Source organism: Phocoena phocoena, chromosome X (genome assembly GCF_963924675.1).
Source record: "Phocoena phocoena chromosome X, mPhoPho1.1, whole genome shotgun sequence".
Lineage (NCBI taxonomy): Eukaryota > Metazoa > Chordata > Mammalia > Artiodactyla > Phocoenidae > Phocoena > Phocoena phocoena.
In genome coordinates, this window is record NC_089240.1 from 100,601,548 (window position 1) to 100,851,970 (window position 250,423).

General features: G+C 45.2%; 6 protein-coding genes and 3 non-coding genes across 16 annotated transcripts; 4 read left to right on the forward strand and 5 right to left on the reverse strand.

Annotated features, from left to right (window-relative positions):
• Positions 1–12,154: 12,154 nt before the first annotated feature.
• Positions 12,155–29,095, reverse strand: STEEP1 (STING1 ER exit protein 1). 2 transcript variants are annotated; one of them, XM_065901266.1, is made up of 7 exons: positions 28,972–29,095; positions 25,949–26,066; positions 17,302–17,343; positions 14,954–15,092; positions 14,333–14,422; positions 13,427–13,519; positions 12,155–12,217 (listed from the first exon to the last, which is right to left on the reverse strand). In XM_065901266.1, the coding sequence occupies exons 1-7, from the start codon at positions 29,093–29,095 to the stop codon at positions 12,155–12,157; spliced, it is 669 nt and encodes a 222-aa protein (XP_065757338.1). The 2 variants fall into 2 exon arrangements, with proteins under 2 accessions (XP_065757338.1, XP_065757339.1); XM_065901267.1 differs by lacking the exon at positions 17,302–17,343.
• A 10,186-nt stretch (positions 29,096–39,281) lies between these two features.
• On the forward strand, positions 39,282–54,457 carry UBE2A (ubiquitin conjugating enzyme E2 A). 3 transcript variants are annotated; one of them, XM_065900336.1, is made up of 6 exons: positions 39,282–39,494; positions 39,634–39,714; positions 40,108–40,133; positions 46,030–46,119; positions 47,124–47,212; positions 47,556–48,855. In XM_065900336.1, the coding sequence occupies exons 1-6, from the start codon at positions 39,451–39,453 to the stop codon at positions 47,682–47,684; spliced, it is 459 nt and encodes a 152-aa protein (XP_065756408.1). In that variant the 5' UTR covers positions 39,282–39,450; the 3' UTR covers positions 47,685–48,855. The 3 variants fall into 3 exon arrangements, with proteins under 3 accessions (XP_065756408.1, XP_065756409.1, XP_065756410.1); XM_065900337.1 differs by lacking the exon at positions 47,556–48,855 and adding an exon at positions 53,506–54,457 and having other exon boundaries at positions 39,308–39,494; XM_065900338.1 differs by lacking the exon at positions 46,030–46,119 and having other exon boundaries at positions 39,451–39,494; positions 47,556–47,684.
• On the reverse strand, positions 52,730–65,139 carry NKRF (NFKB repressing factor). The gene is made up of 3 exons (XM_065900335.1): positions 64,874–65,139; positions 55,742–55,872; positions 52,730–54,687 (listed from the first exon to the last, which is right to left on the reverse strand). The coding sequence occupies exons 1-3, from the start codon at positions 65,137–65,139 to the stop codon at positions 52,730–52,732; spliced, it is 2,355 nt and encodes a 784-aa protein (XP_065756407.1).
• Positions 65,140–75,565: 10,426 nt separating this feature from the next.
• SEPTIN6 (septin 6) lies at positions 75,566–140,084 on the reverse strand. 4 transcript variants are annotated; one of them, XM_065900724.1, is made up of 12 exons: positions 140,024–140,084; positions 139,058–139,167; positions 124,920–125,034; positions 117,413–117,608; positions 99,426–99,612; positions 97,046–97,207; positions 91,042–91,138; positions 88,003–88,171; positions 85,198–85,330; positions 82,503–82,693; positions 80,253–80,297; positions 76,120–76,827 (listed from the first exon to the last, which is right to left on the reverse strand). In XM_065900724.1, the coding sequence occupies exons 2-11, from the start codon at positions 139,085–139,087 to the stop codon at positions 80,294–80,296; spliced, it is 1,284 nt and encodes a 427-aa protein (XP_065756796.1). In that variant the 5' UTR covers positions 139,088–139,167; positions 140,024–140,084; the 3' UTR covers positions 76,120–76,827; positions 80,253–80,293. The 4 variants fall into 4 exon arrangements, with proteins under 4 accessions (XP_065756798.1, XP_065756796.1, XP_065756795.1 ...); XM_065900723.1 differs by lacking the exon at positions 140,024–140,084 and having other exon boundaries at positions 139,058–139,237; XM_065900725.1 differs by lacking the exon at positions 76,120–76,827 and having other exon boundaries at positions 79,215–80,297; positions 139,058–139,164.
• Positions 140,085–163,608: 23,524 nt separating this feature from the next.
• TRNAK-UUU (transfer RNA lysine (anticodon UUU)) lies at positions 163,609–163,680 on the forward strand. The gene has a single exon. It is a non-coding gene; the product is annotated as a tRNA-Lys (tRNA).
• Positions 163,681–184,830: 21,150 nt separating this feature from the next.
• On the forward strand, positions 184,831–186,517 carry SOWAHD (sosondowah ankyrin repeat domain family member D). The gene is made up of 2 exons (XM_065901299.1): positions 184,831–185,944; positions 185,985–186,517. Exon 1 carries the CDS (start codon positions 184,931–184,933, stop codon positions 185,888–185,890), a length of 960 nt encoding a protein of 319 aa, XP_065757371.1. The 5' UTR covers positions 184,831–184,930; the 3' UTR covers positions 185,891–185,944; positions 185,985–186,517.
• Positions 186,518–212,321: 25,804 nt separating this feature from the next.
• On the reverse strand, positions 212,322–212,454 carry LOC136143148 (small nucleolar RNA SNORA69). Its single transcript, XR_010657848.1, has one exon. It is a non-coding gene; the product is annotated as a small nucleolar RNA SNORA69 (small nucleolar RNA).
• A 4,278-nt stretch (positions 212,455–216,732) lies between these two features.
• Positions 216,733–216,839, forward strand: LOC136143192 (U6 spliceosomal RNA). Its single transcript, XR_010657887.1, has one exon. It is a non-coding gene; the product is annotated as a U6 spliceosomal RNA (small nuclear RNA).
• A 12,167-nt stretch (positions 216,840–229,006) lies between these two features.
• UPF3B (UPF3B regulator of nonsense mediated mRNA decay) lies at positions 229,007–245,065 on the reverse strand. Of its 2 annotated transcripts, XM_065901007.1 has the most exons (11): positions 244,910–245,065; positions 243,913–244,019; positions 243,633–243,739; positions 239,288–239,386; positions 237,884–237,994; positions 236,807–236,850; positions 236,157–236,339; positions 235,713–235,751; positions 233,698–233,858; positions 233,067–233,361; positions 229,859–230,008 (listed from the first exon to the last, which is right to left on the reverse strand). In XM_065901007.1, the coding sequence occupies exons 1-11, from the start codon at positions 245,063–245,065 to the stop codon at positions 229,859–229,861; spliced, it is 1,452 nt and encodes a 483-aa protein (XP_065757079.1). The 2 variants fall into 2 exon arrangements, with proteins under 2 accessions (XP_065757081.1, XP_065757079.1); XM_065901009.1 differs by lacking the exon at positions 235,713–235,751 and having other exon boundaries at positions 229,007–230,008.
• Between the last annotated feature and the right edge of the window lie 5,358 nt (positions 245,066–250,423).

Here is a 250,423-nt window from a genome sequence, read left to right on the forward strand (position 1 = left end):
CCAGAAGAAATGAAGGTATAAATTTGAACAAAATATTTGCAGGATCTGTACATGAAAAACTACAAAACGCTGGTGAGAGAAATCAAAGATCTAAATACATGGAGAGATATGCCATGTTCATGGGTTGGAAGATACAAGATCATTAAGATGTCAATTCTCCCCAACTTGATCTTTAGATTTTATACAATTCCAATCAAAATCCCAGCAAGAATTTTGAACATATCAGCAAGCTGATTCTAAATTTTATATGAAAAGGCAAAGAACTAGAGTAACCAAAACAATTCTCAAAAAGGACAAAGAAGCATAATACTACCCAATTTTAAGTTTACTATAAAGCTATAATAGTCAAATCAAGATAGTGTGGTATTGATGCAAGGATAGGCAATAGACAGAAAAGAAAGTGCAAAAATATAGTCAACTTTTTTTTTGTTTTTTTTTTTGGCTGTGCCCTGTGGCTCGCAGAATCTTAGCTCCTCGACCAGGGATCAACCCGGGCCCGTGGCAGTGAAAGCGCTGAGTCCTAACCACTGGAACGCCAGGGAATTCCCAGATTTTTGACAAACCTACAAAGGCAACTGAATGGTGAAAGGAACATCTTTTCAACAAATGGTGCTGGAACAACTGCTCATCTTTATGCAAAAGAAAAAAAAAAAAGAACCTTAACACATGGATCATACATCTAAATGTAAATATAAAACTTCTAGAAGAAAACATAGGAAAAAAAGCTGCACGATCCTGGGTCATGAAAGGCAATGCACTATTAAGACAATGAAAAGACAAACCAGAGACTGGGAGATGTTGCAAATAACATACCCGATAAAAGATTTATATCCAGACTATATAAAGAGCTCTTAACACTCAACAATATAAAAACAAACACAGTTTAAGAATAGGCAAAAGATCTGAGCATATACTTTACCAAAGAAGATACAGAGATGGAAAATTAGCAAGTAAAAATATGCTCACAACAATGCAAAAATCAAATAATCCAATTTTTTAAATGGGCAAAGGACTTTTTTGGGAATAGACACTTCTCCAAAGATAATATACAAATAGCCAACAAGTATATAAAAACTTGCTCAACATCATTAATCACTGATGAAATGCAAATCAAAACCATGAAATATCATCACTACTAGGATGGCTACTATCAAAAAACAGAAAACAGAGAATTCCCTGGCAGTCCAGTGGTTAGGACTCTGAGCTTTCACTGACAAGGGCCCGGGTTCAATCCCTGGTCTGGGCACTAAGATCCCACAGGCTGCAAGGTGCGGCCAAAAAAAAAAAAAAAAAAATTGGAAAAAAAAGAAAACAGAAAATAAGAAGTGTTGTTGAGGATGAGGAGAAATTGGAGCCCTGTACATTACTGCTGGGAATGTAAAATGGTGCAGCCACTGTGGATAACAGCATGGAGGTTCCTCAAAAAACTAAACAGGATTACCATATGATCCAGCAATCCCACTTCTGGGTATATATCCAAAAGAATTAAAAGCAGGGTCTCAAAGAGATATTTGTACCCAATGTTTATAGCAGCACTATTCACAATAGCCAAGAGGTGGAAGCAACCTGAATGTCCATCAATGGATGAATGTGTAAACAAAATGTGGTCTATGCATACATTGGGATATTATTCAGCCTTAAAAAGGAAGGAAGTTCTATCATATGGTACAACGTGGATGAACCCTGAGGACATTATTCTATGTAAAATGTAAGCCAGTCACAAAAAGACAAATACTGCATGATTCCACTCACATGCAGTCTCTGAACTAGTAAAATCCACAGAAACAGAAAGTAGAATTGTGTTTATGAGGAACTAGCTAGGGAAGGGAGAGTTGTTTTTAATGGGTATATAGTTTCAGACTTATAAGATGAAAAAGTTCCAGAGATGTGTTTCACAACACTGTGAATATACTTAACATCATTGAATTGTGCATTTTAAAATAGTTAAGATGGTAAATTCTTTTTTTACATGTACACGAAATATTTTTATTGCTGTTAGTTTTACAAAAACAGGGTCATATTATGCACACTTTTCTGCAATGTTCTTTTCTTTCTCTTTTTGTTTTTTGAATTTTATTTATTTTTTTATACAGCAGGTTCTTATTAGTCATCAATTTTATACACATCAGTGTATAAATGTCGATCCCAATCACCCAATAAATCACACCACCACCCCAACCCCCGCCGCTTTCCCCCCGTGGTGTCCATATGTTTGTTCTCTACATCTGTGTCTCAATTTCTGCTCCGCAAACCGGTTCCTCTGTACCATTTTCTAGGTTCCACATATATGCGCTAATATACGATATTTGTTTTTCTCTTTCTGACTTACTTCACTCTGTATGACAGTCTCTAGATTCATCCACGTCTCTACAAATGACCCAATTTCGTTCCTTTTTACAGCTGAGTAATATTCCATTGTATATATGTGCCACATCTTCTTTATCCATTCGTCTGTCGATGGGCATTTAGGTTGCTTCCATGACCTGGCTATTGTAAATAGTGCTGCAATGAACATTGGGGTGCATGTGTCTTTTTGAATTATGGTTTTCTCTGGGTATATGCCCAGGAGTGGGATTGATGGGTCGTATGGTAGTTCTATTTGTACTTTTCTAAGGAACCTCCATACTGTTCTCCATAGTGGCTGTATCAATTTACATTCCCACCAAGAGTGCAAGAGGGTTTGCTTTTCTCCACACCCTCTCCAGCATTTGTTGTTTGTAGATTTTCTGATGATGCCCATTCTAACAGGTGTGAGGTGATACCTCATTGTAGTTTTGATCTACATTTCTCTAATAATTAGTGATGTTGACCAGCTTTTCATGTGCTTCTTGGCCATCTGTATGTCCTCTTTGGAGAAATGTCTATTTAGGTCTTCTGCCCATTTTTGGATTGGGTTGTTTGTTTTTTTAATATTGAGCTGCATGAGCTGTTTATATATTTTGGAGATTAATCCTTTATCCGTTGATTCATTTGCAAATATTTTTCCCATTCTGAGGGTTGTCTTTTCGTCTTGTTTATGGTTTCCTTTGCTGTGCAAAAGCTTTGAAGTTTCATTAGGTCCCGTTTGTTTATGTTTGTTTTTATTTCCATTACTCTAGGAGATGGATCAAAAAAGATCTTTCTGTGATTTATGTCAAAGAGTGTTCTTCCTATGTTTTCCTCTAAGAGTTTTATAGTGCCCAATCTTACATTTAGATCTCTAACCCATTTTGAGTTTATTTTTGGGTATGGTGTTAGGGAGTGTTCTAATTTCATTCTTTTACATGTAGCTGTCCAGTTTTCCCAGCACCACTTATTGAAGAGACTGTCTTTTCTCCATTGTATATCCTTGCCTCCTTTGTCATAGATTAGTTGACCATAGGTGCGTGGGTTTATCTCTGGTCTTTCTATCCAGTTCCATTGATCTATATTTCTGTTTTTGTGCCAGTACAATATCGTCTTGATTAATGTAGCTTTGTAGTATAGTCTGAAGTCAGGGAGTCTGATTCCTCCAGCTACGTTTTTTCCCTCAGCACTGCTTTGGCTATTCGGGGTCTTTGGTGTCTCCATACAAATTTTAAGATTTTTTGTTCTAGTTCTGTAAAAAATGCCATTGGTAATTTGATAGGGATTGCATTGAATCTGTAGATTGCTTTGGGTAGTATAGTCATTTTTACAATATTGATTCTTCCAATCCAAGAACATGGTATATCTCTCCATCTGTTGATATCATCTTTAATTTCTTTCAACAGTGTCTTATAGTTTTCTGCATACAGGTCTTTTATCTCCTTAGGTAGGTTTATTCCTAGGTATTTTATTCTTTTTATTGCAATGGTAAATAGGAGTGTTTCCTTAATTTCTCTTTCAGATTTTTCATCATTAGTGTATAGGAATGCCAGAGATTTCTGTGCATTAATTTTGTATCCCATAACTTTACCAAATTCATTGATTAGCTCTAGTAGGTTTCTCGTGGCATCTTTAGGATTCTCTATGTATAGTTATCATGTCATCTGCAAACAGTGACAGTTTTACTTCTTCTTTTCTGATTTGTATTCCTTTTATTTCTTCTTCTTCTCTGACTGCCATGGCTAAAACTTCCAAAACTATGTTGAATAATAGTGGTGAGAGTAGACATCCTTGTCTTGTTCCTGACCTTAGAGGAAATGCTTTCAGTTTTTCACCACTTAGAATGATGTTTGCTGTGGGTTTGTCATATACAGGCTTTATTATGTTGAGGTAGGTTCCCTCTATGCCCACTTTCTGGAGAGTTTTTATCATAAATGGGTGTTGAATTTTGTCAAAAGCTTTTTCCGCATCTGTTGAGATGATCATATGGTTTTTATTCTTCAATTTGTTAATATAGTGTATCACATTGATTGATTTGTGTATATTGAAGAATCCTTCCATCCCTGGGATAAATCCCACTTGATCATGGTGTATGATCCTTTTAATGTGTTGTTGGATTCTGTTTGCTAGTATTTTTGCGTCTATATTCATCAGTGATATTGATCTGTAATTTTTTTTGTAGTATCTTTGTCTGGTTTTGGTAACAGGGTGATGGTGGCTGCACAGAGGAGTTTGGGAGTGTTCCTTCCTCTGCAATTTTTTGGAAGAGTTTGAGAAGGATGGGTGTTAGCTCTTCTCTAAAGGTTTGAGAGAATTCACCTGTGAAGCCATCTGGTCCTGGACTTTTGTTTGTTGGAAGATTTTTAATCACAGTTTCAATTTCATTACTTGTAATTCGTCTGTTCATATTTTCTATTTTTTCCTGGTTCAGTCTTGGAAGGTTATACCTTTCTAAGAATTTGTCCATTTCTTCCAGGTTGTCCATTTTATTGGCATAGAGTTGCTTGTAGTAGTCTCTTAGGATGCCTTGTATTTCTGCGGTGTCTGTTGTACCTTCTCCTTTTTCATTTCTAATTTTATTGATTTGAGTCCTCTCCCTCTTTTTCTTGATGAGTCTGGCTAATGGTTTATCAATTTGTTTATCTTCTCAAAGAACCAGCTTTTCGTTTTATTGATCTTTGCTATTGTTTTCTTTGTTTCTCTTTCATTTATTTCTGCTCTGATCTTGATGATTTCTTTCCTTCTGCTAACCTTGGGTTTTGTTTGTTCTTCTTTCTCTAGTTCCTTTAGGTGTACCATTAGATTGTCTGTTTGAGATTTTTCTTGTTTCTTGAGGTAGGCTTGTATTGCTTTAAACTTCCCTCTTAGAACTGCTTTTGCTGCATCCCATAGGTTTTGGATTGTCGTGTTTTCATTGTCATTTGTCTCTAGGTATTTTTTCTCTTTTTTTTTTTTTTTTGGTGGTATGCGGGCCTCTCACTGTTGTGGCCTCTCCCGTTGCGAGGCACAGTCTCTGGACGCGCAGGCTCAGCGGCCATGGCTCACGGGCCCAGCCGCTCCGCGGCATGTGGGATCTTCCCGGACCGGGGCACGAACCCGTGTCCCCTGCATCGGCAGGCGGACTCTCAACCACTGCGCCACCAGGGAAGCCCTCTAGGTATTTTTTGATTTCCTCTTTGATTTCTTCAGTGATCTCTTGATTATTTAGTAACATATTGTGTAGCCTCCCTGTGTTTATGTTTTTTAGTTTTTTTCCCTGTAATTCGTTTCTAATCACATAGCGTTGTGGTCAGAAAAGATGTTTGATATGATTTCAATTTTCTTAAATTTACTGAGGCTTGATTTGTGACCCGAGATGTGATCTATCCTGGAGAATGTTCCATGCACACTTGAGAAGAAAGTGTAATCTGCTGTTTTTGGTTGGAATGTCCTATAAATATCAATTAAATCTATCTGGTCTATTGTGTCATTTAAAGCTTGTGTTTCCTTATTAAGTTTCTGTTTGGATGATCTGTCCATTGGTGTGAGGTGTTAAGTTCCCCTACTATTATTGTGTTACTATCAATTTCCTCTTTTAGAGCTGTTAGCAGTTGCCTTATGTATTGAGGTGCTCCTATGTTGGGTGCATAAATATTTATAATTGTTATATCTTCTTGGATTGATCCCTTGATCATTATGTAGTGTCCTTCCTTGTCTTTTGTAACATTCTTTATTTTAAAGTCTATTTTATCTGATATGAGTATTGCTACTCCAGCTTTCTTTTGATTTCCATTTGCATGGAATATCTTTTTCCATCCCCTCACTTTCAGTCTGTATGTGTCCCTAGGTTTGAAGTGGGTCTCTTGGAGACAGCATATATACGGGTCTTGTTTTTGTATCCTTTCTGCAAGCCTGGGTCTTTTTTTTTTCTCCTGTATGCAGGCCTCTCACTGTTGTGGCCTCTCCCATTGCGGAGCACAGGCTCCGGACACACAGGCTCAGAGGCCATGGCTCACGGGCCCTGCTGCTCTGTGGCATGTGGGATCTTCCCGGACCAGGGCATGAACCCGTGTCCCCTGCATCGGCAGGCGGACTCTCAACCACTGTGTCACCAGGGAAGCCCAAGCCTGTGTCTTTTGGTTGGAGCATTTAATCCACTCATGTTTAAGGTAATTATCAATATGTATGTTCCTATGACCATTTTCTTAATTGTTTTGGGTTTGCTTTTGTAGGTCCTTTTCTTCTCTTGTGTTTCCCACTTTGAGAAGTTCCTTTAGCGTTTGTTGTAGAGCTGGTTTGGTGGTGCTGAATTCTCTTAGATTTTGCTTGTCTGTGAAGCTTTTGATTTCTCCGTCAAATCTGAATGAGATCCTTGCCGGGTAGAGTAATCTTGGTTGTACATTCTTCCCTTTCATCGCTTTAAGTATATCGTGCCACTCCCTTCTGGCTTGTAGAGTTTCTGCTGAGAAATCAGCTGTTAACCTTATGGGAGTTCCCTTGTATGTTATTTGTCGTTTTTCCCTTGCTGCTTTCAATAATTTTTCTTTGTCTTTAATTTTTGCCAAGTTGATTACTATGTGTCTTGGCGTGTTTCTCCTTGGGTTTATCCTGTATGGGACTCTCTGTGCTTCCCGGACTGGATGGCTATTTCCTTTCCCATGTTAGGGAAGTTTTGAACTATAATCTCTTCAAATATTTTCTCAGGTCCTTTCTCTCTCTCTTCTCCTTCTGGGACCCCTATAATGTGAATGTTGTTGCGTTTAATGTTGTCCCAGAGGTCTCTTAGACTGTCTTCATTTCTTTTCATTCTTTTTTCTATATTCTGTTCCGCAGCAGTGAATTCCACCATTCTGTCTTCCAGGTCACTTATCCGTTCTTCTGCCTCACTTATTCTGCTATTGATTCCTTCTAGGAATTTGTATTTTTCATTTCAGTTTGTTTGTTCTTTAATTCTTCTAGGTCTTTGTTAAACATGTTTAACATGTTTAACATTTGTTAAACATTTCTTGCATCTTCTTGATCTTTGCCTCCATTCTTTCTCCGAGGTCCTGGATCATCTTCACTCTCATTATTCTGAATTCTTTTTCTGGAAGGTTGCGTATCTCCACTTTATTTACTCGTTTTTCTGGGGTTTTATTTTGTTCCTTCATCTGGTACATAGCCCTCTGCCTTTTCATCTTGTCTATCTTTCTGTGAATGTGGTTTTTGTTCCCAGCCTGCAGGACTGTAGTTCTTCTTGCTTCTGCTGTCTGCCCTCCACTGGATGAGGCTATCTAAGAGGCTTGTGCAAGTTTCCTGATGGGAGGGACTGGTGATGGGTAGAGCTGACTGTTGCTCTGGTGTGCAGAGCTCAGTAAAATTTAATCCACTTGTCTGCTGATGGGTGGGGCTGGGTTCCCCCCATGTTGGTTGTTTCGCTTGAGGTGTCCCAACACTGGAGCCTGCCCAGGCTTTTTGGTGGGGCTTATGGCAGACTCTGGGAAGGCTCACGCCAAGGAGTACTTCCCAGAACTTCTTCTGCCAGCATCCTTGTCCTCACGATGACACACAGCCACCCCCTGCCTCTGCAGGAGACCCTCCAACACTAGCAGGTCAGTCTGGTTCAGTCTCTCCCGGGGTCACTGCTCCTTCCCCTGGGTCCTGATGAGCACACTGCTTTGTGTGTGCCCTCCAAGAGTCGAGTCTCTGTTTCCCCCAGCCATGTTGAAGTCCTGCAATCAAATCCCGCTAGCCTTCAAAGTCTGATTCTCTAGGAATTCCTCCTCCCGTTGCCAGACCCCCAGGTTGGGAAGCCTGACGTGGGGCTCAGAACCTTCACTCCAGTGGGTGGACTTCTGTGGTATAAGCATTCTCCAGTTTGTGAGTCACCCACCCAGCAGTTATGGGATTTGATTTTACTGTGATTGTGCCCCTCCTACCATCTCATTGTGGCTTCTCCTTTGTCTTTGGATGTGGGGTATCTTTTCTGGTGAGTTCCAGTGTCTTTCTGTCGATGATTGTTCAGCAGTTAGCTGTGATTCTGGTGTTCTTGCAAGAGGGAGTGACAGGACGTCCTTCTACTCCGCCATCTTGAACCAATCTCCCCCCAAGATGGTAAATGTTATGTGTTTTTTTACCATAATAAAGAAGAAAAATATGTTCAACATCATCTGACATGAGGGAAATGCAAATTAAAAGCATGCGATACCACTGAAAAACTGTCATAGATCAGAGGAGACTAAAGAGACATGAAAGTTTAAATGCAATGTGAGATCCTGAATTGGATCCTGGAACATAAAGAGGACACAGTGGAAAAACTGATGAAATCCAAATGAAGTCCGTAGTTTAACGTTATTGTACCAATGTTAATTTCTTAGTTTTGACCAATGTACTATGGTTTTATATATATTAGTCTTCTAGGGCTGCTATAACAAAATACCATGGACTGGGTAACTTAAACTAGACATTTATTTGTCACAGTTCCAGAGACTAATAAGTCCAAGATCAAGGTGCTGGCTGATTCAGTTCCTGGTGAGAGCTCTCTTCCTGGCTTGCAGATTGCTACCTTCTTGCTGTGTCCGCACATGGGAGAGAGAGAGGTGGAAAGAAAGAGAAAGACTGGGAGAGACAGAGAAAGGGAAGGAGAACTCTCTGGTCTCTTATTGTAAGTGCACTAATCCTGTCACAAGGGTCCCACCCTCATGACCTCATCTAAATCTAATTACCTCTCAAAGGCCCATGTCCACATACCATTATATTGGGGATTAGGGCTTCAACATGTGAATTTGGAGGGGGACAAAATTCAGCTCATAGCATTATATAATACTGTGGTTCCCAACCTTTTTGGCACCAGGGACCAATTTTGTGGAAGACAATTTTTCCACAGATGGGGAGGAGGGATGGTTCAGGCGGTAATGTGAGCGATGGGGAGTGGCAGATGAAGCTTCAATTGATTGTCCACTGCTCACCTCCTGCTGTTCCACCTGGGGGTTGGGGACCCCTGATATAAGATGTTAATATTAGAGGAACTGTAGTAAAGAGTATAAAGGAACTCTACTATTTTTGGAACTTTCTGTAAATCCAAAATTATCCAAAGATTTTTTTAAAATCTAAAAGAAAAATCAAGGTGGGAATTCCCTGGTGGTCCAGTGGTTAGGACTCCATGCTTCCAATGCAGGGAGCATGGGTTCCCTCATCGGGAACTAAGATCCCACATGCTGCACAGCGTGGCCAAAAAAATAAATAAATAATAGAGTTAAAGGGGCTCATGAGAGGAATTGTGATCATCAATCACAGGATCAGGCTGGGTCAAAAGGAAGAAAGAGGGGGACAGAACTGCAATACTGGGAGAAAACGGGAGGATCAAGGTTCTATAAAGCTTAAAAAGAGGTTGAGGGAATTCCCTGGTGGTCCAATGGTTAGGACTCCACGCTTTAACTGCTGAGGGCCTGGGTTCAATCCCCAGTAGGGGAACTAAGATCCCACAAGCCATGCGGTGTAGCCAAAAAATATAAACAAACAAATAAATAAATAATACAAAATAAAAACAGGTAGAGTTCACCATAAGTGATGCTTTTTGTTTTCCTGGAGGAATATAAAAGATTAAAAGGTCAAGTGTAATGGACTGTGCTTTGTTAAAACTGAGTGAAAAAGAGGAGTAGTCAGGTGAAGAAGCAGAATAAAACATCAAAGGAATAAAAAAGGGCATATTTTCCCTTAAGAAAAGGAGGTGGTCTGCAGCAGTAAGGCTCCTAAAATGGTTGACACAAGCTAGTTTTTAAAAAGCTTTTCAAGGAATTCCCTGGTGGTCCAGTGGTTAGGACTAGGCTTTCACTGCCAGGGCCCAGGTTCAGTCCCTGGTCAGGGAACTAAGATTTCACAAGCTGCCTAGCGTGGCCAATAAATAAATAAATAGCTTTTCAATTTCTCTTAAACAATAAAATTACACTTCCAAATGTAAACAGTTATTGCGGTGGCAACATTTTACTATATTATCACAGTCAAGAATTTGCAAAACCAAACAAAAAATAGAATAAGACTCTCCAAAATTTCAATATGGCTCTTCATACTAACTCTAAAACACTGTGTTTGTGGCTAAAACACTACAACTAAATAGAATAGAGAGACTATGTCATGTTATTTTAATAACTATTTCAACATGAAAGAATAAAACACAATGAAGAGCACATGCTTGTTTGGTGCTAGTGACATAACAATTTGCAGTCTTAAAGATGAAATAAAATGCATAAGTTGAACCAGATGTTGAAATGGTTCCGGATTATCATCTAAAGGCAAGTACTTCAGAAAATATGTAGAAAGGTAACCACGCATTTGCTACAGGGAGTCCTCTATGCAAGGGTCTTTACATTGCACTTTACTTGATGGCTCAGAATAAAAGTGTGATCTGTTCCCAATCATGTTTTGTTTTTTTTTTTGTATGCGGGCCTCTCACTGTCGTGGCCTCTCCCGTTGCAGAGCACAGGCTCCGGATGCGCAGGCTCAGCGGCCATGGCTCACAGGCCTAGCTGCTCCGCAGCATGTGGGGTCTTCCTGGACCGGGGCACGAACCCGTGTCCCCTGCATCGGCAGGCGGACTCTCAACCACTGCACCACCAGGGAAGCCATGGTCACCTTGTTTTTGATAAAGGAGGCAAGAATATACAATGGAGAAAAGACAGTCTCTTTAGCAAGTGGTGTTGGGAATGCTGGACAGCCACATGTAAATCAATGAAGTCAGGACACACCCTGATGCCATACACAAAGATAAACTCAGAATGGTTTAAAGACCTAAATACAAAACATGACACCATAAAACTCCTAGAAGAGAACATAGGCAAAACATTCCGACATAAATCATAGCAATGTTTTCTTAGGTCAGTCCCAAGGCAATAGAAATAAAAGCGAAAATTAACAAATGGGGCCTAATCATACTTATAAGCTTTTGCACAGCAAAGTAAACCATCAACAAAACAAAAAGACTACCTATGGACTGGCAGAAAATATGTGCAAATGATGTGACCAACAAGGGCTTTATTTCCAAAATATATAAACAGCTCATACAACTCAATAATAAAAATCCAAACCCAATCAAAAAATGGGCAGAAGATCTACACAGACATTTCATTTAAAAAGACATACAGATGGCTAAAAAGCACATGAAAATATGCTCAAAAATTATTAGAGGAATGCAAATCAAAATTACAATGATGTATCACCCCACACCAGTCAGAATGGCTATCATCAGAAAGTCTACAAATAATAAATGCTGGAGAGGGTGTAGGAATGTAAGTTAGTTACAGCCACTGTGGAAAACAGTATGGAGGTTTTCCACTGTGGAAAACAGTATGGAGGTTCCTTTAAAAACTAAAAGTAGAGTATGGAGGTTCCTTTAAAAACTAAAAGTAGAGTTACCATATCCAGCAATCCCACTCCTGGGCATATATCTAGAGAAAACCATGATTCATCTCTAGAAAGCAGGTCAGATGAACTCAAAGACCTCACTGAGGGCTTGGCTTCCCTGGTGGCGCAGTGGTTGGAAGTCTGCCTGCCGATGCAGGGGACACGGGTTCGTGCCCCGGTCCGGGAGGATCCCACATGCCATGGAGCGGCTGGGCCCGTGAGCCATGGCCGCTGAGCCTGCGCATCCGGAGCCTGTGCTCCACAATGGGAGAGGCCACAACAGTGAGAGGCCCGCGTACCGGGGGAAAAAAAAAAAAAAGACCTTACTGAATGTAGGAGAATCACTGGAAAGACATGTAAAGCCTTCTGCTGGGGCATAAAGGTAGGAACCACTCCATGTAGTCAAGAAAACACTCTTTTTCTTCCTCATCTAAATGCTTGCCTCCAGTCTGGGTTCATAGAAAGGTCCTGATTATTTGAACTGGTTGTCAATCAAGGTTCCCTTCATTTTCGCTTTCTTGGCTTCCAGTTCAGCCTGGAAAGGAAGAAGAGTATATGTCCTGATACATGACATGAAATTCTGATTTTCCTGCCTTATTCTAACTGCCCCAACACTATCCCCTCATGCTCATTTAGTATACAAACTAGAACCGTGTTTCTAAAATTGTGATGAAACTCTAGAAACCGCTTTCCAACCTTTCTGATGTTATGACACACATTGAAGATAATAATATCTGTATGGTAAAATGGGGTAAACACACAGGGCTGTGGTCTCTCAGTGTAGGGATCCCACAGCTCCAGAACCCCTGAAGGACTGGAGGACTCAATATCATGACATATCAGTATCCTGTTTGTGGCAGAACAGGAGGAAGAACACTGTTCTAGAACAGTGCTACCTAAAGTTGTGCAGTCCATGAAGATACACACAAAAATTGAGAGTAAGCATTTAGAAGCTTTTATAGCAATTTGACAGAGCAATAAGAAAGTAAAATCATCTCATAAGAAGAATTCAGGCAAATTCATTTTTATTGCATTTTATAAATTACAAATCTACTCTTGACAAATTTTAAAACAAGAAGCAAGCACTGGTCCTTCACCTCAGAAAATTTGATAAGCAGTGCTCTAGATCACTATGGCAAGGTAAAGCAGCTCTCAAGACCCACTACCTCTGTCACCAAAAACTCCTCTACAGTCAGTAGAATAGACTGGTATACTTTTTGATGAGGCACCAATGCTGGGATGTCTGATTTCAAAGAAATATCATAAGTAACTTATTATCAGGAAAACAGAAACATAGGCACCATCACGTATAGACGTGTGTGCTCAACAAAGAGCCTAGGAATAGTGCAGACAGTGGTGGTGGAAGCAGTGCTTTAAGAAGTAGCGACCAGCCCCATCCTGGCGCCCCAATGTAGCCCCACTGTATACCTCGTACCCTGGGAGAGCACCCATGAGCCCCGATCTTGAACTCCTGACCTTGGACCACAAGTAGCAGATTAACTTATCATTCTCGTTAGGGTTGGCTAACAAGAACTATCATTTGGGGCCTGGATCCTGTGGTCACTATCCCAGAGTAGGGTATGTACTGACAGCCACGGCCCACGGTTAGACACCTGGCAGCCAGCCACACCATAACCCCCGACAGACTTCTGAAAGGATTCCCCTGCCTGCCGGAGGGTCTTTCAGACCGAGGAACCCAAACAGTCCAGCCCAGCGCCTGCCAGCCCCCGCCCCCGCCACTCACCAGCTCCTGCAGCCGCCTCTTACTCATGCCTTTGCGCTCCAGCTGCTTCTCAATCACCTTGGCATTCTGCGCATACGAGTCAGCAACTTCTCTCTGAGGGAAGAAAGAAGCACCCTTAGACCAGCAGTCTCACCAAAGAGGAGCAACAGAGACCTCGGGAGAAGTTTATACTCCTCAAATTATGAAATTATTACTGAAATGGCAAGACTCTGCTCCCTTTCAACTCTTCAGCTTTTCCACAATCCGGGACAGTGAGATTCAACTGAAACCACATTTAAGTAACAGATAACATCTCTCTGTAAACATCATTATACTGAAACACCATAAAGGTAATTGCTGCTCTTGCTAAGGACAGACTCCCGCACCATCAGAGCTGGACTGGAAGGGACTTGAAAGTGCTGAGTCCAGTAGTTTTTCAACTGAAGAGGGATGAGGAGGGATTTGCCCCCTAAGGCATCTCAAAAAACAGTATGAAAAAAATGACTGGGCCTCCCTGGTGGCGCAGTGGTTGAGAGTCCGCCTGCCGATGCAGGGGACACGGGTTCGTGCCCCGGTCTGGGAAGATCCCACATGCCGCGGAGCGGCTGGGCCCGTGAGCCATGGCCGCTGAGCCTGCGCGTCCGGAGCCTGTGCTCCGCAGCGGGAGAGGCCACAGCGGTGAGAGGCCCGCGTACCGCAAAAAACAAACAAAAAAAGACTGATCTAGTCCAACGCCCTGCTCCTTATCTTACAGAGATGTCCCTGAGATCCAGGGAAACAGGAACCAGCCCGGTATCGCAGCGTTTCTTAGTAGCAGAGCAAGATCTATGAGCGAAGTTCCTAGTTATTCTGTTACTTAATGCTCTGGTTGGAGAGCCCCCTCCCCCCGCCCCGCATTCCAATTCCCCTGAGAGCAGAAGCACTTACAGCCTCAATCTCCTCTTCCTCTTCATCAATAGTAGACACAGTGACAGAGCTGAACTTGCCCATGTCTTTAGTCCGTTTCGTCATCATCACCTGGAATTGCAGGAAGAGGAATCAGTCTAGTTTACCTCAAGAGGCTCTGTGAGTCGTGTGTGTGTGAGTGTGTATGTGTGAGTGCGTGTGTGCAAGTGTACAGGCCTGGTTCCTGGGGGCAGGGGACCTCCTTGGGACAGGCTGGCCTATTTAAAAGTGCCCATATTTTAATTTGCATTATATTTTTCTAGTATTTGCCATCAAGGGTTTTTAAAAGTATATTTAAAGACTAGCCTTATTCATTCAACGTTTAATTGCTCACACTGGAAAAAGAAGAAATTTCAAAGGAAGTAAATGTGAATAAAAATCATACAATTTCTAACTTTACTCGTAGAGCAGATGTAGGAAAGAAAAGAGAACACATAATAGGTGTTATAATTTTGTAGCATCTGCTTATACACAAAAATGGCATTCTCTTAATAAAGAGAGTGCTCGTGAAGGGCAGTTTCTCATGCACCATAACCTTCTTTAAAACTGTAGGGCTAAATCTGTAGCTGTATTAACCCATCTGTCTCCTTCAGTGATAATTACTTTCTTAGGAGGCTCTTGTTTCTGAGTATATATGTTCGTCTTCCCAAAACCCTGGCCAAACTTGACTACTGCTCCATCCACAATGAAGGTCACAGGAGCATTCTTCGGTTGGGACTGGTAGAAGAGTGGCAGCCCGCACCTGCAAACAGAACAGTGAATCTCAGGGAGGCCTCAGAATGCAAATCCCCAAAACGGTGCTTCACAAAGTGTGCTTAGACTCTGGGAATATTTGTGTTTGTGGCATAAACTGATGATTAGCTCTTCCCAGTGTTTCCCAAAACTACTTGATAAGAATCACTGACAGTTGGGCTTCTCTGGTGGCACAGTGGTTAAGAATCCGCCTGCCAATGCAGGGGACACGGGTTTGAACGCTGGTCCAGGAAGATCCCACATGCCGCAGAGCAACTAAGCCCGTGCACCACAACTACTGAGCCTGTGCTCTAGGGCCTGCGAGCCTCAACTACTGAAGCCCACACACCTAGAGCCTGCGCACTGCAATGAAGAGTAGCCCCCGCTCGCCGCAACTAGAGAAAGCCCGCGCGCAGCAACAAAGACCCCTCTCAGCCAAAAATAAAAATTAATTAATTAATTATCTTAAAAAAAGAAGGAGCATAAAGGCTCCACTGCAGTGGTCTGCCAACTAAGCTCTGTAGCAATCGTCATGCTTTCTTTGGTTGGTCATTTCTTTTTTTTTAAATTTTATTTATTTATTTATTTTTGGCAGCTTTGAGTCTTCGTTGCTGCACACAGTCTTTCTCTAGTTGCAGCAAGCGGGGATTACTCTTCGTCGCAGTGTGCGGGCTTCTTATTGCGGTGGCTTCTCTTGTTGCAGAGCACGGGCTCTAGGTGCACAGGCTTCAGTAGTTGTGGCACACAGACTCAGTAGTTGTGGCTCGCGGGCTCTAGAGTGCAGGCTCAGTAGTTGTGGCACACGGGCTTAGTTGCTCCATGGCATGTGGGATCTTCCCAGACAGGGCTCGAACCCGTGTCCCCTGCATTGGCAGGCGGATTCTTAACCACTGTGCCACCAGGGAAGTCCTGGTTGCTCACTTCTATTATACTTCTTCAGCTAAGTGAAGTAGACCCATACCCATAAGATATGATTAAAGTAGTCTAACAAATCTAATGTGGCTGTAAACTAAAATGCCTTCTTAGCCACTTCCCTGCTTTAATTCTAGTCTGAGTCTTCTGAGAGCCAAGATTGAACTGTAATTCATCAACAAGATTAAACTTATTATAGTTTAATATTCTCACTGTTAACAACCTAAAGCTGGAAATCATATATATCTTTAAATAATAGTCTCTAAAGTTCTTGGGTCTGTAGTCCTATAACAGACTTTATAAATAAGTTTGGATTAAATTACACTATGTGGGGATTTCCCTGGTGGCGCAGTGGTTAAGACTCTGCGCTCCTAATGCAGGAAGCCCGGGTTCAATCCCTGATCAGGGAACTAGATCCCACATGCAGGCTGCAACTAAGAGTTTGCATGGCACAACTAAGGAGCCCGCGTGCCACAACTAAGGAGGCTGCCTGCCACAACTAAGACCCGGTGCAACCAAAACAAATAAAAAATATCAAAAAAAATTACACTGTTACATTTACCATATGACCCAACAATTCCACTCCAAGAGAAAACACATGTTCCCACAAGATTTATACTAGAATGTTCATAGCAGCTTTATTTATAATAGCCAAAGCCATTAACAACTCAAATGCCCTTCAACAGGTCAATGGTTAAACAAACTGTGGTGCAATGACTACTACTCAGCGATAAAGAGGAACAAATTACTGATACACATAACAACTCAGATGAATCCCCAAAGCATCATGCAACATGAAAGAAACCAGATGTAAGAGATACATATTGTATGTAGTAGAACACATACTGTAGAATTTACATCACATTTTAGAAAAGGTAAAACCACGGTAACAGAAGGCAGATCAGTGCCGGCAAGGGGAGGGGTGAGGAAGGAGACTGATTGCAAAGGAGCACTGGAAACGTCTATGTCACAGGAGTGGTGACGTTACATGGCTCTGTGCTTCTGTCAACACTCATCAAACTGTACACTTAGGAAGGGCAAATTTTATTATATATAAGTTACACCTCAGTGAAAAAAATAATACTATGCTTAAAAACCCATTTTTGTGGCCAGCTGGTCAGAGATGTAACTTGGTCAGTTGCATCTCTTTAAGAAGCATATTGGTATTTGCATAATTGAAGTTTGAAGGCAGGTAAGATTATAGGGATAAAGATATAACAGAGAATTGTCTCCAAATGATTCTTATCCTAACACATCATTGCCTCTACTTGCTTATTCTCGGAGAAACCCACACTGTTAATACTTACTTTGCACATTTCTTCCTGTACTGTCGTTCAATGCCTTCAGGCCTGCACAGAAAATGGAAGTTAAAAAAAAAAAGATACAAACAAATCTCATAACCTACCAACCTCACTAGCTCACTACTTCAAATGCTAAAAGGGCTTTTCAAAAGTTATCCTTGGGCTTCCCTGGTGGCGCAGTGGTTGAGAATCTGCCTGCTAATGTAGGGGACACGGGTTCGAGCCCTGGTCTGGGAAGATCCCACATGCCATGGAGCAACTAGGCCCGTGAGCCACAACTACTGAGCCTGCGTGTCTGAAGCCTGTGCTCCGCAACAAGAGAGGCCGTGATAGTGAGAGGCCCGCGCGCCGCGATGAAGAGTGGCCCCCGCTTGCCACAACTAGTGAAAGCCCTCGCACAGAAACGAAGACCCAACACAGCCAAAAATAAAATAAATAAATAAAAATTTTAAAAAATACAGGCAAAACTGAATCAAGCAACGTATAAAGAAGGTTTATACCACATCGCCAAGTGGAATTTATCCCAGGAATGCAAGATTGGTGCAACATACAAAAAAAAAAATCAATCAATGCAATACACTATAATAATAGAATAAAAGAGAAAACACACATGATCAGCTTAACAGATGCACAAAAAGCATCTGACAAAATTCAAAGCCCCTTCAATATACTAGAAATAGAAGGGAACCTCCTCTACCTTATAAGGGGCATCTATGAAAAATTCACATCTACTAAGCCACATAAACTAACATCATATTTAATGGTGAAAAACTGAAACCTTTCCCTCTAAGATCAGGAAGAAGACAGGGATATCCACTCTCAACACTTCTATTCAACACTGTACTGGAAGTTCTAGCCAGGGCAATTAGGCAAGAAAAAGAAATAAAAAGCATTCAGATTGGAAGGGAAAAAGTAAAACCATCTCTATTTGCAGATGATATAATCTTGTATGTAGAAACCCTAAAGCATACACACACACACACACACACACACACACACACACATATACACACTATTAGGACTAATAAACAAGTTTAGTAAAGCTGCAGGATATAAGATCAATATTCACAAATTAATGGTCGTCCTATACACTAGAAATGAACAATCCAAAAACGAAGATAAGAAAACAAGTCCAGTTACAATAGCATCAAAAAGAATAAAATACTTAGGAATAAATTTAACAAAGGAAGTGCATAACTTGTGCACTGAAAACTACAGAACATCACTGAAAGAAATTAAAGACCTAAGTAAATGGAATGACACTTCATGTTCATGGATTGAAGCCTTAATATTGTTAAGATGGCAATACTTGCCAAATGAATCTACAACTTCAACACAATCCCTATCAAAATCCCAGCTGGCTTTTTTGCAGAAATTGACAAGCTGATCCTCAAATTCACATGGAATCGTAAGGAATCCAGAGTAGACAAAACAGTCTTGAAGAAGAACAAAGTTGGTGGACTTGTACATAATTTCAAAACTTAATACAAAGCCACAGTAATCAAGACAGGGTGGTACTGGCATAAGGAAAGACATATAGATCAATGGAACAGAACTGAGAGTCCACAATAAACCCATACATATATGGTTAATTTATTTTCAGTGGTGCCAAGACCATTCAATGGGGGAAAGAATAGTCTTTCAATAAACAGTACCGGGATAACTGGATATCCACACACAAAAGGATTAATTTAGATCCCTATCTCACACTATGTACAAAAATTAACTCAAAATGGGGAGTTCCCTGGTGGTCCAGTGGTTACGGCTCTGCACTTTTCCACTGCAGGGGGCCCAGGTTTGGTCCCTGGTCAGGGAACTAAGATCCCACAAGCTGTGTGGCATGGCCAAAAAATAAATAAACAAAAAATTTAAAAATTAACTCAAAATGGATGAATGACTTAAAGGTAAGAACTGGGACTTCCCTGGTGGTCCAATGGTTAAGACCCTGCGCTTCCAGTGCAGGGGGTGTGGGTTCGATCCCTGGTCGGGGAACTAAGATCCCACATAGCAAACAAACAAAAAAAACAAACAAAAAAAAAAGGTAACAATCAAACCTATAAAACTGTTAGAATATATAAGTATAAATCTTCAAGACCTTAGATCAGGCAATGGTTTTAAAAATATGATACCTACAGCACAAGCAATCAAAGAAAAAATAGATAAATGGGACAATTAAAATGAAAAACTTTTGTGCTTCCAGGAATACCATCAAGAAAGTGAAAAGGCAACCCACAGAATGGGAAAAAATATTTGTAAATCATATATCTGATAAGGGACTAGTATCCATAATAAAAAATTCTTACAACAATAAAAAACACAAATACTCCATTTAAAAAATGGACAAAGAATTTTTTTAAATTTATTTATTTTATTTATTTACTTTTGGCTGTGTTGGGTCTTTGTAGCTGTGCACGGGCTTTCTCTAGTCGCAGCAAGCAGGGCCTACCCTTCATTGCGGTGCGCGGGCTTCTCATTGCAATGGCTTCCCTTGTTGCGGAGCATGGGCTCTAGGCGCGGGGTTCAGTAGTTGTGGCACGCGGGCTCAGTAGTTGTGGCTCGCGGGCTCTAGAGCGCAGGCTCAGTAGTTGTGGCGCATGGGCTTAGTTGTTCTGCAGCATGTGGGATCTTCCCGTACCAGGGCTCGAACCCATGTCCCCTGCGTTGGCAGGCAGGTTCTTAACCACTACGCCACCAGGGAAGCCCAAAAATGGACACAGAATTTGACTAGACATTTCTCCAAAGAAGATACATAAATGACCAATAAGGACATGAAAAGCTCAACATCATTAGCCATCAGGGAAATGCAAATCAAAACCACAACGATACCATCTCATACACACTAGGATAGCTATATCAAAAAGGCAGACAATAGGGCTTCCCTGGTGGCGCAGTGGCTGAGAGTCCGCCTGCCGATGCAGCGGACACGGGTTCATGCCCCGCTCCGGGAAGATCTCACATGCCGCGGAGCGGCTGGGCCTGTGAGCCATGGCCACTGAGCCTGCGCGTCTGGAGCCTGTGCTCCGCAACAGGGGAGGCCGCGGCAGTGAGAGACCCGCATAACGCAAAAAAAAAAAAAAAAGGCAGACAATAACAATTATTGGCAAGGATGTGGAGAAACAGGAACCCTCATATACTACTGGCAAGAATGTAAAATGGTGCAACTCCTTTTGAAACCACTCTACAAGGTCCTCAAAAGGTTAAACACAGAGTTACCATATGATCCAGCAACTCATACATATCCACCCATGAGAAGCAAAAGCATGTTCACACAGAAACTTGTACACAAATGTTTACAGCAGCATTAGCCATAATACTTTAAAAAGTTAGTTAAAAAAAAAAACAACACAGGACTTCCCTGGTGGCGCAATGGTTAAGAATTTGCCTGCCAATGCAGGGAACATGGGTTCGAGCCCTGGTCCAGGAAGATCCACATGCCCTGAAGCAACTAAGCCCATGTGCCACAACTACTGAGCCTGCAAGCCTAGAGCCTGTGCTCCGCAACAAGAGAAGCCACCGCAATGAGAAGCACGTACACCGCAATGAAGAGTAGCCCCCACTGGCTGCAACTAGAGACAGCCCATGGGCAGCAACGAAGACCCAACGTAGCAAAAAAAAAAAAAAGAATCCATTCTACACATGGATGAATCTTGAAAATATACTAAATGGAAGATGCCAGACACAAAAAGCTACAGGGACTTCCCTGGCAGTCCAGTGGTTGGGACTCCATGCTTCCACTGCAGAGGGCAGGGGTTCAATCCCTGGTCGGGGAACTAAGATCCCGCAAGCTGCACGGCACAGCCAAAAAAGAAAAAATGTTCATCTTCTTGAGATATGGAGACTCTAATACAAATAAGACAAGGGTTTTAAGTGGTACAATTATAAAGAAGTGATTAATATGAGCTAGATATTTGGACTTAATGGACCTTGATTTTCTTTCTTGTCCTTAATCTCCAGGAATATGTGAGATAGGAAAGGCCAAAGACAAAATAAAACATTCTCCCTGGTTGTGGTAGCAGCATCTAAGATGGCCCCAATGATTCTTGCCCCCCTGGTATTGACATAATAATGTCAATAATCCTTGTATAATGCCCTCCCGCAATGAACACAGCTGACTTGTGACACCAATAAGACACTGAAGAAGCGATGGTGTGTAACTTCTGAGTCTTGGTCATAAAAGACATTATAGCTTCCAACTCCCTCTCTCTTGGATTACTCACACTGTGGGAAGCCAGCTGCCATGTTACGAGGATACTCAAGCAGCCCTATGGAAGATCCTTGTTCTAAAGAACTAATGCTTCTTCCCAACAGTTAGCACTCAGCTGCCAACCATGTGAGTGAACCACCTTGGAAGTGGAACATCCAGCCCTAATTAAAGACTTCAGATAACTGCACCCATGGTTGACCTCTTAAGCACAGCCTCATGAGAGACCATCCAGCTAAGCTGTTCTTAAGTTCCTGACCCACAGAAACTATATGAGATGATCAATGTTTGCTGTTCAAAAAAACAAACAACAACAACAAAAAACCATAGGAATACCAGGAGATGAGGATGAACAGGTAGGCTAGGGCCAGATCATAGAGAGCCTTCAGACTTGGATTTTATCCTGCTAGCCAGGATTTTTTAAATTGTGCTCCACAATGATCCCTAAATGAAATCGGATAGGAGAAAGGGGAGAAGTCCTTAATGGGTTGGGCTCAACTCTTCCCCAATCAGAGAAGCTTCTTGCTTATTTATACTTCTGGTAAAAATTTCATTTGAAGAAAGGATTCATTGCTTAAAAACGTTTGAAAGGCACTGCTGTAGGTGATGAAGAGTCACTGAAAGATCTGAAGCAGGAAACTGACATCACGTGCATGTGAGATCATTCAGGCAGTAGACGATAGTCTGGAGGAGAGTGGGGGGGCGGGGGGAGGTAAGAGGACACTTCGATAGCCCAAGCAAGTGATGTTGGGTACCAGAATGATGGCAGTGTGGCTGGGCTGAACAGGAGGAGGCAGCCACAAGACAGACTAGAAGGTAGAATCGACAGTACATGGTGAGTGACTGGATGTGTGCAGGGGATTGGGGGGGGGGCAGGGATGGATGAGACAAAGACAGGACTGGCTCCCAGATTTCTGCCCCGGGCCACTGCGTGAATGGTGATGTCATCGTAGGAGGAGGAAAAAGAAGGAATTGTGTTTAGCTGACACTTTCAGAGACCTGACTGCAGTGGCTTCAACACAAGAGTTTCTTCTCATGTAAAATAAGTGTAGAGGAAGGCGGTTCCTGGTAATGGTTGAGACCCAAGGATGGCATGGCAAAAAACTCTGCAATCCTTGTGGCCTTCCCTTTCTAGTCCCAGGATGGCTTCTGGTGCTCCAATTACCACACCCATCTTCCAAAAAGCAGGAAGGAATGAGAAGAGTAAAAAGGACTTTCCTTGGAAGCCCCACCCAACAACTTCTACTTCTGTCCATTTTACTTGGCAAAAGCTAAGTCACGTTCAGAATCTTAGGGGGTTTTTGGAGTGGGGAGAAGCTGGAATATGTGCCCTATCTTTACAGACACTGGTATATAGGCAGGTAAAATAGAAGAGTGTTGGAGTGGTGCTGAGTGAACCAATCTGTGGGATTTTCCACGTTAGAGAAATGAGTTTGGCTTTGGTCATGCTGTATCTGAGGTAGAACATCAGGTGAAGAGGTAGAATAGGTAGTTAGATATACAGTTCTGGGCACAGGAGAGAAACGGAGGCAGATCTAGATTTTGTGAGTCATCAGCATATAAGCGTAACTGAGGCCACAAGAGGTGGTGAGAATGGCCAAGGAGAGTATAGAGAGAGAGGGAATAAAATCAAGGTCAGAACCCTGGGGAATGCCAACATTTAAGGGGCAGGAAGAAGAATCCAGAAGACTGAGAAAGCCAAAGAAGTAGAAGGAGAATCACAAGAGTAGCTTCACAGAAGTCAAGGAAGGAGACAGCATCAAGGGAGGCATGGTCAACAAAGATCCGGAGAGAAAAGCACCCACTGGATGGGCAACTGGGGAAGCAATGGATGAGGGAGGGAAGGTACCAGGGAACAACAGAGTCAAAGGAGAGGTACTTTAGAATGGAAGACTTGGAGGTGGAAAGTGACAGGCTCCAGGGCATGCATTAGGCAGACTGCCATATTTTCAGTAACTGGGGCTCCCACACTCATCTGGCTAAAGAATAGGAGGGGTAAGATCAGACTGAAATTTCACCCCTGATAAGAAAGGAGCATGCTAAAGTGGGCCCTTGGAAAGACTGTTCATGATTAGAGCAGGAACCATGTCAACCAAGGGGGAAGTCTACCATGCCTTGTGGGTAAACTCTGAGAACTCTGTGGCCCAACAGAGTCACTTGGCCAGAGGTCACTGGCCTGTGCAACACCCGGCACTAAGGCTGGGCCCAAAGCTGGCTCACTTCCAGGACCAGGCTAACTGGATTCCAGGGTTGCCACTTCAGCCTAGGGCCTCCCAGTTTTCTGGCCTACAGGTGACGGCATCTGCCTTATAGTGCCATAGGAGCCTGTGGCCTAGTTGTGTTGTTAGATTACTTTCTGTATTAACTAATATATATACATTGAATACATATTATCTAGAACTGTTATATATAATTATGACATATGTAATAAATATTTTAGCAATCCTAAAGACAGTCAGTTGAGAATTTTCAAAATCAGAAACCTAAATAAAGGTTAATAGAGGGAGAAAAAGCACAAGAGAATGGATTAGCTTTAGATAGGGCATGTTATTTATAAACCTTCCTATATACCACAATGGAGGACTTCCCCAATGTTACCTGGAGGGCCTTCCTTTGTGAATTTCATGTTTTATAATCTGTGTCCCCACTTGTATCCTGTATATAAGCAATTTTCTCTTCAACTACATAATTCTAGAAGCCCAGTTGTCACAGTGGTGCCTGATTTGGTACTGAATGTCGCCTAGCAATAGTTTCTAACTGTTTTCATTAGTGTGGGCTGATAACAGTTTGGTTTCTTAAATAAACATAGCTAGATGTCAGCCCGTAGCTTTTTCCGGTTCAACACTAGAATATAAGCCCTGTACAGGCAAGGTTCTTTGCTTGTTTACTGGTTGTACTGGTTTGGATAGTGTCCCTTAAAAAGTTATGTCCTTCCAGGAACCTCAGAGTGTGACCTTATTTGAAAAAAGGGTCATTGCAGATATAATTAGTTAAGATGAGGTCACAGAGATGAGCAGAATGTTCCCTTAATTTAATATAACTGGCGTCCTTATAAGAAGAGAAGAAACAGAGACAGAAACACAGGGGAAAAGCCATACAATGATGCAGACAGAGGCCAGAGTGATGCATCTACAAGTCAAGAAATGTCAAGGACTGCCGGCAAACACCAGAAGCTAGGAAGGGGCAAGGAAGGCTCCTCTCCTAGAACCTTCAGAGACAGCATGGCCCTACCGACACAGTAATCTCAGATTCCAGCCTCTAGAACTGTGAGACAATTCATTTCTGTTGTTTTAAGCCACCTAGTTTATGGCACTTTGTTATAGCAGCCCTAACAAACTAATATACTAGTATATCCCCGACTTTTAGGACAGTACCTGGCACACAGTAGGAGCTCAATAAATGAAACATTTGCTGAATGAATGAATGGACTTAGAGCAGGATGACCTCTCTGTGGCATTTGGCACCTGTTGATGACCACCCCCTTCCCTCACTTCTTGAAATTCTCTCCTCTCCTGTTTTCCACATCACCAGGTTCTCCTGGTTATGTTCCAATTATTTTGTCTGCTTTTCAAACATCAATGTTTCCCAGGATTATGTCTTCAATCCTCTCTTCTTGCTCCACACACTTCCCATGTAACTGTATCCCTTCCCAGGTTTCAACTCCCCATATACACCAAGGACTCCCAAATCTAAAACAGATCTAACCATGTCACTCCTCTACCTAAAAAAAGAAGATGGCTATTGCCTAAAGATAAAGTCCAAACTTGTCTACTTTAGCATTCTACTCTGTCCTCACCCCAGGATGCATGAACCCCTTCCTGTAGAGTAACTTAGGCTCTAGCCACAAGGGACTACTTAAATTTCCCAGGCACACGATATTTGATGCTTTTAATGCTTCCAGAGTCCCTCCACCTGGAATGCTCCTCCATCTACTTGGTGAAATCCTAGTTCAAGGCCAAACACAAATGCCACCATCTTCTGGTATCCTTCTTGACCACCATTCAGGCAAGATGATCTGCTGCTGTCTGTTTTCCCATAGGCTTCTGTTCACCACACCAGAATTTTATCATATCACAATAGATAATCTGTTCCCTCACTGAGCCATGAGCTCTTTAATGGTATATAAGGACAGTGCCTTATTTATCTTTGCTGATCCAGTCCCTAGCTCAGTGCCCGGCACCTGGTGTGCTGGAGATTACAGGTTGAATGAACTCATTCTACTTGCAAAACCCCCAAATTACAGCTATCAAATGGCAACAGAATCACATCTCAGCACCACTTCAACAAAGCACAATAAAGATACGGCTGCATTAACAGAAGTTAGAGACCCACCACAAATGTATTGGGCCCCAAATGGATGACCTGGTCCACACTAGATGGGGTATTTATACTCCTCAGAACTAGACCCCAAGACAACCAGGAAATCCTAGACAGAGAACATCAATCTCTTACCTCCGAAGATACATAGTCTCCTCGTCTTCTGTGTTACAAAACTTGTGGGCGTGTTTGGCAGCATCAATCACACGGGACCGATCCCGGGGCCTCATGGGCAATTTCTCCAACTGACAGTCTGACGGAATGGAGAAAGATTTGGTCACGAGCGCCACTGAAAAATACCCTGAGGCAATCAGAGGCTTTCAGTGGGGCCCTTAGCACTTTCATTTTTACTATAATTATCACGCTTATTGAAGCCTATTATTGAATGTTCCAACTAAAAATGACTTGGTGTCAGGAGACCTGGATTTTAGCCCCAGCTCTGGCTAATCACTTCCTCTCTAGGGCTCTTTCTCCTTACTTGATTATATTATCTCAAAAGTCCTTCCCAGCACTGCAATTCAAGTTTTCTATGAGTATTTCTGATCCTGGTACACTTGGCTTGTGCTATAATGCGTTAGAATGAGAAGAGACGATCAAGCGTCCTGGAATGCCTATGAGGAAGGCATTGATTGGAAAAGTTGGATAAGTGCTTCGGAAAGGAGAGAGTGGGTAGGTGGTATGCTATTATATATATGGTATGTGAATGACCCATCCCAGTTAGGGGAGTTCTGATCCAAAAACAATGAAAACATACAGGAAATAAATTAGGTACAGGTATAAAGCAGACGGAAAATTGATACAATGCAAATTAAGTACCTAAAGGATGACAGAGAAGTCAAGTGATCAGAGTGATTGCAGATTCATGGAGGAGGTGGAGAGGGGAGTTAGCATGAGGCAGTTTGCACATCAGCTCGTGACTCTTCTCAACGACCTGCCAGAGTAGACATTTACTATTCCTAGCTTAAAGGTAAGGGAATTGAGGATTAGGAAGGCTAAGAGATCGGCCACGCATTTAATAGGAAGAAGAACAAGAATTCAGACCCATCTCTAAGTGATCAAAAGGGAATTCATTTACTCAGTAAATACGGGAGGGCCTTCTATGTACCAGGCACAGTTGGAACACTGTGCTAAGGATTCAGCAAAGAACGGAGCAGACAAAGACCCTGACCTGATGAAGTTTACGGGCCAGTAGAGGAGGCAGAAATTTTCAAATTAATAATTATATAACATGATCTTGGATAATGATAAGTGCTAATAAAAAAAGTTAGACAAGATATTAAGAGGATGCACAGTGATCCAGATAGTGATAAGTGCTACCCAGAAAAATCAGGCACGGGAAGAGGACAAAGAGTGACGGGGTGCTATTTTAGATAAGGTAGTCACAGAAGGGTTCTCCAAGGAAGTGACATTTCAGCAGAGACCTGAATGAAGTAAGGGGGCATGGAGGGGAAAGGGTTTGAGGCAGAAGAAATACCAATCCCAAAGGCCCTGCGGGCAGGAACATTTTGACAAGACAGAAAAATCAAAAAGGCCGCTGTAGCTGGAGTGCAGTGAGCAAGGGGAAGAGTGTTAGGAGATGAAATCTGAGAGGTAGCTGGAGGTCTGATCACACAGGGTCTCATTATGGACTTTGGTCTTATTCTTGGCATTACAGGAAAACACTGGTTTGGAACAGGACTCTGGGGACAATGAGTGGTGAGCAAGAGACTACTGTGGCAATCCAGGTGAGGGATGGTGGTGGCTTGGAGAAATGGAGGTGGTAAAAAGTAGATTCTAGATAGATTTTCAAGGAAGCACCTGCAGAATTTGTTGATGGACTGGATGGAGAAGTCAAGAATGATTCTGAGATACTCTGTGAAGAGTGGTACCACTGACTGTGATAGGGAAGTCTGAGAGGTACAGTGGAGAGCAGAAAGTAGATCATGAAGTTAATTTTGAACATGGTCTCCCTCTCTCTCTTTTTTTAAATTTTTAAAAAAAATTTATTTAAGTATAGTTGATTTACAATGTTGTGAGAACACGGTCTCTTTAAGTGGTCCATTAGACATCCAAATGGAGACGCTGAGTAGGCAGCTGGAGTTTGAGAAGAGGTTCAGGTTAAAGAGGAACATTTGGGAGTCATCAGCATATAAACGGTATTTAAAGCTTGGGAATGGTTGACATCGCCTAAGGAGTGAGTACAGATTGAGAACAGATGAGAGGACTGAGCCGGAGGGCCGTGCAATGCCTAAAAGTCTAAGACAGAAAAAGGAGCCAGGGGCTTCCCTGGTGGTGCAGTGGTTGAGAGTCCGCCTGCCGATGCAGGGGACATGGGTTCGTGCCCCGGTCCGGGAGGATCCCGCATGCCGCGGACCGGCTGGGCCCGTGAGCCATGGCCGCTGAGCCTGCGCGCCCGGAGTCTGTGCTCCGCAAAGGGAGAGGCCACAACAGTGAGAGGCCCGCGTACCGCAAAAAAAAAAAAAAAAAAAAAAAAAAGGAGCCAGACACTGAGAGGGGGGGGGAAATCAAGGTAGGAGAAAAATCAGTAAAGTGTGGAGTCTTGGATGCAAATGAAGGGTTTCAAGAAGGATGGAGTGATCATCTGTCAAATGCCACTGAGAGGGGATTTAAATGAGCACTGATAATTGACCACTGGAACTGGTAACACGTTCGTTAGTAACTTTGACAAATATGATTTGGATGGTGAGGTGAGAAGGAAAGCCTGCTTGAAGTGAGGGCAAGAAGGAGTGGGAAGTGAGGATGCAGAGACAGCCCATATAGGTAATTCTTTTTAGAAGTTTTGCTATAAAAGAAGCAAAGAAATGAGGTTATAGCTGGAGGAGAATGTAGGATCAATGCGGGTAGGAGGTTATTTTCACGTAACATCAGAGCTGTTACAATATACTCGTATCCGGCAGAAAGGTTACAAAGTTTCTAGACGCAGAGTGGGAGGAGAGTGAGTATATTTTTTATGGAAGAGGAATTTAGTTTTGAGAGAGTTCTGGATACAGAATCACAAGGTTAAACAGAAAACCGAAAAGCTGCCCTGGAGTGGGGCGGGATGGGTACGGAGGATTTTGATGGAGAGGGAAATCCTCGCATAGACTCGGCTGCCAGATCACAGCCAGAGGAAATGCGCCCTCGAGAACCCGAAGTTTAGCTCCTTTCAGACTACTCACCCAGCACCAGGACCATCTGGCCGCATAAACAGTAGTAGACGTGAAGGGGCTTCTCGCCGTCGTCATACTCCTCGCGATCCCGGGTATCGGAGCAGACTACGGACCGGGAAACTACTTTAGGCATAGCTCAGAGAAGCACCGGAAAATGAAGGCAAAAGTAAGAGTCGCGCAGAAATGACGTCATCCACTCGTAGCGAATCTCCCCTACGTAGGCTGGTCACGTGTCCATAGTAGTCGTGTGAGCTTCCCGGCCGTACCATTAGGCTAAGATGCATCGTGAGTCTCCCAGAACCTGACCTAAGTTCTCTGGGACTGCTTTACTTGGGACACTTAATAATTTAAATTATTCATTTATATTTCTATACACATATACGTATGTATATGCATATATACATATATATAACTAGATATAAGAAAGAACTATTTACACTTTATATGCATGATACAGAGTTTAGGTGTGCCTCCAAATATGATTTTGATTGGCTGTATTCAGGATGAGTACCTAATGAAGTAGAGGAATCTTAAAAATTGAGATCTAGGGCTCCCCTGGTGGCGCAGTGGTTGAGAGTCCGCCTGCCGATGCAGGGGACACGGGTTCGTGCCCCGGTCCGAGAAGATCCCACATGCCGCGGAGCAGCTGGACCTGTGAGCCATGGCCGCTGAGCCTGCGCATCCGGACCCTGTGCTCCGCAGCTGGAGAGGCCACAGCAGTGAGAGGCCCGCGTACCGAAAAAAAAAAAAATTGAGATATAATTCACATAACATAATTTACCCTTTTTAAAAAAATTAATTTATTTTTTGGCTGTGTTGGGTTTTCGTTGCTACACACAGGCTTTCTTTAGCAGCTAGAGAGGCTACTCTGTTGCGGTGCGTGGGCTTCTCACTGCAGTGGCTTCTCTTTGTTGCAGAACATGGGCTCTAGGCGCGAGGGCTTCAGTAGTCGTGGCGCGCAAGCTCAGTAGTTGTGGCTCACAGGCTCTAGAGCGCAGGCTCAGTAGTTGTGGCGCGTGGGCTTAGCTGCTCTGCAGCATGTGGGATCTTCCTGGGCCAGGGCTTGAACTCGTGTCCCCTGCATTATCAGGTGGATCCTTAACAACTGAGCTACCAGGGAAGTCCCATAATTCACCCTTTTAAAGTGTATAATTCAGTGGGTTTTAGTACGTTCACAGAGTTTTGCAGCTATCACCACTACCTAATATTTTCATCATCCCCAAAAGAAATCCCATATCCCTTAGCAGTCACTCTCCCCACCTTTTTCCCAGCCACTGGCAACTACTAATCTAACTTTCTCTCTCTGGATTTGCCTCTTCTGGACATTTCATATGAATGAAATCATATAATATGTGGCTGTTGGTATCTGGCTTCTTTCACTTATGTTTTCAAGGTTCAACCCTGTTGTACCATGAATCAGTAAAAAAGTAGTAATGAATCGGTAAAAAGGAACTTCATTCCTTTTTATGACTGAATAATATTCTGTTGTATGGATATACCACATTGTGTTTATTCATTCATCAGTTGGTGGACAATTGGGTTGTTTCCATTTTTGTGATATAAAAAGTAGTGCTACTATGGACATTGGTGTCCAGGTTTTTGTGAGAACATGTGTTTCTATGCTTTTATGTTTTGTGAGGACGTATGTTCTCTTGGGTGTTTACTTAAGAGTGGAATTGCTGGGCCATATGATAACCTTATGTTTAACTTTTTGAGGAACTGCTACGAGTGTTTTCCAAAGCAAGTTTATTATTTTACATTTCACATTTACCACCAGCAATGTATGTGGGGTTCTGATTTCTTCACGTCCTCGCCAATAATTATCTTTGTCTTTTTTATTACAGCCATCCTGGTGAGTGTGAAGTGGTATCTCACCGTGAGTTTGATTTGCCTTTCTCTGATGGCTAATGATACTGAGCACCTTTTCACATGCTTATCTTCTTTGGAGAAATGTCTATTCCAATCCTTTGCCCATTTTTAATTGCGTTATTATTATATTGTTCAATTGTGAGAGTTCGTTATATATTTTTGGATACTAGACCCTAATCATGTAAATGATTTGCAAATAGAGGCATCTTAATGATCCCGTTTGCCACAGGTTTAGGGAACATCTTCCACCCTTCCTTCCTCAACCCAGAAACTCTCCCAGAATGCTCTCTGTGGAGGACCAGAGCCTGGGGCAATCCAGAATAAGGACATTGAGACAGTTTGCATTGGATAGCTTCAAGTGATGACACCAAAATAGTGGATATTTAACAGAGAACTTACTGAAGGAAGCAGGAGCTGGTGACCAGAAAACTGACAGGTTAGCTGGAAGAAGTGTGGTGTTCAAGATACACAAGATGTAAACCAATGAGAATGTAAAGCAATCTGCTAGCCCTCAAATGAACATGAGTTAATAAAGTAGAAAAGAAATGTCAAGTCTTAAAGAATCATAGCGTTTGCTCCTTAGATATTAGTCCAGTGTCATCCCTATGATTCTATGTTCTTTATAATAGTATTTATTGATCTTCTACTGTGTGTTAGGCACTGTGCTACATACTGGTTGCATAGTGATCAATTATAAATAGTCTCCCTCCCTCAAGTGGCTTAGTCAAGCGCAGGGGTGGGTAAAGGGCTAGAGAGTAAATATTTTAGGCTTTGAGAGCCAAGAGGAAAAATCAAGAACATTATGTAGGTACTTATATAACGAGAGAAAACAAATTTCCACAAATGTTTTATCAATGAAATTCAAAATATAATAATAACTGAGTATAATTTTTTGCATAATACAGATCTCCTAATAAGAATGGCATTCTTTTATGGAGAGGATAATATTTCACTTAATTAGGGTTCAAAGTGAGTGTTTCCTATCATCAAATCAGTTACAATCTCAATACACTTATTATTTTTTTTTTTGGCCATGCCACGCAGCATGTGGGATCTTAGTTCCCCGACCAGGGGGTGGAACCTGTGCCCTGGAAGCACAGTGGAAGCGCAGAGTCCTAACCACTGGACTGCCAGGGAATTCCCCTGTTTTGGGGTTTTTTTTCAATATATTTTTAAAGGTTTTTAACTTGTTTCAATTGGTCAAGATTTTTAAGAACCTCACTTTTAATCTGTAATAAAAGTTTACAACTTGATTTTTTTAAGAGTTAACAAACTGCAAGCACCTGTTAATAAAAAATCTGTTACAAATATTTATCCATTAATGCTTGTCTGTAATGAAATTTATGTATTTCATCTTTGAGAAAAATCTTAACACAGATAAGTACTGCCATATACTGATATCAATCCACAGGCACCTCCGGACTTCCCCGGTGGTCCAGTGGATAAGACTCCATGCTCCCAGTGCAGAGGGCCTGGGTTCAATCCCTGGTCGGGGAACTAGATCTCACATGCATGCTGCAACTAAGAGCCCACATGCCAAAACTAAAAGATATCACATGCTGCAGTGAAGATCCCACGTGCCGCAACTAAGACCCGGCGCAGCCAAAAATAAATAGACAGATAAATAAATAAATTTTTTTAAAAAGAATTGCAAAATGGTGACAATTGAGCATTAAGTCAAATGCAAGGTCCTTCTGAAAGCAGAGCTCTATGCAGTTGTACAGGTTACATGATTATGAATCCAATTCTAGTTTAAGAGAACTGGCTTCATAGGCATGTAAAAAAAATCCACAGGCATCTGAGTTTTAATTGAGCATATTCATCTCTTAGATGGCACTTATAGAATTCTATCAGATTCTTCTCTTGACATTTGCCTTTCAGTATGTTGTTACATTGCAGAATAATCAATTCCAACTGAAGTTTAGGTGGAAGCTCCTCAACTGCACAGTTAGATTGCTTTTGAAATACAGAAATTTCCTTTGCACTTGCATCAGGGTCCAAAAAGCACCACTGGAACTGTAATCTGAGCTCAGAAAATATATCCACTGCAAATTTGCGTGGGATTGCAAATCTTGATTGTTTGTTTTAACATTTGACAGCACGGGAAGCAATTAAGTAACTAGACATTACTTGTGGTTCAAAAACCGTCAGTTGTCATCGAAGTGATTTCACTGCAGTATAAATTTCACATGTAAGCAGAGTTTTGCCTTGTAAGTTTAGGTTAAATTTATTAAGTGACATTGTTACCTCTACAGCAGAAGCTAATTCCACTCAGTGTTCAATAATAGTGGTTGAGGGTGATTCTTCTGGCTCAGAAAATTCTCAATCCCAGCCACGAGCTATAAAAATACAAAAACAAACAAACAAAACAACAACAAAAAACCTTACAACTGCTAAGTTGTTGAACTGCCGTTGGTAGGGCAAGTCAGAATATTCAGCCTCTTTTTCTGACAAAAATTCATGAAATTGACAATGGTTTAGTCCATGAGAGTGAATGAAGTTCACTGTTGACACGAATGGTTGAATAACACAAGATAGATTAAAATGTTTTCCTGCGAAGTACCTGCTGTTCAATAATATGTAACAAATAACTATAGGATTTAAACAACTTACATTTTCGCAAACTTTGTACATTTGTCCAGCTAAGCCTTTTTCTTCTTCATACACGTTTGAAGTGCATCTTAGCAGATTCTGCTTCAGGTTGTATTGAATTAGTGGTCTCTTCACTTTTTTGAAAATATTCTCATTTGCCATCATCTACAGATTATCCATACAGGCCAATTCTTCCATCGCTTTAAACTCAGCATTGACTCTTCAAATAAACAACAACAACTGAGGAGTATTATTAAGATCTGTCAACTTATAAAGAGACAAGGAAAACCACTTGAAATAATTTGCCCTGTTTTTTAAATGACTATTGATGTTGCTTCCAATGTCCTCAACTTTTTGAGCTGCTGTTCTTGGTGAAAGGCTAATAGTCTTTTAAAAGTTCATTTTCCCTGGACACATTTCTTTGGCTTCTGCAATCAAACACGATTTAATTAACTCACCATCAGTAGATGGCTTTCCTTGCTTGGCTAACAAATGAGCCACTCAGAAACTTACTTTGGCAGCCACCTCATTTTCATTTTTAATTTTTGTGAAGCATTTTGCTATGGTAAGGTATTCTATTTTAAACTTTCTAATTTTTCTAATCATTGCTTTCCTGTGAACTGGGAACATTGTAATGAGCACTTAGTTTGGTAATGTCGATGTATATCATATTCTTTTAGCCATGCTACAGCGTCATTGTGTAATAAACACAGTGTTTTGACATCTAAATTGATGACCAAGTAATCTACACTCCACTGTGCCTTAAAAGCACAACATTCAAAATCCACTTTTATTTTCTTGTTTTGACATGCTAGGTATGCACTTGTAATAAAAATAACAATAATAATGCCAAAACACAAGTGATACGAGTGGTACCCAAAATGCTGTTGAGATATAACTGTGTCACCATGGTTCGTAGTGTACCGACCAACAGTGGGAAGTGATGAGGGCACCACATACACTTTCTGTCACAGCTACTCCACTCTGCTGTTGCAGCACGAAAGCAGCCATAGTGAAACTTTATTTATGGACATTGAAATTTGAATTTCATGTCATCTTCATGTGTCATGAAATATGATTAAATACTATTCTTCTTTTGATTTTTTTTTCAACCGTTTAAAAATACAGAAAAACATTCTTAGCCTGCAGGCCGTAGGAGGAATGCTGGCAGGCTGGATTCGGTTTGTAGTTTGCTGGTGGATGTGGCTGATTTGTTTGAATTCTCACGTGCAACACTGTAGCCATTTGTATTAGTTTCCTTTTGCTGCTGTAACAAACTACCACAAACTCAGTGGCTTAAGAAAATTCAAATTTGTTATCTTAGGGTTCTGGAGATCAGAAGTCCAAAATCAATCTCACTGGTCTAAAGTCAAGGTGTCATCCAGGCTGATTGCTCCTAGAGGCTCCAGTGGAAAAGTCATTCTCTGCCTCTTCCAGCTTCTAGAGGCTGCCAGCAACCCTTGGCTCCTTGGCTGGTAGCTGCATCACTCCAATCTCTACTGCCATCATCACAGGGCCTTCTCTCTGAATTCAGACTCCTCCTTTCCTTTTATAAGGACCCGTGTGATTATTATCAGGGCCACCTGTTTAATCCTGGATAATCTCCGTATCTCAAGATTCTAAATTTAATCACATCTGCAAAGTCCCTTTTGCCATATAAGGTAACATGTTCACAGGTTTAGGACATGGAGATTAGCACATGGAGGTCTTGAGGAGGGGTGCATTATTCAGCCATGCCTTTGTTTTCCTCTATTCAGCAGTTCAGCAGGTAGTGAAAGCCTATGTTCATGGCCCTAATTTCCCCATTTCTCTAAGCTTCACCATTTCTCTCTCCTCTCTCCCTCCCCCATCTCTTTCTCTCCTTGTGTTCTAGGGGCTATAAATGGACAGCATACTACTACCTTTACTGCCAAGAACACACACTGTGACAACTGGTGTCTCCTGTGTAGGTGATCCTCTTGATTTGTCTTCCAAGATTATTGGAGTCAAGAAAAATCTTTTGATTTTATTTTCTGTTGTTCCTTGGTTGTCATTTGTACTGAATTTTATTGATAGAAGTGGGAACTATAGAAAAATAAAATTCCTTGCCTTCACTGGCTAACAGAAATACAAACTCCCAGCCTCATAAGGCAGGAGATGATATTTTATTTGGTTTCTCTCTCCAACCCCAAATAGTTGAGGAAAATCACAATCTATTCTGCATTTTGAAAACAAGAACAAAATTTCACAATTTCCCTAGTCATATAGTCCCATATTTTTCCTCCCTTTTAGGAAAATGCTCAGATCCTTGCCTCTGAACAATTTGGAATTTTTAATCTTCTCTGCAGCTGCATTGCTAACACACTTTTCTTTAAATTGAAAAGGACCTCTAGTTTCTTGACCCCTGTGCTTGGGGGGAAGGGGGGATGCTTGCCTGTGAAGAGGGTATTTCTTCAAGATATCAAGGTGAGAACGGGATGGAAGGGATGCTCGGCCAGCTCTGCTATAGTTAGTATATTCCAGCCCTATAATCGCCTGTGCTGGAGAACAATCTTCTGTGTGCTGCTTGCTATGACAACCCTGCTTCTGATGGGGAATGTGAGGGCACAGCGTTCCTGCAAAGCAATTCCATTGTGCAGTCAGGGAACACTCTCCCCACATCCCAGTGCCCCAGGGCTTCCAAACTGCTTCGGTTCACGCTCTTGATTTTTCCTCATTAGGTAGTCAAAGAGCTATTCCTTAGCTATACAGCAAAGGAGTTGCAGAAAACAGGCCTGCAACAAACTCAAACACATCTCTAGCCTTCAATGAGTTTTAGACATTTATACCCAGTCCCTTATATCCAGGAGCCTCCCAGACTCTCTCCTCCTCTCCAGTACATTCTATGCTGCTTCTCAGTAGGATGTTTTCAGTACATCTCTCTTGGGCTCAAACACCTACAAAAGCTGCCTATCAAGCCTAAATTCCTCATCCTCGCATTTGAGGGCATTTCATTAACTTCTGTCATCCTCACTTTTCCAAGCCAAGGTCTCGTCGGTCTGCATTAGCCACTCTAATCTGCCCACTACCCCCAGATCCTGGTTAAGCTCCATGTCCATGCTCGTGCTGTTGCCCTCATAGAAACTGAGTTTCTCCCTCCCAAGCCCTGCTTTCATCTCTTCTGAAACAGCTTTGAAATAGACCCATTCCAGGAAGCTTCTTCTAACCCCACCAGACTGATGATTCCCTTGCTGTACAGCCCCTCAGCATCTGTGGATTCACATGTTTCTGCTATGTATCTTGCTGCTGCTCTGGAGGGAGAATTCTAAGATGCCACCCCCTTCCTCAAGATTTCTGGTCACTTCTTTCAGCTATTCAGTCAAACACTAATCTAGGTTCTGCTATGAGGCAAATTTGTAGATGTAATTAAGGTCCCAAATCAGATGATTTTAAGATCAGGAGATTATCTGGGGTGGGCCTGACCTAATCAGATAAGGCCTTAAAGTGAACTGGGCTCTTCCTGGAGAAAGAGATTCAAACTGTGAGATGAAAAAATATATATACGTTAAAAAAAAAGTGTGAGAGGGATTTGATGGGAGAGAAATTCTCTGTTGCTGGCTTTGAAGATGGAGTAGGCCACGTGGCAAGGTATAAAGGTAACCTCTAGGAGCTGAGACTGGTCCCCAGCTGGCAGTCACTGAGGAAATGGGGCCTTCAGTCTTACAGCCACAAGGAATTGAAGTTGGCTAACAGCTTGTGGTAATTTGTTAAACATCAATAGAAAACTAACGCACTTGCTTTCGTAGACCTTGCTTTTGTTGATTTCATATGTGCGTATTAGTAGACTGCAAGCTCCTAGATTAGAGGAAAAGGAGGTTTTAAATTTATTTTTGTAACCCCTTCCCATCACAGCCATAATGTGATGCTATTAGGGAGATTTGCCTTAACTCATACGTTGGAGTTAATGGGAGATATAAATCCTTGGCCATGAGAGTACTTGTTGTAAAGCAGCAGCTAGAATCACTACCACTGTCAAGTGCCTCCTGCCTCCCATGTTAAAAACAATTTCCTGCACATCTGATATCTTCTGGACATCTTCACGCGAATGTCTCACTAGTCCCATGAACTCAGTAAGTCCCCAAATGTCCTCTCCCAAAACTGCCCCTCCCTCTCTATTCTGTAATTCTGGTAATGGCACCTTCAAACCCCCAATTATCTTGGAGGTTAGAACTTGAGCCATTGTTTGTTTGTTTGGCCACGCCACACTGCAGTGCACCGTGGGGCTTGTGGGATCTTAGTTCCTGGACCAGGGATCGAACCTGTGCCCCCTGCAGTGGAAGCGTGGAGCCCTAATCACTGGACCGCCAGGGAAGTCCCCAGAACTTGAGCCATAGTTGACTCCTTCCTCTCTCTTGCCCCCACATTCTATCTGTTGCCAGGTCCTCTCCATTTATCCCCTCCTCTCCATGTTTATTGTCTTTGCCTGGTTCAGTATCTCTCACCTGGAATACTTCAAGAGTCTCCTAGTTGCTGTCCTGGGACCCATCTCTGATGAGCACAGCTCTGATCATGTCGCTTTTCTGCTCAACCACCTTCCAAGGAAGCCATTAGCTTGGCATTCAAAACTCTCCATGACTTAACCCAAACCTACCTTTCTCATATTTTCAAAAATCCTTAAATGAGTATTTTGCCTACATTCTATGTTATTTTGGGTTGACTTTTTTTTTTTTTTTTTCCCGGTACGCGGGCCTCTCACTGTTGTGGGCTCTCCCGTTGCGGAGCATAGGCTCCGGACGCAGCAGGCTCAGTGGCCATGGCTCACGGGCCCAGCCGCTCCGCGGCATGTGGGATCCTCCCGGACCGGGGCACGAACCAGTGTCCCCTGCATTGGCAGGCGGGCTCTCAACCACTGCGCCACCAGGGAAGCCCTTGGGTTGACCTTTTAAAAAATATTCTTTAAAACTGTTATTGCTTTTGCAGGTCCACATACTAACTGTGACTCTTCCCTGCAACCTGCAGCTTTTTCACGTGCATCTTACCGTTACTTTACTTCAGACTCACTGCTCTTCCAATTCTCTGCAGTCGGATATTCTCATACCTTGGACTCTTCTGAACATATATTAGCTGCTTGGCTTGTTGAACTGCCAAGGGGAAATGTGGTTCCAGAGCCAAATTGTGAGTGCCCAAAGCTAAAGCCTCATTCTGCTTGCCTGCAGCTCTCATTCCCTCCCCCAGGACACACAACACCATTTCATTCTGCTTTGGGGGTGATCATTGGCCTAAATGTTGGGACCCAAATCCCGCACATTCACCCCATAGAGGACGGACCCACATTTCATAGAGAAGCGACCCTCGACCTCATAGTCGAGGTCGATTTATTCTTTGGATTTTCAGTCATTTTAAGCAGTCACACATCCTCCTCCCCAGTCTCCCGTGTCCGCAGGGGGTGTGTCCCCTAGACTTCCGGCTTTTGGACAACCGGTTTTGCCTCCACCCACTCCCACCTCGAGATCTCGAGATTGGGACTTTCATCGTTCTTCTCCCCCCTCAGCCACTGTGCTCACTTTAATAAGTGATCTGATCTCAAAAAAAAAAAAAAAAAAGAGAAAGAAAGAAAGGGAAAAGAAAAAGGAAAACAGAAAAGAGCTTCCCAGGGTTCGTCTTAGAATTGGCAAATAGAGGTGCACCCCCTTCCACCACCCGATCCTAGTGAGTTCCAGGCAATTACGTGCGGCCCGCAGCTCGCCTCTCCACCACACCCCCGCCTCCCGCCCGGGTTTAATGACCTAAGCAACTTTCCGTCCCCCCCCCCCCGCCCCGTCTTGGTACGGCCTGTCCGGCGATCGGCGTTCCACCCCCGCCCTTTCCTTCTAGGTTGGTTCAGCCCCCGTCTACTCAGGGGTGGTGCTCAGCCGGCGCCAGACAGACCCTCGACTTCGGAGAGGCAGTGCAGTTCCTCTGGGAGCGTCCCCCTCGGTTCCTTCAGCTTCCCCAGCCTCCTCGGCCGCCTTACCGCCGGCGGGGACGCGAGAGCTCGGTGTATGCCCCACCCCTGACCCCGCTAGAGACATGTCCACCCCGGCTCGGCGGCGCCTCATGAGGGACTTCAAGAGGTAACCCGCCCGGGACGCCGGGGTCCGGGGGCTGCGGCCGGGGCGCAGGGCGGGGCCGGCGGAGGGCCGGGCGGGCCGCGGGGCGGCTGGCGGCACGAGCGGGTGCCGAATTGCGGGCCCCCTGTCTGTTTCCTTGAAGGTTGCAGGAGGATCCTCCAGCCGGAGTCAGCGGGGCTCCATCCGAGAACAACATAATGGTTTGGAACGCGGTCATTTTTGGGTGAGTCTGCGTTCCGGGTGGCGGCGAGGGCTAGGGACGCGTGTGCCCTCCGGGACCGGCCCGGTGCGGAGGCGGGGGCAGAGGGAGAGTGTTTGGGGCTGGCTGGGCCTAGGCGCCTCCCCGGAGCCTGTGCCTCGATTAGCTCGGTTCCCGCTGCCAGGGGAACCATTTGGGGTACTAAGGGGGGCGGGGCGGGGAGTGGTGGCGCTTCGGCGCGGCGGCCTGCCCGGGATTTCTGAGCCCCAGACCTCTGCTGGTAGTGGTTTTGCGACCCGGGAAGCGGTGGTTTACCAGCGGCGGAGCGAGCAGGGCTCGTAATAGCCATCTCCTCAGATGAATCGGGGAGAGGGGAGCCCCGAAGCGGGAACTGACTGGTTTTTCTCTGTGTTGCAGGCCTGAAGGGACCCCGTTTGAGGATGGTAAGAGAGTTTCTTTACCCACCTTTCAGGAGGCTGATCATCTGGGGAAAGGGTTCCCAGTCATCCTGGAAGTGCCTCCTACTTAGGAACCCGCTTCTCCCTAGCCTCTGCCTACTAAAGGCTTGAGTGGAATCCAGTCTGTGGCAGGTTGTTCTGGCTATTGTCCGCTTGACTAGAACTGCATCTTTTTTATTGCTTCTTAAAAAAAAATCCGGGTAAGGCAGTAAAAGGAGCATCATACCACTGATGTTAAGGGTCTGTGAGGTTTGGGCTGTGATCCTGCTAAATTCAGCCCCCCATCAAGATACTGAGTAAGTGTCAACCCAACCACTTGCTGATAGGCTCAGAGAGCCCAGGGACCATTTGATTCAGAATTCTTCACAAGGGCGGGAACTGTGTTCAGCAGGTGCTTAATGTGTGTTTGTTGGATGTTGAATGGATGCAAGCATCCCTTGCACACAATTGTCTGGTTTCTACCGTCTGGCATTGAGTGCCTGTCAGCCTCACTGCTTTAAGATGGTCTTTAATGGCACCTTTAATAGCCAGTTTGAGCATAATGTTTCTAATTTTTAAATGAGTTTTCAGTATGTGCTTTTATCAAGACTTGATGGTCAGTAATCTCAAAGCAATTTCACAGTTGAGGGGAGCCTTAATGTACTGTCTTGACCAGTGTCCAACCTACTTCAAGGTACTACATGTACTTATAGGTACCTGATTTTTAATGGGTTTAGGTTTGACTTTTAAAAACACACGTTAGTTGCTTTTTAAGGATTTTTTAAAGCTTCCTATTTTGAGATAATTATAGGTTCATGTGCAGTTGTAATAAATAATATTACAGAGAGACCTTGTATACCCTTCACCTGCGCCCCTGCCCCTTTGGTAACAAGTCATCTTGAATGACTATGCACAACCAGGAAATTAACATTGATATAGTTTTAGTGCATTCAGTTGTGTGTGTGTGTATGTGTGTGTGTTTGTGTGAATGTAGTTAATTGTTTTTGAAAGCTTAATACATTTAAAAAGATGATTAAAAGTATTTTAACTACTAATCGACATCTTTAATATCTTGAGGTATTTTTAAAAAGAAAAGGATCTTTCTGTAATTTTTTTCTCAATGACTTACCTTCCTTTGGTCACGTAGCATTTGAGAGATATTGTACACATATGCACACACATATGCACATAACTCAGTTTGAAGGCGGGAACAAAAACATTTCTGCAAACTACTAAGTACAAACTTATGTTGCCAAGTCAGTTTGCTTTTTGATGCTACCAACCACAAGATGTTGTGAGGTAGGTCAATATTAACCAATTCTATGATTTGTCTCAAACACTCAACATTTCCCTAGAAGACTGTAGACAGTAGCCTAAATACTTGTAGTTTCCTCTCTACCTTCACCCACTGGGTGGATATCACTGCTCTTCAGTGCTGCAATAAAAAGAAATGACGGCAGGGGAGTGTGATCCTCAAGCCATGCTATTGATACTTTGGTGCAGTAAATCATTTGAACTGATCCTGATCTGTAGCAAGAGCTAGCTAAGCTTAATTTTCCTCTACTAGGTTGGTGCTAGTTCTTCATACTTAAGTTTTATGTGCAGATTAGCTGTGTATTTGCTTTAGCTCCAGCAGGCTTTGTTTTCATTGGCTTCTTTTTTCCTCCTGATTTTACTCAGACTGCTTTACGCTGGGCACAGCTTTATTACTAGTACACCACTTTGCTGGGGTTGGCAACTTAAATATTTCAAGGGTGCTTCTCTCGTTTTAAGTGGTATGAGTTGAAAAGGTACTTGTGGAATCCATTATGTGCCTGGACCTTCCCCCTTGACATTACTGGCTCTTTTTTTGATGATGTGTATCTCCACCCTGACATTGCTGAAAGGAATTACTCCGGCTAAATGACAGTACCCTTTTCTCATTCATTCTTTTGAGCAGTCTGCTATCCATGGATGCTTTCTCAGGTGTCTAGAACACTGACCAAGTTTACAAGAAATTTTTTGACCATTTAAAAATCCCTGTTATTTACAGTTAGGGAATTTACTGGAAAGGCCCAATTAGGGACAAGTGGCATAGTTGATTTTGCTGTTGCCAATGTATTATATAAATCAACAGCTCCAAAACTACTTTTGCTGCTTCCTTGTAAACCATTTGTAGTGGAGGTTTCTGGAACAGCCAGACCCTAGTTAAAGAGATGAAATTTTAAGAGAAGGAACTCTTAAAGGTGTTTGATTTAACTTTACACACTTGAAGGTAAGAGGACTATGTTCCCAAGAGCTTACACTACCAAACAAAACATTGGGGAGAAATACTTCCTCATAAAATATCTTGGTATGTATGCTGAATACGAAGGTTAAGGAACAATGTATCCTCCATCACATCATCTGAAAATTGTTAATAGACACAGTAAGATACCAGTACTTGATTTTCATAATAGATATATTCTTAAGAATTTGGTGTCTTTTAAAAAAAATGAATCAAAGTCCACTAGGGGTGTTCTTAAGGTAAATAAATCCTATGATGAAGAGTATTTAGGTATTATCTTAAAAATCAGACTTTTTTCAGTCATCCAAAAAGAATTTTTTAAGTACATGTACTTTGCTTTCTCCTCAGGGGTCACAAACTGGTGGCTAAATGGCAGAAAACACCTACAGAGGTGCTTTCTTTGGCCAATACAATATTTTCAAAAAATTGAATTTGTGACAGGCAGAACATACACTCTCTGCTTTAACCATATCACTCCCTATTGCCATACACCAGCCATTTAACTCATTTATATAATTTTCCTGGTCCCTATACATAGATGGATTAATTGATACTTTCCTTACAATGTTGTGACCTCCTCAGGAAGATAAAAAAATCAGTACAGATTTATACAACAATGGTGAGGCTTAAGTTTCCAATTATTTTAAAGCCTAGCCTTCTAAATATTCAGAGGACAAGTTCTAGTCTCGATTGCATAGTATTAATTCTCAGATTTTAAATTTCCTTAACATTTGTTTTGGATCTCAGAAATTGGATTGAGAGTTGTACTAAAGAGGTTCTCATTGTTTAAGGTGGCTAAAAGTATGAAATATCCCTTTAAATGTGTGCTTTGAGTAAGATTTAGGTACGTCCTAATTTATATTCACATTGAATATAAATTATCTTGGTTTCACTTCTCAAGATATTGAATGAGCTGTTCTTAAAGACTTGATTAACTTCTTTGGTAGCTAAGTAACCACCTTGTTGAACTTTTAGGCCAGCATTAGGCAGAAAGTTCAAGTCAAGGGTTTTGTGAGCCATCAGCATATGTACTCAACTTGCTTTCACTGTGATTGATGTAGGTCAGAAAGAAAGTACTATTTAATATTTGAATTCATTAATTGTATTTTTCTTACTGATAGTGAAGTTTGGATTTTTGGGTTTTGCCTCCTTCAGCTGGGTCTAGAGATATGAAACTGTAGAATTATTGTAACTAAAATATTTATGAAGCACTTATTTTGTGTCACTGTGCATCTTTCCCTCATTTAAACCTCACAACAATGTTATGTAGCAGGTACTATTATTAACCCTATTTTACAGATGAGGAACTTGAGGTTTACTCAAGTTGAGCAGTTTCCCCAAAGGTTTCATAACTAGCAAGTAGCAAAGCAAGGATTTGAACCCAGATCTGTCTGACTGCAAAGCTTCTGCTCTGCCCCACTGCACTCCACTGTTTCCACCTACGCCTGCCTTCTGTGTGACTTTACCACCTTTAGGTATCATATTTAATGATGGTTTTAATTTAAAGTACCTGGGAGCTCTGCATGCTATTAAATCTGCCCAATTTTAGAGCAGTTTTTTTAGAGCAATTTCTTGATGATAAATCTCTAAGCTATAATTTAAGCGGGTATCAACACTGAGCCAAATGTGTTTATACTTGAGATACATAAGGAAGCTCAGAGTTTTGAACTAACAGTCATTCCCACTTTTTCTTGCGTATTATAATATCAATAGAACTGAAAAGAAAGAACTATGCTTTCTTCCTCAAAAATAGGAAGAGTTATGACCAGGTGGTGATAAAGGTGAAGTGTGTTCTGATGGACTATAGCATGTTTATCCATTCCAAAATATTTTGCTTTTTGTCCTTAGTTATAATACATAGTAACTTCAGATCTGACTTTCAAGTTTAGGGAGTAACTATAGTTGGGGAATATAATATGTCTCCATATGTTGCATTTTTAAATTTTTATATATTTATTTATTTATATTTGGCTGCGTTGGGTTTTTGTGGCTGCACAGGCTTTCTCTAGTTGCGGCGAGCGGGAGTTACTCTTCGTTGCAGTGCGCGGGCTTCTCATTGCGGTGGCTTCTCTTGTTGCAGAGCACGGGCTCTAGGCGCGTGGGCTTCATTAGTTGTGGCACGCGGGCTTGAGTAGTTGTGGCTCGCGGGCTCTAGAGCACAGGCTCAGTAGTTTGTGGCACACGGGCTTAGTTGCTCCGCGGCATGTGGGATCCTCCTGGACCGGGGCACGTACCCGTGCCCCCTGCATCGGCAGGCGGACTCTCAACCACTGTGCCAGCAGGGAAGCCCTATAGTCTTTTTTTCTTAAGTGGAAAGGAGGAATGGAAGCAAGGAGGAAATAAATTTCTAACTCGAAGGAACCAGTAACAAATTATACTCTATCTGAAGTGTGGTCTATTGTATTAGAATAAGTAATTTATTAAATGGACCAGAGTAATATAGTGGAACGTGCATCACCTTAGATAATAACTGATTCCTTAAGATTACTTGAAGAAATTTCAGTCAGGAAAAAAACAATTGCCTAGTTGTTTTCTTGAATTTATTAAACCCAATTAAAAATAACATTTTGAAGAAAATAATCTCCCCAAATCACAACATCCAACAATTCTTTTTTGGTGGGGGGCGGGGGCGCGCTGTGGGGCATGCGGGATCTTAGTTCCCCGGCCAGGGATCGAACCAGTGTCCCCTGCAGTAGAAGCGCAGAGTCCTAAACACTGGACCACCAGGGAAGTCCCCAGCAATTCTTCAATGAGATCCAGTTTGTCCATTTCTTATAAATAAGTCTGTTAACTTAGTATACTTTAGGGCCTCCTGCTACCTTAGTTGACACACATTCAAGAAAAATAATTTGTTTCAATAGTAGCGTAAACAAACATCATTAGAAAGAAATTTACTGGAGACATGAATGCAATCTAATATGATTTTTTAATTATTTCTGCCATTAATTCCTACCATTAGTGTGAATAATTGAGTTGGTTTTATAGTGAAGTAGCTTGTGAGTCATACTTAAGGGTTTTAAAGAGGGACTGTGAAGTTTTTTCTGGCTTACATTCAATTATGTTTTCATTATAGAGTTGCTATTACATGAAGAGGAGCCAGTGAACACTTCTCTTATTTCCTGCTATTTTAAAAATAATTTGATTACTGATTTGTATTTCTAGCATTGGTTTTTGAACTTTGTGCTCTCATTCTTTCTAGTGCATTTAAAAATCACCATTTAAGATAACAGCTGATTAAAATTGGCCTTTATTAAGGTCTTTCAGTCTTCTCAAGGAGGAAGGCCACGTTTTGGCTCTAGTTGCTTGTCATTTTAAGGATGTCTTCAAAATGTACAGTGGCTAAAGTTATCCTGCAGGCAGTAATTTTGAGTTTAAAATGGCTGTATTTAAGTTGGGGGGAGAATAATGGAAAAACAGAAAACAAACCACCTTTGAGTGATGGTTCTTACAGTGTCTGTCCATTTTTAGGGCAATCCCTGGAGCTGTATCTCTTACCTGGTCTCTTTCCTCTCTACTCTATATCTTTGCGTTATTTCATATAATACTTGAAAAAAGAAGTCATGTAGTATTAAAAACAAAGTACTACCGAACGAAGTGATAAGTAGGTTTTCTTAACCCTTTCTTTTCTAATTACAGGAACCTTTAAGCTTACAATAGAATTCACTGAAGAATATCCGAATAAGCCACCTACGGTTAGATTTGTCTCTAAGATGTTTCATCCAAATGGCAAGTATCACTTTTAATACAGTATTTCAAACTACTACACTGTTTATTTGGGAGGTATTCCACATTTCCTATTTGTCTGTAGCACCTGAGTATTTGTCTAGGCATCTTGCTGTTTCCTGAAAGCTGAACTTGTTCACGGTGGTCTGTTGCTGTCTTGGTCTGTGGTCCTAGAACTGAAGCAGTGAAGGGACATTGCCTTTGCTTGGAATCTGAGAGCCTCCTGGTTTGGATGATTTTATCATTTACTTACTAAACAAAAATAAGGATGTTCTTGAGGTTTCCTTTTAATGTAAGGCCAGATTGGGGTAGTTTTGTGTTGTGATTATTTTCACTAGCATTTAGAGCAATAGTTTTCAGCTTTGGATGCAGATCAGAATTAGCGTGGGACATTTAAAAGCCATGGATGTCCCGGCCCCACTCCAGACCCACTGAATATCAGATTCTGTGGTTGAGTCCAGGTATACGGTATATTGGAAAAGTGCCACAGGTGATTCTAACTTACTATTTTGCTCTTTTATTTTTTTTTCTAGTAGTAAGCCTAGAACAAGTTGCCTTTTATTCAGGTTAATCATGTATTTTCCAGGGTATCAGATATTTTTATCTTCATACCAAAATGAAACCTTGTGAACTCTCAGCTATCTTGGTTATTTCAGATAGGAGATAAAGTTTAAAAATTTAGTGGAGTGAATTTCCCATAAGTCTATCAATGATGAGGAACCCTCTTAAAAATTGTGCGTGGTTTCCTGGATAACAGGGCAGTCTTTTCAGAATAACAAGCATTAGGCATCTTCCAGTTTTATACTGATTATGTTTGACATTCTCTGATCATCCTGTTTCACTAGTAGTGATTATGACACTTCTTTTAGGAAGGTAACTAAGAAGCAGCTAAGTAATCTTTTTTAAACCTCAAAAGCAAAGTATTCTTGACTGTATTTGTCTTGACTATGATATTAAAACCTTAATGGTTTTGTTACGTTTAACATAACCTACTTCTATGCTCTTAGTCTATGCAGATGGTAGTATATGTCTGGACATACTTCAGAACCGTTGGAGTCCAACATATGATGTGTCTTCCATTTTAACATCCATACAGGTGAATTTTCCTTAATGTGACTATGGCCTTTGATATGTTTATATTAGCAATTGTTTTTGAAAGTCATAAGTAAAAAGTAGGTAAGACCTAACCCACCAGAAAACATATATGTTTGCCTAGCTACTAGCAGATTAATGTAACTGTACATTATTATGCTAAGAGAGCAAATTTAGCTGCTACCTAGGACAATCCGAGTGTGTTGAATATACATATTGGGTTGGCCAGAAAGTTCGTTCAGGTTTTGCATAAGATGGTACGAAAAACCTGAACAAAGTTTTTGGCCAACCACGTGTATATGTATATTTGCATTGAGGAACTGACTTTTTACAAATTGTCTCTATAGTCTCTTTTGGATGAACCCAATCCCAATAGTCCAGCAAACAGCCAGGCTGCTCAGCTGTACCAGGAGAACAAGCGGGAGTATGAAAAACGTGTTTCTGCGATAGTAGAACAGAGCTGGCGTGACTGTTGACCCGGGTGCAGGAAAAGAAGCAGCTGGTCATAAGAAAAATATATATTGATGTGTTTGTCACCTTCCTGTTCATCAGTGTCATTACATTTACTTTATTAAAAGCAAAATAGCTGTTGTGCTGTTTCCATCTTCCCTTGCCGGGCTTTTCCTACCCCTTCTACCCTCTCCTTAAACATCAGAAAACACCCTCTATGAGATCAAATGTACTGTACCTGGGTTACGTGCAAAAAGTCACTAATGCTTAATTAATTCCTTTTCTGTTGTATCTCATTTCCAGTTTTATGGCAGTATTGTGTTACTGTACTTTACACTAAGCTTTTAAAATGAATGGTTTTACAAGTGGTGCTTATGCATAGCTTGATGACCAGAATGTTATTTTTAACAGAATGATTACTGAAGCGTTTCACCCTGGCTGGTCCTTCACTTTTGTTGGATTTAGAAGTGAATTTTTGGAATATGGCCTATAGGAAACAGGGAAACAAATCCACATAAACATTCATTTTGAGAGAGCAACGGAAGCTAAAGAGGCTGTGATACTAATATCAAACTAACATGAGTTGTGTTTTGTACTGGTAGGAAGGAGAATGTTAAAGGGCTCAGCCAAAGGAGTGTAGCGTAGTAACTGACACCTCCTCTCCTTGCAAGGTGTTCGATGGACACACCCAAGCTAAGATTCAGGATACTGAAGTCTTCTGGATTTTCACTTTTTAAAGAGGTGTGGGAGCAGAGGAATGGAAACAAATCATTAGTTTTTAAGCTAGGGAAGGTTGGAGATCCTTTAATCCTTTTAAAGGAGCAGTGCTACCCTAGATGAACAAATTTATAATCATTGTTTTTTTAGAGTTTTAATTAACCCAAGGAAGGGAACATGTCTGTGGTAAACTATTTTCCACTCAAATCCTCTGTTAATGCTGCATGCTTTAGTTTCTTCCTCCCTTTCAGTATTATAAGAACCTTAAAGTCAATGTCTGTAACCTTTCTTTGGATATTTATACTTTTAGATTGACAGTACCTTTAAGTAGCAGTGTGGGACAAAGCTTGTAAATGTTTTGTCTGATGTTCCATTGTCACCTTTTGTGCATTTATCACTCTTCTGAATTCAACTTTGCACAAGTAACCCATGTAAAAAATGTACATTTTTCAAAACTTGTAAATAAAAATAACCTTAAAATTTTGTAGTCAAGGTATAATTATATTTTAGCTCAGTATGAACTTTTAGTATGAATTTATTGGACTCTCATATCTACTCATTCCCCCCCTTAAAATAAAAATTATGGTAAAAGCAAAAATACAGATTCTGGGAGAGGGAGAAGAGTAGATACTGCTGGAGAGGACGTATTTTCTTTTCAGTCATAAGTGTTTAAAGCTTTTTTAAAACGTGCTAACAGAATGTAAATCTATTAGGTGAAACAAAGTTACTTCAGCACATATTACAGTCAATCGAGGGAACGAAATTGTGGTAAGGGGGGAGAAGTAACCTGGAGATTTACCAGCATCCTCAGAGACCAAGATCTAACTTGTTGATCCTGACAGTCCACCTCTTAAAAAGGCCCTAGCTTAACAAACAAACTAAATAATAAAATGGTATTTTAAGTCTCATGTAAAGCTTGGGAGTACAGGTATCCTCAATGTTACCTTGTTTAAACAAAACTCTGCTTTCTTCTGAGGAGCAATCTATCTCATTTTAGAGACAAGGACAGTGACTGTGGAAACTCACTTCTTGGGGGGGGGGGTGGGCGCTAATTGAAATTAAGTCCTTGTGGTGTGTGTACCCATACATCCTCTAAGACATGGCACTTAAAGGAGCCTCAACATGAGGGAGCTCATCCTACACTGAACACATGGACTGGTTAGTTTCACCTAGAAGCAACATCCTTAAATGTACTTACTTTCTCTTAAGTCCATTTCTACTTCAAAGTAGAATGACATTAAATTGGTCTTTATTTGGCAGATCAGTTTTACATAAATTTCTTCATCCTACTGTGGCTGGATATCTTTTTTTTGTTCTTTTTGTTTGTTTTTGCCACACTGTGCAGCTTGTGGGATCTTAGTTCCCCAACCAGGGACTGAACCCGGGTCCACGGCAGTGAAAGCACTGAGTCTTAACCACTGGACCTCCAGGGAAGTCCTGTGGCTGGGTTATCTTAAATATTGACACTGTTACTTATACTTGAAAAAATTAAGGTGAGATTGGGAATGTGCAAGTTTAATATTTTTTTTTTGTACACCTCCTGAGAAACACTATTCCCAATCGCTTTCGTGGGATAATCCTTTTAAAATCTTACAACGGCGTCAACAAGCTGACCTCCCAAAGCATCATATCCATGGTCAAAGGCACCACAAATCATTCATTTCAAAGTTTAATGCTAATTTGCCTTTTTTCTTTACAGTTTTTTTAAACAAATGCCACAGGCTGCCTGCATACAATAATTTATAACAACAATAAACCAGATTTGTGAGGTCCCCTTTTGAATGGCAGAATTGAACTTGAACCTTCAATTCTGCACCTGCTGGTGTGGCAAAGAGGGTATGATGAAGAACCAAAGCTGTAATTAAAGTCCTTTCTTTAGGACCCATCTCCAGCTTCAGGAGTTACTCATAGCACAGTGAATGCACCGTATACTATTTTTAAAAGAATCCCAACAGAATGCAGGAAATTTCTATTCATTTTCTAATCAAAGGGGAGGGGAAAAAATCCTCTCCTTGAGGGGAAAAATAAACAATAGGTCTGTGAGCCTCAAAGCTATAAATATAACTGAAAGCAGAGTTAGTTCCTCAGTATAATATATTTAAGTGACTCAAATAAAACTTAAAACTGCTCATGTACCTGCGCAGGTTTTATAGCAAGGTTACTGGGTTAAAACGGCTGCCATCTCAAAGAAAGGGAAAATACAAGAACCAACAAAAAGGGGACAAAACACAACAGCAGGGTTGTCAGCAGCTCATTTTTGCCAAACCCATTTCTCAACATTCTTTATTCTCAAGCAAGAGTTAAATGACTTCACCCTAATTCCACATCTATACCAAGGCAGATCTAAGAAGTTAGGAAATCTGGACTCTTCGAGAACCAAATATACACTTGGCCCCATTATTTCAGAGCTTAACTATATTAATATTCTGTTCTATTGAACTTATATAGATAAACCAGATTTGTGTAACACTACCCTAACTCCTCCAGCCCCCAAATCATTTTGGGAAGAGAAAAGAAATGTAGAGACATGAGTTTTCACACTCCTTAATCCCCAAAGCCACTCTTACCCAAGAGAGTTGAAGCCTGGCTTTTCTAACACTAATTGAACCACAGCTTCTCAGAGTTGGCATGAGACTTGTAGGTAAAAAAAAAAAAATCCTATAAAATCTATAAACATTTTAGCTTAGTTCCCTTTGCCACTGTTAAAACGTTAAGTGCCAAAATAAAATGCACACCTCATTTCCCTTCCTACCAACATTAGGAAAGGCCATATACTGCAGGACAAAGGAGTTAGTGGAAAGCAAACATCACTTACTGTGTTAATCGCTGTAGGTGACTAAAAGTCACAGAGGTCCAGGCATAAAAGTTAATCCCTTTATATTTTTAAAATACTGATTTAACTACAATGGACAGCTTCTTAATGTAAAATATAAATAAGAGGGGAAAGGAAATTGTTCATTGTGGGCCAATTACATGTCAACTTTGGTGCTAAATGTTTTAAGACACTGTAAACAACCTAACTGTTCTAAATATGAAGTCTTTGGAAGTGTTTATCAATATCAGTATTTATCTCTGAATATTAACACTTGATTTATCTGAGATACAAAAACAAAATCACGTAAAAGTAAACAGCCTGAGATTTGGTTGCAGCCAGCAGGTTGGTCCCCAGAGAAAACGTGATGGGTGGCTGACTGGCTGTTCGTATCTGCTAAGTCATTATGTTCATCCACATGTGCTCTAAGTGTTGAAATATTTTGTGCAAACGCCACTTCCCTTCTCCAAAGACCCAAAGTGTCGCTACCAGGCTGCTTCCCAGAAACAAGCACACCACCATTTTGATCAACTTTGGCTCCGTTTTATTCAGGAAGCATACACTAATCCTTTTTATACAGTTTTTTTTTACATTCCAGAAATAAGCGAAAATAGCAGTTTTAAATATGTTACAAAGTTGGCTTTGGGGGCTAAATAAGCTTTTTGAGAGAGGGACCAGCCAACTAACCTTTTCATCAAAGCACCAATGTATCTTCAGTCTTTTACCAAGCTCCACCACAGCTGTGGCCACCCTGGATGTGCTATACACCCAAATCATGTGAAAGCTATAACGGAGAGTTGCTGCGAGTCTCTCTGCAAGGCACCAAGAACAGACAGTTCCAGCTTCCTTTCTTCAGACTGAATCAAAGTTTTGGGAACTTTTCAATTGCTCTCTTAAGTAGTGCTCTCTCAGCATGAAGACTAGAATTTGTTAACACTCATATATCACAAGATACAGTGTATCACTTCCAATATTCTGGAAACCACATGGTAGAAGTTATAAATAAATGAACACTAAAATTACTTTAAGAAAGTTTTACATCATTTAGTTGGTAAGGACATTTACACGTACAGCACAATTTACTATTAAACATTCTATAACTGGCTTCACATAAAGATGAAAATAGGTAATACAAAATGACCTGACATTTTCAGTGAAGTCTGGAATTAAGACTGTAGTTTTATTGTAGTCAATATCAACTTTACATATTGTTGCAAATTGCTGTGCTATGCCCTTTAAAATGGGAATTTCTTTCTCGGGGTGAAATTCCATTTGGATATGTGTTCTTGCTTTGTACAAACTACTAAAATCTGAGGGACACAGCAATATCAAAGACACAAACAGTAACTGCACGATATTATCTGCTGGATTAAGCTAACACAAGTGGACAGAATTCTTCAAGTTCCAGTATCTAATAAAGCACTATATGAAATGAACAAGGTGAAACATCTTAATGAATATACTCTGCAACCAGAACATGTAGCATTTCTTTAATTCACAAATCTGCCTCATTAGGCATTTACAAAATAAATTAGTAAGATCTCAATTTGCTTGAGGCATCACAAGCTCGTAATGCCCCACTTGGCCTTCCTGTTTGAGCTGGTCTAATAAATCCTCCTTCCGTCTTTTTCTACCTACCACCAGGTACCTATCGTGGCCCACCCCATGAGACTTACTCTTAAGACCATACTTCTGGGCAATCTGATGTATTTGCTTCCGCTCATCATTAGTCAGCTCTGTAGAGAAGGTTAAATCCGTGTGGCTCTCCGAGCGGGCATAGTTTCTGATGATCTGTTCAATATCTCTCTTGGCAATTTTATTTACCCTCTCTACATCAAGACCAAGCCCTTCCCGCTTATGCTGCTCTTTGACAGAGATTGGCTCCCGAATGCCCTCACCAGATTTACCTAAACCACCACCCGTCCAACCCATCTTTCTCAGCAGCTGATTTCCAATGTTATCTTCTTTGATTTGTTGTTTGTAAGCCTCCTCTGCTGAGCGACCCTGAATTTCATTTCTTGAGATCACATCTTCAATAGCTCCTTTCTTCAAGTTGTTAATGACAGTCGGCTGGGTCTTTTTGAGGGTTTTCACAGCTTCCCCAGCAGCTTCATATTTGACAGTTTTCTTCACTCCAACTGCTTCTGCAATTACTTCACTCTCTAGAATCACCTTGCATTTCCATCGGAGTCCTGTCATTCTTTCATAGACATATTCAACTGTCATTCGATTAAACTGAGCTGTGTCGTTCAGCGTGCACACAGGATTTGAAGAATTCTCATAAACCACGAGATCCTTTATATCTTTCTTTTTCCCAGTTCCCCTGGGTGAAGAGCCTGTTTGGCACTGTGAACTTTTGACAGATGGGTAAGTGGGTTGTGTTTTTTGAAGGATTTTCAAAGCCTCATCAGCAGCTGCATGTTTACTTGTTTTTTTGGTTCCATAACCTTCAGCTAAGCAGTGATCTTGCAAAAACACTCGACAACGCCACGTACGATTTGGCATCATCTCATATTTGTATTCAACAGACATTTTGTTGTATGAGGCAGAATTGTTAAGGATACCAATTGCATCATTTGCATTTTCTGTAAGGATAAAATTGGTCCAGTGTTTGGCAGAAGCATTAAAAATCGGCTGCCCAGAAGCATCTTTAGCCAGCACCACCAGCTCTTCTGGTGGTTTCAGAGCTGGAGGGAATTCATATGAAGGCATGCCAATCTGACACACCACAAGGTCCTCTCCAATCGTGTGCTTGAATTTCCGTCGGACAACCCTAACTTCAATACGTTTCTGCAAGAGTTTTACAGCTAGCTCAGTAGCTCGATCCCTGGAACCATTCTTGCTGCCAGCATAACCTGTAGTTAAGTAGATATTTTGGCATCTAACTTCACAAGCATAACCATCTGTTAGAAGTTTTTTATTTTTGGGGATGTCAGCAGGAGGGATTTCTTTTAAAGGAGCGTATATATATTCAGGATTTGTCTTACATGCCTGAATACAACGAGTTAACATATATGTGTAATTAATTTTATCAGATCCAGAGGTCATCTCTGGATTAGAAAGGTTCTTCCAGATAGTTGCTGTTAATTTTTCAATGAAATACTGCTTCTCGGCTACCACTGACTCAGGAAACGTCTGTGACGGTGAAGGCTCAGGAGCTGACTGGCAGTTTGCCTGCTGTGATGTGCTGCTGGGGGCAGGGTTCCCACTGTCAATATACATGTTGGCTGTTACAGGCTGGTCTTTTGTGAAAATAAATCCTGATGAATCACAATACTGAGAATTTCCATCTTGTATACTGAAAGAGTCTTGAGTATAATCTTGGTAGATGTCTCTTGGCATGCTGGCAAAATGTGTTTGTTCGTTTACCTCTTTTGTTGGAGGGCCATAAGGATCTTCCTGTCTTTCATCTTTTGAACTACTAGCTACAAAATGCACAGGCTCAAAACGAGGTCTCACATGGAATTTGGAACCGGCTTGCTTTTTAGGAGGATTTTGACCTATAGAATGAGTGAAATTTACAATTCATTAAAAAAGGAATATTTCAAAAGAACCAAGCAGGAAAATAGTACCAACCATATTATTTTCGCAAACTATATTGTTGGTACAAGATACTTCCCATCACAAAAACTTCAGGTCATTTAGGTGAAGGTACTCAAATGTCAGTGTAAGATTCCAGCATAAGGAGGGATGCTCCCTGTCTTTCCATGTGTAAGGGAAGAGATCTGATAGAAAATATGCCATCGACTCGGGTATGCAGGTCGCCACCATGCATGACTGCTAGATGCTTCTACATCTAATGCGTTAAAGCACAGGTGAAGTGTACCGAGTAAGAGGTTGTTCCACTACGATCTCATACCACCTGTGCTGAAAAGCTCCCTTCTTAAGGACTGCAAACGGAACAGATGGCTCTAACGCAACAGAGATGATGAGCAGAGGCATTTACGAAGCCTCTCTTTTGTACCAGAAGTGACTGACTCTGTGATGGTGCTTTTACATGGTTGTGACTGAAAAATCAAATTAAAAAAATTGTCAAAAGATCCCAAAGGTTTTCAACTTCAAAATCTTAGTTCTGACCTATTCTGCACAAAAAGGTGTTTGCTATATTTTATTTCTAGAACAACTGGAAACTAATGATTTATGGAGGATATCAAATTTAAAGCTATGGAAGGACTCTGCTGAGGCTATACCAGACACTAGAGCTTTCTCCCTATAACACTGTTTAGTAGAAAATTGGTCCACGCTGGACCCATCCAAGAGGATTTAGTTACTTAGATGCTCAAATGATCTAGAGTATAAGGTTGTTCTATTTAAAGGGAGGTTCCATGGCACGGACTTCAAGGACAGCATTATAGGGTGAGTTCAGTATTCTTAGTTTTCAGTTCTATTTAGCATCCTAAAAAAAATGTATAAACTGAAAGTTAAAATTTTACATTTGTGTAAGATCCAAAGTTACCAATGTTATTTAAAAAATCATATACCACACTCATATCATTAAAAAAAAAAGCCACACTGTTTCTTCAAATCCCACCTTCCAGAAATAAGTATACTCACCATCACATGTTGAGAGGTGACGTTTTTGACCTCTGGAAGGTTTGGACAGCATCAGATCATATGAAGGCATCTCCCCAATATCAATACCTTCAGCCATTTGGAGAATTTTTTCCATCAAGCGTGGGCTGTACCTATTTAAATTAATATAATCTACAGTTAAAACAGATAAGAATGCAGTTTTTGAAAAAGTTTCTAGATGACCCGTCTTATAATTGCTCCCATAGGACTTTACCAACAGAGTGTCTTGGCTATAGAACTGAAGAATCTGCCATAAAATAGTTATGTATCAAATGAGTAATTATGTTACTATCATTAGGAGACATACAAACATAAAAATCAAGAAATTTAGGAGAAGACCTTATCTTTAATTTGAACTACAAGTATCCATATAAACTCATAATTTTCCTCTATTATATATGTATATTATGTGTAAATAATTACATTAATATATTTACAGAAGTACTAAGAGTGTTAATAAGAGATGGGTTGTGGGACTTCCCTGGTGGCGCAGTGGAAAGACTCTGTGCTCCCAATGCAGGGGGCCTGGGTTCCTGCTCAGGGAACTAGATCCCACGTGCATGCCACAACTAAGGAGTCCGAAATTAAGGAGCCCACGTGCTGCAACTAAGGAGTCTGCCTGCTGAAACTAAGACCTGGTGCAACCAAATAAATAAATAAATAATAAGGGATGGGCTGTTAACATCCAGATTGTGGTTTCTATCACTTCCCACCAAAAGGAATCAAGAGTCCCGAGAGAAATGGTTGGATCGGATCCAAGTCTGGGGCAAGAAATGTATAAGGTGAACCTGGGAGATATTTTTGTGCCTGGAAACAAGGAAGCTGTCAAAGACCTCAGGGGTTGTGTCAAATGGACTCAGAAGTGAGCCAACTTGAGTATCAGTGAGAATAATCACAGTGGACTGAAACACATCAAATATTTTAAAAATCCATTAGTTCATAATAATACTTACAAACTCATTATTGGTCACCTTTGTAGGGAATCAAAACATTATTCCAAAAACAGGTAATGAAAGCAAGCATTTATCTGGCATTTTCCTGTACAGACTGTACCTCAGAGAATCTAGAGAGTTGATGAGGAAAATCTCTTTTACAGAAGCATTCCAGCTAATAAATGAAGGAATGATAGATTACTACCATTTTGCGACCCATAATGCAACAATAAGTGATCATCAATGGCTGCTAAGCTTATCAGATGAAAAGTTGATGGAGAAGAACCTAGAAACAGACCCATACGAACGTGCTCAACTGTCGACAAAGCTGCAAAAGCAATCCAATGGTGGAAGGACAGCCTTTTCATCAAATGGTGCTGGACCAAGTGGGTATCCTTAAGCCAAACGAACAACCTCAACCTAAACCTCACACCTTACACAAAAATTAACTCGAAACGCATCACAGACTGAAATGTAAAATGTGAAACTAAAAAGCTTTTACAAAAAACACAGGACAGAATCTTCAAGATCTAGGGCTAGGCAAAGAGTTCTTACATTTGACACCAAAAGCATGATCCATTAAAGAAAAAGTTAATAGGGCTTCCCTGGTGGCGCAGTGGTTGAGAGTCTGCCTGCCGATGCAGGGGACACGGGTTCGTGCCCCGGTCTGGGAAGATCCCACATGCCGCGGAGCGGCTGGGCCCGTGAACCATGGCCGCTGAGCCTGTGTGTCCGGAGCCTGTGCTCCGCAACGGGAGAGGCCACAGCAGTGAGAGGCCCGCGTATCGCAAAAAAGAAAAAGTTAATAAAATGGACCTCACCAAAATTAAAAACTTTTGTTCTCAAAAGACCCCATGAAGAGGATGAAAAGACAAACTACAGACTGCAAGAAAACATTTGCAAACCACACACTTGACAAAAGATTAGTATCTAGTATAAAGACCTCTCAAAATGCAACAGTAAGATATATACATATATAATGTGCATATGTGTATATACACATATATATGTGTACACATACATATAAATGAACAAAAGATATAAACAGAACATTTCACCAAAGAGGATATACAGATTGCAAATAAGCACACAAAAAGATGTTCAACATCATTAGCCACCAAAGAAATGCAATTTAAAACCACAACGAGATATCACTCCATACCTATCCGAGTGGCTAAAGTGAAAAATAGTGACAATACTAAATGCTGACAAGGATGCAGAAAAACTGGATCACCCGTACACTGCTAGTGGGAATGTAAAATGGTATGGACACTCTGGAAAACAACTTGGAAGTTTCTTATAAAATTAAACATGCAATTACCTCACAATCTTGCAACCGTACTTTTGGGCATTTATCTCAGAGAAATAAAAGCTTATGTTTACACAAAAAACTGTACACAAATGTTCAAAACAGCTTTATTTGTAACAACCCAAAACCGCAATCAGCCCAGATGTCTTTCAACAGGTGGTTAAACTCTGGTACCACATACCCCGTGGTACTCGGCAATAAAAAGGAGAAAACTATTGATACACACAATACTGTGTATGAGCGGGAGGGAGATGGATGTGGTTATAAAAGCACAACATGAGGGATCCTTGTGGTACTGGAACAGTTCAATATCTTGACTGTGGTAGTGGATATGCAAACCTACATGTGACAAACTGTACTGAATTAAACACACAACACACACACACACACACACACACACACACACACACACACACCAGTACTAGTAAAACTGGGGGAATCTGTGTAGAATCAGTGGATTGTAACAAGGTCATTATCCTGGTTATGATATGATACAATAACTTAGCAAAATGTTGTCACTGGGGGGAACTGGGTAAAGAGTACAGGGCACTGCTTTGTGTTATTTCCCTACAATTACACGTGAATCTATAATTATTTCAATAAAAATTTCAATTAAAAAAAGCTGGTGGAGAACTTTATAATCTTAATATCACTAAAAATTGGACAACCAGACCTGTGTCCCTGATGTGATATGACAGGACAAAGATCTAAAAAGTGTTCTTGCCCACCAAATAATTGAACTCAAACCTCATCAAGCCCATAACTCCTAGAAACATGTTAAACACCATCACAAGCATACAGCCAGCCAGGGACTTCCCTCGTGGTCCAGTGGGTAAGACTCCATGCTCCCAATGCAGGGGGCCCTAGTCGGGGAACTAGAGCCCGCATGCCACAACTAAAGATCCCACATGCCACAATGAAGATCCCGCATGCCGCAACTAAGAGCTGGTGCAGCCAAAATAAATAAATATTAAAAAAAAATACAGCCAGCCAAATCCATAATGAAGGAAACACTATGCGACAGCCCATTTCTTCATCAAATAAACAGCATGAAATAAAAGGAGAGGGAATGGTTATAGGTTAAAGGAGACAGATCAACCAGATATGCGTGGACCTTGTTTGGACTGTGAATCAAACCAACTGTAAAAAGGTATCCTGAGACAAATGCAGAAAACTAAACATGGACTAGGCATTGGATGATTTTAAGAAATTATTGTTAACTTTGTTGAGTATGAATAATGGTATTATGAAAAATTACCTGGTACAGATATATACTAAAGTATTTGCAGGAGAAATGATGTCAAGATTTTCTTTAATATACTCTAGACTGTCTCCCACAAAAAAACTGGGGGCAAGATGAAATGAGAAGGGTAGCATGACAGACTTGATAATTGCTGAAGTTGAGTAATGGGCACATGGGTGTCCACTAAACTATTTTTGTGTGTTTGATTTTTCCACAATAAAAAGCTTTAAAACATACAATTTTTAAAAGGACTCCTTTATGAAGTAGATTGGAGCTTGACAGAATATCAGTTTCCTGCAGAGAAACAAAACTATGGGCTCATGGGAAGTTTTGGTTATCATGGGGATCTACTCACCCTTCCTACCTTCAGAGCCTTTCCCAGCCTACCAGGGACCACTGGACTGCCAGGGAATTCCCCAAGCAAGTTCTGAAAATGAGTGACTAGCACACCTCTACATGAATAGGTTCTGAACTTGAAGGATGATAACATTTTCCATTTTCAACACAATAGGTTCCACACCCTTCAGATGTCTTTCCCTGCAAAGCAGAGAAGTGACATGGTGGCCTTCACTGACAGATTACCTGGAAGCCAGCCCAGTTGTAACCCGCACTTCCCACTGATAACTGCTGCTGCTAGCACCAGTGTTTAAACGCCAAGAGTAATTTTATTTTTATTTACTCTTATCTAAATATCAAAAGACATCGCCTAAAACGTCATACATTGTATATATCACTTTCATTAAGATTTGGGAGTCCAATTTCCAAGGTGATGAAAACAAAAGATTATGAAAGTGAGACGAAGTCTACAAATCTTAAACTGGTATTGCCACTCTTGCTACCAAAATTGGCACTACAACCAACCCACTCACCTTGAATTCCAGTCAAAATTCGCCAGACCTTAAATTATAGTCTGATTCCAAATACGGTATACAACTGTAAATGGCATGTATGCCATACAGTGTTCACGAATGATGCATTTGGGGCCTACTCCATTCATTCACTTTTTCTCTCAGGTTTCTTCCAGCGTTATTAATGATTATACCTACTTACTGTTCTCTATTCATTACATCTGCCACAAAATTCAATATCACCCATAGGCTATAAAAATAAACCTCTGTGTTAGTTGCCAACACAGTCGTCTTCTCAGCCCTTTATTAGGAAGTCATAATACTGAAGAAGCCCAACCAGCTGAAAAAATAATGGAACAGACCGTATAGTGCCTAACACTTGACTATTCAAAGAACAATGCAAATATTAATCTTTGCATTAATCTTTACTATGAAGACCACTAGGATTTCTGTCTCCAGAGAGTAGCTACCCGGGGATAAAAAAGTGGTTCCACAAATTTGAAATAAGCCAAGGCAGTAAAGCTTTCATTACTCAGTTTTCCGTAGTGTATTTTTTGTTGTTGTTGTAGTGGATTTAAAAGGAACACCTTTACTCCAGAAATTTTAGAGAATCCACCAAGAAAAGCATCTACAAACCCAACCACTGATAACTTCACTAACATTTTGGGGTTTACTTTTTATTCCTTTTTCTATGCTTCCCATACCACGTCCCCCCACCACCCCCAAAAAAACCACTATCAGATCATCTATGTTGATTTGTAATCTGCTGGGGGCGGGTGTTGTTTTTCTTAATTTACTATGTCATAAACTTTCTCTCCATGTCATTACCACATGAGTTTTAATGGCTATGTAGTATTCTATCTTACGGTGGGACCATGATGTAAAGTGTAAGGCAAGTCTAATAGAGTAATTTTAAGATGCATGCATATTATGTAGTTAAGTCTGTTAATTCACCCACTTGGTTGTAAATGCTTAAAAAAGAAAACCAAAAAGCCCCAGCAAGTCTCTAAGGTTTCCAAAGATAGTTTATTATGCTCCAAGCTTTAGGAAATCACAACTGTCCCACCATACCTAGCATACAAAAAGATGATGTCTAATGGACAAAGACATCTGACTTCATGAATCTTACATTCTTGAAAAAAGACACGTGCATATAGGTGTATACTTATGATATACAATGGCACCTGAAATTTAATGAATATTCAGTAATAGATGCTTTCAATTTTTAAAAATTTATTAAACTGCTCTACTAGGTCCAAATAAAAAAGCTGAGGTTTGAAAACTAAGCAAAGATTAGAATTTCCAAGTATAAAATTATTTATGCAAAACTATTCTTAAGACTCCTAACATAGTCAGTGAATAACATAAAACCAAGATTATTGATACATCTTTTGAAAGCTCCCACTCATACTTCATTAACTGGTGACTGATGCACTCTACCTACTACGTGCGAGGTTAGCTTCACAACATGAGCCCAGCTAGCATCTACCTTCCAAACACCAATCTCAATCAACAAGGAAGAGACAAAATAATCAAGGTGGCAAAGCTGATTTTATTTTAGGCTATATTTTCTCTATTAATTAATATCTCATCAAAGGTAATTAGGCCAGGATTCTGTTTCTAATACTACTGATGAAGAATGACTGGAAAACTGAATGCTCCAGTTAACCAAACATTCTGCTTTATTAAATATACATACACTATTGACAATTTTAAGTAAAAACTGCAGAGGTCCCTAGGCATTCATATGAACAATTATGTCAGTGCTGTAGATGTAGTTGATTAGAAGACTGCACTAACTTTTCATTAACCACAAGACAATCTTAGAAATTGCCTACAGAAAACAATCTTGACAGGTTGTTTACTTTTATGAAGCAGACAAGAAAAAGTGAAGAGAAATAATTTCAGCTATTTGGGCTTCCTCATTGCCTAGACTATGAGGGAAAAAATGATCAAAAAGCAGACTGGAAAACATTGCTTTACTTTATCCTATAAGGCAATGGTTCTTATAATGTAGTCCCTGGATGAGCATTTTCTAATCAACAGTATTATCTGGGAGTTAGTTAGAAATGCAAATTCTGGGGTCCCACCTCACACCTACTGAATCAGAAACTCTGGGAGTGGAGCCCAGCAATGTGTTTTAACAAGCCTAACAGGTGATTCTGATGCTTGCTTAAGTCTGAGAAACATGTTACAGATAGTCAAGAAGATATTCAAACTTGTTCTCTGACAATCGCCACTATAACCAAAAAGAATGAAACATGGTTTACTTCCCTGCACATTTGAGCTCCTCCTCCTGGCTTGGTCTTATGATCAAGGAGTTTTCAAAGATGTCCTTAACCTAGGAGTTCTTTCAGCCCCAGCTAAATCAGAACACAGAAAGTCCTGCGAGTGGGAAACAAAAGGCAAAGAGTTCCCTTCTTGCTACTGTTTATAATCTGTTCTGTAAGTCACGGGATGAGCCTTGAACAACAAATTAACAATTTTAGAGGAGAATGGGCTGTGTCACCATGTACTCCACAGTTCCCTTGGGAGAAAAGAAGAGTCTTCCGTCACAGAAGAATAGACCAGAAAACAAGAGCTCTGCCAACATCGACATTAACAAGTACTGGAATACAGATTTTACCCACCTGAAGATGACAGCTAATATAAAGCCTGCCTAAAGTGGGAGACTGCACTTGGTCCCTAGCTTCCAAGATTCTTTATTGCCTCTTCCATTTCTCCTATATCTAAGTTATCAGGTACAATGCAAACATTACTCTTCAGTTAAGCTACTGGATAATGTTATAGCAATTCTTGTATTGATTGAATTGACTTAACTACAATGCAACATGATGACAATACATGTGTTGATATATACTATACACAAATGTGCCTGGGTGAGTGCATACACACAAATGCTCTGGATGCCTGAGCTTTTAACACTATCACTGGCCCGGTTTATGTTTTTAATGCCCTAGTTATGCTCAAGGCTGTTGTTCTCGGGATGAAATCCTGAGAGATAATAATGACTTATGTCCGTTACTTGCTTTCACTCCTGGTCTTTCCTTCCCTATAGCAGCTGTGTCTCAGTGCAAAGAACATCGGAAGACTTGGGTCCCAGCCCCAACTATGGGACCTTGGAAAAGTCACTTAACTTCTTGGCTTCCGTTGATTTAGCTGTAAAAATGAGACACCACTCAATTTCTAAGGTTGTTGTATTAAATGAGATACATAAATGTTTTAAGTATTTTGTACATTACAAAGCTGTATTCATCTGTTCATGCCACACATATTTACTGAGCAGCTATTATGAAGAAGGCACTCTTCTAGGCACTGAGGATAAAGGTGTGAACAAGAAAGCAAAAACCCTTCCCCCAAAGGAGCTCACATTCTTGTGGGAAGGTAAGATTTATCATTAACACAAAGGATGGTTATTCTCCTCACCTATAACTTTTTTTTTAAGGATTCAGATTCCCCATGGCCTTCTGTGATATTAAGGAGATCTATGATTACAGGATAAAGGTACCTTTTCTACTGCCAGAATAATATTGTTAAGTGAAGGTCAATTAGATTTATCTGACTTGATTAATTACTGAGGCTTCCCCAGTTGTAACCAGTTCCTCCAGTGAAATAATCATTATCTCTGGAGGCAGAAATTACACTAACCTAGAGTAGAAAAAAACACATTTGTGTTATGAAAGCAAAACAAAGTATCACGCTGGATGCTATGTTCAACAATTTTAAGCACTAACAGTAGACAATCCTATTTATCTATATCTGTTACAGTCATTCCTGGAACTGAACTGGCTTTAATTGATCTGATCATTTTCCAGAATTTCTTATCCTTCCTAGTAAAAAATTCACCGTGAGGCAAGAGTGTCCAAAAAAGAAGCCTCTTAGTCTATCAAAGGAATGATTAGTCTAGTATCGGGCCTGTTTGAGGGTTCTGTATGACAGTGGTCCAAGTAGTCTGTTGAGAAAAAAAAAATGCGTTGGAACCATACCGCAGTCTCCATTGAATGCAAAGAGCTTTCAAAGAGGCCTGTTCAGAACACAGGCCAGGTTCTAGGAAAGGCGGGTAGGGGACTCATACCTAAAACCTCACCCAGAGGCCAAATGTTAATCCTTCTGATCACAATGAAGGGGAAATGCGGGCAATCCTTTTTTACAGCAGATATATCCATTTCTTTGTTTGCATCCATACACATTATGCGCAAATCTACAAGAAGGCGGGCCCTGCGGCTGAGATACCTCATACAAACCGCCTCCCCAGGAGAAGACAGTACAACCCAGCTGAGGAGCTGGTGTTTAATTTAACGGGGATGGAAAGGGAGACCAGTCAGGAGGAGACTAGAATTAGAACCAAAGAGTCCCCCTCCCCTCCCCCCACAGACCCTCAAAGCCCCGACTGTTGAATATTCTTTGCGGATACCGCATCCCTGGAAGGTCCTACGCAGGTCCGAGGTTCTGCCATTCGTCATTTCCCACGCCCTCCAAAAACACCATCACAATGACCACCTCTCAATAATCCTCTCCCAGGTGCTTCTTTATCTCCATCCCTGGTCCTGGAGGGGCCGCTCCCGCGATCCCCGCACCCTTCTAGCTGTTATGTCATCCCCTGCCACCTAGCTCGGCCAACCCCCCCAGGCCAACAGTGAGCCCTCTGGAGTCCTCCAGCACCTCCAAATCTCCAGTCTCTTAAGCCCTCATCCATACCCGCCCCCCCCGTCCCTATCCCAACCCTCATCGCCGATTCCCCCCCAACCCGGGTCCCTAACTCGACCCTCACACCTTCCTCACCTGCAGCCCAGGAAAACGTGGTTGGTCCAGGCAGCGGAGAGCGCGAGGAGCTGGTCTAGGGCAGCCCCGGGATAGCTGTGCAGGTGCCGACAGATGAAGCTGCGCCGCAGAGCCCACTGCCAGTCACTTTCGTGGCTATAGCGCCACTGCTCCAGCACTGGCTCGGGCGGGGGCGGCGGGAGGGGCGGCAGCGGCGGCGGCGGGAGGGGGGGCAGCGGCGGCGGCGACAGGAAGTCGCCCCCCAACAGCAGACGTCCGCCAGCCATCTTCTCCGCCCCCAAGCAGGGACCCCAGGGATGAAGCCGACTCGCTACCAGAAGAGAGCGGGAACGGGGGTCGGTGGGAGGGGCCGGGTGAGGATGGGCGCGCCGAGGCGCGAAGACCAACTCTCAGGGGACTGGAGTGTGTGCGTGACGGGCGATGGCTGAAAAGGCGAGCACCAGCTCGCGTCCCGGCAACCCGGGAGCACGCCCGTTGCACTCCTCCAACTCGTGGAGGAGCAGGAGGAGGGCACCCGCCGCAATCACACGCGCGCCGGGGAGGCCGAGCCAGGCCCCGCGCTCCGCACCTCCGGCTACCCGCAGGCTCACGCACTGCACTGGGAAGGAAAAAAAAAAAAAAGACACCAGCACGCTTTGCTCCCCTTCCTCTAGTCTACCTACCCGCGTGCAGCCCCGAGGTTGTGAAGCCAGTGCGCTTGCGCCGCGGCTGTTCCCTAACTTCGAAATCCCGTCACTGAGTCTCGCGCGACGTACGTTTTTTTCCCTTTCCTGACGACTACGGGCCTTTGACGCACTGTGATAACGAGCGGGGGGCGGGGCTCCAGGAAGGGGATTTTTGGAAGGTTCTCTGAGGCTTGGGAACCTTTTTCCGTTAAGTCCCTGGAAGGCTCCCACAGGTGATTCTTGGCAGCAGTAGCTCGCCTGATGCTTTTCCCTGGGTTTCTGACAGTGGGACCGTGTACTTTGGGAGGGACTTGGGTTTGAAATGTATTTTACCCTTTTTATTTTTTAAATGTCAGCTCTCCGAGGCGCCTTTTCTTCAGAGGATTAGCTTTGTGTTTTACTGTGAAGTAGTACTAAAAACGAAATACTTAGAAAATCATCCACAGCGCCACTTCTCTAGTCAACCACTTTTATCATCCATACTGCATCCCAATTGTTGACAAGCATCGTGTTTACACAGTAGTGATCACGATTTCAAATAATTCTGTATTAACTGTATCAATTTAAAACGTGCAGAATATTACAAAATGCAAAAGAAGCCCCCAAAATAGGGTTAAAAGCTGCACAGCAGCAAATGGCTCAATCACTCTGTAGGCAAACGTTATTACTAGACGCGCGGTTCTGCTCCAGCCCAATTCCTCAATCCCTGTCTGCCAATCTGTGCTATGGAAGTAGTTAATGAGTGTCTGTCAGCGGGAATTTACACAGCACCTACTGTGTGCTCAGTATAGTCAATACAAAGGAAAAAGAAACTGGGTTTTCTCTGTTGTCCTGGAACTGATTACAGTGTTAGTGGGGAGAAATAGTCCTGCACAGAACTCAATGTCCCACGGCAGCAGGACCGTTGGATGAGGTAGCTTTGACCCACTGTCCCCTTTTGTTTAACGATGTATTTCTCATTATGTGACACATTTATGTGTAGGGGTGTTGGACTGAGAAGAGCAAATTACAGCATTGTTCACACTGTTTCATAATGATCTATTTCCGTGCCTGTCTCTCCCATTACACAGGGAGTGCTGTCTTTGACTCTGATAGGCATTCATGTTTATTGAAATAATGACAGTCTTTGAACCATCAAATCAAAGAACATGATACTAGAAAGGAAGCGTAGAGACCATAAACTCAAATCATCATTGCATGAGTGAGAAAAATAAGGCCAGAGAGGTGTAATGATAGCTGAAGACTGTAGAGACCAATCCCGGCAAAGCTGAGATCAGAATCTAGGTCACCTGACTCATCATCCAGTGCTCCCCCAGTCACTTGCCATTGCATTGCTCTGTGTTTTCTTTCTTTGCAGTGTGTACCACCTTCTGAACTTTAAAAAAATTTGACTCCTCCCCACCCCCCGTGACAGCCCCATGAGAACAAGGAACTCATCTGTCTTGCTTTTAGCACCTATACCTGGCTCCTGTAGGAACTCCACAGGTATTTGTTGAATTAAATGAATGATTGAATGAATGAAGGCTCTTCCTGTTGTCCCAAACTCGTGAAATTCATTTTCTTGGGGCCTACATTTTAAGCTGATTTGTAATTTTACAGTTAGATTAATTTCAGCCTAAGATGCCAACTTTCATCAAAATCAACATTGCAATCAATACACAGCTTTCGGGACTTCCCTGGTGGCGCAGTGGTTAAGAATCTGCCTGCCAATGCAGGGGACACGGGTTCAAGCCCTGGTCCGGGAAGATCCCACATGCCACGGAGCAACTGAGTCACAACTACTGAGCCTGCGCTCTAGAGCCCACAAGCCACAACTACTGAGCCCGAGAGCCACAACTACTGAAGGCTGCGTGCCTAGAGCCCGTGCTCTGCAACAAGAGAAGCCACCGCAATGAGAAGCCCGCGCACCGCAACAGAATAGCCCCCACTCGCCACAACTAGAGAAAGCCCACATGCAGCAACAAAGACCCAACACAGCCAAAAATAAATAAATAATAAATAAATAAATTTTAAAAAGAAGTACAGATAATTATACCAAAAGACCATAGTGTTAAAAAAAATACACAGCTTTCTTAGAAAAAGAGTTGAGAAAATAAAAATGCCTTCCTCTCACCTTGGATGAAAATTCTTCCATCATACAGGAACAAATAATTCCGATCTGACTTGTGAATTTGGATTACAGAGTGAAAGGCAATGAAATTGATGTTAGAGGCCATTTGCTCTGGAACAGCCATAGCTGGAGTCCATTTGTAAATCCTGCTATGGAATAAGCAGTTTCATCTCTAGGAAACAAAACAAAAATTCCCATGATTCTCCATGACCTTTCCCTGGTAATCCTTCTGATCAAAAAAAGCCTTCAGCCAACCTATCTCAGCCTATTCCCTTCTCACAAGCCACAGATGTTTTCTCAGTGAGCAGGAATTGAAACCCCTAAGCAGAAGTAGATTATCGGAATAATGGTTGAAGAGAGGTGTAGGAGGGGGCTCTGATAACAGCAGCCATTGCCATCCTAAAACAATCCAGAAATATCCTGTGATCACCTGTCCTCCTCCCCTCCATCATCCTTCTCTGTTCTAACACAGGCTCCTGCCACTGTTTTTACATGAAACACACACACAGAGTCTGACAGCTCTGAGCTTCCTTCCCTGCCCTTTCCTGTGGGGAAGCCAGTGTGTGATGAGAGGAGGGAAACCTGGAACCTGGCTAAGCACCACCCTCATAAACTATCCCAGAAATTAGATCACCAAAAGTTCTTGACCAGAGTATTTTGCACTACAGTAGCCTCTTGAGGAATGGCTACTAAATGGATTAAAAGCAATAGCTAGGAGCTGGCCAAATCCCAGTAATTTGAGCACCAAAATTATTAAGGAAAAGGGCTTCCCTGGTGGCGCAATGGCTGGGAGTCCGCCTGCCGACGCAGGGGACGCGGGTTCGTGCCCCGGTCCGGGAGGATCGCACATGCTGCGGAGTGGCTGGGCCCGTGAGCCATGGCTGCTGAGCCTGCGCGTCTGGAGCCTGTGCTCTGCAACGGGAGAGGCCACAACAGTGAGAGGCCCGCGTACCACAAAATAATAATAATAAAATAAATAAAAATTATTAAGGACAGTTATGAGCCACTGAAAAAATAGGAAGTCATAAGTCCACAGTGATACCAAGTAGATAAAGAAATAATGAGAGAGAAGGGAGGGCCTTTGCTTACAATAGAATACCATGTGCTGACTGGTAAATATGAAGGGAATGCTGGAGTTGGAAAATCATCATTTTGTAGATTGGTTCAGGCAAGAATTACCAATAGATGCTAAATCTAGGGGGAAATGTTTGGTGAGGAGTAGGATATTTGCATGGACTTATACTTTCTCCTCACAGATTGTTTACTAGTAGCAAAGAAGGGGAAAAAGCAGTGATTATATAGTGCAGAGACTGGGCAACACCTTGACCCAAAATGAGAACAGTCTATTTTTTAAATGGGACTTCAAAAATATCAATGTCATGGAAAGACGAAGAAAGGCTGTTTCAGATTAAAGGAGACTAAAGAAACAGGACACAATGGGTGATCCTAGAACCAATCTTATATGGCAAGAAAAATTGCTGTAAAGTATACCATTCAATAGATTAAAGCGGTGTAACGATATTAAATTTACTGAAGTTGGTGACTGTGGCTATGTAAGAGAATATCCTTATTTTTAGGAAGTACACACTGGAATATTTAGGGGTAAAGGGCCATGATACATGTAAATTACCTTCAAATGGTTCATAAAAAAATATTATGTATCTCTATCTATCTAGATACAGAGAGAGCCTGAGTATAAATGATAAAGCAAATGGGGCAAAATATTATCAGTTGGTGCATCTGGGTCAAGAGGATGTGGGTATACTTGGTATTATTCTTGTAGCTTAATTTCAAATTTAAATGTTTCAGAAGTGCAATAGTTCCCTACATTGGTGAAGAATCTCAATCTAGCTACCTCTTAATCACTTTTTATTGTGTGTCCAGCACTCTCCTGGCCCTCTGGGGGGCCATGAAATGATGTTCCTACCCTTAGGAAGTTTAACCTCTCTTTAGGAATGAAGTCCCTCAAACGAGAAGCAGAGAAGATTAGAAAATTTCAGCCAGGAGGTTAGAAAAGGAAGAAGAGATCAAGATAGGTGAATGGGGTCAAGAAGGGCTTCAAGGAGAAGGTAGGCCTGAGCCTCAAAGGCAGGATTTAAATCAGTAGAGGATATTTCAGATAATGTCAACAAATAGTTTGCATAACTCAGGGAGAGGCCTGTGCAGAGACTGAATGGACTGGAATGGAAACGGCTATTAGGAAGTATTGGAAAGTATGGTTGGGTAAATAAGATAGGGCCAGTCTGTAAGTTCCTCAAGAGCAGTGTCTGACTGATCTCATGCAAAGTATCCCCCATAGCAGAGGGCACTGGACCAAATTCACGGGTGGTGTCCAATACACCCTTATCACTTGATTAAGAAAAAATAATTTCATTGAGCCTAAAACCAAGATAAGAAGTTTGACCCCAATCCTATACATAACAAATATATATATATAATTTTTATAGGTATTGAGCTGAGGGCAGGGACTTTCTAAAGTCCAAGCCAAACAAGCTAAGAGATAGTACAGGACCTGGCTGGACATTGACGGAAGGTAGTAGGTCCAGGTGGCAAAGCCAACGTGAGGTATCAACTGTTCTAATGCAGAAGTCTTTCAAGAGGTGTCCTCATTTTAAAAGAATGGCCTTGCAAGAAAACTGTCCTTTTAGCAAAGGGATGAATCTCCCCGAGCGGGGGCATTTTGAACACAAAAGGACACTGCTTAACCTCAGTGCTTACAATTGGAGCCCAGTTTGCTCAGCCTTTTTGAGGGTATTAGCGGCCTGGTTCTGTCCCTAGAAGTAGTTGGCCTTCTCACTGCTCAGCAGGGCCCCAGCAACTGGCTCTCAGAGCCCCAGCAGACCCTTGCCCCCATCTATGCTCTAGCAAAACTATATGCAAATTTTAGTTAATCAAACCCATTTCCCCACTAACTTGCATTAAAACATCAGCCATTTGTCTTCATTTCTGATTTCTTTTGACCAGCCTGTCACTTTTTTTAAAATAAATTTATTTTTGGCTGCGTTGGGTTTTCGTTGCTGTGCGCGGGCTTTCTCTAGTTGTAGCGAGCGGGGGGGCTACTCTTCATTGCGGTGCGTGGGCTTCTTATTGCGGTGGCTTCTCTTGTCGCAGAGCACGGGCTCTAGGCGCGTGGGCTTCAATAGTTGTGGCATGAGGGCTCAGTAGTTGTGGCACACGGGCTTAGTTGCTCCACGGCATGTGGGATCTTCCCAGACCAGGGCTCCAACCCGTGTCCCCTGCATTGGCAGGTGGAGTCTTAACCACTGCGCCACCAGTGAAGTCCCCAGCCAGTCACTTCTAACACCTTTAGGCTCGAGGAGGCATCAACAAGCACCAAAATGCATTAGAGGTGGGGTCAGCAGACCGTGGCCCACAGGCCAAATCCCGTCCACCTGCCTGCATTTCTATGACCCTCATGCTCAGAGTGGTCTTTACGTTTTAAATGGTTGGAAAAAATCAAAATAATAATAATTCAGAACATGTGAAAATGAAACCCACACGTGAAATTCAAATTTCAGTGTCCGCAAATGAACTTTTATTGGCACACAGTCACGTTCATCCTTTTACATATTATCAACGGCTGGTTTTGTTCTATAGTTAACAGTTGAATAGTTGCAGAGACCACGTGGCCTGCAAAGCCTAAGATAGTTACCAGCTGGCCCTTTACAGAAAAAGTTTGTTGGCCCCTGCCCTAGAGCAATGGTTCTCAGTTTGGGGCGATTTTGCCCTCCAGGGGACATTTAGCATTATCTGGAGACAGTTTCGGTTGTCACAGCTGGGGATGGGCTGGTATAGTGTGCTACTGACATCTAGTGGGTAGGGATGCTACAGTGCACAGGACAGCCTCCACAGCAAAGAATTATCTGGCATCAAAAGACTACAGTGCTGAGGTTGAGAAACCGTGGATTGGAAGAACCTAAGAGACTTCTAGTAAAGGGGAAACTCCATCCTTAACAGGGATTCCGTTTAGTGAACACCCAGATCTTTAATTTACGTTAGCTCATGGAACCTTCGCAATCACCCTGCAAGGGAGTTACTGATATTCTTCTTTTACAGGGAAGTTTTGACCACAACTTGCCCCAGAGCATACACTGCTGGCAAGTCTGTCTGGCTCCAGAGCCGGTATTTTTCCACACCTCAGTGCCTGCCGGGGCTCGGTGACGTCACAGGCAAGTGTTGTTCCCGCTCGGCTGCCCCCTAGTGTGCGAGCTGCGCAGACGCAGGCCAGTGTCGTTTCCCCCGGTAGCCGCTCAGACGCCTCCAGGCCTCGGTTCGAAGAGGGTATCGACCACCCTCCGGTCTCCAGCATCTGGCCATTCGGGAAATGAAGCTGAGGAAGGGAAACCGCACCTCGACGGCGACCAGAATTGTGAAAACTGACCACTCTCCCTCTTGCCCGCTTTAACGCTGGCAGGGACAAAAGGAGGATTCCCTCCCTAGGAGACCCTATCCATAGAAGGCTTTTCAAGTCACATCCATGAATTTTAGGGATGCTCACATCACAGTATTAAATAAGAGAAGACATGCAGGGCAGAGTTCTTTTCCTTCTGGAATTAAAACTCACCCGAATCTTATTCTGTAGGGTTTGGCAACTCCACTTTCTCCATCTATTTATTATCCTGGAAGATAATGAGCTCAACGCATCAGTTAAGTCCATGCTAATGAAGGAAAAGTAAAGGACTTCCTGCTCACCTCCACCTCACCCCATGGAAATTTCAAGCCCAGGTGGGGGGAGTAGGCCCAGCAGCCTACCCAGGAAGGTTGCAAACTGGCTGATGGTGCCTCCCTGAGCTCCTCGGTCACCCCCTTTGAAAGGAAGCCACCCACTCCTCCTAAGGCAAACCGCGGTGGGCCCATCACCTAATGATCACACAGCCGTTGAGCATTTCTTTGAATTTTATTGAAAATTGACATGGACATTAGAAAGGTATCAAGCTAAACAATGCTGGTTTCGGGATGTTTCTCCTGGCGAATGAAAGCCCCAGAGGGCCAATGACTGGTCACATCTCTGAGCAAAAAGAACAAAGGAGAAGAAAGGAAAAACAGACTCTGGAAAACATGCAAAGAGGCTCTCTCGAGACACAGGACAGTGGAATGGCAATGGTTGTAGGGATATATGGGAATGAGCACATTCACATGGTATTTTGATGCAAGTTAAACCAATGAATTCAAGGCAGATTTATCAACATCAAAGCTCTCCCTCCAGATCCCAAGTTGAGCAGAAACTTCTCTCAAAACCCCAACTGGCCTTGGAAGGTTGAGTGGAGTCATTTTGCTCTCACTAAGCTTAAACTCCCCCGACTCTCCCTTCTCCACCTGAGAGTTAGTAGATCCACTTCCCCCACTTGCTGGGGGGTCTGCAGAAGGTCTGTGAATGCTGAAGAAGATATGAATGTTGCTTGACTTTCTCATCCATATTCAGAAATGTTTAATAGTGGCTGTAGACAGTCAACACATTGAACCAGAGAATTGGTGTTTAAAAAGAAAAACAGAAAACTCAAACGAAAACTTGTGAACAGTACTTCCACACCCACAGCTGAGGTCTCCTGCCTCAGTCACTTACACTTGGGTGAGTCGTCCTGCAGTTGTCTCTCTGAGGCTACATTTGGTCCATTCTCCAGCTCGGATGGTTCTTTGCATGCCTTGTTAGGTCGGACAAGACACTTCCATTTAAAATACCACGTAAGTTGGGAGAGAGCGTCTTGCCTGGACACAGGGACACAATGAACACTTGTGTGGTGTGTGTGTGTGTGTGTGTGTGTGTGTGTATGCGCACGCACTTTGGAGGGAGAGGGAATTGGTTGGTTTCTGATTTGAGACAATATGGAACCCTAACTCTTCTACAATGGCAGTCTTCTCCTTTAGACTTAGTGCAGCTGCTGAAGACAAGATTAAAAAAAGCTGGAGAGGGAGAGAGAAAGAAAGAAAACATGAAATTAGCTAAAGAAAAAGGATATTCAGAGTAAGACAGGGTGAGGGAAGTGGGCAGTGTGAGGTAGCACAGAGCATACTTGGAGAAGACAGGTGAGAAATGGGGTCACTGATGGACCATCACCACAGGGAAATGTGCTGAAAAGGTTTTAAGAACACCACACACCAGTTAAAAGCTTCTTGTTTTAATTAAAACAAAAAGAGAGAGAGCACATATTAACAGCCACACGTGAATGCCAAATAATTAAAACAAAAAACATAAACAACAAAAAAGTGATCTGTACTGCAGCTAGGAAAAGCAAACTTCTTGGCTTAAGAGACATGAGGGGTGTGTGTGTGTACACGTGGGGATTTTTCAAGAAAACCATTCTATCCCAGTCTCGGCTGGGGTGGGCGTGGAGCCGGACACAGACCATTTCTAACGACTGGTTTTGTTTCACCAGAAGTAAACAGAGAACTTCGGGTATTTTTTAAAATAGTAATAACTGTACCACTTAAAAAGCCTTTTCACTGAAGAAGGAAGAAAACCTTTCTGTCTACAGTGAGACAAGCTACCCAATAAAATAAGCATTTTAATTCTTTTAATAGCCTTGGTTGACTTCCTAGAGGTCTCGTGTTCACTCACAGGGTAGATTTTTGTTTACCAAACTTCCTTGATGACAAGGATCACCTAGGGCACCTGTTAAACACCCACACCCGCACGCCCCATTCCAGACTCCCAGGAAAGCTGAGCAGCTAACAGGTGCCTGGGACTCTTATCGCCAGCGGAAGTGCTCAGTTCGGGAGCTGGCCTAGAGTCCTCTGCTTTGCCTGTCCCTACCCACCCCATCCTCGAATATTTTCTTACGGGATAAAAACCTCAAAGGCCCTCTAATACTAACTATTCATTTTCTCTGGAACATCAAAAGACTTGTCTCTAGGAACATACATGAACACGTTGAGTCCATCTGTAAAACGGCTCTGGACTCAGGACACACTGAATTTAGCCTGGCTTCTGCCATGAAACAGGACTGGGGCGTCTGGCAAGTCCCTTCATTTCTCGGGGCCTCGATTTCCTCTTACAAGAAAGTGGGTCCTATCTGTCTTCTGGACCAAAATGTCTCCCTTCATACAAAATTCCTGCCTAGTCTCTGAAGGTCTCTCAAAGGCTGGGTGGCTCTAATACCTTTTGAAGTTTTCAGAGCTCCCCAAGCCTCAAGTAGTTAATCTGTAAACAAATGCAAATGAGGGAGCCTCCGATTTGTAATGCAAATAATTACAGCGGATGGAGACCGATTAGTTGTTTAAGTTTGGGATTCTTGGGAAGCAGCCGTGAAACTGGTCACAGAAACATCAAAGCTACAAATAAGCAGCCTTTCCCAAGGAGACCTGACAGCCCTAGCTTAGCATCTCCCTGAGCTACTGGCTGAGTACCCAAGCTTTTTTGGTTTTTAAATCTCCGAGCACAGGGTCTCCGAAAATGCTCCACGGTGTGACTTGGATTTTCTCAAGAAACTAGCTTATGCTTTCGCAGCACCACCTTCATACTTGCTTCTGGCCACTCACCAATCAGTGACTCACCAAACAATACATGTCAAAACTGCACTCTTGCTTTGCCAACAAGAAAAGATACAGTGTGTGCATTTGTTTGCTTTGCGTTTTTTTCTGCTTTTTGCTTCCTGTCATTATCTATTATTGAAGAGAGAACTCCCCTTCCCATTCTCAATACTTCAAAAAGGCCTGAAAATTTCACATAGCCTTGTTTGTGTGCTCTGAAAGAAAGTGACCCAAAAAAAAAAAAACCCTCAAAAATAAAAAAGAAGGTCATGGTCAGTGCCAGTGGGACTGTGAGGCAGAAATCAAAAGAAGAGGTGGGGCTTGAAGTGGAAGTACATGGCAGGGGCAGGGGACCCAGCTGCCTGGCGCTCCAAAGGAAAGCTGTCAGTTACAATAGGAACCTTGGCTTAAAAGGCTAAATGGAGTCCAGTCCAGCTGTAGCAGGGAATACTATTCAGTACACAGCCATGGATTACTGCAAAGGAAGGGCAGAGAAACGGCGTGTTAGCCACAGATCGTTGCCAGGTCACTCCAGCTCTCACTCTCTCACTGGCCAAACACCAAAGGCCACTGTGCCTCATGGCCCTGACAGTGGAGGGCTCTCAACTTCAAAGGGGCTCCCAAAGCCACTATCTGATGGGCCCCATCATACAAATCAGGGCTGGAAGATTTTTAAAATACCAAATCCTTAGACTGGAGACAAAGTTAGGGACCTTCCAAGGCACACCTCTTTTCTCCTGTCCAACTGATAGTCTCACCTCTTCTTATTGTGGGGCACACGCAAAATACAGATTGAAACTCATCATCACATTCACCAAATAGACTGGAAGATTCAGAGCAAAACTGAAAACACTGATTCTTTGACCACTCAGTTTAGCAGTTTGTGACAGGGGATGATTATACCTGCTACTGGCCCTGCCTTATTGGGATGGTGTGGCGTCCTAAGGGAAATTACAGAGGAGATGCTGAGACACCTCGTAACAATTCCCTAAGACACTAGGTTGGTACTAATATTCAGGTTTATTCTGCCTTCTGCATCTGTGGGGTACTCAGAATAACAGAGAGGGGAAATTTATACTTTCTTCAGCAGTCGTGTTGTCTGGGAAGGGCTGGCTGTAAGTAAACTCGTTCCAGGTTTTTAACACAGCTTGAGTGCAATGATTTTGAGTGAATCAAAACTGGAAAGGGCTGGGCTGACAGGCCAGGAGGAGAAGGCACCAAAGGATTCTCCTTCTGGAACCCTCTGAGAAGAGGCTGTGGCTCTCCTGTTGCGGGCTGAGGGACGGTTGGGGAAGCCAAGTGACTGCGGACTAATGGGGAAAGCCATGCTGACTGGTGCTCACCCAGCCATGGTGGATGCAGATACCTCAGGGGAACAAGCAGCAGCCAGAGCTGGAACAGGGAAGCTGGTGGTATAGAAGAGCAGGTGGGACCCCTGAACATGCTACAGCCCAGCAAAGATGCAGTGGGGAGTGGCCGGCTGGGCGCGCTGGGAGGGGCACTGGGATGCAGGATGCATCTTTAAACCACGTGACTGATGGCTTCTTGACCAGAGGCCAGACGCCGTCCTCAGACTCTCGGGCTTCTATAAACCTTGGCAGGAAGAAAGGAGAGGGCACGGGTTCTGTGCCCACAGACGTGTTAAGGGGGAATTAGAGACAGGGAAGCCCAGCTCTGTTGCACAGGAAAAGGGCGTCTACAGGAAGCCCAAACTGAAAATGAAAACAGAAGTTGGGTTAATGAATGGATGGATTAATATCAAAAAAAAAAAAAGGTTAGAAGAAAATGTCTTGATGACTAATGGATAAATTAGAATATAGCTGTGTTAGATGGTCTTAAGTCCTTATCGCACTGGCTTCTGGGAACATGCTTTCTCTCTCATTCACCCACACACCTCTGAGTGGCGACCACAGTGGCATTAGCTAGCAAAACAATTATCAACAGCCACAAGAATACTCCTCTCTTCTTAATTACTAGGTCCTGACTAGTGCCCCCCACCCAGACACCTTGTAGAGGAGTACCTTTAGCAAATCTCCAGGTGGCCTCGGGCCACGGCACAGCACGCCAGGCTCTCAGCCACTGAGTGCCTCGCCCCATAGGGAAAGCAGAGGAGGTAGAGGTTTCACCTTCGGAGAGTCCCAGTCCACTACCTGGTACCCCTGGGGCAAGATCTGTTCGAGACGTGTCTGGGGGCAGTAACTGGGCTCTGCACTAGGGTCCGACCACAGTCACCTGAAAACCTGAACTATGGAGATCCATTATTGGTTTGTGTTCACACTGCACTTTGAACTTTCTCCCATTTAAACTTCATCCTTGGGACGCAAGTGTGACATATGAGGAGGCTGAGAAACACGGTGAGGCCAACGGACTTGCCTGAGGTCACAGAGAAAGAGTCACAACCAAGAGGCGCAGCGCCCGAATCCCTTGGCTGTTTGATCAAGACTCTTTCCTTCACGCCACAGTGCCCCTGAGAACTCCTTGCCTGTGGATCTAAGCCCCTGGTTATTTTTTACCTGAACACATTTATCTCATTAAATAAAGATACTGGGGAGGGACAGTTAAAAGCACATGCTGAGTATGTTTGTACAGTCAGAGTGAATACATCCACACCTACACACCTACACACACACTCACGTGAATGGCAGTGTATACCAGGAACTAGGAGTTTTGCGTTCTTGTTCCTCGCCATGTGAGCCTTGGCAAGTCTCTTAAATTCCCCACTCCTCCATTTGTTCATCTTGTCAACTGAAGATTAGCCCTTCCTCCTCTACCTCACGGGACTGTTGTAATGTGAAAATGAGGTACCATACGGAAAAACACTTTGAATAGCATGAAAATGTAATACAAATGCTCAGCTCTATTTTTCTTCTTTGTCTACTTCCTAGGGGAAGAGAAACCTATAGAACACTGCAGCAGCCTATGTCCTGGGCTGCATGGGAAGGCTGAAGTATTTTGATATGTGTGTACCGTCCGTGCACTGGGCACCCCCAACCAAGGGTCAAGGGGCCAGCAACCACTGAGACATAGCACCTGCAACTGTGTGCCGGTCACAGAGGAAGGATTTCTCTTGCAATTGCAGACAGCTGCCAGCAGTGCCTCAAGCCATTTCCAAACCAGCAAGGAACAGTAAGCCTCACTCTGCCTGCACTCTAGTTAATGAGGGGTGGCCTTTGTGATCCACCCCTGAAATGAGGGCTTTGGGGGATGGACGGGTTGCCTTTGCCGCTTTCAGACCCCAGGGAGCCAAGGCCTCCTTCCCCTGTTCGGTTTGGAACTGCTTTTGTGGTGTGTTGGCGAGGAGCATGCCAGAAAAAGCCAACCTACTCAGGGTCGGGGTTGGCTGTTCCCACTGTTTGCCAATTGCCTCTCACTTGTAAAGTATGGCTTTAATTATAGTTTTGCCAGGACTCATTTTAGCAATGGCCATCACCAATGATTTACTCTGGGAAAGCTGAACCAAATTGTGTCAAAGAGCATTAATTCGGGTTTCATTAACTGAAATCTAACTGAACAGGATGCAACTTTCCTGTTGTCCTCATTGAAAATGGGGTGGGGGGGGCCAAAGAAAATACACATGAACTGAGTGTCGGCCTCTGTGCTGGGCACTGGGACTGCAGCCACGGACAGACACTCTCGGAGTTGTGAGTCTTCCTAGGTGGAAACCTGCTGTTTCATTCAAGTCAGCTAACAGGGCTCCAAGACTTGCTTTTAAGCCAGACAATAAATCATTTCATTGTTCTTTTCGGGTTGTTTCCTTTGGCCCGATTTCACGGGCCTTATGTTTCAGAAGCCTCTATGGACTTCCTCTTCGGGATTTGCCTGAAAGTAGGATGTTTTGCCAGCTGCCCGAAGTCCCCAGGGCAGTAGCTACAGCAATTAGTTCGGTGACTAACAGCAGGCTCTCCGTTTAAATCATAGATTCCACGGGTGAGTGGGGAGAAGTCTCAATATTTTATAGTCCCTGACCCAAACAAACCAAATGTAAAAGGCATTTATGAGACAGCTGGGGTATTCTGAACACTGACTAGAAATTTTGTGTGAACGAACTGTTCATTTTGGGGGTGTGATAATGGTGGCGTTGTCGTTATTTATTTTTTTTAAGAGTCATGAGCTCTTAGAGATGCATGCTGAAGTATTTGCAAATGAAATGATATGGGTTTCGCTTTGCAGTAATCCAGTCGGTTTGGAGCAACAGATAAGACAGGATTGGCGTATGTTGACAGTTGTTTGGGGGCTGTGTTGTGGGTACGTGGGGCTGCATTGTACTGTCCTCTCTCTTCTTTCGTTCCTGCTTGAAAGTTTCTATGGTAAAGTTTAACAATGGTAATAAGCCTAATTATGTTAGATTTAAAATATTTATGTTCCTCCCCACTCACTACCTGAGTCCAGTTAAAAAGACAGAAGCAGCTTAATCATCGCTATAACCAACGTATAAACTATGTGACGCCAGGGGCTGCTGTATTCACTCCTGCAGACGCAACACCTAGCCCTGAGGAATCCATCTTACCAACGGTTACCTGCTTACCTACTTATCAAAGGTGTTCATGAAGCTGGTACTTGGAGAATTAAATATTCTATAATATCTGAGAACCTTCATTTTCTTCCACTTTTATTATAGTTTTGGGGGCCAAACGAAATTAGAGAACTTGAACCCCTCAGGTAAGAAACAGCCACCAGAGGGAAACAGAGAAGCAAGTTTCCGTTGGCTCAAAACATTCCCAAACCTGGGCGCCAAGGCTGACCGTGACGTTGCGGAACAGGGCTTGTGAACTCAACAGTTCCCCTCGTCACAGCAGTTCAGTTAATTTTGAAAGTAATCATGAAGGCGCCTTTAGAAAAAAAATGGCCAAAATTGAAACTTCAAATATTGATCACAGGATCTACCTATGCTACCTGGCTGTTCTAGCAGCAAAAGTCTGAAAACACCCCACTTGTAATCAGGAAGGCAAACATTCCCACATGTATACTTGAAATCACACCAGCCTATTTTTTCATAATATAAGTCACAAGAGAATACCAGCTAGGACAATGAAGCAGCTTCTTTGATATTAGATACGTGTGTTGGGCAGGGGGTGGGATTTGGGGAGATGTGCTCTAGAAGCCACTGCCAGTTCTATTTAGAGTTAATAAAGCTTACCGGGACCCTGGGTCTCATGCAGCATGCAGCAAACAGCAGAGTTAACTGTAAAACAGTAAAAGCTGATGAAGATGGAGTGAGCTTGGGGAGAAATCAAATATTATGAATCAAACATAATATTATGCTGACACAAACAATGAAGAGTTAGAGGTCAAAGGAGATTAGGAGGAGTGGGGAGGGGAAGAAGGGAGGGTGTGCTGGTAGGGACCCCCGAAACACCGGTACTCTTTCTTAACCTCTTTAAGGGCAGCCAAAGGAAGTTCTCAGTATGTGACTCTATTAGATCCGATCACCATCTCTCAAGAAGAAATGCTTCTACCCCTACTTCCGCCCTCAACCCCCGCCGCCCCATCATCACCACGGGACAAGAGTGACACAGGTCTAATGATGGGTCTTCCAGAGGTTAGCCAACTGTTCAGGGAATTACATAAAAAGCCGACACCTGGGGCCACTTATATATCTGGAAATATGGAAGAGGACAGGCTGTTTTGTCAGGCTCTCTTGTTAATTGGAGATGCCTCGTGCCGGTGAGGTTTTCACTCATCTCAAAATTGGAAAAGGATGCCATCACCAACTCCAGGTATTCCTGGAGACTGGAGAGACCCCAATCCCTTATTGGGGTCCTCTGCCTGGGGGTGGGGTGGCAGTCAGTTAATTGAGGGCAACGAGGAGAAAGCCTGGTCTGGGAGGAACTTCCACTGAACAGCTCAATAGGGACTATTTATAGTTGAGTGTCAGTGGGGTCCCAACAAATGAATCTCCTAATTCCTGCCAGCAGGCTGTGAAACTGCCCCAGGGACTGAGTTAACAAACACCACAGGACTATGAAGGCCGGAAGACGAATTTAGACTTTTCTGATCTTAAAAATAGGAATCCATTCCTGCCGGTGCAACTAACACAAGTCAGTTAATATACAGTGTGCCCAAAGAGGCTTTTCTCGGGCTACCTGAACTTCATCTATCAGGTAAAAAGTTACCACAAAAAGTTAGTCTGTGACTTTGACACAGAGTGTGAGATTCAGTAACAAAAAATCTCTGGACTAATTGGTGAAAATACCCAAATTACACTTTTGAAAAAAGAATATTCATATGGCAAAACTGAGTGCCTTTAAATATAAGCTATTTTACTGTTGTATTTTATTGTTGGTGAAATGTTATACTGTTTTACCCTTAAGTGATAAGTCAGGCACAGAAGAAAGGATGTTTCCGCCTTCCGGCAAATATCCAATAGTTGAGTCCAGCAACAAGTGGCTAAGAACAGAAGGCAATGACCAGGGACATGTTTCAGATCCTCGGGCCGCTTTAGTAAGGACACTGCTTGACACTGCAAATGAGGGCTCCTCCGGTCACACTGCACAAACAACTAGAGCGCAAGGGACCACCGGATGTTTTCCTGGTGTTGTACAGGTCCCGTCGGAAATGCTTTTCTCTTCGCTGGTTCTGGGATAAGGGATGGATAACTTCAGCAAGCAAGGCCTGGGCTTGGGTCAGGGATACTGACCCACATGGTAACCAAGAGCTCATGCTATCCTGCCTCACCAAACGCCAGGGGAGACAGATGGATTGTACAGTCATCCCCGGCGTGGAGGATGGTGCCCGCGGAGGGTACTAGCACCTGAGGGTTCCCCACCAAGTCCCCGGTACCCCAGGCTGGGAACAACAAAGCAGCCGAGAGGGAGGGACTGGAAGGGGTGAGAAATCAGGACCAGGTTGCAGCCTTCAGCGGCAGCACTTGAACCCTGTTGGCCGCAGCCGTGAGAACTGAGCGGGGGGGGGGGGGCGAGGGGGGGTCTCCAGGCACGGAGAGGTGAACCACCTTAGACCTAGGACAAGCGAGCAGAGGCCTGTGAGCTGGATCGGCTCCAGCCTCCCGGGGGAAAGAGGGTGCCCAGAGGCTCCTGCTACCCTCTCTCTGCACTTCTTTCTGTTCATCTCTTTCCTGTAACTTTGCAGCTTCTCATTGTTTCCTCCTTTCTTTTTTCTCCTGTCTCACATTCCTTTTGCTTTTCCTCCCCCTTTCCCCCCTCTCCTCTTACCTTGAGTTTGCAGCGTTTTCCCAAGCGGGCCGAGCAGAGGGGCTGGGCCTCCGGGGCCACACACCGCCCTCCCCTACTCTCAGCTCCCCAAACTCAGGGAATCCGAAGGTCCAGTGGGGACACCGAGATCAGCCCACAGCTGGCCTCGGTCACCGCCCTGAGGGGATGAGCAGGAGGGGAGAGAGGCCCTCGCCCCAGAGCAGCCCACTACTTACTTCTTCTTCTCTTTGTCTCTTTTCAGAGTCTGTGAGCCTCCAGCCTGGGAGCCCTGGGACTGGAGCAGCTCGGCTGCCGTCTTTCTCTGTTTGAAAGCGTTCACTTCATCATCCAGGGATTTCTTCTTATCCTCCAGCTTCTTCTTCTCGTCCTGGTGTAGTTTCTTCAGACGGTCAAACTTCTCATGCAGCTGGCAGGGAAGCACAGGGAGTTTGGGGAGACCCCCTGTGAGCAGATCCCAGCTGAGCCCGGGGGTGGGGTGGGGTGGGGATGGGCAGGCTTGCGACCCTCAGGACCCTGGGACCTGACGAGCCATTTCTGCCAGGGACGGCTATGATGGCACCAAAGGGCACCATGTTCTGGATAGTTCCCTTCTGCCATCTTACCTCTGTGTTTCTGCTGCGGAATATGGTCAGGGAACCGTGCATTCTGCTTAATCAAGCATTTTATTTAAAAGAGTCCCCAGAGTTACTACATATGGATAAAAATAACATCAATGATAATATAGAACATTTACTGAGTGCTTATTATAGGCCAGGCACTGACTTTTATAAGCACTTTATATGTATTAGCTCATTTAACCATCACAACCGCCCTATGAGGTAGATTCTGTTATTGTCTGCATTTTATAAGGAAATAGAAGGTATGAGAAGTTAAGGAGTTTGCCCAAGGTCAACTCATTCTTTTTATTTATTTATTTTCGGCTGCATTGGGTCTTCCTTGCTGCGCGCAGGCTTTCTCTAGTTGCGGCGAGCGGGGGCTATTCTTCGCTGCAGTACGCGGGCTTCTCATTGCGGTGGCTTCTCTTGTTGCGGAGCACGGGCTCTAGGCACGCGGGCTTCAGTAGTTGTGGCTCGCAGGCTCTAGAGCGCAGGCTCAGTAGTTGTGGCACACGGGCTTAGTTACTCTGTGGCATGTGGGATCTTCCCGGACCAAGGATGGAACCCTGTCCCCTGCCCTGCATCGGCAGGCGGATTCTTAACCACTGCGCCACCAGGGAAGTCCTTCAACTCATTCTTTAGATGATTAAATAATGACATCTCTCTCAATATGAAAGGGGTCCCTGCCTTTTCTTATTCCCTCCAATCAGGGAGATCATGGGGAGTTGCAGAGAAAATTTCAGCAGTGCCGAAGCTGGTCAAAGACAAGACTTGTTCTTGGACATGGAAGGAGATAAAAGAATTTTAGAAAATGGGATGATTGCGGAAACCTCAGCTTTGATCAAGGGGAGGCTTAACTAGCCCTGAATAGAGCCAGAGACCCAAAGGAGAAGAGCAAGAATATTCTGGCATGCCACTGTGATAAGTGGATCAGAGAGCTAGGGGTGTAGGTGGTAACAAACTAGAATGTGATAAACTACCCTGAATAGTAAGAGCGGCCCAAGCATCATTTCACTTTCTTTTGAGGATTCAGGAGGGAATGGAGGGTTCTGCAGCACTCACAGTACACTGTGAAGGAGGTCACGTGTCCTCCAGGTATCTGGGACTGTCACTGAGTAAGGGGTGGTGGATGACAGACCTGCTGTGTAAACCAGCTTTTGCTAGTCACTTGGGGCAGGCTGGTGGTGGAAGCTCTGCTGATCAGTTGCTTTCGCCTGGCTTTTGTTCACTGGCCTTTCATTCATTTTCTTTATCGTTGAGATCCCCTCACCTGTCTTCCTAAAAGTACTGGGTGATATTATTCTTTTGAAAAGTGAAACTGAAATGAAGTCAGTTCTCTTGCCATGGGCTTTGGCAATAACACCGGACAGCAGATTAAAAGAGGAAGAGGCTTGGGAAGTAATTAAGTGCTTCCTTTCTTTATGGGTTTCGAGGCCCAGAGAGCTGAAGCAGTTGCTGACGTGACCAAAACTGTGGCCGAGGCCAATTAATCTGGCAGCAGTAGGGGAATCGGTAGTGGGACCTTGGAGGCAAGGCAATGGTTAGAGGGCTAAATGCACTCTACTCTATTAGTCACGGCTTAAGTAATGAAAACTCCAGATAGACCATCAAGCCTTAGTTTAAAGACTTGCTAGAGCCGCACAAATGTTTCTTTAATGCTAGCATGAAATGGAATAGAATATTCAAGTGGATGGGGAAATGCAGCAGCTGTCACTGGTTTAGGATTCAGCAAGGTACCTAGGACTCCCCGGGACCATCTTTCCTCATGGCCCTCAGGGCAAGCAGGATGGAGCAGGACTGCGAAGAAAGTGATCAACTGTCCCTACTGGGCTCCGAACTCCCAGAAAGGGTGGGGGTGGGGGGGAAATATCAGCCCGCCCCCGACCTCGAGGGGCTAGGTCAGGTCTTGACTCTTGAGTGGCGCTGCCCGATAGAACTTTCTGTGGCATGAGGGTTGAGCATTTGAAATGTGGCTAATGCAACTTATAAACTGAGTTTTAAACTGTACTTAATTTCAATTCATTTAAATTTAAATAGCTACATGGGCTAGCAGCTACCATATGGGACAGTGCGGCTCTAGTGAACTAAGTAACAGAGAATGAGAAAACATCCCGACCTTGGGGAATGAGGGATGGAGAAGACACAGATCTCACAGCCTCCTCTGTGCCAGCCAAGGCACGGTGACAGATGCTGCGCCCCGTTCCTGCCCGGAGGCCGCAAGACTCCCCCAGCTGCTCTCTTGGGGCAGGAACCCCTGTCTTGCCCAAGTTCAGCCTCCTTTTCCTTCCCACCTGGCACGCAGGCTCACATTTACCTCTTTTTCTGCCTCTTTAAGTTCAGCTTCTTTCTCTTTGACTCTCTGGACGAACATCTGTCTCATCTCCTCTTCTTTTTTCTGGAGCTCCCCTAGGAACTCATTCCTTTTGGCCTCATACGTCTCCTGTAAGCTGCGAACATGGTCAGGTTAATTCCCCTGCCTTTGGAATGGCTCCTGTTCACTGAAAACTGGGCCCAGTGATCCTCCCTGGGTTCTCCCACCCTCTCTTCCTCAATTCTGTGGGACGTGCAAAAGCAGAAGCATAGAGCTATGGGCACCTGGACTGGCACGTGACAGCAGGGTCACGGGGTGCTGCGGGGTTATGGGGCCACCCCAGTGAACCCGAGAGATATCTGAAACTGATCACATTGATGGACGATTTCAACAAACACTTGATGAGACTCCACCACGTGCTGGACACAGAAATAAGTGATACTATGCTAGTTACTCAGTATCTAGAGCCAAGAGCCACTGTGCCTGCCAAGGAGCTCACAGTCTAGTGGGAGATGCCTGGGTTAAGTCTCCCTGCCCCCGGCCTGGACTTAGTTTTAAAGAAATAGGAGTTAGCCTGGTGAACAGGAAGAGGATGTGTGCTCCGAAGAGGGGAGCCTGTGGAAGGGCACATGTGGAGAAGGAATGGCACACCTGGCTGGAGTAGTGGGAGATGAGGTTCCTGAATGTGGCAGGAGAGAGCAGGCATTGGATGCCATGTTAAGACTTAGATGTTTTAAGCAGGGCTGACTTGATACAGTTTGAAAATGGGAAAGACCGCTCTGGGCATTGTGTGAAGGACGGACTTTCCAACAATCCAAGTAAGAAATGACAGGATCTTAATTAACGTCAAGGGCTGGGAAGGAATGTGGGAATGGGAGACAAGCGAGGGAAGCAGAACTCCCAGGACTTGGGAGGAGTCAAAGATGATTCTGGTTTTTCGACCTGGGCAACCAGATGGATGGTGGTGCCATGTACTACGACAGGGAACACTGGAGAAGGAGTACGTTTAAGGAGATGAATTAAATTTGAGACAGCTTGAGTTTCAGGTACATCCTCTATGGGACAGCCAAGTGAAAATATCCAGTAAGCAGTGGGATCACTGGGTTTGGAGCTCAAAAGTAAGATGTTAGCTTAGGAGTAATCTATTTCTAGGTGGTAATTAGGGCTGTGAGAGTAGAACGAACCAGCTGCAAAGAACATAGAGAGTGAAAAGAGCAGAGGCCATCAGAAAGAACGGGGAAAGGAAGAAGCTGAACAAAATGAACCTGTCGATGAGGCTTTGAAGGAGTAGCAGCGCACGCGACAGGACTGAAACCAGCCAGACCAGTGCTAGAAAAGCCAACGGCAGAGAGAATTTCGGGAAGGAGGCAGAGGGGACGAGTATCAAATGCTATGTTGAGACTACAAAAAGATGGGACTCAGAGGCCACAGTGGAATTGGCCGTGAGTATGTGACTGCTGACCTTGGAGAGAGGCGTCTGCATTCAGTGGTGCAGTGGAGGCGGAAGCCAGTAAATACGGAACAATTCTTTCCCCTTCCCATCACAGCCAAACTCCTTGACAGGGCGGAGGCTGGTGACGAGGAGCAGGGTGAGGGAGAGTTTCTTTAGGATGAGAATGTCTGCCTGCAACATGGAAAGGAGCCAGCAGAGAAAACGTGCAGAGGGCAAAAACGTGGGAAACGGTGGTAGTCAGGATGGAGCCGACCTAGGAGGGGAGGAGACTAGACGACACCTCTTCCCCCGCAGGTGCAGATTAAAGCTGTCGGAAGGGAAGGAGGGAGAAAGCAAAGGCAACGCCCACTAGAGAGACCAGCATGTTTTCCTCCAACTCCAGGGGCTCCGGCAGCCCCTGTCCATGAAAGGGGCGTTCACTCGCCCCTCCAGAACCAGGCATCCCCAAAGGAATGGCTATGCTTTGCCCCCACGTTGGCTTTCTGCTGTGAACAAGTACTGTGGGATCTCAGAGGCCATTTGAAGGCCATCTTATCCCACGAGCATCCCCCTAACTTGCTTATCGAGGCCTGACAGCTCCTGAAAGGGGACCTGAGCTCCAATAAAGGACACCACGTGGTAATTTACAATGTGGGGCTTACGTCACACATCATGCATCTAGATCAAACACTTAAACATATAGCTCCCATCAGCATAGTTATTTGAAAGCATTTGAAGCAATGTTTTCAAAAACATTCCTCTTCTCTGAAAGCATCTTCGATTCTGACTTGAAATGTCAATGATTATTAACATCCTGTGGTCAAAACAAAACTTGTCCTTGAACACAAACACTAAGGACAGCGACTGAAGAGCCAGAAGTTCATCAACACTTGTGCAATGACTGCTGCCTGGTCCCATCTGGTTTTGATAACAGGGAGGGGGCTAGAGAACAGACTGGAAACCCGACGGAGCAGAAGGAGCCTGATGTAGAAAGTAGGGCAGTGGCCAGACACAAACTGCCACGTGGCGGAACAAGGCCCGGGCTCAGGGCTCGCAGCTGCCGTGTGAATGCTTGTGGCGGCGATACAACCGGCCTCGCCCATCCCCTGGCCTCCTCCCTGCCCCCACCCTTATAAGCAGGACAGCAATGCTTACCAAGCCCGTCCTGCCACAGCTCCCCCTGGCAGGTGTACCAAGGCAGAGAAGGGACGGCCAAGTGGAAGTGGCGAGCGACTTAGCCCTGTGGCTCCAGGTCTGGGCACCCGTGTCTCACCTCCCCTGTGAATTCTCCAGGGCGAGGCTTCCCCACCGCCCCCCGGCCCCGCCCTGCATCGTGTGCGCTGAGCTGAGCTGGGCCGGGCTGGTGGGAGAGGTACCTGAAGGGTTTGCTGTCGGGGTCGGTGTCCTTAAAGCCCATCTCCTCCAGCTTACAGCGGCGGTACAGCTCATAGTGCCGGCTGTGGGTCTGCTCCCGGAGGTCCTCCATGTTGACCCGGATCAGCATCTCCCGCAGCTTCACAAAGTCGCAGTGGGCTTCATTTTCAACTGCACAGCAGTGGTTGGGGTATTGGAAAGGAAGGTCACAAGAAGCAGAAACGGACAAAATGAGACGGGAAATGTCTAACAGTGATCGCCTTTCAATCTGTGTATATAGAGCTCGCAATTTTGCCTCCTAATTGGCTTTTCTACTAAAAAGGCAAATGAAAAGTTACAAGAATGACAGTAATGGAAAACTGCAATACCGTAAAAATATCTAAGAAGACATTCATTAGCACCTCAACCCAAATTCACCCATCAGACATTCACAGGAATGTTTGCTCCGCACCACTTTTAGGACGATGGCAAATGCACATTCAACCATCCATCTGATAAATACTTGCAGAATTTCTGTTCCCAGGATTGTGTGAGGCACTGGAAATTCAAAAACATGGAGTCTTGCCTGTAGGAGCTTCCAGTTTAGTGGAAGAACATGATACAATGCAAAAATTACCAACATGGAGGTATATAGCCAAGATGCAACAAAAACCCAGAAAAGCCCGGGGGCCTGAGAACTCCAGGGAGAGTGAAGGCTTCAACAAAGAGATGACAGACCCCTAAGATGACTCTTGAAGGAAGGCTAGGAATTAATCAGGCAGATAAGGGACTCATCCTTGCAAGATCTCAATGAGGTCAGGCAAGGTTACACAACTAGAAGTCGCAGGGTTAGGATTGCAATCCAGGTCCTCTAAAGGAGAGACAAAGGCTATGACCAGGCGCCAAAGTCCAAAGAATAAGGGAGAAGAACTAGGACATCAATAGATGACAGTGACAAGGAGGGATGTGGACCACAGGTGTGGCCCATCTGTATGGTAGAAGCTTCAAAGGAGGTGTTTTTAGAGGGTGGATAATGGCCTGATGGCAGCAATGATGACCAGGACAGAGTGGGCCCCACTTTCCAGCCTGAGTGAACAAGCTCCCTCCTCAAAAGAGTGTGGCAAAGGTCTGCGTTTGGGGCAGTGGCCAAGAAGGACAGAGGTGTGGACCCGATCCCAGCAAGGGGACTTCGGGTCACGAGCAGTGCTCTGGCACGTGTCTCCGGGCATGGCTCCACCTTGCTGGAATGGAGAGATGTGGCCCGACCACATGGGGACAGTAGCATCTGAGATGATGAACAGGCACAGTCACCCCAGATTCTGTCTCACGGGTCTGGGAGAAGGTTGTGGGGACAGGGAGGGACACGGGGATGACAGGGTGGGGCAGGGTTGCAGCATATTGCATTGCGGTCATCAGAGCAATCTTTCCAAAGCCCAAATCAGCTCACATAACCCCTTTGCCTAAGACACACTGCCTCTGGGAGAAAGCCCCTCGCTGTCATAGAACATATCAGCGTTAAGTCAGGCAACTCCTCAGGACAATCTCCTCCTCCATCCCTGGAGAGTGGTCCCTGATGGCCAGTCACAAGGAGTGACTCCAAGGCCCTGCAAGGCCCAGACAATGCATGGCTTGTCTCACTCAAACAGAACCACGAACTCCGACTTACAAGAAACACTTGGAAAACCCCCTTTGTTGGTTGGGTGTGGGGTGGTCTGAATCCGAGTATGTCATTGGGACCACGTCTGCTAGCTTCTCCTCATTTCACCTCAGGTTCCTGTCTCTCAGACTCCAAAATTCACTCCCAGGGTGGGACTGTTGGTCCAGAAAGCATTTGCAAATGTTCTGGGAGGAGCATCCCCAGACCCAAATGGTAGAGAAGACCAAAACCTAGCATGGTTCTGATGACCAGCGTTGTCCTTACCCGCGGCAAAGCCAGCTATCGCCGGAGGATGTCTGGCGTGCCCCAGAGCCTGCCAGCCCTTGATGTGATGTGGACAACTTCCCACCAGCTTCTGGTTGTTTGCTCAGTGGCCGGAATCAGTTTACAGTAAACCAGCCACCCTCTCACACACGGTGCCCCTGCCGTCTGCCACCCAGCGTATGGCTGGAGACTCGGAGGACCAGACACCTCGTACACCCATGGCAATGTCCTGGGCCTTATCCACTGAACTGACTAGTACCACATAATATGTGTCAGGCAGACCACAAAAGGAAATTTCCTAAGCCCGTAGGCAATACGTCTGTTTTTAATTTGCAAAATAATCATACATACAAAAGAGTGCTTGAAATGTACAATTTAAAGGTTTAAAAAAAAAAAAAGAAGAACACCGATGTATCCATGGCCCAGGTGAAACGTTACCAGGGCCCTAGAAGTCCCTTTGAGTCCCTGATCTCATGCCTCTCCTTCCCTGCAACAAGACTTAACCACTAGCCTGAGTTGGGGATTTATCCTTCCTTTGGTTTTCTTTATAGTTTTACCACTTATGCATGAATTCCTAAAGTTTAGTTTTATCTACTTTTGGAATCCATATAAATGGAATCATACGGCCTGTCTTCTATGATTTACTCAGCTCAGTGTTATGTTTCTGAGATGCATTGCTGTAGATGTAACTAAAGTCCATCCATTTTCGTTGCTGAATAATATTGCATTATTTGAACATTCCACAATTCTCCCAATCTATTTTTAATGGCCGTCTGGCTTGTTTCTAATTATTTGCTATTATGAACAGTGCTGCTGTGGACACTGCTGTCGGTCTCCTGGTACACTCAGGCGAGTACACGTGCTTTCTCACACACTCTTTCCTACCCTACTCCAAGTACATTCATTTTTGTTTTAAGAATGCTTTCTCCATTACAGACGAAGAGAGCCTGCTCACCGCAGAGAATCCAGGTGTGGAGCCAGAGTTTGCCTGCTGGCAACACCTACGGATGTTTGAGGCCCAAGCTGAATGAGTAGAGACTGGGGACAAGTTAGGGACTGGTCACACAGGGGCTGAGGACAAGCAAAGAGACAGACAGAAGGGGATCCCTGAGCGCAGCCCCCCTCCTGGAGATTCACTCACCCTGCACCGTGCCCCAGGGATACTGCCGCACCTTCACCATCTTGTTCCCTATCTTCAGTTCTTCTGTGCTGCCAATGACAGCAAACGGCAGGTGGGCCTAGAACGGGAGGCAGACAAAAGCTCTGAACTCCGAGGAAAGGCACTGAGCAACCCCCAGTTCAGCTGCTGGTCAGCGCCAGCGCTCCAGCTGCAGTGTCCCTCACTGTCGCCATTATCAAGAGACCTTTCTTAAGCTCCCGAGCTGTGTAGGGAGAATAGGCCTAGTCCAAGCTCCTGCTGTTCAGAAATTCACAATCGAAGGTAACAAGGACACGGCCGAGTGCGTAGGGAACAGAGACAGTAAGTAAGCAGAATAATAAGCAGATACACAGATCAGCCAGCTGGTCAGTCTTCACAGTTGCCGAGGGGAAGAGCCTTTGGAGCACAGGTGAGTGGGATGAGGGGGGCTATGTGTGGAGAGAGACTAAAGGAGAACCAAGGGGCTGGGATCACTGCCCCCCCTTCCCGGCGTGTGACAGCGCCGAGAATAGGCACATACAGAGACCACACTGCTGACTGAGATGGACGCTCCTTCCCCAGAGCAAGAGCTCGCATTGAGCTCTTGAGCCTAGAAGTCAAGTCCCCAAGCATTTACCCACGTGCCCATCCCTGTGCGGGGTTCTGTGTCAGGGGCTGTACGGGAAGCAAAAGGAGTAGAAGACACACTATCTCGCCCTCGGAGAGCTTACACTCTGGTTGGGGAAGACTGAATTACGTACCCCAAATCACATAAGACAGAATATGCCCAAGGGCTCAAGTGTATGGTCTGGTGCCCTGTACACAGTAGGTGCTTAATAAATACTCCCTGAATGGCAGTGGCACGACCACAGAATAGCAGAGGAAAGAAAAGTACAAATGCTTGCAGGGGAGGGGGGGGTAACAAGGAGCGAGGCCTGGAGAAGAGGCAGCCACCCCCATCTGGTAGCGTGGGACCTGGGACACCGGCACTGCACCCCATTCCACAGGGAGCCAGCCAGGTTAGAAGTCTGAGTCACCACCGGCCAAATGGAAGCACTGAATAAATACTGTTTACAAACCAGGTGATCCTGGGTGGAGTTTTAGCCAAAAGGGCTTTACAGAGAAGGCACAAGTCCACTGGAACAAGCTTTCTTAGCCTGCTTGGAGAAACAGGCTTCAATCTCAGATATTCTGACCCACTTGCTCACTCATCCAGTCTACAAATATTTACTGAGCTCCTACTATGTGCCAGGCATTAAGAAGAATACAACTCCGAAAAAGCTCAGAGCCTGCCCCTGGCAAGTGCACAGTGTGGTAAGGGAAAGACGCACCAACAGTGATAATACAGTCAAGGTCCAGACTATGAACAGAGGCTTGAGGGCTGGAGGAACTCAGAGGAAGGAGAAGCTAATTCCGTGGGAAGTCAAAGCAGGCTTCACAGAGTAGGTAGTAGCAATCGTACTAACGGGATTGGGAGCTATGGACCTGACATTAGCAGCAGCTCTGTTTCCCACGTACCAGGTGCTCTACGTTGCATTATCTCACTGAATCTTTACAACACTAGGAGGTAGGTATTCTTATTATCCCCATTTTATAGAAGAGGAAACTGAAGTCCGGAAGGGCTAAATGACTTGCCAGCAGCCACACCGCAGTAAGAGGCAGAGCTAAGGGCGGAATCCAGGTCTCTCTGACTTCAAAACCCACCCCTGCTGGTCTACCACTCCCTTTTGGGGGGTTCGAGCAGCAGATGAGGGGAACACTCTAAACCCTGGGGGTGAACTGGCCATGCAAGGCCAGATTGTAAGAGGCAGTTGAAATCTGATCTCACAGCCAATCCTTCCTTTCCATTCTCCTCTAACTCTGCACCCCAAGAATGTTCTTCAGAGTGGAGGAACACAGGCGTTAGTCAGGAGCTCAGCCCCAGGACACCTGCTAACCCCCCGAGGTGCCTGGCCATCCAGCTGAAGGAGCTCCCCCTTCACCCCCTCTCAGCTGCTCTCCAATGATCATCTCAGGTGTTCCCACTTCAATGGCTGTCCCCGAAGTGCGGACAGAGGACAGAGGGAAAGATGAGGTTATGGATATGGAAGGTGGGTGATGGGTGGAGGTGGGAAATGTTTCATCAGTCCCAGTAGGGGACCGATCACGAGGGTCATTGGGCGTGCGACATATAGAGCATGGGATGGGGGGCAATGAAATCCTGAAAACTCTGCCTAAGTGCCAGAGCGTCTGTGACCTCTGCCAGCTGGCTTTGCAGGGGGGGTCATCTGGACACAACTCATTCCCCCTCAGAGACCCAAGACACATCGGGAGCCTCAAATCCACCCCCAAACACTCTCAAGGAAAAGGCTGCCCCTCCCGCAGACAGCCCAAAGCTTCAGTCACACGAAGGGGCAGCCATGGCAGAGGGCGAGACCGAGGGAGGAGATGTTGCATCATTCTCACGCATCCTGGGCTCTCGGCTGAAAGTGATGGAGGAGGAGGGCATGTGAAGTGGGAAGTACTTCTCTGGGCTTAAGAGCAAAAAAAGAAAACAAAATCCAAGACGAGAATAAAGGCATTAAAAAAAAAAAATGTCAGTATTCCCTTGGGACTGTTATTTTTATCTCCAAAAGACATTGTTAGTTAGAATGCCAGGGTCACTTACTTTCCCTCCTCCTTAAACTGCTGTCATTTTATCCCTCCCCACTCTAAAACACACAGCCCCTGCCACGGCAGCTCCAGAGGGCTCCCGAGGCCTCCCACACACACTCCTTTGCAACTGGCATCAAAGTCTGTCCTGATAAGTATATGCAAGGATATCATTTCCAAGTGCTCCCAGGCAGATTTCATTTGATTCTACTACACGCTTACAGGGCGGTTAGTATAAACCCCATTCGTGATTTGGAAAACTGGTGCAGAGAAAAGTTAACCGAGTTGCCCAGGTCCCTAAGTCCCGTGCCCAGATCTTCCCAGGGAGCAGTGAGGACACCGCGCTGTAGCTGCCAGCCTCTCCCAACCACCCAGGGCTGGAAGTCAGCTCAGCTTTAATCATGCTGCTCTTGAGACACTGATGGCTCTGAAAACCAGAGTAGAGTCGAGCAGAACAGGGAAAAGGTAAACCCTCCAACCAACCCCACCTCCAGGGCTGATACTCTGTATGTGTGGGCCCAGGGAGGAGAGGGAAGATGCAAGATGGCGCAGCTGCTGAAACCTGGACAGGTTCCTAAGGGGACTCCGTTTTACCCTCTCTCGCCCAAGAGACCTCGGATGCCCCAGTCTCAGAAAACTCCACCAGGAGATAGTCCCAAGCCTCCTCCCGGGAGTCTGTTCCCAGACTCACTACCTTTGCAGCCTCATATGTACCTTAAATTCCTCTCGGTACATTTTAAAGTGTTTGATGATCCAACTGGCATGATTATTGTATTCTGGTTCCACGACACCCATTCTACTAGGGAGGTTAGATGACCATCCCCCTAAGCCTCGTGAAATAGAGTGTCAGGACCACTGTTTATCTCTCATCTGGTAATACCCCGAGTGGGTGTGGTTTCCTCCCAGGGGGACAGTATTTCCCAGTCGTTCGGCCGGTTATGCTGGCCTCCATTCTAGGCTCCTACCGGTGACCGAGAATTGTCTGATTCTCTCAAGTCAACCCTCGGTGGTGATGCCCACAGAAGTATGTGCCAACAATGGAAACGGCACTGCTGCCTCAGGAGACAGGCTTGTGCCTATGGGTCTCCCTGTGACCCTCCCGGTCACCCACGCGCTCTCACTGGGCCCAAATGCCTTTGCGGGGGCCAAACCCAAGACCTCATAGGCAGTCAACTGACTGAGCCGAGTCGAGTAACTGGGCCTAGTCCCTGGTCCCTGGCCATGATCTGAAGCATTCAAAGAACAACATTTGATCTGAACCACATAGCAATTTTAAGCATTAAAATCTACAACCTTGAGAGCTCTCAGAGCATAGGTGGAAAGGAGCACGCAACAAGACCTCTCCCTCCCTTCTCTTTCGCCTCAAGCTGAAATAAGGGTTTTCAGAGCCACCCAGAAGCCCAGGGGAAGGCTAGACCTCACGACTCTCATTTCCTGCCATGAAAATCCCTAGTGTGGAGCTGCAGGATGACTGGGGGCTCTTCTGCACTTGGGCAAGAGGCTTCTTCCCCTCTTCCAATCCAGTTCCCATGACAACTGGTTGGGGTGGCCGAGGCTGTGAGGCTGGAGTCAAATTCAGAATTGAGAGGCCAGCACCCATTCCTCCTACCAGCCAAGCCCGGCTCTCCGATGGTGCAGCTTCATATGCACGGCTTGTCCGAAGACCCAGTTTGACACAGTTGCTCCAGTGGCAGGCAGGCTCAGCAACCCTGTGTATGTATTTTATAGCAGCAACTCCCCACCCTTCCCCCATCACGACACACGTAACACACAGCGTTCACATGCACGCCCCCTCCCGTGCACATGCCCAGTCCAGGCACGCTAGCTGTGAGCCACCCGTCTTTCCCACTCAAAAAAGCCTGGGGGAACGCAAGGGAATGAGTGCTGAGTGACGCTGTTATAGGGCTAACCCGGAATCCACTCAAATTTAGTTTTTCAAAGTGAAACACTGGACTAATGTAAGAAAGGACCCAGAACCCCTTCACAGCCAAAACAGCATGGTTGAGGACTGCTGCTTCGTAGCACGCGAAGTTTCTGACCTTGAGGCCAAGGCTGCCCGAGCTCCAAGCAAGGGCCCAGAGCTAAGTCGAGAGCAGAGCCCAACGTGATTGCCACTCCTGACCCACAATGCAGCCAGAGGTCGTTTTGTGTGATGCCCTGAGATTGCTGAGGACTCTTCGCCCCTATCTGTCCTTAGCAAAGCAAACCACAAGCCTGAAAGCTGCCTAGTGACTTATGGAATCCACGTTCAGAAGGTATCTATGGGGCCTGCTGTTCTGAGGTGACCAGGCGCTTCCAGACATCAGTGCCTGGTGACGCTTCTCTCTAGGCTCCAATTTTCTTGCAGACTAGGCACCCTTTCAGGTTTTCTCATCATGACAGAAGCTAGTTTCCATCAAAACGCCCTGACTGCGGGAGAGGATAAACACTAATCTTTTTTTTTTAGTTTTTTAATGCTCATGACCGGTCAGAGAGGCTACAACTCCACCTCCCACAATCCACACAGCTCTACCCTTGGGCCAGATTTCTGTCAAAGATGATGAGGGACCTCTCATCACAAACATATCTCGGGTGTATTGATGGGCAGGAAGTCAGGCGAGACAGTGACTTGCTGCCCCGCTATGCTAATTTGTTGGCCGATTCATAGGAGGTGGCAGCTGACGCTCTAATGATAACTTAGGGGGTGGCGGCAGCAGGAACGTTTTCTAAAAATGGCTTTTATTACAAGGCATTCCTGAGTTTGGCTATACCCAGGCATTATGTCATTAGGAAAAACCGATGCCTCTCAACAGAGAAAAAGAAATCTGTTCCCAAAGCAGAGGCTTTCTGCAAGCTATTATCTGTCTCCTTGAAATCACAACATTGACGATTTCGCAGCAACAGCATCAACACATTGTAAAGAAGGGGGAGTGCGGGAGTGAGAGGGAAGATGGCAAGCGGTTGGTTGTGCTTTTTTTCTTCAATTCATTCACACTTAATAAAGCAAAGCGTAACCCTGAAATTTAAAAATAACATTTCTCTAGTCACCAGAAAAATTGGAGGCTACGTGTCCCAGGGGCAAAGGGCTTGATTATCTGAGTACAGATTAGCCTCGAGTCTCCAAAGCCAGCCAGCTTTTTCAGCCTTGCCTTCTTTCGCCGCATCAATTGGTCAGAGACAAGGACCGTTTGCCTTGCCGGCAGTCCCACGGGGGCTGCCTGGCCTAGACCAGTGTGGCATCAGAGAGGAGGGTGGAAGGAGAGGTCTGAATCCCTGAGACTCGGATAATGAAAGCTGACTACACTAAGATGGATGGTGACGTCTGACTGCTATTTGGTAAAATAATAATAATTAAGGGCAAATGGCCAGAAAGTTGAAGCCCTGTACTCCCACTCACGTTCATGGTTCCGTTGACCTCTGCCACCGCCTCATCATCCGTAGGAAACTGGTAGATCTGGACTCCATTGCTGACAAGCTCGCTGGTGATTTTGATTTTGAACTTTGTTAGCTCGCTCTTAGAAATGGCATCTGATTTGGCAATGATGGGGATGACGTTGACCTAGAGAAGGGAGGAGCAAAGCGGCGTCATTGTTGGTAATCTGCAGCTGATAGCGGCATGACCTAGGACTTCTACCAGCTGCCAGAGGGAGCAGCTCAACGCAGTAGTCCAGGACTGGCCACCTCCATGGCCAAACAGCAATATAATATACCACAATGAGTGCTTACAGTTTGCTGGGCACTGAACTAAGTGCTTTACAAGGATTAACACAATTAACCCTGACAAAAAACCCTCCCAGGAGGTATTAGTACCACAATGAGAAACTGAGGAAGCAGGTACAAATGCCCAATTTTGGACAGCAGGAGAAAGGACTAATGCTACCCAAAGTTCAATCCACCTGAACCTCAATCCTTGAAATACCTCCAAGAAGTGACAAGGCTTTTACTGCTTGAGGGTATAGAAACCTGCATGCCTGAGTGAGACACAGCACAGCTAAGCTCAAGTTCACACAGAAAGCACAGTTGGTCCTGTCAGCAGACTCCAATGGGCTGGCATGGATGGTACTTGGGCCCTGAAAAGAGCTCTAGACTTAAGACAAATCCCACCTCCTTTGCTCTTTGCCTCAGGAGCGCCTCTCAAGGCTGACACTGCAGCTTCAGGTGCTGGTCAAAGAGAGACTGCACCTTGGAGGCACCTCCTTTAAAGCCTTGGGGCGTGGGGACCGAAGCCCTTGGCAAGGTGGCAACACTTTTCGCCACGTCGCCCATTGGCACGTTGTAAACACAGGCCTACCTAACTCAGCTCCTCTGCAAGGCCGCCAGCCGCATCACTCTGCTACCCTCTTCAAGACATGCGGGATGTGGCGACATTTCCCAAGCGGCCCGTTACTCGTGGGCAGTGAACTCACTGCTGTGAAAAACGAAAAACTGCTCCTATTTCGATGCTAGCTGAAACTCCGTTTTTATGGTGAATGTGCTACTAAACAACTGCATATAAAGTAGATTTTTTTTGTAAAATAAATTCCCTGGAGTCAGAGAGAGCTCGGTCTGAATCCCAGACCCATTACAAGTTGTCTGACCTGGAGCAAGCTACTTGACTGTGCCTCAGTTTCCTCCTGTGTAAAATGAGGATAATAATAGTACCCACCACACTGGATTATTGGAACGATGAAATAAAAACAATGCCTATAAAGTACTCATCACAGTGCCAGACACATATGAAATGTTAGGGGAGGAAACGTACTAGTAATTAGGCTTTTTAAAGAATCCTGTGGTCGGGCTTCCCTGGTGGCGCAGCGGTTGAGAGTCCGCCTGCCGATGCAGGGGACATGGGTTCGTGCCCCGGTCCGGGAAGATCCCACATGCCGCAGAGCGGCTGGGCCCGTGAGCCATGGCCGCTGAGCCTGTGCGTCCGGAGCCTGTGCTCCGCAACGGGAGAGGCCACAACAGTGAGAGGCCCGCGTACAGCAAAAAAAAAAAAAAGAATCCTGTGGTCGACTCTTTTGCACAGCCAATAATTCTTTAACATGAAGAATCACTGTCTAATTTATATCGGATGTGGGACTTGCATTTTTCAGTTTATCTTAAAGCAGGATGTGCCTGATTCCCACAGCCATCTTCCTTGGGTATGGAGGCAATATAACCTGAGTTCAAATCTAGGCTCTGCCAGGAGCTGGCTATATGACAATGGGCATGTCACTTAACCTCTTAGAGCCTCAGTTTTCTCTTCTATAAAATGGGAGGTAATGATAGTGTTTGCCTTACCGAGTTGTTGTGAGGATTCAATGAGATACTCCATGAGGTACTTTTACAGTGGTGACATATAATAAGGGTTTAAAAGATGTTAGCTGCTATGATAAAATTATTATTGATAATAAGAATAGTAACTTTTGAAGTCAAGTTTGCATGTTTGATTCTAGTAAAGGTCAGTTAACATCAGGACAAAGGAAAAACACCTTTGCATCGCCAAAGCCTAAGGCCCTAGACCCAGACAGCCGTCTTGCTTGCATCCACCTTTATTCCCAAGAGGGATCAGGGCAGAAAGACAGCTCAGGGAAGACTCATGCCCAGTGCTGGGAAAACATCACAAAGCATACAACTCAGGTGCTGGGTCAATTAACATCATCTTTATGGAGGGACAGGGAATGAAGGGGAGGATGAAGATGCCACAAAACCTCTCCTGAGCTCTGGCATCTGCATCGCACAAGAGACCAGCAGGAGGGAGCCCAGCTTGCCCTGCCTCCCGCCTGCCCTCGTCCCTGCCTCCCAGGCCTCGGTACCTTACTGTCCAGCTTCTTCATCGTCACTAGGTCCAGAGACTTCAAGGAATGACCCGTGGGGGCAATGAAGTACAAGCAGGCGTGGATGCGGGAATCATGGTAGTTGTGCAGTAACCTGCGAATCTTCAGCTCCTCCTGCAGGTAGGCCTCAAATTGGGCGTCGATGAATTCCACAATGGGCCTGTAGCTAAAGGAGAGAGCAGGGAAATGGCCAGACCACTTCAAACACCTGGATTTTGATAGGCTTCGAAACTCTTTTAGAAGTTGAAAATGTCCTTGGTAATCCGACTCTCCCCATCCAGCTGGATTTCTCCATCTCCTCTCAGTGGGGCCTCCAACTCCGTCAGACTGGCCACCTCTTTGGTCCCCACGTGAGCCAACCATATGCCCATCAGTGCACTTTCTCTCTAGAATGTGCATTTCTCTCTTCTCATCCCAATCCTGCCCTCCCAGGCCTCAGGGCTCGGATGAATGCCCATCTCCTCCACAACTCCCCAGTTTTGCCAGAAATCCCTTCTGTGACCCAGGAGTGTAAAAAAGAATTATGCTATTGGATCGCTTACTGTTGCTTCACAAGGATTAGTGTTCCCTCAAATAGACTGTGTCCATGTGAAGGGCAGGGACAGTTAAGGGCCCTTCTCTGCCCCCATGGGGCCCCGATGCAGTGTGGAGCCCACTGGCAGTATCTGTGGATGGGCTGATTGCACACCAGGCTGGGCTCATGTCTCCACTTCCTGCATCTCCCCCGCAGTGCCTAATACTCAAGCTGGTACCCAGTGGTGGTCAGGACCTCTCCTTGACCCACTGCTGGGGAATCTTCCAGAACACAGTGGGTTCTGCTCAATCTTCCTGGGTTCGAGGCGCTCCCCACTTGGCTCCCCTAAGGTCCAGATATTTTTCCAGTTCTCATTTCCTGTAAGGTCGTGACTTTAAAATCTACGTGTTCGGACAAAATTTGGTAAAGATAGTCCCGCCTGCACAAAATTAACACATGTGCGCGCACACACACACACACACACACACACACACACACACACACACTGCACGCCCCACCCCCCAGCTCACTGAGTCTCCAGGCACGGCGCTCCCGTGTGGCTCCAAGTCTTGCTGGGAGCCTCCTCTCTGTCCTGGGAAGCTTCTCTGTTCTCTCCCAGGCCATTCCTGCCACCCCTGCAGCCTCTTCCTGCTCTAGCTAGGTCATCTTAGCCTCCGCCCTGCCTCTGTTCTCATCTCCCTGTCTGTCCGCTGCCCCTCCCTCCAGGGCTTCTCCCTTCAAGCTGGAAGAGGTTTAGCATCCGGCCCGGGACAGGGAGTCTGCAGAGACCACTGCGGGAAGGGAACACGATTGAAGGAGGAGCAGCAGCTCCCACCCTGAGCCTTTTTGAAAGATCCCACTAGTAGAGAAGGCAAAAGAGCTTTTTTTAAAAAAGAATCACAGAATTCTAGATCCTGAGAGCTACATACAGAGAGAGCCAGATGATGGGTACCTCTGGAGCCTCAGAGAAAAATCTAAAAATATAGTCCTTTCTTTTTCCTTTGACCCCTATGAGTCAAACATTGTTCTGAAGGGTAAGAGCATCAAAGAATCTGTTGGTTGCAGAGATCCTTAGAAGGTTCCTGAAGAATTAGGAGTGGGGGCGGGGGGATACATCCCTTAGGTTTATCCAATTAATTTTCAGGTGACAGGCTCACTTGAGTGATCTAATTATGGTACTGCTACATTTTTTCCCTCCATTACATAACTTTTTTACTTCTTTTTTTTTTGCAGTATGCGGGCCTCTCACTGTTGTGGCCTCTCCCGTTGCGGAGCACAGGCTCCGGACACGTAGGCTCAGCGGCCATGGCTCACGGGCCCAGCCGCTCCGCGGCATGTGGGATCTTCCCGGACCGGGGCACGAACCCGCGTCCCCTGCATCGGCAGGCGGACTCTCAACCACTGCGCCACCAGGGAAGCCCCTGGACCATCTTTTGTTGTCATTCTACACATCACATGCCCCTTAGCCCTGCATGGTCCTGGTCACTCCCATGGCCTCAGTTATCACTGCCTCCTATCCGCTTCCTAGACACCCGGAAGTCATCCCAGTCTCCTTCTCCCACGTGCCAGTCCTCACTGCAAACGCAGCTGTCAGAAGCTCCCCTGCTGGAAACCCAGAAGGCCTGGTCACAGACATTATACTTGAACAGCACCATCTCAGCCATCAAAGCCAAGATACCATAAGGTCAGGTCTACTGGAACAGTGCCCAGAGTGACAACACCTAATCTACTCCATCCTTCCAGCCACCTCTTCCCTCTATGCTCACTGCTATTCCACTCTCTCCTCATGGACTCATCACCCCTCAAAAATGTGTCCACTGTGCCCTCTGAAACCCCTGAACCATGGTAAACAAAATTGCCTACCTCTTTACCACTCAGAGTGTGGTCCTTGAATAGGGAGCACTATGGTCACCTGAAAGCTTGTTAGAAATCAAGACTCTCCAGTCCCCAACCCAGACCTACAGGATCAGAATCTACATCTTATAAAGAGCCTCAGTGGCTTGTATGCAACTTTAAAGTTTGAGAAGTGCTGGCCTATATCATCTTCCTCTTCACAGAACTTGCCTTACCTCTTCACACTACTGGTAACCCAATTCTCCCCTGAGGACCCTGCAACCCTGAGGACCCCGCAACCCTGAGGACCCCATTGCCTGGCAGCCCCCTCCTATGTAGGCTTCTTTTTTTTTTTTGGCTGTGTTGGGTCTTCATTGCTGCGTGCGGGCTTTCTCTAGTTGTGGCGAGCGGGGGCTACTCTTCGCTGCAGTGCGCGGGCTTCTCATTGCAGTGGTTTCTCTTGTTGTGGAGCACGGGGTCTAGGTGCGCGGGCTTCAGTAGTTGTGGCGTGCAGGCTCAGTAGTTGTGGCACACAGGCTCAGTAGTTGTGGCACACAGGCTCAGTAGTTGTGGCTCGCAGGCTCTAGAGCACAGGCTCAGTAGTTGTGGTGCACGGGCTTAGTTGCTCCGCAGCATGTGGGACCTTCCCGGACCAGGGATCGAACCCATGTCCCCTGCATTGGCAGGCGGATTCTTAACCACTGCGCCACCAGGGAAGTCCCCCGTGTAGGCTTCTGATTCTCCCACAACCTGTGTATGTTGGGCTCAGTGTGTGGGCATTCAGGTAGCCCCTCAGCGCCACTTCTAGGGCGTTACTCCTCTACCTCAGTGTAAAAAACTGTCTCCGTTTGAGGCCTGTTCCATCCTCTTCTGGTGGTGCCTGACCTCGTCTTTCTCCCTGTTCTGGTGACTGCAGTGTGCTTGAGGACAGGCCATCAACCTTCAGCCTCTTTATTCCTTGATCGCCTCAACTTCACCAACCTCCAGCTCCCTCTACTTCAGCCACCTACACATCATACCATTCGCCAGGCCAGCTTCACCCAAGACAGCTTCTAACGCCCCACTATCTGACCACCACTGCACAACTTCCCAGCTCTCCTATGCTTTCAGTCTGCCTAAACCTGATCTTTCACCTCATAGAATCCTCTGGTACCTTGACCTCTCCGTTATCTCACAGGATATCAACCCCCTCCTGGCCTCATCTCCTTCTCGGCCCAGGCTGACCCCCATAACTGATTGTCCAAAACGCTTTTATCAACTCATCTCCCACCACACCCCTGCTTTCTACCCTCCTTGCCTAGCAAAACTGCTGGGCTGAATAAATTTCAGGATCTGCTTTCTGCTCCTACACCACTGCTGCTGAAGTTGACTCGAAGCAATCACAAAACTTTGGGTCTTGGGGACTTCCCTGGTGGTCCAGTGGGTAAGGCTCTGTGCTCCCAATGCAGGGGGCCCGGGTTCGATCCCTGGTCAAGGAACTAGATCCCACGTGCATGCCACAACTGAAACCCAATGCTGCCAAAATAAATAAATAAATAAATATTAAACAAACAAACAAAAACCTTTGGGTCTTGGTACCCAAATTCCTGGCCTCCAACCTCATTATAGGCCTTTAAAACAGCACGACAATCCTTTTGCCCGGCCTTGATTGGCTCCATTCCTACTGCTTTCATTGACCATGCCAAACTTTCAACATTTTCCTCAAGCTTCAGAACTTATTCATGACCCCTTCCCTCTCACAAGACGGTATTATCTTCTACTTTATCAACAAAATCAAGGTCACCCGGCTCACACTACCCCAACCCACCTCACTCCCTCCCCTTCCCTGTTCCCCTCTGGTCTCTGAGGATGAAGGGTCCCTCATCCTGTTCAAGGTCCACCATCCCTTGTGTACCTGATCTTATTTCTTCCAGGCTCTTTGAGAACCTGGCTTCATCTATCAGCTCCTCACCTACTACTGACTACTCCCTCCCCGCAACCTATAAACAGGCTTAATTAAGTCTTCCCTCATCTCAAAAAAAAAAAAAAAAAAGGTCTGGGCTTCCCTGGTGGCGCAGTGGTTGAGAGTCCGCCTACCGATGCAGGGGACACGGGTTCGTGCCCCGGTCCGGGAAGATCCCACGTGCCGCGGAGCGGCTGGGCCTGTGAGCCATGGTCGCTGAGCCTGCGCACCACAACGGGAGAGGCCACAACGGTGAGAGGCCCGCGTACCGCAAAACAACAACAACAACGACAAAAAAAAAGATCTTTCCACAGCCCAGTCCTTCTCAACCACACATTTCTCCCCAACTACTGCCCTGTGTCTTTTCTTCCCTTAGCAGTCAGGTTTCTTTTCTGCACCTACCACAGGGTCTGGCATGTAATAGGTGCCCAATAAATATTTAATGCATGGATGGAGTAGATGAAAGAATAATCTACTCATTTATTTATTTTTACTTCTCGTTCATTCCTCAACGCACTGTAGACTGTTTTCTACCCTCACCAGCATCCTAGTTGAAACCTTCAATGGATACTTTGGGGCTTTTTTTGTTGTTGTTGTTTGAAGTATAGTTTGATCTACAATGTTGTGTTAGTTTCAGGTGTACAGCAAAGTGATTCAGTTATACTGTATATCTTCTTTTTCAGATTCTTTTCCATAATAGGTTATTACAAGATATTGAACATAGTTCCCTGTGCTATACAGTAGGTCCTTGTTGTTTATTTTGTCTATAGTAGTGTGTATCTGTTAATCCCAACCTCCTAATTTAGCCCTCCCCCGCTTCCCCCTTTGGTAACCATAAGTTTGTTTTCTATGTCTGTGGGTTGGATACTTTTGGTTTTAAATGATGAAAAGTTAGAGGTGTTTATTTTCTTTTTCCCATCAATGTATATATCATTCATTCATTCAACAAATGTGTACTGAATACCCACTCTAAGCCAGTTCACTAGCTTGTACTCATCCTGCAAGATTTCAAGACTTAGCCCAGTCATTCCTGATCACCTCCTCTCCCCTTTCAGCAACCTGCACCCTATACTCCCGCCACCAGGCTTGACTGCTGCTCTTCCTGTGCGCACAGGCCCCCTCCACATACCTCTGTTACTGTACTTACCACATTATGTAGAGTTTGCATACATATTTGCCCCCTCTACTCAACTACAAGCTCCTTAACTAGAGACTGTGTCTTATTTCTCAGTAGCCCTGGCACCTCACACTGTACCTGGCACACAGTAGGCATTTAGTATTTTATAAACTGAACTAGATCTCCCGCATCAATTGGTTACTATTTTCTATTTCTCTCACATCTGCCCCCTCCTCTCCATCCTGGAAGCTTCTGCTCCTGTTCAAGCCCATGTCATCTCTCCCATCCTCATAAAACTCACCTGTGACCTTCTTGCTTCCCTCCACACACTGCTTTATCTTTTTCCCAGCTCAGAAAAGCTTTTTAAAGGAACAATGTATATCCACTTTATCTGCTTCTTTTTAAATTTTTTCAACTCTTTTTATTTTTTAAATTAATTAATTGGGTCTGCACTGGGTCTTCATTGCTGTGCACGGGCTTTCTCTAGTTGCAGCGAGCGGGGTCTACTCTTCGTTGCGGTGAGCGGGCTTCTCATTGTGGTGGCTTCTCTTATTGCGGAGCACGGGCTCTAGGCACGCGGACTTCAGTAATTGTGGCATGTGGGCTCTAGAGCGCAGGCTCAGTAGCTGTGGCACACGGGCTCAGTCGCTCCACGGCATGTGTGATCTTCCCAGACCAGGGCTCGAACCCGTGTCCCTTACATTGGCAGGCAGATTCTTAACCATTGTGCCACCAGGGAAGTCCCCAAAATTTATTTTTAATTATGCAAAGAATACATGTACTTAATCTACCCTCCTCAGAGGTAACTACTAATAGCAGTTACCATTTTTACTTTGTTGATTATTCTTGCAGACTTTTTTCTCTGCTTCTATAAACAGAGAGAGAGAGAAATGTTTGTTTTACTGGGAAGGGGCAGATTTATACAAATGGCATCATGACCTGTGTATCATTCTTCAACTTCTTTTTTTCACTTAACAACATGTTTATGTAAGTATATATAGATCTAACTCATTCTTTTACACTGCCAAATACAGTTCCATGGTATGGTTGTACTATAGATCATTTAGTTGCCCTATTGGTGGAAATTTAGACTGTTTAAAAAATTTTTTTCGTTCCATAACCAATGCTGCAGTGAACATCGTTTTTCTATGCTTTTTATGAACATGTACAGTTGTTTCTCTAGGCTATATTCCTAAAGGTGGACCTGCTGGATCATAAGATATTCACATTTAAAATTTTAACAGATACCATCAAATTTGACCTTTACAAAATCTGTATCAATTTATACTCCCAGCAACATGAATAAAATTACCTGGTATTAATGGATATTATATTTTTATGTTTTATTTTTGCAAATCTGATAGATGAAAAAAAGACTTCATTGTTTCATTTTGCATTTCCCTACTCACTGATGAAGTTGAATGACCATCATTTCATATGTTGATGGGCCATTTACATTTCCCCTTCTGTCAATTACTTGTTTATTTCTCATTGAATTGTAGAAGCTCTTTTTACATTTTAGAAAAATCCTTTGCTATACAGGTTGCAAATATTTTCTCCTCATCTGTAGTTTGTTTTTACTTTTGTTTATAGTATGTTTCAATAGACTATTGACTGAAAAAATGCACAACCTAAAAGTTGAGAATTATGTTTTATTTGGTGGACAAAACTGAGGCCTTAAGCCCAGAAGACAGCTTCTCAGAGAGTTCTGAGGGACTGCTCCAAAGAGGTAAAGGAGGAGCCAGGATATACAGGGGTTTTTGCAACAAAAACCAGGTAGTCAGAACATCAAAAGATTACTGTTAATTAAAGAAAACCAGACATCTCAAGTTAATGAATGTAGCACTTTTCTAAGTATGGGAAGAGACAAGAGTCTGGCTGGGCTCATTGAAATCATGCCTTTGACAGGCATCTTAACTATCCAGGGCCAGTATCCTGCTTTTCTCCACCCATTCTGAGTCCCCTCAGGGTGCACTGTTGCAGGTGGCCTCAGTGGCTGCTGGCTTGATGGCCTCAATATCCTTTGTTTACTGAAAAAGCAGGAGACATTTTTCATCCACAAGAAAAAGGTTTTTGTTTTTGTTTTGCTTTTAATTTTAACAAATTTAAATCTGTCAGTCTTCTATGACTTTTGGATCTTGTGTCATGATTAGAAAAGCCTTCTCTAAGGGGTCAATAGCACAATAACTGAGGCAGAAGAATGGATAAGTGACCTGGAAGATAAAATAGTGGAAATAACCACTGAAGAGCAGAATAAAGAAAAAACAATGAAAAGAACTGGGGACAGTCTCAGAGACCTCTGGCACAACACTAAACTCACCAACATTTGAATTATAGGGGTCCCAGAAGAAGAAGAGAAAAAGAAAGGGACTGAGAAAATATTTGAAGAGATTATACTTGAAAACATCACAAATATGGGAAAGGAAATAGTTAATCAAGTCCAGGAAGCACAGAGGGTCCCATACAGGATAAATCCAAGGAGAAACACACCAAGACACATATTAATCAAACTATAAAAAATGAAAGAAAAAGAAAAATTATTGAAAGCAGCAAAGGAAAAATAACACACAAGGGAATCCCCATAAGGTTAACAGCTGATCTTTCAGCAGAAACTCTGCAAGCCAGAAGGGACTGGCAGGACATATTTAAAGTGATGAAGGAGAAAAACCTGCAACCAAGATTACTCTACCCAGCAAGGATCTCATTCAGATTTGATGGAGAAATTAAAACCTTTACAGACAAGCAAAAGGGAAGAGAATTCAGCACCACCAAACCAGCTTTACAACAAATGCTAAAGGAACTTCTCTAGGCAGGAAACACAAGAGAAGGAGAAGACCTACAATAACAAACCCAAAACAATTAAGAAAATGGGAATAGGAACATACATATCGATAATTACCTTAAATGTAAATGGATTAAATGCTCCAACCAAAAGACACAGACAGGCTGAATGGATACAAAAACAAGACCCACATATATGATGTCCACAAGAGACCCACTTCAGACCTAGGGACACATACAGACTGAAAGTGAGGGGATAGAAAAAAGATATTCCATGCAAATGGAAATCAAAAGAAAGCTGGAGTAGCAATTCTCGTATCAGATAATATAGACTTTAAAATAAAGACTATTACAAGAGACAAAGAAGGACACTACATAATGATCAAGGGATCGATCCAAGAAGAAGATATAACAATTGTAAATATTTATGCACCAAACATAGGAGCACCTCAACACATAAGGCAAATACTAACAGCCATAAAAGGGGAAATCGACAGTAACACAATCATAGTAGGGGACGTTAACACCCCACTTTCACCAGTTGACAGATCATCCAAAATGAAAATAAATAAGGAAACACAAGCTTTAAATGATACATTAAACAAGATGGACTTTATTGATATTTACAGGATATTCCATCCAAAAAGAACAGAATACACATTTTTCTCAAGTGCTCATGGAACATTCTCCAGGATAGATCATATCTTGGGTCACAAATCAAGCCTTGGTATATTTAAGAAAATTGAAATTGTATCAAGTATCTTTTACGACCACAACGCTATAAGACTAGATATCAATTACAGGAAACGGTCTGTAAAAAATACAAACACATGGGGGCTAAACAATACACTACTTAATAACCAAGAGATCACTGAAGCAATAAAAGAGGAAAACAAAAAATACCTAGAAACAAATGACAATGAAAACACAACGACCCAAAACCTATGTGATGGAGCAAAAGCAGTTCTAAGAGGGAAGTTTATAGCAATACAATCCTACCTTAAGAAACAAGAAACATCTCAAATAAACAACCTAACCTCACACCTAAAGCAATTAGAGAAAGAAGAACAAAATAACCCCAAAGTTAGCAGAAGGAAGGAAATCATAAAGATCAGATCAGAAATAAATCAAAAAGAGATGAAGGAAATGATAGCAAAGATCAATAACACTAAATTCTGGTTCTCTGAGAAGATTTAAAAAATTGATAAACCATTAGCCAGACTCATCAAGAAAAAAAGGGAGAAGACTCAAATCAATAGAATTAGAAATAAAAAAGAAGTAACAACTGACACTGCAGAAATACAAAGGATCATGAGAGATTACTACAAGCAACTCTATGCCAATAAAATGGACAACCTGGAGGAAATGGACAAATTCTTAGAAATGCACAACCTTCTGAGACTAAATCAGGAAGAAATAGAAAATATGAACAGACCAATCACAAGCACTGAAATTGAAACTGTGATTAAAAATCTTCCAACAGGACTTCCCTGGTGGCACAGTGGTTAAGAATTCGCCTGCCAATGCAGGGGACACAGGTTCGAGCCCTGGTCTGGGAAGATCCCATGTGCCGCTGAGCAACTAAGCCCGTGCGCCACAACTACTGAGCCTGTGCTTTGAAGCCTGCGAGCCACAGCTACTGAGGCCCACGTACTGCAACAAAGAGTAGCCCCCACGCACCACAACAAAGAGTAGTCCCCGCTCACCACAACTAGAGAAAGCCTGTGTGCAGCAATGAAGACCCAACGCAGCCAAAAATAAATAATAAAAAAAAATCGTCCAACAAACAGAAGTCCAGGACCAGATGGCTTCACAGGCAAATTCTATCAAACATTTACAGAAGAGCTAACACCTATCCTTCTCAAATTCTTCCAAAATATAGCAGAGGGAGGAACACTCCCAAACTCATTCTACGAGGCCACCATCACCCTGATACCAAAACCAGACAAAGATGTCACAAAGAAAGAAAACTACAGGCCAATATCACTGATGAACATAGATGCAGAAATCCTCAACAGAATACTAGCAAACAGAGTCCAACAGCATATTAAAGGATCATAAACCATAATCAAACGGGGTTTATCCCAGAAATGCAAGGATTCTTCAACATACGCAAATCAATCAATGTGACACACCATATTCACAAAATGAAGGAGAAAAACCATATGATCATCTCAATCGATGCAGAGAAAGCTTTGGACAAAATTCAACACCCATTTATGATAAAAACCCTCCAGAAAGTAGGCATAGAGGGAACTTTCCTCAACATAATAAAGGCCATATATGACAAACCCACAGCCAACATCATCCTCAATGGTGAAAAGCTGAAAGCATTTCCACTAAGATCAGGAACAAGACAAGGTTGCCCACTCTCACCACTCTTATTCAACACAGTTTTGGAAGTTTTAGCCACAGCAATCAGAGAAGGAAAAGAAATAAAAGGAATCCAAATCGGAAAAGAAGAAGTAAAGCTGTCACTGTTTGCAGATAATGTGATACTATACATAGAGAATCTTAAAGATGCTACCAGAAAACTACTAGAGCTAATCAATGAATTTGGTAAAGTAGCAGGATACAAAATTAATGCACAGAAATCTCTAGCATTCCTATACACTAATGATGAAAAATCGGAAAGTGAAATTAAGAAAACACTCCCATTTACCATGGCGACAAAACGAATAAAATATCTAGGAATAAACCTACTTAAGGAGACAAAAGACTTGTGTAAAGAAAATTATAAGACACTGATGAAAGAAATTGAAGATGATACAAACAGATGGAAAGATATACCATTTTCTTGGATTGGAAGAATCAACATTGTGAGAATGACTCTACTACCCAAAGCAATCTACAGATTCAATGCAATCCCTATCTAACTACCGCTGGTATTTTTCACAGAACTAGAACAAAAAATTTCACAATTTGTATGGAAACGCAAAAGATCCCGAATAGCCAAAGCAATCTCGAGAAAGAAAAGCGGAGCTGGAGGAATCAGGCTCCCTGACGTCAGACTATACTACAAAGCTACAGTAATCGAGACAGTATGGTACTGGCACAAAAACAGAAATATAGATCAATGGAACAGGATAGAAAGCCCAGAGATAAACCCACGCACATACCATCACCTTATCTTTGATAAAGGAGGCAAGAATATACAGTGGAGAAAAGACAGCCTCTTCAATAAATGGTGCTGGGAAAACTGGACAGCTGCATGTAAAAGTAGGAAATCAGAACACTCCCTAACACCATACACAAAAATAAACTAAAAATGGATTAAAGACCTAAATGTAAGGCCAGACACTATCAAACTCTTAGAAGAAAACACAGGCAGAACACTCTATGACATCAATCACAGCAAGATCCTTTTTGACCCACCTCCTAGAGAAATGGAAATAAAAACAAAAAGAAACAAATGGGACCTAATGAAACTTCAAAGCTTTTGCACAGCAAAGGAAACCATAAACAAGACGAAAAGACAAACCTCAGAATGGGAGAAAATATTTGCAAATGAAGCAACTGTCAAAGGATTAATCTCCAAAATTTACAAGCAGCTCATGCAGCTCAATATCAAAAAAACAAACAACCCAATCCAAAATTGGGCAGAAGACCTAAACTGACATTTCTCCAAAGGAGATAAGCAGACTGCCAACAAACACATGAAAGAGTGCTCAACATCACTAATCATTAGAGAAATGCAAATCAAAACTACAGTGAGGTATCACCTCACACCAGTCAGAATGGCCATCATCAAGAAATCTACAAACAATATATGCTGGAGAGGGTGTGGAGAAAAGGGAACACTCTTGCACTGTTGGTGGGAATGTAAATTGGCAAAGCCACTATGGATAACAGTATGGAGGTTCCTTAAAAAACTAAATGGAACTACCATATGACCCAGCAATCCCACTACTGGGCATATACCCTGAGAAAATCATAATTCAAAAAGAGTCATGGACCACAATGTTCACTGCAGCTCTACTTACAATAGGCTGGAGATGGAAGCAACCTAAGTGTCCATCAACAGGTGAATGGATAAAGAAGATGTGGCACATATATACAATGGAATATTACTCAGCCATAAAAAGAAACGAAATTGAGCTATTTGTAATGAGGTGGATAGACCTAGAGTCTGTCATACAGAGTGAAGTAAGTCAGAAAGAGAAAGACAAATACCGTATGCTAACACGTATATATGGAATTTAAGAAAAAAAACAAATGTCATGAAGAACCTAGGCGTAAGATGGGAATAAAGACACAGACCTACTAGAGAAGGGACTTGAGGATATGGGGAGGGGGAAGGGTGAGTTGTGACAAAGCAAGAGAGAGGCATGGACATATATACACTACCAAACGTAAAACAGATAGCTAGTCGGAAGCAGCCGCATAGCACAGGGAGATCAGCTCGGTGCTTTGTGACCGCCTGGAGGGGTGGGACAGGGAGGATGGGAGGGAGGGAGACACAAGAGGGAAGAGATATGGGAACATATGTATAACTGATTCACTTTGTTATAAAGCAGAAATTAACACACCATTGTAAAGCAATTATACCCCAATAAATATGTTTAAAAAAAAAGATGTGGCACATATATACAATGGAATATTACTCAGCCATAAAAAGAAACAAAATTGAGTTATTTGTAGTGAGGTGGATGGACCTAGAGTCTGTCATACAGAGTGAAGTAAGTCAGAAAGAGAAAAACAAATACTGTATGCTAACACGTATATATGGAATCTAAGAAAAGAAAAAAGGTCATGAAGAACCTAGGGGCAAGATGGGAATAAAGACACAGACCTACTAGAGAGTGGACTTGAGGATAGGGGGAGGGGGAAGGGTAAGCTGTGACAAAGTGAGAGAGTAGCATGGACATATATACACTACCAAACGTAAAATAGATAGCTAGTGGGCTTCCCTGGTGGCGCAGTGGTTGAGAGTCTGCCCACCAATGCAGGGGACACGGGTTCGTGCCCTGGTCTGGGAAGATCCCACATGCCACAGAGTGGCTAGGCTCATGAGCCATGGCCGCTGAGCCTGCGCGCCTGGAGCCTGTGCTCCGCAACGTGAGAGGCCACAACAGTGAGAGGCCCGTGTACAGCAAAACAAACAAACAAACAAAAAAACAATAGATAGGTAGTGGGAAGCAGCCGCATAGCACAGGGAGATCAGCTCGGTGCTTTGTGACCACCTAGAGGGGTGAGATAGGGAGGGTGGGACGGAGGGAGATGCAAGAGGTAAGAGATATGGGAACATATGTATATGTATAACTGATTCACTTGGTTATAAAGCAGAAACTAACACACCGTTGTAAAGCAATTACACTCCAATAAAGATGTTTTTAAAAAAAGCCTTCTCTACCCCCAAAGTTATAAAAATATTCTCTTATATTTTTTCCTCATATTTTTAGAAGTTGTTTTCAATCCAACTGGAATCTATTTTTGTGAATGGTGTTTGTGTGGGATGGTCTCATCTTATGTTTTCCTAACGGATGGCCTATTTTCCCAGCACATTTTCTTTTTGTTTTGTTTTGGTTTTTTTGTGTTACACGGGCATCTCACTGTTGTAGCCTCTCCCGTTGCGGAGCACAGGCTCCGGACGCGCAGGCTCAGCGGCCATGGCTCACGGGCCCAGCCGCTCCGCGGCATGTGGGATCTTCCCGGACCGGGACACAAACCCGTGACCCCTGCATCGGAAGGTGGACTCTCAACCACTGTGCCACCAGGGAAGCCCACATTTTCTTGAATAGTCTATTCTTTCCTTGCTAACTTACAAATGCTAAATTCCCATAGAAACATGGATTTGATCTTGGACTCATTTTTCTGTTCAATTGCCCCGTTTGCTATTCTTTTCTTTTAATAAATAAATAAATTTATTCATTTATTTATTTATTTTTGGCTGCGTTGGGTCTTCGTTGCTGTGCACAGGCTTTCTCTAGTTGTGGCGAGCGGGGGCTACTATTCGTTGCGGTGCACGGGCTTCTTATTGTGGTGGCTTCTCTTGTTGCGGAGCACGGGCTCTAGGTGCACAGGCTTCAATCATTGTGGCACGAGGGCTCAGTAGTTGTGGCTCTCGGGCTCTAGAGCGCAGGCCCAGTAGTTGTGGCACACAGGCTTAGTTGCTCCATGCCATGTGGTATCTTCCCGGACCAGAGCTCGAATCCCTGTCCCCCACACTGGCAGGTGGATTCTTAACCACTGCGCCACCAGGGCAGTCCCTCCTTTTGCTATTCTGATGCCTTTACTTCCTTACCTCCCATTCACTCATGGCAATCTAGTTTCTACCCACAATTTCCCTGGAATTATTATTCCTAAGTGTATTAATGACCTTCATGTTGCCAAACCCAATGGATATTTTTCAGTTTTTATCTCTCTGGACACTATTTATCATTCCCTCACATATGCTACATAATACAACTCTCCCTTGATTCTTCTACCAATAAAAGTCACGATCATAACAATATCTTCTGTTCGTTAGTTACCCCGTGCCAGGCACTGTTTAAGCGTTTCCTATGCCATACACGTGGAGTATGCCTCACCCATAACCCTCTGGGTAGATATCAGTATTATCACCATCCCCACTTTACAGGAAACTGAGGCATAAAGAATTTAAGTGCCTAGTTGTAGTGTAAGCCCTGACAGTTGTAACTTGCATTTTTGTAACACAAGTGTCTGATTTAAGCTTTGATTTTGGAGGCATCCACTTCAAAAAGGCACCTACTTCAAGGACAGCTATCACGAATAAACACACTGCCAGCCACAGAAAGATAAGGAACCAGCCCCGTCCACCCCCCCACCCCAGGCGTCCTTGTTTTAAAGATATTGGTGCATTTCTATAACTGACCATTTAGGCCACTTGTTTTTTTCTCTCCCCACGTGTTAAATTCCTGCTCTTATGTTTTACATTCACCAATAAAGAGTAAGCCCGCAAAACCACAGGCCGCCTACCCTCGATCCCTATGAAAGCAGAACCCCAGGCCCAGGTGCTCTCGCTCTCTTTCTCTACCCTCGACCTCGCTGTGTAGCCCCGGGTGTGCCTTGTCCTTTCCAGAAACTGTGAGTAATAAACACTTTGTTCCCCTCCAAGTTTCCTGACGGTTATTACTGAGGGCGTCTTGCAATCATAATAAGAACCACAAGGGCCGGTCCAGCCGCAACATTGGTTATGGATAGGCTGAGACCAGCACAAAATGCTTGTCCAAGATCCCTGAGCTAATAAGTAGCAAGATGGGATTTGAACCTAGGTCTGTCTGAGACCAAAGCCTGAGTTCCTAAGCAACACCCCTTTCCAGCCTGTCCTCTGTCTCCCTCTTGAGTTCCTTTTGCTTCAGCAGCTTTCAGATGGTGCCCTTCATGATATGGCCTTCGTCACTGCTCTTCTCAGTTTGCCCCTGCACCCTGGGTAAAGCAGGGCCTTCTGATGCTCTCTTTCCGTGCAGCTGCACTGACCTATCTATGTCCTCACGGCCCTGTCAGAATGGAGAAAACACGGCTTTTTATTACAAATCCCTGGAGCTTACTCCACTTCTGTTCCCCAGCCCATTTCCCGGAGGCTTCTCATTTTTACTTATGCGAGTTTGTATTATTTGATATAAGCTCGTATCACATTTATAATCAGGAAAAACAGTAAGGATATTAAAAATAGAAGAGAAGTAGGTTAGCCTCTAAGGGGCAAGAGAAGTAGATTAGCCTCTAAGGGGCTCTATCAGTTTGGCCCTCCCAAACCATCATTATGCAGGCGTTTTCCAATGTTAGATATGTCGACTATATGTTACTGAGAACTGTGAAAAATTTAATGGACGAGATGCTGAGCGGTCTGCAGCTGAGATTAATCACTCATATTGTGACCCAAATAGCCCCTTTTCCCCAGGGTTTAATTTATTCTCCACCAAACAAGATTAGCACAATAAGCAGGCCTATACAGAGCAGAGGTGTCCTTCGTCTAGAATTTCAAATGGAAAACAGAATTCAGTTCAATTATTAAGGAGCTAAATATATTTATTCACTATAAGGCAATGAGTATGGCTGTTGTTATTTTAAGGGAGAAATAGAAGAATTTGGGATACAGTTCATCTGAGAAGCAAGGGAATCCTCAAAGGATGAGCACTGCTCGAAATGATGAGTGACCTTTTCTGGGAAGAGCACCTGTGATAACCATGTGACTTTTAGTTAAATGCAGACGGTGCCTGACGCCCTCCCCCTCCCTCAACCCAGCCCTCATCTCGTCCTCATCTGAGCCTCACTCCAGCCCTCACTGGCACACCATTCTCAACCACCCACAGTCTCTCCTCCTACCTCTCTGCTTATTCCAGCTCGGTCTCTTTCCAGGATGTCTTTTCCTCCATCTGCTGACTTAACATCCTCAGGTTTTTATCTTTAGCCCAGCGTTCATCTCACTCGGCTCCAATCCCTGGATGATCTTACGTGTGTCTGTGGCTGGAACATATCACCTATACCTTGATAACCCAAGTCTGTTTACAGCGCAGACCCTCTCCTGACCTCTAACCCTGCATATTCAGCTGCCTATCCTCTCTCGATGGTCCGCAGGCAGCTCAAACTCAACACTTCCTAAACAGAGCTGATTCTTCTTAAACCTGGTTCTTATGGTAACTCTTACTGAATGCTGCCAACCATCTGTCCACCCTCCAAAGCCAGAAATCCAAGCCTCATTCTAGGTTCTTCTTTTGCCCTCCTAACCCCCAAGTCCTGTTGAGTCTACCTACTCAGTAGTTATCAAATCTGTCTCCTCTTCCCTGTCTCAGCACCTGTGTCATCGCTGGCCTCGATCAAATTGGTCCAACAGTCTCCTAATTGGTCTTCCTGCTCTCCAGCCCATCTCCATACTATCCCAAAGCCCCCTCTTCAAAGGCCAATTCGACTACATCATTCTACTTCATAAAGCTTTTCAGTGGCTCCTTATCTACACATTCTACAAACCCCTCCATGATCTGGTCCCTGCTTACCTCTTCAGGCTCATCTCCCCTCACTTTTCCCCCAGCTCACACCAAGCACCGGCCCAGGGGCACAGCAGGTATTGCGGGGCCCCAGGTTTACACGATTTGAAGGGCCCTCCAAGAGAGATCAAACAACACAATGACTAGAAATTAGTTCCAGGGCTTTGGAGGTGCGTGAGCAACTGAGGGCCCTGAAACAAGCTTCACTAGCTCCACAGTAACTCTACCCCTGGTCTAGCCAAACAGAGCAAGCTCAGTCCCCTAGAACATGCCACAGTCTTCCACATCCCTTTGCCTCTGTACAAGCAGCTGTCCCTGCCCGGGATGGGGTTCCCAACCTTCCCTTGTCTGTCCAGCAAAATCGTTCACCCTTCAAAGGCCAGCTCAGGGGCACCTCCTCTGTGCAGGCCTCCCTGACCTCCCTGCATGGAGCTGACTGTTCTCTCCTTCATGTTCTCATTGTAGCTTGTCCTTTACCTCTGTGTACCCTGTCCTTTACAGAGCAGGTCACACTCAAAGGAACTTGTTTGTTTAAGACCAGGTTTCCCGTGAGTCTTTGCCTCAAGGGCAGAGACAAGGTCATTCCTTTTTAGACTGTCGGAGCACGACAGTACCTGGCTCAATAAATAATGTCTGTCGAATGGAATAGAAAAACATCCTCCTTTTGGCAAAGCGTGTGGAGTAGAACACTGCAATAGACAGGGACCCTGGGCGGAGGCGGCGCTAGTGAGCTCTGCTGCCTGCCTGCATCACCTGAGAGGTCCAGCGGGACCCCAGTGGTGAGCTCCTCCCCGTGGCCTCCCAGTAGCCTCCCCGCCCCACCGCCTCCCTTACCTGTCCTCCTTGTTGATCTGGTCCCCGAAGCCCACTGTGCTAACAATTGTGAGCTTTAGCCCCACGTTGCTTTCTTGAAGGTCATATGTATTGGACTGGAGCTGGACACCCGGCTGTGTGTGGGTGGCTGGCTCCCCCTCGAACTTGGTGTTGAACAGGGTGTCCATGAGGGTGGACTTGCCCAAACCTGTCTCTCCTGAAAAACAAAAGAATGAATTATGATGCATTCACACAATGACCACGCAGCCATTACACATGTTTCGGATACATATTCACTGACATGGGAAAATGTACACGGTAAGACACTAAGTGAAGAGCACGTAGAACTACATGGACTATTTGATCTCAGTTAAGTGAAAAAGAGTATAAGGAACTGCACCAACATATTAGCAGTAGTCATCTCAGGATAGTGGAACTGGGGTAATTTTTCTTTTAGTCTTCATATTTTTGTGTTATTTGAAAATTGAGTATGCATTGTTTTTATAGTCAGAAAAAGAAACCATGTTAAAGGCAGTGATGGCGAGGTAGAGTTATGCCTAGAAAAACACTGGAAGGGCGTACAATGTACTCTTACCAACGGTCATGTCTGGGTGGTGGGGTTATGTGCACTTTTCACTTCTTTCTTTATGCTTTTCTCTATTTTCCAAGTTTTCTACAAGGAACGTGTATAGCTTTCATAATAAAAATTTAAGGGCTATCTTCAAGTTTACAAGAAAGGGACAGCAGTCCCTCATCAAATAAGTATCCTCTCCTCTCAGTCCCCACCTCTCCCAGCCAGGCCCAGACAGCACCCAGATATGCATCCCAGTGGGGAGACCATTTTTAGCTAATGGAGAGGGAATTTAGCAGGCCACAAATTATTCTTCCCTTTAAATTTCAAACAAGCCAGTCAGTTGTTTGTTTAACTAACAGGCTGCGGGATACTAATAAGTTAAACCCCTGGAATTTCAAAACCACTGGCTTTCGCACCAGGGCAACGAGTCGGGGAAGGGCTGCGGGGACTGGTGAAGGTTTGTGGAGGTTATTCCTGAGAGACGCAAAGGATGTCAAGTCACTGCCAGGAACCAAGGACTGCGCTTTGAAGACCCGGACTACCCTGCTGTTCCGCTATCATCACCCCTCTTCTCCCTCTGCCTGCTCACAACCCTTGAGATGTGGGAATTGACACACCTTCCCAGTTGGGAATGGGGGGAGTGGGTTTGCCCTGGGCAAATCCTGGCCTGGAAGGTCCCCTCTTGTGACCGACAGCACATATCTGCAGGGCAGTCCAGGGCTAGGGTTCGAGCTGCACAACCCATAACCGTAAATGGTCCATCTCCCCTCCCACCTCTGGGTGTGTCTAGCTTTGCATCTTGCAAACCTCTTTTATCCGGAGTAATGAGCTATGAATGCAGGAGGTGCTTTTAAAAATATCTGTCTATGCTGAGAGCTTTCTGTATGTGGAGGGATCAGTGTGAGAGAGAGAGAAAACAAGGAGAACATTCAACTCAGCCTGGCTACCCGGCTCCCCAGCCCAATTTCAGAGCCAGGTCTGACTAATGTGGTTGATTGCCAGGGTGCAGGGAAATGGTTCCTCACGCAGATCGTGCTTCCAGCCAGGATCTGTTATACCTACTAGCAGCAAAGACTCTCCCAGAAGAGGCCCTTTTCTCCCTCCCTAAAGGAACAGGAAGTATTTGGGTCCCCAGAAAAACTTGGGGAACACAGGGTGGCTGCCTCTCCCTAACTCGCCTTCCCTCTGGGCGTTGAAGCTTAAGCTACATTTTCGCCGGCCTTTGTCCGTGCCTAATACATTGTCCATGTACATCCCCACTTTCAGACCCTCTCTCCCGTTCTGTGAGCTCTTTGCTGAACGCCCCGCAGCTCCTAGATCGGGGCGGCCCCTGACTCCCCAGCACCCAGAGCTGGCTCCCTGACTCCCTGATCCTAAGACTTCCCAGAGAGCAGGGGATGGGCAACTTCTGGTACTCCCCGGAGCGCCTAGCAAGAGGCTCACACAGAGGCCTCAGGAGCAGTACCACAGAGGGAAGGGCCCGCCCTGTTTGCGCAGCTGTAGAAAGGCAGGCCGGGTGGGCAGGGCAGGGCAGGGCAACGGAGAAAATGACCACCCGGACGCCTGCCAGTGCAAAAGGGCTGTGGAAATTAGATGCTCAATGATGAGTGTCTGGAAGAAAAGACCCGGCGGGTGTCTAGGGAATTGTGATAAATGCAGCATCAGAAGAGGGCAGAAAATCAAGTGTGCTTGTCCCGTTCCAGTTTTCCATCAATGTGGAGCCTGGGGGCGGGGAGGGGTGGGATCTCTCTCTCTCGATCTCTCTCTCTCTCTGTCTCTCTCTCTCTCTCTCTCTCTCTCTCTCTCTCTCTCTCTCTCTCTCTCTCTCTCTCGATGGCTGCCACAGACCCAGCCTGAGCCTGGGATGTTGTCCTGGGCCCGGTACTGAGCAGGGGAGGGGAGCCACTCTCGGCTCAACTCAGATCAGGTCAGCAGATTCCACACCCCTGCAGGAAGGTAGGGACTTGGCAATTAGATTCCAGCAGGAAACCTGAGGAGTCCCGAGGGGTCAATTTCTCTCTCCTCCTCCCTCCTCAGAGTGTACAGCGGGGTTTCTTAACCCTTTTTAAGTCATCTCCACCAGCCCAGAGGATTTCCTCTCACTTGACTTAATGTAGATAGGATCCTGGAAACACCAGCTTTTTAAAAAAGAATTCAATTTAAAACATGGAATATGAAATCTGCTTTTTCAAACTATACTCCCTGGGCTAGTCTGATGTTGACCTCTCTACCGGGAGTTCAAAACCACTGTGACAAAGAAAAGCTTAGCCCTTTTCCTCATCTGCTGTTAACATTTGCATCCTCTGGTACCTTGTGCAATTAAGTCCTTGCAAGTGATGAAATGCAGAGTCCCAGGCAGGTTATCACTAAATGACTGTGACCTAAGCCTAGCCCTTCCCCTTCTCTGGACTCCAGTCTCTTTTTCCATAAAATGAGCAGGTTTGAGTAGTAATAATAACAGCTATTGCTCCTGGAGCACTTACTATGTGGGCGCCACTGTAAATACCTTACATATATTTCCTTATTTATTCCCTAAAATAAGACTGTGTATTAGATAATACTACTATTTGTCCTTAATTTACAGATGGATTAACCGAGCCACTTCCTAGCTGTGTGAATGTGCCCCTGCTCTTCAGCCTCTCTGCACGTCACGTTCCTCATCTATAAAATGTGGAGGAAGAAACTGGCCCAGGGTCACAAAAGTGGTATGTGGCAATGCCAGCATTTGACCGCAGGCAGTCTGACACTGGAGCCCATGCATGTTCTAGTGCGTCCCATAGGTGTGATATGTTATTTCATTCAGTCATTCGACAAATATTTAGAACCTTTAATAGGACCCAGGCACAGGTTTAGGAGCCGGGGATACAGCAATGATCAGGAGAGCTAGTCTCTTCCGGCTCCGAATGTTGGAATAAACCAAGAGAAACATCTTTGAGTTCAACCGGAAGGTGTCCAAAAGGGAACTCTCCAGGAACTCCTGTTGGCCAAGGGAGCCTATGGATGGGGACGAGGTCCTGCCTGGCTCTGTGACCTTGCCCTCTACTTCTTCCTGATCTTGCAGAGACCTGGCAAACAGGGGTGTGCTGGAGCCGGCTCGCCCGGCTTCCTGCAGTTCTTCCCAAGCCCATGTGCAGTGATGTCATGTTGGCAGCTTAAAACCAGCTATGGTGGGAATAATGACAGCACAAAAATTGGTAAATGCTACAAACCACGGCAACTTTTCTCCTGAGAGTGGGTGGTTTGACGCTGACCAGCACACCACCGCTGGCAGCCTGTCTCAGACAGGTGGACGGCTGCCTCTCCCAGAGATGGAGAGATGAAACCATCGCTCCCTAACCCTGAGAGAATGCTAGCTGCCCTTCCCCTCCTCCTGCACTGAGCCTCAGTCCTGCTTCTCTTGTATGTTTTTTTTTTCCAAGTTCAACAGAGCCTAGTTCAGCCTGGAATCCTGAGCAGTTTCAAAGTAAATATTAGCATTATGACCCTTTGTGCTCGTCACAGGCATTCTCTGTTGCTGGCACATTCAGAGGGCTGAGTCTCTTTGGGGCTCTTTCCCAGCAGAACGTTTGCACTGCCGACTCTAGTCGTTCCTCCAACGCCTCCTGTACTATATCTAGAATCCTGGGATCCGAGTGATTTCCAAAGCTAAGCTAGTAGACTGGGAGTGGGCTAGTAGATTTTTTAGAACAGGAGGGGGACCTCAGCCCACTCGGTAATTACTGTCAACCATAGCGTCTGTTGGAGAGGAGCCATAATATGCTCACACCCATGTGCCTGGCCCTCTAAAAATAATGATCGTAGGTGTCATCATCAGTGCCCTTATGTATAAATTACGCTCTTGATTCATAAAAATTCTCCCTCTCCATGCCAGCATGCACATGCGCACTTATGCACGGAGGGTACTCACTCCGCTAGGCTGGGGCCTCTGATCAGCAGCCCAGCACCACAATAAACAATACTGTGATAAAAATATTCTAGATCTCTGTTAATAACCAAAGCCAGTGTTACCATAATTTTACACTTAAAATGCCCTATCGGAAAAGAAAAGAAAATCCTTTGGGGAAACATATTCTATGCCCAAACAGAACCATTTTATAATCGTCATTAAGGGAGTAAAGTTGACCGTTATGCACAGGCAGTAGGCATGAAAGCATGGTCGCTGAAGGTCCTGCGAGAGAAACGATCACCTTCAGCAGCCAAGCTACGGATCCTTCGCCACGTCGGTGACGCTACCCAGTCCCACGGCTGGGCTGAGATTGCAGCCTTAGAGCCACCGTAAGCCGCCTGTGACTTTGGCCCAAATTGTGGGTTCTCAGAGCAATGACAGGCTTCTGAGCCCAGCCAGAGAGGCGGATGCATGAGTTGCAGGCTTTTTTTGGATCAGGGATGGGGAATGCAGTTAACCAGCCTGGGCGGGTGCATCCAAGGGGTGCACCTGCACGGCTAAGAGGGGAGCTATTAGGGCAGCCGTTTCCTGAAACTTCATAAGTAGAGAGAGAAAGAGGAGGTGACTCCTTGGGTGTGAGGGTCTCCTTTCTACCCTTCCCCTCTTGGAGGGTCTGTCCTGGGCAGTTGAGCGATTCCATGCCCGCAGGTGCACAATGAAGCAGCTGCATATGTACGATGCCTGGGTGGGTAGGGGTTTACTATTTCTCCCACTTGGGGCTTCCCTGGTGGTGCAGTGGTTAAGAATCCGCCTGCCAATGCAGGGGACACAGGTTCCACCCCTGGTCCGGGAAGATCCCACATGCCGCAGAGCAACTAAGCCCGTGCGCCACAGCTACTGAAGCCTGCACGCCTAGAGCCCGTGCTCCACAACAAGAGACGCCACCGCAATGAGAAGCCTGCACACCGCAATGAAGAGTAGCTCCCGCTCGCGGCAACTAGAGAAAGCCCGCGCGCAGCAACGGAGACTCAACGCAGCCAAATATAAAAATAAATAATAAAGAAATAAAGAAATATTTCTCCCACTCACTTTGCCTTGAGCTTGGCTGCCTCTTCCTCCGGGCCCTAGGGGAGCCTGTGGACCACATGTCCAACTACCCTACACTGCCGCCCCCAGAGAGCCATCCTGACCTATGCGGCCTCCCTCCTAAAGCTTCACTAGCCCACCCAATTGCACTTGGTTTGAGAGACTGACGGGGGTGGGCCTGTCACTTCACTTCTCATCCCCTCAGCTTCAATGCAGGTCACCCGGAGCTCTGGGAGGAATGCCAAGGGACTCCAATATGTTCGTGTGGAAGTTTTTCAGTAATCAAATGTTATGTGAAATAAGTTGGCCATCAGCCAAAGATGGGAGAGATCTGGCAGTGCTAATACTGGACGTGATGGTATTTGATCTTGATGTCGATCACCATGACTGCTGTTTATTTTGTATCCCTCTCCTAATAGCACCTCATCGTAACCATGGGTAGACTTTTGGCATCTGAAGAATTAACAGCCTAGATCTGGACTCTCAGGCCCATGATATGTAAATCCGTGAAGCACATATTTTCATCTCATAGGTTCCAAAGCTGGTGCGTGAGAGTGAGTCATTTCACTAGTGAGTGAGCCTAGCTGACTGCCTGTCAACCATACTTAGAAGTGGCTTTGTTTTCTCTACTTGTCCTTGAGTGTGTAGCTAATTCTCCGACAGAAAATGATCTGAGGAGTGCCAGGGAGGGAGAAGAAAAAACAGAGTCCAAGAAAATGAATGACCTTAGTTACAAAACAGAACTTTAGACTACATTAGAGAGTAGAATATCCAATTCAGTAGTGGTTCACACCCTCAGTATGAATGAATTCCCCGTATGCTCTGTACAAAAACAGGAAAAGGCAATTAGCAAAAGTGTTCCGACCGGGCATGAAAACTGCCATTATTATGGTATTTATAGAACCATTAAGGTTTGGAGGTATGTCACTAAAAATATGCAGGTACGCCTTACTGCACTGTATATTGAAAATTTTACACTGTGATCGTGTTTGCAAATTTGGGATTATTTAAGGTCTAAGGAGAGATTCTCAAAGAATGTCAAGGAACTGCTGTTCCTGAGACTTGCTTGGCTGGTGCTTGACAGTTTCCAAAGTGCTTCTGCATTCTCAAGAGATGTCTCTGGCAGTGGTTACCAAAGCAGTGGGAGGGACAAAGGGTCAGGCAGACCTGGGTCCCTGTCATGGCTCTGCCACTTATTCTGTGTTGCCTCAGGTAAGTCCCTTATCCCCCCGCCTCCCCGAGTTTCTTGGTCTCCGTCTGTTCCATGAGGATACGAATGCCACTTGGTCTGTTCACTTCCCAGAGTCCTAGTAAGGACCCAAATTGTTAACATGGGAAAGTGTTTGAGAAATGTAGTGAGTGGCTCCTGCGGGGATAACTCATGCGTTCATTTCACATACATTATTGAACTCTCTTCGTGCTGTAATTAGCACAGTAGAGGTGACTAAGACATGGTTCCCACACTTGAGACTAAAGGTCCAGGCACAGATACACTTAAAGGGAATAAAAAGAACTTGGCACACAGCTGTGTGGTGCCTGCACAGAGCTCAAACTGTACCAAGCACAGCAGGGCTGCAGAGGAAACAGACAGACCCAACCCACTGCCCACAGCTGGTAAGCAGGCATCTTTCCACAGCCATTACCTCCCTCCCAATTCTGCCCTAGCTCCTATTTTCTGCAGTCAGAACAAGCCTGATAAGAGTAGCTGAGCCAGCCAGCTCCCTTACAGAATTTCCACTGGGTGTCACGCAGCTCAGCTCCCCCCAAGGTATGGCCCCGCATTCTGGTCTGGGCAGGGAAAAATGTAACTACAGCCAGCTGCTCACCAAAGCAAGCAGAGGGATAAAAGAAGAAAAGGGGCAGAAACACTCCTGCAAATAGATCAGAATGACACACTATTGAACCTAATGACCTGCAGAGCCACACCTAGCCATTAAGGATCCATATTCTGTAATAGAATTTCCTGCTATGGAAATACTCACCCACGCACAGGATGTTGAAGCAGAAGCCCTGGCTGATTGACTGATTCACCAGCTGGTCGGGCAAGCTGTCAAACCCCACATGTCCAGCCAGGGGGACAGTTCGGCAACCTTCACCCTAATTTGGAAGGGGAGGGAGGGGAGAAAATGAAAATGTGCTTAAGAGCAACCTGGGTCTCACTTCCCCATCCAAATGCTCTCTGTGCTAGGAATTAACACCCACTGGGGCCCATCTCCCCTTAGCTAGTCCCTGATCCAAAGCAAAATGACCCATTCGCTTAGAAATCATGGATTCTTGGGTACAGTCATCCTTGAGGCTCCATAATGAACGTCACATAGTTCCAGACACAGCAAACTACAGAGGCGGCTTGTAAGGGGTGGGAGGGCGGGGGGGGGGGGGGTCAGGGGATGAGAAGGTTCCCAGCCTTGGGTTAATTCTCCTCACAGAGACTCAGTTTCCTTTCACATCTGTCAAATGACATAATATTACCTTACAGATGATTGGGAGACTCAAATATGCCAACACATGTAACGAGCTTAGTACAATGCCTGGAATACATATAAGTGTTCAGTAAATATGACAAAGGGACTTCAAAAAGCAATTTCTCTTCTTGGGACTTCCCTGGTGGTCCAGTGGGTAAGACTCCTCGCTCCCAATGCAGGGGGCCCAGGTTCGATCCCTTGTCAGGGAACTAGATCCCGCACGCACACCGCAACTAAAGATCCCTCATGCCCATGACTGCCATCTGGCAAGATTGTTACCCTCACATATCTCACCCCACACCCTCCAGTGGAGTAGTCTCAACAGACAACCATATGCCATCATTCAGTCCTGGGTGGTATATTCTGGGCCCCAGAGGGGTACCTGAAGACAGCTGGGTTTTATGAGTGGCCTGCATCACTCAGGGCTACATTCACCCCCTTTTGCTTTCCCTCACCCTTTTCTCCATCTTTTTATCAAAGCAATCAGAAAAAGATGTAAGGGGCTTCCCTGGTGGCGCAGTGGTTAAGAATCCGCCTGCCAATGCAGGGGACACGGGTTCGATCCCTGGTCCGGGAAGATCCCACATGCCGCGGAGCAACTAAGCCCACGTGCCACAACTACTGACCGTGAGCTCTAGAGCCTGCGAGCCACAACTACTGAGCCTGCATGCCACAACTACTGAAGCCCGCGCACCTAGAGCCCATGCTCCGCAACGAGAAGCCACCGCAATGAGAAGCCCACGCACCGCAAGGAAGAGTAGCCCCCGCTCACCGCAACTAGAGAAAGCCCGCGCGCAGCAACAAAGATCCAACACAGCCAAAAATTAATTAACTAATTAATTTTTTTTAAAAAAAGATGTAAGTTTCCCACTGTTCATTCTTGGTCCTCAAGACTGCAGGGGAGACAGAAACCTAAGAGCCAATATGCTTTCTCGATGGAGCCTCCTACTCAGCAGGCATCGGAAATTGGGAGGGACTCAGAGTTGAGGTTTCCTGAGCCATATATCATCACCCCCGGCTGCCTCTTCCTGTGTCCAAACTCAGCACCATGAAACTTCAAGTGCTCCAGGGCGTCTGGTCCAAGTGCCAAAAGATGAGGAAAGGGAATTTTCAAACTGAAGACAGTGAAGGCAGCGGGGAGAACTCCACATCTTATTCTTAAAGATTTATTTCATTGTCAAGCCTCACCCAAACACCTCCCACGTGCCCACAGTTATCTCCCACCTAGCCCAGTGCTGTGAGAGCCCTAAATAGCAGAAGAAAGAGTATGGCCTTTATTCCCTAGGCAATGGGGTTTGAAAGGGGCATTTTGAGTGTTTTGAGCAGGGAGGGCCATGACACAAGTAGTCTTTTCAAAAGATCATTCCAGCTGCAGGGCGCTTGATCGATGGGAGGAGAGAGGGAGAAGGGGCAGGAAGACATATTAGGAGAGGACTCCAATAACGCTGAACTGGCAGAGTGACAGACAGCCAGGCACTGTGACGATTAATGCTGCTTGAAGTGAACTGATCTGACTTGGGACTCAGGAGGGAGGAACAAATTTGAGAGCCGTCCTACAGAAAGGATGAGACTCGGTGAATGATTGGGCAGAGAGTGCGGGAGCAATCAAAGCTATAAGGCTGCAAGGTCCTGCGCCTGGGAGATTGGATTGATGGCACCAAGGGCAGAAAGAGGGAAGCCAGGAAAGGGTGCTTTAGTGGAAAAGTCGAAGATTCTGGTTTTAAATAGCCATTATTTTAAAATTACACTTATCAGGTTTTTTATAAGAGTAATCCATGTTCGCTGTAGAAATTTTAAAACATATGGAAAATTATAAAGAAGAAAATAAAAATCACCCATAATATCACTCTCCAGAGACAGTCACTATTAGTATTTACATGTATTTCCCTACAGTCTATATATAATACTTTTTTTTTTGTTTGTTTACAAAATAGGGATAATCCTGTATATTCCTTTTCATCACCTGGCTTAATAACCGGACACTTAATATAGTATGGATGTTCTCTTGAGTAATTAAGTATACTTCTAAAACATTACTTTTTTGGCCACATAGAATTCCATTGTGGGAATTTACCACATTTTCTCAACCAGTGAAATGTCTTCCACTACTAGACATTTAGCGTGTTTCCAAGTTTTCAACATTGTAAGTAATAATTCTTGTTCTTACAGGTTTGCATAGTCTCTGATTATTTCCTTAAGCTAAATTCCTAGAATTAAAGCCTGTTGGGTGCAAGGCCACACACACTGGAAAGACTTTGGTACACACCGAGAAATCATTCAACAGAGAATATTACAAATGTCTATTTCTAACGCCAGTATGCGAGAGTGTCTGTTTACACATACTTAGACCAGCACTGAGTTTGAGGCTTTTTAACCATTGTGAATTGAATCACTGCAAAATGGCATCATGTAACTTCATTTGCATTTTATTAGTGAGAGTGAACTTTTTTTATTGTTCAACTACATATGTGTATTGTGTCTGTGTATGCGAGTTGCCTATTCACGTCTTTGTCCATTTTCTTAAAATGGGTGCTTGTCTTTCTCTTCTGGATTTGTAAAAGCATTTTCTATACTAAAGAAAACAAGATAGTTTTGATTTTATGGTGACACATCTACCCACTAAGTACTTAGCAATATGGGATTGTAGGCTCAGGGAGAATTCAGGACTGAGATATAAATTTAGCAGTGAGAGGTATGAAACTGGATGTGTTCTTCAAGAGACAGTACAGGGAGAAAAGAATTAAGGACTGAATATAAGCAATGCCCACAAGTAAGGAATGGGAAGATGAAGAGAATTCTTCCAAGGGGTGGGGGGATGATCAGAAAAGTAAGAGATGACCCAATAGTTTTCTGTCACCAGAGGCCAAGATTGAAGTCAGGAAGAATTACAGAGAAACGTCCATTGGTCTGGATTTGGTAAAGTCCACTAGTAACTTTCAGAATCCTTTTTTCTTCTGTATCTTTTTACCCGGTGTCCAATATACCTAAGTTAACTGGAAGGTTTGGGGACTAGGGAACATGGAATCTGGGTAATGCGTCTTTCTTGCTAATCAAGATTTAAGCAGCAAACTGTCTGTCTCAATCCTTGTAGTTGAGAAAGCTTCGAAAATGAATTTGTATATGCAGTTCCTGCTTTAGGAAATCCTGCCTAGCGAGCACCATTCACTCCTGCTTTGATGAATCTTAGAAGATGTCAAGGTCACCGTTATGAACATCAGTCCTCATTGTTCAGAGGTAAATACGTAATGGTGAAAAGGACAGGACACTGGGCTGAATGGACACTGACCCCTGGACAGCCCCTGGAAGTTTCTTCTCTCTTCCCTCTCTAAACCTCCGATAGCTTATCTCTTTCCTCTTTCTCCTTAACGTGGCCGGATTAATTGAGGTCCTGACTGCTTTGATTGCAGTCAACTGAATGTTCCCTGGATTGCAAAGTGCACAAAAGGAGATGGAACTGGCAACTTGGCCCAGGACGTCTGACACTAAAACCTTAAGTTATCATCTTGAGTAGCAGGTGGTGCCACGTTTGACGCTTTGAACTGAGAGGCTAGAAAGGCCACAGCCACCAAAATGTTAAATGGCCCACCTCCCGTGACCTGCAACCTCCCCTCGGGACCTACTCTACAGAGACTCACATGCCTGTACAAAGGTCCATGTACAGTACAAGGAAACTCATTACAGAATTATTTATAATACTGAAAACCTAGGGAAAAAAACCCCGGGCTTCCCTGGTGGCGCAGTGGTTGAGAGTCCGCCTGCCGATGCAGGGGACACGGGTTCGTGCCCTGGTCCGGGAAGATCCCACATGGCTCAGAGTGGCTGGACCCGTGAGCCATGGCCGCTGAGCCTGCGCGTCCGGAGCCTGTGCTCCGCAATGGGAGAGGCCACAGCGGTGAGAGGCCCGCGTACCGCAAAAAAAAAAAAAAAAAAAACCCTAAATGTCCGACAATGGGGAAAATATTAGGTTGGCCAAAAAGTTCGTTCGGGTGTTTCATAGGTTGTGACAGAAAAACCAGTTAACTAAATTACGGTACGTGCATATTCTGGAATATTCCTCAGCCATTAAGAAGAATGCAGTAGATCTAGAAACAGAGTCACAGAGGTAGAAAACAAACTAATGGTTACCAGGGGGTAAGGGCGGGGAGGGATATATTGGGAGACTGGGATGGACATATACACACTACTATATATAAAATAGTTAACTAATAAAGCCCTACTGTATAGCACAGGGAACTCTACTCAATACTCTGTAATGGCCTATATAGGAAAAGAATCTAAAAGAGAGTGGATATAAGTGTATGTATAACTGATTCATTCGCTGTACACCTGAAACTAACGCAACATTATAAATCAACTCTACTCCAATAATAATTTTTTAAAAAATGCAGTAGGTCTATAGGTACTGATCGGAATATCTCCAAGACATAATATAGAAAAAAAGAAACTGTAGAACAATAAGCACAGTATGAGGCCATATATGCAAAAAAAACCTCTGCGTGTATTTGCACTTAAATGTATGTGAGAGAAAGGGGACTAAAAAGGCACACACCACACCTAGAACTCAGGGTACCTCAGGGGAGGGGACTGGAAGTAGGGGCTTCCTCCGGGGGTAGTCAGTGTGCTTCTGCATTGTTTGATTCTTTTACAGCATGAATGTATTCACACATTACCTGTGTAATTTAAAAACCATTTTTAATACACGAAAAGCGAGTTCTGGCTCAGCTTTGCAGCAGGGGTAATTAGGCTGCAGCGTCTGAGAGGAGCTAAAAGGCAGGCAAAAATGAAAGCGTGCTCCTGAGAACTGGGAGAGGCCCCACTCCCCTCCCCAATTACGTTTCCTGTTTTCTCCTCATCTGCAGTCACCTGCGGTCTTGAAATACGTTATACCACATTTCATATCACAGGCAGAAACAACGCTTTCTCTTCCGCCTCCTCCCCCGAGGACACACCGATTGCGCGTTTTAATTGAATAGTCGGAGGTTCGTGTTATGAAGTACGAGTGAGGGCAGTTCCAGCTGTGCATCGTTTTCCCCTTGCTGTGATTCTGAAAATAAAGGGTCCCATAAGCACCCAAGTGGGCAACCCCTGCCCCCTCCCCCCTTCCAACCTTTGTGGCACAGGACGCAAGCCATGTAGGAAGCCTCCGGAAACCGAGGGCGCATCTGTGTCGACGGAGAATTTCTGGCCTCCGTTTAAAACTGGGGTGGCCAAGTTAGTAGCTGTCATTCTGAAGGACAAGATCAAAACAAAAAGTTTGGAACTCATGGCCAAAGACCGGGCTTGTCCCCAACTTTCTCCTCTGGCCTTGGCACAAAGATGCTAGGAAAGGACAGAAACACTGAAATAGGATTATCTCCGGCAGCCCCATGTGTCCCTTACTGGTGGGCCTGATCTCTCACACCTTCCCTTCCTCTATCTATCTCCCTCCCCAGCTCTGAATATCAATCTCTGAGAGACCCTGCAAATCTTCAGCACGTTCAAACTCAATGAATAGTTCAATGATGCATGATGGAATATTAAACAGCTGATAAAAATAGATTCTAAGAATATTTAATGGCATAGGAAAATGATCACCAAATACTGTTAGATAAAAAACTGTGTATACAAGATCATCCCAACCATGAGGAAAAAAAGTATGCATGCATTCTTAAAAACTTGGAAGAATATATACCAAAATGGTGAGAATGGTTGCTTTTGGCTTGGAGGGGCTGTAGGAGCTGCTGCTTTTCTGTTTTCCAAATTTTCTACAGTAGGTATATTTTACTTTTTTTTTTTTTTTTTTTTTTTTGCAGTACGCGGGCCTCTCACTGTTGTGGCCTCTCCCGTTGCGGAGCACAGGGTCCGGACACGCAGGTCCAGCGTCCATGGCTCACGGGCCCAGCCGCTCCGCGGCATGTGGGATCTTCCCGGACCGGGGCACGAACCCGTGTCCCCTGCATCGGCAGGCGGACTCTCAACCACTATGCCACCAGGGAAGCCCCATATTTTACTTTTATAATCAGAATTTAAATATTATTTTTTTAAGATTCTATGATGATACTTTCCTAGGCAGGAAAGTGGCCTCAGATATTTTAGCAAAATCTTTAGTTACAGCCAAAAAGTTGCTTTATGTACAGATAACCAGAAAATTTGGTGAAGTATTCAGCTTTCTGGCAGTTTTATTGTATATAAAACATTTATTTTCCCAATAACACAATAAAACCTTATTATTCTTCTTATTGTAACATATTTATATGCAATATAACATTATTATACAGTATGCCTTATTCTTATAAGGATTCATGTGAACCAGAAGTCAAAGTCAAATCACATGCCCTGAAACATGCAGCAAAAAGTCTTGCTGAAACAGTCAGGTGGATGATAGCCCTATCTGTTACCTCCGGTGTTACCAAGGGAGTGAATGCCACTTATTATCCCATATTATCAGCCATAAGAACCACAAGAGCACTGCTAAGTTCCCAGAGGTTAAAACAACAACAACTCCAGTATGCCTAACACATCAAACCTCACGATTTCCCTGGCTCCAATTAAGCTGAGCTGAGAGGAAACTGACAGTAGTAGCGATGCCCTGAACTGGGAGAGAGAAATCTGGGGGCCTTTCGGAGGAGAAATGAAACCTGCCAAAGCTAGCAGCACCCCTTAGGGGCCCCAGTGCCTTTCAGTGGGGGAGCAGCTTAGGGGATCCTGACGAAGCACAAAGGAAACCATCCTCACCATACAGGGAGAAGGCCCAGTTTTGGCAAATCCAATAGATGGAACTCTGGATTTAATACACCGGATCAATTCCAGAGTGGCTTTTCATTCTATAGAAGGATTCACAGCAGGATTCTATTAAATATCCAGCTCTCCTAGTGCATGTAAAAGGGGATTCAATAGACAAAAATTCAGCTGTCATGTACCTTTATAGGAAGTCAATAGCTACATACACCTACACGGACGGACAGACAACATGTGAAGGGTCGTTTGTTTCTATTCCAGTTCCAGAGACCCTGCTGAGCTAAAAGCACAGACTTGCTTTCTCTACAGCCGTCTCCCCACCCAGCTCAAGGAGTCAAAGCAGGGAAGGGGTGGAGTTAAATTCCGCCACCTCGTTTGGAAGCAGAAGCAGAAGCAGGCAAGGACCTAAAAGAAATCAGGCTGGAGGAAACACAAGAAGTGTACAATGTCAGAGCTGGAAACACCCTTACGGATCACTTAATCCAACCCGCGCATTTGACAAAAAGGGAAACAGAGACTCAGAGGCAGGAAGTGGCTTGTCCCGAGTCACACAGTGATCTAGTGGCAGAGAATGGTGCTGGGACCCAGGGCCCTGTCAAGCTGACCGCCGCTCTCAAATGGAAAAGCTGGCTCAAGTGGCGCATAGATTTCTTTCTGCTGCTAGAATTCTGGGACATCGGGCTTGTGGCTGATGCCAGTCGGGAGGAGAAGGGTCATGGAAAATGACCCAGAAGCCCGTGGGCTCACCAAGGCACCTCTGGCCCACACGAGGCAACTGAGGCGGTGGAGGCCAGGAGACGCTGGTGCCCCTCTTCTGCATCTTCTCTCCCACCTCTAGCTCCCATTTCCCTCACTGCTGACTCAAGCCTGAGCCTCAGCCTGGCCTCTGCTCAAGAGCCCCAGGGCTACCGAACCCAACCAGCCAGATTCTAGGTGAAATATCTCCACCTCAGCCAGGGGTGACCCTTGCCCAGGGTGGGTCAACTTTCCCACAAAAGCCTGACAGATTCCCTTCAAATCAGGCCATTTAGAGTTTCCTAGGTGTTCTGGTCATTGTTATCTCCAATCTGTTAAAACGAGAAAAAAAAAAAGGTTTACTCACAGGCCTCTGGATGAACGCCCAGCTGTCCTCTGGGGAGCCTGAATTTGCCTCTGCCTCCATCTGGTCTCATTTAAAGGGGATCTGAAAAAACCCAGTTCCTGCCTCAGCGCCAGTGCTCAGAGCTGGGGGCCTCTGCTGCGAAAGGAAACTGAACACGACCTCACACCTCATCAGGGCCGTGAAAGCGCAGAGCTCTGCTCCCGAGAGGGCCCTGGCAGGAGAAACCTGAGCCCTGGGTCCTGTCCCCAAGAAGGCCCGTGAATCTTTTGCCCAGTCACCTTTAAGTGAGTGGAAGGGATGACCCCACTGCAGGGCCAGTGCTGCATAATTCAGCAGATGGCTGCCTCTAATGAGAAGACACTGCAGAAGCGGGAACGTTATCTCCCCCTCCCGAGCGTGTGGTCCTTTCTCTGTGCAGGCAGCCGAAGCCTCCTCCTGCCAAACCAAGGAGGAAGGGTCTGTGTTTCAAATTTATTCTGCGCGCCTCCTCCAGTTGTTACTTAAAATAATCCATCATTACGTGGCTGGTGGCTCCAAGATTTTTATTTAAAGTATGGGAAAGAAAGAAAGAAAGGAAGGAAGGAAGGAAGGAAGGGAGGGAGGGAGGGAGGGAGGGAGGGAGGGGAGGGGAGGGGAGGGGAGGGACGGAAGGAAGGAAGGAAGGAAGGAAGGGAGGGAGGGAGGGAGGGAGGGGAGGAGAGGGAGAGGAGGGGAGGGACAGAAGGAAGGAAGGAAGGAAGGAAGGAAAGGAAGGGAGGGAGGGAGGGAGGGAGGGAGGGGAGGGGAGGGAAGGAAGGAAGGAAGGAAGGAAAGGAAGGGAGGGAGGGAGGGAGGGAGGGAGGGGAGGGGAGGGGAGGGAAGGAAGGAAGGAAAGGAGGGAGGGAGGGAAGGGAGGAGAGGGAGAGGAGGGGAGGGAAGGAAGGAAGGAAGGAAGGAAAGGAAGGAAGGGAGGAAGGAGAAGGGAGGGAGGGGAGGGAAGGGAGGGGAAGGAAGGGAGGGAGGGAGGGGAGGGGAGGGAGGGAAGGAAAGAAGGGAAGGAGGGAGGGGGAGGGAGGAGGAGGGAGGGAGGGAAGGGAGGGGAAGGAAGGGAGGGAGGGAGGGGAGGGAAGGAAGGGGAAGGAAGGGAGGGAGGGAGGGGAGGGGAGGGAGGAGAGGGAGGGGAGGGAGGGAAGGAAGGAAGGAAGAAAGCCCACACATAGCCATGACTGTGCTATCTGGGGTTTAAGCTGAGAATCTTTTTTAACATCAGAGTCTTCAAAGCACCCAAGTATACTCTTCTCAACCTCCATGAGTATACTGAGGTGGGGTGGGGGGGTCGCAGTGAAAAGAGGGGGAAGAGGGGACATGGCAGGATTTTTATTTCTTGGAAACATGATGAAAAGGCCAGAGTTTTTTTTATATAAAAACGAATCTGAAAAAAAGAAAAACGAGTCTGTGTCATCTGGAAGGTGTTTCATTGCTTCATCCACTGACCAGCAGTAACACTTTGGACTAAGTCATTTGGTCTTCCTGAACCCATAAAATGAAAAGAACAGTAATACTCATCCAGGAAGCTGCTGGGGAAAATGAAATCATACAGATGGAAGCGTTTTGAGATCGTTGAAAGAGACATGTTACACTTATCTATGGTATTCTTTTTCTTTCTTTTCTTTTCTCTGTCTCTTTCTTTCTGGAATGTGGTTTTAACGTAAATGCAACTGAAAGCACTCCTCAGTTGCGCACGATAATACAAAACCAAGGCTCCGATAATCCAGAAACCCATGCAAGTCCAGAAATCAGTCCTCTTTAGTTCTGGAATACCTTTATCCAGGGGACTTATCTTTCGAATTAGTTTTGCTCAGGCTAATGCAATGGGTTCGCTCCCTTACAGCACAAAAAGGGAGGGGCCGTACTGGGTAACAAAGCCAGCAATTAATAGAAAATTTACAGCAGAGACTCTACAAAGTAAATGCTGTGCACATGACTGCAGATCAAAATCTCATTATACTATACAGACAAATCGCTCGGCTGTAATGCAGTTTTGTAATAAGAATGCCGCGAACACTCACATTTCCAGGTTTTAGGATATGAAGAGGAAATGGGGCTTATACTGGCCTCTCACGGGGAAGCTCTGAGAGGGCTGTCGTGTGTGCCGTGGCCACCACTATATCCCCAGCACCTGGCACAGGGCCTGGCAGAGTCGGTGCCCAATAAACACATGTTGAAGGAATGAATGAAAATAAAAGTGCGTGAATTAACAAATGAAATGTTCCCAGCCTGGGAGCAGAAGTGAGATCTCACCCATCTTCACACCTACCCTTTTCCTAGTTAAAGCCCTCAGCAAGCCTTTCCTGTCACCCACCGCCCCTGTCCACTGCTGGATCAGGTCCCCTTGTAATGAATTATCCTAGCGGGCAGCAGCACTCCTCCGCAGCACATCACAAAGATAATTGTAATTATTTGTGTCCACCTCCACTACTAGACTGTAAACTCCCTGAGGGCAGGGGCCATGTGCGTTTGTGGGGAGGAGGGCGGACATTGTAATTTCCCTCCAACTTTTAATTTTGAAAAGTCTCAAACACACAGAAAAGTTGGAAAATAGTACCCACGACCTAGATTCAAGAATTTTTAATATTTGGGGCCATGCAAATTTTCTTCAGTGCTGTATACACAGTAGAGGTATGGGTGGATATTGGGGTTTTCCTCTCCCTGCTTGGGGCACCATATGACTTTTAGTGCGAGGTGGGGAGATGGCTGAGGCAGGGCACTTCAATGGGAATCAAGGTTAAGTGTCATTTGATAGCAAGACCAGAGTGCAGCCACCTGTAGGCGGTTGCCTTGGGATAGCTGCCCCGGGACAGTTGCCCCAGGACCAGTTGCCCCAGGACCAGCACAGCTAGGGCAGCGTTAGGCCCTGCAAGCTCTTTCTTTAGGGAGAAAGACCATTACCTGGCTGCACCGTGCCTTGCCAAGTTACCTTGGACAAGTCATGGAACCTCTCAAGAGTATATATTAACAGCAGCCCAAGCCACCTCACAGGCAGGGGTTGGGGATGGAAACATCCCAAGAATCTTCTATAGTTCTCTAATTATTTCACCGTGTCCACAATTTGTCTCTCCAACTACACTACAATAAGCGTAAAAGCCAGGAACTATGTCTACTACTTTTTTCTGGTATAATTGACCGGAGCCAGCCATAGTGCTGGACACTTAGCAGTTAATCAAATAAACACTTGTGGACATGATGAAGAAACAGTTTTGTCCTACAGAATCTTTGTGGTGTTCATTCAGATGGGATGGGATTGTATCATGTACACAAAAGCTGAACTTCCAAGTTGCATGCATGCCCAAATAAGGATCCTATCCAGCAACTCTAAGGTCTGTTTTTGTCACTAATGATGTTACCTTACAAGCCAGTGACCCTCAACTGACTCTGGAAAGGACAGCCCATCCCTCACACACACACCAGAGCACTACTTGCAGGGCACCATGTCTCAGAGCTCATTAAAAAGAACTCCTAAGCCAGGCACACTTAGGTTTAGTCTCCAGTCTTCTTCTCCCAAATCCTGGATACTCGTTCCCAGGAAGAAACAGTCAGCAGCCAGACGTCCAAAGGCCTCCCGAGTTAATTCCATCTTCCCCTGGTGAATTACAACTTCTTGCAGACACAAAGGCAGGCAGAGAGACAAATGACACATAAACAAGAGCTTCACTGGCTGGGGGAGGGGGGGCATGGAGAGTGACGTCAGTTTTCCCAGAAACCCATTTATCACGATAACAAGGTCTCAAGTGCTCGGGCTGCTCTTTCAGCTTCAGAATCTGGCATACAATTATGTTCTTCATCATACAGTAGGGCAAGGCCCGCCAGAGCAAACTGGAAACAAGCAAAGCAAACCAAGTGGCCCTAAATCACCCCCACCTCCATTTGCAGAACAAAGGGGATCTCTGGGTTGCCGGAGGTGAAACACAACCTTCTGGAATGTTCCCCTTTGCTACATCGGCCCTGCAATCTTAATTCAGATTAGGGGGACTGGTGAGAGAGTATGGGCAGGTCGATACAAATTAATTAGCTGACAAGAAAAATCACTAGTGCCCTTCTTGGTCACTAAGGATGGAGCAAGTGTAATCCAGGAGACTAAGTCCTCTACTTAAGGCATGCCATCTCTAAAATGCAGATAATGGAGGAGCAGAAAGGTACTCTGGGAACCCTCAAAACACTAAAGCAATACAGATTACAGTGCCAATCTTGGGGAGAAGAGAATTCTCTCAAATTCCATTATCACAGAGCACTGCCTCCCATCTTCTGCTGGTCCTTCCACATCATGACTGCATAAGGAGCTCCATGCTGGGGTCTTTCAGGGGGGTGGGGGAGGTTCCAAAGAAATCACCTTGCCCTTCCAAACAAGAATAAGAGGATGGAATAAATGTATCCATTTCCTGGAGAGGAAATGCTATCAGACTCTGGATTCAGATTTTGAAAACAAATCAGTTTCAATTACACCAAATACCTAGAGGCTATGTATATTCTTTGCACTGAAATTGCATTGCATGGACTATTTCCTTAAATAAGTAAGCCACAAGGTTTAGGGTGTGTGTGTGTGTGTGTGTGTGTGTGTAGTGTCATGGGATCTGACCTTCCTCTACTTCACTCTCCTTCCTCACCTCAGGGTGCTGGTAATTGTGGGCTTCTTAAAATCCCAGATACCCATGGATGAATAGAAAGGCTAGGTTGTTCCCTCAAATGGAATCATCCCCTCCCTTGGCAACGAAACTTCTGGTCTAAAAAAACAAACATGGAGCCTCGGGTCACTTCAGTATAATTTCTCTGCACATCCCAGTCTGGAAAACTTCAGTTTGTTAAATGAAGATTTTTTTTTTTCCAGAGTCGGCTGCCAACAAAAAGAGAGAGAGGGCACCGCTTTTGCAAGCGTCGCACTGATTTTCCTTAGTCCCCATAACAAGAAGCCAGCTCCACAGGTTTTGGCACACAAGCCAGTTACACTGAACACGCACCGGAGACAGATCCCCCTGCCCAGAGGCCCGCAAAACCCTGGTCAGGTGCTCAGAAACACGCCAAAGTACGCAGCCAACCACCTACAGGCCAGCGGACTGCACCCCACAAAACGCACAAATGGGACCCAGAGGCACACAGCACAAGCAGACGGCGAGAGAAGCGTCCGGACACAGGGACAAGCACCAGAGAGGCGAGCACACTCCAAGAAACTGGCGGACTCATCTAGGGTCACAGACAAGCCGGGCACCGCCGCCCGCCCGGGGAGGCAGGAGCGCGCGCGCGTGCACTCATACACACACAGTGATACACACACAGACGCAGTCACATATGTAATGCATATGGAGAAACCCTACCCCAGCCAATCACCTCCCCGCCCCCCTCACCACTCGCCGCCTCCTGCCCCAGGCTCACCCCAGCCCCGAGCCCCTCTGGCTGAGGAGGCCCGGGTCCCGGCGGGCTGCGGGGCGCAGGGGCGCGGCCCGGCAGCCGGAGGGAGCGAGGCCAGGGTGCCGGGACCCGGAGGGCTTGGCGGCCAGTGCGGCCATTCATTCGGCAACGCCCCAGCGGCGGGGCCGCAGCTGCAGCCAGGGAGGCGGCAGCGCCGACTGCAGCTCTTGGGCAATGCAAGTTCAGTCGCTGGCCCGCAACCCGGACCAGGCCCCCCACCCGCACGCCAGCCACCACGGTTCTGGGGGACGGGAGGCCAGGGGACTGAGTCGCTGACCCCGCGCCTTGGCTCCTGGACGCTGCCCACTGCCCTCCTCGCGGTGGAGGTGGCGGCGGCCAGGTCCCCTCGGCCCTTCCGAGGCCCCCGGCCCCGGCGCTGGCACCCACGCCCCGCACTCACCGCCTGGCGAGCTATATCGGTCGCTGCCATCGCTCCTGCCTCCGCCAGGGCTGCCACCGGCGCCTCCGCAACGGGAGCTTCAGCACGAGCTACAGGAAACCGTTGAGCTCCTCCGACAAAGAGAAAGTGTTACACTTCGGACGCGACCAAGTCCGGTGGGGGGACGTGCAAGGGAGGGGCCCCCTCACCGCGGCTCCAACCTCTCCTCTATCGCCCACCCCCTCGGAAGTGGGGTGCGGGGAGGGGGCGGATTTAACGCGCCGCTTCCCTCTCCCGCGAGCCTAGTTCCGGCTCTCCCTGCAGCCTCAGTTGTAGGCCTTTGCGAAGGGGGGCGGGGGCTCCCCTCGGTGACCACGTCCTCTGCCCCCCCCCGCCACTGGGCTCCGTGGTACGTCCCGACCTCTGCTGAATTGTCACACACCCCCCTGTTCTCGCCTTACATCCCTGAGTCCCCAGACCCCGGAGGCTGGAAGGGAGCCCCCGCCCTTCGCCCCCGCCGCGCACAACTCGGCGGCTGAGCCCTGCGGTCCTCCTCTCCCTCATCCCCGCCCCCTGTACCCCCTCTTCCTCCTCACCGAGATCTCTGGGTGCTTGGAGGGGAGCGCACGCCGCTGGAGTCTCGCTGCTCCACCACACCTCCCCCCACCTCCCCCATCCCGGCCCGGGAGTGCTGCTGGGGCGGGGGCGAGTTGCGGCACCTGCCGCCCCACGGTGGAGCTTAGAAAGGAGGCGGTTCGGGGGAGCCGCACTGCGGGCCCAGCAGCTGAGCTGTGACCTGCGGAGTCCGAGGCCAGCGGTCCTGAGACGAGACGCCCCTTCTGCCCTGGGGTTTCCACGCGGCGGGTGCTGTGGGCTGTCATTTCCGAGCTCACCACCGTTGGGTACTTCATACAAACGGACCCCACGCCTCCTCTCCCCACCGAGCCCTAGACGCTCAGCGTGTGAACGGAGGCTCAGACGACTCACTCCCTAGTAGTGCCTGGACCGCCGGGGAGTCTCAGGGGAGGGGCTTGGGGCTGAAGGCTCCCAGCTCAACTGAAGGGGATATTGGGGAGGAGCGCGGAGCTGCCTCCGGTGACTCTGTCCCGCCCCCTGATTTCCCCTTAACCTTGGGTCAGCCGGAGACTAGGCGGCCGCGGCGTGCAGGAGACCCTCCTAAGGCAGAGGCTCTGCCCGCCTGCTTTCCTTTTCCTCCCGGCCCACCGCCACGACGGGTCCCCTCCCTTGCCCTCGGCGCCTCTCCCCGTCTCCGGCCTGTCGCCCCGCACCCCCTCTCCTGGGAGTGGCCCCTTGTTAGCTTCTAGTGACAGGCGAACCCTGGCAGGTTTGGCGTGCCCGAGGCCCGAGCGGGCAGGACAATCCACTCCACTCCACTCCTTAAGAGGACAGGTGCCCTGGTCTCGGAGAGGGACTCAGACCCTCGAGTGGAACCCGGGACCGCGGGGGGAGACAGATCCATGGGCGAAAGCTGGGCCCGCGAGGGGGCCGGGATGCAGCGTGGGAAACGGCCCAAGGCGGGAGCGGCTGAGGCGGGGGCAGGAGGGAGGAAAGAAGAAAAACGGGAACCAACGAGAAAGAAGGAGAAGGGACCCAATCCAGAGGCCCGTGCGCGCGGGGAGGGGGGAAGGCAGGGAGCTCTTTACGTGCGTGCGAACCTTGAGAACAAGGACTCCGCAAAATGCGTCCCCCAGTGCCTAGTTCGGGGTCTGGCATCCACCAAGCCCCCAATTAAGCATTTCCTGAACAAGCGGGCAGAGGATTTGGATTGGGAGGAGGGGTACAGAAGAAAGAAGAGACACAATCAAGAGGTGACTGTAGGGACAGAAGAGCCAAGTATTGGAGGTGCCAACTGTGCTGGAGACCTAGGAGGCGCCAAAAGAGAAGAGCCTGGCACAATCTGGGACAGTACAGGGGAGTTCTGTAGACAGACAGCGCAGGCCCACAGGGCAGATGGTGGTGGCAGAGAAGAGGGGCGGCTGTTGTCTCCGAGGCCCACCAGGGCGCTGGGACAGGGCCTGGGCGAGGCGCCAGGCCCTGGATTGGGGTGGTAGCCACGTGCGGGGACAGGGCAGTATATGAGGAACCGCTGTAAGGTTGGGCCGGGACCGGATGGGGGCGGGGAGTCAGAGGGGACTGGCCGCTTCCAGACTGGGTGTCTGGCAGGGAGACAGGTCTTCCCTGCAAAGACTGGGGCATGGAGGACGGGGAGGGGCTGGAGCTCATTAGCTCGGACCCGGACGTGGGATCTGGGTGACTGCGGGACGAGAGGCGCACATTTGGAAAGCAGAGCTGAGAGCTGATACCCGGAGCCTCGGCGAGCCGGCGGAGGGCCCAGCAGAGCTGGGCTGGCTGACTGCGGGGCCCCCGGGGAATCCTGCTTGCCCCCAGCAGCACCGCCCTCCCGCCTTAGCGCTCCACGCTCCCCAAAGCTCCGTGCATTTCGGCCCAGCGCTGGGGGTACCTTAGCGGGGAACCCTTGGTGCCCCGCCAGTGTGCCCCCCTCTGCCCAGCTGTCCCTAGGGACCCTCAGAACCTCGCGGAGGCCTCCGCCTCCAAAACGCTAGACCTCGCAGACTGGAACCAAGTGTGTAACTCAAGTCTCCCTCAACCCCTTGGTCCCTCCAAGACCTGTCACCTGCGTCTGCAAGTGCCTCCTGGGGCTTGGGCTTCCCGGTTTCCGTGGGGTGCGGCTTGCTGTTGATGTGTGAGTAGGTGTGCATTTGTCTGTGTCAGTGTGCGTCAGTGTGTCTGTGTGTTTCAGTGCATGTCAGTGTGTGTGTACTGGCATGTGCTTACTCCTATGTTTGTATTTGTTCTTGTGTACCTGCCAGTGTGTGTGTTTCAGTGAGTGTGTCTGTGTCGATGTGTGTGTGCCAGCGTGAATTTTTGGTGTGTGTTGGTATGTATGAAAAGGTGTGCGTGCCGGTATTGTGTGTGTGTCAGTATGTACATGTCAATGTGTATGTCAGTGGCTGTGTGCGTATGTGTAGAGAGGTTTTAGCTCACTGCGTTCTGGGCTTTACATACCTTACCTGACTCAATGCAGGAGGCCAGTAACTGAATGCTGTGGATTATAATACTTATTTAAACAAAGAAGCTTGGAGGGAGGGAGGGGAAAAAAATAAAATGAAAACAAAGAAATTTGGAAATTCGCTGGGTTTGTCTTTGGTGCTGGGTCACTTGCCCAGGCACGGGGCAGACACGGGAGGGCCGAGGCAAGAGTCAGTTGCTCCGACCAACTGACGAGTGGTCAGTTGCTTCCTTGAATGTCTGTCCCCGTTGATGAGTGGGACCAAAAGATCCCCTTCTTGAAGAGGCACTGTGGACCCTCAGGCCCTGCCATGAACATGCCTTCATGTTCGATGTGTCCTGGTGGGGTCCCTTGGGCCCAGCACAGTTATCTGGCAGGTGCTCAATGTTTGTTGAGTGAATGAATAAACGGAAGCCTGTAAATGTGGTGTTTTCAGTGTTTCCACTGTCCTTAAGGAAGCTGGAGCAAGCAGCGACTTCCCCAGGCCAGCAGGTGACTGTCATTAATTTGCTAATGTTGTTTGTGGAACCAGACTCCCCGGGGAGGGGAAATGGCCCTCCCTGCTAGATAGGAGGGGGCGGCCTAATTATAGTTAAGCTTTAGCAAAGTCACCCCGATGGCTGGGGCAGGGGGTGCTCAGACTGGATGGGGGAAGGGGACAGGGCAGGGGAGGAGGGCAGTGAAGTGGAGCTAAGAGCTCAGCAAAGGGCTTTGTCCTGAAACTGTGGCTTTATGAAAGGAGAAAGAGGATACTAGAGTTGGTCTAAAGTGGAGACGCTCTGAGAAGCATCTGAAAAGTAAGTTCAGAAAGCTGGAGGAAGAGGACAAGGTGAAGCAGAGGGAAAATGATCTGACATTAACCAAATGCAGACAGTGCTGATAGAACCAGAAACTCAGTGAAGGGGCTGAGTCCAGATGAAGTAAGGATTCCTTTGTGCATCGTTACCTGTTGCCCCTGGCTTTACATTATTTTATTCCAGTGCTTCTCAAAATATGGTCTTTGTCTAGCAGTCTCAGCATCACCTGGGAAGTTAGAAATGCAAATTCTCAGGCCCCAGGCCAGACAGACCTACTGAATCAGAACCTTGAGGAGTGGGACCCTTTGAATAAGTCCTCCACGGGATTCTAATTTATGCTAAGGTTTGAGAACCACTGGTTTATCTGAAATCTAGCCATGGAGGGATGGGACACAGGACCGGGTAAAGTTTGGCAGGATATTGAGGGAAAATTCTGAAGCCTGGGCTGTAGGAATAATGGCAGATCCTGGTGGATTTCTACCAGTGGGCAGCATGAGAGTACAGAGTGCCTAGGGTTGGAGAAGAGGTACCAGAAAGATGGAGAGGGAACTCCTGTAGGGAGCTGGAAGTTTCTAAAGATAAACTTTGCTTCCTTTGAAATTTTACTCTTCATTCCACAAATATGAGCTGCATATCAGCCACTGTGCTCAGTGCCAGAGGACTCAAGAAAAATGGGTGACAAGAACCTTTGTCATGACCTGAGGGAGTGCCCAGGCCAGGTGCCAGATAGTTCCACAAACAACCAGTAACGTGATAAGTGATATAATCAGTCAGGAGCAAGACCTCGGAGAGGTGGAGACCCAGAGAGGTGAGGGAAGGCACCTCAAGACCCATTTGGGGACTTCCATAGTGGTCCAGTGGTTGGGGCTCCACGCTTCCGGGGCGTGGGTTCAATCCCTGGTCGGGGAACTAAGCGCCCACGTGCCCATGCGGTGTGGCCAAAAAAAAAAAAAAAGACCCATTTGGATTGAATCTTGAAGAAAGAGTAGTAGCTTATCTGGCCATCGAGGGGTGGGGGGAACAGTAGAAGAACACTATATGTAAAACCACAGAAGAAAAGGACAGAACATTTAGGGAATTCCAACTCTTGGCCAGAGGGAATGGTGGAGGAGAGGAGAGCGGTTGTAAATGCGGCTGGAAGAGAAGGTGGGGTCAGAGCTGGAAGGGGCACATTGGTCATATGCCAAAGAGCTTAGCCTTCGTGCTCAAGAGTAGGGATTCTCGAGCTATGCTCTCCAGGGACGACGCCCGCTTATTCTGGAACCAGGCCCGGTGCAAATGAGATGGATGCTCACAGTGAAAAACAAATCAGTTAATGGGTAGAAACTTCTCTATTTGAATTTTTTTTAACCATAAAGCTTTGCTCAGTCTTTGACAGATGCTCCTTCGTATCTGCTAGCAAGCAACAAAATGAATGAACATGTAGCAAAAGAATATTAAAGACAAACCCAGGACTGATTATGCTTAATTCAACAGTTTATTTTTTTTTCATGGACATCTGTGCTCGTGGCTCTGATTTTGTATTGCACACACATAATGTAGACGTATTTTCTGCTAGCACAAGTGTTCTTTTGAAAAGTGTTTTATTTCATATGATGCGATATCCTGTATCAATTATTTCCTCGCATTCTAGAAAGACCATCATGACTTCCAGCTGCCGTGCCACCTGAACCAGTTGGAGAAGCTGTCCATTAGATGGTGAGGAACCACCGAAGGGTTTTGAGCGGGGTGGGGGATATGAATACATTTGCAATTTTGAAAGGTCACTCTGGCTCCAGGTTGGGGAGAAGATTGGAGCAGAGAGCAATTGAAGCGGTTAGGACTCAGGAACCAGAACACCGTTGTAGCAGTTCAGGCAAGAAATGATGGTGACAGGGACATGGGACTGGAGTAGCATGGAGGGAACAGAGTCCGCTTTAAAATGGGCCACCCATTAAGGGCCTTGTGTGCCCTGCTAAGGATGCTGAGGTCTCACCCTGTAGGGAATAAAGAGCCTTTGAAGCAGTGTTTCTTGGTGGACAGTACCTGAGCTGCATCAGAATCACCCTTACTGCTTCTTATAGAGGCCAAGGCCTAGACCCCACCACAGACCTGCCGAGACAGAATCTTTGTTCGGTAGAAGATTTCCAGGTGGTTGTGAGGTGCATCGCAGCTGGAGAACCACCATGTAAAGGTTATTGAGCAGTGACATGGCAGTGAGATCCATGTTTACACAGCACACTTGAGTCACCACAAGAAGAACTCATTGAAGGAGGGCAAGACCAAAGACAGGGAGACCAGTTAGGAGGCTACTGCCATAGTCCTAGGCTGGCTTTCTGTGTTGGGCAAGAGCCAGAACTCAAGAGAAGGCTGGGCACACTGCCCATATCAGGGATACTAATTGTCCTTAGACCCTGATTTGTACACATAGACTTAGACAAATGATACAATCTTGTGTTTCCTCAAACAATTCTTTTTTTTTTCTTTTTGGCTGTGCCAGGTCTTAGCCACTGGACCACCAGGGAAGTCCCCCTCAAACAATTCTTGTTCACCACAATTAGTCCTCAGTGGTCTTCCCAGAATCAGAGTTAGTCTAAGATGTGTGATCATGTCAAATGCGTTGTGTACCTACCAGGGCACTGCACTAGGCACTGGGAGAGGTAGAAAGAAATATGAGGTATGGCTTCTGTTCTGAAGGAAGTTCCTGTCTAACTGGGGAGACGAGATATATATGCACTAAAAGTCAAATAGTAAATAACAAATGTGTCTTAAGGCAGTATCCAATATGAAGCATAGACAATAAATACCAATGCTCTATTTCTGTTTTCTTTTTCTTTTCTTTTGTTTTTTCCTGCGCCGTGCGGCTTGCAGGATCTCAGTTCCCCGACCAGGGATCGAACCTGGGCCACGACAGTGAAAGCGCCGAGTCCTAACCACTGGACTGCCAAGGAATTCCCCCAGGGCTCTAGCTCTTAACCTAGTGGTGATCACATGGGTGTTTGCTTTATAAATATTGATTTTTGCTTTATCTTTCTGCTTTAGGAACTCTTTGGGATATGTGTTACATTTCACGAGATAAAAGAAGGTTTAAAAAGACAATAAGTTCTGTGAGTTGAGTGACATTCACCCACAGCCCCTAGACATGGTACAGAATCTAGAGAAAGAAGGTCTCTACCCAGTGACCCTGCAGTCTTCCACAGATGAGCCACCAGCACTGTGAAAGGATTGAAATAAGCCACATAGGTGGAATCAAGATGATAACGACACCTCAGTGAGATACTGGCATCACCATCACCACCATTAGTCATCGGTTAAGGTGAAGTCTTTTTTTATCAATCTGTCAATGCTTTGCGTTTAGGTATTGATTTAACTTTGCATTCATAAACATGTGCACATGTAGGCGTGTGCTCACGTACATGTGTGCACACACACACACACACACACACACACACAGTGTCTTATTCCAAAACAGATTTTATGGGTCAATAAACTGGGAATAGAACATCGGTATCAAAAAGGAGAATTTAGATATGCTGAATCTAGTGGGTTGATATAATTGCCATGATTAAGCTTTAAATAGGATTCTTAGCTTCTTGGAAGATATAGCAAAAGGAGAAATACTAGCTGGCTTAGTTTTATGTATTTTCTGTACACAGGGATCACTGATTCATTAATCTCACAAATATTAATAGATAACCTACTGTGTGCCAAGTCTTAGACTAGCTGCTGGAGATCATTGGTGAGTAAAACCAAACTTGGTCCTGGCCTTCATGGAGCTTATGGTCTAGTAGGGAGGACCGACAAAAATCAAATAATCACACACATAAAATGAAGAAATAAAACTGCAGTAAGAGCAATTAAGGACATACTTATTGGGGGGGGCGGCACAGATTTGACTTAGTCTAGCTTGTCAGTGTAGGAGGCTTCGTGGAGGAAGTGATGTTTAAATCGAGATCTGCGGATTAAATAAGAGTCAGCTAGGTGAAGGGAGGACGGGAGTGGGATGGGCATTCCAGGCAAAGGAAAGAGCATGTTCGAAGGCTGTGTTCAAGAAGCGGAAAGGAAAAAAAAAGAAGAAGCGGAAAGGAAGCTGGTGTTCCTGGAGTACAGACGGACTGGAGGGGAATGAAATGAGGCTGCAGACATAGGCACAGAGCCAGATAACTCAGGGCCCTCGGCCATTGCACAGAGCTGTTTGGACTTTTTTACCCTAAGCCATGGGGAGCCACTGAGGAGTTTGTGACAGGGGTGTGGCATGATCAGACTCGTGTTTTTTTTTTTGTTTTTTTTTTTTTTTTTGGTGGTACGCGGGCCTCTCACTGTTGTGGCCTCTCCCGTTGCGGAGCACAGGCTCCGGACGCGCAGGCTCAGCAGCCATAGCTCACGGGCTCAGCCGCTTTGCGGCATGTGGGATCTTCCCGGACCGGGGCACGAACCCGCGTCCCCTGCATCGGCAGGCGGACTCTCAACCACTGCGCCACCAGGGAAGCCCCAGACTCGTGTTTTGAAAAGTTCCTTGGCTTCAGTGTGGAGAGCATATTGAAGAGAAGAAAATGGAGGCAGAAAACCAGTTAGGGGAATTCCTTGGCGGTCCTGATTAGGACTCGGCGCTTCCACTGCAGGGGCACGGGTTCGATCCCTGGTCTGGGAATTAAGATCCCGCATGCTGCACGGCACGGCCAAAAAAAGAAAGAAAGAAAAAAAGAAAAAAACGTTAGGAGGCTCTTTTAGTCTTCCAGCTGAAAGATCATGGAGGCTTGTACTAGGGCAGTAGAAGTAGAGATGGAGAGAAGAGAACTTATTGGGGAGCTATTTAGAAGGTAAAGACAACCCAGATTTGGTGATGTGGGAGACGAGGAAGACAGATATGCCGAAGGTGACTCTTAAGTTTCTGGCTTATATGGTCCTGCAATTCGTTGAAATGGGGAACACTGGAGAACGACAGGTTCGAGGAAGAGAGAGAAAGTCTTTGGCTCCAGTTTGGGATTAGCTTGAGTTTGAGATGCTTTTGAGACATTGAAGGGGAAGATGTCAAGTAGGCAACTGGAGCTCCCAGAAGAGGGGCCAGGACCAGAGCTATAAATCTAGAAGTCATTGGTGTATAGGTAGTGTGTAAAGCCATGGGAATAAATGAAATGACCTAGGGAGAAAGTAAAGAAAAGGACCCAAGACTGATCCCTGAAAAACACCAGCATTTCGAGAAGAAGAACCTGAGAAGGGAACTGCAAAGGAGAAGCTAGAGAGGTTGGAGGTAAACCAGGATCACGGGCTGCCGAAGTCCAAGGACAAGAGGATTTCAAGAAGGTAGTCAACAGAATTGAATACTGCCAAGAGGTCAAAGGAAGTAAGGGAAAACTGTTCACAGACTTTAGGGTCCATGAAGGTCATTGAGCTCAACAAGAGCTGTTTCAGGGGAGACATGGTGGCAAAAAATGGCTTGAGCGTGTGGAAGAACGATTGGGAAACGACTAAATGGATTCAGGAAATATAGTCAGTTATTTGGAGAAGTTTGGCTGTGAAGGAAAACAGAGATGGTAGCTGGAGAAGGATGTGGGAGGTTGGAGTTTCTTTAAAGATGGCAGAAAAGACCTGCGAAGGTTTGAATGTTGTTGGAAAGGATCCAGGTGAGAGAGTGATAGAAGATGTGCAGTAATATGCTGCTAAATGTTTGACAGCTGGTTCTCTGAGAAGAAAAAGAAAAAAGCAACCCTGATATGCAGCATTTGCTTATTTCCGTGGTGTAAATATTCTCACCACAACTGATTTCAAGCTCTCAATGTGAGTGAGTTCTCAAGCCCTGCAAGTAGGCTCCCACACACCACCGAAGGCAGAAAGCATTGAAATATTTATCAGTTACCTTTTTCTTTTGTCAATTTCTTGTATATGTCCTTTGCCTGCTTTTATACAGGAACACTTTTTTCCTTGTTAATTCATATGAGCTCTTTATATATATATGGATATTAACACTTTGTCATTTATTTATAGCGGACTTTTGTGTAAAGAAGTTTAAAATATTTGTACAGTCAAAATCTATCAATATTTCTCTTTATGATTTTTTCCCTTGGTGTTCTGCATTTCTTTGTGAATTAGTAAATTGGCCCTCTGCTTTGATTTATGTGAAATTGGCTATCATGAATTAGCTTTCCTGAGGCTGAGGTGTTTTAAATCTCAAAGGTGATGAACAGACTGTGGCTCTTAGTGAATCCACCAAGGTACTAACCATCTTGTGAGTTCTCCTGGTGGCCAGGTAACACCTCTAACCTCATCTTTTCAATTCATTATTTCAGATATCATACTAAGACAGAAGGCACTTGCCAAGAGCCTGCCCTCTCTTTTAAAATTTCTACTCCAATAATTTGAATCTGCGTTTCAATCACCTGCACAGATATTCTCCCTACCACGGCAAATAAGACATTCAGGGACTTTTAGTAGCTAGTGACATGATTCTATCATCACCTGCCGAGAAGGACCTCAAGAGATAATCAGACCTAGTATTTTGCTCCTAATAGAAGTAAGTAAAGTAAAATTGTAATCATTGACTTTAGCACGTATTTTCCATACTCAACTGGTCAATATTAAATAACTTGATAAAGTAGATTCATTCACCTCAGGCCATATTGACTTGCAGCTAATTCAACCAAGCCTGCTCATGGGTAATTCATGTTACTTAAAATCAGACATCCCATAGTGTCAATCACCAGCTGCAGGATCAAGTCAAGGATACGGCCAGGGCTTCCAGGGTTGGGTAAGCCAGTGGAATGAATTCACTTATTCGTTTATTCAATAAAGGTTTACTGAGCACTGTACATAACGCTGAGCACTGTACATAACGCTGGGGATACAGCAGTGAACAAGTGCTATTATGGAACTTACAGTCTAGGTGGGCGTGGAGGGAAAGACATACAGGCTATTATAATACGACGTGATAAAGAGAACCACTGGATGCTACGGGGCCCTCAGGGGATGGGTACCTAATTCTGGTAATTAAGTAAGCCTTTCCAGAGGGAGTGATGACTAAGTTGAGACCTGAATGGCAGTAGGAGTTGGGCGAACAAGACAAAGGCAATGATCATCTCATCAAGCTGAGGTCTAGGAAGAAAACACTAGTAACCAGAAATGGGTGGAGAAATGCCTGATGGTCAGCAAAGGTTCAGAGGTGGGTTCCAGTGGTGTGAGTCCATTATCTTGAGCTAGAGTCAAAAACCAAGGGTGGGGCTTCCCTGGTGGTACAGTCGTTAAAAATCTGCCTGCCAATGCAGGGGACACGGGTTTGAGCCCTGGTCCGGGAAGATCCCACATGCTGCAGAGCAACTAAGCCCGTGCGCCACAACTACGGAGCCTGAGCTCTAGAGCCCGCGAGCCACAACTACTGAAGCCCGCGCGCCTAGAGCCCGTGCTCCGCAACAAGGGAAGCCGCCACAATGAGAAGCCCGCACCACAACGAAGAGTAGCCCCTGCTCACCACAAGTAGAGAAAGCCCGCACGCAGCAACAAAGACCCAATGCAGCCAAAAATAAATAAATTAAATAAATTAATTAAAAAAAAAAAAACAAGGGTGAGCATGGATGTGTATATTGCAGGTGGGGGAGTAGGTTCCAGAATTAAGAACCTTTCATTCTCCTGCAGAGACATGGGGCGTGGGGACTTTGAAGAGCAAGTACTTTAAAAAAAATATTTAGTTGTTTATTTGGTTGCACTGGGTCTTAGTTGCGGCACGCGGGCTCTTTAGCTGCGGCATGCATGTGGGATCTATTTCACTGACCAGGGATCAAACCCAGGCCCCCTGTATTGGGAGCTCGGAGTCTTAACCACTGTGCCACCAGGGAAGTCCCAGCAAGTACTTTTTAAAGTAAGCAAACAACAAGGTCCTACTGTAGAGCACAGGGAACTATATTGAGTATCCTGTGACAAACCATAATGGAAAAGAATATGAAAAAGAATATGTATATGTATAACTGAGTCACTTTGCTGTACAGAAGAAATTAACACAGCATTGTAAATCAGCTATACTTCAATAAAATTTGAAAAAAAAGTAAGCAAGGCAAAAATAAGCATGCCTCAAGTGCAGGTAAGATCTTAGCAGAAAGGACAAACACCCTTTCTGGAAGCTTGCTTTTATATGGAATGCCCCATTCCCACTCCTTGGAGGGGGCATATGTGACCTTTGCTGAGCTGGAATAGTACTGAGGTTCTGTTAGGATTATGGCAGGTTATTGATTAATGTCATGCTCCATATTGTAGAACTCAGGGACAGAACGGAGTGTTTTTTGACCTGTTGGCAAATAGTCAAAGTACCTTCCTGAGGAAGATCTGGGCTTCACTATAAGTAGCTTCATGGCCCACCTCCAGAAGGCATATCACCTTCCATTTAGGTGAGACCAGAGGTCGAGCTTCTCAATTTTCATAACAGAATATCTACCAACCACTTCCTCTATAGGTTTCCAAAATAAATGGATCAGTCCTCCATAAACAACAGAGAGAAAATACTAGCTAAGCCATTATCAGAGATGACAGGTTTAAATGGCCTGCCATGCAGTTCTTCTTTTAAAATTAATTAATTAATTATTTATTTAGCTGTGTCGGGTCTTAGTTGCCGTGCATGGGCTCTTCATTGCGGCACGCAGGCTCACTAGTTGTGGCTTGCTGGCTTAGTTGCCCCTCGGCATGTGGGATCTTAGTTCCCCCACCAGGGATCAAACGCAGATCCTCTGCATTGGAAGGTGGATTCTTAACCACTGGCCCGCTAGGGGAGTCCCCTGCCATGTAGTTCTGATCACAACTCTAGATAAGAGAACTGAAATTTTAGGAAAGTTTGCTTGGGGTGTGGCATCCACATTTTTTCAATTGTAGGTCACATGATAAAAGATGGAGATATGTACAGGCTGCATACATTGATGGTAATACTGAAATATGGCTTGTTGGCTGGTCAACTATATGGACTGTAGAGACAGTAATACAAAAGCATCCCCCAAAAGTTTAACCAACTGTATTCATTCAAAAGCACACATTGGTAAGTCTGTTGTTGGTCATTGGTCAGTTTTGATTGATTCAATAATAAGAGTAGAACACTGAAAAAAAAAAAAAAGAGTAGAACACTGACACTTAACAAAATGACCTGGAACAGTGAGACCTAATTCAGTCTGGGGCTGTCTTTTTTTTTTTTTTTTTAATTTTTTTTTTAAACATTTTTTATTTATTTATTTATTTTAGTTTTGGCTGTGTTGGGTCTTCGTTTCTGTGCGAGGGCTTTCTCTAGTTGCAGCGAGCGGGGGCCACTTTTCATCGCGGTGCGCGGGGCTTTCACTGTCGCGGCCTCTCTTGTTGCGGAGCACAGGCTCCAGACGCGCAGGCTCAGTAGTTGTGGCTCACGGGCCCAGTTGCTCCGCGGCATGTGGGATCTTCCCAGACCAGGGCTCGAACCCGTGTCCCCTGCATTGGCAGGCGGATTCTCAACCACTGCGCCACCAGGGAAGCCCCTGGGGCTGTCTTATGCTGACTTCAGAGACAGACTCCTGATGCGGGCTTCAATTTTGGCAGTTTTAAGAAAGAGAACACACCCTCAGCTGCATCAGGAGGACCTTACTTACCTTGTCTAGAGCTTGGCCATCCAACCTAAGACGTTGGGATAATGTTCACCTGCAAACTTCTGGGTGAATCCAGTTCACTGAGCTGAGCGTTGACACACACTAGTAGTGGGTTTGATAATTTAGTTGTAAGCAAAGTATAAACGAATAAATGACAACCTAATACTGCCTGTACTCCCAAGACAGTCATAAAAATGTCTTTTAAAGTATATTTTGGGGCTTCCAGGGTGGCGCAGTGGTTAAGAATCTGCCTGCCAGTGCAGGGGACATGGGTTTGAGCCCTGGTCAAGGAAGATCCCACATGCTGCGGAGCAACTAAGCCCGTGTGCCACAACTACTGAGCCTGCACTCTAGAGCCCGCGTGCCACAACTACTGAAGCTCGTGCGCCTAGACCCCGTGCTCGGCAACAAGAGAAGCCACTGCAATGAGAAGCCTGCGCACCGCAACAAAGAGTAGCCCCCGCTCGCCACAACTAGAGAAAGCCTGCGCGCAGCAACGAAGACCCAATGCAGCCATAAATAAATAAATAAATAAAATTTATTTTATCTGCCTGCCGATGCAGAGGACACGGGTTCGTGCCCCGGTCTGGGAAGATCCCACATGCCGCGGAGCGGCTGGGCCCGCGAGCCATGGCCGCTGAGCCTGCGCGTCCGGAGCCTGTGCTCCGCAACAGGAGAGGCCACAACAGTGAGAGGCCCGCGTACCACAAAAAAAACCCAGAAAACAAAAACTATTATACTAGAGGGACTTCCTTGGCGGTCCAGTGGTTAAGACTCCGTGCTTCCACTGTAGGGGGCGTGGGTTTGATCCCTGATCAGGGAACTGGGATCCCTCATGCTGCGTGGCATTGGCCAGGAAAAAAACCTATTATACTAGAGAAAAATAAAACCTATCAACCTCTTCTGACCACCTCACCACTGTGCCTTAAACTCCCCTGGGCCCTCTGCATCCTACCAGGCTACACGAAATACAGGACAATCAACAATTCCTGGCACCGGCCAAGCATGGCCCAGGCCTGGAAGCTGGCTCTGACCCTGCTGTTATTGCTCTTGCTGTTTTGGCTTACAGAGTCCTGACTCTGCGTATCTGGCCTAAGGTAAGAGGCTCCTTCCTCCAGTCCTGGGCTCTCAGGATCCTGTGGTCTAAACTCTCCTCTGCACCCCTCCCCTTGCACCCAGGGAAGGGATCTTCGCACGATTGTGACTTATTTCCACCAATATAGTGCAGAACTCTTCAAAATCTATGAATGCATTGAACTCAAGAAGGCTCGGCGATGGAAAATGAGGGATTTCCAGTCACCATCTGCCCAATCCACATGTCCAGTTGGAGTCTGCATTTCCTTGAACAAATCAACAGAGCTTTTGTTTGTCCCCTGCAGTTTCAAGTGCAATGTGCTCAGATGTCTTGTCACATCCATAAGAAAATATAATCTTGTGAATCACTGGAGGTCTAACAAATTGGATTTGGGGACTCATTCCAAAAAGTCCTTGATTGGAGATGGCAGCTCAGTAAATCTGCATACTTGGGATCAATCTCTTCTAAATAGCTCATAAACTGCTCGTGATTAAAGGCGTGAGCACAGAGGAAATTCATAATCTTCATTGCTTTCTCCATCCCATCATGTGGTAAACTGGACCTGCAAAATTCATGGCATGAGGTATGAGGCAATGACAGCTGGGCCCACCAAATTTCTCTTGGCTTGAATACATTGTTTAAATCTTATTTACCTTTCAAAGCAGGCGCTCCATGTATAACAAGTGAACTTTTCCATGTTTAGAACTTTTTAAAGTCCTTTTAAAAAGCTGGTTGGGACCTCCTAATTCATGTGCGTTGGCCTTAAAAAAATAGCATGGGGACTTCCCTCCCAGTCCAGTGGGAGCACGGGTTCGACTCCTGGTCGGGGAATTAGATACCACATGTGGCAACTAAGAAGTCCGCATGCTGCAACGAAGACCCAACACAGCCAAAATAAATAAATTTAAAAAAAGCATGGACCTCGGGGCCAGACCCTTTAGGTTTAAATCTCAGTATGTCTCTTGCTAGCTATATGTCCTAGGCAAAATGCTTAACCTCTTTGTGCCCCAATTTCTTCTTTCCCTGTAAAATTCAGGTGATGATAATAAGATTACCTATGTTACGGGGTTATTATGAGGATGAAGTATGTTAAAATTTATAAAACGCTTAGAACAGTACTGACATATAATAAAAGCCATTAAGTATTAGTTATTAAGTAAATTAGATTAGTTAATTTATCTAAAAATCTCAGGCAGGCACAAACAACAACTCCCCTTTCCCAGGCCATGTTTGGGTCTGCAAGCTTCATGTCAGACACCTTGGATGTCCATTCACTCTCCTGGGTACTCTAAGTCCTCTTCTTCAGTCAAATTAGAGCACTTGAAACCCGTGTATTTGGTCACCTTTGCAGGATCACTTTCCCTGAGTTTTACTTCTAATGCTATACCTTCCACTTTTTTTTTTTTTTTTTTTTGCGGTACGCGGGCCTCTCACTGTTGTGGCCTCTCCCGTTGCGGAGCACAGACTCCGGATGCGCAGGCTCAGCGGCCATGGCTCACGGGCCCAGCCGCTCCACGGCATGTGGGATCTTCCCAGACCGGGGCACGAACCCGTGTCCCCTGCATCGGCAGGCGGACTCTCATCCACTGCGCCACCAGGGAAGCCCATATATCTTCCACTTTTGATCATTACAATAAAGAGTCATGTAAAATGCTTTTCTGCTGACTATTAAAAAATATTGTTAAGGACAATATCCAATATAGTACATATTTGCACCTCTAGCCCAAACTGTCCAGCTCCAGCCTCATGTATGCAGGTGCCCGTCTGGCATTGCCACTTAGATATTTCAAAAGAAACAGACTCAACAAATTCAAGAACAAATACATCATCTCCTCCCTGCTCTTGACCCTCAACCTGATTTTCATCAGTGTTCCACCTCTCAGAGAATGGCACCACCATTTAGCCTATCACACAGATCAGAATCATAGGAGTCATCCTTTTTTTTTTTAGTGCAAAACAATAAATTTTTATTTGTTCACAGTTAAACACAAACAACTGCCTTGACATTTTAGAACATTCTAAGAAGGACAGCAAACACTTTTGATTCCAATTCCCATTCACTAAGATTGTACCATTATATTATAAATGTAAATTTATTATTAATGGCACAAGTAACACATGAATCCATTCTTTTTTTTCTTTTAAATTAAGTTTTATTGGAGTATAGTTGATTTACACTGTTGTGTTAGTTTCTGCTGTACAGCAAAGTGAATCAGTTATACATATACATATATCCACTCTCTTTTAGATTCTTTTCCCATATATGTCATTACAGAGTATTGAGTAGATTTCCCTGTGCTATACAGTAGGTCCTTATTAGTGATCTATTTTATATATAGTATTGTGTATATGTCAATCCCAATCTCCCAATTTATCCCTCCTCCCCCTTCCCCCTTGGTAACCATAAGTGTGCTTTCTACATCTGTGACTCTGTTTCTGTTTTGTAGATAGGTTCATTTGTAGCCTTTTTTTAAAGATTCCACATATAAGCGATATCATATGATATTTGTCTTTGTCTGATTTACTTCACTCAGCATGATAATCTCTAGGTCCATCCTACATGAATCCATTCTTTTTTTTTTTAAATGTCTTCTATTTATTTTTATTTTTTTGGCTGCTCTGGGTCTTTGTTGTGGTGAACGGGCTTCTCATCACGGTGGCTTCTCTTGTTGCGGAGCACAGGCTCTAGGCATGCGGGCTTCAGTAGTTGTGGCTCGCGGGCTCTAGAGCACAGGCTCAGTAGTTGTGGCACATGGGCTTAGTTGCTCCGTGGCATGTGGGATCTTCCCGGACCGGGACACGAACCTGTGTCCCCTGCATCAGCAGGCGGACTCTCAACCACTGCGCCACCAGGGAAGCCCCTCCACTCTTATTTTAAAAAGAAAACAAAAACAAAAGAATAAAGTAAAAGTTCCCTTTCATCAGTCATCTCCAAACCTAATCTCATCCCTAGAGGTTACCAGTGTTTGACATACATCCTTCTAAAGCACTGACTCTGTATGTGTATCTGTATGTGCACTGAAAGGGAGTGAACTCAGATATAATGTTAAACGAAAAAATATTGCAAAACAGTATTTACAGTCTGGCACATTTTTTTAAACCCTCATTAGCTATTATTTCAGTTCTGGACACAAATCCAATGTGTGTGTGGGGTGGTGCTTCCCCACACCCACAAGCAATTCTTGGACACCAGCAGGGTGACTGAGAATTCAAATCAATTCTTTTTTTTTTTTTTTTTTTTGGCCATGCCAGGTGGCTTGTGGGATCTCAGTTCCCAGACCAGGCTATGGCAGTGAAAGCCCAGATAATTCTAACCACTAGGCCACCAAGGAACTCCCTCACATCAGTTCTGTTACAATTTGATCGTGTCAGATCCCACAGGTTAAGGGTTCAGTATCAAAAGATGCCCCCCACCCCGACTTCAGATGCTAACTGCAAGTTCAGGTCACCTATGCTTCTGACCAATCGGCTATAAATCAGAGGTTCACATGACCCCCTCCTCAGGTTCAATTAATCTGCTAGAACAGCTCATCATACAACTCAGAGAAACACTTCCTTACATTTGCCAGTTTTATTAAAGGATATGATAAGGATACAGATGAACACCCAGATGCAAGAGATGCACAGGGCGAGTTCTGTGGGAAGGGGGTGGAGCTTCCATGCCCTCTTCAGGTGCACTACTTTCCCGGCATCTCCAGCTCTTCACCGATGTGGATGCTCTCCGAAGCCCATACGATTGGGATTTCGTGGAGGCTCCATCACATAGTCATGATTGAACATGAATTCCATTTTCAGCCTTTCTCCCTCTTCAAGAGAATGGGGGACAAGGGCTGAAAATCCCAAGCTTCTAATCATGGCTCGGTCTTTCTGGTGACCAGCCCCCATGTAGGAGCCATCCAGGAGCCCACCCAGAGTCGCCTCATGAAAACAAAAGACACTCCTACCACCCAGGTAATTACAAGGGTTTCAGGAGCCCTGTGTCAGAAACCAGGGTTAAAAACCAAATATTGGAACAAAAGGTGCTCCTACTGCTCTCGTCACTTAGGAAACTACAGAGTTGCAGAAGCTCTGTGCCAGCAACCGGGTCAAAGCCCAATACTTATATTTTTTATTATCTCGTAACTATGAATTCTGTATGCCAGAACTGACATCTTTATGATATTGAGTCTTTCCATTCCTGAACATGGTGCATCCCTCCAAACATTCAGGTCTTCCTTTATGTCCCTCAGTAACAGTGCAAGTCTTCACTGTGCTCAACAACGATGTCTCGTAAATAGTTGGCATACAATAAATACCCGTTGATGATTATTTCATAAGGGTTTACTTGGGAATTGGAGATCAAGAAGACAGAGCCAACCTTAGGGAAAAGCAGTGACTTTGGGTCAGTTACTTGTCGTGCCTCAGTTTCCCTTTCTGACAAATGGGCATAATCATAGTACCCACTCCAGAGGACTTCTGTAAGAAGTGAGATAATTCATGCAACTTAGAACAGTGAGTGCCTGGCGCATAATTAGTGCCTGCTTCTCATTAGCTGCGATTACTGTTGCTAGCTACTTGGCCTTGGCCATATTCTTTAACCTCTAATCTGTCATTCAATCTCTCATTTAATTTGTCGTCATTCCTCACTTGATTGCTCTAAGGATTCAAAGTGCTTCACACATAATAGGTATTCAAATAACTATTCCCTTGGTTCTTTATATGGTAATAATAATATTTAACATATGAACACTTGCTTTATGCCAAGCATTTTATCTATTACCTTAGTTAATCCACTTAATTATCAAGAAAACTATACGAAAAAGGTGTGATATTGGGAAGCAGGTATCCCTAGTTTAAGAATGAGTAACTTGGGACTTCCCTGGTGGTGCAGTGGTTAAGAATCCGCCTGCCAATGCAGGGGACACGGGTTGGAGCCCGGGTCCGGGAAGATCCCACATGCCACTTAGCAACTAAGCTCGTGCACCACAACTACTGAGCCTGTGCGCCACAACTGCTGAAGCCTGCGCACCTAGAGCCCGTGCTCTGCAACGAGAAGCCACCGCAATGAGAAGTCCGTGCATCGCAACGAAGAGTAGCCCCTGCTCACCGCAACTAGAGAAAGCCCGCGCGCAGCAACGAAGACCCAATGCAGCCAAAAATAAATAAATAAATAAAAGAATGAGTAACTTGAAATAGTTTGCGACTGGCCCAAGGGCATATCCTAAGTGGCTCAGCTGAGATTTAAACTCTTATTTCTTTTCCAAATATTGACGCTGGAGTGGGTGATGGCCAGTCATTTGTAAATTCAGTGCCTGAGCCATTATTGCCACATGGCTAAAGATTGATTCCCCTTACCGGCTGGATGTGAAAGGCTTTCTTGTCTTCCTCCAAGAATAGGAGCACTTTGCTGCCCCCTAGTGTCCAGCCAAGTTCTTACCCCCAGGTTCCACTTTATTAAACAAAACAACTAACCATCTTTTTTTATTATTATTAATTTTTATTGGAGTATAGTTGCTTAACAATGTTGTGTTAGTTTCTACTGTACAGCAAAATAAGTCATCTATACATATACATATATCCCCTCTTCTTTTGGATTTCCTTCCCATTTAGGTCACCACAGTGTCTTAAGTAGAGTTCCCTGTGCTATACAGTATGTTCTTATTAGTTGTCTATTTTATGCATAGTATCAATAGTGTATATGCGTCAATCCCAATCTCCCAATTCCTCCTATCCCCCCTTCCCACTTGGTATCCATACATTTGTTCTCTACGTCTGTGTCTCTATTTCTGCTTTGCAAATAAGATCATCTGCACCTTTTTTCTAGATTCCACATATATGTGTTAATATACGATATTTGTTTTTCTCTTTCTGACTTACTTCACTCTGTATGACACTCTCTAGGTCCATCCACGCCTCTACAAATGACCCAATTTCGTTCCTTTTCATGGCTGAGAAATATTCAATTGTATATATGTACAACATCTTTTAGTTAATTTGTTTATTTATTTTTGGCTGCTTTGAGTCTTCGTTGCTGTGTGCAGGCTTTCTCTAGCTGCGGAGAGTGGGGGCTGCCCTTCGTTGTGGTGCCCAGGCTTCTCATTGTGGTGGCTTCACAGGCTTAGTTGCTCCGTGGCATGTGGGATCTTCCCAGACCAGGGATTGAACCCATGTCCCCTGCATTGGCAGGCGGATTCTCAACCACTGCACCACCAGGGAAGTCCCTGTATCACATCTTCTTTAACCATCTTTTTTATTCCCATAATTTCCCTCTAGGAAAGGTGTTACCTTGGGAGAGGCAAGGAAAAAGAGTGATTGAGGGAGACTGTTGTTACTGGTTTTTTGCCTGTTTTTTAACATAGAGGAGAAAATCTGAGTGTCTCTTACACCATCCAGCATGACGTGCCAGAAATGTCTGGGAAAAAGCAACAGAGCAACACAGCATTCTGACAGTTCAGCCTGCAGAGCCCCCCACTGCTGGATTTCTCCAAGCAGGGTCCCAGTTTCCATCTCTGTGGAAATGTCTTCTCCCTCCATCCCCTGCCTCAGCTCCTGGACCTCACAGGAAGGATCTGGGGAATAGGTGGGAGGGTCACCCCAGCTCCTGGTTCTGCCCCCCGTTGCTCTATTTACCCACAGCTGGCCCTGGCCCTCTGGGCACATTGGCACATCTAGAGGTCCTGCTTGTAGGTGGGGGCAGCATGGGGATTCTAGGCAGAGCCAGGACTCCTGGGGTGTCTGGTGTGGACACCCAACTGTCAGCTACTCATGGAATGAAGAGAGTGGGCAGGCATCTGCTACAACATGATCCATTGGTATGAAATAGAAGGTGCAGGGAGATTCCATTCATGTATTTTACATATGCACTTACAGGTATATATTATGTTTCATATACACACATGCACATATGTTGATGCCTACATACATGCCAGAGGAAGTTATGTCAAAATAGTAACAATGTTTAGCATCTAGGATGTAGGATTGTGGATGGGTTTTCCCTGCACTTACCTGTATTTTCAAATAATCTCTAGCAAATATATATTAGATCCACAAGCCCTGATTCTTGGTCACATTCACCAGAAAATAAACCTGAATAGCCATAGGTCCTGCATGTGACAGATTTCAAGAATTCAGTCTTACTGTCTCTAAAACCCATGCTTAAACTTGTCAGATCGTGGGTCCTAATTTGGGGGTGGTGGAAACTAAGTCACTGTGGCAGAGAGGTTAGCACCTGTTTCTAGAAACTTTGGATGAGGGGCAGCATGTCAGGATTAGTCTGGAGAACAGGGATCCCAGGAACCCTGAGAGCACCTACTGAGAAAGAAATAGTTCCCCCTTTCCCTCCTTTCTATTCCCTTCTTCCCTCATCTGTTGGTTCATTTATTCGTTCAGACAGCAAACCTTTTCCAAATACTTATTGATAGCTGTGCAGGCACTGGACTAGACTCTGGGGATACAGGGATGAGAAGACCCAGCGCCTGCCCTCAGGAAGCTCACCGCTTACTGGAGAAGACAGACAGACAAATCGCATGAGACTCAGACATTAACTGAGGCCTGTACAGGATGCTGCAGGGTCACCGAGGAACGATTGGCTAACTGCCTGGAGACATGGGAGCTTCACAAAGCTGGTGACAGCTGGGTTGGGTCTTAAGGGATGAATAAGAGTTTTCCAGGCAGACTAGGAGCAGGAAGCACCTTCCGAGAAGAGAGTGCAGCATGCGCAGAGGCACCTAGGTGTGAAGGAGCCTTGTCGGATTTTAAGCTGGGAGGGCAACATGGTCAGATTGAGTCACTCTTTGACTCAGTATACGTGTGCCACGGGAATAGCTCTGGAGGTCCAGTGGTTAGGACTCTGCGCTTCCACTGCAGGGGATACTGGTTCGATCCCTGGTTGGGAAACTAAGATCCTGCATGTCGTGCAGCGCGGCCAAATATGTGTGTGTGTGTGTGTGTGTGTGTGTGTGTGTGTGACACACTGTGCTAGTAGTGGGGGTGATGGCAGTGAAAAAACCAAGTCCCTAAACCTATGGAGCTCACATTCGAGTTGGAAAGACTGACACAGAGCAAAAGGGATAAAAATAAAGCAGGGGACGGGACGAGAGAGAGACCAGAGGGTGCCATTTTAGACACAGTGGTCAGGGAGGCCTTCCCTGACCAAGGGACGTTTGAACAGGATTGGATGAAGTGAGGGAGCAAAAGGATCCTGAATGAATGGAGAAAGATCACGCCAGGCAGAGGGAACTGCAGGTGCAAAGGCCCTGAGGTGAGAGTGTGCTTGGCATAATCAAGGAACAAGCAGGTGGGGTGGGGGAGGACTAGAACAGCATGAGGGAGTGAAGGTCGGGGTGAAGTTAGCAGGAGATGGGGTGGGTGAGGTAGAGGAGGACCCGATCACAGAGGGCCTTGTGAGCCACGCACAGCAAGAAGTGGAGACCTCCCTCTGAGTGGGATGGGGAGCTTTTGCTGAGACTACTTGTTGGGTTATGAGAGAAAAGTGCGGCATTACAATGATGCGAAGGTCTTCACCCAAGCAACTGGAAGGCTGGAGATGCCATTAAGTGACGTGGAGGAGACTCGGGGAAAGCTGGGGAGGACTCCAGTTTAGACGTGTTGAGTTTGGGAGGCCTATTAGACCTCGAAGGGGAGCTGTTGAGCAGGCAACTGGATCTGTCTGTCTAGCACCCAGAGGAGGGTTCAGAGCAGCAGGGGGGACATTTAAAAACCTGACACCAGATGAGACCCTCAAAGGAGGGAATGCACAGAGAGAAGCCGTCCAAAGCCAGGGCCCTGTGGCTCTGCAATCTCCAGACGCTAGAGGATGCTGAGAGGAGGAGCCAGCAGAAGGCATTGAGGATTCACTGACTGGCTAGTGAGATCAAAGGAAAAGCAGGAGAGCTTGCTGTCCCAGAAGCCAAGGGAAGCAAGGGTCGAAGAGAGGACAGAATGATGGACTGCATCAAATGCCCGGAGAGCTCCAGTAAGATGAGGACTCAGAACTCACCATTGGACTTGACAGCAGGGAGGGAGGCCGTGGATGACCTTGTCACGCTCCCGCCTCATGGGCACGCAACCTGTGCAGTTGGACAGTCCGCTCTCAGCAGGGTCTTGCGCTAGTCTAATGCTCTTCTGTCGCCATCTGGAAACTCTTAAGCAACTTTTTCCAGTGGGTTGGATGATGACCCCTCTCCCAAAAGGTATGTCCACCCGAATATGACCTTATTAGGAGAAAGGGTTTTTGCAGATGTACTTAAGGTAAAGATCTTGAGGTGAGATCAGATTGGATTAGGGTGGGCCCTAAACCTAGCAACAGATGTCCTAATGGGAGGAGAGCGGGGAAAGACACACAGAGAAGGTGAAGATAGAAGCAGGTATTGGAGTGATGCATCTATAAGCCAAGGAACGCCAAGCGCTGTCTGTGGCCATTGGGAGCTAGAAGAGACACGAGGAATGGATTCTCTTTCAGAACCTCCAGAAGGAACCTACCCTGCTGACACCTTGATTTTGGACTCCCGGCTTCCAGAACTGTGAGAGAATCAATTTCTGTTCTTTTAAGCCACCCGGCATGTGGTAATTTGTTACGATAACTGTAGGGAAAAAATACACTTTTGAACAGAGCCCCACGTATTCACTTTGCCTTGGGCCCTGCAAATGATGTAGCCGGTCCTGCCTCGGCAAGTGCGGATTCTGAGGCTTGGTGGGGTATGAACGTTATTGGAATGTGTTCAAGAGACAATGGGAGGTAAAAAGTAGAGACTGCCAGAGAAGACAATTTGAATTCCAGGCAGTCCTGCTGCAAAAGAGGGCACAGAAATGGAGTGGTGGGCTCATGGACACATATCCAGACAAAACTCTAATTCGAAAAGATACATGTTCATAACAGCACTATGTTCATAACAGCACTACTTACAATAGCCAAGACTATATGGAAACATATATATACACACACACAATGGAATATCAGCCATAAAAAAGAATGAAATAATGTCATTTGCAGCAACATGGATGGACCTAGAGATGATCATACTAAGTGAAGTAAGTTGCACAGAGAAAGATAAATATCATATGATATCACTTATATGTCGAACCTAAAATATGACACAAATGGGGATTCCCTGGCGGTCCAGTGGTTAGGACTTGGCGCTTTTACTGCCGGGGCCTGGGTTCAATCCCCGGTCAGGGAACTAGGATCCCACAAGCCTCAAGGCTCTGCCAAAAGAAACAAACAAACAAAAAACTAAAACTAAAATCTGATACAAATGAACATATCTATAAAACAGAAAGAGACTCACAGACATAGAGAACAGACTTGTGGTTGCCAAGGGGGAGGGGAGTGGGGGAGGGATGGAGTGGGAGTTTGGGGTTAGCAGATGCAGACTGGTATATGTAGAATGGATAAACAATGAGGTCCTACTGTGTAGCACAGGGAACTATATTCAATATCCTGTGACAAACCGTAATGGAAGAGAATACGGGAAAGTATATATATAAACTGAATCACTTTGCTGTACAGCAGAAACTAACACTACACTGTAAATCAACTGTACTTCAAAAAAAAAAAGAGGGCTTCCCTGGTGGCGCAGTGGTTGAGAGTCCGCCTGCCGATGCAGGGGACGCGGGTTCGTGCCCCTGGTCCGGGAAGATCCCACATGCCGCGGAGCGGCTGGGCCCGTGGGCCATGGCCGCTGAGCCTGCGCGTCCGGAGCCTGTGCTCTGCAACGGGAGAGGCCACAACAGTGAGAGGCCCACATACCGCAAAAAAATAAAATAAAAAATAACCAGGTAAAGATAATCAATATGCCAAAGAGGCGTATTCTGGGGTGGTATATATATATTTTTTTTCTATATATAAATTTATTTTATTTATTTATTTTTGGCTGTGTTGGGTCTTCATTGCTGTACTCGGGCTTTCTCTAGTTGTGGCGAGCAGGGGCTACTCTTCTTTGTGGTGCACAGGCTTCTCATTGCAGTGGCTTCTCTTGCTGTGGAGCACGGGCTCTAGGCGCATGGGCTTCAGTAGTTGCAGCAAGAGGGCTTAGTAATTGTGGCGCACGGGCTTAGTTGCTCCATGGCACGTGGGATCTCCCTGGACTGGGGATCGAACCCGTGTCCCCTGCATTGGCAGGTTCGGGAAGATCCCACATGCCATGGAGCAAGTAAGCCTGTGTGCCACAACTACTGAGCCTGCGCTGTAGAGCCCGCGAGCCACAACTACTGAAGCCTGCGTGCCACAGCTACTGAAGCTGGCGTGCCTAGAGCCTGTGCTCTGCAACAAGGGAAGCCACCGCAATGAGAAGCCTGCGCACCGCAACGAAGAGTAGCCCCCGCTCGCAGCAGCTAGAGAAAGACCGGGCTCAGCAAAGAAGACCCAACGCAGCCAAAATAAAATAACTAAAATATAAATAAATTTTTTTAAAGAAGGAACTCCCTGGTGGTCCAGTGGTTAGGACTCTGTGAAGGCCCAGGTTCAATCCCTGGTAGGGGAACTAAGATCCCACAAGCTGCACGGTGTGGCCAAAAGAAACAAACAAACAAACAAAAATCATGTGTCTTATGGGGTGGGGGGGTAGAAGAGAGTGGAGGAGGGGTGCCTCCTAGATGCCCCAGCCCTGAGAATGGCTTTTAGCACTACTGAGTCCTTTAAACTCTTCTGTTCACTTTCCAGAAACTATTGCAAATTATAACTTTTAATTGACTCATTGTTATTTCTTTTGAATCCCACAAAAGTAATACAGGGATACATTTTCCTTGGAAAAAAAGAGAAAACATTACAGATATGACTAAACTCTCCTTGGACATCCCTCTCCTACTCCTGGGCCCATTGAGAAGAGCCCTAGTTATAACCACTGTTAGTGCTTTGGTGTGATCCTTCCAGGGCCTATTCCATGCATTGACATCCATATGCATGAATATATACAGGTACAGAGTGGTGCTTTGTGGGTATTCTTTTACATAAATTAGATCACACTGATTCTTGTTGTTCTGCAACTTGCGTTTGTCACTTACCAGTCCGTCTGGGAGATTAACAAACATCTATTGAGCACTTACCCTGCGCCAGGCACTGTTCTAAGAGCTGGAGAGACTTCGGTGTACAACACAAAAATTCCTGCCCTCACGGAGCTTACATTCTAAGGGGGGGAATAAAATAAGTGAGTAAAACATATAGCATGCTAGGTGATAATGAGTCCTAAGGAGAAAAGTAAAGCAGGGAAGCAGAGAAGGGAAAGTAAAAGAGAGGGGATGGCAGGAGGGGCTGCAATTGTAAATAGAATGGTCAGGAAAGGCCTTACCGAGAAGATGTGCAGGAGGTGAGTGAGCAGGTCAACCAGACATCTGGGGAAAGAGCATTCCAGGTCAGGAGCTTGGCTGGCATGTTAAATGAATAACGAAAAGGTCAACTGATTCCCAGAGCAGGGTGAGTGATGGGGAGAATAGCTGGAGATGAGGACTTTGGCTTTGGCTTTGGAGTAAGATGTAGCCATTGGGCAGCTCTGAGCAGAGAAGTTATGTGATCGGATTTATGTTTTACCGAGAAGTGAGAAGTAGCCGGGCTCTGGATACCCGTTGCAGATAGAGCTGACGGGATGTGCTGAGGAATTGTCTGTGGGATGAGTAATGACTGTTGGGGAGGAAAAAACTTTCCTCTACCCTTCTAGGTTCTTCTGGCTGATCTAGTCATTAAGTTGAAGTGCGACAGATTAACAGGAGAAAATCAAATTTTAATTTGGTACTTACAGAAATTCATAGAAATATGAGACTCAAAGAAATGACCAAAGCAGGCAGATTTTATACCTTTTAGACAAAAAAAACAATAAATGTGTGAAGAACTGACAAGACAAAGAAACTTAGGCTTGGGTACTAATCGGTGAAAAAACTAAGCAGAGTTTGTTTACATAACACTTACCCTGTGCCAGGCACTGTTCTAAGAGCTGAAGAAACCTCCCTATCTCTGGCAATAAGGATGTCTCTCTACCTCCTGGCGCATGGAGAGGACCTTTCCCTTGGGAGGTGTATTTCCTGTTTTCAGGGGGACAGAGAGGAGGGTCATAGGGTCCTTTCTGCACTGGCTGTTTCTCAGATAACTTTAATTCAAAATAATTAATATGCCAAAGTGGTATATTTGGGGGTGGCCTGCCCTGAACCCCGTCATGACCCCAAGGTTTTTGGTCTGAGTGATTGAAAGCATGGAGTCTCCATTTTGGAAATGAAGAGGATTGTGGGAGGAGCAGGTCTAGGGGGAAGGCATCGGAGGATTTGGTGTTGAGCCTGCTAAATGTGATGTGGCAACAAGACATCCAGGTGGTGATGCCAAGGAGGCCTTTGGTTATACAGGTGTGGAGTTCAAGATAGAGGTCCCTCACAAATGAACTTACCTACGAAACAGAAACAGACTCGCAGACATAAAGATCAGACTTGTAGTTGCCAAGGGAGAGGGGTGTGGGACAAGGATGGATTGGGAGCTTGGGATTAGCAAACTATTACATATGGAATGGATAAACAACAAGGTCCTGCTGTAGGGCTTCCCTGGTGGCACAGTGGTTAAGAATCTGCCTGCCAATACAGGGGACATGGGTTTGATTCCTGGTCCGGGAAGATCCCACATGCCGCGGAGCAACTAAGCCCGTGAGCCACAACTACTGAAGCCCGTGCGCCTGGAGCCCGTGCTCCACAACAAGAGAAGCCACCACAATGAGAAGCCCGCACAGCGCAATGAAGAGTATCCCCCGCTCGCCACAACTAGAGGAAGCCTGCACGCAGCAACGAAGACCCAACACAACCAAAAATAAATAAAAATAAAATAAATTTTTAAAAGGCCCTACTGTATAGCACAGGGAAGTATATTCAATATCCTGTGATAAACCATAATGGAAAAGAGTATGAAAACAATGTATATATATGTATAACTGAAACTGAATTTGAAGTACAGCAGAAATTAACACAACATTGTAAATCAACTATACTTCAATAAAATAATTTTTAAAAAAAGATAGAGGTCCCTGGTGGAACTATGAGTGTGGGAGTTGTCCAGTATACAGAGGCAAGAACCATATCCAGTACATATTTAAAGCCATGGTCTAGATGAGACCACTAGGAAACACTAGGAAAGAACAGAGATCTGAAGACACAGCCCTGGGCCACTCCACAATTTACAAGTCAGGGGATGAGGAGGAAATTGCCAAGGAGTCTGAGAACCGGGGAGGTAGGAGAAAAGCCAGAGAGTGTGGTGTCCCGGAGGAGGAAGAAGAAAAGGTCAACTTTGTCAGTTATGCAGATGGGACCAGTCACAAGAAGATGGAGAAAACTGACCCTTGGATTTGGCAGCATGTAAGTTGTTGATGATCATATAGGGAAAACCTCAGTCTTTTTCCTTCATATGTAGGGAAAAACCCAGTTCTTTCGCACTGTGTGTTTCTTCCCCGTACGTCTCCTTTACCTACAGAGAGAACATTTCACTTCTGACACTTCTGGTCACCAGATGTGTGTGTGTCGGGGGGTGTTCCCCACACCAACAAGCAATTCTCGGACACCAGTGGGGTGTCCAATTCAACTCAATTCTGACCCTATTTACCTGGAGATAGCATTAGATTCCACAGGTTAAGGGCTTAGTACCACAAGACTGCCACACGCACCCAACTTCAGATGCCAGTCGCAAGCCAAGGTTATCACCTGTGCTTCTGAGCAACCAGCTATAGATCAGAGGTTCCAATGCCCCCCTTCTTTGGTTTGATTAATTTTCTAGAGCAGGTCACAGAACTCAGGGAAACACATTTACCAGTTTATCAAAGGATATGATAAAGGCTACAGAACAGCCAGATGAAGAGATACATAGGCTGAGGTCTGGGAGGATCCCAAGTGCGGGAGTTTCTGTCCCTGTGGAGCTGGGATGTGTCATCCTCCCGGTATGGATGTGTTCACCAATCTGGAAGTTCCCCGAACCCCCTACTGTTGGGATTTTATGAAGGCTTTCATAAATTTTATGGGCACGATCCATGATTAACTCCATTTCCAGGCCCTCTCCCCTCTCTGGAGAATGTGGGAGGAGCTGAAAATCCGAAGATTTTAATCATGGCTTGGTCTCTCTGGTGACCAGCCCCCATCCAGGAGCCCACCCAGAATCACCTCAGTAGAACAAAAGATGTTCCTCATTGCTCTCGTCACTTAGGAATTTATAACGGTTTTAAGAGCCCTGTGTCAGGGATGGGGTCGAAGACAGATGTTACAACAAGAGATGCTCCGAGTATTCTTACCACTTAGGAAATTGTGAGGTTTTTAGGAGCTCTGTGCCAGGAACCAGGACAGAGAGCAATATATATATCCTCTATTATCTCACAGTGATCTTAACAAGAACAACTTTGGTGGAGTGGAGGGGACAAAAGCCAGTTTAGAGAGTATGTAAAAGAGAGAGTTGGAGGACATAGACTGAGTGGGGGGAAGCAAATGCAAATCATCATTCTGCAAGTGTTAGAAAAGGGGAAGGAGAGAGATGGGGCAATAGCTAGAGGAAACCATTTTTCTTTTTCTTCGATTGGAGCTTAAACAGCATATTTGTGTGGTGATAGAAAAGATCCAGTAGAGAGGGAGAAAATGACACAGGAGAGAGAGGGCAACTGCTGGAGCAAGGTCCTGAGGTAAGTGAGAGGGAATGGCATCGAGTGCCAACAGGTCTTGGCAGAAACTCAGTATAGAATCTTCAACCCTAAGGGTTGCAAAAGACCTTAGAGGTGATTACTCCAACTTTCTTCCATATGCAGTAATTCCCCCACACAGCCTCCCAGAAAATGCTGGTCCAGCCTTTGCCTGAACATCTCCAGTGATGATGAACGGACTACACAGTCTGCCTCTCTGTCAGTTTCACGCACTGGACCAGGCTCTGTGCTCCAGGACCACAGCGACTGACAGTAATATCAATTGCTAAGCATTCTGCAGATTTCAAGCACTCTTTCATAGACCCCCTCTCACTGGATCCTTACAGCACAGGGAGGAAGGTATTATCTTCCAAGCCACTGCACCGATGAAAAAACTGAGGCTCAAGGCGATTAAATGACCAAAGAGAGCAATGACTCCAACTGAGGGTTCCTGAATCCATAGCCCACACTTTCCACTCCTCCACTCTGCCTTAAGTCCCCTCCTCTCTCCCACAGACCAGCCTGTCTGGTTTTGTTTTTTGTTTTTTTGCCGTACGCGGGCCTCTCACTGTCGTGGCCTCTCCCGTTGCGGAGCACAGGCTCCGGACGCGCAGGCTCAGCGGCCACGGCTCACGGGCCCAGCCGCTCCGCGGTATGTGGGATCTTCCCGGACCGGGGCACGAACCCGCGTCCCCTGCGTCGGCAGGCGGACTCTCAACCACTGCGCCACCAGGGAAGCCCAGCCGTCTGGTTTTTTAAAGGCAGCTGTCGTGTTCCCTGTGAGCCTTCTCCTCTTCCAGCTAAACATTCCCAACTTTCAATCACTTCTCACCTGAAGTCCCTTCACTGCTGGTCACCCCTGTAGATGGGTCCCAAAAACTGAGCACAATATTCTTCTGTGTCCCCACCCGCTTTGCTCTGGGCGCTGTCCTGCCATTCCCGCAGCCTGGAATCCAATTCCTGCCTTGGCAAAGAAGCCTCACCAATCTGTTGTCTTACTCGTTTTTCACTCATAAATATGAATAACTTGTATATGTGTTTTTGGTCTCTTTTGTTCCTTTACAAAATCTTCTGTCCCCAGGACCCCTGAGAAACAAGTGTTCTATGAGCACGGAAGGAGGTGCATGAGGCAGCCCTGACATTTAATTATAATTTGAAATGTGTGGAGAAATGTGAACCCTACCCGACTTGCTAGATTAGGCATGTGCGCCCCATCTGTCTTCGGGAGGAGTGTGTCCTCCCTCTGGATCTTGATGAATGAAACCATGTCGGGTTATTGCATCCGCCTGGATTTCCAGCAGCTCTGAGCTTCTGGCAGACAGGAAACGAATCAAATGACTATTCTTCCCAGCCCGCTCTTGCCAAACTGGCTGCCAGGGGACCCTAGGAACAGAATTCCTGATGATGCCAGCTGGCCAACTGGAAAGGGTGGCCAAACTGGGGCGGGTTCTTCCTTGTGCCCTCAGGGAGCAGCTAAACTTCCAAAAGAATGGGAACCACCCCGGGATAGGGATTACTGAACTGGCGCCTCCGGGGTCTTAGTGCACCCAGCAGTCCTGGCAGGGCCAGGCAGGGTTGTCTTTCTTCCAGGGATTGGCAACCTGTGGCATGCTTGCCAAAGATGGCACACAAATCCCTTAGCAATGGCACTGCAACCAGCCGCGATGCTCTCTTCTTCTCCCTTTCCCTAGCCACCCACTGGAAGAGCTGACCCAGGGACAGTGTCTTCTCATGAAAGCCCGTGCCCAGCTTGAGGTCCCCCTTGCCCCTCTACCAACCTGGACCAAACCCCCAGCACACCGAACAAAGGGATCATGCTCTTAGCAGACCAGTCGTGAGGGACTGCCCACACCTGCCCTAACAATAGGTGAAAGTAGACAGAGAGGGTGTCATGCTTAGTGAAATAAGTCAGACAGAGAAAGACAGATACTCTATGATCTCACTTACGTGTGGAATCGAAAACATACAACAGACTAGTGAATATAACAAAAAGAAACAGACTCACAGATATAGAGAACAAACTAGTGGTTACCAGTGAGGAGAGAGAGGGGAGAGGGACGAGATAGGGGCAGTGGATTAATAGGTACAAACTACTGTGTATAAAATAAATAAGCTACAAGGATATATTGTACAGCACAGGGAATATAGCCAATATCTTTTATAGTAACTATCTTTGGAGTATAACCTTTAAAAGCTGTGAATCACTAGGTTGTAAACCTGAAACTTATATAATAGTATACATCAACTATACCTCAATTAAAAAAAAAAAAAAAAAAGAGAAAGAGGGCTTCCCTGGTGGCACAGTGGTTGAGAGTCCGCCTGCCGATGCAGGGGACACGGGTTCGTTTCCCGGTCCGGGAAGATCCCACATGCCGCAGAGTGGCTAGGCCCGTGCGCCACAGCCGCTGAGCCTGCGCGTCCAGAGCCTGTGCTCCGCAACGGGAGAGGCCACAACAGTGAGAGGCCCACGTATCGCAAAAAAAAAATAATAATAATAAATAAATAAAAGAAAGAAAACAGAGTATGGTCTCCCCAAAGCCACAGAATACACAGATGATGATAGATTCAGTGCCAGTAAAGGCACAGGCCCTATTTCTTGAACTCCAGAAACAGAATGAATGACAAAGAGGCACGATACAAAATACTACCAAAAATGCTTCAAGTTGAGATCTCACCAGGCTCTGCCCATCTGAGTGGAAACAATGTTCAGGTGAATTCAGCCTCAGCCCATACAAGGGCCATTGAAACATTAAGGCCATGGCTTGGAGGCCTTGGGTCATTTAGAAAGATGCCACAGGGAGTTCCCTGACAGCCCAGTGGTTAGGACTCCGCGTTTCCACTGCAGAGGGCACGGGTTTGATCCCTGGTTGGGGAACTACGATCGCGCACGCAGTGTGGCATGGCCAAAAAAAAAAAAAGAAAAGAAAAGAAAGATACCACAAACCCAAGCAGGGGATTCTCTTCCTCATTTATCTCATGTAAGAGACATACGGTCTCACAGAGGAGCCGCCATGAAACTTAGGGTTCAGGGCAGACTTGAGTGTGCCTCTAACTTAAAGTCTCCAAGATCAGAGTTTTCTCCCCTATCAGGCTCCCGCGTGTCTGAGATCTCCACCATTCGAGCAATCCTTCAGGTTAAGGCATTGAAGCCCCCTGTCACGAGGCAAATATTTCAGAGCACGCAAAAAAAAAAAAAATATTTCAGAGCATAGGCTTTTGGGTGAACATCTGCCCCTTGAGCCAGACTGCCTGGGTTTGAATCCCAGCTCCACCACATGCTAGCTGTGCAAACTTGGGCAAGTCACTTAACCTCTTAACTTCTCTGTGCCTTAGTTTCCTCATCTGTAAAATGGGGGTAATAATGGAACCTGCTCACAAGGTTAGTTTGAGGATTCAATGAGCTAATACATGTAAACTTGGAGCAGTGGCTGGCACATAGGAAGTGCTCACCAGATGTTAACTGTTATCATTATGATGGGGTCACATTGTAAAGACTTTGAATGGGAGGCCAAGGAACAATGCAGGCTCAGGTCCTGCCCGGTTCCCAGACTCTCCTCCTCCCCCTCCATGACTGGAGCCACTTTCTGAGGATCAACCAACCCTCTAGCTACAGACTCAGCCCAGCCCCAGGCTCTAGCTCAGAAGGATGTCAGCAGTTCCAGCCCAGCATTCTGGGGTTCTGCCCGGGATCATCCTTACTACTGGACCAGCCCTGACTTCAGACCTCAGTTCTGACAACTGGGCAGCCCCCTTACTCCCGAGGCCCAGCCCCACATCCCATCATGCCTCAGTTCTGGTTGCTAAATCCTTGCCTTTTCCCCTGTGATTGCTTTGGGGACCTTTAACCTAGATGAGAAATTGAGATGTAAGTCATATGAGAACCACTCAGGATACTATATGATGAAATGTTGGGTGTGACAGGCAACAAGGATGCTGTGAAGAGGGAAGTGATTAGGATTAGAGCTGCCTGGAGGAAGCAGAGCTGTGATAGGTAGCATCTGTGCTGGCAGAAGGTGGAAGGGAAAAACGAGTCTGGTCACCTGCCTAGGCCTTTAGCTTAGGCCCCTAAAGCTCACTTTACAATCTTGTTCTGGTTCCCAGTGCCTCACTGACTGTCCTGTCCCACAGCATTTAACTGGGTCATGTCCTATATCTGGAGAGATGGCAATGCCTACCGAAACTGAGGACAGCAGTGGCATCTCTGGATCGGAGGATGTCACAGTGATGCCCTTTGTTTTTTTTTTTTTTAATTTGTATTTATTTATTATCATTATTATTTTAATGTATTTATTTATTTTTGGCTGTGTTGGGTCTTCGCTGCTGCGTGTGGGCTTTCTCTAGTTGTGGTGAGCGGGCTTCTCATTGCAGTGGCTTCTCTTGTTGTGGAGCACAGGCTCTAGGGCATGCGGGCTTCAGTAGTTGTGGCACATGGGCTCAGTAGTTGTGGCTCGTGAGCTCTAGAGCACAGGCTCAGTAGTTGTGGCACGCGGGCTTAGTTGCTCCACGGCATGTGGGATCTTCCCGGACCAGGGCTTGAACCCGTGTCCCCTGCATTGGCAGGCGGGTTCTTAACCACTGCACCACTGGGGAAGCCCCTGATGCCCTTTGTTGATGGATAGTCATTGGAGAACTCCTGAGGGATCCCTTGAAATAAAAATGAGTCTGGATCTTCCAAGCCAGCATCATCATCATTTAAAGCCGACAGCCTCATTCTTCTTGGAGGCTTCCCAAAAGGAACAAGATCAGGCCTTTACTGTCTTTCACAAACCCTCAGCATCAGGTTCAACTTGGGGTGAACCAAGTCTTTCCCACAATCCTTTGGGAACCGTTTGCAGGCAACTCACCCCCTCCCCTGGCTCGGAACTGACAACTCTTGCTCTCACAGGGACAGATCATGGGCATGGATAGTGGACAGGATTTGTCTATACCTGTGCTTCTCAAACTATCTGTGGTGAAAGATAGGTTATTTGGTTTTGAAATTTCCAATCTGTCATGAACAGATACTATTGTAAAAGTTTTTTAAAAATGAATCATGCACTTGGATGCTGCAGCAGTATCAAAGTTGTGTAAACGTTGCCAAGCTCTCAATGTCCTTTCTTATCTCGTTGGACTGGCATCTGTCCACAGACCACACTATTCTCGGCCTCTCTGGACTCCATGTGCTCAATGAGGAGATGCTGGCAGATGGATGTGGACTCCCCAAGAAAGGCTGGCTCTGGGAGATTCTGCCCATTCCCTGACCAAAGCAATGATGGAAGGGAAGCCAGACTGCTAGAAGATCTGCCACTTGCTAGCAGCCCCCGGTGACCTTGGACAAGTTACCTAACCTCTCTGAGCCTCAGTTTCTGCATCTGTAAAATGAAGATAATGTCTAACAGTACCTTTCTCATGAGGCTGTTGTGAGAGTTAAATGAGATATAATACATGAAAAGGAGTTGGCACAGTGCCTGGCACTGTCTACTAGAGGCTACACTGTGTATTGGTTAAGAGCCCAGGTTTGGGAGTCATTCCATTTTTGGCTTGGAGTGCCAGCACGGCCACCTACTCCATTTTGTCATCTGAAAAATGGACATACCACTTGGAGCTCCCTCACAGGGCCGTGAGGAGGATTCAGTGCTCAGCTCTGGGTCTTGCACATAGTAAGTGCCCGATGACTGGTGGTTAGATCCCAGTTTTGCCAGTATCTTCCTTCTAGGCCTGACCCCTACTCTGCCATAGACCACGCAGAGGGAAACGTGCCCCTAGCTGGGAGAGTAAGATCATTAGTCTCCCCTCCTTCTGGTATCTGAAACCAGAAACTTTGTGTCACTGAACCAGCCAGAATCTTTTGGTTGTAATAGAGGGGGCGTAGGCACTGGAACCAAACAGACCTGTTTGAATACTGGCTCCATCACGTACTAGCTGTGTATCCTCAAATTCGTTTCTTCACCTGTTGGGACCTCGGTTGTCTCATTTGTAAAATGGAACAAATGCAATAAACCAGTTGTCTCTAAAGTGAGGAGTACAAGATGATTCATTGAGGTGTGGGAAGAAAATATTACACCTTTTATTTAAAGTTATTTTGTAACAAAAGGATAAGAGAAATTAAACTGTAATGTACCCAAGACATGCGGTGACACTGGCACCCTCATTTGGTCTATTTGTAACACGGCTGCTGATGGGTATCCTGAAGGAGGAATGGGAATTTCACAACACAGAAGGGTTTGATGGTGGCGTCCACCCTCTTTCGTTTTATTTTTAGCCTATTGCAAAGTTCTGCAATGTCTGTGTTGGGTTGTGAATTTGCAGATTATATCATCTGGTTTTAACTAAACCAGTCCTCCCCAAATGGAAAACTGGCTTGAAAAGATTCCGACAAATAAACCACAGCCTGAATGAAGATACTATGAAGAATACAAGGACAAGTGGGCAACAGGAAAGTGGCAGAACTGATTCATCTCCCATTCCTAGTATAAGTTTTCCATCAGCCCCATTCCAAAATAAAAACAACAATGAACAAATTGGTTCTGATAAGAAATCAGCCAAAAAAAAGAAAGAAAGAAAGAAAGAAAAAGAAAACATCAAGAAAGCTACTTAGGGAAGTCCCTGGCGGTCCAGGGGTCAGGACTCTGAGCTGTCACTGCTGGGGCCCGGGTTCAATCCCTGGTCGGGGAACTGAGATCCTGCAAGCTGTGCAGTGCAGTCAAAAAGGAATGAAAAGAAAAAAAGAAGTTCAACTTGAAAAAAGAAAACTAATTAAAGTATGGTTCACGTCCACTTTGTTAATAAACTCACTTTAAGTGTGTACTTTGCCTTGATATATTAGCTAATAATGATATGAAGCTATAATGATTAGCAAGATCTTTAAAATCTAAGCATCTATTTAACTGATCAGTGGCGGTAGACATTAAGATAGTGATTACTTTTTGTGGCAGTTTTGAAAAATGTCTGGAAATTCTCCTTTTGAGGGGAGGAGTCTGTGTTTCCTTCACTTGAATCTGAGCGACCAACATAGTATGGTGGAAGTGATGCTAGATCGTAGACCACATAGAGAGACCATCTATACGTGTTCTGGCCAGCAGCTCCAGCTGAAGTTCCAGCCAACAGCCATCATAAAATGATGGACATGAGGAAAGACATCTCCAGAAGATTTCAGCCGCCAGGTGTTCAGTCACCCCCAGCCATCGTGTCTTCCCAGACAATCCCCAGAGGCCATCCCCATGTGCCCTGTCTGAATTCTTGACCTACAGAATCCATGAGCATAAAAAAATGGTCATTTTCACTACATTTTGGGGTGATTCATTACACAGCAATAAGAACTAAAGGGGTAATGAAAGGGAGGGGGCACAAAGGAGACTTCTGGGTGCTATGATATTCTTTTTTTTTGGCTGTGCCACCCGGCTTGCAGGATCTTAGTTCCCCGACCAGAGATTGAACCTGGGCCACAGCAGTGAAAAGACCAAGTCTTAACCACTGAACCACCCGGGAATTCCCAATATTCTATTTCTTGACCTGGCTGCTGGTTATACAAGTGCGTTCAGTTTGTAAAAATTTGTCAAGCTATACACTTGTGATTTGTGTACTTTTCTATATGTATGTCATAGTTTCTTTAAGTTTACATGAAAAAACTGGGCATCCAGGACATAAAAATAAATTTCTACTATTCTTTTTTTTTTTTTTTTTGCAGTACGCGGGCCTCTCACTGTTGTGGCCTCTCCCGTTGCGGAGCACAGGCTCCGGATGCACAGACTCAGCGGCCATGGCTCACGGGCCCAGCCGCTCCGCGGCATGTGGTATCTTCCGGGACCGGGGCACAAACCGGTGTCCCCTGCAATGGCAGGCGGACTCTCAACCACTGCACCACCAGGGAAGCCCTGCATTGGGTCTTCGTTGCTGCGCGCGGGCCTAGTTGCGGCGAGCGGGAACTGCTCTTGATTGCAGTGCACAGACTTCTCATTGCAGCGGCTTCTCCTGTTGTGGAGTTCAGGCTGTAGGCGCGCGGGCTTCAGCAGTTGTGACTCACGGGCTCCAGAGTGCAGGCTCAGCAGCTGTGGTTCAGGGGCTTAGCTGCTCCACAGCCTGCGGGATCCTCCCGGAACAGGGCTCGAAACCGTGTCCCCTGCATTGGCAGGCGGACTCCTAACCACTGCACCACCAGGGAAGCCCTCATAACATTTTAGTGAGAGTCAAAATAGTTTTTTGAACTACAAATATTATAAAAAGTTTAAACTGTTTGAAAATACTGTTTATTTCATCCTTGTCTCATCCTTTTAAAATGTCCTTTTTGTGTATGCTTTAGAACATACATAATGTATTAGTAGAGTAACACATGCACATGATTTTATAGAACACTCAAGCATTGAGAATACTTCTCAAAATATTTTTAGTAGAGGGGTGTGCAATCGAAAAATTTGGGAGGACTTCCCTGGTGGCGCAGTGGTTAAGAATCCGCCTGCCAATGCAGGGGACACAGGTTCGATCCCTGGTCCGGTAAGATCCCACATGCTGCGGAGCAACTAAGCCCGTGCACCACAACTACTGAGCCTGCGCCCTAGAGCTCGCGAGCCACAACTCCTGAGGCTGCGAGCCACAATTACTGAGCCCACATGCCACAACTACTGAAGCCTGCACACCTAGAGCCCGTGCTCTGCAACAAGAGAAGCCACGGCAATGAGAAGCCCGGGCACTGCAACGATGAGTAGACCCTGCTCGCTGCAAGTAGAGAAAGCCTGCACACAGCAACGAAGACCCAACGCAGCCAAAAAAAAAAAAAAAAAAAAGTTGGGAGACCACTGCTTGAATAGTGCCTACCTTGTTTTAGGGCATCAACCAGGTCATGAATGCAATGTGCTCGGCACATATTAAGTCCTCAGTGAGTATTGGCTCTTTGGCTCTTATGATATCCTCTATACGAGTGATGCATTAGAGGCAGTGTGAAATGATGGTGAAAAGCAAGAGCCTTGCAGTCAGGCAAGGCTGGCAAAGCAGGCAAAGTTGGATGCGTTCCCCTGCCACTTACTAACTGAGAGAATGTGACCAATGAACTTCGCGGATTTCCCTGGTAGCGCAGTGGTTACGAATCTGCCTGCCAATGCAGGGGACACGGGTTCGTGCCCTGGTCCACGAAGATCCCACATGCCTCGAAGCAACTAAGCCCATGCATCACAACTACTGAGCCTGTGTTCTAGAGCCCACGAGCCACAACTACTGAGCCCGCGTGCCACAACTACTGAAGCCCACACGCCTAGAGCTGGTGCTCCGCAACAAGAGAAGCCACCAAAATGAGACACACATGCACCACAGCCAGAGAAAGCCCACGTGCAGCAACAAAGACCCAATGCAGCCAAAAATAAATAAATTAATTAATTTAAAAATCCTTTCTCCTTCCCACTTCCTTTTAAAAAAAAACAAACAAACTTCGCTGGGCCTCAATTCCTCATTAGTCCCCATCTCTTAGAGTTGTTATAAAGATTAAGAGAGATAATGCACTCTTTTGGTAACAGCTTCATTGAAATATAATTCACATACCATAAATGTCACCATTTTAAAGTGTACCATTCAGTGGGTTTTAGTATGTTCACAAGGTTGTACAACCTCTGCCAATATCTAATCCAGAACACTTTCATTACCCCAAAAAGAAACCTGTGCCCATTAGCAGTCGCTCTCCGTGCTCCCTTCCCCTCCCCCACTCCCCCCACCTAGCCTAGGCAACCACTAACTTACTTTCTGTCTCTGTGGACTTGCCTCTTCTGGACATTTCATATAAATGGAATCAGACTATATGTGGTCTTTTGTATCTGGCTTCTTTCACGTAGCACAGTGCTTTCAGGGTTCCTCCATGTTATATGTAGCAAGCATCATTACTTAATTCATTTTTATTACTGGATAATATTCCATTGCATGGATATACCACATTTTGTTTATCCCCTCATCAGTTGATGGACACTGGGGCTGTTTCTACCTTTTGGCTATTGTGAATAGTGCTGCTATGAATACTCGTGCGTGATAAGGCATGTTTAATGCTCAGCACGGGGCCTGCCAGGCACCTAAGTGCTCAATACCAGTAGGTGGTTCCTCTCCTTATTATTAGGGAGTGCTACATTGGGAGATTTGGGACCCAGAGTGCCTGGATGTCAAAAAGGGTAGGTGAAAGTCACCAAGGACAGCATTCACTTACTGCACAGTGTCACGGAGAGCTGTCCCTGCCCACCTCCCCCAAACAAGTAAGGCAGTGTGACACAGAGGCATGAGCACAGACCCGCTCCACCACTTTTGAGCTGTGTGATGCCGGGCAAGTCACTTAACCTCTCTCAACCTTGTGTGTAAGTTGGATATAATTAGTCTTGTCTGCATACCTCACAGGCTTGCTGCCTGGGTCAAAGAGATAAGCTAAAAATATGGGGCTTCCCTGGTGGCGCAGTGGTTGAGAGTCCGCCTACCGATGCAGGGGACGCGGGTTCGTGCCCCGGTCCGGGAAGATCCCACGTGCCGCGGAGCGGCTGGGCCCGTGAGCCATGGCCGCTGAGCCTGCGCGTCCGGAGCCTGTGCTCCGCAACGGGAGAGACCACAACAGTGAGAGGCCCGCTACCGCAAAAAAAAAAAAAAAAAAAAAAAAAAAAAAAAATGAAAGCACTTTGAAAACCATAAAGCATTATTATTCCAAACCTTACATATTACAGAAACGGCTCTCGGATAGAGTAAGGAAGCACTTTGTTCCGCTCACCATTCTCCCTCTCTCTCCAGCTTGTTCACATTCTCTTCAACATGACACCCTGGCCTTCTCACCACAGCCCCTGATGCTAGTACCTCCTTCCTTGCATCTACTTAAGGGCCAAGGGTGAGCAGCCTGATCCTGGGTAAAAACCTGAATTCACATCAAGAAAAAGCCTGCCATGTCTCTATTTCCAGGTAGAAATCTGTGCGACCTTTCCGGTTTTCTCAATAGCTAGCTGGTTAGAGCGCCCTCGTGTGTCTCCACGTGGTAATACCTGAGGTCTTTCCTGAGAGGTGACTTTTTCATCGCAGCCTCAGTAAAAGGTGTAATGGAAATTTTTTTCTCGTCACACTTCACGGCCCATGCTTGACACTTGGACTCCAGTTAAGCCATTGCAGCCCGAGTCTTAGGCAGGTTTCCTGCTTGCGCTCAGGCCTAAAGATTTCTTCCTGCTCCCTGCCCACACCTTTCTCCTCAGTCATTTTGAAAAACCCTGGTCTCACCGTTCACAGATGTCAACTTGGTCTTACCACCTTCTGTTATTCCAAGCTTACCCAGCTCCCAAAGTAAGATCATACGTTTTTCTAAAAAGGGAAGAAAGTAAATCCAAAATAATAGAAAAGGGTGTTTTAAGTGTTTACTATATATGATTTGTTCTATAGTCTAAGGAAAAGGTATCGAGAATGTTAAACCTTTCACAGGGGTCTCCTCATGGAAAGCCCTGACACTTGGGAAGGGGTAAATGATGATCAGAGACAGTGATGTCTGGCAGTGCGTGCTTGCGTGCGCGCGCACACGAACACATGTTTACACACTCTCACGCTCTTCTGCTCAGGGAGCTTTCTCTCTCGTGGCTTTCTCTCTCACTGAGAATCATGTGATGATATCAGCTCAGGTCTTTGGAGGAAAGAAAACTTATATTTTATATCTGGAACCTCAAGAATGTTCCCTGCAGGGACTTCCCTGGCGGTCCAGTGGTTAAGACTGCACACTTCCATGGCAGGGGGCGTGGGTTCAGTCCCTGGTCGGGGAAGTAAGATCCCACATGCCACGCGGCGTGGCAAAAAAAAAAAAAATGTTCCCTGCTCCCTCCATCAGCTACCGATATGAAAGCCCGAGGGACTTTACTTCCCATATTCCACGCATTCCCCTCATGCCTGCTCTGCATCCATGGATTTTTCTGAATCCATGAGCCCCATTGGCAAACTCCACTGCGAGCCAAAGATACATGTGCTTTCGGCTTCACCCCAGGAGCATGTTCCTGAAAAGTTGCGGGCAAATTAAATTTTTGCAGGTCAGTTATGATTCCCCACCGGCTTCCAATGAGACTTTTGAGCTGCCCTCTCTCCTCTTCAAGATTGATTTTCAACACTTCAGCTTGAAGTTTCTCTGCCTCTTGCCATCCTCCCTGACAGTTAAACCTCATCTGGAAAATGAAGAACCTGACCGAGGAAACATTAAGAACTCTCGAATAGTCCAGGACCTATAAAAAATACACTAGAGAGGCTGCCATTTGGAAAAGACACCAGATACCACCATTCAAACTGCAAACCCTCACCCTACATCCAACTTTTGGAGAGGCTATTTCCAAGGGCTTGAGGGGTTTTGCCCCACTGTCTTGGAGGGGGAGCAGCTGCCTCGGGGGATGGGCATTTTCAGTTTAGGAGGATCTTTACTACCCCTTCTGCTTTCTGTTCTCTTCACCCCACTCCCAGGTGTCAGATTCCAGAGATCTGTTGACTGAAGAAAAACACACAACCCAAAAGTTGCAGGTTATGTTTTATTCAGCGGACTTACTGAGGACTATAGCCTGGGAGGCAGCCTCTCAGAGAGCTCTAAGGAACTGTGCCAAAGAAGTAAAGGAGGAGCCACGATATACGGGAGTTTTTGCAAGAAAAAATAAAAACATGTGTTCAAACATCAAAGACTACAGCTAATCACAGAAAACAGACATCTCAAAGTAGTGATTTTAGCCTCCCCCCCTTTTTTTTTGGCCATGCCATGCAGCTTGTGGGATCTTAGTTCCCCGACCAGGGATTGAACCCAGAGCCCTCAGCAGTGAGAGCATAGAGTCCTAACCAATGGACCACCAGGGAATTCCCTAGCCCTTTTCTCTGTATGGCAAGATGCAAGAGTCTGGGCTCATGGAAATTATTCCTTAGATAAGCATCTTATCTAGGGCCAGTATCCTGTTTTTCTCCATCCTGAGTTTCCCTCAGGGCGCGCCGTGGGGCGGTGGGGGACGGTGGCTGCAGGGGCTCCTGGCTTGATGCTAGTTGACTTTCATTGTTCACTGGACTAGCAGGCAGCAGTCTTTGTTTACTGGAATGGCAGGTGATACTCTTTGTCTACAGACCCTCTCTCCTGAAATAGAGATGGGTGCTGTGGTCCCGGGGAACCATATATGCAACTGGTGACCTAGACAAAGCACTTGGTAAGTAAAGAGTTGCTAGGGAAGCACCTTGGCTCTGGTCTCTGGCAACAGTTAAGCAAGGGCACGTGTGCCCTGGGTCTGTGATGCTGGTCAGGCGACTGCCCTTGCAGTCTTTGAACCGGAACCAGAGATATTATTAGTGCTGATAGCGAAGGGAACTGCCTGCTTAGTGGCGAGGAAAATTAACAGTCCAAGCGTTCTCCCATCCTGCATTCTCCATGCTGGCATTTTGATTAAAAGAAATACTGCTGCAGCTGTTTGCATATTCTAGAAGTGTGTGTGCATGTATGCGGTTTAGTGTTTACAGATCTGGGGTTGCGGAGGGGAGTTTCCAGAGCAACGGAAGTAGCTGCTTGTCAGTCAGGGTTCATTTTGAAAATGAAAGCCTGAAAGCTTGGGGCCCGCTCTGGGCCTGGGCCTGGTCTCCGAGGAGCCGGCAAAAGCCAGGAGTTGGCTTTGGTTAGTCAGCTCAGTGAAGCAACCACTTGATCACCTTTTGCCTTTTTCTTTTACGAATTGACCAAGTCTATGAGCTGCTTTTGGTGTCCTGCAGATTCAGTCTGAGGCAGGGATGTGGGAGTGGGCATCGAGTTTCTGGCCGAAGACACCTCCCCCAACACGTACACACACAATTACATTTCCCCAGGCTGCCAGACCAGAACGAGGTAACCTATTTCTCACACACCTACTAGGTACACAAGGGTAGTATGACTAGTCATCAAAGAGTTTAGTTTAATTGGCATATGTCAGAGTAAAGGGAGAGAAATACAACACAAGGCTGTCTGTTCTGGGTGCCAGAGGAGTAGTACAAACAGATGGTTGGGGGAACGAGGGATCACTCTGGGCTGGGGTAATTGGAGGAGGCTGACTGGAGAAGGTGGCAACTGAGGCCAACCTTGAAGGACAGGGGGAAGCACTTCACCAAATAGAAGCTATGAGGGAGGACATTCTCGGTAGAGGAGGGCAAGTTCAAGATATGCTCAGGTTAGAACAAGTCCATCCGTTTGGCTGGAATTTGGGATTTGTGTGAATGATTTGCTGTTAGTAAGCTTGGTTTGAAGGCCAGATCCTCTTCGCCAGAACAAAGGCTGCAGTGTCACACAGACTTGCTCTGCCACTTCCTTCGGGGTGACCTTGGGCAAATGGCCTAATCTCTTTGCAAAGCGAGGACAGTAACAATACTTAGCCCTTGAGATCCTTGGGCGGGTGATAGAATGAACATATATAAAGCATTTAGCAGAGTGGCACATAAAAAGTATTCCAAAAAATGGATTACAAATGCATAGGCTGTCATGAAGGAAAGCTCCAGCTCTTTAGGGCTGACCCCAAATATTTGAGGGCAAAGGTGGAAAAGCCTCTGATACCTTCCATCACTGTGGGACCCAGTAGAGTGGGCTGGCTTGGCCTGAGTCCCCATTCCCTCTGGCCTAGACTGTTGGAACAGTCTCCTGGCTTTCTGCCTCTGCCTCTCCCATAATCATCTTCCTAAAGACCACCTTAATCATGGCTGTATTCCTCTCTGGCTCAAGAACCTTCTATGGCTCCCCACTGCTCATGACTGAACTCCCTAACATGGGGCCGGGGTGGGGGGCGGGGAGGCAAGAACTACCATTTATTGAGAGAAGAGCCAAGAGGATGCTAATGTTAGGACTAAAAAGGTAAAATACCCTCCTCTTTTAAAAGCCTTGAAACTCGGAATTCGCGGAAATCAGCAGGTCCCTCGGGGGGAGAGCGGGATGCATCTCTGAAGAGGGTAAGGCGTTCGTGGCCGATGACTCAGATTCACCAGTACCTGCTTCTTCAAGCCAAGCTGGGAAAGGTTAAAGAGAAGAGGGCGGAGAGAGGAGTAGGGAGCCTCGGGGAAGCAGGGGAGTAGCCCTTCTCAGTTCCCTGGAAGGGCTTTTACGCCTGGACACTTTCTCGAATTTCTCTGTAGGAATCCCGGGCAGCTCCGGCGCTGAGGGAAGGGTCAAGGCCACACAAAGGGCAGTGCACGCGAACCCGAGTCACATGGGGCAGCCAAGCCGCCTCCGTGAATGCGAGGCGCGGGACAAAGACGGCTCGGGGACAAAGTGCAGGGAGACTCCTGAGGAGATAAGAGGGAAGGGCGAAGGAAGGGGCGGAGAGCGACCGCCCCGGAGCTCTAAGGACCGCGCTGCCGGAGGCCTTGGCTGGAAGCCGAACTCAGCCCGCCGCGGAGGGGGCTCCCTAGAGCCTCTTCACCCAGCAACTGCGGGGATGCTGAGAACCCGGCTGCTGGGGCAGCTGGGCTGCTCCCGTTGGCGCTCGGGGCTAGCGCGCAGCCCGCCCCCGCGTCCGCCCCACAGTTGCCCACGCCGTGCGGGAGGCGGGGCCGCCCAGCTCACCTGGCCGTTTGGGGCGGGGCCGCCCGCGACCCGGGGAAGCGGAGGTGGCGGCGGTACCCGGGGTGCAGGAAAGGGGCTCTACCCGGGGGCATGGCCGGAGCTCCCACCCCTCCAGGCCCCCCCACCGCCCGTGCCGGGGGCCCTCCCTCGGCTCGCTCGCGCTCTCCCTCCCTCTTCTCCCCTCCTTCGCTCCCTCCCTCCGAGCCCAATTGCTCAAGCCGCTTCCTTCCCCAACGCCAGCGCCAGTTCCTCTCTTGGTGGGGCCCGGGAAGGGCAGCAAACGCTAGACACTGGAACAGCCGCGGCGGCAGGACCATGGCCGAACCCCGAGGGGCCGCGAAGCCGGCACCCAAGGCCTCCTTCGCACCGACCGAGCTCAGCCTGCGGAGCGCCCCGCAGCCCCGCCCCTCGAGAGTGGACACCGTCAGCCTGGGCAGGTACCGGGGCAACGCCACCGCCTCCCGGGAGCCCCCCTTCCACGGCTCGGTGATGCCCTCGGGAACAGTCTCGGGGCGCCGGCGGGGAGCGCTGCGGGAGCTGCTGGGGCTGCAGGGGGCGGCTCCTGCCGGGTGGCTGTCGGAGGAGCGCCCCGAGGAGCAGTCCCCGGGCGGGCCGAACGCACCGAGCGGTAGCAGGCTATGCCTGGAGCCCAGGGAGCACGCGTGGATACTGGCGGCCGCTGAGGGCCGCTTTGAGGCGCTGCAGGAGCTGCTGGAGGTCGAGCCGGGGCTGCTCCTGCGGGGCGACCCGATCACGGGCTACACGGTGCTGCACTGGCTGGCCAAGCACGGGCGCCACGAGGAACTCATCCTGGTGCACGACTTCGCCCAGCGCAGGGGGCTGCGGCTCGACGTGAGCGCCCCGGGTAGCGGCGGCCTCACGCCCCTCCACCTGGCGGCCCTGCAGGGTCACGATATGGTCGTCAAGGTGCTGGTGGGCGCCTTGGGGGCAGACCCCACGCGCCGCGACCACAGCGGCCACCGGGCCTGTCACTACCTGCGGCCCGACGCGCCCTGGAGCCTGCGGGAGCTGTCGGGGGCCGAGGACTGGGAGACGGCGGGCGGCAGCGAGCGTAACAACGCCAACAACAACAGCAGCGGCGGCGGCGCCGCGTGTACGCCGAGACGCGCCCCCAGCGCAGTGGGCGCGCCGGTCGTGGAGACAACGGCTAGAGCGGCGGCGGCGCCCGCCAAGGGGAAGGACTCCGTGGGCAGACGGGTGGCGCAAATTCAAGGCCTTCTCCGCCATATGTTCCCCTTCTTCCAGGACCGTTGAAGGAGACGGAGACTGGAGAGCGTGGAGGGACCAAGACGCTGCGGCGGGGCCGTGGTCCCGGGTGGTCCCTGGCGGTCCCGGGTGGTCCCTGGAGGTCCCGGGTCCCACCAAAGGGGCGGCGCCTCGGACGCAGCCCGGGCCGCAGCCGTGGGCGCTGGTCCTGCAGGGAGCAGATCACCTCGGGGTCCGTCTCAGGCACCTGTCTCGGGAGCACAGACACCGGCCAGGAGACGCGGGGACCAGGGCACGCCTAACCGAGGGAGACCAAGGACCAAGCCTTCCTGGCGCCGAATCCCCCAGCTACAGGATTGAGTTAGGAGCAGAAGCGTGGTCCTGCTTGGGAGAGGGAAAGTTAGCTTCCAGTAGACATTTCTGGGCAGGTGGAAGCTCTGGGTTTATTAGGAAACATTTGCTAGAAGAATGAGTTAAGATTGTAAACCACTGACGCAGAGGAAGCGCCCAACTGCAGGCCTGACTCGGCTGTTAACGGGTCACTTTGTGAGGGCAGGCTCAGCCCCTGTCAACCTGCTCCTGAGACAACCAGGCCTTACCCATACGGTTTAGTTTCTAATGTATCACGAATGACTTCTTAAGCATATTAAAGTGGCATATGTTTTCCTTTCACATTACAAAGCTGTCCTTTGAATGACTTTTTTTTTTTCCATCAACCACCTCTTCCCTGTGTTTGCAGGGAAGAGGTCACCAACCCACGGCTGCGAGCTAGTGATCCGGAACAGTCTCTGGATGTCATTTGCACAGCAAGTGGCCACGGTGTGCACCAAAGGAGCTACTTTCCCCTTGGCTCTGAGTAGAGACACACAGTTTACCTGTCTCCTGGGCTCTTTAGCATCTAGGTCTGGCCTCTTGCACAAGTCCCATCCCAGAGGAGTTGTCTGCAGGGAGCAGAGGGGAGGTAAAAGGAAAAAGCCTCCAAATATGTATTTCTAATATTTCCTGGTGAGTCATGTAATTTACCTTGACTTCTGCCCTCCAATGAGACACACCCCCTGGCACTTTTTTCCAAGATAGGGCTTTAATCATCAGCATTGTGGGTTTCTTTTAGTTACATTTACAGGTGGGTTGATTTGAGCTGAAAGGAGGGAGAAGAAGTTGGTGGCTGGAAATCCATGCTGCTTTCGAGAACAGCGTATTTTCAAAATAGCACTGTATCCCTGGAGGGTTGGGTAGCCCTTGCAATGGACTGCTGTGTCCCCAGCCCTCCCATCCCAGTCCTCTAAGGCCAGGGAGGAACTGAGTCACAATAAAACACAGCCCAGAGACACCACCCTGAGCCCATCTGTCCAGGTTTCCATCTCTGCCTGGCGGGCCTGTTTGCCCCCTCTGTGTTCAAAACGTTCCCACCTGCCCTTAATAATGCATTAGATTCTTCCCATCCATGAAATGATCCAAATCTTTCCTATTGATTCTCAGCCTGTCCCGTGTCTCTAGGAACTATACCTTAAACATATTTACAGCGTAATGTAGCATTTCCTTTTTCTTCTTCTAAATGAACTTCTTTGGGAATTCCCCCACCATCCAGTGGTCAGGGCTCGGTGCTTTCACTGTAGGGTCCTGAGTTCAATCCCTGGTTGGGAACTAAGATCCCACAAGCCGCGCGGCAGAGCCAAAAAAAGAAAAGAAACAAAAATGAACTTCTTTGATGTTTGCAGTGGGAGGGTGAGCAGCTCCTGGCTTGTGGCATTTGGAATGGGCATCTAGCATAGCCCTCCTCCACCCCCATGCCCATTTTATAGATGCAAATTGGCTAACTGATGCAGGACTGCGATTTCTGCTCCACAACCTCTCCCGTGACAGCTGCCAAGGTGGATTGGGTTTGGTGACGGCGTCAGGGCAGGGCCTTCCTGCCACATGGCTGAGTCTGCGGACTCCCGGCTTGGAGGGAAGATTGGCATGTGCCTTCGTCCAACATTCAAAGGACACTTTTAACAGCAGTCCCCTCTTCATAGGAAAAGTTTGAACCTAAGCATTTTAACTATGAGCAGATTTGGGGACCTAAGACAAGCATCTGCCCTGCTCTTTCCAAAATGAACACCAAGTCAGCTGGAAGATTTGAAAGCGGCTTTCTGGAGTTTTTCCTGTAGTCAGCTATTCTTCCCCACAGATTTTTCTCATCATGTGATATTGCCTAGCCTACCTCCTCCATGTAAAATTGAGGTTTGGCTGCAGGGGACAAACCCCCATGCTGAAAACTCTCCATGCCTAACATCAAGCCATTGGCATTTCTGGTATGCTTTTCGAGGCAAATATGGTATGCTCACCCCAAGAGAAAGAACAAATTCCCTGAGAAACTTCTTTCCGGGGGAGCAAAACAGAGTTAAGCAGATGATGCAAATCTGCATTCTAGTGGGACAGGCAGACAAGAAAAGGAGGCAGAAGCAGGGCTCTGACAGGTAAGCATGGGGGTTGGAGTAGGGGGTGCTGCAAAGAGGGCGGGGCCTAACCCAGGCCAAAGGTGCAGGAAAGGCTTTCGTGGAGGAAGAGTACACCTGATCTGAGGCTGGAGGGGTGAGTGGGAGTCGCTCAGTGGAGACGGGAGAGCAGCGTCCTGGCAGGGTCACTGGAGTATGCACGGATGCACATAGCAAGTACCAGGAGATGTGAGTCAGCCGGTTTGAAAGGAAGGTGGGAGCTGGGGAGTAATTAACGGCAACTCTGGAGAGGTGGATAGGGGTCCAGATCACTAAGGCGCTCATAGGTCATGCTGAAAGAGGAATACAGATTTTAACCTAGAGGTAGCTGGGAGCCATAGAAGGTCTCTAAGCAGGGGAGTAACATGATGAGATTTTAGAAAAATCACTCTTCCAGTCACGTGGAGGATAGAGCCAAGTGGGGGGAAATGCATCATACAAGCAGAGCGTTTCAGGAGAAACGCTTCAAGGAAAGCCACGCTTCTGCTGGGAAGTTCAAAGCCCCCTGCGGAAGGCAGTGGCCTTCAAACTTGTTTTTTATTCTCTCTTTTGCTCAAATGGAGCTTACCTCAGAGCCCCAGGTATAAAACTAAGTGCGGAGCCGCTCACGTGAAGCTGGGTTGGGACCTCTCCCCCCCATCCCGTGCCCCTGTCTTAGACCGGCGGGGGTCGCACAGTGGCCCCGGGAGCAAAATTGCCAAAACTGCTGGCCTGGTGAAAAGTGCTCAGCCTAACCTGGGTTCCGAAACCCGCTACTGATTAGTGACCTTGAGCAAATCACTCACCTCTGAGCTGCAGTTTCCTCATCAGTAAAATGGGAACAATACAAGCTCCCTTGCATGGTTCTTCTGATGATTCGAGAAAATACATATGCAACGCCTAGCAACGCTGCAGGACACGTAGGAAATAGAAAATAACAGAGAATGTATTTATTAACAAATTTATTGAAGGATTTACTAACAAATAACTTCTTGCTTGGAAAAATTAAGGTACTCTACTTTATCTGCTAGGGTAGCCCAGGAGGGATCTTGTGGTTACCTGAATTATCCCACCTCTAAAATGTGTCCACATTGATTGCAAATTATTTTCCCTCTGTACTAGATGAGTGGCTGCTCCTCAAAGGAGATATTGGTTCCTCTGCTGATGTCTTCACAGCCTACACACTTTTACTTTAGACAAAATCGACACAAGCCGACTTACCTTGTTCTCAGCCCACAGAAGAAGTAAAAGCAGTAACTTAGTAAGTAATTGCCCACCAACTATTAAATAGGTTAGATATTATTTCCAGATAAAGTCATAAACTGGAGTCAGGGCTAAACCTGAAATCCTCTGAAGAGAATAAAAGCACACAAGTCGATCCGTCTCTTGACCCTGTTATCTGTAGAAATGCCCCCTCCCATCCCAGCCAACATACCCTGCATTCCACACCCAGCCTCTCTGTTTTCTCTCTTTCTGTTCATTTCTGTCTCCTTTCAAGATGTAACTCATGCTCTCAAGCCCGCCTCCTCCCACAGCCTAATTCCATCAGTTGTCCCTCTCCTGTATCTTGGAGCTCACCCTCAGTTTAGTTCAGTGCAATAAACGTTTGTTGAGCACCTACTAGGAGCCAGGCTCTTTGGGTGACAAACACTTCCCAGCCAAGCTTTTCTACAGGGAGGTCTCCTCCCTTAACATCTCCACTTCCTCAGCTCTTAATCACTCCTATGCATTCTGGTTTCTGCCTCTATCATCCCAGCACAGCTGCTTCCACAAAGGTCTCCCACAAAGGTCTCCCACGATGACCTCCCGTCTGCCAAATGCAAGTCCTTACCTTTGTTCACTTCTTGGCAGCACTGGCCAAAGTGGGCTACTTCCTCCTCCTTGAAACTCTCTTCTCTAATCTTCCATGACCTTCTATGGCTTTAGTTGCTGGCACTTACCAGGTTGAAGTCATGGAAAGTTCACTCTACATTCTCTCCCTAAGTCATTTCATCCCTTCCCCACTCACCCCTGCCCCCAACTCTGCTCCAGCCACACAGTCCTTGCTGTTCCTCAAAAGAGCCTTGTTCTCCTGAACTCTGGGATTCCTACATGCTGTTCCCTGTCCAGAAACACTCTTCCCTCTATTCCTTGCTCCCTTTCACCTGGCCTACTCCCACTCATCCTTCAAATGTCAGTTTAAATGTCACCTCCTTGGGGAAGTCTTCTCTGACCCTCAGGCTAGGTTAGAACTGTACCTTTTCTAATCCTTATCACACTTGAGAAGTTATTCATGCAGTTATTAGATGAATATCTCCCCTGCCCCACTAGACATAAATTCCATGAGGGCAGGAACCAAGTCCGTCTCATTCACCACCTTATCCCTAGTTCCTGGTAGATGGAAGGAGCTCAATAAATTGGCAATGGAATCACAGATTTGACCTCAAAAGCACAAGAAGCAAAAGAATAGATAAATTGGACTTCATCAAAATTAAAAACTTTGGAGCCTGAAAGGAAACTACTAAAAAAGTAAAAAGACAGCCCACAAAATGGGAGAAAATATTTGCAAACATGTATCTCATAAGGGTCTAGTATCCAGAATATATAAAGAACTCCTACAACTCAACAGCAAAAGTATAAAAAACCTGATTTAAAAACAAGCAAAGGACTTGAATAGACACTTCTCAGAAGATATGCAAATAGCCAACAAGCAGAGGAAAATGTGCTCAACCCCATTAGTTGCTAGGGAAACGCGAGTCAAATCCAGAATGAGATACCACTTCACATCCACTAGGATGACTATCGTCAAAAAGTCAGATGAGGGCTTCCCTGGTGGCGCAGTGGTTGAGAGTCCGCCTGCCGATGCAGGGGACACGGATTCATGCCCCGGTCCGGGAGGATCCCACATGTTGCGGAGCGGCTGGCCCTGTGAGCCATGGACGCTGAGCCTGCGCGTCAGGCCACAACAGTGAGAGGCCCGCGTTCCGCAAAAAAAAAAAACAAACAAACAAAAAAACCAAAGTCAGATGATAACAAGCATTGGTGAGGATATAGAGAAATTGGAACACTCCTATTTTGCTGGTAGGAATGTAAAATGATACAGTCACTTTGGAAACTAGTCTGGCAGTTCCTCAAAAGTTAAACACAGAGTTACCATACGTAATACTGTGATTTATAATAAAAAACATATATTTGGTCTTCAACCCCATTCCTGGCACAGAGCTCCTAAAGCCCTTGGAATTTCCTCTGATAAGAGTGATAAAGGTGTCTCTTGTATGTTAATAAGGTGATTTTGGGGAAAGCCCTTAGGTAACCTAAGGTTAGGAACTGGCTGCCAGGGGAAGCAAAGGCCACAGGAGAGGGGTGGAACTTTCAGTATAACCCCCCTCCACCCTTTGCAAGGAGAGAGGGGCTGGAGGCTGAATCAGTCATTGGCCAGTGTTTTAATCAGTCATTCCTATGTAATGAAGCTTCCATCAAAACCCAAAGGACAGGGCCCAGGGTTCAGAGCTTCCAGGTTGGTAAATACATGGAGATTTGGGGAGTGTGGCACCTTCAGAGAGGGCATGGAAGCTCTTAACCCTTTCTTCATACCTTGCCCTATGCAACTCTTCCATCTGGCTCTTCCTGGATTACATCATTTTATAATAAACTGGTGATCTAGTAAGTAGGATGTTTCTCTGAGTTCTGTGAGCCACTCTAGCAAATGAATTGAACCCAAGGAGTGGGTCTTAGGATCCTCTGATTTACAGTCAGTCAGAAGTACAGGTAACAACCTGGACTTGCAACTGGCATATGTGAAACCCGAGGGGTGTGGTAGTTGGAACCTCCGATCTGTAGCCCATCAGTCAGAAGCACAGGTGACAGCTTGTGACAAGCATCTGAAAGGGGAGGGGGCGAGGGACAGTCTTGTGGGACTGAACCCTGAACCTTTGGAATCTGATGCTGTCTACATGTAGTGTCAGAATTGAGTTGAATTGTAGGACACTCAGCTGGTGTTGGAAAACTGCTCCTTGTTAGTGTGAGGGAACTTCCCGCCACTGGAATTGGTACCAGAACCTATTTACCATACGACTGAGCAATTCCACTCCTAAGGTATCTAGGTATTTACCCAAGAGAAATGAAAACATAAGCTTATATGTGAATGTTCATAGCAATGTTATTCATAATAGCCAAAAGATGGAAACAACCCCATTGTCTATCAACAGAGGAATAGATAAACAAAATGTGATGTAGCCATACAATGGAATCTTATCCAGCCATGAAAACGAATGAAGTACTGATTCAAGATACAACATGGATGATCCTTGAAGACATGCGCTAAGTGAAATAAGCCAGTCACCAAAGACCACATATTATATGATTCCATTTATATGAAATGTCCAGAACAGGCAAATCCGTAAGAGACAGAAAGGAGATTAATGGTTGCTTAGGGCTGAAGAGGATGGGGGATGGGGGTGGGGGTGGGTGATAGCTAAAGGGTAGGAAATTTCTTTATTTTTAATCATTTTTTTATTGGGACTTCCCAGGCGGTCCAAGTGGTTAAGACTCTGCACTTGCACGGCAGGGGGAATGGGTTCAATCCCTGATTGGGGAACTAAGATCCTGCATGCAGTGGGGCACGGCCAAAAAAAAAATCATTTTTAAAAATTGAAGTATAGTTAATTTACAATGTTGTGTTAGTTTCAGGTATACAGCAAAGTGATTCAGATACATATATTCTTTTCCAGATTCTTTTCCATTATAGGTTATTACAAGATATTGGATATCTTGTAATATCCAATACATTACAATATCCAGTGTAATAACCTGTGCTATACAGTAGGTCCTTGTTATCTATTTTATGTATAATAGTTGTGTATATGTTAATCCCAAGCTCCTAATTTCTCTCCCCTCCCCCATCCTCTGGTTTGTTTTCTGTCTCTGTGAGTCTATTTCTGTTTTGTAAATAAGTTCATTTGTATCTTTTTAAAATTTTTTTAATTTTTTTATTTTTGCGGTACGCCTCTCACTGCTGTGGCCTCTCCCGTTGCGGAGCACAGGCTCCGGACGCACAGGCTCAGCGGCCATGGCTCACGGGCCCAGCTGCTCCGCGGCATGTGGGATCTTCCCGGACCAGGGCTCAAACTCATGTCCCCAGCATTCGCAGGGGTATTCTTAACCACTGCACCACCAGGGAAGCCCCTACAGACTTTTTAATAATGGCCATTCTGACTGGTGTGAGGTGATGCCTCATTGTAGTTTTGATTTGTGTTTCTCTAAAAATTATTGATGTTGAGCATCTTTTCATGTGCCTGTTGGCCATCTGTATGTCTTCTTTGGAGAAATGTCTATTTAGGTCTTCTGCCCATTTTTTTATTGGTTGTTTTCTTTTTTGGTATTGAGCTGTATGAACTGTTAGTATATTTTGGAAATTAATCCCTTGTCAGTAGCATCATTTGCAAATATTTTCTCCTAGTCGGTAGGTTGTCTTTTCATTGTTTATGGCTTCCTTTGCTGTGCAAAACCTTTTAAGTTTAATTAGGTCCCATTTGTTTATTTCTGGTTTTATTGCCATTACTCTAGGAGACAGATCCAAAAAATATTGCTGTGATTTATGTCAAAGAGTGTTCTGCGTATGTTTTCCTCTAGGAGTTTTATAGTATCCAGTCCTACATTTAGGTCTTCAATCCATTTTGAGTTTTTTTTAAATTTTGAGTTTATTTTTTGTATATGGTATTAGAGAATGTTCTAATTTCATTCGTTTACATGTAGCTGTCCATTATTCCCAGCACCACTTACTGAGGAGACTGTCTTTTCTCCATTGTATATTCTTGCCTCCCGTGTCATAGATTAATTGACCATAAGCACATGGGTTTCTTTCTGGGCTTTCTATCGGCAATTTCTTTTCTTTTTTTAAACATATTTATTGGGGTATAATTGCTTTACAATGGTGTGTTAGTTTCTGCTTTATAACAAAGTGAATCAGTTATACATATACATATGTTCCCATATCTCTTCCCTCTTGCATCTTCCTCCCTCCCACCCTCCCTATCCTACCCCTCCAGGCGGTCACAAAGCACCGAGCTGATCTCCCTGTGCTATGCGGCTGCTTCCCACTAGTTATCTACCTTACGTTTGGTAGTGTATATATGTCCATGCCTCTCTCTCGCTTTGTCACAGCTCACCCTTCCCCCTCCCCATATCCTCAAGTCCATTCTCTAGAAGGTCTGTGTCTTTATTCCTGTCTTACCCCTACGTTCTTCATGACATTTTTTTCCTTAAATTCCATATATATGTGTTAGCATACGGTATTTGTCTTTCTCTTTCTGGCTTACTTCACTCTGTATGACAGATTCTAGGTCTATCCACCTCATTACAAATAGCTCAATTTCGTTATTTTTTATGGCTGAGTAATATCCCATTGTATATATGTGCCACATCTTCTTTATCCATTCATCCGATGATGGGCACTTAGGTTGTTTCCATCTCTGGGCTATTGTAAATAGAGCTGCAATTAACATTTTGGTACATGACTCTTTTTGAATTATGGTTTTCTCAGGGTATATGCGCAGTAGTGGGATTGCTGGGTCATATGGTAGTTCTATTTGTAGTTTTTTAAGGAACCTCCATACTGTTCTCCATAGTGGCTGTACCAATTCACATTCCCACCAGCAGTGCAAGAGTGTCCCCTTTTCTGCACACCCTCTCCAGCATTTATTGTTTCTAGATTTTTTGATGATGGCCATTCTGACTGGTGTGAGATGATAGCTCATTGTAGTTTTGATTTGCATTTCCCTAATGATTAATGATGTTCAGCATTCTTTCATGTGTTTGTTGGCAGTCTGTATATCTTCTTTGGAGAAATGTCTATTTAGGTCTTCTGCCCATTTTTGGATTGGGTTGTTTGTTTTTTTGTTATTGAGCTGCATGAGCTGCTTGTAAATTTTGGAAACTAATCCTTTGTCAGTTGCTTCATTTGCAATTATTTTCTCCCATTCTGAGGGTTGTCTTTTCGTCTTGTTTATGGTTTCCTTTGTTGTGCAAAAGCTTTGAAGTTTCATTAGGTCCCATTTGTTTATTTTTGTTTTTATTTCCATTTCTCTAGGAGGTGGGTCAAAAAGGATCTTGCTGTGATTTATGTCATAGAGTGTTCTGCCTATGTTTTCCTCTAAGAGTTTGATAGTTTCTGGCCTTACATTTAGGTCTTTAATCCATTTTGAGCTTATTTTTGTGTATGGTGTTAGAGAGTGATCTAATCTCATACATTTACATGTACCTGTCCAGTTTTCCCAGCACCACTTATTGAAGAGGCTGTCCTTTCTCCACTGTACATTCCTGCCTCCTTTATCAAAGATAAGGTGACCATATGTGCTTGGGTTTATCTCTGGGCTTTCTATCCTGTTCCATTGATCTATCTTTCTGTTTTTGTGCAAGTACCATACTGTCTTGATTACTGTAGCTTTGTAGTGTAGTCTGAAGTCAGAGAGCCTGATTCCTCCAGCTCTGTTTTTCATTCTCAAGATTGCTTTGGCTATTCGGGGTCTTTTGTGTTTCCATACAAATTGTGAAATTTTTTGTTCTAGTTCTGTGAAAAATGCCAGTGGTAGTTTGATAGGGATTGCATTGAATCTGTAGATTGCTTTGGGTAGTAGAATCATTTTCACAGTGTTGATTCTTCCAATCCAAGAACATGGTATATCTCTCCATCTATTTGTATCATCTTTAATTTCTTTCATCAGTGTCTTAAAATTTTCTGCATACAGGTCTTTTGTCTCCTTAGGTAGGTTTATTCCTAGATATTGTATTCTTTTTGTTGCAATGGTAAATGGCAGTGTTTTCTTGATTTCACTTTCAGATTTTTCATCATTAGTGTATAGGAATGCCAGAGATTTCTGTGCATTAATTTTGTATCCTGATACTTTACCAAATTCATTGATTAGCTCTAGTAGTTTTCTGGTAGCATCTTTAGGATTCTCTATGTGTAGTATCATGTCATCTGCAAACAGTGACAGCTTTACTTCTTCTTTTCCGATTTGGATTCCTTTTATTTCCTTTTCTTCTCTGATTGCTGTGGCTAAACCTTCCAAAACTATATTGAATAAGAGTGGTGAGAGTGGGCAACCTTGTCTTGTTCCTGATCTTAGTGGAAATGCTTTCAGTTTTTCGCCATTGAGGATGATGTTGGCTGTGGGTTTGTCATATATGGCCTTAATTATGTTGAGGAAAGTTCCCTCTATGCCTACTTTCTGCAGGGTTTTTATCATAAATGGGTGTTGAATTTGTCCAAAGCTTTCTCTGCATCTATTGAGATGATCATATGGTTTTTCTCCTTCAATTTGTTAATATGGTTTATCACATTGATTGATTTGCATGTATTGAAGAATCCTTCCATTCCTGGAATAAACCCCACTTGATCATGGTGTATGATCCTTTTAATGTGCTGTTGGATTCTGTTTGCTAGTATTTTGTTGAGGATTTTTGCATCTATGTTCATCAGTGATATTGGCCTGTAGTTTTCTTTCTTTGTGACATCCTTGTCCGGTTTTGGTATCAAGGTGATGGTGGCCTTGTAGAAAGAATTTGGGAGTGTTCCTCCCTCTGCTATTTTCTGGAAGAGTTTGAGAAGGGTATGTGTTAGCTGTTCTCTAAATGTTTGATAGAATTCGCCTGTGAAGCCATCTGGGCCTGGGCTTTTGTTTGTTGGAAGATTTTTAATCACAGTTTCAATTTCAGTGCTTCTGATTGGTCTGTTCATATATTCTATTTCTTCCTGATTCAGTCTTGGCGGGTTGTGCATTTCTAAGAATTTGTCCATTTCTTCCAGATTGTCCATTTTATTGGCATAGAATTGCTTGTAGTAATCTCTCATGATCTTTTGTATTTCTGCAGTGTCAGTTGTTACTTCTCCTTTTTCATTTCTAATTCTATTGATTTGAGTCTTCTCCCTTTTTTTCTTGATGAGTCTGGCTAGTGGTTTATCTATTTTTTTTATCTTCTCAAAGAACCAGCTTTTAGTTTTATTGATCTTTGCTATTGTTTCCTTCATTTCTTCTTCATTTATTTCTGATCTGATTTTTATGATTACTTTCCTTCTGCTAACTTTGGGGTTTTTTTGTTCTTCTTTCTCTAATTGCTTTAGGTGCAAGGTTAGGTTGTTTATTCGAGATGTTTCCTGTTTCTTAAGGTGAGCTTGTATTGCTATAAACTTCCCTCTTAGAATTGCTTTTGCTGCATCCCATAGGTTTTGGGTCGTCATGTCTCCATTGTCATTTGTTTCTAGGTAATTTTTTATTTCCTCTTTGATTTCTTCAGTGATCAGTTCGTTATTAAGTAGTGTATTGTTTAGCCTCCATGTGTTTGTATTTTTTTACAGATCGTTTCCTGTAATTGATATCTAGTCTTATGGCATTGTGGTCGGAAAAGATACTTGATACAATTACAATTTTCTTAAATTTACCAAGGCTTGATTTGTGACCCAAGATATGATCTATCCTGGAGAATGTTCCATGAGCACTTGAGAAAAATGTGCATTCTGTTGTTTTTGGATGGAGTGTCCTATAAATATCAATCAAGACCATCTTGTTTAATGTATCATTTAAAGCTTGTGTTTCCTTATTTATTTTCATTTTGGATGATCTGTCTATTGGTGAAAGTGGGGTGTTAAAGTCCCCTACTATGTATGTTTTACTGTCGATTTCCCCTTTTATGGCTGTTAGTATTTGCCTTATATATTGAGGTGCTCCTATGTTGGGTGCATAAATATTTACAATTGTTATATCTTCTTCTTGGATTGATCCCTTGATCATTATGTAGTGTCCTTCTTTATCTCTTCTAATAGCCTTTATTTTAAAGTCTTTTGTCTGATATGAGAATTGCGACTCCAGCTTTCGTTTGGTTTCCATTTGCATGGAGCATCGTTTTCCATCCCCTTACTTTCAGTCTGTATGTGTCTCTAGGTCTGAAGTGGGTCTCTTGTAGACAGCATATACATGGGTCTTGCTTTTGTATCCATTCAGCCAATCTGTGTCTTTTGGTGGGAGCATTTAGTCCATTTACATTCAAGGTAATTATCGATATGTATGTTCCTATTCCCATTTTCTAAATTGTTTTGAGTTCGTTATTGTAGGTCTTTTCCTTCTCTTGTTTCTTGAGAAGTTCCTTTAGCATTTGTTGTAAAGTTGGTTTGGTGGTGCTGAACTCTCTCAGCTTTTGCTTGTCTGTAAAGGTTTTAATTTCTCCATCAAATCTGAATGAGATCCTTGCTGGGTAGAGGAATCTTGGTTGCAGATTTTTCTCCTTCATCACTTTCAGTATGTATTGCCATTCTATTCTGGCTTGCAGGGTTTCTGCTGAGAGATCAGCTGTTAACCTTATGGGGATTCCCTTGTGTGTTATTTGTTGTTTTTTCCTTGCTGCTTTTAATATGCTTTCTTTGTATTTAATTTTTGACAGTTTGATTAATATGTGTCTTGGCGTATTTCTCCTTGGATTTATCCTTTATGGGACTCTCTGTGCTTCCTGGACTTGATTAACTATTTCCTTTCCCATATTAAGGAAGTTTTCAACTATAATCTCTTGAAATATTTTCTCAGTCCCTTTCTTTTTCTCTTCTTCTTCTGGAACCCCTATAATTCGAATGTTGGTGCGTTTAATGTTGTCCCAGAGGTCTCTGAGACTGTCCTCAGTTCTTTTCATTCTTTTTTCTTTATTCTGCTCTGCAGTAGTTATTTCCACTATTTTATCTTCCAGGTCACTTATGCGTTCTTCTGCCTCAGTTATTTTGCTATTGATCCCATCTAGAGTATTTTTCATTTCATTTATTATGTTGTTCATCGTTGTTTGTTTCATCTTTAGTTCTTCTAGGTCCTTGTTAAATGTTTCTTGCATTTTGTCTATTCTATTTCCAAGATTTTGGATCATCTTTACTATCATTATTCTGAATTCTTTTTCAGGTAAACTGCCTATTTCCTCTTCATTTGTTAGGTCTGGTGCGTTTTTATCTTGCTCCTTCATCTGCTGTGTGTTTTTCTGTCTTCTCATTTTGCTTATCTTACTGTGTTTGGGGTCTCCTTTTTGCAGGCTGCAGGTTCGTAGTTCCCATTGTTTTTGGTGTCTGTCCCCAGTGGCTAAGGTTGGTTCAGTGGGTTGTGTAGGCTTCCTGGTGCAGGGGACTAGTGCCTGTGTTCCGGTGGAAGAGGCTGGATCTTGTCTTTCTGGTGGGCAGGTCCACGTCTGGTGGTGTGTTTTGGGGTGCCTGTGGACTTATTATGATTTTAGGCAGCCTCTCTGCTAATGGGTGGGGTTTTGTTCCTGTTTTGCTAGTTGTTTGGCATAGGGTGTCCAGCACTGTAGCTTGCTGGTTGTTGAGTGAAGCTGGGTGCTGGTGTCGAGATGGAGATCTCTGGGAGATTTTCACCATTTGATATTATGTGGAGCTGGGAGGTCTCTTGTAGACCAGTGTCCTGAAGTTGGCTCTCCCACCTCAGAGGCACAGCAGTGACTCCTGGCTGCAGCACCAAGAGCCTTTCGTCCACCCGGCTCAGAATAAAAGGGAGAAAAAGTAGAGAGAAAGAATTAGTAGAAGTAGGAAGAAAGAAAGAAATAAAGGAGGGAAGACAGGAAGGAAAGAAGGAAGAAAGGAAGAAAGAAAGAAAGAAAGAAAGAAAGAAAGAAAGAACGAAAGAAAGAGAAAGAAAGAAGGAAAGAAGCAAAGAAAGAAAGCAAGGAGGGAGGGAGGGAGGGAGGGAGGGAGGGATGGTGGGAGGAAGGAAGGAAGGAAGGAGGGAGGGAAGGAAGGAAAAAAGAAAGAAAGAAGATAAAGTAAAATAAAGTAAAATATAATAAAGTTATTAAATTAAAAAATAATTATTAAGAAAAAAACATTTTAAAAAAAGGGACGGATAGAACCTTAGGACAAATGGTGGAAGCAAAGCTATACAGACAAAATCTCATACAGAAGCATACACATACACACTCACAAAAAGAGGAAAAGGGGAAAAAATCATAAATCTTGCTCTCAAAGCCCACCTCCTCAATTTGGGATGATTTATTGTCTAAAGGAGGGAAGGAAGGAAGGAAGGAAAGAAAGAAAGAAAGAAAAGAAAGAAAGAAAGGGAAAGAAGATAAAGCAAAATAAAATAAAGTTATTAAAATTAATTATTAAGAAAAAAAAATTTTTTTAAACGGACAGATAGAACCCTAGGACAAATGGTGGAAGCAAAGCTATACAGACAAAATCTCACACGGAAACATACACACTCACAAAAAGAGGAAAAGGGGAAAAAGTCATAAATGTTGCTCTCAAAGTCCACCTCCTCAATTTGGGACGACTCGTTGTCTACTCACGTATTCCACAGATGCAGGGTACATCAAGTTGATTGTGGAGCTTTAATCCACTGCTTCTGAGGTTGCTGGGAGAGATTTCCCTTTCTCTTCTTTGTTCTCACAGCTCCCAGGGGCTCAGCTTTGGATTTGGCGCCGCCTCTGCGTGTAGGTCGCTGGAGGGTGTCTGTTTTTTGCTCAGACAGGACGGGGTTAAAGGAGCCACTGATTCGGGGGCTCTGGCTCACTCAGGCCGGGGGGAGGGAGAGGCGCGGAGTGAGGGGCGAGCCTGCGGCAGCAGAGACCGGCGTGACGGCGTGACGTCGCGCCGGCGTGACGTTGCACCAGCCTGAGGCCCGCCGTGCGTACTCCCGGGGAAGTTGTCCCTGGATCCCGGGAACCTGGCAGTGGCGGGCTGCACAGGCTCCGCGGAAGAGGGGTGTGGAGAGTGACCTGTGCTCGCACACAGGCCCCTTGGTGGCCGCAGCAGCAGCCTTAGCGTCTCCCGCCCGTCTCTGGGGTCCGTGGTTTTAGCCGAGGCTCGCGCCCGTCTCTGGGGTTTGCACTTTTAGCCGCGGCTCGCACCCGTCTCTGGGGTTCGCGCTTTTAGCAGCAGCTCCCGCCCGTCTCTGGAGCTCCTTTAAGCAGCGCTCTTAACCCCCTCTCCTCGCGCACCAGGAAACAAATAGGGAAGAAAAAGTCTCTTGCCTCTTCGGCAGCTCCAGACTTTTTCCCGGACTCCCTCCCGGCTAGACGTGGTGCACTAAGCCCTTCAGGCTGTGTTCACGCCGCCAGTCCTCTCCCGGCGCTCCAACCGAAGCCCGAGCCTCAACTCCCAGCCCTGCCCGCCCCGGCGGATGAGCAGACAAGCCTCTCGGCCTGGTGAGTGCCCGTCGGCACCCATCCTCTGTGCGGGAATCTCTCCGCTTTGCCCCCCGCACCCCTGTTGCTGTGCTCTCCTCCGCGGCTCCGAAGCTTCCCCACTCCGCCACCCGCAGTCTCCCGGCAATTTCTTTTTAAGGTGATGAAAATGTTCTAAAATTGACTTTGGTAATGGCTGCACGTATCTGTGAGTATACTAAAAACCACTGAACTGTACACTTTAAATGAGTGAATTGTATACTCCGTGAATTATATCTTATTAAAACTGTTACTTAAAAAAAAAAACAGAAAGAACCAGAGAGAAATGTCCTCTTAGATTAGAGAGCAGTGAGAACACAGAGTTATTGAATTAATGAAAGAGAAGTGAGGAGGGGCGGCCTTCAGAAAGGGAAGGAGGAAGAAGTATATAAATAGAAAGCTGACAGAGGAATTAGAAGAACTAGAGCAATGAGGTCCCTGGGTGTGGAGATAAGGCTCCTTCCAGGCCTCAGAGGCCCTGAAGCAACCCTGTAAGCTCAGTTCAGTGTGATAAATGGTGTTCACATAGGGGCCCTGGGTCATTACAACCAGGTTAAAGTGTTTAGTATCTCTGTTGAAGAAGGCAGAGAAGTTTATGACACATCCTAAATAGGTAACAGTCTAAAAGCTTGGGTTCGTATGGGCGCACTCCTCAGTCATCCAGAAAATGTACGTTTATGGAGCACACTCAACAGATAAGGTCCTCCTTAATTCAGAACATTTTAAGGGTGTGATGGTTTTTTTGATATGTCAACTTGGCAAGGCTCTAGCCCCCAGTTACTCAAACACTAATCTAGGTGTTTCAGTCAAGGTATTTTGCAGATGTAATTAAAGTCCACAGTTAGCTCACTTTAAGTAAAGGAGATTATCTTAGATAACATAGGTGGGCCTGATTTAATCAGGTGCAAAGCCTTAAAAGCCGGGTTGAGGCTCTCCCAAGAAAAGAAATTCTGCCTGTGGGTAGCAGCTTCACCCAGTGGACAGCCATGCCTGTGAGATCCTGTCTGCCTTTCCTGAAGGCCTGCCCTGGGAGTTCCCAGTTTGCCTCTCAGGCCTCATAATCACAGAAGCCAATTCCTTGCAATAAAACCCTCATTATATATCTCCTACTTGTCGTGCTTCTCTGGGTGAACACTGACTCATAAAAAAAGCAACTGTGTTACTCCAAGATAATAAATTTGTGATCAAATTAAAGTTTATTCAGATGGAACATATCTAATGCCTAGATGGTGGTTTCTAATACCATTCCCCAATAAAAGGAACCAAGGTTCCTTGTCTCCCTGGAGAAACGGCTGATTCTGGGCTGGGGAAGTAGTGGATTATACCATAAGTATAAAATAAACATCCAGGGACTTCCCTAGTGGTCCAGTGGAAGACACGGAAGAACCTTAAATGCATTATTACTAAGTGAACAAAGCCAATTCAAAAAGGCTACATACTGAGACTTCCCTGGTGGCGCAGTGATTAAGACTTCACGCTCCCAATGCAGGGGGCCGGGGTTCGATCCCTGGTCAGGGAACTAGATCCCACAGGCCGCAACTAAGAGTTCTCATTCCACAACTCAAAGATCCCGCTTGCCGCAAACTAAAGACCCGACGTAGCCAAATAAATAAATAAAAATCCATACGTCCATTTTGATATAAACAAATGACAGAATAAGTAAACAGGGAAGAAGAGACAAATCTCCCATGCAGAAAAATTCTGGGTAATTTATGGAGCTACTCGTCCCTTGAAGAGTTAAAGAAGGGGGAGCATAACTCCCCACTTCTTAAGAGAGCTGCACATTGTGACTTACTTCCAAAGAGTACAGTCGGGAAGGGGGAAGATAGAGTAACTGTACAGTGGAGAAACCTGACCAACACTACTGCAGCCAGTTGATCAAGGTCAACATCAATGATGATAAATCATGGTGAGAGTACATACCCTTGAAATGATCTGATAAGAACGGCCCGTTACCTCTGTGATCCTCCTTCCCCAAAACTTATAACCTCAGTCTAATAATGAGAAAAACATCAAACACAATCCAATAGAGGGGCATCCTAAAAAATATTTGACCAGTTCTCAAAACTGTCAAGCTCATGTTGTTGAACCCAAGTTCATGGGCCTGACACACAGTGAGGCCAAACAAATAGAAACATCAGAGTTTGGAGCAGAGAAAGGTTTATTGCTAGGGCCAAGCAGAGAGTTCTGATCCAAACTCAAACGTTTTGGTTTGTTTGGCCTCACTGTACATTGGGCCCACGAACTTGGGTTCGACAGCAGTCATCAGAAACGAGGAGAGGGCTTCCCTGGTGGCGCAGTGGTTGAGAGTCCGCCTGCCGATGCAGGGGACGTGGGTTCGTGCCCCAGTCCGGGAGGATCCCACGTGTCGTGGAGCGGCTGGCCCCGTGAGCCATGGCCTCTGAGCCTGCGCGTCCGGAGCCTGTGCTCCACAACGAAAGAGGCCACAGCGGTGAGAGGCCCGCGTACCGCAAAAAAAAAAACAAGAAAAAGAACAAGGAGAATCTGAGACACTATCACAGCCAAGAGGAGCCTAAGGAGACATAACTACTATATGCCAAAGTGGTATCCTGGATGGGATCTTGGAGCAGAAAAAGGCTATTAGGTAAAAACGTTAAAAATCTGAATAGGGGCTTCCCTGGTGGCGCAGTGGTTGGGAGTCCGCCTGCCGATGCAGGGGACGCGGGTTCATGCCCCGGGATCCCGCGTGCCGCGGAGCGGCTGGGCCCGTGGGTCATGGCCGCTGGGCCTGCGCATCCGGAGCCTGTGCGCCACAGCGGGAGAGGCCACAGCGGTGAGAGGCCTGCGTACCGCAAAAAAAAAAAAAATCTGAACAAACTATGAACTTTATATTATCTTCTCGACTTTTCTCGAAATCTAATACTGTTCTAAAAAATAAAGTCTATTAAAAAACTAGAGGGACTTCCCTGGTGGTCCAGTGGCCAGGGCTCCATGCTCCCAGTGCAGAGGGCCTGGGTTCGATCCCTGGTCAGGGAACTAGACCTCACATGCTGCAACTAAAAGATTCCGCATGCTGCAACTAAGACCCGGTGCATCCAAATAAGTAAATAAATAAATATATTTTCAAAAAACTAGATCAGGAAAAAAATCAGATGAACAAATACTTCTGAATATGTACTCTACAAGTTTTTTTTTTTAAGATAACTGAGTTAAATTTATTTTGTTTTATTTTTTGGCCACACTGCACTGCTTGCGGGATCTTAGTCCCCCGACCAAGGATTGAACATGGGCCCACGGCAGTGAAAGTCCCGAGTCCTAACCACTGGACCACCAGGGAACGCCCTGTAATCTACAAGTTTTGGTACTAGACTACAAAATGAGGAGTCATTCCGCTGTTTTCATTTTTACTTTAATTTAAAAGCAAGTCTTGATGATTTAAGTGGCTGGCAGTCTGTTGACCCTCTGTTGATAGAGACTGTCCTATCTCCTAGTCAGTGCCAAATGAATGGCTTTTCTACCCCAAAGAGACTTTAGCAGGTAGCCCCCCCCCGTAGATAACCTCACTTTCTATTTCATTAAAAAGACGGAAATCACCTAAAAAGAATTTGTTCAGCTTCCTGCAACCAAACCTATGAACTGATCTGCACGTGCACCCATTTTTCCCTTCCTGTGCTCCTGTTATAACAGTTACCACTGATGCAGTGTTAACTGCCTGCCAGGCACTGTGGTAATGCAGGTTGCGTGCCATTTCAGTAAACAAGAAAAAAAAGGTTGCGTGCCATTTCAGTAAACAAGAATGTCGCCCGCCATCAAACCATCAGCCACTGCAGACGTCCCGACCGCGCGCCCTGAGGGGAATTCGGATGAAGAGAAACAGGATACTGGCCTTAGATAGTTAAGATGCATATCTAAGGAATGATTTCCATGAGCCCAGACTCTTGCATCTTCCCATACATAGAAAAGTGCTGAAATCATTAACTTGAGAGGTCTGTTTTTTTGTGATTAGCAGTAATCTTCTGATGTTTGACTATATTTTTTTTCCAGCAAAAACTCCTCTATATCGTGGCTCCTCCCTTGGCTCTCTGGAACATTTCCTCAGAGCTCTCTGAGAGGCTGTCTCTCCTGGGCTGTAGTCCTCACTAAGGTTCCCGAATAAAACATAACTTGCAACTTTTAGCTTGTGGGAGTTTTTGAGGGTTTTTTTTTTTTTAGTCGATAGTAAGCATATTGCATGCATTATCTCCTTTAATCGTCACACCGAAATTCCGAGGTTCTCATAATTTCCCCATTTTATAGTCAAGGAAAACTGAGACTCAGGGAAAGTAAGTGACTTGCCCAAGTTCTCACAGCTAGAAGGTGTTAGAACCAAGTGTTCCAACCCAGACTCCAGAGTCTGACCTCTTAACTCCTAGGCTCTCCTCCTCTGTGAGACAAATCCCTACTCCTGTGCTCTGACTCATCACTTCCCAGCCCTTGGGAGCTTTGATCCACTGACGATTTGTATTGTCCACTCTGTGTTCCTACTTCTTCCCTTCTGTGCCCTTCACATCATTATACGAACAAGCTGTCACTCCCCGGGTCAGGACAAAACCCCTCCTCTAACCCCACAGGTTTCTCCAGTTCTCTCTTGACGCGAATATTCACTACTCAACTGTCAATATTGAGTATCTTCACCTGGAAGGCTTACAGCCATCCTGTGCTAAATATACCCCAAACTGAACCCTTGACCACTCTGCTTTCCCACCAGAAAACTATTCTCATGGTCTTTCCCTCTCAGCGAATGACACCACCAACCACCATGTTGCTCAAGCCAGAAACTTGGGCATCATCCTTGCCACTTCCCTCTACCTCTTCTCCTACACTCAGTCACGAGTCTTGTTGATTCTACGAAATCTCTCCTCTGTCCATTTAACTCCATCTCCACTGCCTCTGCCCTAGTGCTGGCCACCATCCTTTCTTATGCGGACTACAAACCACAGCCTCTTACTAGTCTCTACTTCTAGCCTATGCTGCCCCATCCCCAGCCAGTCTGATCTTAGCACTCGACGCACTAACCCTGGTTATTTCTTAAACCCAAACCCGATAGGCATCTGTCCATTTTCAAGCCCTTCAATGTTTTTCTGGGCCTCAAGGTGCAATCCAAGCTCTGTCTAAAGGCTTTGAGCCTCCCACTGATCTGGCCTCTGCTTACTCTCCAGCTTCCTCCTTCATTACTACTTCCTCTGGGCACCCCTCTCCCGCCACCCCCGAGTATGTCCCCTTCCCACACTTCTGCCACACAGAGTGACTTTCAGTTCCCTAAATTCTCCCAGCTTTCTATTTATTTTTTTTTGGGGGGGTGCCCACATGGCATGTGGGATCTAGTTCCCCGCCCAGGGATCGAACCCACGCCCCGTGCAGTGGAAGCGTGGAGTCTTAACCACTGGACCACCAGGGAAGTCCCTCCCAGCTTTCTCCTGATTGGGCCTTTTCACAGTCTGTATCCTCTGTGTAGCACATGAACACACCACACTCCACCCGCCAGATCTAACTCCTCTTTGGCCTTCGGGGCTCAGCTTGCTCTTCCTCAGCTCCTCACTCCCATGTTCAGGGCAGGTTCCCAAGGACCTAGTGCCTTCCTCAGCACAGCACTTAGCATCAGGGGCTGTGGCTGTCTGCACACTCGTCTGTCCCCTGCAGACTGTGAGCCGGTGAAAATGGGGGCCTGTGGATGTGGCTCACCCCTGCAGCCCAGCACCCAGCACCCAGCGCCATGCATCCACCTCGTAGTCTGTATTGGGTGTTTGCGGAATGAACAAGTGGGAGTCGGAGGCAGCTGACCTTGAACTAGATCCACAGGCTTTCTGATTAAACTAATAGTTGTTTCTTTGTAGGTCATTTGCGTTCTGTTCCAATGACTTTCTCCCTTTGGTGGCCCCAGTGGAAACACTTTTTCTAATGAATCAGATATACATTTAGAGACTTACAAATGTAGCATTAGAGGTTCATGATTTTAGAACCAATTTCCTCATTTTGAGCGGCAGAAAACTGAAGTCCCCAAAGCTGACGTGGTTTGTTAGTAGCAGGCTCGTTGTAGCTGTAAATCTGGGACTATATCTTGTCTTACTTCCGTTACTCTGGTACCTAACTGTTGGTAATGCCTGTCTTCTTTCATTTGAACGGTAAGGTAGGTTGCACTGTGACTGTGGCTTTCACGATTAGCCATGTGTTAATATTAAATGGGGCTGGGACTTCCCTGGTGGCGCAGTGCCACAACTACTGAAGCCCGCGCACCTAGAGCCCGTGCTCCGCAACAAGAGAAGCCACCGCAATGAGAAGCCCGTACACTGCAACGAAGAGTAGCCGCCGCTCGCCACAAGTAGAGAAAGCCCGCGCGCAGCAACAAAGACCTAATGCAGCCACAACTAAATCAATTAATTAATTAATTAAAAAAAGAGAGAACGCAGTTCCACTTAGGGTCAGGCTGAGGCACAAGTCCTGTCCCACTGCTCCTGGGTCTCAAGCGACAGCTTTGGACATGCAGCTGCAGGTGGCCTCATCAGTGACCATAGTTCAAGTGCAGGTGTCGGCCCGCCAGTGTGGTGAATGAGGTGCTCCTACAGAGGGTGAGTAGTGAGAACAGTGCCATTCCCTACTCGTTATGCCTGAGTTTTCATGATGTGCCCGATTCTCCAGATTCTTTCCCTAGTGCCTTAAGCCCCAGCTACCTACCTACCAACCACGCATGCGCGCACACACACCATTTGCCGCCTCATGAACCTGGGTGAGGCCTTCCCGCAACTCCCCAGGCAACTCATTCCTCCTTCACCCTTTGTAAACACACGTTAATGCATCGATTAGTTTTCTCCGAGGGTTTGCCACCCACCCTCCCTCCCTCCGTTCCCAGACGGGCATATCTGATGTGCACAGCTACAGATGCACGGCACGCTCTCTTGACTGCAATACCTGTGAGGGTCATACTTGCCTCTGGCTCCCCAAATACCCAACGTTTTGTATAAGCAGGGGCTTCATGTTTGCTTCTCTGGGCTAAAACACCCTCAGGGAAGGGTAAATGGTTAATATTTCACCCTGTTCTTTCCAAGAAAATCTACTTCCTGTTCAGTCTGGTTCTCATTGCCATTCCTGCTGACAGCAGCTACCTGCCATGTTAAGTACTCAAACTGTTAGTTGCTATCAGCAGGAATGAGAATTGTGGGACTTTTTTTTTTTACCCTGGCCAATGAAAGCACCAATTCCTAACCACTGGACTGCCAGGGAATTCCCCTTTCTTCTCTTTTATTTATTTATTTATTTTTGCGGTACGCGGGTCTCTCACTGTTGTGGCCTCTCCCCTTGCGGAGCACAGGCTCCGGACGCGCAGGCTCAGCGGCCATGGCTCACGGGCCCAGCCGCTCCGCGGCATGTGGGATCTTCCCGGACCGGGGCACGAATCCGTGTCGCCTGCATTGGCAGGCGGACTCTCAACCACTGCGCCACCAGGGAAGCTCTTCTCTTTTTTAAATTTTATTTTCTTGTTTGAGAATTGTTTAACTTTTTTTCATCTGTAAAATGGGAGAATTATCTGCTAGGACTGATCCTTGACCGACATTATCATTCAATCCTTACAAACCCGAAGTAGGTATGATTCTGGACAAGTCTCCTGATGTTTCCACAGCCGGTTCAGTAACAGAGGTGGGATTCACCTGGAGGTGAGTGTAAGGCCCAGGATTTTAGTCCTCAAGTCACCCTACCTCCTTTCTTTCCAAGACCTCGAGGGGTTACTCTACTCCAAATTCAAATCCTGGAACTAGAAGGGAACTGGCATCTCTCCAAAGGCTGACACTAAGCACCAACTCCATGCCAGCTCTGCCTGATGTCCCCCCTGACGACCTGCCCCTTCCCACTGTCTTCAGTCCCTGTGTCTTATTTTTGCTTTATCCAGCATACAGCCCACGTCTGCTGGGGAGGGGTCCACACCAAGACTTTAATCCTGCTTACTCCCCCTTCCTCTTCCCCGTTTCCTAGTTAGGCACTGAGTCAACTGCTTCAGTGCATTAACTTCATCCTCAAAGCCCTCTGAGGGAGGTCCCGTTTTGCAGATGACACCGAGGCTTACAGCTGGTGCATGAAGAGCCGGATTTGAATGCAGACTATGCGGTCTTGTCACTCCAGACTGCTAACTCTTGGCCACCACTCTGCTGCTGCCTGCTTCTCGGTAGGCCATCGAGGGATGGCCAGCATCACTTATATAAATATAAGTCCTAAATGTCTCAAAGCTCCCATTCCTCCCTTCAGGAAGCAGCAATCTAGTCCACCGAGGAAACAAATACCGGCACTTACTGCACGAGGCAGTGAGGAACCACTGGATCCAGGACCTGTGTCCAACCCCAGGCTCAAAAGAAACCCCTTTTACACGGCCAACCAACCCTGGTGTCCATCATTTTCCCTTTCAATTTTAATCCTCCTTATTCAAGGTCTATAGAGAAAGCTCCCTCTGCCGTGTGACCTCGGCCTTGTCAGGACCTCCCTGGGCTCAGCGAGGAGCCTACCTACTCTGAATGGTGAGGGTGAGGTATTCCTAATACTCCAAAATGGTTAGAAATTTCCATCACATGACTGTCAATTAATTGTATCAAGTCCCCCTGCCTTGGACTTGAATAACATTTTTAGCACATTTACCAACTGCTGTTCACACAGTGGCAGCTGTCTTTGAATATGAAGGAAACACTGATGCAGTAAGAGAAAATATTTGAAATCTAGGAGCTTGTAAAGGAAGTGGAAGTGTTTTTCCAAGATCTGTTGGCAGCTCCCACGTTCTTGGGCTGGTGGGTATTCTGCAGCCCACCCTTCAAAATTCTGGTGAGCACAGTGGTCCTTCTTAAGGACCGTGGTCATGAGCCTCCTAGTTTGGTTACAGGTCAGGGGCCCCTCGGTTGTGCAAGGGGTGCAACCACCATTTGCTGCACTCTGACAGCTCCTGTCACTTGCTTTATCGGCTCTGTCCAGTGCAGGCTCCCTACAAGCTGGGTAGGGAGTTAGCACTAAACCTGACCCCCCTTCCTCTGCGGCAGTTCCAGCCTAATTCCACAGGTAACTAGCTGGGGCACTCTGGCTTCCTCCCATCTTTCCCAGACATTAGATATGGCCTGTGTATTGGCCCATTACTAGCCTAACGGACATCTGTCTATCCATCAGTTAAACTCAAGTACCTAGAATAGTGCCTGGCCTGTAAATTTGAATGTATTACATGTCAAAAATACTCTTGATTTCTTTCAACCATTTAAAAATGCAGGGACGGGCTTCCGTGGTGGCGCAGTGGTTGAGTCCGCCTGCCGATGCAGGGGACACAGGTTCGTGCCCCGGTCCGGGAAGATCCCACATGCCGTGGAGCGGCTGGGCCCGTGAGCCATGGCCGCTGAGCCTGCGCTCCGCAACGGGAGAGGCCACAACAGTGAGAGGCCCACATACTGCAATAAATAAATAATAAAAATGGAGGGACTTCCCTGGTGGCACGGTTAAGAATTGGCCTGCCAATGCAGGTGACACAGGTTCAAGCCCTGGTCCGGGAGGATCCCACATGCCACGGAGCAACTAAGCCCATGCACCACAACTACTGAGCCTGCAAGCCACAACTACTGAGCTCGTGCGCAGCAACAGAGACCCAACGCAGCCAAAAATAAATACATAAATTTATTTTAAAATAAATTTTAAAATGCATAACTTTAGTTCACAGGCCATATGAAAACAGTCAGCAGACCAGTTTGCCAATCCCTGGCTCACATGATTCCTACTCTGAGGACTGGCACCACAGAATAGTATATGAAGATGCTTTTTATGGGACTTCCCTGGCAGTCCAGTAGTTAAGACTGCACAAGTTCGATCCTTGGTCAGGGAACTAAGACCCTGCCTGCATCGTGGCATGCCCCCCACCCACAAAAGCCTTTTATTTTAAGAAGGTGCTACCCTCAGGTATGAGGATGACACATACATGCACTTCCCATAACAGTAGGTATAAGAGCTGCTAGTTACAGGGAGCTATTAAACAACAAAATCTAAAAAAACCAGTTCCTTACTTTTACTAGACATACTTCTAAGTACCTGGTAACTAGAGAACATTTCTATCATCGGACAGTCCTGTGTTACATCTGATAGGAGGAGTATTTACTCAGTACATCATCACAAACCAGAATAATACAATAACAGTTCCAACAAAAGGTTTACATGTTTATTACTGAGCTACACAGTGAGCAGTGGTGAGGAAAGCTCAAGAGGAGAGAGCATCAAACACAGGCAGCTGTTCCAGACACTAGTGATGTTCTGATAATGTGTGTGAATTCATATGTGAGGCTCATTATAGACCCAGCTTGGTTCTTCTCCAATGTCTTCTCTTAGAGTTGTACCTACACAGAAGGAAATCACAAATTACAAAGGCAGTCTGACCTCAATTTAGCTGCTCTTACTGACCACAAACTTTGCCTTAAAGTACCATAAAAGTCTTTGAAAGAAAAAGGGTTCCACTTTCCTTACCGTTAACAAGTTTGGAGTTCTTTTTGGAGAGTAAAAAACGATTTGCTAGATGTGTTAAAGAACTAGTCAAAGCAATTTTTTACCTCTCAAAATGATTCCAGGCTAAGGAAAACACACACTGGTTCCTTATAGGGACTAAGTAGTGGAGAAGCTCTCTCCTCTCCCCAAGTGTACGCTCATTCACTTTTGATTCAACAGACCTGGGGTAGACCCAGAGACATATAACCTCCCCTTCTAAATTATATCAAAACCAGTAATTCTACATAATAGGTCACACATACAAAAAAGCTCTTGCATAATTTTAATACTACATTAACACCCTCAGTCACTTCAATACCACAGCCAAGTTATTTGCAGAGCTAAGGCCATCTCAGAAATGTTCATGTCAATCTGTCATGATTTTACCCCCATAAAAGGCAAAATCAAAAATGATCAACACAGATTTTCTTTCAGCAGGATTATGTCAGTACTTCCACGAAACGGAACACTGTAATTGCAACCTGCTTTCAATACATTTCAAAAGTTAGAGAACACACACACAAAAAGCCAGACCACAGAGCAAGAGACCAGCATCTGATAACTGCAGGTACCCTCTATTGAGCTAGGCACTGAGCTTTATATATATTTCTTTCATTCCTCACAACTATAAAGGCAGGTCCTACCATCACTGGATGAGGACACGATAAACCAAAGGTTGCAATTAATTGGCCTATAAAGCTACAGTGGGTGGTGATTTCTGGCTCAGACTGAAGACAACAAGGAAATTAACAAATATTGGAGGAGTGTCTGCCCCTAAGCTCAGCTGTGGGCTGACTGTGTCCAGAAACCCAGAAGAAGCACATTAAAAAAAAACCCCAAAAGAATTTCAGAATGGTGGCTCAGGACGAATTAAACTGCATATAACTTTCAATTGTGCATTTACACCCCCAAAGTAATCCTAAGTTCAACAAAACACAAGGGTGGGGAGTGTTTGCCTTTACCTGATTTTATTACCAGTTTTCATTCGAATCCATTGGGGAATGGGACGATTCTGCTTTTGTTTCTTGGCCAGAAATCGCTTGATCCTGAAAGTCTTGTGAGAAGACTGGGAAGGAAATGCAATCAATTTAACAGCAATACCAGAGCTTGCTCCAATGATTCAAAGTCAAGAACTCCCTAAATCCAACAAATATTCAAATGCTTAACATATACCAAGAACAACCCTCTCGATGCTAAACCCATCACAGCCCTTTGCTTTGTTCCTCACTTCTCCGGAGGCAGATACCATAATTCCCACTGTTCAAAGAAAAATCAGTAGTCAGGGAGGTAGGTAACCTGCCCCAAAGCAGAGTATTAATGTGCAGATTTGGCTGGGATTCAAACCCAGGTCCTCTCTGCTCCAAGGCTAGGGCGTGTTCCAGTCTTCCCTGCTGTCAACCCAGGACTGAGAGGACTATAGTCAGAGATGGCGGGGACTAAAGCACGTGGTTTTCAGGAACAATCGCTTGCAAGTCAGTGAGTCTCAGCGCACTATTTTATACACCAGAGTACTGGGACTTCCCTGGTGGTCGAGTGGTTAGGATCCCACGCTTCCACTGCTGGGGGCCCCGGTTCGATCCCTGGTCGGGAATCCAAAAAGCCACACGGAGCGGCAAAAAAAAAGAAAAAAAGATTTACACAAAGTCCCTGACTTTCGGTAAATCTGTTCTAGGCCTCTGACCATTTTGGTATTAATTCTAACTCTATTTAAAACGTCACTTTCCCAAGGATGACTTTCCCAGCTTCCCGTCACATTCAGAGTACATCACCCCTTGATCCAGGCGTTTCTACGAGGTGACGTTCAAGTCCCTGAACAAAGGGCTAAAAAGTCCTGTAATCTCATAGCGTGGAAGGATCCTGGCCCCCAAGTAAAAACAGTCTTCGAAAACCAGCAGCCTACATTGCCTTTTCGATGCCAGGAACATCCCGCGTCTCGCAGGCAGCCCGAAGTCAGGCCACGATTTCTGGGGTACCCCCTCGACTTCTCTCCTTGCCCCCGAAACAGAGTTCGCTCCGGGAAAAACGGGAATCCCTGCCCGCCTGAGCAGTGGCCTGGAGCACAGAGCGCCCCTTCGGACCTCGCGGGGCCGGGGCAGCCCGCCCCTCCCCAGGTGCTCGCTCGCTTCCCAGCAGGCCCTCGGACTGGAGCCGTGGCCCAACTCCATCTCCTCTGGAAAAGGCCTTAAAAAGGGTCCCGCACATCGGCGCAGCCCGCGGCATCGGCGAGCTCGCGGGGACCCCAGATCTCGTAAAGCCACCCCAGACCCGATGGTAATGGATGGACTTACCATGGCGATGATCAAATCCAGCCGCAGATAGGATGGAGGTACAAGAGAAAAGAGGGAGAATCAAGCGGAAGTACGTGTTTTAGAGGGCGCCGCCGGGGGCCGGGCTTGGGGAGGACACGCCATGAGCCAACCATCGCCCCCTGGCGGCCGCTCTTTGCGCAAGCTACCGTGAGGCCGTGGGAAACAGCGCTCATTCGTGCGAAATGGAATTCCCTTTGCTTCAGTTCCGTAATTGGGTTTTTCAGGACCCCGTTAGTGTGCCAGGGGCACCCTGTGTCATGGGTGAGACAGACAGTCTGTGATAACTGCCAAGGCAGAAACCCTTCCGAAGGCGGGAGGAGCGGAGTGGGCGGGGCTATCCCCAAGGAGGGCGGGGAAGAGGTTATGTCCCGGCGCAAGGGACTTCGGTCCTGCGTTTGGGAGGGAGCGCGCCTAGGGGTGGGGGCTGGGAACGCCCCGCCGGAGTGGACTAGGGGGTTGGCCCCCGGCTCTTGCTCGGCGGTTGTGTCCACTAGGCTGGGCCGTACGGGATGGGAATGTACAGTGGTGTTGGCCATGGGGCGTTAGACTAGGCAAGAGGCTGCCAATCAAGGTTTTTTTTTTCCTTTCCAGTTATATTGAGATATAATTGACATACAGCACTATATAACCAATCAAGGTTTTACACAACGCAGAGTACTAAGGATCACGGCCCCAATCAAGGTTTTAAACTGAGAAAGTTCTGGACAGAACATTCCCTTGGCTGCTAGGAAGCTCAGACTGACTTTGTAACCCACCTTTGGCAAAATGTACAGGAATTAATGGCACACGTTTTGGATGTTAATGTTCCCCGTTTTCATCCTTTTCTTCTCCCCATTTAGAAATAAAGATCTCTACAGTCACTTCAAGCATTTTTGCACCAATAGATTAAGGTAAGGGTTTTTAACCTGGGGTCCACAAGGGTCAATGTATAGAATTCACAGGGTACGAACGTGGATGGAAAAAAAACCACAACTTCGTTTTCATCAAACTCTGAAATGTAGTGCTTTCTTTATTTACAAATGTAGACAACAAACTACAGTGACATTAGCAGTACCTGTGACTTGGTCACCAATAGAAATCAAAGATGGTTTCATATCACACTGCAGTTGATGCAGATGTCTCGAAATATCATTTATGTACTCATCACTTCTTTGAAATTACAGTAGACCCACAAGAACTCTGTTAATCCTGTATGTTGCTATAGTACACATTTCTTTTAGAAAATATTTTGATAGCTGTATTGCAGTGTGATTGGTTTTCTTTATCATCCTGTGTACTTTGTTTTATGCATTTAAAAACATTCTGAGAAGGACTTCCCTGGTGGTGCAGTGGTTAAGAATCTGCTTGCCAATGCAGGGGACACAGGTTCGAGCTCTGGTCCTGGAAGATCCCACATGCCACGGAGCAACTAAGCCCGTGCGCCACAACTACTGAGCCTGCACTCTGGAGCCCACAGGCCACAACTACTGAAGCCCGCGCGCCTAGAGCCCGTGCTCCGTAACAAGACAAGCCACCGCAATGAGAAGCCTGCGCACCGCAACGAAGAGTAGCCCCCGCTCGCCGCAACTAGAGAAAGCCTGCCTGCAGCAACGAAGACCCAATGCAGCCAAAAATAAATAAATAAAATTTATTTAAAAAAAACACAAAACGATTCTGAGGGACTTCCTTGGCGATCCAGTGGTTAAGAATTGCCTTCCAATTCAGGGAACGCGGGCTCGATCCCTGGTTGGGGAACTAAGATCCCACATGCTCCGGGGCAACTAAGCCTGCGTATCACAACTACTGAGCATGTGAGCCACAACTAGAGAGCCACGTGCCAAAACAAAGGATCCCGCATGTCACAACAAAGATTCCGCATGCCACAACTAAGACCCGACGTAGCTAAAAATAAAATAAAATATTTTTTTTAATTCTGAAAATAAGTCCAGAAACTTTCTCAGACTGCCAAATGGTTCTATGGCACAATAATGGTTTCGAATCCCTGGATTGGGGTAGTGACAGATGGTAGAACAAACAAACTAAGTAGGAGGCTTTGGAAATAGTCTAAACAAGAAGTGATGGTGGGGGGCTCCCATGGTGGCACAGTGGTTGAGAGTCTGCCTGCCAGTGCAGGGGACACGGGTTCGAGCCCTGGTCTGGGAGGATCCCGCCTGCCGCGGAGCGACTGGGCCCGTGAGCCACAACTACTGAGCCTGCGCGTCTGGAGCCTGTGCTCCGCAACAAAAGAGGCCCGTGCACCACGATGAAGCATGGCCCCCGCTCTCCGCAGCTAGAGAAAGCCCTCGCACAGAAACGAAGACCCAACACAGCCAAAAATAAATTAATTAATTAATTTTAAAAAAAAAGAGTTAGATAAATAAATAAATAAATTTATTTTTTTAAAAAAAGAAGTGATGATAGCACAAAGTAAGGTAGTCACCATGATGTTGAATAAGAACAAGATCAAGAGGTGATTGTGGTGCCTGCTTCGGCAGCACATATACTAAAATTGGAAGGATACAGAGAAGATTAGCATGGCCCCTGCGCAAGGATGACACGCAAATTGGTGCAGCGTTCCATATTTTTTTGAATGTTCTCAATAAATGGTTACATATGTGGGAAAAAAAAAAAAGGTGATTGTGACATAAAGTTAACAGGTCTTAGTCCCAGGTCTCTGCCTTGGGCAACTGGATGCTGGTGCCTTAGATCTGGAGAGGGAATACAGAAACCATAGGAAGCTTGAGCCCAATTTAGTAATTACCGGGGTTTTGTTTGTTTGCTTTTTGGCCACGCCATGTGGCTTTCAGGATCTTAGTTCCCCGACCAGGGATCAAACCCGTGCCACCTGCAGTGGAAGCACGGAGTCCCAACCACTGGATCGCCAGGGAATTCCCGAATAATTACCAGTTTTTAACAGCAACAGTTTAGTTACTTTAATCCCACCCAGTTTTTAGATTCAGACCCTCATCCAAATTTACATTTAATTCAAGTGAGACCTTGGGCTTCTTACCTTGGATTTTTATTATTTACTTAAGAGCCAGTATTTTCTTTTTGGTGACCAGAAGGAAGGAGCAACAAATAAGCCTTTAGTAGATGAATTATCATCGTCATCATCATCATCGTCATCATAGCTACCATTTCCTCAGGTTTAGAGTGGGACTGACACTGTGCTAAGAGCTTATATAAATCATCCTTTTAATTCTTACAGCTTTATAGGACACTTGTTGTTCTTTCCTTCTGCATTGCATGGCACCCCCTCTGAGTTTCTTTTGCTGATTCTTCCTTATCTCACTTACTTTTTTTTTTTTTTTTTTTTTGCGTTACGCGGGCCTCTCACTGTTGTGGCCTCTCCCGTTGCCGAGCACAGGCTCCGGACGCGCAGGCTCAGCGGCCATGGCTCACGGGCCTAGCCGCTCCGCGGCATGTGGGATCTTCCCGGACCAGGGCACGAACCCGTGTCCCCTGCATCGGCAGGCGGACTCTCAACCACTGCGCCACCAGGGAAGCCCTCACTTACTTTTTAACATTGGAGAGCCCTGAGGTTCAGATTTGGACCTCTTCTCTTTTCTATATACACTCCCTTCCTTGGTGACCTCACCCAACATCATGGCTTTAAATGTTTTCTTGGACTTCCCCCGCGGTCCAGTGGTTAAGACTCGGCGTTTCCACTGCAGGGGGCACGGGTTTGATCCCTGATCAGGGAAGTAAGATCCCACATGCCACACAGCACGGCCAAAAAAAAAAGAAAAGTTTAAATACTCTCTTGGTTGACGACACCCAAATGTATGTCTCCAGCCTGGATGTCTCCTTGAACTACTACCTTCAACGTCCCCACCTGGATGTCTAATAGATGTCTTTAAACTTAATGTGTCCCAAACAGAACTCCTGATATTTCACTGTCAACTGCTCACTCAAAAGTCCTTCCCATCTCAGCAGATGGCACCTCCATTCTTCCTGTTGCTTAGGCCAAAATTTATTTTCCACTCTTCTCTTTTTAAAAAAAATACTTCCTCTTTTTTTTTTTTTTTTAAACATCTTTATTGGGGTATAATTGCTTTACAATACTTCCTCTTTTTAAAAAAATTTTTTTTTAATTTTATTTTTAGCTGCGTTGGGTCTTCGTTGCTTCGCGTGGGCTTTCTCTAGTGGTGGCGAGTGGGGTTACTCTTGGTTGCGTGCGCGGGCTTCTCATTGCTGAGGCTTCTTTTGTTGCGGAGCACAGGCTCTAGGCGCGAGGGCTTCAGGAGTTGCGGCTCGTGGGCTCAGTAATTGCGGTGCATGGGCTTAGTTGCTCCGTGGCATGTGGGATCTTCCCGGACCAGGGATTGAACCTGTGTCCCCTGCATTGGCAGGCGGGTTCTTAACCACTGCGCCACCAGGGAAGCCGTCCACTCTTCTCTTTTCTCTCACATCCCATATCCAATTTGTCAGCAAATCTGGTCAGTTTGACTTTGAAATTTATGCAGTACCTCAGAATGTGACTTTATTTGGAGGTAGGGTCGTTACAGAGGTAATCAAGTTAAAATGAGGCTGGCTAGGGACTTCCCTGGCGTTCCAGTGACTAAGACTCCACGCTTCCAATGCAGGGGGTCTGGATTCGATCCCTGGTCAGGGAACTAGATCCCACATGCCACAACTAAGAGTTCACATGCTGCAACTGAGACCTGGCACAGCCAAATAAATAAATAAATATTTTTTAAAAATGAGGCTGCCTAGTGTGGGCCCTCATCCAGTCTGACTGGTGTCCTCATCAGAAGAGATTAGGACACACAAGGAGACACCAGGGATGCTCGTGTGCATGCAGAAAGGCCATGTGAGGACACAGTAGGAAGGTGGCCGGCCACCCGCGAGCCAAAGAGAGAGGCCTCAGGAGAAACCAGACCTGCTGATGCCTCGATCTCAGGCTTCTCGCCTCCAGAACTGTGAGAAACTTCTGTTGTTTAAGCCACCCAATCTGTGGTATTTTGTCATGGCAGCTCTCACCAACTAAGACAGGTGGGATCAGGACATGGGGAGTGGGGAGAAGGGCATTCCAGCTAGAAGGAACAGCATGCCACCAGTCACAAGCCAATGTGCTGTACCTCCTGACTGGCTGGAGCCAGGGAGGCAAGTTTCAGGGGCTGGAATTCCACAGAGCTGGGTCCCATAGGGTCAGAAAGGACAATGGTTGTGAAGAGGCTCCTGGATTTGACATAGGGTGCTCCCTGGTGCCCTTGGAAGTTGGGCAGTATACACGGGATGTGAGGAAGGGGGCAAGAGGAGAAAGAGTGGGTGGTGAAGTGAGGGCAGGGCTTGTGGGGAGGAGATGCTTTTAGGACGTTTGGGTGTGAAGAGGAGACAAAGGAGGGCAGTGAGAGAGGGTGGTGAGTTCAAGAATTGGTCATTTCTGAGGCTTCCCTTGAGGTCCAGTGGTTAAGACTCCATGTTCCCAAGGCAGGGGGCACAGGTTCGATTCCTGGTCAGGGAACTAAGATCCCACATGCTGTAGGGTGCGACCTAAAAATAAATAATAATTTTTTTTTTTTTTTTGCGGTACGCGGGCCTCTCACTGTCGTAGCCTCTCCCGTTGCGGAGCACAGGCTCCGGACGCGCAGGCTCAGCGGCCATGGCTCACGGGCCCAGCCGCTCCACGGCATGTGGGATCTTCCCGGACCGGGGCACGAACCAGTGTCCCCTGCATCAGCAGGCAGACTCTCAACCACTGTGCCACCAGGGAAGCCCCAAAACTATTTTTATAATAATACAAAGAAGTCATCTGCTTCTTTCACTCTTGTCCTCTCACGGGTGTACCGTGGAGTTTCCAAGAGGCTCCATGACTTGTAATAACTTCATTGCTCTGACAGACAATAATAAAATGTGTGTTTGTGTGTTCTTGGGTTTTAAATATTTTTCAGTTTTAATTTCTAATACAGTAAATATCGATAGATATAATCCACACAAAGGCCCTTTGGAGTCCTCAATAATTTTTAAGTGTAAAGGGGTCCTAAGACTAAAACATTTGTGAACCGCTCCTATACAGCAATGAGAATGAACAGACTACAGCTACCCACAGTGGCACGGATGGATCTCACAAACATCCACAAATGTGGAACAAAGGAGGCCAGACACAGAAGCATGCATACTGTATGATTCCATTTACATAAAGACACAAACCGGGCAAGACTAATCTGTGCCATTAGCAGTCAGGATAGTGGTTATCCTTGGGGGGAGGAGGCGCTGGTCATACTCTGTTTCTTGATCTGGGTGCTAGTTCTGTAGGTGTGTTCCCTTTGTGAAAATTCATCTAGCTGTACATTTCAGGTTCGTGTGCTTTTCTGTATGGGTGTTATATTTCAATATAAATTAAAAATACTTTTATATGGGTCTACAGATAAAACTATAGATGAGGGCTTCCCTGGTGGCGCAGTGGTTAAGAATCCGCCTGCCAATGCAGGGGACACGGGCTCGAGCCCTGGGCCAGGAAGATCCCACATGCCGCGGAGCAACTAAGCCCGTGCGCCACGACTACTGAGCCTGCTCTCCAGAGCCCGCGAGCCACAACTACTGAAGACCCCATGCCTAGAGCCCGTGCTCTGCAATGAGAGAAGCCACTGCAATGAGAAGCCTGTGTACCACAACGAAGAGTAGTCCCCACTTGCCATAACTAGAGAAAGCCCACACGCAGCAACGAAGACCCAACCCAGCCAAAAAAAAAAAAAAAAAAAGACACACCACCATCTCTCACTTGGATCATTACAGAAATCTCCCTTCTTCTGACCCTGCCCCCTGCACTGTCTTTTCAACACAGCAGCCAGAGTGATCCTATTAAAACCTATCAGATCGCATCACTCTTCTGCTCAGAGGGGCTCTAATGGCTAATTTCACTCAGGTAAAAATCCAAGTCTATACAACGGCCTGCAAGGGGCAAGTGCCATCAGGACCTTTCACCACCCCACCCCCACCCCCACCCCCCACCTCATCTCCAGCTGCTCTCACCTTCAGCTCATTCTGTTTGGGCCACACTGGCCGTTACATTCTTGTCTTGGGGCCTTCGCACTTGCTGTTCCCTCTGCCTGGGAGCTTCCTCCGTCAGTCTCTTCAGGGCTTGATTCACACCGCCTTCTCCTTGAGGCTTTCCCTGACCGCCCTCTCCATCTAAAAGCACAGCGTCGGGCTTCCCTGGTGGCGCAGTGGTTGAGAGTCCGCCTGTCGATGCAGGGGACGCGGGTTCATGCCCCGGTCTGGGAAGATCCCACATGCCGCGGAGCGGCTGCGCCCGTGAGCCACGGCAGCTGAGCCTGCGCATCCAGAGCCTGTGCTCCGCAACGGGAGAGGCCACAACAGTGAGAGGCCAGCGTACCGCAAAAAATAAAAAAATTTAAAAAAAATTAAAAAATAAAAGCGCAGCGTCTGCCCTCACTGAGCGTTCCCCACCCCCACCCCCACTCCCACTCCTGCTTTATTGTTCTCCGTGGAGCTTACAACACCACGTATATGTTTTTCTTTTTTTTTTTTAAGTTTTGGCTGCATAGCATGTGGGATCTTAGTTCCCCAATCAAGGATCAAACCCAGTCCCCTGCATTGGAAGTGCAGAGTCTTAACCACTGGACCACAAGGGAAGTCCCTATTTTCTTTCTTTATTGCCTGACTCCCTCCCTAGAATGTAAATTCCATGAGGGCTTGGATTATGTGTTTTGTTCACTGCTGTCTTCTCCGAGCCTAGAACAGTGCCTCACACATAGTAGGTGCTCAATAAATATTTAATGAATCAACAAATGAAGTCAAATACCTCAAACAGACAAAACAGAAGAACAGGCCCCTCAGGGCAGTTGACAGCTTCACTGTTTGACCTGGACACTTCTTGTTTGAGGAACCCCTGAAGCACTTCTGCCCAGCCAAGAGGGTTCCTCAGAGTAGAGCATCAAAATGACTGCTGAAGGCAAATGGGAGCCGTTGAAAGCTTTTGAAGGGCAAGCAGCAGTTATGTGGTTATTTTAGAAAGATCGCTTGGGCAGCTGTGCCGAGAGCAGATGGTAGCGGAGGTAAGAGTGGAAGCAAGGAGACCCACGGGGGCCACTGCTGCAGTCCCAGCACAAAGATGCGATTTTTTGTTGCAGCTGCTTCCCAGTCCCTCCCAGCCTCTCCTTCATTCCTCGCAGATTTAGCTCCCGGCTCACTGCCGCTCTCTCCAACAGTCATGGTTCCTGGCGAGTTCAGTACCCACTTGCGGTCCCTTGGCTTCCTCTCCTCCGGTGACCCCGTCCTCCGCTGCACCGCAGCCACTTGCTCCCTTGCCAGCACTTTGACCTTGGCATGATCCCACTCTCTGCTGTCCTTGCAGCTGACTTTCTCTAGGACCCCAGCACTGACGACGATGCCACCCCAGCGGGACCACCCCTCCATTGAAGCTATGCCCTTTCCCTGTTCCTTCCGCTGCCCCTCCGTGTCTCCTCTTCCCTCCTTATTTAGCTTAAATTGTATCAGCCGCTCACTCGTCCGCACCCTGCCCTTCTTTGTACTTGCCTGGAGAGACCGTAACCCTAGTAAATCCAGTCCTCCACCTGCCCGACAGCCTGTGCCGCTGACAGCTGAATGAGCCTGGAGGAAACCGACTGACCTCGCTCCGGGTTCACGACCACTGACTTCAAGCGGGCCCTGAAGACTACCCCACAGTTCTACATTTCTCCAGTGCAGCCACCCTCCCATCCTCCTAGAGCAGTGCTCCTCAAGCTTTAATGTGCACATGAGTCACCTGGGGATCTTCGTAGACTACAGATTCTGACACCTTCCCAGGTGACCTGCATGCTGCTGGCCTGTGATCAGCAAGGGCCTAGGCCAGGGGCTGGCAAACATTTTCTGATAGCAGATCTTTTAGGCTTTGCAGGCGACATATATATATGATGTTTATTACAACTATTCAACTCAGCTGCTGTAGCTAGACAGTACATAAACTAGTGGGTGTGACCAGGTTCCGATAAAATTTTAGTTACGGAGACTAAAATTTGAATTTCGTAGAATTCTTCTGTATCACAAAATATTATTCTTTTGATTTTTTCCATCATTTACAAATATAAAAGCCATTCTTAGCAGGCTGTACACAAATAGGCAGTGGCCAGGCTTGGTTCACTTTTGGCCTAAATGACAGTTTTAACCCTTCTTCCTCCATTCTCACTCTCAGGGATGCCCTTGCTTCCTAGCCACCGAGAAAACTTCAGCAATGACAGGAGAACTTCTGTAACTCACCTACCACATCCCAGCTACCAGCACTGTACTCGGATCCTCTGCCTTCATCCCGTTCCTACAAGGGATCCTAACCCCCGTCACCTATTCAGAAACCTGCCTCTGGCAGTTCCTCCCTTTCTGTCCCTGCTTTTCCCTGGATTGTTCCCATCAACACACAAACAAATATGCCGTCGCTTCTCCCATCTTAAAAACCTGCTCTTTACCTCGACTCCCTTTCCAACTACTGCTCTTTTCCTTCCTTTACAACAAAACTGAAAGATTTGTCTATATTTACTACTTCCAATTACTCTCCTCATTCTTTTTTTTTTTTGAGCTATAATTCACATACCATAAAATTCACCATTTTAAAGTGTACAGTTCAGTGGGTTTTAGTATGTTCATAAGGTTGTACAACCACCACTGGTATCTAATCCAGAACACTTTCATTACCCCCAAAAGAAACCTGTGCCCATTAGCAGTCACTTTCCATTCCCCTTCTCCCCCACAGCCTTAGGCAACCACTAACATACTTTGTTTCTATGGATTTGAATATTCTGGACGTTTCATATAAATGGAATCATACATTATGTGGCCATTTGTGTCTGGCTTCCTTCACAATTTTTCAGGGTTCCTTCATGTGGCATGTGTCAGTAATTCTTTCCTTTTTATGGCTGAATAATATTCCACTGTGTGGACATAATCATTTTGTTTATCCATTTATCAGTTGATGGACACTAGGGTTGCTTCCGTGTTTTGGGCTATAATGAATAATGCTATAAACAATGGTGTACAATTATGTTTGAGTACCTGTTTTCAATTATTTTGGATATATACCGGGGAGTGGAATTGCTGGGTCATATGGTAACTCTGTTTAACCTTTTGAGTAACTGCTGGGGTATTTTCCACAATGGCTACACCATTTTACATTTCCTCCAACACTGCATGAGAGTTCACATTTTTCTCACTAATGCTTATTATTTTCCATTAAAAAAAATTACAGCCATCCTAGTGGGTACCCATCCTTTCGGGAGCCCACTCCAATCAGGTTTTCACCTAGCACTCAAGCTGAAACTGTACTTAAGATCATCAGTGACCTCTGTGTTGCTAAATCCTAAGTTAATTTCTCGGATCTGATCTGACCTATCAACATTTATCTTAGTTGACCTTTCCTTAGAATACTTTCTTCACTTGGCTTCCAGGACAGAACGCTTGGTTTTCTTCCTATCCTTCTGCCTGCTCCTTCAGAATCTCTTTTTTCCAGTTCTTCTTTATCTCATTTCCTCCTCAACTCTTTATTCAAAAGTCATCTTCTCGGGACTTCCCTGCTGGTCCAGTGGCTAAGACTCTGTGCTCCCGATGCAGGGGGCCCGGGTTTGATCCCTGGTCAGGCAACTAGATCCCACATGCATGCCGCAACTAAGAGTTCACATTGCCACAACTAAAGATCCCGCATGCCACAACGAAGATCCCACACGCAGCAACTAAGACCCGATGCAGCCAAATAAATAAATATTTTAAAAAGTCATCTTTTCATTGAAGCCTTTCAACCCCTATCCATGAACATCATACTCCTTTCCCCTGATTTATTTTTTCTCCTAAGCACCCGTCACTTTCTAACAATACATATTTTGCTTGATTTATTTACTTTCTCTCTCCACTTCAATGTAAGTACCATGAAGGCAGGAATTTTGTCTGTTTCGTTCACTGATGTAATTCCAGAATCTAGAACATGAATGGTACATGGTGTGTGCTCAAAAATTGGCAAATGAATAAGTGACTGCATGAATGATGGCAGCTTGAACTAGGGCACTGAAGGCCTGGAGAGGAGGGAGATGAATATCACAGGATGATTGAGCGGCCTTGGGGAGTGAGGATGGAATCAGACATGATCCTCAGCGCTGAGTGAGTAGGTGGTTCACATCCTCTGTGAAGCAGGAGGATGGGAGGAACGTTGAGTTCAATTTGGGGCCAGGGATACTTGGGGTCATTGGGTGATGTCCGGTAGGGAGCTGCATCTGAGATCAAGGGATTGGTCAGGGCTGGAGGTATGGAGGATAGCCTTAAAGTCTGGAAATATAGAAAATACATCATGCATTACAGTAGCAATAAACAATCATGTATTTAACCATGCCTCTGTAGTATAAGCTTAATAAATATTTGGTGGATGAATAAATGAGCTCTGTGAGATTTCTAAGGATGGCCAATCCCAGGTATTGTCGGTACATATTTTCTAAGAATTCACCAAATCTCAGCCTGTCTTTGCTACCTTGCCTTCCTTAATAAGGATATAAATGGTCATAATAAATTTTTGTCATGTAGAGGGCAGTTCCAGAGACAGTAAAGAAAATTCTGGGCCACCCCCATAAAAACATGTAACATATAGAGCCTCTATATACCAACAAAAGGCCACAAAACTCCTCTAATCTTTCTCCTATGGAACTAGTTAAGGTCTGTGAATACCATAGGAAGTTAGACCTTAATTTATTTTTTAATTAATCAATTTTTTTAAAGGGTTTGCGATTTTTTTTTAAAGGAACTCCTTTATTTATTTATTTATTTTTGGCTGTGTTGGGTCTTCGTTTCTGTGCGAGGGCTTTCTCTAGTTGCGGCAAGCGGGGTCCACTCTTTTTTTGTGCGGTACGTGGGCCTCTCACTGTTGTGGCCTCTCCCGTCGCGGAGCAACAGGCTCCGGACGCGCAGGCTCAGCGGCCATGGCTCACGGGCCCAGCCGCTCCGCGGCATGTGGGATCTTCCCGGACCGGGGCACGAACCCGTGTCCCCCGCATCGGCAGGCGGACTCTCAACCACTGCGCCACCAGGGAAGCCCGGGGGCCACTCTTCATCGCAGTGTGCGGGCCTCTCACTATCGCGGCCTCTCTTGTTGCAGAGCACAGGCTCCAGACGCGCAGGTTCAGTCATTGTGGCTCACGGGCCTAATTGCTCCACGGCATGCGGGATCCTCCCAGACCAGGGCTCGAACCCGTGTCCCCTGCATTGGCAGGCAGATTCTCAACCACTGCGCCACCAGGGAAGCCCTAGATCTTAATTTATAATCAGAGTTAAATTACTGCCTCAGGACTACCTTGTATATGCCTGCTGGGCAAGGAGGTGTGGTTCCTGATTTTGAAGGCATGGAAGCCTCATGAATGCTCAAGCCACTCCCTTTTCACTGCCCTGGAGGTAGCTATTACCACTGCCCTCACTCCTTGAATTTCTCATGCCTACTTCCCTTAGAATCGCTTCTCTCCACCAGAGCAGCAAACTCTCCAGGGCTGTCTGCATCTGGAGGGTGGGGACCTTGTTTACAACTGTGGCCTTAGTGCCAACACATAGGAGGTGCTTGATGAATGTTCAGATATCCAGTGTCTGAGCTGTCTCCATCCTGTCTTTATTTCCAAAGAAATCAAACCTGTGTCCGAAGAAGGCAAAAATGGAATCAGCTGCTTATCAAGAGGGAGGGCCCTCCTGCAGTCTCAGCAGTTTGTCTGGTTTAGGGATTTTCTTCAACACCTGGCAGCTTAGGGGCAGGAGACTCCCACCCGAGGCCGTCATCACAGCCCCTCTCACATGGTGCATTGTGCCCTGGTTATTTCTGGTTGTCTCTTGACACCACTGGCCCATGGTTCCTCAAGGACAAGGACTTGAGTCCTTGAACCCCAGGGCCTCCACACAGTCAGTGACTAGTAAATGTTAAGTGAATACATAAGTGAATGGAAGAAATTTAAGAGGGGGTGGGAAGGGGTTTCCCTGGTGGCGCAGTGGTTGAGAATCCGCCTGCCAATGCAGGAGACACGGGCTCGAGCCCTGGTCCAGGAAGATCCCACATGCCGTGGAGGAACTAAGCCCATGCGCTACAACTACTGAGACTGCGTTCTAGAGCCTGCGTGCCTAGAGCCTGTGCTCTGCAATAAGGGAAGCCCCCAGTTGCCACAACTAGAGAAGGCCCACATGCAGCAATGAAGATCCAACGCAGCCAAAAATTAATTAATTAGTTAAAAGAAAAAAAAGAGGGGGTGGGGAAGTGTGGTTTAACAAGTTGGACTGGGCAGCAAGTAGAACAAGAGAGGGAGGTACTGACATGAAAACAACTGTGAGAGGACTGGCAACGGGCCCCAGGCTGGGTACAGAGGCAAGTGATGCCAACTCATGACTGATGGTTCTGGGGTGATGCTTCTCCTAAGCTGCCAAGAGGTTCCCTTTTCACCTGCCTTCTCAGGAAACCTACACTAGTGGTTATCACTTCCCCTGGGTATTCATCCTTTCTCAGTTCTTTCCTTTTGGCTTCTAAACATGCTTTAGTATTTCTCATATTAAAAAAAATCCTTCCCCGATACCCTTTATCATCACCATTTTTTCACTGCCAAACTTCTCTGAAAAGTTGTCTATGGTGTTTCCATTCTCAGCCCAGTCTGGCTTTCATTCCTTATCATTCCAGGTCGTCAATGATTTGTAAGTCACCGAATCCCATGGCCTTTTTTTAAAAAAATATTTTTTGGCTGTGTCACATGGCAGGTGGGATCTTAGTTCACAGACCAGGGATCAAACCCTCACCCCCTGCAGTGGAAGTGTGGAGTCTTAACCACTGGACCTGGACCGCCAGGGAAGTCCCCCCATGGTCTTTTTTCAGGCATCACACTTGACCTTCCAGCAGCATCCAACCCTGATGGCCACTCCCCTTCTTCATTCTTATCCTTGGGTTAGGTAATATAATACCAGTCTTCTGGTTTTTCACCTACTCTCTGGCTACTCCTTTTCTGTCTTTATACATTTCCTCACCTGTACAGTATCCTTAGAGTTCTTTAAGGCTGGGCCTTAGGTCTATTTCTGTTCTTTCTCTACTCTCTCCCCCTAAGTGATTAAATCCAGGCCCATGGCTTCAATGATCACCTAAAAATAGATAATTCCAAACCTGTATCTCTAGCCCAAATCTCTTCTCTGAGCTCCAAGACCTGTATATCCAACTGCCCCCATCTCCATTTCCCACCTGCCACTCACCCTCACTGTAACATGGTTTCTGCCTCACCAGTTCACGCGTGCCTCAATACTGCCAAATCCAGTGAACAGTGCACATTTCTTATCTTCCTTAATCTCTCTGTGGCATGGGACACTGCCAGCCATTCTCCTCTTTGAAAATACCCCTTCCATTATGCCAGTACTCTCTCCCAGTTGAGGACCATTCTCTTTCAATCACCTTCGATGGCTCTTCCTCTTTACCTGCCTCTTGGGCTACTGGTTTCTAAAAGCTGAGTAAACATAAAGCAGTGACTTATAAAGTAAAGGCAAACTGACGTCACATTAGAGAAGATGGCAGGATGGAAATGAAGCAGCAGCTCAAGGATGTTGTCCAGACATTTTGGTTCTTATGGAACAAGACTGGTGAACCATGATTTGGTCTTCTGGGTGAGCAAAATATAGGCGTAGTGCTAGTGAAGGTAGTAACAAATATCATTCATCCACTTTCAAAATTCCCAAAAGGTTAATTAAGTATCAAAAGCTTAATTTCTCAAAACTAACAGCTATTTTGTAAAGTTAATAAACACTTAGCTTCGTACTTGAGTGATGTTGATATTTATTGATATCGACGCAAAACAAACTAAGATTAAAAGTTGCTATTTAACAGGAACAAATATTGGTGCAGTTTCCTTCCTGGAGACGGTAGGCACTCAGCTCGAGACCTAAGATAAAACAAAGACTGGATTGTCAAGCACCAACTAAGGGTTAAGCTTTAGTAATATAAAAATTGCTAAAGGCAAAAGGAGATGTTAAAAAAGGTTTTTTTATGCTAAGCTCACGTAAGCAAACAAAAAACTAAAACTAATCCTAAAACTTTAGGACATAGGATATAGACAAGACATGACTATTTAAATTTTTGCAGAAGCGAAAATCTGTTATATCCTTCACTGTACTTGTATTACAATTACATGCTCGTTGCTTCTACACTACACAAAGTCAACAGTTATCAACAACAATGACTATAACTAGATCTGAACAAGACTTCAAAGTGACTCTGCTCCACTGAAATTAAGAAAATTCAATCCAGGATTAACAAAACCTTTTGATTTTAGAGCCAGTTCCCGTATCTTCTTCTCGTGTCATACCTAATTAAGTCCTCTCTTGACGTCTCCTGCCTGCAAACTGCAATGTATGTCCTCTCCCTCAGCTTTGTCTGACACTTTAAAATTAATTTGTATGAACTGCATAAAAAATGAAATTGTACTTCCAATCTGAACCTGCAATCGGGCTCCTGCTTTGACGCAAAACATACTCCTCTGCAGTGTACCCCACCAGCACAGCGACCCCCTTTCTCTCTCTCTATTCCTTTGCCCTGAAGGCACTTCTGGATTGCTTAATTCGTGCTCTTTGGCTGCCTAGACAGTCAGGACACCTAAGGCCATTTGGACCTATCACTCCTCGCTTCCTTCTTTTCTATGGCTAATACCACTTTCCTGCTTTTTTTCTATGGTTGAATCTCCAGACTTGGTGCTGTCATCATGGGGACAGAGTCGATTTCGGCTTCGAGCTCCTGGTTGGTAAAGCTGCATTGCTGGGCGATCCTAAAGTAAAATGAAATGTTAATGTTACAACATTGCTACTGAGCATTTACAGGGGATTTTCAGAGTCATAAGTTATATATTGACATATACCAAAAAGAACCCACACAAGACCAAAATGTGAGGGCACAGTACATGACAGTAAGTGCCGATGGTTAATTTGCTTCAAACTGCCTGCTTCCTTTCCCCTATCTACAAAGATAAACAACCGTTTCACTTTTTAAGCAACAGTTAAAAATACGTATTATTTTATATGCCTAGAGTAAATTTTTGATAAGTCTACTGCCTAATTTTCTTTTTTTTTTTTTTTTTTTTTTTGTGGTACGCGGGCCAGCGGCCATGGCTCATGGGCCCAGCCGCTCCGCAGCACGTGGGATCCTCCCGGACCGGGGCACGAACCAGTGTCTCCTGCATTGGCAGGCGGACTCTCAACCACTGCACCACCAGGGAAGCCCCCCTAATTTTCTTAACCACCTCAAGATGAACTGAATCAGCTTGAATAGTTTTTCCTTAGAAACCATGGCCACTGGCTCTCTTCCCCATCAGTAAATTCACTTTAAAATGCACCACCACCTGAGAAAATTTTAGAAGTAAAAACAAAAATAATAAAGAATGCAAAGTCTTAAATGAAGACCTCCCTGAAGTTATGAGCTCAGACCCTTGTAACTTAGCACAAATATGACTGTCTCTTAATTCAGGTTTAACAAGGTAATAGCCTAGCTTGAGACTCTCTAGGTGGCACTTTAGATCTCAGGTTCCTAAATAATCCTCAATAAAGTCACCAGGTACCCCTCAGTTCAAGTAATGTGTTTGGTTATGACAGTATGACCCTGGAAAACTTAAATGTATAGGCCTTTTTTCAAATTCAATAAAACATGAACCTTCCTTGCCCTTTCTCTCTGACATATGAAAGTTAGCCTTAAAGCATTATTCCCAAGTGAATAATTCCAGCAAAATATTTCACTATTTTAACAAGATGAAACGTTAAAACAAATGAGACTGCTGCGTAGCATTTAAAGAAACAGATGATGGGGCTCCTACTATGCAAAGATGGGACAATTTAAACATCCATCAACAAGGACAGTAACTGATAGTAACAAGTTGGAGTACACCAAATATTTCTAAATCCACAAGTTCTTAAAGACTAAACGGAACAAAACTCATGGATAGCCCCTACAAGTTGCTGGGACACCAACTCATTACTCTGAATACTGTAAATAAAGGGAAAGGATCAAATGCTTTTCTTGCCTTTCCTCCGCCTTATGAAATAACGCATCTAAACAAAATTATTAGGAGAAAGGCTGATAAAAATTTTTATAATATATGGATCAGGCTTATAATACCTGAACTAATTGATCAGTTGTTTTTCCAACTTTTTATCTTAAAAAAATTTTAATCTATAGAAATGTCGCCAAACTTGTACAACAAATACCTCATACCTTTCTCCTAGATTCACGATGGTTAACATTTTGTCACATGTGCCTTTTCCGACTCTAGTGTGTGCAGGCATACACGTATATAGACACATTATATTTTTGCAGAACCATTTGAGAGTAAGTGCAGACATCATGACCCTTCATTGCTAAATATTTCAGCCTGTGTATCTTAAGAGCAAGGACATCCTATCACATAACCATAATACGATTACTATTGATCAATCTTAACGTCACAATAAAAGGATACCCAGACATTGTATGCTTCCTGATATGATGCAGTAGGAACTGCACAACACCATCTATCAAGTATTCTTGCCAACAATTGAGTCTGAATATATTCAAGCCTCTAGATGAGGGGCCACCTGTTTCTGTGAATAAAGTTTGATTGGCACACAGCCAGGCTTATTCTTTTACATGTTGCCTATGCCTACTTTCCTGCAAAGCTTACCGGTTGTGACAGAGACCACATGGCCCACAAAGCCTGAAATATTTACCATCTGGCCCTTGACAGAAAAAATTTGCTGACCCTGCTCTAGATATGACTACTGGTTTTCAAGGAAACACAGAAGGTAGAGGAACATGTTAAATGATACCACAGGGATGTAATTAGCCAATCTGGACTGTTAGAAGCTCTACAGGGCAAACTGGATTCTGCAACAAATAAATGGTAGGAAAACAAGAGGAGGAGGAATTGTCTAGATTAAGAGACACTTAAGGGAACATTTCAAGCAAATACAGTTTGTGGACCTTGTTTAGAGCCTATAAAAAAGATGTTAATGAGACAATTGGGAAAATCTGAACACTGAGTAGGTAGGATGCTAAGGAGTTATTGTCAGTTTTGGTTTTTTTTTCTGGTGTGAAAATGATATTAGGGTTATTTTATTAAGAAAAAGAGTCTTGGGCTTCCCTGGTGGTGCAGTGGTTGAGAGTCCGCCTGCCAATGCAGGGGACACGGGTTCGTGCCCCGGTTCGGGAAGATCCCACATGCCGCGGAGCAGCTGGGCCCGTGAGCCATGGCCGCTGGGCCTGCACGTCCGGAGCCTGCGCTCTGCAACAGGAGAGGCCACAACAGTGAGAGGCCCACGTACCGGAAAAAAAATAACAAAAAAAAAAGAAAAAGAAAAAAAGCCTTTGGGACTTCCCTGGCAGTCCAGTGGTTAAAACTCTGCATTTCCACTGCAGGGGGTATGGGTTCGATCTCTGGCTGGGGAACTAAGATCCCGCATGCCACCTCGGGGCGTGGCCAAAAAAAAGTCTTTACTCTTAATATTGACGTATTTAAAGAAGAAATTATCTGTCTAGGATTTGCTTGAAAGTAATCTAGTAGGAGTAAGATAGGCTAGAGTAGAAAGAAGATTGGCCATGAGGTGATAATTGCTGAAGCTGGGTGATGGGTACATCACACTATTCCTCTGTTCTCTCTACTTTTGTGTGTGTTTGAAATACATACACAAACTTATTAACAATAAGTTAATAAAAGGACCCCACCAAGACTGAAAAAGAGGTGCAGATAGTTAAAGTTCCCCTAAAATTCTATAATGAACAACGAGCTAGCCCTTTCCTTATATACTTGAAGGAAAAGAAAAAGAAATCCTCATGAAAATAAGTTTAACGAAAAGCAGCACCTTGTTTCTTATGCGATCTCTCTTAACCACTTCCTCTTTCTTTTCAGTTTTTTCTGAGCTGCCTACTGGTTCTGTACTTTCAGGCTTCTTTCCTTTATCCCGAAGGGCTTCTTTCTCTTTTTTCATTTCTTCTTCCTTTCTTTTAAAAGCCTTCTCTTTCTCATAGCGCTCCTTCTGCCTGCGGCGCTCTTCCTCCTGCCGCTTCAGCCTCTCTCTTTCCCGCAGGGCGCGCTCTTGGTCTCGTTCATAATCCCGCTCCCTCTCCCTGTATTCTCTGCCACTCTCATCTTCAGGTCTGCGTGAAAAACAAATCTGAGTATGCACCCTCAAAGTTCTTCTAATCACAAATGCAGGAACATTCTGATCCTGACTTGGCCACTACAATGAGGTTGAACTTTTAGAGCAGCATTAAAAAAAAACTACTAGTATTTTGAAAAACAACAAAAAAAAAAACCCCAAAGTCATTCACCCAGATTAAGATACTAAAATATTTGAAACCTGTCCTCCTCATCCCCCTACACCTCGTAAAGCCAAGTATCTTGATTCAGGTACAAGTCCAGAAAGTAGCAGTAAAACTAGCACCTAGAAACATACCAAAAACAAATGTACCAAAGAGCCCTCGACTACCGACCTCTTAGGCTTTTCATCTTTAAATTCACCATCAGAACGTTTGGGCAATGGACAACTCTGCCCACTGGCTCTTTCATCACTCAGATTCTCTTTGTCCAATTTCTTGACCTTTTCTCTTTTGTCCAATTCTTTTTCATCGCCTTTTTCTGGCTTCTTGAGCAGCTTTAAAGAGAACAAATTTAAGTTTATTTTGAAGGGTGGGACACTGTCTTCTGATTCTACCAAAGAAAATAATATACTAAATATTTTCAATTTAGGCTATAGAAGGCCCCCGTCTCTGCAGGTACTCATAAACTTTCAGGTGAACAACTAGTGCACGAGAGCAGTAATTTGCTAAAAGGACGCTATTAATGTGAAAGTGTTATCCACTCAAATGAAGTGGTTTAATCACTTTGTGGCAATAGGATCAAGACTCCTTTGGCTTAAATGGGTCAACCTTTAAGTAGACCAACGTACACTTTCAAGTATGCCTTCTGTAGCTCCAGCATGTTGGCATAACTTGATAGGAAAATATGGTTATGAATTTAAAATGCTAAGCAGATCATTACTGCTGGACTATTTTTATGTAGTAATTTTAATGACAAATACCTTGGTCACCAAAGGAGAGATCCATTGCAGGAATAATTTTGCCTTGAGTCTGAGAGTAGTTACATACTTATGATGGTACAATCATATTATCATTAGAGATGAAAAGCAAAAATTATTTGGCATTTGATTTAAAAATCCAAATACCTCATACAATGGAACTGTGAAGTTCCATCTCTACTGAATAGGAATTCTGCTCAATGTCATATATATGACAGAATGCAATTCTAAACTAAAAGTGGTTTATAAAGTCCAAATTGCGAACAAAAATTTCTTTCTCATGCCACTTCTATAAATCTCTCTAGAATACCCCCAAGTGTTGGATATTCAGAGAGATTTTTAGGCAAAATAGAAGAATTTCAAGTCTCAGAGTGAAGGCGTCATAGAAAGTTTCGTCTCAGGGTGAAGGCATCATACAAGCCACCAAGCAAGAGGCAAAGCACCACAAGACTTAAGCATGCAGTGTTTCAGCACACAGACAGCCACTGCAAATGGTGAGTCCAAACTGGACACTAAGAAGGCACCAGTGTAAAGTGAGGATACCATGTGCAGGTTTCACTGGAAGTGTTCTTATTTCTCTAATGAACATCTTTGTTAGAAGCCAAGATGTTCATTACTCTAATAAGAACATTAACGGATATCTCTAGCATGGCTGGCTCTACCTTCTGCCTTGCTGACAGAAATAGCAAGTCAAGTCACTTGTGGCATGGCGGACAGAGAAATCGCTAGAAGGAATTAAGATGGGAACCTCCCCACCCTGCCGCCAAGCCCCTTATCACCAATAATGAGTCCTGGAGAGCCTAGGGGAACCCTAGCCACGTGAACGGCTGAATTTTGAGGAGGTAAAAGGAGACCCTGCCATCACCTCGGTGAGATTTTCTCTGACTTTCTCTGAAGTACTATGTACAAGTACTTCCCCAGGAAGTTCGCTGAAGCAAGGGCTGCCAAGCCATGCCCTCAGAAGGGAAGTAGCAAGGCTGGGATCTTTCTATAGGTTTTCCTCTTCCTACATGCAATATATTAATCAGAATCTGCTGCTCACAGATTCCCAGGTAGATGCAAGAAGGTAACGTGGGGAATCCTGTGAGAGGGGAAAGGACATAATGCAGGGGGTATATCCCTAGTACTCCCACAAGGCAGCCAGTTATGAGAGGCATATAAAAAGAAGAGAAGGGAAAGAGCTCTTTAGGCATGGTTGTCCTCTAGCTGTATATTGTTGAAGCTCCTGGGTACCCAGCAGAGCATCAGCAAGTCATCGGAGCTTCCTTCTAAGGTAGGAATTTAAAATGGCTCAGCTTTTAAGAAGACTTAGGTCAGTCTGAAGGGGTTTTCTACAGGTAACACTACCACCACCACCAAAAGGACTTATTAACTAAGACCTGTGTGTGTGACATGATACTAGGTGCTCTGTATCATGTACTTGGTCCTTACATTTTTCTGATTCACAGCTTGTAACAGAAACCTGTGTACCTGAGGACAGTGGAAAACAAACAGATGAGGCAACTTCATGTATCAAAAATGAAGGAAAAGCTGAATAAAACCCATAATTCATGCCAGCCAGCCCTAAGCCCTTATTTATGAAGAATTGAGAAAATAATAATCCAAAATTGAACATTTTCAATGATTAAAAATAACACAGATCTGCACTGAATACCATGTAAACTACTTAATCTTTTAAATTATCTTAAATTAAAAGAATAATACTATTACTATTACAGGAAAGGCTTCTGTTGATTCACTCCCCCCCCCCAAAAAAGACAAAAACAAAACCAAAAAAACTGTTTACACCAACACAAGATGCATGCATATTTGAAGAAGTAGATACAGTACATGCAAATTTCAGCAACATGCAGTCAGTTTAAGTTATTTTCATACCTTAATCTTTGGTTCATCCTTTAATTTGTCCCTTTCTGGAACTCTGTCTATCTTCTTTAGCTTTTCTATATCTTTCCTTTTTCGTTTCTCTTCTTCTTTCCACTTCCTCCTCTCTTCTTCTCTTTGTCTTTTTCTTTCTATTTCTCGCCTCCTTCTTTCTTCTCTCTTTTCTTCTCTCATCCTCTAGAAAGAAACATCAACACAAACCTTCAAACAAGATAACTGCCACCAAAAACTTAGTCTTGAAGGTACGGTGGGCACCCACTGAACTGTATCATCTTTCCTTCCCATTTTCTATCTCCTTAACCCCCTCACCACCCCATTCAAAATATGAGAGAGAATAAAGACCAGGGCCTGCTAATATCAGAGTCTCCCAATGCTGCCTTACTACATTATCCAGAGGCTTTCAGGAAATCAAGAGAGTGTCTCTGGAGCAAGCTAAGGACTCCCTGGTTTTGCAGAGTGAATCTCTGGTCCAACAACCAGAGTGAAGGAGAAGGCCAGAGAGTGAGGCCAATGAGCCAACTCTTTTAAGAATAATGGTAGAAAAAGCAGCTATCTCTCCTATAGGATCCCAATGCTCTTATATTCACAGAATGCAAACCAATGAAATAGAAGTATTGAGAGAACTATAAAAACAAAAGGTTTACCTGCTTGTTTTTCAGGAAGCTCAAAAGTGGGGTTGTCTTTTTAGCTACATAAATGTAAACAGATTATTAATAATACTTAATCAACCCCTAGAAAGGATTCCGTTTTCTGACATTCCCTGCCAACCACCCAAGGTGGGAAAACTACACCCCTTAAACAGTAAGTTCACAACTATATTATTGGAAAGAAGTTTTACAGTATTCTATTTCGATTCTGAAGGTTTAAAATAATTTTTTAAAAGTTAAGAAATTCAAATTAAAACAATAAAACAATTATTAAAAGGAGCAATTCCCGGTCAGTGAGAATAAAGTGCAAAGGACATTCTCTTGTTTTACAGATGGGAGTATAAATTTGCTCAACCAGGAAGAAACTGGGGTAAGGGGCTAAAAATATCTAATACTTTTGACCCCATAATTCCACTTCTGGGAATTTATTCTATGGAAAGTATCGGAGATGGGCTTATACTATGCATCCATTAATAAAAACCAAGTTTTAGAAGAATATTTAACTCATTCTTCAATATTCTGAACAATGCTATCTAACCTTGTAGCTAGCTTTTTGAAAAGCATACTTCCTTCCTAGGATAAATTCCTAGGAGTGGAAATCCTGGGTCAGAGGCTATGCTTATGTTTAGAGCTGATATAGTAGTGACAACTTACTACTAAAACCAATATCCAAGCTAGAATTTCTCAAGTGGTTTTCAATTTTGCAGTAACTAACTTCATTTTTTGACATTTTCAGGTCAAAATTTTTTTTAGGAATGTGAACTTATTACTAGAAAACACCAATTGATCTTCAAAGGCTTACCAACATCTTAAGGTCCTATATGAGTCTTCAAACTTTTTATACTTCTGTTACATTTGTGTGGCACTAAATAAGTCAGAATTTTTCCCATCTTATCAATGCATTCTCATAATCCTGTGAGGCAGGTATTATCTGCACTTTATAGTAGAACAAACAGAGTCTTAAAGAAGTTAGTGCCTTTCCCATGGTCAAACAGCTAGCAAGTGACAGAAGTGGGAGTCTGACAGGTCTTCTGATGAAAAAGCTGTTGCCCTTAATTCCTTTTGCCCACTTACCTATTAATTCTCTATTTTTTGCTTCTATTTCCTCTAGCAGTGTCTCTGGAGTAGATGTCATTTTCTCATTATCTGCAGCATAACTTTCCAAAAATTTTCTATATTCTGGATCTAAATAATTGTTTAAGTAAACAGAAAACATACAGACTTTAAACAAAATAGGAAATATTATCTATGGGAGAACTGCAAGCTACAGTTATGGGACCTTCAGAGACTATCATTTATAGCATGTACGCAGTTTCTGCATCAGTACACCTCACTTTCATTAAACTCAGCATATGAAAATCAGGTGTTCTAAACAGATAAATGAGGGCAGATGTCCTAGATGTGGCACTAGAGGTGATAGTAACTTCTGGAATTCCTTCCTAGATGCCTCTGACATCAGAAAGGGTAACACATCTGAGTCATTATGTTGTATCTGGAGCATGCACTGTGGAGCATGTCACTTGATCTAGTCTTCACGGTCTGAATCTATGATATAATCAATAAGCAGCTGTGCGTTAAGTCTTTTCTGTGTTTTCCTTATAAAATACCCATTATAGTAACAAATAATGGAAACCAAACTAGTTGATTCTAAAATGCCCATCTGATATAAAATATTGCAGCTAAGTCGTTAGCCAACACAAGCACATTACAGAGATCTCAAAATCTGGATCCAGTTTACCGTAAATGGCAATTATTTCAGTCTTTTAGTTCTAGTATTTCAGTTCAATGTAATTACTATGTGTGCAGTTAACTGCATATTCAAAGCCTAGAAAACAGGATTGGCCACTACAGATACTTTATATTAAGTTACTCAAGTATAGAAAATTTTCCATCACAGCTCTCAATGATAACGCTTCCTCTTTATAAAAATGGAAACCAAAAGTCAAATAAATAATCATAAAAATGGTAAGAGCCCTCAAGGAGTTGTAATTTGAAACATCTGATTTCTTCCCATTGTCTTCTAATATACCTAAAGTGATTTACTACTCAACAGTCAAAATATATTGCTTAATGGTGAAGGGATGAAAAGCCATTAGCCAAAGAGAGTGAAAACTAGAGGAAACCCACCTCCATTCTAACAAGCAAAGCTTTCATCAGTGAATTACATTTCTCATGAACTTTATTTCCTATGTTTTCTTAATTTAAAAGATTGGAGTCCACTTAATTCCCACAAAGGTAATATTTTTAAAAAACCCATGGCCCTACTATATATACAACACAGGGAACTCTACTCAATATTCTGTAATAACCCATATGGGAAAAGAACCTGAAAAAGAATGAATATATGTATAACAGAATCACTTTGCTGTACACCTGAAACTAACACAACACTGTAAATCAACTATATTCCAATATAAAATAAAAATTAAATTAAAAAAAACATGGCATTAGCATTACATAACTAGAGCTATACTGTACCATCATCGATAGTCCCAACTTTAGTATCTCTTTTCTTAGTCTTCTTTTTTGCAGCTTTTTGAAAAGGTGCAAATTCTACTATGGCAGGATATTCCTGACCTGTTTAGAAAAAATAGCATACTTGTTGTAAGAAAGAAAAGGTCAAAAGTGGATACAAGAGACTCAACCCACCACTCTCTAGGCTTCCTTTGATGACAGTGGTCTGAATAGGTCTCCCAACAGGCATAAATCACATTGGCACAACTAAAATCAACATGTTACCAAAGGAGCCCCCAGTTCATACTGATAACTTAGTGAAAAGATATGGGAGGGAATTAAAATACTCATTTAAATTCAACTTCTAAGTGTGATATTGTGATATGTGGGGGAAAAAAATCTACAAACTAATTTTCATTTAAAAAACACATCAGAGGGAATTCCCTGGCAGTCCAGTGGTTAGTACTCGGCACTTTCATTGCAGGGGCCTAGGTTCAATCCCTAGTGGGGGAACTAAGATCCTGCAAGCCAGGCAGCATGGCCAAAACAAACAAACAAACAAAAAAAAAACCAGATCACAATACTGATTATACAGGGGTATAAATATGTCAAAAGTCACCAAATGCACACATAAAATGGATGCATTTTAATATGTAAATTATACCTTAATAAAATTGATTTTTTATAAGTGCAAAAATATACATCAGAAATCTCTAGAACAGGTAAAGCTACAGATAGAAAGTAGGTTAGTGCTTGTCTAGAGATAAGGAGTAACAGCTAATGGGTACGAGGTTTCTCTTTAGAGAAATGTGTTCTAAAATTAGATTGTGGCGACAGCTGCACAACTCTGTGAATATACTAAAAAACACTGAACAGTACACTTTAAAAGGGTGAATTTTATGGCATATGCATTATATCTCAGTAAAGCTGTTATTAAAAAATACACCAGGAGACACCAAAAGCACAGGCAACAAAAGTGAAAAATAGATAAACTGTGCTACATCAAAATTAGGAACTTATGGGGCTTCCCTGGTGGCACAGTGGTTGGGAATCCGCCTGCCAATGCAGGGGACACGGGTTCGAGCCCTGGTCCGGGAATATCCCACATGCCGCGGAGCAACTAAGCCTGTGTGCCACAACTCCTGAGCCTGTGCTCTAGAGCCCGCGAGCCACAACTACTGAAGCCCGTGCGCCTAGAGTCCATGCTCCGCAACAAGAGAAGCCACCGCAATGAGAAGCCCGCGCACCACAATGAAGAGCAGCTCCACTTGCCACAACTAGAGAAAGCCTGTGCCCAGCAACAAAGACCCAACACAGCCAAAAATAAAAATAAATAAATTTTTTTTAAAAATTAAGAACTTCTGTGCATCTAGGGACATAATCAACAGAGAAAAGGAAGCCTATAGAATTGGAGAAAATATTTGCAAATCATATATCTGATAAGGGGTCAATATACAGAATACGTAAAGAACTACAACTCAACAAAAAAACCCCCAAATAATCTGATTAAAAAATGTTCAAAGGACTCGAATAGACATTTCTCCAGAGATGGTATACAAATGGCCAATAAGCAAATGAAAAGATGCTATGTGCTCAAGCATATGAAAAGATTAAACTATTACCTCACTAATCATTAGGGAAATGCCAATCAAAACCACAATGAAATACCATCTTATACCTGTCAGAATGATTACTGTTAAAGGGGAAAAAACCCCCAGGAAATAGCAAGTGTTGGCAAGGACATGGAGAAATTAGAACCTTCATGCATTGCTGGTGGGAATATAAAATGGTGCAGCCACTATGGAAAACAGTATGGTGGTTCCTCAAAAAAATTAAAAGTAGAATTACCATATGACCCCGCAATTCCACTTTTGGGTATGTATTCAAAAGAAGTGAAAGCAGAGACTTGAACAGATGCTTGTACATTCATAGCAGCATTATTCACAATAGCCAAATGTCCCTCAACAGATGAATGGATAAAGAAAATGAAGTATATAAATACAATGGAAAAGGAGATTCTGACACATGCTACAACATGGATTAACCTTGAGGACATTATGCTAAGTGAAATAAGCTAGTCACTAGAAGTCAAATACTATGACTCCACTTATATGAGGTACCTAGAATGGTCAACTTCATAGACAGAAGGGTGGTTCTTGAGGTAGAATGTAGTTGCAAGAGGCTGGGAGAGGGAGAAATGGGGAGTTGTTTAACAGGTAGAGTTTCAGCCTTACAAGAAGAAGTTCTAGAGATTGGCTGCAGAACAATGTGAATGTACTCAACACTACTGAACTGCACATTTAAACATGGTTAAGATGGTAAATTTTATTTGTGCATTTTACCACAATGTTTAATAATGCAAAAAACCAAAAAAAGCAACGAGGTAATGATACATACTATAACATGGATGAACCTTGAAAACATACTAAGTAAAAGAGGCAGTCACAAAAGGCCACATATTGTATGATTCGGTTCATATGAAATGTCCAGAATAAGGAAATCCATAGTTAGATCAGTGGTTGCCAGGGTCTAGTGGGAGAGGAGAATGGGAGATGACTGCTAATGAATACAGGATTCTTTTTGAAGTGATGTATACATTCTGGAATTACATAGTGGTAATGGTTACAAAACTTGTGAATATACTAAAAACCATTGAATTTTATGGTATGTGAGTTATATCTCAATTAAAAAAAAAACCCAAGTGACTACTGGAAAAATACACCAGATCCCTGCTATAGAATAATGTCATACAAGGTATAAAATTCCATCCTGGGCTTCCCTGGTGGCGCAGTGGTTGGGAGTCCGCCTGCCGATGCAGGGGACGCGGGTTCGTGCCCCGGTCCAGGAGGATCCCACATGCCAGGGAGCGGCTGGGCCCGTGAGCCATGGCTGCTGGGCCTGCGCGTCCGGAGCCTGTGCTCCGCAACGGGAGAGGCCATAGCGGTGAGAGGCCTGCGTACCGCAAAAAAAAAAAAAAAAAAATTCCATCCTTAGATCTTTGGCATGTAAACATAAGCCAGGATAAATTACTAGAATTGACCCTTAGGCATCACAAAGCAGTCACACAGGAAACAAGGTTTTAGAAATCCTAGTGAATGCAGAATCATATTACCTTAATAACTGATACATTTGAGAAGGAACAGATAAACCAGACTGAAACAGAAGGAAATTGTGGAAGACAGGCTGAAAAAAACAGAAGTGAGGCCAAACTATGGAAGATGCTGACTACCAGACTAAGGAATTTGGACTTTTGTTCACAACTGCTATCTTAAGTCACTATTTTCAAAAAGATTAATTTCATGGCAATATAAGACTATTAAATTATACAGAAAGTGGAAAAAAATGGAAAATCCTATAAGGTTAGAGACTGGTTGTCTAAGCATTTGGTGATGAGGATATAAAGTGTGAAAGTATTACTAAGTCTAGATGAACAAGATATTAAAAAGCGGTAAATTGACAAAAATCCTTCACTTGTTTAAATGTAAGGGATAAAAAAGAGAGGAAAAAAGTTAAACACAACTCAGATTTCCAGGAAATCACTGCTATCTGCTGGAATAAACTTGGAGTGGAGAAGTAGCTGGTTTGAGGGGATTAATAAAAGCTGGACAAACACAGTAGCAATCCTTCAACTTCTACTGGCATATTTCCTGACAAAGATTTCCTTTTTACCAACTTTGAACTAATACTGAAAAAACATGACCTAACAAAAAGACACATCATTCACCTATGATTGCAAAGCCAAAAGAAAAGTGGCAAATGGAAGCATGGACATTCTCTGACTAAATGTTGCAAGCAGCAGATAATAAAATGAGAGTTAAGGCAGAAGTTTTTCTTCCCTATAAACTCCTGGATACAAAGTGGGAAATCATCAAGTTCAATGTTTTAATTATATACAACTTAGAATGTTAAACAGTACTCCAGCTGGCAACTATTGACATAAAGAATCTGACTTAAATAAGTGTTAGTCCTTGAAGCAAGATGAGAAGTAAATATTTAAAATTTGTCATACAAGTTTAAAGAGTCATTTATCAGTATCACTGTTAAAACTAGTAAATACTCAAAACAACAGATCATCTAATACCGGGCAAAAGAAGTCACAGGAAGAGAGAACTGTGGCAATTTCATTCAGTTGATCAAACTACAGAAATAACAGGTTAATACAAATACCTGAGGACTGTAAAAAGTCATATTATCTATTTATAAGGCTGTCATAAGCTTATCAAATGTGTAAAACTCTTTAAATGTTGCTCATCTTATCACCCAGGATTTTAGAAACGCCATGAAGGCATCGAGAAAACACTGTGATACACACATTGTCTTAAACATACAAATGACAAAGAAACCACCCCCCTCAGTTAAAAGGACTTACCTTTATTGTCAAGGAATACATAACCATCAAAACGATCCCTGAACAAAATAATGTCCTCCTGGTTTTTAAAGTTGATGTATGCTCTGGCATACATATGAGGATACAGGCTGCAGGGAGGAAAGCAATTATGTCAATGTGCTTGCAGGTGTCTGACTGAATTACAAGTATGCATATGTTAAAAAGATAGGCTCAAAAATCAAATGGAAAACATTAGTAGGATTAAAAAGAATGGAAGAAACCTTTTTCATTTACCCCCTCCCTCTTTATTTATTTATTTTACCTAGTATCATTAGAAAAAAACTCAAAATAATCATGCTCAGGCATAGGCTGAAGATGTTCCTGAAGCTGCTCCTTGGTCAAAGTGGGCGGTAATCTCCGTATTACCACCTTAAGAAATGAATAAGGAAAATTAAATTAGTACAAATCAATTTTCTGTCAAACCTGAATCACTGTCCCTGAAGAAAGTTGGCCTTTAAAAGATGAGATCACTTATAAAAACCCAAGAGAATGTTCAGAAAGCTCAGAATGATTAGTCAAACATAATAGTAACGTAGTTAAAAAAAAAACACCAACTCTCAAAAACGAGAACTGCCTGGAGCAAGGAAAATCTCAGGTTCTGTTAACCTGAAGCCCCAGTTTACTAGGTCTTCGCCTCATTTTCTATCACCCATTTTCAGCAGTGGTAAGAAATTAGTAAACCAACCCTGGTCTTTTGTGGGTGCCATGAATTCTTGATTTATTAATATTTCCCTACCACATCCAACACATCCTAAAATAAAATCCTTACTCAATCAGCATAAAGAATTCAAAATTCTAAGGAATACCACAAATTCCCTCATTGCTCCCCAAATAAGGATGCACCCGATCTGGCCCCCAGACCATAATATCCCCCACCCACACACTCCCTCAACTAGCCTCTATTAATTTTCCTATCACAAACTACTCCCACCCTTGATGGCCCCTTCACTATTCAATAATTCCCCTCCAATTCCTCATTCTTTTCACTATCGCTCCCCCTCCCATTATTATCTCACAGCTCTGACCTAAACCCTTCTTGTCTGGGAATCCCCCCGCCCTCCCTCACTCCCATCCCGGGGCTCGGCGCGCAGGGGCTCCCCCATTTCTGGCGAGTGGATGAGACAGGGTGATGCGATTTTCACTTAAGTGAAGAAACAGAGGAAGAGACTGGGAGAGGAAGAAGGCAGCCCCTTCCCAACCATCCTCCACGGGTGGCAGAACGGTCCCGCCCTCTCCTGGGCCGACAGCCGGCCAGTCACCTTGCTCAACGCCTCTTTCTTCTCCTTGTTCCGATCCTGCTTATCTTCCGCTTTGATGCCGTCCCCCGAAGCCCCACAGACGCTGCCTGTGGCCCCCGGGGGAGTCAAGAGGGTTACTCGCTTCTCCTTAGGCCTATGCTCCTTCTCCTCCTTCATGGCCACGGTTTCGCTCCTCATCGCGGTAGCTCGGCCTAAACGCCACTACGCCGGCACCTAACGACTCCCGGCCCACTCCGAACAGAACTCCGCCCCCAACGGACGCCCCTCCTTCTAAGCAGAACCCTGCTTTCCTTTGGGCCCCGCCAGGATCTCGCGAGACTTCAGGACGCCTGGTCTTAGCTTCCCGCCCGCGGAATCCCCGCACCGCCCAATCCCCTTGCGACCCAGACTCCCTCGGGGCACGTCATTAGCAACTCCGCCATCTTGGCTGGGACGAGTATTTCACGGACTACAAATCCCGGCATACAAAGCACTTACTCGGGCTTCCCTGGTGACGCAGTGGTTAAGAATCCACCCGCCAATACAGAGGGCACGGGATCGAGCCCTGGTCTGGGAAGATCCCACATGCCACTGAGTAACTAAGCCCGTATGCCACAACTACTGAGCCTGCGCTCTAGAGCCCACGAGCCAAAACTACTGAGCCCACGCGCCACAACTATTGAAGCCCGCGCACCTAGAGCCCGTGCTCCGCAACAGGAGAGGCCACCGCAATGAAAAGCCCGTGCATCGCAAGGAAGAGCAGCCCCCGCTCGCTGCTTCTGGCCGGGAGGTCTGGAGTCGTAGGTGTTTCAGGGTTCCTATTTGTAAGTAAATGGAATCCTTAATCTTGAAAGTGTAGTGTTTTTCAGATCTAAAGATACTTTCTGCGGGCTGTTTTCCTCAGATAAACCCGATGTGATCCAAAGTTTACCTCACTAGGGGGACGACTTGTATTTTCTATCATTGGTTGTGAAGTGTCCCTTCAGAGTCTTTAGAGGTTTTTTTCCTTATATTGATTAGGATTCAGACACTTAATAAACACGCACAGAACATTGACATTAAAGGATCATTATAACCAAAATGTATGAGATTTGTTTTCATCGCCGTTTTTAAAGGTAAAAGGAACCTATAGTACTGATGCCCCGCAGGGAGGAGAAAATAAAATAAAACCCAACTTGCTTTAGATGGGATTGCCCTCCTTCCCGCTTTTAAAAAGGCTAATTATGCATTATTTATAATAGCCCCAAACTGGAAACAACCCAAATATCTGTCAACCGGCTCATGCATAAACAAAATGTGGCACATCCATAGATCGAAATACTACTCAGCAATAAAAATGAACCGATACGTCCATCCACATGAGTGAATCTCAAAACGATTATGCTGAGTGAAAGAATCAGGACACAAAGAGAATACATGCTGTATGATCTCGTTGATATGAAATTCCAGAAAAGGTAAAACCATAGTGAGAGAAAGCAGATCAATGATTGCCGGGGGCGTCGGGGGTGGGGAGAAGGGATTGACTGCAGAAGGGCTCCAGGGAACTTTTTGGAATTATAAAAAATGCTCTTTATCATGATTGTGGTGGTGGTTGCATGACTGCAGACATTTGTGTAAACTCATTGAATTGTACACTTAAAATTGGCAAATATTATTTTATGTAAATTATATTTTATTGAAATTCAGCCCCTCAGATTAAAAGAAATGCAAAACTTGAAAAATATTGCTCAGCAAAAGCCCCAGGGGGCTTCTCAGGAGAATGGAATGGAATCTGTCTCCTTCTCCAAATCCAAGAAAAATCTTTTTCCGTGGAGGAGCTGGTTAGTAGTGATCTTGAAGAGACAGCTGGCAGTGGAAGTCTTTACAAGAGGAAGAAATCTTTCCCCAAAAAGGAACCAATTAGTGACCCTAAAGAGGTAGGAAACAAGTGTCCCCAAGAAAAAGAGGAAATTCTCTTGTAAATGTCAAGTATTCTGTTTTGGGTTTTTTTTAATGTTTTATTATACTTTGTTAAAAAGGAAAAATTGTACATTTTAGAATGTTTTTATGAGTAAATTTAATGTACTGAAAATGTAAAAAAAAGAAAAGAAAAAGAGGAAATTCTCTTCCAAGGAGGAGCCACTCAGCAGTGGACCTGAAGAGGCTGCTGCCAGCAAGAGCAGCAGCTTCAAGAAAAAGAAAAAGCTCCAAAAGCTGTCCCAGGGTGATTAGAATTGACATTTCCCTGGTGAGGCATAACTTGCAGAGATATTTCCCAACCCAAGCCTATATCTCAATAAAAAGAAAAATATTGCTCTAAATGATAAAGGGTTTGTATTTCATCAAATTTAAGATACCATCGAATCTAAAACCATTATTTTATATACAAAGAAAGAAAAAAATGCTGCCAATTGAACTACGACACACTATCAATTTTAAGATGTATCTTGATTTCAGAGGTGTTAAAATGTGAAAAAAAGTGTTAGTATCAATTGAACATATTATACCTCTATTATGTGCAATTAAGGAAGAAGGAGGTGAAATGGGAGAGAAGGGCAAATGATAAGCCAGAGAGAGACACAGACATCCCCAGCAGGCAGGAACCAAGTTAAGGATGCAATAGAAACCCAAGGCAGAAAGCTGGCTCAGGGCCAAGGACCCATTTTTGCTGACGTCTAGAATATATTATCCAGACTCCGTTCTTAAATTGTCTCGCTTCTGTTGCCAAGCATATGCTTGTGTTCCTAATTCCTGTTGCCAAGGCTATTTCCCTGTATTTGGGATCTGTTACTCACTCTTGCCTCCAGCACCTGCCCACTCATACAAGCCTAGCTTAAGTATCTATCTGCCTCTGAACTCCTACTTAGCTTTGCATTTACCTCTTGGTGTATGCCTGTTTTGGAGTGCTTGTTAGCTTTAAACAACTGCTGTATTTCAGTCGTCAGAGTTGGATGTTCCAGGGCTCAGTCCTTAGACCCCTTTTCTATCTACGCTCACTCCTCTGTTAGTCTCATCTGTTCTTGTGGATTTTCTCTTTTCGCTGACAACTCCAAAATTTATATCACCGGTCCATACATCCCCTCTGAATTCCAGACATATATCCAACTGCCTACTTTGACATCTCCACTTAGATGTCTAACACATTCAGATTCTCTGAACATGTCCAAAACTGAACACCTGATCTCTCCCCACACCGCCGGTATTAGTTTCCTATTACTGCTGCAACAAATTACCACAAATTTGGGGGGTTAAAATAACACAAATTTATTATCTTACAGTTCTGTAGGTTAAAAGTCCAACAGAGGTCTCACTGGACTAAAACTGAGGTGATGGCAGGACTGAGTTGCTCCCTGGAGGCTCTAGGAGAGAATCTAGTTCCTTGTCTTTTCCAGATTCTTGAGGTTGCTCATATTCCTCAGCTTGTGGCCCTTCCCTCCATCTTCAAAGCCAATAAGATAGCATCTCTCGGGACTTCCCTGGTGGTTGAGTGGCTAAGACTCCGTGCTCCTAATGTAGGGGGCCTGGGTTCGATCCCTGGTCGGGGAATTAGATCCCACATGCAGCAATTAAAGATCCTGCATGCTGCAACTAAGACCCATCATAGCCAAATAAATAAATATAAAAAAATAGCATCTCTCTCGGACCATCTTCATCTATGTCTCTTTCACTCTCTCTTCTGCTTCCCCCTTCCACTTTTTTTTTTTTTTTTTTGCGGTACACGGGCCTCTCACTGTTGTGACCTCTCCCGTTGCGGAGCACAGGCTCCGGACGCGCAGGCTCAGTGGTCATGGCTCACGGGCCCAGCCGCTCCGTGGCATGTGGGATCTTCCTGGACCGGGGCACGAACCTGTTTCCCCTGCATCGGCAGGCGGACTCTCAACCACTGTGCCACCAGGGAAGCCCCCCCTTCCACTTTTAAGGACCCCTGTGACTATGTTGTGCCCACCTGGATAATCCAGGATACTCTCCTTATGTTAAAGTCAGCTGATTAGCAACCTTAATTCCCATTGCCATATAATGTAACATAGTCACAGGTTCTGGGGATTAGGGTGTAGACAATTTAAGGGGGCATTATTTTGCCTACCACACACTGTAAAGAATTCTTTTTTTTTTTTAAAGGGAATTTCATTTTCATTTATTTATTTATTTATTTTTGGCTGCATTGGGTCTTAGTTGCTGCGCGTGGGCTTTCTTTAGTTGCAGCAAGTGGGGGCTACTCTTCCTTGTGGTGCGCGGGCTTCTCATTGCATTGGCTTCTCTTGTTGCAGAGCATGGGCTTTAGGTGTGTGGGCTTCAGTAGTTGTGGCACGTGGGCTCAGTAGTTGTGGTGCACAGGATTAGTTGCTCTGCAGCATGTGGGATCGCCCTGGACCAGAGCTCAAACCCATGTCCGCTGCGTTGGGAAGCGGATTCTTTTTTTTTTTTAACTGCTTCTGAAGCATTTGTTTGCAAATGCAGGTTATATACATATTTTTCAACATCTTTATTGGAGTACAATTTTTTTTTACATCTTTATTGGAGTATAATTGCTTTACAATGGTGTGTTAGTTTCTGCTTTATAACAAAGTGAACCAGTTATACATATACATATGTTCCCATATCTCTTCCCTGTTGCATCTCCCTCCCTCCTACCCTCCCTATCCCACCCCTCCAGGCGGTCACAAAGCACCGAGCTGATCTCCCTGTGCTATGTGGCTGCTTCCCACTAGCTATCTACCTTACGTTTGGTAGTGTATATATGTCCCTGCCTCTCTCTCGCTTTGTCACAGCTTACCCTTCCCCCTCCCCATATCCTCAAGTCCATTCTCTAGTAGGTCTGTCTTTATTCCTGTCTTACCCCTAGGTTCTTCAGGACATTATTTTTTCTTAAATTCCATATATATGTGTGAGCATACGGTATTTGTCTTTCTCTTTCTGACTTACTTCACTCTGTATGACAGACTCTAGGTCTATCCACCTCATTACAAATAGCTCAATTTCGTTTCTTTTTATGGCTGAGTAATATTCCATTGTATATATGTGCCACATCTTCTTTATCCATTCATCCGATGATGGACACTTAGGTTGTTTCCATCTCCAGTCTATTGTAAATAGAGCTGCAATGAACATTTTGGTACATGACTCTTTTTGAATTATGGTCTTCTCGGGGTATATGCCCAGTAGTGGGATTGCTGGGTCATATGGTAGTTCTATTTGTAGCTTTTTAAGGAACCTCCATACTGTTCTCCATAGTGGCTGTACCAATTCACATTCCCACCAGCAGTGCAAGAGTGTTCCCTTTTCTGCACACCCTCTCCAGCATTTATTGTTTCTAGATTTTTTGATGATGGCCATTCTGAGTGTTGTGAGATGATGTGAGATGATATCTCATTGTAGTTTTGATTTGCATTTTCACAATCCAAGAACATGGTATATCTCTCCATCTATTTGTATCATCTTTAATTTCTTTCATCAGTGTCTTATAATTTTCTGTATACAGGTCTTTTGTCTCCTTAGGTAGGTTTATTCCTAGATATTGTATTCTTTTTGTTGCAATGCTAAATGGGAGTGTTTTCT

Bases quoted from the DNA above. Each gene is read 5' to 3' on its own strand.
- STEEP1 (XM_065901266.1), bottom strand. From the start codon at position 29,095: ATGCCTAAAGTAGTTTCCCGGTCCGTAGTCTGCTCCGATACCCGGGAT. The intron at 17,344-25,948 runs GTAAGAGATTGA...TTTTCTGTGCAG, and splicing joins GAGACTATGTATCTTCGGAG to GCCTGAAGGCATTGAACGAC. The intron at 13,520-14,332 runs GTAAGTGCTTCT...TTCTTCCCTCAG, and splicing joins AGGAAGAGGAGATTGAGGCT to AGAGAAGTTGCTGACTCGTA.
- UBE2A (XM_065900336.1), top strand. From the start codon at position 39,451: ATGTCCACCCCGGCTCGGCGGCGCCTCATGAGGGACTTCAAGAG. The intron at 39,495-39,633 runs GTAACCCGCCCG...GTTTCCTTGAAG, and splicing joins CTCATGAGGGACTTCAAGAG to GTTGCAGGAGGATCCTCCAG. The intron at 46,120-47,123 runs GCAAGTATCACT...CTATGCTCTTAG, and splicing joins TAAGATGTTTCATCCAAATG to TCTATGCAGATGGTAGTATA.
- NKRF (XM_065900335.1), bottom strand. From the start codon at position 65,139: ATGGCTGGCGGACGTCTGCTGTTGGGGGGCGACTTCCTGTCGCCGCCG. The intron at 55,873-64,873 runs GTGAGGAAGGTG...TAATTTAAATAG, and splicing joins CACGTTTTCCTGGGCTGCAG to GTACAGCCCACGCTTGATGG. The intron at 54,688-55,741 runs GTGAGTATACTT...CTCATTCTATAG, and splicing joins TCACCTCTCAACATGTGATG to GTCAAAATCCTCCTAAAAAG.
- SEPTIN6 (XM_065900724.1), bottom strand. From the start codon at position 139,087: ATGGCAGCGACCGATATAGCTCGCCAGGCG. The intron at 91,139-97,045 runs GTGAGTGGGAGT...CTCCCGTTCTAG, and splicing joins AGGTCAACGGAACCATGAAC to GCCCACCTGCCGTTTGCTGT. The intron at 82,694-85,197 runs GTAAATGTGAGC...CTTCCCTGCCAG, and splicing joins TTAAAGAGGCAGAAAAAGAG to CTGCATGAGAAGTTTGACCG.
- SOWAHD (XM_065901299.1), top strand. From the start codon at position 184,931: ATGGCCGAACCCCGAGGGGCCGCGAAGCCGGCACCCAAGGCCTCCTTC.
- UPF3B (XM_065901007.1), bottom strand. From the start codon at position 245,065: ATGAAGGAGGAGAAGGAGCATAGGCCTAAGGAGAAGCGAGTAACCCTC. The intron at 233,362-233,697 runs GTCGGTAGTCGA...TTTTTCACGCAG, and splicing joins AAAGATGAAAAGCCTAAGAG to ACCTGAAGATGAGAGTGGCA. The intron at 230,009-233,066 runs GTGCTGCTTTTC...ATTTTACTTTAG, and splicing joins GAGATCGCATAAGAAACAAG to GATCGCCCAGCAATGCAGCT.